The sequence below is a fragment of the Tenrec ecaudatus genome, chromosome 3, assembly GCF_050624435.1.
Source record: "Tenrec ecaudatus isolate mTenEca1 chromosome 3, mTenEca1.hap1, whole genome shotgun sequence".
NCBI classification, from domain to species: domain Eukaryota; kingdom Metazoa; phylum Chordata; class Mammalia; order Afrosoricida; family Tenrecidae; genus Tenrec; species Tenrec ecaudatus.
In genome coordinates, this window is record NC_134532.1 from 167,772,837 (window position 1) to 168,061,194 (window position 288,358).

The window sequence follows — 288,358 nt, forward strand, 5'->3', positions numbered from 1 at the left end:
GATGGTTGGAGTAAGTGCACCGGAGTAACCCGGCAAGAGAAGCGAGGAGGATGCTAGAGACTGAGGTTTTGGAAGGGACAAGCCCTAGATTCAGCTCCTTGCGGGCCACAAAATCAATCAGGCAGGCCTCAATTAGAATGTTTACAGCTTGACTGAAGAGTAGAACCACGTAGAGAAACAACAAAAATGACACTGCATCTCCAGAGACTGATTTACTTGGTCTGGTGTAGGGTTCAGGCATCAGATTTCATTGAAAAGTTCTCCAGGTAATGCCCATGGTGCACTCATGGTTGATAACGAATTAGCCCAAGACTGTCTTGGCTCAGAAAGAATAAGCGAGAACTAGTGGTAGAAGGCAGCAAGCTGGTGCTTGCAAGAACTGAGGTGGGTGCTGTGATGCAGGTGTGGGACGGAAGGTTGCAGTGAGGTGGGGGAGCAGGCGGCTCAACCTCATGGTGATTAATGTTCCACAGGTGAAAACAACGTGCACACACACAGACACACATTTTGTTTAACCATTTTGTGGAAGGATCACTAACAAAATTTGACTTCATGCCTTACATTTAGAACTGCGAGAAAAAAACCAAAAAAAACCCCAGAAAGGAGTCTGGAACCTAACGCTCAAATCCTCCATTAGTCTGATTTGAGTAAATGTTTCTTTAATGCTAGAACTAAAGAGGCTGCAAACATAAAACCCGTAAAAAGGAAAGAAAGAGGAAATAAATGAACTACCAGTTTATTGGAAAATTGATATCATGTTTCATTATTTAAAACAAAAAATTTAAATGTCTGTAAAAGGTCATGACAGTAATTGATGATAAAATCCACTTAAAAATGATCATGGTTATGAAAACATGGCAAAGGTGTAAATTTCTAAATTACTGAAAACATTACAAATATCTATGACAACATTAAAGTGTTTACTTTTACTCTGGGGAAAAGATGGGAACAGATATTTATTTTTATTTACATATTTACTAAAGATTTTCCTTGTGACACTGCAAACAATCATGTCTTATATTTTGCTATAACACATGAGTTCACACAAAGGAGATGGGGTACATCAAATGACAAAGGTAATAGGAAAAGCCACACTACACCCAGTTTTCACACTGACTTATTACGAAAGCCAGAATGCGAACACACAAGGCGTAGCAGCTTTAGGGAGAGTGTACACACACACACACACACACACCCTACTTCATTAAAACACAGGAGGCAACAACATGTATCAAAATAATTATTTTGACTCTTCTATATTCCAATGTTAGTTTTTTAGTTTTTCATAAAGGAATTTATTAAGGACAGGATTTCTTTCAAATGTGTATGGAATGTGTATGGCTCAGAAACAATGAAAATATTTTGGAATCTGATATTCTACTTAGCACTTCTTTCATTAATGTATGTGTACACACTTCTAAATTACTGAAAATCACAACTTTGTGAGTTAATTGATAATAGGTGTTTTCTATTTCTACACTAATGTTCAGCATTTACATATGATTCTGGATGAATGATAAATTACAGTGTATAGGCTCAGAAGGAAAAAAACTATTATTGTGTATTATTGAATGAATTTTAACAAAATGTTTTACTCACCCTACATACAATTAATTCTGAAATTTTAGATTAATACACTGGAGAATTTTATTTACTGGGAAAATACTCTCAAATTCTGTTCTATTGCTCTAAAAACCTCCGAACAGAGTTTCTAGGTCGACTTTAACAGAATGTGTATCATGTGAAGGACCCTCTCTATGGGCTAGTCCAAACAGAACTGTGTACAGGACCTAAGTGCAGCTTTCCCATCACAGTCTTCAACTGCACGTGGTGATCACTGGTCCCCAAGGAGCACATATGCCCTCCCACCGGCGACAGACAGTGAACCTTAGAATGAAAGCTAAGCATAATGGAAGAGCATCGGCGATGGTGATGCTCCACGAACGTGCTGAACACCTGGGTTACACACAGTCATGACAACCAAACGCACTTTAAAAAGACGACTTGTGAAAATACTTTACACACATATCATGGCTCATTAAGAAACTAGCTATTAAAGCATAATAGGAATAATACATTATATTAATTCACAGTATAAACACACTTGGGGAAATTTAAGTCAGGAATAAATATATATATATATCACATCAAGTATTACTATTAACACATATTTTGTACTAGAACGAACATGAAAATATACACATGGATATTAAGTTCTTTCCAACCAAACTTTCTTTCTTTTTTTTTACATAAATATTCACTGATTTAAGAAAGTTGACAGAGGTAGAATTTTTGCCAATGTTCATGATTTCCAGGAACAAGTACTTCAAACCTTTCCATTACTGTGCTGTCCTTTACAAAATCCAGAGCCAGTTTTCTGACTGCGGGTGCTCTGGAAAGGGAGGCTGGTGACTGGGGAGAAAATGGAGACAGTTACTTCACATATACACGGAATAACTCAGGTTCAGTGACATTTTAATAGAAATACAGCCATACAGATGATCCATTTAGTAGTTAGTAACTACAGGTCTATACTTCAAAAGGATATTTCTCACAAATTATAAAGTTTATTAAATCTAAAGATAAAAATGAAACAAACAGGATGAAGACAATTTGGGGTAGAAGCCGTGTTCAATTATGTCTGCATGTGTGTAAATGCATGCACATGTGCTTCTTTTATGAGCAGACTAATGAATAATATAAACACAGAGGCTGAGTAGTCTACTATAGCATGTTCATTGAGAAAAATTATTAAAAAGAGGATACAGTCTTGGTTTTATAAAGTTATGTACAAGTACAATAAATTATGTTGTCTGAATCTTAAAAAAGCATGTTATGGATAATCATATATTTAACATCACCCTAACATGCAACCTAATCACCCTAAGCTTTTAAAGCAAACAATAAGATAATGAAAACGTTCACAAAGGCAATATTGATAAAGGTAATTATCTTCCTCTACACGTCTAGAAAGATATTTCAGGCACGTTGTCAAAAGCTGATGTAAAAAAATAGCTTATGAAAAAATGCTACAGTTGCACGTCCCATAAAAGGAGGGAGGTGAAAATAAATTACAGAATACCCGTGTCGTGAACTGTTAGATCACTATTTTAAGATGGCAATTTTGAAAACGGTTGCTAATGGAACACATGCTCACAACAGTATGACGAGAAGCAAAAACCCAAGCAAAACCAGAGTGAAAACTTGCTTGAGTGAGCTCTGCTAAATCATTTATGTGTGTGTATACATTTTTATTATAAATTAAATAAATACTGGAAGGAAGTATGCGAAATGCTAATTGTTCATTTCTGGAATGTGGGCTTAAAAGAAATGTGGTTCCTTTCTGCTTCTCTCTATTTTACGTCTTCTCACTGAGCATGTGTTAGTTTAAAACATGACAAGTCTAATTAAACACATCTTAGTTTTAAAATTATGATTATCTAATTATTAGAAATGATATTGCACTGGTAAAAATAATGGCTTCAGAGAAACTTTCACATTGGACTTATTATTAATTGTTGAGCACTTTTGAGGAAGTCCCTTGAGGAAGTTAACTTGAGGACAGTGTTCTGAAATATGAGTAGGAATGGGTGACAATCACATTAGGATACCCTGTGGAACTGCTCAACACTAGTGGTGCTGTCAGCTAAGTACTGGATTGCTAAGGTTGGTGACTCAAGCCCACTAGCCTCTCTGAAGGAGAAAGATGAGGCTGTCTGCTTTCATAAAGATTTATAGCTTCAGAAACTCTATACAGGGTCACTATGAGCTGGAGTTGACTTGACGGCAGTGGGTTGTGAATTTGGTAATGGTTGTAGAAGTTTTCTAGTTCATCACAACTGAGCTAATTTTCCTAAGGCCACTAGTGCAGTGAAAAAGCTTGGGGATGGCTCTTTCATTCAGTCTTTGCAACTTCTCCGCACTCCCTGCGTGGACACAAGCAGATAAGGTACAAAGGCCTCTATAGCTTGGGGACTAGACCATTCCTCTGGCTGAGATTCATCTCAGAAGCAGTAGAGGGAAATCCCATGATTATAAAGAAAGAAGAGCAACCAATGGTATGTGTGAGGTTCTTGCCTGAAGTTGTGAAGGCAATAAACGGCGTGCCATGCTGAAACCATGAGGGAGAGCAAGGGACAGAGAAGGACTTCCTGGGCCACAGAACAAGGCAGGGGCTGAGGGATCGGTCCCACAACTGGGAGGCTGAGGATCAGAAATGGCTTTGGCTGCTGGCTGACAAGAGGTGCCGTGCGGCCTACTCCTATTTAAGTAGCCTCTGCAGAAAGGTTGGTCTTCAATTGCTGGTCTGACTTCTGGTTCTTTGGGTTTGGGGGTTAATGGACCAGAGGTTCAATGGTCTATTGATCCTGGCAGCTACCAGTGGCCTTTCAGATTGCCTGCTGACCATGCAGTCATTCGACTCTGCGGCCATGAACCTGACCTGCTCATCTTGGATTTTTCTACACCCCCGTCTCCACCAGCCAGTGCCCTTCCTGCTTTCAGGTTCATTTTCGTGCTTGTTGGTTCATCGTCAGTCCTGACAGTAATGTGGGTCAGGAAAAGCCTCCAATTTAGCATCTGACTCATGGACTTGAACAGGCTTGGACTTAATTGCTTCTACATCTGTGCAAGCCATCTTCTTGACATACATTTCTTTCTCCATATACATATAAGTATCACTGTTTTTGCGTCTCTGAAGAATTCCTCTAATAAAGTCCCATGATGGTGAGTTCTGAGGGTGAAGTAACCACTGCAATAGATGACTACCCACCCCGGCAGAGAAGAGGATGCAGCAGCACGGCAGGAATGCCTGGTGTCCAACGCTTTCAACAACGGGTGGAGGGTGAGCCTGTCTGACCTCTGCCTTGTGGCCAGGGCTTTGGGTGGATGTGGAGCCGGAGCCTCCTCCTCTCCACTGAAGCTGGCGGAGAGCAGCAGCTTGAACTCCCCAGCTGCTCCAGGGGAATGGGAGGAAGTTTTCTTCTCTCACAGCCACAGAAACCTACAGAGCAGTTCTCTCCTGTCACTATATGGTCTATGAGTTTAGAAGTTGTTTTTTTTTTTAACACTCCAATTAAACAACTTACAGAAACAGGCAGCTGGGTAGATTTAGCCCACAGACCCTACTGGCTAATCCTACATCTAGTATTATGCAAATTAATGCAGCAGCTTAGAAACTGTGAGGCACAGTGCTTCCAGAAGTGGCCCTCAAAGTGCAAGGAGGGTGTGTGTGTCGGGGGTAGGGGGTATTAAACAAACACACAGACAGGCAAACAAATGCAAAGCACTCTGCAATCCTTTAGTAGAATGTTCTCATAGGCTCTTCAAACACCGGTATATGCTGGTTAGGTGTTGCTGAGTGGATTTCAATTCACAAGAACTATGGCTGTGAAAGCCTACAATACAAGCAACATGCATAGGGTGGAGTCCTTGGGGAAATGCTCAATGCTGTTTATATACTTCCATCAAGAGAGGCACGGAAATGCACCATTTTAAAAAAGACAGGCTATACCTGTCGACAATATGGCATTGTTCACCGTTCAAAGACTGGAGCTGACTCATCTTGTGCATTCATTCCTATCCCAATGAGTCAGCACAATGAACTGTTTCTCAGTTAAATCTGTTCTACATCTTTACAGACACTTTGGAAACTGCCTTGGCCTATCTGTCAGAATGTAAACCTACTTAGATCCAGTGACCCACAATGTCACTCCTAAGTACATGCCCCAAAGAAACACACGCTCACCTCCCTGATATGATCGCTGAAGACAAATGGGTGCATAAGAAAATGTGGGGAAGAAAGATGATGGTGTCCGGCTATCAAAAGATATAGCATCTGGGGTCTTAAAGGCTTGAAGGTAAAAAAGTGGCCATCTAGCTCAGAAACAACAAAGCCCACATGGAAGAAGCACACCAGATTGTGCGATCAAGAGGTGCCGAAAGAATCAGTTATCAGGCATCAAAGAACAAAAAATTCATATCATTGTGAATGAGAAGAAGTGAAGAGTGGAGACCCAAAGTCTATCTGTAAGCAATTGGACATCCCCTTACAGAAGGGTCACAATAGGGTTGCAGGGAGGAGACAGCCAGTCAGGATGCAGTGTAGCAACGATGAAACATACAGCTTTCCTCTAGTTCCTAAATGCTTCCTCCCCACCCACTATCGCGATCCCAATTCTACCTTACAAATCTGGCTAGACCAGAGGATGTACACTGGTACAGATAGGAACTGGAAACACAGGGAATCCAGGACAGATGATCCCTACAGGACCAATAGTGAGAGTGGTGATACTAGGAGGGTGGAGGGAGGGTGGGTTGTAAAGGGGAAACCGATTACAGGGATCTGTACATAACCTCCTCCATGGGGGATGGACAACAGAAAAGTGGGTGAAGGGAGACATTGGATAGTGTAAGATATGACAAAACAATAACTTATAAATCATGAAGGGTTCATGAGGGAGGGGAGAGAAAGAAGGGAGGGGAAAATGAGGAGCTGATGCCAGGGGCTTAAGGGGAGAGCAAATGTTTTGAGAATGATGAGGACAACGAGTGTACAAATGTGCTTTATACATTTGATATATGTATGGATTGGGCTAAGAGTTGGGTGAGCCCCTAATAAAATTATTAAACAAAAAAGAGCTATAAGAGCCCCAATAAAATTATATATATAATAATTAAAAAAAGAAACACACACACACACACACACACACACACACACACACACACACACACCTGCTCACCAACAGACAGGTTCAAGGACACTCATTACAGCACTGTCAAAATCCAAAATGGAAACTATTAACCGCCTGCCAACAAGAGAACAGATAAATAGGCTGTGGGTAATTTCCACAACAGAATACTACTGAGCAATCTCCAAGCACACAAAACAATACGGAGGCATGGCATAAACGTAAGGTTGAACAATTAAAAAAATAAGAACTAGATTGGCAGGAACTTCTTAGTCCAGTAGCACAGCTGAAACCTGCCCCTGTGGATGTCCTGTTGGTATTTAAAATGGTAGTGACATGGTGTCCAGCACCACAGTCACATGCCAGCTATAGACAGATGAGCAGAAGGTCCTGCCCTCTGCCCTCTGCTAAAGAGACTGACCTTAGGATGGCAGAGGAGCACTGGGTCGGAAGATGCACCCAGCTCAGAAGACGCCTAAAATACCCCTGGGAAAGCACTGCTTCCTCCGCGTCGTCGCCCTTCATGACAGGGATGGAATAAAGCTTTGGGGACTTTCATTTGCTAATGTGATGTGACTCAAAGTGACAGGTAACACCCACAAATATCGTTAATAATTGGAATGTGGAAATGTATAAAGCGTGAGTCTAGGAAAATGGAAAGTCATAAAAAAGGAAACAGAATGCATAAGGATTGCTATCCTTCGCTGTACTGAGTTAAACGGACTGGCGTTGGTCACTGAGAACCAGAGATACTATTACTTACTCTGCTGGAGGTGACACATCGAAGAGGAAGGGCAGTGCATTCACCGTCAAAAAGAACAAGTGAAGATCTCTCCTGAAGCACACTGCTGCCAGCGATGGGGGTTACATCCCCTACACCTACACAGACCAGTTCACCCGGCCCTCATTCCAAGTTACACACCCACCACTATCGCCAAAAGAAGAACCTCAAGACGCTGACCAGCTTCACATGAAATGCACCCTGACAACTACTGATGCCCGGAATGCACAAGTTGGAAACCACCAGGAAGAATCAATAGTTAGAAAGCAGCCTTTATGGTAGAAACCGCACAGGAGATCACATGGTAAAATTTTGCAAGACTTATTCATGGAAAATACCTTTTATCATGAACATAAATGCTCTTGCCAGACTGAATACACAGGAATCAAAGCAACTACATATGTGGAACAAGGCAATGGAGAAGCTTAATAACAGCAGGCAGAATGAAGCTGGGGACCAACAGTGAAAAGGACCACCAACTGCTCCTATGCAAATTCAAGTTGAAGCTGAAGAAAGTTAAAACCACTGTAAGAGAGCCAAGCTAGCACCGAGGGTAGGCACTGCCATAGAGCACATCCCGACTCCTCCTGAAGCTGTAGGCCCCTGCGAGGGCTGATTTAATGTATTAGACAGGGGGCGGGGAGAAAAGGCCAAAGTGCATGTGAGAAGAGACTAATTTGTCACTGAATCCAGAGCAGCTAAAGTGAGTGGCTGCACCAGTGGGTTCAGCATAGGGACAGGGGTGGGGATGTCTCAGGACCCAGTAGTGCCTGTTCTGTTGTGCACGGGGTCAGCACTGACCCGATGGCACTAACACCCACGAGTGAGTGGGAGGAATGACGAAGTAAGAACTGAACAGAGGGTTAAAAGAGTGCCTTAAGGATACGTAATAAAATGTGCAAATACTTGGATTCGAAAACTAAGGAAGAAAATGCTTGGTATTTTTCAAGCTGTAAAAATTGATGTAAAAATTTACAAGGTACACCAATGAAGGAGTCATTGGCAAAATAATGAATGATGCAGGAAGCATCAAAAGAAATGATAATAATAATAATAGTAATAATAATATAATGTAATATAATAAGGGTTCCTGGGAGAGGTAGGGGATAAATGGGAGCTGATATCAGAAAGTTCAAGAAAGAAAATGTTTTGAAACTGATGGTGGCAGCAATTATACAATTATGCTTGATCTAATTGAATTACGTATTGTTATATCTGTAAGCATTCCCAATAAAATAATAATTTTAAAAGAAATACACAAAGTCACTACACCTAAAAGAATTGGGCAAGGTTCAAGCATTTCAGGAGGTAGCAGATGATAAGCACCCATGGTCCTGGAGGGCGAAGTTCAAGGTGCACTGAAGGCATCCGTGAACATACAAGACTCTAGGAAGTGATGGACTCTCAGGATGAGTGCTAATCTGGGTAGATTACAGAAACAAATCCACAGCAACTCATTATTTATACAAGAGAGTTTTATACAAAGGGTAATTGTACATTAAGAAAGCATCCCACCCCAATGCTGTCCAAGCTCAAGTCCAACATTAGCCTATATGTCTGACACCAATCTACAAAGTCCTCCTCGATCCCACAACACACATGCAATGACTCTCACTGCAGGAGGAAAGTCAAATCAGTGAGCGTATAAGCATCTCAGCACTGGCAGGGGTCTCCACACAGCTGCTCCAGCACCTAGGGCTGCATCAGAGTAAGTCCATGTGGCTTCTCCTCAGGGATGTCTTGCAGGAAGTGATGAGCCTTGTCAGCTGAAGCAGGCTGGCTAAGGCAGCTGCACCTTGGTCTGATCATGAAAAGGCAGGAGCTACAAGAACCAGAAAGGCAAGGCTCACCAAGCCATTTATCTCTCCGCCCTTCAATTAATCCCATATATGTTCATCAGCCAGCTTGGCACAATAAATCTTAACTATCTCAAGATATTTCCACAAAACAGATGCTAGTAGTGCTCCCTCATCTAAACAAGGGATTTGGAAGGTAGCTATCTGGTTAACCACATATATACATCCCTACAGCTATACCTCGATAAATAGCTTTTGGATGCCACATGGATGCGGTCTGAAAGTAGAGATCATCAGAGAGATATGCTTGTTAGGTGTTGTGCATTTGGTTCCAACTCACACACTGTACAACAGAACAAAACAATGCCAGTCCTGCGCCATCCTCACAATTGCTGTGTTAGGCTACTGCTGCAGCACCACTGCGTCAATCCACCTTAGAGAGTCTTCCTGCTTTTTTCCTGCCCTTTTACTTTAGCAAACATGATGCCCTTTGCTGGGGAATGGGCTTCTCCTGCTAACATGTCCAAAGTACATGAGATGAAGTTTCACCAGCCAAATTTTTAAAAGAAATCATTTTATTGGGGGCTTTTACAATATTCCAAACATCAGTTGTATTCAAGCATGTTTGTATGTATGTTGCCATCATCGTTTCCAAAACATTTTCAACTTGAGCCCTTGGTATAAGCGCCTCTTTTTCCCCCTCCCTCCCACCCTCAAGAATCCCTGATAAATTATATAGTTATTATTATTTCATATCTTACACTGTCCATTATCTCCCTTCACCCATGTTTCTGTTATTTGTCCCCTTCAGAGGGGGTAGGTGTGGGTGGGCAGGCTATATATCCAGTCTTGTGATGGGTTCCCCCTTTCTCACTCTTCCCCCTCCCTGACCATCCACCTACCCTGATGATATTGCTACCCCCACTACTGCTGTTCCTGAGGGGTTTATCTGTCCTGAATACCACGTGTTGAGAGCTATTACTTGTACCAACGTGTGTTCTCTGGTCTAGCCAGATTTGTAAGGTAGAACTAGGTGATGGTAGTGGGGCAGAGGAAGTATTCAGGAACTAGAGGAATACTGTGGGATTCATCAGTGCTGTGCTACACCTTGGTTGAATCATCCCTTCCTTCCTTATAACTCTTCTGTTGGGGATATCTAATGGTCTACAGATGGGCTTTGGTTCTCCACTCCAACCCCCCCTTGTTAGGATCGATACAGTTGTTTGTTTTGGATCTTTTGATACCTGATCCTGTCGATACCTCATGATCACACAGGATGGTGTGCCTTTTCCATGTGGGTTTATTTCCTTCCCTGATGGATGACTACTTGTTTGACTTTAGGCCATTATGACCCAAGATGCTATATCTTTTGATAGCCAGGCACCATCAGCTTTTTCCACCACATTTTCTTATGCACGTGTTTTGTCTTCAGCGATTGTGTTGGGAAGGTGAGTATCGAAGAGTGGTAGGTTATTAGAACAAAGTGTTCTTGTGTTAAGGGAGTCCTTGAGTAGAGGCCCAAAGTCCGTCTGCTGTCTTAAGACTTAACATATAAATATATGTACACTGGTCTCTATCCCTTTCATTATAAATTAGTATATTTACGCATATACATGCCGATAACTATACATCTATAAATAGCTTTTGCCCATTTCTTTTCTCTGCTATTTCCTTTCACCTTCCTCTTGTCCCACTCATCATGCTCACCCTCCATTCAGCTCTCACTATTTCATTTCAGATACATTGGTCTTGATCAAATCCCACATGGCATTATAAACCCTCCTCATCATCAATTTTAGATCTCTTGTTCACTTATCTCTCAGTTTGTTTGGTCTGCACTCTCCCTCCCTGCTGCCTCCTCTCCCATGTCCCCCTGACCCTGCCAGTCCCGTGGTTTCCTCTTGGGATTGTTTGTCCTATGTTATGAAGATAGATGTAGGGTGAAAGAGAAACAAAAACTAAACAAAAAGCAAAGCATAATAAAACAAACAAAACAAGAAAAAACCACACAAAACCCAATAGTTCCAGGTCTGCTGACCCTTATGTGTTCACCAGGCTCATTGTTAAGGAGCATTCTGGCTGTACTTCTTCCAAGAAGTTCTGCTAGTCCATAGTACTTTGAATATTTTCACCATCAACATAATTCAAATGCATCCATTATTTATCTTCCTTATTCCTAAATTTTTTTTGGTATGCACACGATAATTTAATTTAAAATAATCTGCCCTACAATACAATTATTATTGTACTGGTCTTAAGCTTTCATCATCTCCAACCCCTTATGGATCTGTATCTTTGGCTTCTACCCTCAATTTGGCCCAAATAGAGTTAGGAATTTATTTTCCAGACATGCATTCATCTTAACCTTAAACTGTACATGTCCCACCTATAGGAGGCCCTTCCGTGGCTCCCCAAAACTTATAGAATTAAACTATAATCTTCACATAATGCTAAATACAATATATTCAATATATATCCTATATATTGGATCTATTCTGTGGTCAGAATCAATGCCATGACAGGAAGTTCTACCTTCTAAACTTTCCCCCTCACTGTTTCCCACGACCTCCTATTCCTTTCCTGTGTGTTCTTGACTATATCTTTCCTAACACTTTCCCCACCTATTACCCACACTCTGAATTAAGTATTACCTTATGATAGCTCACATTATCACATAACCCTTTACTGTGGATGACTTCTTTTAAAATTGAGCTATAACATACTTACAACAAAATGCATAGATTGTAAGTGTTCGTTTTAATGAGTTTTGTATATATATCTGTAACCAAATCCAAGATATAGAACATTTTCACTGCTCTAGAAAGTTCCCCAGAATACCTTTCCAGCCAATCTTCCCTTCCTCCACCAAATTTAATCACCAGAGATAAGTCCCGCCTTTCTTCCTATCACATACACATACCTTTCTGTTAATTATAAGTCTGTAAGTTCAGGAGAATTTGAAGGAGACCTCAGAGTAGAACTAAGGGGTGGGGTAGGAAGACCATGTCGACGCATCTCTTGGATTGCTCGTTCTCTGTAAGTAAAGATAAAACAAGAGGAATAAAGCACTATGAACAACCATACAGTACTAAACAAATAAATTGCTATACAAAACAAATAAGGTGCTGTACAAAACAGTGTCACTGACATTAGCTCATTAAGTATTCTCTACTGCAGGCACAGGTAGAAAAGATGGGGCTGTCCAGTCCTACAAACAATCATTCTCAGAAACCCATAGGGGCAGGTCTACTCCATGGCCTAAGTTTGATTTTTTTAAGTTTACTACATTAAACAATATATATATATATATATATATATATATATATATATATATATATATATATATATGTTATTACTATATTTAAAAGCCCTAAATTCTTGGATAATTTTTGAGTAATGATAAAATATTTCCATTACAAGAATTTGTATGTAAGGGATTATTTAAAGCAATATGGTAAAGCCAACACTGTGGGAATGACAGTTCCAGTTCCACCGTCTGCAGAGTCAGGGTGACTCCTGAAGGCCCCATGCGGGTCAGAGCAGGGCTATTCTCCACAGGATTTCCAATGGCTGATTTTTCTGAAGTGTAAAATCACCAGCCCTTTCATCCGAGGTGTCTCTAGGTGGACTCAATCTAACTTTTCGGTTAGCGGCTGAGCATGCTGTTTTCATCAGCCAGTCAAGGGCACAACAGTCAGTTATAAAACAGGATACTAAATGAATACATTCAACACTGCAGTAAAATACATGACTGGATGTTATGTCTAAGGGCTCACAGAAGGTAGCCTTGCGGGATCGTTTTGAGTTTCTTACGGAGCCCTAGTGGCAGAGCCGTAGTGTAGTGATTACTCGCTGGGCTGCTAACCACGAGGTCAGCAGTTGGAAAGACAGGTCTTTCTACTCCAGCTAAGAGTTACAGTCTCGATTATTCACAGGGGCAGTCCAACCCTGTCCTAAAGGTTTGGTATAAGCGATCACTGACTTGATGGCAGTGAGGGTTTTTTTTTTCCTCTTTATACTTTAATACTTTAAAAATTATACTACGAACTTGTCTTACGTGTGTTTAAAAACTGAATGTGTGTATAATTGGAAGCACATTTTTTAATGTACTTAGCAGTCTGAAGTATTTGTGGGCTAATCAACTGTTGGTTTCTCTGGCACCCTAGACTCTCCTAATTATCTTTCTGCCTAGATGGGCACGGCTTAGCTCTCGTACCGGATCCTTTTCTCCTCCCTACACTTTAAAAGTACTTAAATATGGCAACTCCCCACAGGGACCCAACGTGTCCTGACCCAATGATCTTTCCTTACTGCGTCCAGGGTAGGTGAAGTCCCATCCATCAATGCTCCCAATAACAGCCCATACCCCTATACCTACAGTTCCACAATGCTTTTAAATTGTCTGTGCATCATCCTCATTGTACTGGGTCCCTGGGGAATTCACTATTCATTTTAGTGTCTTATTCAATTTGGCGTTCCTGGTACTCCTGGTGCCTGACGATAATGCAAAGAATATTCGGAACAGACTTAGGGGAAGATGGCGACAGAGTAACATATACCAGAGGGACTCCACAGAATTCAGCCCAGGAGAGTTGCTTAGAGGGAAATTCAACACTGCTGGAACGCAGGAAGAGCATCATAAAGATAAGTAGGCACAGACCCGCAAGGCTGGGGGCTTTTGGCTCACCACAGTGGAGGCCCGCGAGGGCTTGACCTTAGCCCCACTACTGTCTCCAGCAGAGCTGAGAACATTTGGAGCCCGCAAGGGGGCTTTTTCTTAACACATCCATAGTTTGTGGCCACCTGCTTCCCAAGTGACGAAACCCTGGCAACGTCCCCAGCAAGGATCAGGGTTCAGCTACATTGTTACTTTTGTTTCCCTCTCTTCTCTATATCCCTGCAAAGTCACAGCAGGTCCCACAGGGGCTTTTTCTCAACACAGCCACAGCTTGCTGCTGTCTCAGGGAAGGGAATAAACCTTTGCAGCCCCAAGGACAGGGATCAGGGGTTCAGCTACAGTGTTACTTTTGTTTGTCTCTCTTCTCTATATCCCAGCACAGTCTCAGCAGGCTTACTTTTTAATTTTTTTCTCCTCTTTGTCTCTTTCTTGTTGTCTCACACTCCACTGCTGACCTCCAGACCACTCCCCTTAGCCTAGGGCATTTACGCCTTCGCCACATCCAGTTAGGTGAGCTCCACCCTGTGCAGCTAGCCCAAAGCCAGGGAAAGCGCCACAGAACTCCACTAGGAGATACACTGCCCAACTTCTTACCAGGGAATTCCTGCCTGTGTACCTGGGGGTCCTAAAGCAGCTCGGCCAACACTCATTAACATTCCAAGCTGTTGCAAGAACCTCTGCCCAGCCTCCACAATACCAAAGCAGTCAACCCACTAGCCTTCTGGGGCACTCCGCTGAGAGAGGAGCCCCAGGAAGATAAAGTGGTAGGCTAATTCCACAGTGAAATTAGCTGTAGGCAGCTCGAAGAAGCATTCCTACAAGTCTCCCAGAGAGAGCCAGTGCTCTTCAACTCCCTGGAAAATGGCACCTGGCTCCTCTAAATCAACGCAACGCAAACAGCCATCAGCCCCAATGACCTAAACGAAAAATCAGGAGAAACAAAAGGCAATGGCAGAACATGTCCCACACATAATGACATGTGTAGAAGAAGCAGACATTGAGCTGCCACAGAAAGAAAATTTTCAGAATGCTGCTTGGAATCATACAGGATATGAGGAAAACAATACACAAAAAGGATGAAATGATTGAGGAGATAAAGGCCACACACCAAATGGATATACGGGATCTTAGGGAGGAGATAACAAAAACCAGTAACAGAAACACGGACCTGAGATTTGACTGGAGGAAGCAGAGAACCACACCAGTGACTAGGAAGACAGCCAAGTAGGCTTTAACAAATGCGGGGAAAAAATCTAATAAAATCATCAGAGAAGCTGAAGAAAATCTAAGAGCTATGTCTGATGCTATGAAGTGGAACATTAGAATTATTGGCTTACCAGAAGTCACAACAAAGAAGTCATCTGCAAAAACAGTGAGAGAATTCTTGGAGGAAAACTTACCCAGTTTAATGAATGAAAACCAGGCAACCATTCAGGAGGCTGAAAGATCACCAGACAGACTGAATCTCAAGAAGATGTCACCAAGGAACATAATAAACTATCCAACTTTGAGGAAAAGTAGAAAATCATGAGAGCAGCTAGGGAAAAACAAACAATAACATATAAAGGTTCACAAATAAGAAAATGCTGAGACCTATTGGCAGAAACTATGAAGAAAAGGAGAGAGTGGAGTAACATATTCCAAATATTGAAGGGAAACACAAACTCAAGAATACTCTACCCAGCCAAATTATCAATCAAGATAGATGAAGAAGAGTCTTCCCAGACAAGGAAAAATTCAAAGAATATGTTAGAAGAAACCAATCCCTACAAAACATCCTTGCCGACACTGTATGGGCAGAAGAACAGCACTTACCAAGCATAAATAAAAGAATGCCACATAGAACAACCTCTCCCAGAGGACAACAAATAGAAAACAGACCCCAAGATAGCACTGGATTAAGAATGGAAGGAAGTCAAGAATGATATACACCCACACACGCACAACACATTCATGAGAAGGGAAAGTAGGAAAACACTCAACACAAAATGGTATAAGATGACATCACAGAGTCCACAGATGGAGATAATAACCCTGAATATCAATGGACTGAACTCAAACATCAAAAGACTGAGACTAGTATACTGGCTTAGAAAACACAACCCATCAATCTGCTGCCTAGAGGAGACTCATCTCAAGGCTACAGACAAAAATAGGCTGAGACTAAAAGGCTGGAGAAATGCATACCAAGCAAACAGCAATTCCAAAAAAGCAGGGGTTTCAATGTTAATCTCGGATAAAATTGACCTCATAGTGGAAACTAAAAAGAGAAATATGGAGGGATACTATATAATGCTCAAGGAACGGTAGACAAAGAACCCCTAAGCATTATAACCTATATTCCCCGAATGTGAGACCCACTGAATACGTCAACCAAATGTTTCAAAAGATAAAAAGGAAATCACAGCCTCAACAATCATAGTGGGTGACTTCAATACACCACTCTCTGAGAAATACAGATCACAGAAAAAGAAATTCAATAAGGAGGCTAGAGATCTAAACACTACAATCAGGCAATCTGACCTGATATTTAGAGCTTTTCATCCAAATACAAAAAAATTCACATTCTTCTCAAGCCTACATGACACATATTTGAACACAGACCACATGCTGGGGGATCAGGCGAATCTACATAAATTTAAGCACATTGATATTATACAGACAATCTCTCTCTGACCACTGCACCATAGGCTGGAAATCAACAAAAGGAAGACAAAGAAAACAAGAGCAAACAATTGGAGGATGAATAACTATTGCAAAAGGACTGCGTACTGGCACCGATCAGAGATGAAATTAGGAAATTTCTAGAAACCAATGAGAATGAGCACACAACATACAAAAACTTATGGGACACAGCAAAGGGAGTTATCAGAGGAAGATTCATAGCAATAGATGCACACCCGAGAAAAGAAGGGAGACTCATGATTGATATGCTGGCACAAAATTTACAACAACTCGAGCAGAATCAGCGGGACAATCCTATTAAATGCAAAAGACAAGAAATAATAAACATCAACTGAGATTCAGGAGAGGGAAAATAAGAAAACTATGGGAAAAGTTAATGTTGCTAAAAGTTGGTTCTTTGAAAGAATAAACAGAATTGATAGGCCACTGGCAAACCTAGAAAGGAGGGAACAAATTTCAAAAGCAAAAATAAGGGATGAGAGATGCTCCACGGCTTCGGTAGCGATGGCTCTCGCTGTGTTTGAGCCGCTATAACCCCCTCCCCCAGGACCGTCGCAGTCGGCTAGTCCGCGCTTCACGGTAACCATGTGCGACCAAAAGGCTGTGATCAAAAATGCCGACATGTTGGAGGAGATGCAACAGGACTCGGTGAAGTGTGCGACTCAGGCGCTGGAGAAATACAACATAGAGAAGGACATTGCGGCCACATCAAGAAGGAGTTTGACAAGAAGTACAATCCCACTTGGCACTGCATTGTGGGCAGAAACTTTGGTAGTTATGTGACACATGAAACTATGCACTTCATTTACTTCTACCTGGGCCAAGTGGCCATCCTTCTGTTCAAATCTGGTTAAAGCATGGATTGTGCCCACACACCCAGTGATCCATCCCAAACCAAGCACTGCCGCCTAAATTCCAAATACCAGAGACTGGACTCTTCAGCCTTGCTAAGGGAACACCTCCACCTTTGAACCTTTTTGTGTTGTTTGGTACAGGACCGTCTCTGTACTCCTTTGTGGTTATAAAGCAATTAGCAAAATGGCAAAAAAAGAAAAAAGAATAAGGGATGAAAAAGAGGACATTACAACATACTCTAATGAAATCAAAAGGGAAATTATACAGTACTACGAAGGATTGTACTCCAAAGAATTCAGTAATTTGGAAGACATGTACAAATTCTTAGAAAAACAATCTCTCCCTAGACTATCCTTGATGGATGTCAAGAATCTCAACAGACCCATAGCAACAGAAGAAAAAGACAAGGTTATCAAAGGATTACCAACCAAAAAAATCCTCTGGACCAGAGGCTTCACTGGAGAATTCTACCAAGAATTTAGAGAAGAAGTAACACCAATCCTAAACAAATTCTTCCAGAACATGGAAAAAGACAGCAAACTCCCGAACTCCTTCTATAAAGCTAGTATAAATCTGATACCCAAGCCAGGCAAGGATCCCACAAGAATCGAGAAGTACAGACCAATATCCATAAAGAACATCTATGTAAAAATCCTTAACAAAATACTAGCCAACAGAATATAAAAGTATATAAAACAAATAATTCGCCACGACCACGTAGGATTCCTACCAGGCATGCAGGGACGGTTCAACATACGAAAGACCATTAGTATCATTCGCCACACTGACATGAAAAACTCTAAGAACCACATAATATCGATAGATGCAGAAAAAGCATTCGACAAGATCCAACACCAATTCCTGTTTAAGACACTGGAGAAGATAGGAATGGAAGGAAAATTCCTCAAGACAATACAAACCATGTATGAAAAACCAACAGCCAATGTGGTAGTCAATGGAAAAAAAGACTAACACAATCCCAATGAAAAGGGGGACCAGACAAGGACATCCCTTGTCCCCACTCTTATTTAAAATTGTTCTGGAGGTTTTAGTTAACAGCATAAGGTAAGGAAAAGACATCAAAGGTATTCATTCGTCTGGGGAAGGAAGAGGTGAAACTATCGTTATTTGCAGATGATATGATTTTATATATGGAAAATCCCAAAAGTTCAACAAGGGGAGCATTGGAAGCAATAGAGGAATTTGGCAGAGTGGCAGGATATAAGATCAACAAACAGAAGTCCATCAGACTGTTATACACATCAGATAAGACCACAGAAGAGGAGATCAAAAAGGTGGTACCCTTCACAATAGCCAAACACAAACTGAAATATCTAGGGATATACTTGACTAAAAGAACAAATGATCTATATGGGGAAAACTACAAAATACTTTTACAAGAAAGCAAGATTGACCTCAACAAAAGGAAGAATAGCCCGTGCTCATGGACTGGAAGACTCAATATAGTAAAGATGTCAGTTCCGCCAAAGGCACTATATAAATTTAATGCAATCCCAATACAATCATCCTCATCTTTCTTCAAAGAAATGGAAAAACTGATTACCAACTTCATATGGAGAGGGAAGAAGCCCAGAATTAGCAGAGAACTCCTCAAGAAGAAGGACACAGTGGGAGGGCTTGCTTTACCTGACTTTATCACATACTATATAACCACAGTAGTTAAAACCACATGGTATTGGTACAATGACAGGTACTCAGACCAATGGAAAAAAACTGAAAACCCAGAAATAAAATCATCAGCGTACAAACAACTGATTTTTGATAAGGGCCCAAAAATATCCAATGGGAAGCAGATGCCTTCTTCAACAAGTGGTGCTGGAAAAAATGGATATTTATCTTCAGAAAAGTGAAGCAAGAACCTTACCTCACTCCATGCACAAGAATAAACTCAAGGTGGATCACAGACTATGAAGTTAAACCTCAAACTATTAGGGCCATCAAGGAAGGAATTGGGACCAATTTGAGAACTTTGGCACAGGGAATACATAGGCTATCAGAAATAGAGAAGGACACAAACAGAAGAGGTACAAATTGACAAATGGGATATACTGAAGATAAAACACCTGTGTACATCATAAGAATTCACCAAGAGAGTCCATGGACTCTCATAACAGAGTCCCCGGACTGGGAAGACATCGTTAGCAATGACACATCAGACAAAGGCCTTATGACTAAAATCTACAATACTCTGCTAGCTTCCAAAAAGAAAAAAACTAGTGCCCAGTGAGGAGGTGGGCAAAGGATCTGAACAGAAGTTTCACAGGGGCAGAAATCCGAATGCCCAACAAACTTATGAGAAAAATTTCCTGATCTTTAGCCATAAGAGAAATGCAAATTAAAACAATAATGAAGTACCACCTAACACCCTCAAAGATAGCCCAATTAAAAAAATTAGAAAGCAACAAGTGGTGGAGGGGCTGTGGGGAGACAGGAACTCTCATCCACTGCTGGTGGACCTGTAAGTATGTACTACTACTATGGAAATTGATCTGGAAATATCTAAAACAGATGGAAATTGAGTTACCATACGACCCAGCAATACCCCTACTCGGCATATACCCAGAAGAGGCAAGAAAAAAACGAAATCCAGACATCTGTGCTCTAATGTTCATTGCAGCACAGTGTACAATTGCAAGGAGTTGGAAACAACCCAAATTTCCATCAACTGACGAGTGGATTAAAAAGCTGTGGTATATAAATTAATGAAGTAGTATGAATTGCTAAAAAGCAGTGCTGAACATATGAAGCACATCACTGCATGGGAAGAACTGGAGGAAATCATGTTAAGCGAAGTAAGCCAAGCACAAAAGGACAGGTACAACATGAATCCACTGAGGTAAGCCTTAAAAAAAAAAAAATGCAAAACGGGCATAGGAAAAACACTACTGTATACAAACATTCCTGGAGTGAGGACCAGGCAATATGTCAAGGATCAGACCAAATACAGGGATACATATGGTAGAGAAATAAAAAGGAGGTGGGGAAAGGAAAAAAAGAAAAATAAATGGGTAGCAGGGACACAGGGCACTAACCCACTCAAGGGGAGCATATTGTTTGTTTCCACAGGGAAAGAGGGATCAGACTTCAACCTAGTGCTCCAAGATGTGAATGTAACATGCCAGCGTGGGGTAGGGAACCAGTGGAGAGGTCTGAGCGGCTGGCCCCAATCCCAGCTACTATGTGGACACCTGCCCCTCCCCCCAGAAGAATTTATTTCAAAGGACGGCATTGAATCTGCAGCTCCAGGAGAGGGACATATCAGAATGGAGCACATGGGAGCAGATCAAGGGGGAAGAGGAGAGAGTGGAGCACACCCTGGCCCACCAGGCCCTGAGGACGATGTCCCCGATTAGAGCAGCCACTCCACAGAGAAGACCACATGGCCGGCCCCACTATGAGACATGACATCCCTCACTGACCCATAGCCCTATAGGGGACAACACCAGAGACACAGTGTGGTAAATGCACACGATCTGACCCTGCCACACTGAGGCAAAACAGTAAGGGGGTGCAACAGAACAGCAAGGGAGCGGAGCAACGAGGTCTCCAAGAAATGCTGAAGGTTGACTTTGAGGCCAGGGTGTGGTGCCCCAACAGACTGGAATGGAAAACACTCCTGAAGGGTGACAAACAGTCCTTGAATTAACTACAAGCTTTTCTTTCTTGTTGTGTTGTGGGGTTTTTTTGGTCACTGGTTTGTTGTTGTTGCTTTGTTGTATACTGGTGTATGGTTTTGCTCTGTCTTGTTTTTGTGCATGATATTATCTCCACAGGTCTGCCTAAATAAACTAGGCTGGATGAACAATCTGGAGGAGAAAACAACGGACCGCCAGTTTCGGAGGGACACGGGAAAGGGGGAAGTGGGGGGAAAGGTAATGGTGTAAACAAACCCAGAGACAAGGGAACAACAAGTGATCCAAATCGGTGGTGAGGAGGGTGTACGAGGCCTGGAAGCACGTGATCAATAGTAATGTAACCAAGAGGAATTATTGAAAGCCAAATGAAGACTGAGCATGATAACAGGAAAAGAGAAATGTCAAAGGAAATAGAGGACATAGGAGGGAAAGGGCATTTATAGAGGTGAAAATAAAGGCATGAACATATGTAAATATATTTATATATGAGGATGGGGAAATAGATCTATGTGCATATATTTATAGGTTTAGTGTTAAGGTAGCAGAAGGACATTGGCCATCCACTCAAGTACTCCCTCAATGCAAGAATACTTTCTTCTATCAAATTGGCATTCTATGATGCTCACCTTCCTGACACAACCACTGAAGACAAAGCTGTGAATAAGCAAATGTGAAGAAAGCTGATGGTGCCTAGCTATCAAAAGATATAGCGTCTGGGGTCTCAAAAGCTTGAATATAAACAAGCGGCCATCTAGCTCAGAAGCAACAAAGCCCACATGGAAAAAGCACACCAGCCTGTGTGATCACAAGGTGCTGAAGGGATTAGTTATCAGGCATCAAAGAACAAAAAATCATATCATTGTGTGCTCACCTCCATGATACGACAGGTGAATATAAATGGGTGTATAAGCAGATGTGGCAAAGAAAGCTGATGGTGCCCGGCTTTCAAAAGATATAGCGTCTGGGGTCTTAAAGGCTTGAAGGTAAACAAGCGGCCATCTAGCTCAGCAGCAACAAAGCCCACATGGAAGAAGCACACCAGCCTGTGCGATCATGAGGTGTCGAAGGGATCAGGTATCAGGCATCAAAGAACAAACAAATCTTATCATGGTAAATGAGGGGTGGAGTGTGGAGTGGAGACCCAACGCCCATTTGTAGGCCACTGGACATCCCCTTACAGAAGGGTCTCGGGGAGGAGTTGAGCCAGTCAGGGTGTGATGTAGCAATGATGAAACATACAACTTCTAGTTCCTAAATGATTCCTCCTCCCCTACTATCATAATGCCAATTCTACCTTAAAAATCTGGCTATACCAGAGGATGTACACTGGTACAGATAGGAACTGGAAACACAGGGAATCCAGGGTAGATGATCTCTTCAGGACCAGTGGTGTGAGTGACGATACTGGGAGAGTACGTTTGAAAGGGGGAACCGATTACAAGTATCTACATATAACCTCTTCCCTGGATGTGCAACAGAAAAGTGGGTGAAGGGAGACATCGGATCGGGCAAGATATGACAATATAATAATTTATAACTTATCAAGGGCTCGTGAGGGATAAGAGAGCGGGGAGGGAGGGGAAAGATGAGGAGCTGATGCCAGGGGTTTAGGTAGAGCAAATGTTTTCAGAATGATGAAGGCAATGAATGTACAAATGTGCTTTACACAATTGATGTATGTATGGATTATGATAAGAGTTGTATGAGCCCCTAATAAAACGATTAAAAAAAGAAAAGAAACAATTTTCCTCTAGTTCTTAAATACTTCCCCCACGCACCCACTATGGTGATCCCAATTCTACCTTACGAATCTGGCTAGACCAGAGGATGTACACTGGTACAGACCGAACTTGAAACACAGGGAATCCAGAACAGATGATCCCTTCAGGACCAGTGCTTAGAGGGGCAATATTGAGAGGGTGGAGTAGAAAGGGGGAACCGATTATAATGAACTACATATAACCTTCCCCCTGGGGGATGGACAACAGAAAAGTAGGTGAAGGGAGACATCAGACAGTGTAAGATATGACAAAAAATAATAATTTATAAATTATCAAGGGTTCATGAGAGCGCGGGGAGCAGGGAGGGAGGGGAAAAATGAGGAGCTGATACCAAGGCTCAAGTCGAAACAAATGTTTTCTGAATGATGATGGCAACAAATGTACAAATGTGCTAGACACAATGGATGTATGAATGGATTGTGTTAAGAGTTGTACGAGATCCCAATGATTAAAAAAAAAAGAAGAATATTCGGACCATTGTGCAGAAACGTAGACAACAGTACCAAGTTCTTCTGTGTTACCCTGAGCTGAATTGAGCAAGACTGAGTGACTCCTTCTGAGACGTTTTAGTCTGTGTTCAGGTACATAGACCACTCACCTTCCTCAAATTCAGTCAAAGGCATTCCTACCGCAGTGACGGGGTGGATCAAGTATGGCTTGCCCATCACTCACTCTTGGACTGTACTTACCCTTCTGGGTAAAGTTTTCAAGTTGGCAGGCTCCCTCCCTCCTTCTTTCCCATCTTTTCCTGCATAGTAGGCTTGGCCCTCTTCCCACCGCAAAACTCTCAAAGGTCAAAAGGCAACGGCCTGTCCTGCTTTGCTTCCCCGTGTGTGTCTGGCTCTAACCCAATGGAGCACAGTGGCTGTGCTGCCATCCCTGTGGCGGGCTAGTCAGTCTCTGTGCCACAAGTTTTTCTGTCTCGAGTTTTTCATATCCAGACTTTCTAGTCAGTTGTGGTTCTAAAACATTTTTTTTCATTATCAACCCCCAAAGGAGCCATTTTAGACAATTCTTTATGCCTAATCTGCTGAAATTTAAATACCAAGATTAAACTAAATTCACAGCCAGCTAGTCAATTCCAACTCATAGTGACCTTGTAGGATGGAGTAGAATTGCCCTTGTGGGATTCTGAGACTTTAAGTCTATAGCAGTAGAAAACCTCATCTTTCTCTCATAGAGCAGCTGGTGGTTTTGAACTGTTGACCGTGATGCTAGCAGCCCAGGTCCTAATCTACTAAGCTACCAGGACTCCTGTTTGTTGCCTGCTGGAGGGCCATTATAATCTAGATAGGAACAAAGGGCTGTTGTCTCCACCTAATGCCTGCGCTAAACGAAAATTAGCTGTCCTTGCCACAAGAAAGGAGTTGGAAAGAAGTCAGGCACGTTAATTAGACACCTGTGGTAAAATCCAAAGCTGAGCATGCTCAGACTCAAGTCACGTAGGCACAGGTGAGAGGTACTCTTGGGCGCACAAACTAGGCACCAAGCACATGACATCACACAGGCACAACTAAACTCAGCCAATAAATTGGCCTGTACCCTCCACCATGCCTCCGACCCCTCTCTTCTTCAGGTGTGCTGTGCAAGTGGAGGGTGGGAATTGCTCCTGTGTGTACAGCACTTAGGTGCCCGCGGGCCCTTGCAGCCCATACTGTCTAGGCCTCTGTGGATTTCCTGCTCTTGGTTCCGAATGCGTGTTATGCTCCTGCCCCGGTATTCCTTCCATGTGTTTTTCTGCACTCCTTTGACCTGGCATTTTCAGTAGCGAACTTTCCCAACACGACACCCTGCCGTGCAGACTTGCACACTTTCCCAGGGACACTGTATTTTGGAGACCTAATACCTGAAACTTCCTTTCCCCTTACAAGTCACTTGGATTTACAAAAGTGTTTCTGCCAAGAGTATTCTTTCAGTGTTGAGAAGCAAGAACCAAGGTAAACCACCCCAGAAACCTATCACTGGTAGAAGACAGGGTAGTTCCCTTTAAGAATATGACCTCACTGGATGGTATGTGGAGCAAGACAGACAAGGTCGTGTGGTTCAAGTCTTCTTTGGGGAATAAGGAATGGGAAAAGAGAAGACACTAAGGGGCCTCTAAGCCTGGGCTTTCTGAAAGCACGGGATCCTTGAATTGAAGAGAATTTTAAAGTTAATAATTGGGAAATGGAAATCATAACATAGGCACACTTCATCACATTCAAAATTATAAAAAATTAAAAACACAGCTTTCATTTAATGGTTGTAACCTCAGACCTCATATGTTGTTTGGAAACAGAAGATTGACTTGGTAGCAAATTTAGTCAACACTCCCAACAGCACATCATTTGAAAGCTTTGTGGTGCAAAAGGGTAAAAAGAGCAGAATGTACAAGTGGAGCTCCTAAGCAGCGTGACAATATTTGAGGATGCAATCTCAGGAACGTGGATGTCTGTGGCGCTTACTTACTTACAGGCTAGGACAGAGTAACAGAAAAGACACTTGAAAATGGATTTGTCAATTACATTTTAATTTTAGCTCTGAAAGCAGATGTTATTCTGTTTGCATCACTTGGACATTAAAATTTTCAACAGAAAAGCAAATGAACTGACATCTGAGTATAAAGATAATTGAGCCGTAGGGAAGATATTGTAGAGGATCAGAGCACAAGGTTGAAAATTAGACACACACTCCTGGATTTAAGTGTTGGTTTTACCATTTGACCTTGGGTAAAGCATTTTACAACCCTAAATCTTTGTTTCACTAACTGTAATACAGGTACCAAAACCAGACTGTCGGAAGGATTACTGTGATATGCGAGGGGGGTTTTGAAAGGTTTATGGGATATTTTCATTGTCTTGCAATTGCATTTTTCCACGAACTTTCTGAGGCCTCCTGGTACATTATGTGGCACATAGTTGTTCACTGCTGTGTCACCATCATCAGCTTTACTTTGATTTGTATTTGAAATTTCTTCCGTGGACAATATTAGTTTTGCATCCCCATAGAATCCCTACAGAGTTTCTAGGTAGTACAGAAACACTCAGTTGCTAACTGAGAAGTTGAAGGTTTAAATCCACCCAGAGGCACCTTGAAAACAAAGACTTGTTTATCTACTTCCTCAAAATCAGTCCATGAAAATCCTATGGCGCACAGCTGAGCTCTGATACACACCAGGTTTCCATTCGTGGGACTGATGACGGCAACCGGGGGTGGCCGCAGAATCCCTCTTAGCTTGTTGAGTCCCTCTCTATACTTAGAAATGATGTCCTTGTAAATAGTATCTACTTTAATTTATAGGTTGGTGTTTCTCAAAGTGGGTGATAATGCCCCCCTGAAGGGTGTTGGGATGATAGTGGGGGTGGGGGGGCCTGTAAAAACATTTTAGCCTTAATTTTTAATTGCTCAGGAGGTGTTGAGTGATTTTTTTTTTTGGAAAAGGGGTGGTAGGCCAAATAAGTTTCAGAACCTATGACATATAGCAATAATGTTATAAGAAACATTCATACAATACTTGCTGTTTTACCTATTGCATCTCTGTTACCAAACATTCCATTACACTTGTTATCTTTTTAGGAAGAACTGCTAAAAATAATTTGTTTTAATTAAAAATAAAAGAAATTGGTATTTGTAAATTACATTAAGTCCTTTCTGGGATAGGACAGGACATTTTTTTAAAAAGAAGAAAGAACTATCTAATGCTAACCGTTATGTTCTTACCGCTCAAATCTTTCTGCTGAAATCTGTCTTTTTATAGTTTCGTAATCCATGTGTAACTGGGCCACTTTAGTCCGAAGCATGCTGTTTTCCCGGCTTTGGCAATTCCTTAAAAACAAATACAAAAATGAAAGAAGCAAGCAAGCAGTATTGTTTTACGTTAGTTATCTGCCACAGACTTGCTTTTGCTACCAGTAAATCAAATGGAGGTGGTAGTGAAGGAGAGATTGGAGAGAGAGACCTGTCTATAGCAATTTGCTAAGCTTATTTCCCGCTCATTCCTCTATCTCATTGAGCAAACACGAAGTGAGCCCATCCTACACGATCAGCACCACAGCATTCTGGTGACACAAATGTGAACGGCACATGACATGTAACACTCAGATGTAACCTGCCTTCATCTTTGACTCTCACCTGCAAACGACAAACTATATACATACAAAGACATAGAATTGAAAAATGAGACAGGTGTGCCTGGAAAGAGAACCATTTCTCCCACGTATGCTACCTACTCTGGGTTTCATCCCCCCCTTCCAGCACCTGTGCCCAAACTTCTCCATCTGAAAAACACTATCTATCATCGCTCCTGTAAGGCAGTCCACCCGCTCATGAGAATCCAATCTAGAGGCCGTCTCTTGCCCTCAGCTGAGACACAGTTGCCTCTCTGTCTCTGGAACACTTTTCTGGTCACCCCTGGACTGCAAGTATTTTTCTGGCATACACTCTTTTCATTCACTCACCGGGCCACCTCTGTACTGAGGAGCTCCAAACACGAGGCCTCCCGTGAACTGCTCTGCTACAACCCCCACAGCAGCAGACATTTAACTCAATATTTCGATTTGTACCCCCTTCACTCTCTCACTCCTCCCCGCTGCCACAAAAAAGGAAATGAAGTTGCTCTATTACACTTACAATTTGCTTTCTGAAAGTGCTAACTTCTCCTTGAGTAACTGAATTTCCGTGTCCTTCTCATGGGAGCACAGATGAGAATGGAATTCTTTATCTCTGTTTGTGGCCAACAAAGATTCCAGGTTTTTAACGGTATGTCTCTCGCTTGTTAATTGCTTTTTAAATAGGTCTGCTTCCGATTTTGCATTTTCTAACTCCACTACAAGCTAAAGAAAAAAACAAATAAGAATACATTGGCACAATTTTATACTTAATACAGAAAATTCTTTACCTTACAATAGAGTCCAGAGAGGTGCAACAAATGGCTGCTTGTTAGAGACTTGGAACCACTTCCTTGATGAAAAACATTATAGTTTTAAATTCAACTTTACTGTTTTTTACTGAATTATGAGGATGGAGCAGGATGGGCAGCATTTCATTCTGCTGTGTGTAGGGTCATTCTGAATTGGAGCTGAACGGATGCCACATATTCTACTAAGGGTTTGACTATAAGACTGATTCCAGGCCTCAAATAGCTTTCCCTCCTCACACTTTTCAAGAGAGATGAACGATGCAGCTAAAATGCAGCTGAATGCAGCGTAATACATTAATATAAACCTTCTAGCCAGTCTTGGTGGTTCCTACACTATGATTGGGTGGGCCTATGCAAATGAAGTACTTGTCATCTACCAAGAGGACTGGACAACCTGTTCATAATGCAGATAAGGTGTGTGGCACCCTTCTTGGGTGGGAGCACCCACATAAGGTACATGGGACCCTGACAAAGGTACTGTCATCCTACTAAGTTTACAGGAAGTCAATCCCAAAAGCAGAAGGGGACCACAGAGAAGAGCCAGGATCACTCTGACTTTTTGACCCAGGTTCCTTGTGCTTTGAACCTCCTAGTCTCAGGAGACCGAAAGCTGTAACATCAGAGGGTGGGAGATGACAAGGCAAGGAGACAAGAACAGCAGAGAACAGATAGCCCCCGACCCAGGAGATTAACAGGAGACGTGGGCTTCCAAGTGCATGGTACAAGGTGGCTTGAGCGGGTATGACAATCCACAGGCTGAAGCTTGCTGGCAGAGCAGGGGGCCTCTGGGCATTTACTAGCAGAGCAGAAGAGCTTTATAACACTTGTCCAAGCAAGGCAGAGGCCAGGCAGAGAGCCAAGGGGCTGACACACAGGCCTGCTTGTGGGCAATGCTGAGCAGCTGTCGAGAGCACAGAATGTCACCTACTTCTCTAACAGACTCTATGAGTATGGCCTGTGAGTCTTGTGTGGCCAGTGAAATATTTGATCACACCCAGCAGAGAAGTAGCATGCAACGGGAGGAAGGCTGTGTCAGAATTGGTAAAGAGATTGGAGGACAGAGGTTCGTCTGACCACTACCCTCACAGGAACCAGCCTTGATCTGATCTTGATCTCCTTAGCCGTTGTGAAGTAAAATGCCACCATGCCATCTATGCACCAGCTATCTGCAACAAGGTCTTTTGGTGCTAATAAAAATGTGGCTTTTCAATAATTAAATATAGTACTAGATGAGTGAGAATTGAAAACACATACTAGGTTGTGGAAAGCAGGGCTTCGAATTGGTGCTTTCTAGTTCAGTCATGGCTGTTAAAAGTAAAAATTCTGAAATATGAGTGCGCCACGACAAGAACAAGGATGGGTAAACTTCTAGGTTGACATCTGCAAAATCTGCAAGAGACAAAACTGCCCTCTTAGAAAACAAAGACAGCATGTGCACTGCACAGCAACCAAATCTCGACTGGCACTGTCTGCTGGCTCAAAGATGACAGCTAACCACATCACTCTGAATGTGTGCCGCTCCCCACGGTGCGGGCAGTAACACACTCCCTTGCCATCAGTCTCCTAAAAGGGCTTATGTGTATTCAAGTCACTGCACATATATGCCTAGGCTTTCCTCTGGAATTTTCCCCATTCCAGTTCTTTCCTGTACACCCACATTTTTTACAAATTTGGGTCTATTCCAATGTTGCTGTTTGGGCCGTAACTGAATCAGTTTGAAGCCCTGTTTTAAAGTAATGCCTCAGTTTGGGAAAGGGAAGTTCCAGTTAAGTAGACATTTTAGAATGTGTAAGATTGAAACCGACTGAGTTTTTATCAGAAAAATATGTACGAAACAAGGTATTTCTCAAGCCTTCATCCAAGATTAACTTAAAAATATTATTCAGACTGGAGTTTAAGTCAAGTTTCATTCCTAGGACCTCATCGTTACATTCCACATTAAATACATCTTAAAATTAATTAAAATAAACATTATTAGCTAAAGGCTAGCAAAATATATTCCTTCGTAATATTTGGATGTCAAGACATTGAACATAAAATGCTAGAAACTGAGAGCAGGCAAAAGGAGAGCTAACTGAGATTCAGGGTTCTTCAATGAGAACGAGCAATTCCCTGGCCCACCCACCCTACGTCTTCTCGAAGCAGCACTGAATGCTAGCAGAGCCTTGAGATACAGCAGTGTCTCCTGGACAAGTGAGGAAATCAGCAATCTTCTGACACTGGCCAAACGGATCATACAGATATTTACTATTTAACTTTCTGGTATATTTCCTCTGCAAGTATTTTTTAAAATAAAAATGAGATGATACTGTAAATAATATTTTACAATTTGCCCTTTCAACATCTCAATAATATAGATTTTTGTAACCTTTAAAAATTGCTGTTGATTTGAGTTTTCTGTCATTTCAATGGGCAATTATAAGTTTCCATTTGGTGGTGTTACACTGTTTTGAGTTTTAGGTGAACATCCTCATAGACCACAGTCTTACTGGACATAAGCATGCCTCCGGATCCTACGTGATGACACAGCCTGCTGCAGAAAGCTGTGCTCCTGCTGGTGCATAGTTCCTCGTTACTGGGAAAGGCATGGTTACCAAGTCTTGTGCGGACACAAAGAAATGGATGAGGATGTGCTCCTAACTTTCAATTTACAATGAAAAGTCATGTTTTCCTAAATGCCTCTCCATCTCCCCCACAGCAGCATGTTCCATCACCACGAATGTGAGAAGTCTTAGAGAAGCACCTGATAGTCAAATCTAATCAAAATCTTGCTGTCAGAAGTAACTACACTTTGGGGTATACTGGGAAGAGCCAGAACTGGGGCAGTTACAGGTGGACGGCTAGGAATTGGAGACTGGGAAGGGGTGGCGTGAGCCTGGTCAGGGGCTGATATGGAAGGCTGTACTGTTGCAGCACCATGGAGAGCGACATGCAGTTAAGAGTGAGCTGGACACTGCTGTTTCTGCTCTGCCAACAAGGGGAAAAGATCTACTGAATTGCTGTTAGGTGCTATCGAGTCAGTTCTGACTCCTAGTGACCCTCATGTACAACTGAGTGAAACACTGTCCAGTCCGGCACCATGCTCACAATTGACTCACGTTCAAGCTCAGCATTGTAGCCACATGCCAATTCATTGTGTCAAGGATTGTCCTCTTTTTCACTGCCCCACTACTTTGCCAAATCATGATGGATATATTGGATGGAAAACATAAATAAAACAGATTAAGGCTTAATAAAACAATGTGCTATGATAGAACTTTTTTCCCTGGTTCTTACCCTTTCAAACTCAAGGTTTTTGGAATTCAATTGTTGGGTCATAATATCCTTGCCTGAATCCAGTTTAATGCAAAGTTCTCTGAGAGATGATAAATCATTTAATGCTACTGCCTTCTCCTCTTCTTGGTTTCTAAGGTCCTCTTCCAATCTAGACATGGCTTTTGCCATTGACGAGATCTGCAATTCATAGGCATGATGCGCACTTATGTGCTGAGAAAAGAGAAGGAAACAGGTAAAGAGTTAAAGGCAAGTAACCTGACAAATGTAAAGGCGGCTTGAATCCTCACCTTAACAAATATGAAAGTCAGTGTTTGCTCTTGGGGGATATATTTCCTATTATTAAAAATAACTTCTTACAATACTTTATAAGAAGAACCATGTACAATTATTAATCACGAAGTTATTGTGTTAGTGTTGTGAATACAAAGAGATTTTGAAGCTACATTCCATTTTTCCTTAGTAAGTTTTTTTACATAAATAATTTTATTGGGGGCTCGTACAGCTCTTATAACAAGCCATACATCAATTGTATCAAGCACATTTGTACATGTTGCCATCATCATTTTCAAATTATTTTCTTTCTACTTGAGCCCTTGGTATCAGCTCTTTTCCCCCTCTCCCCCTCACGAACCCTTGATAACTAATAAATTATTATTTTCACATGTTACACCATCCACGGTCTCCCATCACCCACGCTATGTTGTCCGCTCCTTCAGGGGGGGGGTAGGTTAAATATGTCCATCATTGCGATAGGTTTCCCCTTTCTGCCCCCACCTTCTCCCTATGGTATTGCTATTTCCATTACTGCCTTTATAATTATTTTCGTCTTAACAATGCTTTTTTAAGAAAAAGTAACATATAACATATACACTTGTCTTCGGTGTAAAGTCAGAATTTCATAGTGCTTAATACTTAAATACATAACTTCATGACATTTTAATAAATTTACAATAAGAAAAATTTTAAACACTGATATTTTATTTGCCAGCATGATCCACATTTCTAATCCCTCACAGTTGTAATAAATATAAACTGATATAACTCTACTTCTAGATTGAGATTACTTTCATACTTGGAAAATGAACATATTTTAATACACTTTACTGAACATAACAATGCAAGAAATCTGTGGTGTGTAGATTTAGTAAGTTTCACCAGTTTCAGAGACAAGGCGCCGGAATTGTGCCTGATCTGACCCCACCACACCAAGGTCAAACACTAAGGGTGTGCAAAAGAACAGCAAGAGGAGCAGAGCAACCAAGTGCCCAGGGAATACCAAAAGTAGACTTTGGGGTCAGGGCGTGGCACCCATAATACCCAATCATAAAACATTCCTAAAGATCAGCAAACAGACCTGTAACTATTTACAGGCTTTTCTTTTTTTTTTTTTTGTCGTTGGCTTTTGTTGTTTTGCTCTGTCTTTTGTTTTGGTGCATATTATTATCTCTGCAGTCTATCTAGATAAGATAGGCAGGATAAACCATCTGGAGGAGAAAACAACAGGACTGATGGTTGGTGGGGGGGGCATGGAAGAGGGGTAGTGAGGGAAAGGAAGTGGTGTTAACAAACCCAGGGACAAGGGAACAACAAGCGATCCAAAATCGATAGTGAGGAGGGTGTAGGAGGTCTGGAAGGGCTTAATCAAGGGCAATGTAACCGAGAGGAATTATGAAGGCTGAACATGATAGTGGGATAAGAGGAAAGTAAAAAGAAATAGAGGAAAGGACTAGGAGACAAAAGGCATTTATAGAGGTCTAAATACAGGCATATATTTATATGTGACAGTGAGGAAATAGATCTATGTACAGATATTTATATATTAAGTATTAAGGTAGCAGATGGGTGTTGGGCCTCTACTCAAGTACTCCCTCAATGCAAGAACATTTTGTTCTATTAACCTGGCATTCCATGATGCTCATCTTCCTATCATGATCACTGAAGACAAAGTGGGTGTCTAATCAAATGTGGTGAAGAAAGCTGATGGTGCCCAGCTATCAAAAGATATAGTATCTGGGGTCTTAAAGGCTTGATGGTAAACAAGTGGCCATCTAGCTGAGAAGCAACAAAGTCCACATGGAAGAAGCACACCAGTCTGTGTCATCACAAAGTGTTGATAGGATTAGGTATCAGGCATCGAAGAACAACAAATCATATCATTGTGAGTGAGGGGAGTGAGGACTGGAAACCAAAAAGCCCAACTGTAGGCTGCTTTCCCCAACTATCATGACCCCAATTCTACCTTACAGATCCAGCTAGACCAGAGCACGTACACTGATACAGATAAGAGGTGGAAACACAGGGAACCCAGGACAATAAACCATTCAAGATCAATAATGAAAGTAGTGATACCAAAGGGTAAGGGAAAGGTGGGGGGCAGGAAATGGGGTACCGATCACAATGATCTACATATAACCCCCACCCTGGGGGACAGACAACAGAAAAGTGGATGAAAGGAGACATTGGTCAGAGTAAGACATGAAATAATAATAATAATAACAATAATTTATAAATTATCAAGGGTTCATGAGTGAGGGAGGGGAGGTGAGAGGAGGGAGGAGAAAAATGAGCTGTTACCAAAGGCTCAAGTAGAAAGAAAATGTTTTGAAAATGATGGTGACAACAAATATACAAATGTGCTTGGCACATGGATGGATTTATGAATTGTGATAAGAGTTGTACAAGCCCCAACAAAATGATTTGAGAGAAAAAAGTTTCAATAGTTTCAGAAAAATAGTTAGATATCAAAATATTAGTGAATTAACTAGTTCTTCAAAATGAACAAGATAAAAATAGGCAAAAATAAATTTTACAGGTAACTAAGAATATGAGCGATGACAAGAGAAGAACTAACGGGCCATTTCTTTTGAGGAATCCTTTGAAGGCTGAAAACATTCCTTTTACTATGTATTAAATCTATATTTTAATAGAAACATTCAATAGAACATTTGATAGCTAGTATCTCTCCTAAAAAATGAAGACTACAAAATGAAATCAATAAAACAAGATATAGATGAGCAAGCCAGACAAAGACGTAGATAATTCAGAAACATTTCTGAACAGAGAATTTCTACTTCTGATCAAGATGGGAGTACTCCACACTGAATTCTTCTTTCTAAGGAAACCCACTAGAGAATCAACATATATACATTTACAAAAACATATTTATGTGTGAAATTACATAGTGTTTCCAAATACACAAATGCATGTGTATATATTTGTTTGCTTGCTTCTTTTTAACTGAGGGCAAGTAGCATAAAGCACTGATCTTTCAGAGAAACAAATGAAGTGAATCCTAAGATGACCTTTGCTTCATGCCTTCAGGGACTTGACAAATGGTAAGACAGGACAGGGAAGCCAAGCCCCGCACAGCGTCCAGTGATTTGAAACGGATATGAGTTCATTCCCACGCGCCCCCACCACTCCTCCTCAAACTCGCCAAAACAAAAACAAAACCACCTCACTGTCTCTGAGCCAATTCTGACTCACAGTGATGGCATAAAAGCGCCTGTAACAGCTCTGTGGGTTCCTGAGACGGCACTCTCAGTAGGAACCTTCATCTTCCTCCCTGGGAGCAGCTGGGGGTTCCCAGCTTCGGACCTTGTGATTTGCAGCCCAAAATGTGACCACTTAATCTTAGAGGGCAGGAAATGTGCAGAACAGAGTATCAAAGAGAGGGAGCGTTGGGATTGTGCACGTAGGGAAACTCCGCGAGTCCAGGCAAGGGAGTCCCAGGGAGTAACAATTCAGGGGAGCACATGCGTGAGGTCAGCCAGCCAAGTGGACGGACCTTCACAACACTCGGAGCGCCCAAGGAGAGATGTGGACGGCGCAGGGAGGGCAGGAAAGCTGGTTTTAGACCGACCCTCACAAGCTTTAAGGAGCAATCGGTAAGCACTTGGTAGCTAATTAGAAAAGAAGTGATTTGAACCAACACAGTGATTCTGCTTAATAAAGATTTGGAGGCCTGCTCCTGGCTCGGGAAACAGGGGCAATGCTAGCCTGTCACACAGGGTTCACGTTGAGTCAAAATAGACTGGACAGCATGCAACAACAAACAACTAAGTCAACTATGCCCACTAATTGACAGATGCAATAGTTGAGAAGTTAGTTCTCCCTAAAATGAGCTCGAGTCAATGCCGTAACCAAATTCAAGTGTTTTTCCCTCATAAAAATGAAGGCTCCGATTTTAAAACTGATACGAAATACCAACAATATGCAATATCCAAAAGATCTTCCAAAAGGAATCAATGCTGGAAAAAATATACACCATAGACCTAATTATATAACCCAAACTACAGAATTATTATAATACCGTATATACTCATGGATAAGGAGTTTTTCAGCACATTTTTAAAATGCAGTTTTTGTGGTAAAATTAGATGCCTTAGCTGGTATTCGAATCAGCTTATACTCGAGTACATACGGTATATAATAATATCTAGAACTACTAGAGATTATAGGTGAAAATCTTAGCAACCTTGGAGTAGGGAAAATATTCCTTACATTGGTACTACATTGTGAGCGAATGCTAAGCGGCCTGGTGGTGCAGTGGTTACTAACCATGACTAACCACTAGGAGGCCTGGTGGCATGGTTAGGCTGCTAACCACAGGGTCAGCAGTTCAAAACCATCAGGTAGGTGCTCCATGGAAGAATGCCGGGGATTTCTACTCCTGTAATGAGTCACAGTCTCTGAAACTGATAGGGAGTTCTACCTTGTCCCACAGGGATGCTCTCAGTTGGACTTGCTCAATAATAGCAGTGAGTGAGAGTGGGGTGAGTGGTTACTGTACTTTGGGGCTACAAAGGTTGGAGCTTTGAATCCACCCAGAGGCACCTGGAAGACCTGGAGACCTACTTTCAAACACTCAGCCACTGAAACCCTAAGGAACAGCTCCATTTGAAGTGAGAATAAACTCAATGGCAACTTACAGAAATGTTTTATACTAGAGTAGAAGTGATAAAATCAAAATTCATCAAAACCAGTATACTGAGTCAAAGAAGCTGGACATGAAAGAATACAAATTTTATGATTCTATTTATAAAAACATTAAGCATGAGAAAAAGTAATCTTTAGTGAGATACAGCCCAGTTGGGGCTATTAGGGGCCCAGGGTGGTAAAGTGTCAATACAAAATTCCTTGTGATGCTGTCTTATATCCAGATACTGTAGCAATCCCCTGGGATAGACAGCTGCCATACTGTGCACTGAGATGGGATATTGTTCTGTATGAAAACTACCTGTCAGCAAGGTTGATTTCAAAAGAAAGCATGACAGCTAATTAAAATCCCTAGTTCAATAAAGTTAACAAGTAGATAGGAGGTGGGCCAAAAACAAGATTAGAGTTAAACTAACAGGAGAAAATTTATATTGAAAAGCAATGAGGTTCTTTAAAATATCATACGACTCAAGAACAACAAAAAAAATTTACCATTAGGTTTTGATTTTACCAGCGTGCACAATTAGATGACTTCAAGCGTTTTTGAGTGTTTCCTGTTTGACCACGTTACGTTTCTACAATATAAAAGGGACACATTACCTCCTGAATTTCCTTTTCTAGCAGGTCCACTCTCTCTCTCAGGTGTCTCCGCTCTGTGTCAATTGAAAGAAGTTCGAGGCGAACTGAGCTGTTTTCTCCCTCAGCTTGATGGGCTTTTACCTCCCAGTCTTCAGCACGGTTATGAAGCATCTGAAATCTCCCCAACAAATCTTGATTTTCTTGTTCCTGTTTTTATGCAACGGAATTGTTACCAAATTAGTCACCGCCACGCACTGTTAATGTCATTGTGTACACAGATAGGCGTGCTGGGATTTTTGTTCTTGAGAAAGCCTGCGCAGATTTTCCTATTTAAAGCAAGTAAGAAAATACAAGACAGGAGGAAAGAGCTACACCCCTAAACGTTTAAAATCCAAAAAGGGAGACAGAATCAACAAACAAAAATGGGGGGAAAATCCATTTTAAATGCAGCCTCAATGTGTTCACCTTAGCAGCCATTAAGCTCTCCCACCGGGACACCTCAGTTATATAATTGTGAACTCGACTCTTCATGTCTTCTTTTTCTTGCACCGCTGCTTCCAATTCCAGTGAGATTTCCTACACACAAAAAAGAGAAACTGAAGATAAACATAGTACCTAATGAATCCTAACTATTTAAATAGATCCTATGGAATTTGGGGAACGCAAGAGAAAAGGGAAAAAGGAAAAAATCTTCCCTAAATTTTAATTCATGTTATTTTTCCTGCTTGATCTTGACTTTTAAATTAAATCTTGACCTGATGGTGTGGTGGTTAAACGTTGGACTGCAACCTGCATGGTCAGCAGTTCGAAACCACCAGCAGCTCTGTGAGAGAAAGACTAGGCTTTCTCCTCCTATAAACAGTTACAGACTCGGATGAGTCAGCATTGACTTGATGGCAGTGAGTTTTGGATTGTTTATCTCTCTCGCATGATCAGGAGCCCTAGTGGCATAGAAAGTTACGAGTTGAGCTGCTAACTGCCAGATCAACAGTTTGAATCCACCAGTGACTCTGAGGATGAAAGATGAGGCCGTCCGATCCTGCAAAATGTACAGATTCAGAAACCCAAAGGAGTAGTTTTACAATGCCTTATGTGGTTGCTGAGAGGTGGACGGCACTGCCTCCATGGTGGTGGCTTTGGTTTCTGTTCTGTTCCCATCTTCCATGATCGTCCTGACAACATAACGTATATACTCGAGTATAAGCCAAGGTTTTGAGCACATTTTTAACACAGTTTTTGTGGTAAAATTAGGTGCCTCGGTTGATATTCGGGTCGACTTATACTTGCGTATTTATGGTATCTGGCATTGACACTAAGCTAAGGGCTCATAATGGCGAGGGACATTTTAAAAATTCCTCTAATAGCAATATGCTTTACAATGAGTAATACTAACACGAGTGGGAATGGTTTTTAAAAATTAAATATTTAAGCCAGGAAAATCATTAGCAAAATCAGCACAAACAAAACCAAATGAACTTCAATTTATTTGCAGGTATTTCTTGAAACCTGGGGAAGCCAGCATGGATAACTACAATCTGCTACAGGTCTTTAAAGCACAGAAACTCTGTTTTGGGCGTGACGCCCCGGTCCTCACTAGCACAGAGACAGTGACTTCTGTCACAAAGAATTCTGTGCCGCTGTCCTTAGGGTTCCATGCCACAAAGTCCCAGATGATCAGAGACCACGCTTGTGGCCAGTAGACATCTGTGGCATGCAGTAGGATCCTAAACCACATTTTAAAACACCCCGATAAACAATATTCTCCCCAAAGTTTCTATTTATTAGGATTTATATTGTTATCTCTTAGAACATATTTAGAAATTTGGAGGTTAAATTAAAAAGCTACTGGTGGGGAGAGAGTTACACAGTGGGCTGCCAACTGCACAGTCAGCAGTAAGAACCCACCAGCTGCTCTGCAGGACACGGAGGAGACTTCCGACCCCATAAAGAGCTGCAGTCTCAGAAATCCATGGGGTAGTTCCACTCTGTCCTATGGGGTCGCTATGAGTCGGAAGCAATGTGATGGTAGTGAGTAGTTTTAAAGAGCAAAATTATCGAAGATTGTTATGTTCAGACCTGATTTTCTCTTGCCATGGTAGCCAGATCGTCTTGTAATCTCCTGTTCTCCTTCACGGCTACGTCTCTAGCATGTCCCACGTCTTCAAGTTCCTTGTGGGCTGCATCAAGTTGGCGCCGGAGACTGCCTATCTCCCGGTCTCGATTAGTCAGTGTTTCCTTTAGGTGCCTGGTACATGAGATGTAAGGATAATGAAAACAGCGCTTCTTGAAAAGATTTAGTTCATGTAAAAAAGTAAGTTTTACTCTGAATGAAATATGCAAGGAACAGAAGAAAACAAACTTCAGCTTTAAGGTATGTACTTCAGGTTGGTCTCTACTACCATGATGTACAAGCCAAGTCGTAAAACAAATGCCCAAACGCCGAACAAACAGACGAAACTTTCAAGTGCTAAGGGTGGAACTTAACGGGTTTAATCAGTCAGTATTTATAAAATATCTCAATCCCACTGAGGTATAAAATGTTGGAAGGGTCTTGAATGCATATTTAATTAGTGATTTCCATCTTGAAGTGGCTGATAATCTTTCTAGAAACAACAGACATCAAATGTACAAGTTTGTACCATTCATTGTTTCAGATGCAATCAGACGGACTGTTAGGTATCGTAGGAACAAAGAGCTAATAGGTATGTAAGAAGGAGCCCTGGTGGCACAATGGTTAAGCGCTGAGCTGCTAACCAAAAGGTTAGTGATTTGAGGGGAAAAACACAAGTGATGTGCTCTCATAAACAATTGCAGCCTAGAGAGCTGATGGTGCCTGGCTATTAAAAGATATAGCATAAAAAAAGATATAACATCTGGGGGCTTGAAAATAAACAAGTGGCATCTAGTTGGGAAGCAACAAAGTCCACATGGAAGAAGTACACCAGCCTGTGCGATCACGTGGTATGGACAGAACCAGGCTATCAGGCACACCGATGTGAACGAGGGGGGCCAGAGTGGAGAGCCAAAGCTCCTCTGTAGATAACTGGACATCCCCTCACAGACGGGTCACAAGGAAGGGACGAGCCGGCCAGGGTGCAGTACAGCACCAATGAAACATACAACATTCTTCTAGTTCTTTAATGCATCCTCCCCCACAACTATCATGACTCCAGTTCTACCTTACAAATCCAGCTAGACCAGAGCATGCACACTGGTACAGGTAAGAGCTCTCAACACCCAGAATCTGGGACAGCAAATAATAATTTATAATTTACCAAGGGTTCATGAGGGTGGGAGGGTGGGGGAAGGAGGGAAAAAAGAGGTGCTGATACCAAGGGCTCAAATAGAAAGTCAATGTTTAGAAAATGATCATGCAACATATATACACATATGCTTGATATAACTGATGTATGGATTGTTATAAGAGCTTAAGAGCCCCCAATAAAATGATCTTAAAAAAACTGCAGCTAACTGCATGGGGCAGTTGCTCTCTGGTGTACAGAGATGCGACAAGTCGGAATCAAGTCAGTGGCACACAACAGGTCTGTAAAAGAAAAATTAGTAAGATGTATGTTTTTAGATGACAGCCATGAGAAGAAAGTTCAAGAAGACAACACATATTCAAGCCAGAGAGACTGAGACAATGAAGGTGCCATTTGCAAAATGGCACACTGAAGTAGAAAAGGTCAATGACCGAATTGAGTCCCCTAAAGTACACATCAACTTATCACGTGCAGCACTGTCAGTGGATTGGTAGTGTGGTAATGTGGCAGCTTGGTGATGTGTCCTGCTTCCATGTGATGTATCAGTAGGTTGTCCAGGCATTACGCACGGTGGAGGGGGAGGGATGCATCACAGCCCTCATCTCGGCACAGTCCTGTTCCTATCTGAGGGTGGTGGGCAACACCTTTTACCTTAAAATAAAGAAAAGGAGAGAGAAGCAAGCAGACAAGGGAGGACCTACTCCTACCAAGAAAGTCAGGAGTCGAGACTGTCCTTTGGGCGTGGGGTCCCTTCACTGAGAAATGGCAAGAAGATTGATGTCAAGATACAGGGAGAGCTTCCGAGAGTGGATGGCTTACAGAAGGTGGAAGGAACTGACAGTGGCAGAAAGTCTTCCTCTGGGGCAGGGATACATAAACTTTTCCCACTCCTCACCCCTATTTGCCTGAGAAATTTGCAACATAGGCCAGCCCTGCTAGAAACACCTTGGATCCACTGCACATTTGATTTTTAATAATTTTTGGTCATTGCATGATCAGGAACCTTTAACATTTTCCAAAACTTCCAGCATCCCAATATTCAACCAATGGGGGCTGCAACACAGCTGAGGCAGTATTTCCCAACTCAGGGACACCCTCTCCTGGAGGATGCAGAACGATCCCGGGGAGCTTCAAAAGCAGATAACCACACCAAAGTCATTGCCTTCGAGTCGATGCTGACACACGGCGACCCATAGGACAGTAGACCTGCCCCTTGGGGCTCCACGAGTGTAACTGTTTACAGGAGTAGAAAGCCCTGTCTTCCTCCTGAGAAACGCTGGCCTTGAGGATAACAGCCCGATGCATAACCACTACATCACCAGAACCCCTTGAAAAACCAAATACACACCCCTTTTCTGGATTTGGGGCTAGAGTATAAAAGTTTTTAATTGTCAGGAGGGTGCTGAGTAATTATTTTTCTGAAAGGGGGAGACAGGCCAAATAAGTTTGGGAACCTATGTTCTAGAGCCAGCACTCTAGGAGGATGCAAATAAGATGCAGAGAGTTCTAATTTGGGGATTAGCCTGTCTTGCCATTTAACTGGGTATAAAAGTAACTCATCTCAGAGCAGAGAGAGGAATCTCCTGACGAGTGAAGCAGGGGCAAGGCTCCTGCCCAAAGCGGCAGAGGCAGCAGAGCTCACAGCACTGAGCCCAGGAGACAGTGTGGAAGAGCCATGCTGTGACTGTGAGGCAGAATGCCTTTGAGAAAGAGGCTGGCTTGCAGAGCTGAGGTACTCTTTGGGCATTATCAGCACTAAAGGAGCTCTGTAACACTTTTCTAAGCTGGCCAGAGGCCAACGGGCCATGTGGCTGCAGATGAGACAGACGTGCCTGCTGGCACAGCTGAGAAGAGGCACTGCTTTGGACAAAAGGATGTGTCCTTAATGTTTTCTGAGCCTCACTGGTGGCAACCTGTTAGCCTTCCTAATAAACCGTGCTAATCGTGAATGTTATTTAGGGTTATGTGTGCTCACAGAAAAGCAGAGTGCCATGCAGAGATGGCTGGCGCCAGAAGCAGGAAGAGAAGGATGAGGGTAGAGGCATGTCTGACCTCTACCTGCGGCCCTGGTTCGGTGTGAGTTGGCTTCCCTTTGTCCCATGTGAGGTCAAAGGATGTGGCCCCATGCCATTTCTTCAAATAATTGCATTTAATAAAATTTTCTAGAAGAGCTGAAGATCATTTCATTGATTACTTACTTCATAGATGAGTCATACTCTGCCATTGTTACCTTCATATGCGCAATAGTTTTTTCCTGAAAAATTACAAAAATATGTAAAGATTTTAAACTATATAGAAATGTCTTTATACAATTCATCACATCTGCTTAATTCAAATCCAATTATAAAACTTACGCCAGAAAAAGGAAGCTACCAGTAAACATATTTCCATGGACTTCACAGATGAACGTGTTCCCACCCACCTATTGAATTTGAATGGTTTGCTGTGATCTGATGGGTGAAATCGCATTCTAGATGGGAGGACATTTCCGATTCCAAGTATGGGGATGAAATAAATTATTATCCTTTGAAATCTATTTCATTCCCCCAGAGAGCACCGGGTGGCTAAGAACCACTGACCTTTCTGTTAGTGGCCAAGAACTATAAGCACGGTGCCATACAGGGCCTCTTTAAATATACACATGAAAATGCTACATGTGTTTAATACATTAAACATACTAGAAGCCAAAGTCTTGGAACTTGAGAACTTGTACATGAAAGAGAAAAACTCCAATAAGATAATGGCATTTAACAGTCACCTACTTTATTAGCTAAGTTTTCTTCCAAGTTTGCAATCTTCTCTGTCTTCTCATCTACAGCCTCCTGCAGAAGGTCTTTTTCTTTGTCAATAGCACCAATGGTCTTTCTCATTGCATTTATTTCCTGATCCTGTGAAGTCACTCGAAGATTTAGTTTATCTACAAATGTAAAGAAATGTCTGTTAGAATACATTTAGGATTAGCAAAAATAATTATAGTAATACATGTCCAGACACTGACCTATCTTATCTTCTAGCGCTGCAATTTCTAATTGGGCTGACTCAAGTTCACCTCTCTTCAGGATAAGTCGTTGTTGACAATCATCAAGGGACCGCTGCAGCTGCTCCGTGACCATCCTGGAATAATATTTTTATTTTCTCATTTGTGTTTATTTTGTATTATTAAACAATACGAACAATGGCATTATAGTGCCTATTACTTCTTGCTGTCCACCTGTGTTCAAAATGATGTTATCTCCCCCCAAATCATACAGAATAAAAATTAATTGTAAACACGGTGCTTCAGGATTCCTCAGAGTTTCAAAGCCCGTCTTGGTCTAATATAACCAAAGAACTGTTATCAACCCCCTTGCCTTAAAACTTCCGCACAGTATCGGGGGCCAAGGGAAATCTCAATCTGGTTTTACAGAATGTTGTGGCTCCTCTAAGGATTGTCCATCGGTTCTGATCTGTCAGTTTTTAGTTTTGCTTCTTCCCATTCTGGTGGCTAGGCAAGTAGAGAGCACAGCTAGCAGAGGACGCAGGCATTTCTTGTAGGGGCGTGGGGATTTGAAGCAACAACTAGTCTCAGGGAGGAAGCCAAAGAACAGACTGAGGACTATGCAAACAATAAGAGCCAAATTTAGAGGAGTCCCTTGCAGAATCGACACGATTATTTTTTCAAGGAGTGTCTATGGAAAATGGGAACAGTGCTGATGTCACCTGGAGTCTACAGAATGCTTTTGTCCCTGGCCCAGGAGTCCCTAAAGTTGACTCACTGGGAAGACATGGTTCTTACCCATACTATTAGTAACCCCAACAGTCACTGCATGTTTTATCCGAGAACAGGGCAGGGAAGAATATAGTAATCAGAAAGAATAAGGAAGGCTTTGCTTAGAACTGCCTAAAACAAAGGTTTGGATAATGAAATTATCCACCACGAAGATGGGACATTCTCTATAGAAATGAGGAAAATCGTACTGACAATACGAAGCTCTGATGGTTCTAACAGGGTAAGGAGGCGGATCAGGCTGACACTAAGTTCTTTGGAATTATTCAAACAGACAGTATCAGACGAAGTTATTGGAGAGGACCAGATAGCTGCACTGTACTCAGCAGTTCCTGGAAACGACAGCTACTCATCTGTGAGGTACAGCCATAGGTACCGGAGTGAGAAGAAAGCTAACATTCATCATATTATTATAAACATATTAGTTCAGCTATTCTTGGAACAGTTTCATGATGAAAACTATTGTCACAATTTTATAGAAACAAAAATTGGTTCAAGGTCACACAAGTAGTAAAAGGCAAAGGGGCAGATCCAGGCTCAGTCCAGCTGCTATCAAAGTTGTACTACATTCCAGTGCCTTCCATGAAAGAGTACAGGGCAACCAGTACCATCTCTGTAAAGGGGCAAGGACATGATGTAGTTGGCAGTGCTTGAAAGCTGAGGTGGAAATGTAAAATCAAAACCAACCCCACTGCCCATGTGTGGGTTCTAACCCACTGTGACCCTGTAGGACAGAGGGGAAGTGCCCCATCTTTCACCTGTAGAGTGGCTGGTGGGTTCAAACTGCCCCCCTGCTGGCTGACAGCTGAGCTCCTAACCACTATGGGGCAAGAGTTCTGTCTGATGATATCAAGTCTTCTGAATGAAAGAATGCTGGTGCAAACGCTCACTAGACTATTTATTCATAGGAGACAGGGAGGTGAAATTTGAGACCCTTTTTAGAATCAAATGGTTCAACTCATTAGCTTCAAAAGTGCTATAAACAGAGCAAAGTTAAATGATGGCTTCCCATTGGAGAGGGGATCGTAGAGCTGAAGTTTCAGCTCTCTCCATGTGACTGAGTAGGTCTGTCTCTGAGCCTCAAATTCCTCAGTTATATATATGGAGTTATATACTCATTTTCAAGGGGAAATATCTCTTTACATGATGGAGTGAAGGGAACAAAAACACAAAACAATCTACTTTCTCGAGAAGAACTGTTCACGTTCTAAAACGAAGCAGAAGGTCTCTCCATATAAGACAGTATGGGGAATCTTTTCTTCTGCCAAGGGCTATTTGATAGTCATGATATATTTGATAAATATCATTCTCGGGCCATACTGGTCAAACATTGAATTAAGTCACTCATAATGTGATCATTGGAAATGCTTCTCTTGATGGGGCCTGTAAAGTTAGTTGGTATTGATGCTTTTTTTCGAGCCTTATGTGGCTCGAGGGCTGGACATTCTCCACCCCGACTGAAGAGTCCTAAGGTTCGAAGGAGGCTCTCTATTCCTGTAGAGTGATCCACCGGCAGTTCTGCCCTGTCCTGTAGGGATGATGAGTCAGAACTGACTCCCTGGCAGTGAGATTAGAGGGAAGAGAAGCTGGGGGATACAATGGCTGAGTGGTTGGGTGCTAGCTGAAAGGCCAGCAGTTTGAAGCCTCCCGTTGCCCCACTGGAGGGAGAGGAGCAGTCTGCTTCTGTGAAGATCACAGCCCCTGAAAGCCTATGGGTCACGCTCTCCATCCTACAGGGTCACTGTGAGTTAGGACTGACATGATGGCAGCAAGAACAAAATCAGAGGGCAGAGAGAAAATGTGGTACCCCAATTTAATTTTAGAGTTTCCCAAGAGTCCTGTTTATGCCTCACCACCAATTAGGAAAGATTATTAATAAGTATCACCTTTCTGTAAGCCTGAGAGGGGTAGGGTTAGGAGAATTTTTGTTTTTAACTTTTATGCTAAAGGTTACTGATTTAGCTGTGACTGTGGCGGTTCATTTACCCTTTCAACTGTGGCTCCAGGAGCTCAATTGTCCTGACTTAGGGCTCTGACTCTTCTTGTCTTGGTTAACAAAACGTTACCTATGACCAGAAGATGGTTCCTAGACATTCGGAGAGAATCTATGGTCTTGTCCCCATCACTAACCTAGTAAAAATCCCACTGCCCTCTGGTCCACGCTCACTCACTGGAGCGCTATGGGAGAGGGCAGACCTGCCACTAGGCTGGGAAGGCTGAAATCCTTGCAAAAACCGACAGCCACATCATGCTCCCTTGGAGTATTGAACTGACTGCCTAACAGAACACCACCGGGGCTCCTCCTTACCATTGCTTGCTAAGGGTTCCTAGATAAGATGTGGTTATCAGTGCCTCTGCAAATAAACACTTCTCAAGGAAGCGAGTTTGGTTTCCTACTGCTGGTTTTGTTGTTAGGTGCCGACAAGGGGGTTCCTACAGGCAGGTACTGTGCCATCCTCACAACTGTTCTTTGGTTTGAGCCCGTTGTTGCAGCCGCTGGACGATCTATCTTGTTGAGGACCTTCCTGTTTTTGGCTGCCCTTTTACTTTACCAACCATGATGTCCTTCTCCAGACTCTGGTCTTTCCCAACAACATGTCAAGTATGGGAAACAAAGTCTTACCACCCTGGTCTCTGGCTTCATTTCTTATGAGGGAGAAAGCTCGTCTGTTCTTTTGGCAGTTCCTGGTGCTTTATTTCTATATTTTTCACCAGCACCGTAGCCCAAATGTGTTCATTCTTTTTTGGTCTTCCTTAATAACTGTCCAATTTTCACATGCATATGAGGTGACTGAAAACACTGTGGCTAGTAATTTTCAGGCACACCTCAGGCCTGAAAGTAACATCCTTGCTTCTCAACACTTTCAAGAGGTCTTGTGCAGATTTTACCTAATCCAGTGAGTAATCTCTTGACTGCTGCTTCCATGAGCATTGACTGTGGATGCAAGCAAGGTGAGATCCTTGGTAACAGCTCTTTTATCTGTTTATCCTGATATTATCTATTGGTCCAGTTGGGAAGATATTGGTTTTCTTTCTATTGAGTTGCAATCCAGACTGAAGGCTGCAATCCTTAATTTTAATCAGCAACTGCTTCAATTCCTTATCACTTTCAGCAAGCAAGGTGTGTCATCTTCGATTTACAGGTTGTTAAGAAGGCTTCCTCCAATCCTGATACAGTAGTCTTCATACAATCCCGCTTCTCCGATTATTTGCTCAGCATAGAGATTAAGTATGATGAGAGGATGCAATGCTGAAGCACACCTTGCTTGATTTTAAACCATGCAGCATTCATTCCCTTGTTCTGATCGCACAAATGCCTCTGGGTCTCTGCACAAGTTCTGCATGAGCACAATGAAATGTTGTGGAATTCCCATTCTTCTCAAGGCTATCGATAGTTTCAAACCCACATAGTTGAATACTTTTGCACAGTCAATAAAACACAAGTAAACATCTTTTTGGTATTCTCTGCTTTCAGCCAATATCAATCTTACATATGCAATGATATCCCATGTCCCAGTCCTCTTCTATACCTGGCCTGAACTGCAGGCAGCTCCTTATTAATGTACTGTTACAACTGTTGTTGGATTATGTGTTCGTCTGGGTAGACTAGAGAGACAAATTCATACACAATCATGTACAGGAAAGAGCTTTATATAAAGAGTACCATATATACTTGACTATAAGCCGACCCATCAGCCACGTCACCTAATTTTACCACAAAAACTGCATTAAAAATGTGCTGAAAAACTCAGCTTATACACGAGTATATATGGTAACTATGCTAAGAAAACATCCCAGCCCAGTCCAGATCAAGTCCGTAAGTCTGAAATTAGCCTATATGTCCAGTACCAGTTGGTAAATTCCTCTTCAGACTCATGCAACACATGCAATGATGCAGAGAGCAAGAAGATCACAAGTCAATGGGTGGAAAGTCTTGTAGATCCAGTGGTGGTGAAAGCATCATAGCGCTGGTGTGGGTCTCCAGGTGGCTTCTCCAGCTCCAAGGCTCTGGCTGCCATCAGCATAGCCCCATTCAGTTGTCAACAGGAATGTCTTGCAGGGAGTAAGTGTGTGTCCCACCTCCAGCAAGCTATATATATCTCCTTAGCGCCTCCAAATGAGGTTATCAAGCTGCGACCTGATTGACAGGTTAAATGCCATCCCGTCACTCACTCTTAATAGTCTCAAGTTGACAACAGATTATATAACCACCACAAATTATCATCAGCAAAAGTTTACTTGAATGTGATTTTGATTCTTTAATAATTTATGAATCCTTTTGGGTCACCTTTCTTTGAAATGGGTACAAACATAGGTCTCTTCCAGTCAGTTGGCCAAGTAGTTGTCTTCCAAATGTCCTGGCATAAATGAGTGAGTGCTTCCAGTGCTCCATCAGCTTGTTGAGGGACTTCAGCTGGTATTCCACCAAGTCCTGGAGTCTTTTTTTCCCCTAGACTAATGCTTTCAGAGCTGCTTAGATTTCTTCTTTCAGTACCATTAATTCTTGAGCAGATGCTATCTCTTGAAATATTTGCATGTCAACTAGCTCTTTTTGTTGCAGTGACGCTGTATTCTTTCCATCTTCTTTGGATGCTTCGTGCCCTGTTTAATATTTTGTCCACAGAATCTTCACAATCTCACAACTCAATGCCAGACTTTTTTCTTTTTTTTCAGTTTAAGATATGCTGAGGATGTTCTTCCTTTTTGCTTTTCTAACTCTAGGTCTTTGCACATTTCATGATAATATTTTACTTTGCCTTCCTAAGTTGCCCTTTGAAATTTTCTATTCAAATTTTCTACCCCATTTTCCATTTGCTTTAGCCACTCTACAATTAAGACAAGTTTGACAATGTCCAGCTGCTGGAACCTCTGGTGAAACCAGTCCACTTTGGGTAAAATAATGGCATTTGAAATACCAACTAGACAGCTTCCAGCATCACAGCAACATACAAGACATTAATTTGACAAACTGAAAGGTAAGTGGGTTTGATCTTGGATAAGTAGATAACCATCTAGTTTGAACAAATAAATAGAGACTTAGAATAAGGTTAAATGAAAACCGTCTGACTATATTTTTAGTTGCAGAAATCTAATGGTTTATAGTCTCATTAAATAGCTAGGAGAATTAAGACCAAGTATGCGGTTGATTCAAAAAAGTTAGTTGTCTAACAAGACTGGAAACAGTTTATTCTCAAGCAGCAGTTGGCAAGGTAAGGCACGAGAGAACAATTTTTACATGCTAAATAACTGAAAAAAATTGCAAGAGATTAACATAAGAACCATATAAAATTCAAATTTCAGTGTCTGTAAGTAAAGTTGTACTGGGTCCCCAAATCACAATCACTTTTGGATGACAAAAGTGGGGTCGAATAGGTGTGACTGTATGGCTATTCAAGAATATCTGGCTAAGCTATTGAGTACGTGGTCCTTTCAAGAAAGCGTTAGCCAGCCACTACGTTAGAGGCTGGCTGGCCTCCCCTAGGGAATTGAAGGTCCACCTTCTAGGTAGAGACATTCTCCCTGAGCAGCATGTTGTTCTGAGTTTAGATATAAAATGTCATATCTCATTAATGCCACAATTCAAGGGAAGAGAAAACTGTCTTTTTAATTTTTTTTAATGGAGTGGTTAAAATAATGGGATTCTCTATTGTGTCCATTGTGTCCTCCGAGACTATACCAAGAGAACAAAGACCCTCAAGTGGATGAATTGAAAATGTTCCTCTTTGGTAACATTCAAATATGGTGAAAATGCTGAATTCAAGCAGTAAGAGAAGATGGGTCCATTAGGCGGCAGCAAAAGAAACATGTTGCATCTACCTGTCAGCTTCTTAAAGATTTTACACCAAGGGATGGAGAATACAATGTGATTAAAGGGATAACAAGGTTTCTACTAAGCCTGGCCAAAGCAGTGCCAGCTTTAGATAATGAGGCTTCACTTTCATAAGAGTATTTGGTATTACGGTTCACACTGGCTTCACCTCACTAACACACTTCTCTCGGGGTCAAATAAGTCAGACTTTCTGTTGAAGCACAGCAGAGCTGTGAAAGCATGCCATTTCCCAGGTGACACCAGGTAGAGAAAAATGCCCACAACCCCCTGCTAAGGGACGACTCTCACTGAGTCATTCTCAGGGAAGAGAGTGACCTGAACTTATGAGAGAAAAGCACACTATTGTAAGAAAGAAAACGCCGAAGAAGCTGGAGACTAGGGGATCCCTGAGGTCTTCTCCTGAGGGGGAGGAAATGGGGTTGCAGCTAACACCTGAGACAGAAAGCACACTGGGGTCAAATACCAGATTCATTGTGCAGGACAGGTGAGGGAAAGGACAGGCAGACTAGTATGTGTACATCTGACCTAAACGGAGACATGAGCCAGAAGAGGGACTGGCCTGCTCAGTGCTCCTATAAAACCCACTGCTTTTGAGTTCATTCTACTCGCAGCGACTCGATAGAAGGTTCCCAGGCTGTGAATCTTTACAGGAGCAGGAAACCCATCTTTCTCCCTTGGAGCTGCTGGTGGATTCAAACTGCTGACCTTGAGGACAGCAGTCCAATACATAACCCACTACACTACCACAGCTCCTTCAAAGGGTGTGTATATACTCAAATGCACAGCGACTCTCTATGACAGAGCAGACTAACTCTTTACAGGAGTAGAAAGTCTGTTCTCTCCCACAGAGCAGCTGGGGGGGTTTTGAACTGCTGACCTTTTGTGAAAGCAAAAAAAAAAAGGCAGCCTTTACATTAGCTCCTCTTCAAGTCTAACTTATCACAATTTGTAGTCGCAGTAGCCAAAGATGCTTTATGCCTCATGGACACAGCATTCCTTAAAGGTGCAGGAGGGAAGCCTGATGGGGAAGGAGAGTGAGGAAGACGGTGGGCCCTCCGAGGTTTCAGTGAGTGAGCACATCCACCAGCGGATGGAGCAGCTCACGTGAATTGCACTACTCTACAACCAAAAGGAAAGGGAGTGGAAAGGAGGACACGAGAAAGGGTTTCTGAATTTAAATGACCTCTCTTACTCCAACAGCAATCTATTTGCAGCTCAACTCCAAGTGGTCTCACTTCACCTGGCCCTGCGCCCCAGACCCCAATCCTATTAGATACTCAGCATGCCCTCTCTCTGCTCTTGCAGCAGGTGCTCAGCCAGGTCGGTCCTCCCTCACAGAATCCTGTATGGCGCTCAGGAGCTTCCTGACAGGGCTTCCTCCGATGTCATCTCTACAGGAGCAGATCACCCCTCGAAGCCACTGGTGACCTTTTGGTGAGCAGTTGAGTGCTGAACCACCTCACCACGGGGCAGGGCTCTTTATCACCTCATTGCCACTGAGTCCATTCTAACCTCTAAGGCAAAGTCAAACCTACTGCCATCAAGTCAACTCTGACTCAATTCTATATAGGTTTCCAAAATTGTAACTCTTTATAGGGTTCGACAGCCTTTATCTTTCTCCTTTGGAGTGACTGGCTGGTGGGCTTGTACCACCAACCATGAGGCTAAAACCCAATGTTTAATCCACAGTGCTACCAGGCTCCTACCCTGAACTTTTGGCACTACTCACTTATAATTTCCAAATTCAGCTGGATCTTGTACCAACCCTTTCACTCCTAGACCCCTCACATCAGCTCTTCATAATTCTCCGAGGAAGCCCCTCCTCAGTTTACGACTTGATTGCTGTTTAAATGACCATGGCTTAGTTGAATTACAAGTGTAAACACATATCCAAAGAATGCGTAGAATTCTTGGGTAGAATGTCTCTTCGAACTTACGCAGAAATGACTCCAATGTCTTCTTGTGCTTATATGAAGGAGCTACAGGAAGAATTCCATTGTCTTTTTATTCTGTTTCCCCCCTGAACGTTAGGAAGCCCCTTGCCTTGCATACCTGGCTGCCTTTTCTTCCTCTACAGATAACTGTTTAGGTTGCCCTTCGAATCTTAGTATAAAATGTTCAAATTTTTAAAATACAATTTTGCCAGACATGTTAAACATAATTAATGTTGCTGAATTGCATATGAAAAAAAATTGAAATGGGAAAGATTTGGTATATTTTTACCAGAGATAAAAAATTTCACCAGACACACATAACTGTCGGTCTTATTTTATTACATTTGTCTGATAAGCAAAGAGTCCAATGGTCTCTAGCCTTTTCTTTCCTAATTATTCCTGTGCTTTGCTAATTATATTGCTCAATTTATTATGTATTTTAGGGATTCTTAGATCTTAAATGTGAGCCTTGGTGCTCTAGTGAGCTAACCACACAGTCTGAAACCACCAGCCACTCTACAGGAGGATGGCCTGTCTACTCCTGCAAGGATTTAAAGTCTTGGAAACCCAGAGGCAGTTCTATGCTGGCCATGAGTCGGGATTGATGCAATGGCAGGGAGTTTGGTTTTCTTTATTGTTGTTAAATGCCAGAGTAGATTCTGACTCACAGCAACGCAATGCATAACAGAGCGAAACACGACAATGTCCTGAACCATCCTCACAGTGTTGTTAAACTTTAGCCCACTGTTGCAGCCACTTTGTCAATCCACCTTGTCTCTGTTTTTCACTGCCCATCTACTTTACCAAGCATGATGTCCTGCTCCGGGGCCTGGTCTCTCCTGACAGTCTCACTAGTCTGACCCTTTCCAGGAGAAAGGAGAGGAGGAAACTAGGGTGAAAAGATCACCAGCAGAAACTAACATAAAATTATCCTTGGAATTCATAGAGACGAAGGGACAGAGAATATCTGTTGAGCAGAAAAGTTAAACAATATAAAGTATGTAAGAAGAAGTATCTCCATCCTTGCCTCTAAGGAGCACGAGGGCTATTCTTTCCAAGACAGACTTGTTTGTCCCTTTGGCAGTTCATGGGACTTTTAATATTCTTTGGTAGCCCATTATTGCCATTATTCTTTTAGCCCTCTGCGTTTTGTGTGATTTTGTTGTTTCTCTTGTATTGTTTCTGTTCACTAATACCTTCAGTTTTTAATTTGGCAATCATTTAAAAATTATTACAATTCTTTCTGATCTCAAATTGTTACATCCTCGAGACTGATTTAGTTCCACAGGTGCCGCCATGTCTTGTAGAAAGAGCAATGAAGAGGCAGTTTCTATTCTTCTGGGTAATCCCTATCTTCTTAGCTTTAGAATCTTTTTACTTATTGCAGCTATGCAATCGAGAGAATAACCAAGCGTCACTGGGTTTTTGTTTCCTTCAGTCTTCTGTATTTTTAACTGAGTTATGGCTATCCAAAGATCTGGTCTTCAAGGTTAAAGCTACACAGTGTTATATCTCTCTCAACTACATATACCCACCTAAGCGTTTTTGATTTTATGTAAAGCATGCTTCCTAAGTCTGGCCTTTGTCCACCAAGTCCATTGCTACTGTGTTCACAGAAACCCTCCACCTTCACTGCTTGGTCTTGGTCTGTTAAGACTTCAAACCTACCTTCCATATTTCTGCCAGAGTTGGCTTCCTAAAAGATTACCATTTCCCGTTTATTCTCTATGTAGATAAGGTCAGATCCAGATACTCCTGCTTATCATACAAAGTTCCTCCTAACCTGACTGTACCCGCTAGAGAGAGTTCACTTGCCCATACTGACCTTACAATCTTCAGATACATCAGACCCTATTTTAAGACCTTGTGTTGTATATGGCGCTCCTTCTTCCTAAAATGGAATCACCAAACTTTATCACTTAAGGACTTCCGGAATATTACTGGAAATCCAGCTTAAGCTTTACCTCCACAGTGATACCCCCTAACTGTCAAACGAGTCACTCCTGCCTGGTGTGCACCTCCGTTTCCATGCAAGGGCATTTAACAAAGCGTACTATGATGTCTCAGCTTACTCATCACAATGGACATGAGTCCTTGAGGAGAAAAGGCATATTTTTATACTTATATATGTTATCTTTATATAATTATATATGTGTATTATCATTATGATTCTAGTGTGGAACATAGAGCCTAATGACATAAAGTCATAACTCCACTTATATTTATTGAGGAATTAACTAATAATCACCCTTGGGTATCTTGTGTGACTAAGACAAGAAGACAGCACAACCACTTGTAGCATCCAATCAAAAGGTGACGGTGTCCTGTTTGTCCTCCTTAAGACAAAGCCATCATTCTATCCTTTCTCTGTCCATGTCATCAAATGTTCTAGAGGGCCATGTGGGAATGTAAGAAAGCAATAGCATACACCACAGAGATAGACAGAAACGCCCTTTCCAGGAAAAAGGAGAGGAGGAAACTAGGGTAAAAAGATCGCCAGCAGAAAATAACATAAAAATATCCCTGGAGTTCAGGGATTATTAAAAGATGTAATAAGTGAAGGAAAATGACATAGGATACAAAAAAAATTCTGTGATTTTCAGCAAATCTACTCAATAAAGTACAAATGATCTGCAGTATCTTATAAGGAATGCCTTGGTGGTACTACTGGGTAAGTATTGGACTAAGCACAAGGTCAGTGGTTCAAAGCCACCAGAAGCTCCCCTGGAGAAAGGTGAGGTAATCTTCTTCTGTAAAGATTGACAGCTTTGGAAATGCTACATAGGGTCAGTATGAGTTGGAATTGAGTTGCTGGCAGTGGGTTTTTAGTTTGGAATTTTCTAAGTGAAATTATTATTTTTTTTGGAAAGAGGGAAGTGAAAACACTTGGCAGCAACCATATTAAACTATGAATGTTTTCCAAAAATAGATATTCAAAACACACCCAGATTCATGTCATGACTCAGAAGCTCCCAACCACCTCCTCTACAGCCATGCTTTTCCAGAGCTCCCCAGGTGGTTCTGCTGCAAGGCCCCGTGTCGGAAGCATGGCTCCCAGACCCAGTCTCAAAACCCATGGTTTAGGAACCTTCCCTAACCACAAGTATGTGCCCCGAAGTGCAGTAACAGAGTTCCCATGAACTTACCTCAGTGAGTTCATCTCTGTTTTCTGGTGACACGAGTCATCAGCAGCATGGTCAAGTTTCTGAGTTTGGAATTTTAATTTGTTCTCTAGTGCCTCTATTGTTTCATTCATTGTTAGTATTTTAGACTTTAAGTCACAGTTTTCATTTTCAAGCTATAATTTAAATGTAAAAAATTAATAGGTATAGCTCCCTCCCCTTAGGCTATCTTTAATAATATTTCTGGAAGAAATTAAAGAAATAAATTAGACTTACTTAAGAATATTCTAGAAGTCATGATACACAATAAGGTCTAGATGTCAGAATAGGCATACACATTTATGTCCCTCCCCGTAGTATCATTTAAATGAATGGAGAAATACAAAATATATTCAGCCTCTAGATCAGAAGAAATAGATAGTGACCAGCTACCACTACCTATTATTCTGATAAGGATACAATAGCTGGTCCTGAATAGAACATGATAAAAATGTAGAACAAAGGAAAAATTCTTTAAAAAATTAGAAACTGTAAGAAACCCTGGATATTCCTCCAGTAAGATCTCCTTTGAATCTGGCCCGGAAGCAACTAACGGAGGTTTGCCTTTCAGCCAAATATTAGATTGGTTTATAAAATAAAAACTATCTCTTTGAGGAATGCCTCCCTCAAACATTCAGCTATGAGATTCACAGATCAATATTCAGCCCAAAGTAAAGATGAGAGGGGAAGGGAAGCTAGATCAATGGAACAGAACAGCTAGAGCAGAACTAATAAAAATGCCAACACATTGTCGAAGCTGCTCTAACCAATGTTATGGGACAATTTTGCATCAAAAAGTGTTAAATCAGAAATTATTTTTGCTGTGGAAACTTTAATCCCAAATACAACAAATTATTTTAAAAAATTCCACCAACCTACTTACCAAAAAAAGAAAAAAAAAGTATATATTCTTAAGAGCAAGGAAAATTGGTAGGGAAGCCACCAGCTGATCCCAAACTTGGAAAAATCAGCTAGTACATATGACTGAATGGACTGTGAGCAGATAGGGGAAAAAAGAGCAGAAAAGACTGTGATGTGAACATAAAATGGGCAAGACCTACACAGAGAAACCATCTAAAGTTCCTGATAAACATAAGCAATAACCTGACTTAAAGTACCGACAAGGAGGCCTGGTACACAGTGGGTTAAGCAAAGGCTACTAACCAAGGAGGTCATGATTCAAGCCCACAAACTGACCCATGGGAGAAAGGAGAGGCCGCTGCTTCCACAAAGCTTGACAGGCTCAGCCCTGCAGGGTGGCTGCGAGCCGGACACGGCGCCTCGGCAAAGGGCAATGTAAAGACACACACTGCTCTAGGACAGCGACACGCCGAGACTGTACATATACCGAATCTTTCACTAGTTAGAAAATGATTTGGAATTCCAATAAAAATTGTAAAAGCACTTTATTGTAAGAAGGAATGGCTGAGATGGGATAAACGGATGGATCCAAGACGGTATTAGGAAAAAAGGCAAGAGGAACTCTTTGGGGAAAGAAAGAATGCAGGAGCTGGTTTCCTGAGAGATCAAAGCCGACTTGAAGGCAACGGTCATTTATACAGTGGGAATTTCACAAGCAAATATTTGAAATTGAATAGTGGAAAATAGGATTCACACATGCAAATTTAGAAAATTTAGGAGCATGGGAAAATTTTAAAAAATAAGTTAGAGATAAATAAGTGTCACCTGGAGGGCAACAAATCAGCTAGTCTAATTCATATTGCAAAAATAAATTCTAGACGGAATACTTACTATGCAAAATTTCACAACCAAGCAAGCTTAGCTAGGTATAGGGCTATCAGCCTATTATGTTCTCTGGGAATACCATCACAATGGCAGGAAAGGAACAGAAAGGTGGGAACTTCGGAGGATTCGAAAACATGAAAGAACATACAGTAGAGGAGTGCTTTGGAGAAGACAAAAAGCAGGCAGTGCAGTGACTCGGAATCAAGAAAATACTGACATTTTGGACCAGATCATTGTTTCACCTTCTCCTTAAGATGTGACAGTCAAGTCTCCAGCCATCGCTTCCTTAAAAAACCCACTCATTGCTCTCAGGTCAATTCTTAACTCACAGTGACCCTACAGGACAGGGCAGAACTGCTCCACAGTGTTTCCAAGATCATTGTCCTTATGGATATAATACTTACATCATAGTCATGGAAGAGCCCTGGTAGCATGATGAGTTAAGCCTTGAGCTGGTAACTGAAAGACTGGTGGTTTGAAGCCACCAGCTGCTCCTAGGGAGAAAGATGAGGCTATCTGCTCCTGTGAAGATTTAGTCTCAGAAACTCCTAGAGAACAGTTCTCCTCTGGCCTACAGGGTCACTATGAGTCAGAATCGATTTGATGGTGAGGGTTTGAGGTTATTTGGCTTTAATAGATACAGAAACTGTTACATCTTTCTCCCATGAAAGAGCTGGTGAGGTTAAAGAGCCAAGCTTTTTTGTTAGCAGTTTTTTTGTTACATATCCATTAAGAAGAATCAACCCCAGTTGAGAATCAGTTATCTAAAATGACTACTGTATGGAATACCAATATGCAACAACTCACCTCCCCAGCCAAGGCTCACCATTTGGAGGCATCGTGTGCAGGGCAGGGTTAGGAGCAGAGTCAAATAAGGAAAGGCACTGAGAGTCTGTGTGCTGGGGTCCTTAGCACTCAGATGTTTCCTACCTTGTTCTACAAAGTACCCTTTCAATTACAAATTTACCAAAAACGCAAAGACAAAACCAACCAAACAAACACCAACAAAGAAGGGTTAAAGGACAGAGTTGAGGAAATTTTCCCCCAACAGAGAAGACAACCAGAGATGGAAAATAAGGAAGAGTAAGAACTGCAGACAAGCTTTCCATGAAGTCTGAAATCAACTAGTCAAAGCTCTAGAAGGACAAAGCAGGGGAACAAACTATTCTAGACACAAAAACGGATTAAGAAATAGAATACTAGCAGACATCAATGTTAAAAGCTAACGGAAAAGAGTAGTCACATTTTTAGTACAAATAATTTCCCAATCTAGATTTCTATAGGCCTAGCCATATCATAAGCCAAGTGTGAACGTTGAATAGACATGTCCAAAGTACCGTGCTCTTGGGCCAGACCACTCCCTGGAGAGGTGCATCATGCTTGGTGAAGGAGAGGGGCAGCACAAAAGTACAAAGACCCTCTACGAGATAGAGCGACACAGTGGTTGTCACAATGGGCTCAACGCTAACAATGCCTGTGGGGATGGTGCAGGACAGGGCGATACTCTGTTCTGCTGTGCACAGTGACCATGGGTCAGAAACAACCCAGCAACACCTAACAACAGAACACCATAAAAAACTTCCAAGTTTCTTAGGAAACGACTGTACCAGAATGAAAGAACAACGAGTGAGAGAAGCATGGGATTCAACAGTGGAGAAGGAGAAAGGATATGTTAGGATGACCGCTACCAAGAGAAAACCGGCTCAGAAGGGAGCAGGAGGATGGAAGGCCTAGGAAAGGATCTTTTAAGGGAAAATGAAGCTGTATGTCTCTGTGTGTTAAAAACATATTACTGGCAGCAGGCAGCAGAGATGTTGAAGCATTTGGCAAAAATTAATGTAAGTTTAATGAAAACAAGCTAAAAAAGACAAGCACACAGCAACAAAAATTATTAAGTTCAGGAAAAAGAAGCTTTACAAGAAAACAAGGAAAAGAATTTCTGAAACACTTGGCCAAGAAGCACCTTGCTCGAGGCCAAGATAGTACAAACATACACTACTAACCAAACAAAACCAACTCACTGCCACCAAGTCGATGCTGACTCAGAGTGACCCGGTGACAGGTAGAACTGCCCCCATGAGCTTCCCAGACTGTCACTCTTTATGCGAGTAGAAAGCCTCATCTTTCTCCCTCAGAGCAGCTGGTGGTTCGAACATGCTGACCTTGCAGTTAAGCAGCCCAATGTGTAATCACTATGCCAACAGGGCTCCCTTCTACTGATAAAGCAAGCAAAATATATCATAAAACTGCGTTTAAGAAATAAGGAGTGCAAAGAGGAGGAATGCTCCACCACAGGGCTGCTGTGAGATGGAACGGACTTGATGGCAGAGAATTTCATTTTGGTTTTTAAGCAGAATATAAACATTCTTTAAAAACGAGATGGTAAATGCCTGCAGAAAGTTGAAGATGACAGTTTTGAGAACGAGGAAGGTGACCAAGGAACTTTTTGTATTAAAAACTTGCAGAATTCTTGGTATACCCTGTGTAAATATGGGTACATGGTAAAAAAAAAAAAGTACATGTAGAAAATTTACAAACCAATGTAATTGGCTTTAAAAAAAAACCATACTAAATCTTTGAGACTACTTGTGAACACATCTCAGTCCACCCAACCAGGGCCCACAGTATCCACTGCTCTGTATCTTGTATTTCTCATTCATTGCTTTCCTTTAATTACATTTGTTTGAATCGCTATCAACAATACACTGTAATCTGTATTTTCTCAAAATTCATGTAAGTAGACACATATGGCATATTTTTTTCTGTCACTTGCTTTTCTTACATGATCTTTCACTGATGCACATCCCCAGGTAAACACGGCCACATGTTTGTCGAGGTCAGAGCTGGGCAATCTTTTTCTGTTAAAGACCTGAGAGTAAATATTTAAGGTTTTGTCCCTACAGATGTGTTGCCAACACAAAACAGGCATGGGCCTGATGTAAACAAGAACGTGGCTGAGTTTCTGTGAAGTGTTGATGCACAAAAATAGGATGAGGCTGATTTTGCACTGGGATGATAACCTGCTGCCCCCATCTATGGTATGCAACTAGAAACCAAACCATCAGTAAGGCATGTCTCTACTGTTGTTGTTTAAAGAGCTCCGCACACACTGCCATCAAGATTCCTACTCATAGCAAGCCTCCCTCTAGGGCAGAGCAGCACTGCCCGTGTGGGTTTCTGAGGCTGTAAATCTTTACACAAGGCTTCGTCTTTCTCCCATGGTGCAGCTAGTGGGTTTGAACTGCCAACCTTGTAGTTAGCAGCCCAACTCATAAGCCACCACACTACCAGGGCATACGTGCTGTCAAAGCAGTTCTGATTTATAGTCCCTCTCTAGATGATAGAATGAAACACTGCTCAGGCCGGTGTCTCTCTTACAATTGTGCTTGAACCCACTTCGCAGCTGTGCTGTCAACCTGCCACCCTGTCTTTGGTGGACCATGCTAGCACAATGAACACAGCATCTCTCCCTGCCCCCACAATGGCATCCTTTCGAAATGTTTGTTGACCGCATATAACTGTCCATCCCATACGATAACCACACCCATATGTGGCTACTGAGGTTTGAACTGTGGCTAAACAAACTAAGACGTGCTGGGAAAATAAATAAATAAAAAGAATGTAATCTTACATTTTTATATTAAGTGCTAAAATAATATTTGGGATTTTAAACCCTATTGTGTTTTTGTTATTGTTGCTGTTTGTTTTAAACGCAGCTTCTGAGAGATTACAGACGTGTATGCGGCTGGCATTTCTACTTGTACTGCACAGTGCCAGCAGAGAGGACTACAGCTGGAACTTGCACTCTGAGTTTACATCCATCACCACCCCGGCAAATGTTCTCGTCAAGGTTGAGGAGTTTCCCACAGGGGTGACAATGCTCTGTGGTATGGAGCTCTTTCCTCTCTACGACCCTGGCCACCATCTCCGATGGAATATGGAATCAAAGTCCCCATTCTGGCCTCCAGGTTTTGGTGATAATTTTAAAGGAATATGCTTTTGCTGCTTTACCATGAGGGATCGTGTTTGTTCCCAGGTTGATCAGGTTAAGAAGTTCCTTACTTTTCCTAATTTGCTAAGAGGGGCTTTCTCAAAAGGAGCCCTGGAGGCAGACCAGTTCAAGCTCTAAGCAGCCAGCTGTTCACTGAAAGCGCTGTGGTTCCCACCCACCAAGTGGCTCTGTAGGAAGACCTGAAGAGCTGCTTCCAAAACACTGACAGCCAAGAAAACCCTCCTGGCCAGTTCGACTCCGCCCCTGGAGTCACAGGCACAGCTTGACGGCACCCAACTTCATCTTTTTAAACCGAGGACTGAGTGTTGAATTATGGATGCTTTCCTCCATGTATCAAAATGAGCACATGCTGTTTATCTGAAATGAATAAACGTGAGGTTCCTGAGGTGCCTTCCGTGATAGGCTCAACTTGATCTCAAGGTTTCCTCCTTCTTTTCATACTGGGGTTGCTTGCTAATACGGTGTTGAGCAGTATCACACACCATGTGGTTAAGTGGCCTCTACACATTCATGTAACTCTTGTCTAGTGCTTTACAATATTGCTCTCATAACGTAATTTAGAGTATCCCCTTCCCACTTTTTTTTTTTTACTTTGGCTTGAGACTGGAATTGCCCTTTCAATGTTGGTAGAATCTACTGCAAATCTTGGCCCAGTACTGTTCTTTGTGGGAAGATTTTTTTGTTTGTTTTTAGAGTTGGGCTTTATTTTATTATGTCTTTTTTTTCATTTTATTGGGGTTCATACAACGCTTATCACAGTCCATACATACATCCTTGTCTCAAGTACATTTGTACAAATGTTGCCCATCGGTTTCAGACCATTTTCTTTCTACTTGAGCCCTTGGTATCAGTTCATTTTCCTCCCTCCCTCCTTCTCTCCCCCCCTCATGAACCCTTGATAATTTACAAATTATTATTTTTTCATGTCTTGCACTGTCCTATGTCTCCCCCCACCCCCTTGTCTGTTGTCCACCCCCCTGGGAGGTGGTTATAGGTAGGTCACTGTGATCGGTTCCTCCTTTCTCTCCCCACCTTCCCCTTATCCTCCTGGTATGGCTACTTTCAATATTGGTCCTGGGGGGGTTATCTGTCCTCTATTCCCTGTGTTTCCAGTTCTTATCTGTACCGTGTACATCCTCTGGTCTAGCCATATTTGTAAGGTAGGATTGGGGTCATGATAGTGCGGGGTGGAAGCATTAAAGAACCAGAGGAAAACTCTGTTTCATTGGTGCTCCACTGCACCCTGACTGGCCCGTCGTCTTCTCCTGTGGGAAGATTTTTTAATTGCAGCTTGAGGGATCAGGAAAGACAAAACTACCAAAGGCTGTGGGCAGTTCCTGTTCCCATTAGCCCAAGAAAGCCCTGGTAAGTCAGGAGGCAAAGGTATTTTGTGTCACTAGTGGGACGGAATGCACTCAAGAATAGGTGCTACTCTGGCCCCTCTTAACAAGACTTAGAATAGAACGGGAAGGGAGGGGTGAGTTCTGACTTAACTGCGTCCCACAACACAGCTCAAGTACAAGAATACAAACTGTCCAGCAGGCAAGAAGGTAAAAGCCATATTGTCCAGCAGCCAATCTGAAAGTACTAGGCATACAAAGGAACACAATTATAGAGCCCATAATAAGGAGAAATGTAAATCATTTTTCAAATGACTGACAACAGAAATCGTAGGCAAATGAAAGTTGTTTTAACTATAGCCCATGTGTTCAAGAATTCAGAGGAAGACTGACCATGTAGAGGCAGCCCAAACTTAAAACCAAAGACCGAAATCGCTCTGAAGAAAGCAAATCTTGGACGTCTAAACATTTTTTAAAAAGCTGGATGGCTTTAACAGATTAGACAGTACAGGAGAAAACTTAGCAAAAGACACGGTAAAAAGAAACAAGCCAAAATAGAAGCAAATGAGAGAGAAACTTAGAGGAGACCCCAAACCGAATATGGTGTCAATAAGCTAAGGGACTACTTCAAGAAGCCTGATGGGTGTGTAATTTGAGTCCTTTCATGGTGAGGAGGAAGAAAATGGCAAACCTATTTGAAGGCAGAATAGCTGAGATCGTGCTAAATTTGGTGAAAATTATAAACAGGCAGCTCCAAGAAGTTCAATGAATTCCAAATAGAAGAAACATGAAGAAAACAGCATGTAGGAACATCAAAAGTAGTAAAGAAAAAACCAAACAATGAAAGGGAAGATGTGCATTATACACAGGGAGCAAAGAGAACGGCACAGGTTTTCCTTGAAGTAATCAAGGTAATCAAAGACAGACTTCTTTCAAAGGGGAAAATGTCAGCCTAGAGTTCTGTAACAGGAAAAAGCAGAATTAAAAAAATAAAGGAAAAATTAAGTTTCCCCATCATATACTGTTAAAGTCATCTTAGGGCTTTGCAAACAGTGATATCTGAAAGTGTTTCTGAAACACAGAGAAAAGTTTAACAAGCCTTCATTTAGATATTCCCAGATTCAGTAACTACCAAGTCCTGCCATCATTGTTTCAACTATTTTTGTTCTTTGCTTGACCAAAGCAGCGCACATGTAAACAAATCCACATAGCTTTATCACTGCAATGCTGTTTGCAAGCGCCACAGCAAAAACAAAACCCCCAAATGTAAAGCAACGTATAGACTTGCGTGTCTAGAGCCACCTATATCTCCTTTGTCCCGGGTAAGCTGATATCAAATTGCACCCCAATGTTATTGTTGATTCTCTGTTTTTCTACCTCAGGTCGTTTTCCACAAGAGGAACTCACTCCAAAGTCACTCAGCTGGGCGTCTGGGGAGTTACTAGCTCTGCAATGATTCTTCATTGTGAACAGTGGGAGCAGGCAGGTAAATGCCCTGGTTCCCACCCTTTATTCTGAGGTACAGCCAAAACGCTCCCTCAGAGGAGTGGAGATTCAGTGGTCCACAGCAGTAACCAACACTTCAACAAACTCACTGCCATTGAATTGGTTCCGCCTCACAGTGACCCACATAGAACAGGGGAGAAGTGCCGCCATAGGTTTCCATGACTGGAATGCTTTACCGGAGCAGAACGCTTGTCTCTCCCCAAATTGTCCTCTTTGGGCTTCCTCCCCTTTCTTGTCTCATTCACCCAGCTCCTTTGTTCTCATTCCTGGGAGCACTTGCCAGACAAACTACGTGCACCCACATTCTGATCTCAGGCTGTTTTCAGGTGAACCCACGCTGAGGCATAAACCAACACTCAGCCTTGAAAAAGACAAACACAGAACTCTATGTACTGAACTGCAATGCAGTTCCACGGTAGAAGGTAGAAATGGCCACACATTCAATCACCCCTCTTGGGCTAAAAAGAAGTAACTGCTTCGAGGTGTGAGGAGAAATCCTGGTGCGCAGGGAGCTAAGTCATTGGTCTCCAACCCCAAGGCTGGCTGTTCAAACCCAACTGCTGCTTCATGGGAGAAGGATGTGGCCATCGATCCTGCCAAGATTCATAGCCTCGGAGACTCAGAGGCAGTCCTACTCTGTGCTACATGTTCACCATGAGTCAGAACTGACTTGATGGCAGGAGCTGAGGTGAGTGGACAAAGGGAAGTAATGGAAAAAAGACTGAAGTTGTCAACGAGGAGGTAACAGTCTACTTCCTATGGATTTACAGCCTTGGAAGTCCCTGGGAGCAGTTCTACTCTGTCCTACGGGGTCCCACTGTGAGTCAGAATCTACCTGATGGCAGTGTTTTGATTTTCTTTTTAATATGCATGGAGTGTGTATATATGTACATATATGTTAAATACATTTTAAAAACACTGGCAAAAACCAAATTGCTTAAAACGCCATCCTTAGGGAAGGCAATCAGGAATGAAGGTGGGCTTGCACTTTTTTGCTCTATATCATTCTTGAGAATAATAGCAACAACAACAATAACTAACACCTATTAGTGCTTACAACATGTCAAGGCTCTTCTAAGTGTTTGTATGTATTCACTAATTTGACCTGCAAAATAGCCCAAAGAAATGCTAGAATTATCCCCAGGTTATAAATAGAGAGAGAGACAGACAATGTAAGCAGTATTCCTGTTGGTAATAGGTAACAAAGTAAGAATCTGAATCCAGGTCGGCAATTCTCACTGTACACAGTCCTCCACACTGTTAACACCTAGGGAGACTTAGCGGCACTGGACTACTGTTCACAAGGTCGGCAGTTCCTAACCAGCAGGCTCTCTGTGAGGGAGAGCGCCTGGGCTGCCTTCTCTGGTAAACAGCGACATCTTGGAAACTCACAGAGGCAGCTCGATCCTGTCCTATCCTGACCCTACAGGACACCATGAGTCAATACTGACTCCAAGGCAGTGAGCTTAGTTTTTTTGGTTTGCTTACACGGCTTCCCTAAGCACAAGGTGTTGTCATTTAAAAATATGCAGCACATTAAAAGCTTAATTGAAAACAAATAGCACAACATATCCCAACACCATATACCCAAATCCAATTCGATAAATTACCTGATGATTAACACATTTCAAATGTTCAATAGCATGCTCTAATTCTGATTTCCCCAGAAGACTCTTTTCCTGGAACTTCTGAAAGAGAATTTTACTTTTCTTAAAATCATTTATGACAGATAATAAAATAATCAAAGGGATGCAAATATACATTATAGTACTATATTGTTCTACTTGTCTTTTTTATAGTCACATAGAAATGTTTAAAAAGGATCATTAGGTATTTATAAGAACAAGTGGTTTTTTGTTTTGTTTTTAGCAAAACTGAAATGGACTTGGGAGTCTTTAGTGATAAACATGTTCACCTCAAACTAAAAAACAACAAACCCACACATTCTTGTTAAGCAGACAGACACGGTAGATTCTCATCATTTATAGGCTCTACTTCCATGTGACTATAGCAGAAAACAGATGGTGAAGGATTCCGTTACGGAGATTTATCTAGACAAAGCCATTAGCACCACTACCCACGGAAGAAGCGGCAGGCTAAGTCTCACGCTCAGAAGTGTGGGGCCAGGAAGGAGGATGACGCTGCGCAGACAGCACACAGAGCGCTGCGTGGCCAGAGCAGAGCTGCAGGGTGAGTATAAAGCCAGGCTGCTGTCTGATTACATTATCTCCTCCAAACTCATGCTGTGGAGAAAGCTGGATTTGACAATAAAACTCAGTGTTCACTGAGAGGCTTTCTACTGCAAATTTATACTGGTACCCATGGTATTGTGTAAAAATAAATATCTCCAGAAACACCCCCCTCCCAAAATTGAGATGCGTTTCTAAAGATATTCCAGTTGATACATGCACTCATTCAAAATACTCCCTGCCACGGAGTCAATGCCAAACCACAGTGACCCTACAGGACAGAGTAGAACTGCCCCTGTGGGCTTCCCAAACTAGATCTACTTGACTCTTTTTTAGCCCAGGAATTCATTGTGGGAATAGAAAGCCTTAACTTTCTCCCTAGGAGCCACTGGTGGTTTGGGACTCATGACTTGTGGCTAGCAGCCTCACATGTAACCACTAAGCCAGCAGAGCTCCCTAGAACATGCAGAGTGGCTACATGTCAGGCTGCCAACCATAGGATCAGCAGTTTGTAACCCCAGTGACTCCTCAGGAGAAAGGTAAGACTTTCTACTTTCATAAAGTGTTTCAGTCTAGAAAACCCACTGGGGCAGTTCTACTCTATCCCACAGAGTTGCTATAAGTCGGTGTCAACTTCATGGCAGTGAGTTTTTGTGAGTGCATGTATTACTTGGAACCTCACTATCTATGTAAATCTACATGTATGCCCTACACGGGTTGAACATGCCTCTGCAGGGTGAATGGCTAATGTACTTGTCTTAGTCTTATTAGGGTGACTTCAAAGACGGTTCAATCAACAGAGGTTTCTGAAGAGATCTTACAGGCAGCCAAGGCCACTCAGAAGGTTTTGCTAATGGTGTTTGGGGAATTCAAAGTGGGTGATCATAATCGATTTTCTTGAAGGCCATTGGATGATCACAGGGACCTATTAATAAGAAGGTTTTGGAAATATTAAGCTGCAGTGGTGAGGAAATGCGTAGGAGGTGTGCTGAGGAATTTGTTGTCCTCACTCTCTGGGGCTGGTGTCAGAGTGGGTCCTGCATGGGGCTGCTAACCATACGGGCAGAACTGGAAGCCACCAGCTACTCCTTGGGGAGCCATAAAGGCAGGGCGGTTCATTCTTTAAGGCCAGCAAAGGCTGTACGACCTAGGCGAGTTTCATTGGAAACCTTATGCCTATAGCCCTGATCTTGCCTCCTTCAAACGTTTTTGTTCCTCAAACTCAATGAACATATCAAAAATAACACAATGTGAACCCTTGAGGATGTCAAACTGCCATTATGATATGTTGTCAAAGAGCTCAGCATTATTAAAGAAGGGTTTAAAAAAACCCAACTTACTGCCACCAATTCTGACTCAAAATGACTCTACAGGGCAGGTAGAATTGCTCCTGTGGGTTTCCAACACTGAAACTCTTTACAGAGGTAGAAAGCCTCCTCTTTCTCTGGCGCAGAACGCCTGGGAACACCTAGTGGTTTCGAACTGCTAACTCTGCAGCTAGCTGTCCAATGAGAAAGCACTAGGCCAAAAGGGAAGGGTTAGAGGGATCAGAACAGTGCCTTCAGAAGTGTTTAGGTCTGGACTAGGGTATGTCAAGAGACAACAGCTTCACATATTGATAGTTTAATAGTGATTTTTATTATTTTTGTGGCAATACTTTTTTATTTAACCTCATACATTTGGTTCAAAGAGTCACTTGGTTTAAGTTTTATTTAATCATTCCACCAAGATAAATTGTCTTCAGAACATTTACCAAGCACCAAGCAAAGTACTAGAAGTACAAACAGAATACTGGTCCTAGAAAAAGGAGCCCTGCTGGTACAAGCTGCTCACCTGCTGAGCATAAGGTGGACAGTTCGAAGGCACCCTGAGGTTCTGCAAGAGGAATATCTGGAAAATCTGTCCCTAGGAAATCTTTTGGCACAATTCTACTCTGTCATATGAGGTTGCTATGAGTCAAACATTGACTCATTGTTGAAAGTTGCTGACAAGTCAGCAACACCTCCTGGCACCTCCGGTGTGCAACGAAATGAAACCCTACCTACAGGTGAGCCGATTGCTGCAACCACTGTCGATCCCTCTCACTGGCTCTTCCATTTCTTCACTGACCTCTACTTTATTTCCAAGCACGAAATCCAGCTCCAGTACGAGTCCCTCCTAGTAACATTTTCAAGGTACGACTTGAAGAATCAACATCTTTGCTTCTAAGGAGCATCTGGCTATACGTTTTTGGACACAGATTTGTTTAGTTTTCTGGCAGTATATGATATACTTAACATTCTTCGTCAGCACTACTCAAAATTTCTTCCATCTTCCTAATTCACTGTCCAATGTCATGTGTATATGAGGGACAGAAATACCATGTCTTGAGTCAGGCACACCTTACTCTCAAAGTGGCATGTTTCCTTTTTAGGAAGAGATCTTTTGCAGCAAATTTGCCCAATGAAATTACTCATTTGGTTTCTGGACTGCAGTTCCCATAGATGTTGATGGTGGATTCAAGTAAAATCAAATCCTTGACAAATCCAATCATTTCTCCATTTATTGTGATGTTGCTCATTGACCCAGCTGTGAGCATTTTGTTTATGTTGAGGTGTAGTGCTCTGGTCAAGTGCAATTACTTGTCATGGTTCTTCTATCCATAAGTTTGCAACTCTCCCCATATGACATGCATGCAGGTTGTATGAAACCTTAATAAAGAGGACTGGTCAGTTTTGCCATTCCACAAGGTACAAAGTGACCCATTTCAAAAGCAGGAACAGAGAATCCCCTGGCCAGCACGAGGGAAGGACCAGTAGTGAAGTATGTCAGAGAGATCCTTGCATGGAGAGGCTACAAAGGAGCAGCACCAAGACCATGAGATAGAACAGAGGAGCAGCAGAGAGAGCGGGAGGCTGAGCAGTGGGCTTCCTGGCCCACAGAATGAATACAGCTGAGTGCTATGGGACAGGAGGCTAGCTTGCAGAGTGGGTGCCTGTGGGCATCTGTCAGGGCTAGAGGAGCTTTAAAAGACTTGTCCGAGGAGGGCAAAGGGCAAGAGACCATGTGGCTCAAAGGGCAGGGACCAAAGAGAATTCATGCCTAAGAGGAAGAACTTCAGACAAAAGAATTGCATTCTCCACCCACCCCTCCAGGAAGTTCAATTTTTATTTGGTGGGCACAGGCAAGGCAGGGCAGGCTACCAAGGCCTTCGTGGATGCAGGGCCTGCCACTCAGCCAAGGAGCCACGACGGTTAGGGATATATTTGACCCCACAGCCATCCGGGATGAGGTCCTTTTCAGCTACTATGTCCTCAAACCCATCTCCATTAAACTTGATGAAGCCCCACTTCTTGGAGATGTGGATCTCCTGGCACCCAGGGAAATGAACTTGACCTTGTGTAAGGCCTCAGTAACATGCCCCTTGGGCTTGAAGCTTCATGTCAATGGATGGATGGATGTGGTGACTTGACCAATGCGACCTCTAACCACTGTGCCTTGGGTTTTCCCAGTAGGATCTCGCAGCGCTTTGGAGCCTAGGTTAGGGGAGCAGAATTTAGCCAGGCCAGAGCCACTGAAAAGCAGCAACGGGTTGTCTCCAAGGTCCCTTAGGGCAGCCTATACATACCAACAGGCTACACACACTCCCGAGGAGGCTTGCTGTTTGCAGCCATTGCACACTGGCTCCCACAAGGACAGTTGGCTTAATTGTCTGCAGAAGAATTGCTTTCTTACATTTTATAACCTGCTATCTTCCCTGGGAAATCTCATCATCCTGAGTATTATAAGGGAGTTGTGCAGCCATTCCAACATCTTAGTGGACACAGCAGAGAAGAAGAGTGTCAAGGGAGGGATCGTTGATCTCAGAACACAGTAAAGAAGGATGGAGGGTGGAAGCATCACTGGACTCTCTCACAGAAGCATCCTTGGGCAAAGTTAGATTCTCCTTCTAACCTTCCATAGCTGAAGGAGGTCAGATCTTCATCAGTAAGCACTTCAGGTCCTCTTTGCTTTCAGTAAGCAAGGCTGTATCATTTGCATATCATAAGCTATTAAGGAGTCTTCCTCCAATCTTGATGCTACCTTCTTCTTCCTATGGCCAGCTTCCTGATTCTTAGCGCAGCTGGCAGAGTGGGTAAGATGGTGAAAGAACACAACCCGATGCACCGCACTCGTGGTTCTAAACGTGCAGTAATCCCTTGTTTCCTTGATCGCTGTGCAAGTTCCACTCACGAGAAATGAAGTGCTCTGGATTGTAATTTATGACACACATTTGAATACCTTTGCATAGTCAATAAAACTCAGGTAATACATTTTTCTCAGATTGTTTTCAGGCAAGATCCATCTGACATCAACATAGCCTAGCAGAAAAGACAAAGCTTAAACCAAAAATTATGATGGAATGCATCAATATTCTGTTATGGGTGAAAAATAGAACTTCATGTCAACATATAGAAAAGGACACCAGCATTCATTGTACATTTACTGCCTGAAATTATGTTAACCTGGATCTGAAATCAGCAATAGGGAATAGTCAGGAAAGGGGCCTGGAAGCAGTGGGGAAGTTTTTAAGTCTGGGGAAAAAGTTCAGTCAGGGACTACGAAGTGAGAGTTATGTGCGGCAAAGGAGGATCTGTGAGGGGTGGGGTCTGGAAAAGGTACCACCGTTGTATTGTTAATCCTAGATTCGGCAGCAGCAAAAAGTAATGGTCCCAGGTAATATAAGCAGATAAGCAGCCTTGGCGTTTCCACAGCGGCTGGGGCCCTTTCCTGGAACTCTGATTTCTCGCATGGCCCTGCAATATGCCATCTCCTGTCGTTTTAATCTCATCTATGTTCATATCCAAGGAGGTAACTATTTTGAGGAAGGTAATCACTCTTTCAAAGAAGGTCAATCATTGTGGTCTCTGGAGACAGTACTGGGTTTTACGTAGGAAGTGACGAGATCAGAATTACATTTCTGAAAAATCACTCTAACTTCAGGATGAAACAATGATCTGCGAGGAATAAAAGGACAAGTATCAAGACCACTCATCCATACTACTGCCGGTGAGAGGCAAAATGAGCCGGATGGAAGAGCGCCAAGGTTATGGAGAGAAGTACCAGATTGAAGGAAAGCGGTGAGCGTGAGCTCAGGAGCCCGACTCCTTGCAGTATCAAAGCCCAGTGGCCAAGCTAACCTTACTGAAACAGTGTCTACTTTGAAGGGCCATTGTGAAGACATAATGAATGCTCCACACTCCAATGTTCTATGTGCAAATAATCACTTCAAACAGCCCCCTGCAAGTGGGAAAGAATAAATGCTAAGCATTCTTTAAGAGGCACCATCGATCTGAGTTGTGATGGATGAGACAGCAGGTAAGGAGTCACTTAAGACACCTGAATTCCCCCAGTGGACGACCGAACAGTAGTGAACACTGGACTTGCGGAGTAGATGCCTGCTTCCCGTTAGGTAAAAGATTTTGTCTGAACTGATAAATCCTGCCACTATGACTCAGAATGTATCTGGTCATCTGAATGTTACTTTTCTGGTTCTCAGCACTACTCGTATTTCATCTTTCGCCCTGTTTTGTACATTTCCCTGGTCATTTTAGCAAATAGGGAAAAGGTCAAGTCAGCAGGTCATGCTGAAAGCTGCCATATTGGTAAAAAGTTTTTCATTTTATAATTCAAAATTTTATTTCTACAAGAAAACTTTCTTGCTATAGCCGTACTACATAATGAAGAGAAATGTTTAAGTGTTTTCATTCCTAATTTTTAGCTACCAATTTTAAAGCTTTCAGCAATATTTATTGAATGCAAGCTATATACTCCCTGTAAAGAATACTTACTATTTGGGGGTAATTTATCATGTGCTAAGGAGCTCTGGTGGAGGCGTGGGTGACATGTGGGGCTGCTATCTGCAAGGTCAGTCGTTCAAATCCACCAGCAGCTCTGGGGAAGAGAGGCGAGGCTGTGCCTCCCTGTAAAGATTTACAGTCTCAGAAACTCACCAGGGCAGTGCCGTTCTCTTCTCCAGGCTCACTGTGAGTTGGAAATAACTAGACGGCACTGAGCATGGAGTTTGGCTTGTAATGTGCAATTAATACCTTCCATGTATAAACATATTTACCTTCTTTTGGAATTTACGAAAGAAAATATAAAATACTTCCTCTTAGTGTGACATTGAAAGCACAAGGAACGAAAGGAAAAAATTGAACAAGCTGGACTTTATCAAAACTAAAAATCTCTATGCTACTGAGGATGTGTCAATGTAGTGAAAAGAAAACAGAATACAGGGAAATATCTTTAGGCCATCGATCTGGCAATGACCTTGTTTTGAGGCCACTGGGTGACTAGACTAAAGAGAGACAGGTAAGGGTTGGTAGGGCTGTGGCGCAATGAGAGCGCAAGGACACTGCGGAAGGGAATGTAACCTGGTGCCGCTGCCTTGAAACATGCCGTCTGGTCTGTTTCTAAAGCTTACACAGAGAGCGCTCATGAGTCACCAACTCTACTCTTGGTATACAACTATGGATTGTATGAAGTGAAACATACACTCAAGCAAAACCTAGAATACAGAACGGCATAATTAATAATAGCCCCAAAGTGAAATAAGCCAAATATCCATCAACTGATAAATGGGCAGATAAAACAATGTGTCTTTATTCACTGAAATATTATTCTGCAAAGATGAGGTACTGACACATGCTGGAACACGGATGAACCTGGCGCAGTGGGAAAGCACTGTGTTCCTGACTGGATAGCTGGCACTTCCAGGTGTTCTTCTGGGTCGGGTACAGTGGCAATTTGTTCCTATAAAGATTACAATATCAGAAACCTATGGGCAGCTCGACTCTGTCTCCTAGGGTCCAATGAATTGAGTCCAATGGATTTGGTTCTGTGAAGGGCTGAGGTTTGGAAGTAAATGCTAACTGGTACAGGGTTTCTTTCTGAGGTGGAGACGTTCTGGAACTAGGTATTGGTGTTGGCCGCACAACTCGGGGACTATTCTGAAACCACTGAAGTGTATCCTTTTAAATGGAGGATTTTTATAGTATGGAAATGAAATCTCAAAAAAGCTTTTTTATACACATGGCGTGTGGGTAGTAGAGAACAGACTAACAGACATAGGGGCGCTGTGAGTCTGGTAGGGGCTGAGAAATGGCTCTCTTGGCATCTCAGGTTGTACAAGAGTCATAGAGCCTGCAAAGCAGCCCAGGGCCCTTTGACTCTGCCGTCCACAGGCTTCTCTATCTCATCACTGGTATGTCTTAACAGGCTTAGTCAAACAGTTTGCAGTTTTCACGTCTCTGCTATCCCATGAAGTCAAGTCTCCTAACAGAGAGGTAGATGTGGCAAGCAGTAGTGCGCCTGTTTGCAAAAACCCTGTCCACTGTGAGTGAGTTGATTCCTCAGGCTGTCAATCTTTATAGGAGTGGACAGCCTCCTCTTTCTCTTGAGGAGCATCTGATGGGTTGGAACTTCTGACCATGTGTTAGCAGTCCAACGCTTTACCTGTCACCAGGGCTCCTGAATATTCCCGTTTAGTGATGAAGAAGTTGACTTCAGGATAGAAGGGCGACTTGTGTGCGTTCACACAGCTACTGCATGCTGGGATGTCAAGCCACGCTTCTGTCCACGGCACTTGCTCTGTCGTTGCTTGGTGCTGTTGAAGCCGTCCGTTCTCACTCAGCGGTCCTGTGCACCAGAAGGGGACACCACTGGCCCTGCACCACCCTCATCACTGCTGCAGCCACCGTGTTAATACAGCTTTCTGTGCGGCTCCCTTTTTTGCTGCCCCCACACTTTATCAAGCAGATGTCATTTCCCAGGGAGTAGTCTCTCCCAATAAAATGTCCAAAGTAGATAAGACGAAGTCTTTCACCTGTACTTCTCCCAAGACAGATGTGTTTGTTCTTTTGGCAGCTCATGGTACTTTCAACATTCTTCGCCAGCACCATAACGCAAAGGCATTGATTCTTCTTTGGTCGTCTTTATGAGATGCTCCACTTTCACATGCGTATAAGGTGAATGAACAAACCCTGGCTTGGGGCAGGGCACCTTAGTCCTCAAAGTAACATCATTGCTCTTCAACATTTAAAGAGGTCTGCACACTCTAGTAGCACTTTAATTAAAAAATAATTTCCAGAATGCATGCTGGCAGTTGGAGACCACCCGGAGCTGCTTCTGTAACGATTCCCAAATCACCCCACTGCTGACCAGTGGGTTCTGGCCCATAGTCACCCTGCATAGCAGAGTGGAACTGGCCCACAGGATTCTGAGGCTGCAAATCTGAGAAACAAGACAGCTTCATCTTTCTGTGGAGCCGCTGGTGGGTCTGAACTGCTAAGCTTTCTGTTAGCCATCCAATACTTAACCCACTGGGCCACCAGGGCTCCTCCTGTATAGATTGCAGCTTAGAAAACCACGTGGGGAAATTCGACTCCATCACACGGGACAACTGTGAGTTGAAATTGACTCCACATAGCAACAACAAATATACAATCAGAAGATAGTGTCTCTAAACAAAAGGCACTACCTACTGAGTGCAGGGGTTAGCAAACTTTTCCAGTCAAGAGCCACATAACAGTTTAGGCTCTGTGCGTCATTCAATCTCTGGTGGAACTACTCAACTTAGACAAAAGCAGCCATGGCCACGCATAAACCAGTGAGCATGGTAGTCCAATAACGCTTCATGGATGAAGCCCCAGATAATTTTCATGTATTATAAAGTATTTTTATACATGAAATGCTTTTTCAATCATTTAAAAGCATCCGTGGTTCATGGCAATAGAAAAGCCAGTAGGCTAATTTGGCCCACATGTCATAGTTTACCAACCCCTGGCACACTCCTACTTCACAGCAAAGTGCATACAAAGACTTCCCTTTTCTTCCAGATGCTGGAATAAGTTACAAGGGCAGTCATAAAGAGAACCCACTAATTCACACCTGCCCGTCACAAAGACAGCTCTTGTAATGCATGATGTCTCAATCCTCATTTCCAACCATTGACCGCTCAGTTGGCAGCAGAGTGGTCTCTCCGCTGTGCCACTAAAGGGCCTTATAAGGACTGAAAACAAAGTACTTACATTTAACTTTTCTCTTAAAGCTTCCTTTTCTACCATAATTCTTCTTAAATCAGTTAACGCATGTTCTTTTTCATGTTCCATAAGGCTCAGGAGATTGGGGGAAACTGTGGGCCGGGCAGATTCCTGTCTCAGGGCGCATAGTTCTTCCTGAGTCTGTAAGAATTCAAAGACCAAACAGAAAAACACTTTGGATTTGTGTACACATTAAAAAACAAAACAAAAGCTCGCTGAACACACGCTACTATTCCTTTCTTCCTAAATCCCAACGTCAAGAGAGAAAGAAAATGAAGAAGTTAAAGATCATAAAACCAAAAAGAGAGAAAGCTTAAAACTTTGAAGCGAGAGTGCAGATGGGCAAGTTGTAACTAACAAAGGCAGGCCCCGGCGGGCAGTGGGCCTCCAAGGCCATGGTGGGGGAGCCCAGAAATGCAGGACAAGCCACAGAATGAACCTCCAGCCACGGGCTTCAGAAATGCACCACCTTGCACTGCACAACCCAAGAAAAGCTCGAAGGGTGACCTGACGTGTGTGTCCTTCCCCTTGCAAAGTGGCTGTGGTGCCACACGGGACTGGCATGGCTGCTGAGGTGAACACCACCATGCTTTGTCCGCTGGGAGACCAGGCTTTGTAACGGAGTCAAACTATACTGATGTCCTAGGGATTTTTTTTAAAGGCTATCTTTTTTTATTTTTTTTATTTTAACAATTTATTGGGGCTGATACAATTCTTTTCACAGTTCATACATATACATACATCAATTGTATAAAGCACATCTGTACAGTCTTTGCCCTAATCATTTTTTTCTCTTTTCTTCTTTTACATTTTATTAGGCTATCTTTTTTTATAAATTGCTATTTTGTCATATCTTGCACTGTCTAATGTCTTCCTTCACCCACTTTTCTGTTGTCCGTCCCCCAGGGAGGAGGTTATATGTAGATCCTTGTAATTAGTTCCCCCTTTCCACCCTACCCTTTCTCCACCCTCCCGATATCGCCACAGTGCAAGATATGGCAAAATAATAACTTATAAATTATCAAGGGTTCATGAGGGAGGAGGGAGCAGGGAGGGAGGGGAAAAGGAGGAGCTGGTACCAGGGGCTTAAGCGGAGAGCAAATGTTTTGAGAATGATGAGGGCAATGAATGTACAAATGTGCTTTACACAATTCATGTATGGTTGGATTGTGATAACAGTTGCATGAGTCCCTAATAAAATGATTTTTAAAAAAGAAAATAAAGATGACTTGAAACACTAATTTTTTTTAAAGTACTGACTTTTTTATCCAAATATCTCAAGTAAACGCTACTCATTATTCTACTGGACATGTCCCAGCATGTCTGAAACCCAGACCCGAGAAGTTTTAGAAAGGGATGCTGACTGACCTGCCACACATCATTTAGACAGAAAGAAAAATATGAAAACCACAAGACGGCCTCTGCTTTTGGAATCAGGTGACAGTACAAGTGACCATCATTCTAATAAGCAGGTACGTCATAAGGTCCATAGGTTCATTTGAAGGATGTACACCGGCTTTATTGGTTCTACAGAATCCTTTGGTTTCATTTCAATGAACTTCTTACCTGAGTGTATAAAATGCTTAGTTTATCCCGCTCAGCTGTCAATAATTTAACGTTGCACTGTATTTCCTCCATGTGTTTTTCAAATCTTTCTAGCATGTAGTGAAGTTCATCTCTTTCTCTTGTGATCATACAAATTTCTGAGTTGTAATCACCCTGAAACATAATTAGGAAACACAGACTGTGATCACTACCTTCACACGGCGGCCACAGGATGCTGGCTATCCCTAGTCAACCCACCGTCGACGGAGAGCCCGCTACGATGCACGGCGAATTCGTGTGCCTTGTTCCGCAGCTGATTTTTCAGAAGTAGACTGTTGGACTTCCTTCAGAGAGGTCTCTGGCTGGACACCTTTGGGATAGCAGCTAAGTGCCCTGTTTGCAGCAGCCAGGGATTCCTTGATGTAGGCACAGACACACTGATCCACAATGAAAGCAAGACCCAGCCGCGCTGGCAGTGCTGGACCAGTTCCCTGGCAGGAACCCAGCTGCCCGTGATAGCACACGCCTGGATCCCACCAGATTCTTGATCAGTTATGTATTTTCCTGGATTGTTCCACCAGTGGTGCTTGCCATGTGGTTCCCAGATCAATGAGTAGCAGCACACAGGAACTCGGTAGACATGTAAAATTTGGGACCCATCCCAGGGCAACTCCTCTTGATTCGGAGGCATGCTCATTTTTGAGAACCACCAGTTTATAATCCTCTCCCGGAGAGGACCCGGTCTGCTCACCTACTTCCAGGAACTGTAAGAGTCTAGCACAGAGTTTTCCGTGACTGAAACCAAGAGAAGATCTTCAGGCACATTAAGCCCCAAATGTTCCAGCTTTAGGCTTATTTGAGGTCTTTTCCTATCAGGTAAATGCAATTACTTATATAACATCAAAGAAGCTCATTGATTAAGCAAATAATTCCAAGATTTCTGAAACAAGAACACACTGACGATTCTAGTATTTTGTTCTGCTATACACCGAGTTATATTGGAATAACAACAATATTCCAGTATAATATAAAATCTTTATCTTCAATGCTATGTGGAAAATACAGAGGCAAACAGAAATTGGAGCTCTACTGGAATTGTAATGCTGAACTAGCAAATGCAGACACCCCAAGTAGGGATAACCTGATAGATCTGAAAGATCCTGACCTAATTCAATATTTATTGTTACTTACTGTGTACACACAGACATATATAGTAGATATCTGTGAAGGAGCCCTTACCCACTACTTGGGAAACATGCTATTTTTTGTGCAGGGATTTGAACTGGTTCAAAAGGGTTTCACTATGGCTGAGAGAAAGAAGAGCAGTGTACACGCTGTACAGCAACCCAATTTCTTACTGGATCTGACCTGAGTAGAGGAGAGGCAGTGGCACCCTCTCAGAGAGGATGACAGGCACACTCTCAGCAGCCCAGTAGGCTATCATCTTACAGCAGGGCCTCGATGCCTGCTTCCTACTTGGATCAGCATCTGACACTCAGCTGTGTATGTGTGTAGCATGCGGTGTATACATTGCCCTTGTTTCCATTAGGCATGATTAGATCCTCTTGAGCACGTCTGAAGCCTTGCTTTTTTGGCTAAACAAACAAATGAAGGCGTATGGATGAGACTGGCTGGCATCTAGAAAAGGTCACAATCATAGGTCAAAATGGTCAGGGCTTAAGACTTAAAAGATTAAGTCCTCAAAAGAACAGCTTTCATCTAAGCAACAGTATTGACATAGCTAAAGAAAAAAATAGAGAAAGGATATGCCCTGTGGATTCTCAAAAAGGAGAGCTCAATGATTAAGGAGTTAATGGTATATTTTCATCATGATCTAGGTCTTAGCTTAAATGGCACTTTCCCCAAAGAGTTCTTTCAATACCCAGTCTAATTCAGGTCTCTCTCCAGACACCCACTGCATCCTGCATCTTTCTTGTATTCTTCTGACATTAACATTTTCTCATGAGCATATGGACTTGAGAGCTTGTCCGGGGGTTCTAGCAGGGGTGCAAAGCTAATACCGCTGACCGAAGAATGGTCCTCCAGTTATCTGGGAAGATTGTTTTCTTCAAAGGAGAGGCGTACATGGAACAGTGGGGTGGAAGGGGACACCTGCCCAGCCGGCCAGATCAGCCAAATCCACCCTGGTGAACAATGGGGTGACAGATGCGAAAGTCAGATCAACCTTACATCTCTCTGAAGTTTGTGTAGTATATGTGGGACTTTGTGGGATGGAGAAGAGATAAGGAGTTGGTCATGTGCCCATTAACTTCAGTGCGGAGACCTGGTATACCAGGTATACTAAATGCTGTATACTAGCATTTGGGTTCCTGGAGCATTCACTCACTGACCTTCTTAAGCAAGAACTCTTAGCTTTACTCTAAATACATGAGCACAGCTTCAAAAAGGTTTTGGAAACTTCCAGTGTCATTTTCATTCCATTTATTTTTTGGATCCCCCTAGTAGTATCTTACACATAAATATTTCTAAAATGGTACTGTACATTAACTCCATTTTCTAACACAGTGCGCGCCGGCACACACACACACACACACACACACACACACACACACAGAGAGAAAGCTGAAGGCTTCGAGGACAGGAACTATGCTTTCTGTATTTCTGCATGCCCAGTGTCTTGCTCAGAGCAGGCACTCAGTATCCAGCTGTTGAATAGAACCTAGTGTCACTACCGACAGCTGGTGTATGTATACCAGCAAACAGTAAGGAAACAAAACATTTACTGGGCACTAGGTACTGCACGGGGCCCCTGTCTTAGTGTGCTAGTACTGTTTTAACAGAAATACCACACAAGTGGATAGTGTTGAAAAACAGAAATTTATTTTCTCTCAGTTTGGTTGGCTAGAAGTTCAGATTCAAGGCACGGCTCTAAGGAAAAGGTGTTTCTCGGTTTGCTCTGGGAGGATCCTTGTCTCAGCTTCTCTAGGCCTGGTGTTCTTCTCTGCATTCCACGGGGGTCTCCACGTAGTACCTCCACGCCCACCCCCCACCTTGTGCTTGCTTCTGTGTCTAAGGCACTCTCAAAAGTCGTCAGGTTTTAGACACACCCTCCATAGCATCGCTAACATATGAGAGAAAACCCCCTATTCCCAAACGGGGTCACATCCAGTTACTGGGGGTCGATTCTCACCACATAGTTTGGGAAGCAATAACTCAGTTCCTAACAGTCATTCAAATGATCTCATCTAATCTTCACAAGCGGCTGCAGTTCCTTTTCTTCACTTTGCAGATGAGGAAACCAGGGCTCAAAGAAGTTAGGCCACTTCCCCGGGGTCGTAAGGCCAGTTTGTGGAATGGGACTAGAGGGCAGGTCTCCGACTGCACAGTACTTTCCATTATGTTACACTCAGAACTTGGCATGGGAACCATGGCCACTAGCCAATGAGGTTCAAAATCAAGGTCGAATGAGAACAAGACTCAGGCCGGTTTGAACATGGACTCAGGAGTGTCACAGAAAAGATAAATGAACCAACAGCCAATCCTGTGTTCTGAGGTTTGCGATTGCTCCCAATTCCCTTCCAGCTGAAATAGGTAGTGCCTTCCAAGAGACAGCAGAGAATCAGCAGGTGCTAGGTTGATGATAATCACTGATATTTATAATGCCAGTCGTTTTCTGAGTTATTACAGTATCAATAAACTATGCCCACAATTACCATAAAGAAGTAGTTGAAACCTCAGTTTATATAAAATCCAGCTTTATAGAGGTCTGTTAATTTGCTAGCAGATTGTATTTAAACATGCGTAAAATACCTAATTTCGATGGGCCACGCACCTTCCCCTTCATAGTTTATAGCGTCTTTCACCCACCCCTCTCCCTCATCTACTCACCGACGACATCCTCTCCACCACCGGTTTGTGATCAGTACTCTAAAATGCTAAGCAACCCCTAACGTGCTGAGATTCACAGAACGGATTCTTTACCTGTGCTGGGTAACATTAAAAAATTTCAGAAAAATAATTTACTAATTTTCCTAGTATTTTAATGATTTTCTTTACTTGTCTTTTAGTAGTGAAGCTACTGATTCAAATATTTAAGTACTTTTGAGAACTGTATCCTCTCAGTGCTGTTTTAATGGAAGATTCTGCTATACAATGAGAACGATCAACTCAGTGATTTACTCTCCCTAAGTCCTGAGGTTATATGTATTTTAAAAATATTTTATTGTTTTTGTTGTTCTCCTAAATGGATTTTAAAAGAACCCAGTAACATACAAATCAACTTACACTGTATTGTCCACCTCATCATTGTTTACAATAGACAATATAGCAATGTTTACATTGCCAATTGTAAATAAAATTCAGCCACTAACCAGTAAGGTTCAAAATCAGAAAAAAAGACTCAAACCTGTCTGAACATGAACTCAGGACCTTCATGGACAAGACAATGGAACTGGCAGAGTCAACCAACTCTAAAGTCCACTGTTGTGAGGTTTAATGAAGCCTAGTATGTCGTTAACGCCATGTTCACGTGTGCCTCTAGGACTCCCGTAGCTCCAACGCTTGAAAAGAGAAACATCTGAAGAACTCGAATGGTGACCATAAGAATGAAAAAAGCTATACTCTAAACTAGACGTATGATTTTAACTTCTCATGAGATATGGCTAATTTTTTAAAGACCATACAAAAAAACATTACCAAGGCTGAAATACAAAGTGACTAGCTTAGACCAACATGAAAATGTGGTTGTGGTGGGAAAATGGAATGACCTACTCTCCCCTCCTCCATTCCAACTTTCTACCCATCTTCCACTGCATGGTTCACACAGAGGATATGTGGTCAGTACAATGGAATCAATCAGCCTTCCAAGGACCAGGCTGCTCCATGGAAGCTGGGAATAGAATGAAGTCGCGATGCCTGGGGGACAAATCCATTCTGCTCTGCAAAAACGCAGCAAACAGGCAAAGAAGCTACAGCACAGAGAGGGGACCTGTGCAGTCATTTCTGTTTCCGGAAGCCCAGGTGTCCTTGACCCTCTCTCTCCCCATTCAACCTTTCTTTAGTTTCTAGGAATCAGCAGGTTCGTCTGAAAGTATTTTAACTTATTAAAAAATGCTCCCATGGCACAGGTCATGCAAGAAAAGAAAAATAAAAAATTCAGAAGGAGTTCTTTACAGCAGGTATGTTACATACAATACCAGTCACATTTAATAAAGCAGAAAAGTTTGCTCATGCAATAGTCCTATAAATGAATATTACCTTCTCTTGTGTTTTTAAAATTTGAAGTTTTTCACGTGCAAAATAATTTGTGGAGCTAGATTTTCGCCGTACTATATGTTGGAGTCTTTCTAGCTCTTTCTTATAATAATCTCGTTCTTCTTCTAAGCCTTTCAGAAAGGTATCTAGACGAGAAGGCGACCTGTCTCGGCGTTTTATTCCATGCTCCAGACGCATCCTCTCCACTTCCAAAGTAAGATCTCTTTCTGCAAAGTAAAATGGGTACGTCGTAAGAGACTGTTGCATATATAATGTATTATCAGCCACATAAATTATGTCAATAACTTTAAAACATCTCCAAGAAGGCAATCTACTAAAAATCCTGAGCTGTTTTACATGGTCACCAATAAGGGCCAGGAATATCAAAGAGGTGAATGTTGAGAAGAAAAGAAAAAAGCAAAAGTCAAAATTAAATGTTTAAATGAGTCAAAGTTTCCCTTTGTTTTAACTTAAGAACGGATACTATTTGGAACTATAGGATAAAGTAATAAATTACTCATGGTACTTTCTGGGAGCTTGAAAGTGCATTAAAAGAAAATCTATAATTTATGTACAATTTGAACATTGAGCTTGACTTTAATACAGGATATACATGAATAGCCCTACCAACCTGCTCTCTTGGGTTTCCACGGCTGTAAATCTTTATGGAAGCTGCCTGCCTCATCTTTCTCCTGTGGAGTGACTAGTGAGTTCAAACTGAGGCTATTTTGGTCAGCTGTCCGATGCCCAGCCAGCTGTGCCATCAGGACTCCCAATGTCACAGCATCCTGCCTAATCTCAGATGCTCGTTCTCACTCAGAGACACAGCACCATCTGCAAGACACATCGGATTCAGACTTCAGCACTGATTTGAAAATGCCAAGGTGAAACAAACTGCAGTTGGGTAAAAGCGATGTGAGGTACAAACTGGAGGATGAGCTGAGGAAACTTGGAAACAGTGCTATGGAAGAAGCCAAGGCCAAGCAAGGGTGCTGGACATAAGAGGTCAACTAAGTTAATGAATGAAAAGCATCAACAAGAGCAATTCCAGTGCTGAGCTGGGAACAGTCACACTGGAGGGAATGGCGGAGCTAAGGCCTCATGAGTGATAGAGCTAAAATGGCAAATGATGAGACTCTTTCAAGATATTAAAGCTATAAAGAAGAAAGGGTGGCCAGAGAGGAATGAGTCCGAGCTTTTTTAATGGACAAAGAACAAGTCAGCGTGTTTGAATGCTAATTGGGAAAAAAAGATTAAAAAATATGAAAAGGAGCTAATAGAGTGGCATCGGCGTGTCTGGTGCATATCCCAGCAGTTCGCTACCCATGTGGAAGGTTTGGCTGTGGCACGGCTGGGGTTGTGGCAGGGGGACAGGTCCAAAATACTGACACCCAAGGGGGTCTGAGATATTCGAAAGCTTATGCCGAGACGATGGGATATAGTTAGCTGTGAGAGACAGGTACAACAAGCTCGCAGACATGGTCCCATGTGCTTTAACACAGCACCTCATTGAATGCTCACAGCCACTGGTTAGATAGGGCATCAAGAGCACAGGAAGGCTACATCACTTGCCCAGGTTTGGACAAGCAACCTTGAGTTCAAACGTGCGTGGTGCAGGGCCCGGACACTGCCCCTTAAGGAGCGCACTAGCCTTCTCGCGGCTCGTAGGACACACCACGTCTCAAGGCACAGGCTTGGCACTAGTCCTCCCTCTTCCTAGAGAATTCTGCTCCCACATCTTCATGGCTGGTGACCTCCTCAGCCTTTCAGTCAGCCAGTCTCTAGAGCATACCTCCTACTTTAATCTCTCTGACCATCTAAAATAGGAGCCACAGTGGTGATTATACAGCTAACCATAGAAATTGTAGTTCAAACCCATCAACTGCTCCTAAGAGATATATGAGGCTGTTTGCACCGTGTAAATGTTTGCAGTCTCGCAAACTCTAGTTAGTGTCACAGTGGATCGGAATTGACTCGCCAGCAGGAGGTTTTCAGTTAACTATGTAAAACTAACATGCTTGCTTATGTTCCACTAGCTTGTCTCCTAAGTAGAACAATGGCTTCATAAGAACAAGTGTCTTGTACATCTGTTTCCATTAACCCCCCTACCTATGATAGAAAATGACACACAACTAGCAATCCATAAACGCTAGTCAAATGAAGAAATGAATTTCTTTCCACCTTGATAAAAGTTTTTAATATCAACATGCTCAGAATGGACACTGACGAGCATAATATCCAATTGTTTAATATGCATTACAAAAGTATTAACTTTAGAAAGTCTCCAACTGCTATCAAAAGAATCCCACATTCTGGCATCAGGATAACATTACTATACCAATATTACAATTAACTCATATTCTAACCATGAGAAATGAAACACCAGCATTATAAAGTCTGCCTAGAAAACGTCAACAATTACTTCAATGACTGCCTTTGTGATATATGTGTATAACCTATATATATACACACGTACATGTATTTTTTGTCTTTTTTTTAAGGACTCACATTTGTCCTGTTTTAGCAACATAATTCTTATGTTAAACAAAGGATTATAGTGTGGAAGGTAGAGAATGGGATTTGGGGGCAAAACACCTATGTTCACTCTGGAACTTTCTAGTCAGCATATAGAAAATGTTGGAATGGATAAGTAAAGCACATTAATAACGATGTTTTTATCTGTAAATCATAGATAACCCCATCTATCACACAGAATGTCAGTAAGGAATAAATGAGATTCAATAGGTGGGGAAGTGCTTTGTTAGCTTCAAGACTCTAAATGATTTGAATTATCTTACATGTCTGTTAATCAGGGTTTGTTATTTTGTACAAAACAACAATAAATAAACTTACAGTATTTGGCTTTGATGTACTTACTTACACCTCTATTTTCCTTTTAGCAAAAATAAAATTAAGAACCAATTTTTCAATGTTTCTTTTCAAGAATGAAAATGGCCTACAACTTATTAAAAAGTAACACTATTGTCTATACCAACACAAGTGTCCTTCATTTCCTTTAGCTAATTCATTCCAAGAAGAAGTCTGTTTTGTTTAAAGAAGTTTCTGAATTCTACAAAAGTCTACAATTGAATTCTCATTAAGTTCTAATCCAACAGCATTTATTACCAAAGCAGCAGGTACATAGTTGTGTTACCACATCTATCACATTGTATTGTAAGTAAGGTTTGTTTCTCTCCGGAGACTTCAAGGAACTTGAGGGCAGAAAATGGTATCATATTCCTCTCTGGCTGATTCTCCGTACAGGTTAGTTCCTCTTGTGTCTGCGGTTTAATAGAATGAGTGTGTGGGGTCTGTGTGTGTCCAACAGAGGACAAAGAAGGATTACAACTGTGATTCGTTTTATGGCTTAAGATCAAAGTGGTACCAGAACTGAATGCTCACCTGGTCTGTAACTAGTCGTTTAGGACTTGCACCTGGGAAACAGTTAGCCTATTTCAATTGTGTACACTTTCCTTAAAAAGATTCTGGATTTTTGATGGCCCATTATCCAGAAAGTGCTTCCTCTGAATTGTAATTCTATTATCAGTCAGTCTCAAAGAACATATGTCTATTAGAAAATTATTCAAAGATTCCTTGAAGCAACTAATCAAAATAAAAAAGAAAACTGCAAGCTTCTTGAGGGAGAGTTGTATAGTATCTGGTAAGGTTTCTGGAATCTACTCACTGGAAACCTATACACCAGTGATTCTCAACCTGTGGGTCGGGATCCCTCTGGGGGTCAAACGACCCTTTCACAGTGGTCACCTGATTCATAACAGTAGCAAAATTAGTTATGAAGTAGCAACACAAATAATGTTCTGGTTGGGGGTCACCACCACATGAGGCACTGTATTAAAGGGTCGTGGCATTAGGAAGGTTGAGAACCACTGCTATATTGCGTTTCTGAGACTAAACCTTTACAAGAGTGTGCAGCCTTCTTTCTCCCGCAGAGCACATGGTGGGTTTGAACTGGCAACCTTGCAGTCAGCAGCCCAATGCATAACCCACAGCGCCACCAGGGCTCCTCTGGTAGCTGACAAACACTCAGCAAGTAGAGATCACTTATTAAGAAAAAAAAACAAATCAAAAGGGAGTCACATCACTTTTTAGGCTATCAGTATTTAATATCTTACCTATATCTGCAAAACTTTCAACTTTTTTGGCAAGCCTTTGGTTTTCTTGTTCAAGCTGGCAAACGACAGTTTCAAGATCTGCTTTCATGAGGAGTTCTTCATTCAGTCTCTCCTTCTCTTTATGGCATAAGTCTAATTCCTGCAAGTTTTATTTTTGCAATTAAAACTGTCTAACAACTTTATAAATATAGCACTTAAAATGAGAGGCATTTTCATAAGCACATTTATGTAACAGTAATCACCTATAATTTTACATATACTCATTCTTTATGTTGTGTAAATATACAAATTCCCCAGTATACTATGCATGTTCTATATTATAAACACACACACGCGCACACACACACAGCCTTAATTAACCTTTTGTGGTTTCAAACAAAGATAACTATCACCTGGGGCTAAACACACCATCCAGCCCCAATTCTCAACAGTGTTCCTTTTGGGGTGGTAGAATTATTAAATTTGGAGTCTGAACAGGTCCTTGTCTAGCATCAGTTAAAACTTTTTGGGGGGAACAGGATGCTAACAACAAGAAAAAAGAAGAAAATGCCCTGAAATGGATTGCGATGGCAACTGCACCAATCTTAAAGTGGTTAACAGCTAAACTGTCTGATATGTGAGTATATGCTAATAAAACATTTTTAAAAAGCTTAATTTAACTAGTAAAATAAGGCCTGCCCTGAACAACATTCTCTTTGAAGGTCCATTTGTATGTGTTTGAATTGACAAGTAACAATTCAAAGATGGGAGGAGAGCATTGGAGGGCAGCGAGCCTACATTAACTTAGAGCCGACGAGAAAGGCTGCACAAGCTGCAGGGTGCAGCGCCGTCTCTAAAGTGCACAGGTATGAACTGTCCAACTCACATACACTTCACTGCACGTATTCTCACTACAAATACACACAACAGGAAAACCCTTCTGATGGATGGATTGTAGCCTAACCAGTGACAAATGGATGGCGTTTTCACTTTTTTCCCCCAAATGCTTTAGTGATTCCACTTTCTTTTCGATTGTGATTGTTTTGCTTGTTCTTTGCTGCATCACCAGCATACGAATCAGATGTATGCTTTGGAGTGTGCTTACCAGAGCACTTCAGAGGAAAACTTAAGCCAAACACAGGTACACTATCAACACAGCATTAACAGCAGCAGGATCCAACTTAGGCAGATGTATTGTTCTCCTTCCTACTACAGCCATGGAACCACTAACGCTGTGAGAGATTTGCCTATATTCCATTATAAATGATAGTTAACGAGATTTTAATATGATAGGCTTTATGGCAGTCCATTTTTAAGTGTGATTTGTTCATAAATAAGACATTCTTGGTGCCCGGCTATCAAAAGAGATAGTGTCTGGGGTCTTAAAAGCTTGAAGGTGAACAAGAAGCCATCTAGCTCAGAAGCAACAAAGCCGACATGGAAGAAGCACACCAGCCTGTGCGATCAGGAGGTGTCAAAGGGATCAGGTATAAGGCATCATCCAAAAAAAAAAAACCATAGTGAATGAAGGGGAAAGCGCAGAGTGGAGACCCAAAGCCCATTTGTCATCCACTGGAGATCCCCTTGCAGAGTGGTTTAGGGGAGGAGATGAGTCAGTCAGGGTGCGATGCACCAATGAAGAATACAGCTTTCCTCTAGTTCCTAAATGCTTCCTCCCCACAAACTACCATGATCCGAATTCTACCTTGCAGGACTGGATGGAGCAGAGGTTATACACTGGTGCAGATAGGAGCTGGAGGCACAGGGAATCGAGGGTGGATGATACCTTCAGGACCAGGGGTGTGAGGGGCGATACTAGGAGAGTAGAGGGTGAGTGGGTTGGAAAGGGGGAACCGATTACAAGGATCTACATGTGACCTCCTCCCTGGGGGACAGACAACAGAGAAAGGGGGTGAAGGGAGACGCTGGGTAGGGCAAGATATGACAAAATAATAATCTATAAATTATCAAGGGCTCATGAGGAAGGGGAAAGTGGGGAGCGAGGGGCAAAAAAAAAAGAGGACCTGATGCAAAGGGCTTAAGTGGAGAGCAAATGCTTTGAAAATGATTAGGGCAAAGAATGTATGGATGTGCTTTATACAATTGATGTATGTATATGTATGGATTGTGATAAGAGTTGTATGAGCCCCTAATGTTAAAAAAAAAAAAGAAAATGATTAGGGCAAAGAATGTATGGATGTGCTTTATACAATTGATATATGTATATGTATGGATTGTGATAAGAGTATAAAAAAAGACATTCTTTATCTAGGGATCTACTGTATATTAAAAACCACTGATTATAGATTAAAGCATGATAATATTTCAATGATATCACATTAAAAAGTGTGTGTGTGGACAAAAAATGTGTATGTGTAGAAAATAAAGCATAAATTTTTTGTACTGAAAATTCTGGTATTGCACTGTCTTCTACTTACCATTTGAAGTTTTGACATTGCCTCTTCAAGGTCTCGCATTTCACAGAGTTTTCTTTTAATCTCTTTCTAGGAACAAAACACCTATTAATGGACAGCTGGTGGGAACAGAAAAATAATCTGGTTGTCTCTCAAACAACTAAACACTGCTACCATGTGACATAGGAATTTTACTCCTACGCATATCTCAAAAGAAGTGGAAAATACATGTCCATGCAAAATCTTATGCATGAATGTTTAAAAACAAAACAAACTCATAGCTATCAAATCAATGTCAACTCTTATCAACCTTATATATTAACACATGTAGACCTGCACCAGGGTTTCTGAGTTTCTGAGAAAACCTCATCTTTCCTCCGAGTGATTGGTGGATTTGAACTGCTGACCTTGTGGTAACCCACATCACCACCCGGGTTCCTTGTATGAATGTTTATAGTAGCATTATTCTTAGTAGGTTAAAAAACCTCAAATGTTCATCAATGGATGGATAAACCAAATGCAATAAACCCACAATGGAGTATTTATTATCTGACTGTTAAATGATATTTAGTACTGATATAAGAGGAGACTTCAAAAATAGAATAAAAGATCATAGAATTTCCACAATTGTTTTGAAGCCCCCTCACATGCTATATAACATGGAAACAATATAACCTTGAAAACAATAAGCTAAATGAAAGCATTCAATCATTAAAAAACACAAACTATATGATTTCATTCATAGGGAAGTTCAGCACAGAGGCAGCTATAGAAAAAAAGGTCAAATAGTAGAGGCTTGGAGACAGTAGCAGCTGGGAGAATTAAGGGAGAAGTGATACAAGGTTTCTTTCTGAGGTGACAGAAGTGTTCTATGAGTCCATTGAGAAATAGTCTAAAATTGCCTGGAACCAATGGTTGACAGGGATATGACAAACACTGCCCACCTCGGTGGATATACTAGAAAAACAATGAATTATATATTGCAAGTCACTGAATAAAGTTGTAGAAACAAAAAAGCCTGTTAGCTAAATACCTACAAGTCTATGAATAGTTACTTAGCACTAAGGCACAGTGCACATGGGACCAGATAACAGATCCAGTAGTTTCTATTCTCTCACCAGGGAGACAGCTCTATGGCTGCAGCTCTCTCACCTTCAAGGGGGAGGCTTCTCTTCAGTCTCCCTAGGGATGGATCTGTAGTGTCACAAACAAGAGGCAACCTGCAAACCTGTTGTTTCTTTGTTTTCGTCACCTAGACATTTGTAGGATTTTTCTTGAGCCTTGATTTTTAGGACAGACCTGTAGCACGCTACAATCTGATTTTGTTCTGTTTGCTTCTCCCTGCCTGCTACTACCACCCTGGATCCCCTGGACTGCAACTGTGAGGGAGGGATGCTATGGGGTTGAGCCTCACTGCCCATGCTGAGCCCTGTCCCTGGGTCATAAGAAGCTGGGTGCAGTATGCTGTGTACAGCGTAGGGCAGGCTGCCATGCCAAAGGAAAGAGATACAGGAGTGTTGCAGTCCAACTAAAACCACAGAAACAAGGAAACAGCACCAAATTAGCATAGTGATATAGAGCAGATTTGTCTGCAGGCTGGGTTCAACCTGCCCCTGGAATAACAAGGAAGCTTTCTAGGTGATGCACAAAACCATGGTGTGCACACGGTTTTCAGTCGATACTGGATCCCTGACTTGGCTACACAAAAAGCACTGACGTCAGGCTGACTTCTTGGGGTGACACTAGGTGTAAGGAGCAGAAACGGCTAGACACTTCACCTTCACTGATCACTAGGCCTTCTTCAATGGTCTAGCTGAGTGGGTCCTAACTGCCCACTTCTTGGTTAGTAGCTGAGGAAATCTGCACTATTCAGAAAACTTGTTAATCCAAGAAAACACAAAACTTACTGCCATCGAGTCGGTTCCAAGTCAATAGCAACCTGATGGGAAACAGGAGAACCTCCCCTGTGGGTTGCCGAGACTATAAACCTTTGTGGGAGTAGAAAGTCTCATCTTTCTCCATGGGCCCAGGAAGCAGTTGGAGTTTTTGAACTGTTGACTTTGAGCTTAGCAACCCAAGTCACAAATCTCTACATTACTAGTGCTCCTCTTGGTTAAGAGTCCTTCTTAACCATGCTCTGTCTGACTGTGAGTATGAGTCCTCCTTTCCAGTTTTCTCCTATTTCCCTGAAGACAAGCATCCATCTCACTCTGGTCATAATGACACACGCTCTTAGATACGAACGCTTTTGAAGCACCAGAAAAAAAAAGAGAACTTGAACTCTCAGGGCTCAACGAAGCCTCTACTAAAGACACTATTTCTTCCCATCACATCAAACTAAGGGAGTTATTCCCAATAAAAATGTAGTTATCATTTCGTCAACACTGTGGCATGTTCTCCACTCTTACTCACTGGTTTCTAAGTGAGGTGATAACACTATTCAGAGGAAAAGCTGCACACTTTGAAGCTTACAGTCACAAGAAGTTGAAACAATTTCCCCCCACAAAATTACAATTACAGTCACACAATTAAAAATACAATATCCAGGCATAAAAAATATATTAAAATAAAATTTTGTGGAAAATTAAATGGCAATGGATTTCTGGGATATAGGAGACACTGTCAGGAACTATCTGACTGTTAAAAAGAACGCAGTCAGGTATATCCTGTTCTAAACCAACAACGAAAGGTTATCACAGTGCCCTAAAAATCTAAGGCACTTGGATCACATTGCCTATATGAAAAAAGAACAGCATGTCAGCTTTGTTTTAAGATGCCAATATTTAGAATAGACGGTGAATTATATCCCTCTCAACTATTTAAATAAATAAACTCTTGAAGGTGAAAACATATTCGTTACAAATGAACAAAGATGCCCAGACATACATGCAAAGACAAACAGCAACAAAACCTCCCTGTCTTCAAGCCCATTCCGACTCACAGCGACCCTATGGCACACAGTCAGACTGCCCCTGTGGTGTCTGGGAGCAGCTAGTACAGTGGTTCTCAACCTCCGTAATGCCCTGACCCTTACTACCGTTCCTCATGGGGTGGTGATCCCCCAACCATAACATTATTTTTGTTGCTACTTCATCATTGTACTTTTGCAACTGTTATGAATTGGGAACCCCTGTGAAAGGGTCATTCGACCCTCAAAGGGGTCGAGACCCATAGGTTGAGAACAGCTGAGTGGTTTCAAACTGCTGACCCTTCGATCAGCAGCGCAACATGTAACCCACCATGCCACCAGGGCTGCTAAGGACATACCTGGCTTCAAAAAACGGTCACGTTCGAAGGGAACCACAAAATGACACACAGGAAAAACTCAAACACTCCTCCATAGCACAGATGAAAGCAGAGAGATGAGCAATCACCTTAAGGGAAAGGAGGTAAGAGTTTGGAGAAGCAGCCTAGTGTGCTTGAGAAAGACAGCCAATCAGAGCAGGAGCAGTTATTAAAAGGTGCGAATGATACTTTAAAAAGCCTTGGCTAATCACACACACAAAGTGGGCGGAGGAGCAGACTCAACACGATCAAGCTCAGTGTGTCACTGTGATCTACAAGTCATGACTATCCCTCCGCAGGCCTGGACACGTCCTTACCTTGGCTTCCCCGATTTCTTTATCGGCGGTCTCAAGCACTTCTTCTTTGTGTCTTTCCAACTGCTGTGCTAGCTGGTCTATTTCCGTTAATTCTTGGCAGAGTTCTTCATTTTTGTTACTTAGATGAACCACTTCAGTAGCGACCGTTTCCTTAGTTTCCATAAGCTCCTGTATGTGCTTCTCCAGGTCTTTGTTAGCTTGCTGAAGGAAGTCAACCTAAATTGAATGTGTCATTCATAAGGTGCATGAATTGGAAACGTATTCTAAATCGTGAGCTCTCAAAACAATATTCCAAAATACTTCATTTTAAAAGATACCTTACATTAAAACCACAACTGTTTTACTTACAAACTTACGCTGTTCGGATGTACTAAACTGTGTTGTTGTGTGTGTGTGTGGGGGGTGGTGGTGGTGGTGGTCTGTCTCCATCTACTGGCTTTGATTTTCAAGTATCAAAGGAAAGGCTTATTCCTCAACAGGGTTACAAAACTGTCCCCGGTTGTCAGAGAAGATCACTGGGCGGCTGTTGCGCTCGGCTGTGCTGTCAACCTAACGGTCTGTGGAAACCACCCGTGACTAGCGAAGTGTGGCTCGCCCAGACTGTGTGGTATAAAGGCGGGAAACTATTGCACTAGGAAAAGTGAAACAGTACTAACACTCAACAGTAAAGAAGACAATATGCACACAAGATCTCAAAGACAGAATACAAATTTTTTAAGACTGTGTTCTCTAATTGAGACTCCGAACTGGGGCTCTTCCTGGTTCATGTGTGGCTCCAAGAAGGCATCCTTGCTCCCAGTGGTGGTGGTAGAGCCCGACGGCCGCTGCCACCGCCACCACCACTACCATCCATCATCATCATCACCACCAACACCACCACACCACCATTCGCTATCCACCACTCCCCATCACCATCCACCACCGGTAGTGCAGTACCCAGCACCATAGCTCCCAGCAGCCTCAAGTGCCACTGCAGGCTGGAAGCCTAGCTCGCACCTCCCAGCCACTGCTCCATAGAGAAGATGAGCAAATGAAGCTCGAAGCCCAGCCAGCCCTTGGCCTCTAAGCAGACGGACGGCGCTGAGAAGCGAGGGTAGGGCAGGCTATGCAAGCTGCCACCAAAGGAGCCCAGCCAAGTGCTAACACCCAAGAGACTTATAGGCCAACTGAAGGGGAGCTAAAATCAGGGTGCTGCCAAGACCCAGATAACTACCACCACGGGTCCTGGGAGGAAGCCGAGGGGCAGGCCCAAAACGCTGGATAGGGAAGAGGGTATCTCGCAGGAGTCCTCTGAGTTACGGACCAGCCAGTCTCAGGAACAGTGGGGCCCTGCCCCTCGGATGCTAAGGCAGAGTGAGAGGGTTGTAGGGCCCTCTCCCCCCTTGTTTTGTCAGGGAGGGGGTAGCCAGTCTATGTCCCTGCCCGAGTCCTCCACTGCTTTCCTAGTTACAGCTACTTGAATTGAAAAAAAAAGTCCTTAAAAAAATGTGAAAGATGTCAGTCATCCTGAAAACTGATTACATGTTGGCGTGATATATGTATTTTTTACATATTGGCTTAAAAATACATCTTTAAGATGAATTTTCCAGTTTATTTTTATATGTTTAAAATCAGGCTATTATTTAGGAGAGGCGATGGGTCAGTCAGGGTGCGATGTAATACCGATGAAGAACACAGCTTTCCCCCAGATCCTGGATCCTTCTTCCCCCCAACTACCATGATCCGAATTCTACCTTGCAGGACTGGATAGGGCAGAGGTTGTACACTGGTACATATGAGGGCTGGAGGCACAGGGAATCCAGGGTGGATGATTCCTTCAGGACCAGGGGTGTGAGGGGTGATACTGGGAGAGTAGAGGGTGAGTGGGTTGGAAAGGGGGAACCGATTACAAGGATCCACATGTGACCTCCTCCCTGGGAGACAGACGGCAGAGAAGGGGGGGAAGGGAGACTCCGGATAGGGAAAGATATGACAAAATAACAATCTATAAATTATCAAGGGCTCATGAGGAGGGGGGAGCGGGGAGGGAGGGGGGGAAAAAAGAGGACCTGATGCAAAGGGCTTAAGTGGAGACCAAATGCTTTGAAAATGATTAGGGCAAAGAATGTACGGATGTGCTTTATACAATTGATGTATGTATATGTATGGATTGTGAGAAGAGTTGTATGAGCCCCTAATAAAATGTAAAATAAATCAGGCTATTAGACAACTGTAATTACACACATGGCTCCTTCTTTCTTTCTCTTTTAAGAAGAGCAGCAACTCACTGCCATCAAGGTGATTCCAACTCCTAGTGACCCCAAAGGACAGGGTAGTACTGTGGGAGTAGCAAGCCTCATCTTTTTCCTATGGAGCGGCTGGTGGTTTTGAATTGCCAACCTTGCTGTTAGCAGCCCCACGGGAACCCAGCACACCACCAGGATTCCATGGGAAGAACAGCCCGTGCTCTACGGCCACTGGTGAGGGTTTCTGACATGCTCGCTACTGGTTGCAGCCAAGGCAGCTGACAGATGGAAGGTTCTGAAGCCCACCAGCCATGCTTTGGGGATGGCCCTGCTCACGCCCTCATGTCCAGTGAACGGCAAGGGAAGCCAACCCAGAGGCAGAAACACAATGATCAAACTTAAAAAAAACAAACATTTTATTGCCCTGTCCGACGTCTCCCTTCTCCCCCTTTACTGTTGTCCATCCCGCAGGGAGGAGGTCACATGTAGATCCCTGTAATCGGTTCCCTCTTTCCAACCCACTCACACTCTACCCTCCCAGTATCGCCACTCACACCCCTGGTCCTGAAGGTGTCATCTTCCCTGGATTCTCTGTGCCTCCAGCTCCTATCTGCACCAATGTACATCCTCTGGTCTATCCGGACTTGCAAGGTAGAATTCGGATCATGGTAGTTTGTGGGGAGGAAGCATTTAGGAACTAGAGGAAAGCTGTATTCTTCATCGGTGCATCGCACCCTGACTGACTCATCTCCTCCCCTAAACCACTCTGCAAGGGGGGATCTCCAGTGGATGACAAATGGGCTTTGGGTCTCCACTCTGCACTTTCCCCTTCATTCACTATGGTAAGATCTTTTTTTTTTTTCTGATGCTGCCTTATACCTGATCCCTTCGACACCTCGTGATCGCACAGGCTGGTGTGCTTCTTCCATGTGGGCTTTGTTGTTCTGAGCTAGCTAGCTGACCGCTTGTTTACCTTTAAGCCTTTAAGACCCCAGACACTATCTCTTTTGATAGCCAAGCAGCATCAGTTTCTTCGCCACATTTGCTTATGCACCCGTTTGTCCTCAGCGATCATATCATGGAGGTGTGCAGCCAATGATATGATTTTTTTGTCTTTGATGCCTGATTACTGACCCCTTTGGAACCACGTGATCACACAGGTTGGTGTGTTCTTTCATGTGGGCTTTGTTGCTTCTGAGCTAGATGGCGGCTTTTTTATCTTCAAGCCTTTAAGATCTCAGACACTATATCATTTGATAGCCAGCCACCATCAGCTTTCTTCACCACATTTGCTTGTTCACCTGCTTTGTCTTCAGCAGTTGTGTCGGGAGGGTGAGCATCATAGAATGCCAATTTAAAAGAAGAAAGTATTCATGCATTGAGGGAGTACTTGAGTAGAGGCCCAATGTCCTTTCTCCACCTTAATATTAAACCTATAAAAATATAGGCACATAGATCTATTTCCCATCCTCATATATATATTTGCATATGTACATGTCTTTGCCTAGACCTCTATAAATGCCCTTTGCCTCGTCCTAGCTCTTTCCTCTATTTCCCTCGACTTACCTCCTGTCCCACTATCATGCTCCGTCCCCACCCGGGTTTCCGCTATACCTCTTCGTTACATTACCCTTGATCATTCCCTACCAGGCCTGTCACACCCACCTATTTGGATCACTTGCTGTTCCCTTGTCCCTGGGTTTATTAACACCACTTCCTTAGCCCCTACTTCCCCCTATCCCATGTCCCCCTGGAACTGTCTGTCCCATTGTTTTTCCTCCAGATAGTTCATTCCACAATGATCGAACTTTTACAGTTTGGAAAAATCATCTTTGTTTCCATTATGAAAGAAATAGATACTCCATAAAATGTTAAAATCAAGCCTTAAAGAACACTCCTTTACTCCAAAATAATCACTGGGAGTCAGGAGCAAACTAAGAGGGAGCAGAAGAGAGAACACAAACCTCATCATGGTCCACCAAGCCCTGAGGAGGACATCCCTGCTTGGAGCAACCAATGCACAAAGAGGACCAAAGGGCCGGCCCACCCAGGAGACATGACACCCCTCAATGACCCACAGCACTACAGTGGGCAGCACTAGAGACACAGTGTGGGAACTCTGTCTAGTCTGAGCTCCCCTTAGTGAGGCAATACATGAAGGGAGCCCAACAGAGCAGCAAGGGGAGCAGAGGACTTGAGGAATCCTGAAAACAGACAATAGACTTCTTACTCAGGGGGTGGGGGAGGGCAGGGCTTAGTGCCTCATCAGACCCGATTCCAGTCAGCAGACAGACCTGGAACTATTTATAGGCTTTAAAAAAATCTGTTTCCTTTTTCTCTATGTCTATCTATATAAACAATCCAGAGGAGCAAACAATGGGATCTCCAAGTTCCAGGGGGAAATGAGAGGAGGAGGAGGAGTCAGGGAAAAGGGAGTGGGTAGCCAACAGACTCAGGGTCAGGGAACAATAAGGGATCCAAACTTGAGGGCAAGGAGGGTGCAGACTGCCTGCTGGGGTTTGATCAAATGCAATGGACCCCGAGGAATGCTGAGAACTGAAAGAAGGGCGAGCATGATAGTGGGAGAGGAAATAGAGCAAAGAACTAGGAGGCAAACCTCCTAGGATTAATGAAGGCACGTATATGTGTAGTATATGTAAATACATTGATTAATAATAGGGACATAGGTCTATGTAAATTTATTTACATGTTAAGTATTAAGATAGCACTGAATACTTTGGACCTCTATTCAATCCTCCCTCAACACAAGAACACTTTCCTCTAATAACCTGACACTCTCTGATACTCACCTTCCCAACACAATCGCTGAAGACAAAATGGGTGCATAAGCAAATATGGTGAAGAAAGCTGATGGTGCCTAGTTATCAAAAGATACAGAGTCTGGGATCCTAAAGGCTTGAAGTTAAATAAGTGGCCATCTACCAGGGAACCAACTAAACTCATATGGAAGTAGCACACCAGCCTGTGTGATCACAAGGTGTCCACGGGATCAGGTAGCAAGTATTAAGCAGATATAGAGCAGACAATTATATCGATGCAAACGAGAGGGGTCGGAGTGGAGATCCAAAACTCATCTGTAGACAATTGGATATCCCCCACAGAAGGGACGATTCAGTCAGGGTGCAATATAACACCAATAAAACACCCAACATTCTTCTGGTTCTTGAAAGCTTCCTCTCCCCAACTATCATGACCCAGTTCTATCTTACAAATCTGGCTAGACTGGAGTATATATATAGGTACAGATAAGAGCTTTCAACATGTGGATTCCAGGACAGATAAACCCCTTAGGATCAGTAGTGGAGTAATAACATGAGGGTAGGGGAAGGGAGGGGGAGAAAGAGGGAACCAATCACAATCATGGATATAAACCCCCGCCTACTCAAGGGGGATGAATAACAGAAATGTGAGTGAAGGAAGACAGCAAACGTAAGATACGAAAATAACAATAACAATATATAATTGAGTAAGGATTCACAAGGGTGGGAAGGTGTTGTGGGAAGGGGAAACAGAGAAGCTGATACCAAGGGCTCAAGCAGAGAGAAAATGATGATGACAACATAGGTACAAGTGTGCTGGATACAACTGATTTATGAATTATTTTAAGATTTATAAGAGCCCCCAATAAAATGGTTAAAACCAGTCTGGGGTATAGCTCAGTGTATTCTCTCCCAGGGCTCTCTCTCTCTCTGTGTGTGCATGTAAACATCTTGTAAAAGCAAATTTCAGACAACAATCTGTTCTTCTCTCGTAAATATTTAACATGAAAACAGAATCTAAAGATAATGGAATTTCCCCATGACCTTTTAGAAGCCCCCTTCTATGTTCCTGACTCATTAAACATTCGTTGAAAACAAATATGATTTTTCAAGTTAGGCTTTAACTTATCTAACCAGTCCCTTACTTCTGAAAACTCTGCCTCGATCAATCAGTACCTCCTAGACAACCCTGTGACTTCTGTAAACTCAGAGACCACTGTAACACTCTGATTTTACACACTCAGTGAGGAATTATAAAAGCCATTACCTGAACATTTAAATGAGCGATAAGCTTCTCATTGGTTTTATTTCTACTCTCCAGAGTGAGGACATCAGGGCAGCGGCCGCCATCCAAAGCCATTGACAGTCGTTCGATCTCTTGTTCTCTCAGCTCAATCTGAACACACAAAGGGGAGCCGTCATTGCAGAAAATCGGATTCTGAACCCAAGCGACTAATGCTGGACTAAAATGTACTGGGACACACTCCATTTTTCTTAGGTTCTACAAAGTTCAAAAGAGAGTGACATTCATCCGTGTACCCACATGTACAAGGCGCTTCAAAAGTTCATGGAAAAATGGAATTAGAAAATACCAGAATTCTTCCAAGAATTAAATTTTAAAGCCCGATACACAGGATCATGAATGCTTATGCACAGAAAACACACAATCCAGAAAATGTCAACAGATAAGTGTTCCCTACGTTAATTTATGCTTCGCTTTCCTCCTGGAAGGTCAGGCAGTGTCTTCATTTACAGACACGCCCAACTCCTGGAACTGAGGCTCAATTGCTCGCCTCCTGAGGAACACACTTGAGATCAGGGATGGCTGCACCACGCGGGGACAGTGGATTACTGCTCAAGTCAACGTCACACAAGCTATGACACTGAGTTGAACTGAATTAGTTTATCTGTGATTTAGAAAGCAACAGTTACATTAAAAGATCACTCTAAACCAGTCACACTAATTCACATGCAAGAATTTGGGGAAAACCCACACATTTTCAAGTTTTGGTTCATTTTCCAAAGAAAACAAAATACAAACCAAGCATTCAGTGCAGCATACAATTGCTGATCACAGTGCTAGGAAGATAAAGATGAATATGGTACTTGCCCTTGGGGAAACGAGCCTGCGAACCAATAATTACCACACGGCCTGGCGGATACACGGCCCTAGAGCAGATTAGGGAGCAAAGTGATTTATTCTGCAGTCTATCAGGATCGGTGGAAATCCTACCCCAGCTTTGGAACGGCTTACCAAAGAAAGATGCCCACAAGGTTTCAAATGATGGAAGCGATGCACAGAAGAAAAGTGGGATAGTCCAGCCAGTGAGAGGCAAGTGTGGCCGCAGAGGAGAGCCTGAGGGAGTGTGGAAGTGCAGTGTGACCAGGCAGCAACGTGCAGGGGAGCTGGACATAGGGGGTCTGGGGCTCAGCAGAGGCCTGGCCACAGAGAAGTCCGGGGGTTACAGAGATTGAATGAGGCCACCGAGAAATCATAGGAGAAGAGACAATGTCAAAGGCAGAACCCTAGGAAACAGTGTTTTAAGGAGCAGGCAGGGAAAGAAACGCAGAGAAGAAATTGGAAAACAACAAAACAAAACGAAGTCAAGTCAGAGGTGAGTGAGTGGCTTAAAGGCCAAGTAGTTTAAAATCCATAAAAATTAAAAATACCCTTTGGATCTAGCCATTACTGCCACGGGAGACATTAACCAGAACAGCTTCTGTTGGGTGACAGAAGCCAGGTTGTAATAGGTTGCGGGGTGAATTGTGAGGACGGCGCAGGCCCGGGCAGTGCTTCCTTCTGCTGCACACACAGTCTCTATGAATTGAAAGGTGTGAACAGGAGGTGAGGAAGTGGAGACACTCTTTCAAGAAGATTGCATGCAGGGGGGAGAAAGTAGCTAAAAGAGAGATTAAGAGAGATTTTTAAACGGATGCTAAGAGAACATTAATAGTGAATCCTCATAGGACCGTCATGACGATTAAAAGAAAGTAGTGCAGTGGCTCTAAGTTTAAAGAAATAGAAGAATAAGTGACTAAGGAGAAGAGGAGGAATGGATGGGTGAGGCACAAGTAGAAGACTTGGTCTTAAATGGGAAGACTAACACTCTACCCACGGAATGACAAGGAGAGCCTAGGTGTGCATACTGCTCACTGTAAGGTTGAGACATGAAGTTTAGACCAGACAAAATCCTGAGAAGGGGTATGGAAAGAGCTTGAAGAAAACAGCAAACATTGGACTGTGCTACAAAAAATAGGAAAATAACAAACCAATGAAATAAACTCATGTTAAAATATAATAGAAAGAGATTATGTATAAACTGATAAAACCACAAATATCCAGTCGATTCTGACTCCTATCAATTCTTTAGAAATGCTGCTTCAAGGTTGCCCAGAGAGGAAATCTTGATGGAAGCAAGCCTCATCAGTCTCCAGCAGACTGGCTGGTAGGTTTGAACTACCAAACTTGGGTTAGCAGCAAAGCACTAACCACTGCACCACCAGGGTTGTTCTGAGACTGATAACCGTTCTACCATAACGGTTAGGCAATTTTCTCTAAATGCCTCCACTGCCTAATAGACATGGTAAGGATAGGTTAGTCTATGTTCATACAGTACTTTGGAAAAAAATATGATAAAGGTGTTGTGATCATGAGTTGAAAAAATACCAATTATCTTCAACTCCTGTGTATAATGGTATTTTTAACATCTCTTCCTAAAGAAAGTTTTGGGGGAAGACAGGAGTTACGGTAGGTATTATTATTCCTTTTCTTTAAAAATTGCATGCAAACAATCCTGAAAGTACTGTACAAACTTAAAAACGACACCAATACATAAGTAACATCTCTATTTGTATATACAGATTCACTTCATGGCCCCCAAAATGCAGTCAGGTGGAGAAAATGTAGACGGCGTTACCGCATTTAAGCTTCAGTAAGCCTGCAATCCCTGAAACCTGAAGTCACTCAAGACACCAACAGGCGGGATGAAAGAAAGCACAGGCTGTTAGGGGCATGAGCGCTGACTCTGCACCTCCCGAATCCCTGCTTTCTTCAGAAAATGGTTTGCAAGGACAACTCGTGCTTGTGGTGAGAACACACAGAACAGGGCCACAAAATCCCTACCCGATTAAGCACTAACAACGATACAGACTACTACTGCAGAACTTAGCACACGTTAATAAATCCTTCCAGAGAAAGAAACAGTCCTATGGTTGTGAAATTACGCTCAGAGAAATGTGTGATTCCATTAAAAAACAAACTGCTACTGACTCCCAAGCGTAATGGGAGAGTGACCACACACGGGCTTCTGAAGCCTTTCCACTCCAGGTCCCTTTCGCCTGAGATATTTGAAACACGGGCAAGAGCCCCAGAAACACCTGGGTTCATTGGTCGTTTGATTTTTGAGTGCGTTTTGGTTGTTGCATGTTCAGAAACCTTTTAATGGTGCCAACTTTCTCGCACCTCCCACACTCACTATCAACTCTCCCCCTCGCTCCCGGCTTGCAGCGCAGGGTTTAAGAAGCTTTAGACTAGAGCAATGTCTTCCAAAGTGGGGGGCATGGGAATGGTCCAGAGGGGCTGCGAAAGTAGCTACCTACACTTTATCCTGGATTACGGGCTAGAGTACAAAAGTGTATAATTGCTAAGTGAGCACCCACTGATCTTTTTCCTGAAAAGGAAGGGGCAAGTCAAATAAGTCTGGGAATCTAGAGCAATCTAACGCCACTTCAGCTCTTAACTCTCTTAAAATTAGGAAAAAGGTAAAAAGTTGTATTAAAAACCAGGATCAGTAATATCAAATGTAACTCAGAGTTATAATCATACATATCCATCTTAACCTTAACACTCTAAGTTAAAAAAACAAAAAACTTACCTGCTTGTTATAGTCCCTTACTCCATTTTCCATGGCTGCTAACTTTTCTTGTAAATGGCAGACTTCCTGTTGAAGTTCTTGAATCCTGAAATACAGTTAAATTTTTGTGAATAGCGTTAAGAAATCTAAAAAACAAATGAAACTAGTTGCAGTCTTTTATTTATAATCTGCCTTTCTCTTTTTAATGAGGTCACAGCATTTTAAATAGCACATTTCTTGAAGAAGTCATTTTAGAAGACTGAAAAACATGCGTGGTGAACAATTTGGAGCTCAGATAAATTGTTCAAAAACATGCATATACTTCACTTACCTAGTTTGGGCCGGGTCCAAACTGTCTTCCTCCCTGTACCTCAATTTCACCTTTACACTTAGCGCTGCTACAACAGAATGGCCACAGAGGACGGCTTTACTCCCCAGGAAAAGTCTGCTAGCACAGGTTAGGAGGCTGGGGCGCCAGCACTGAGGGGAGCTTTACTTGTTCCGGGTGGGCTCTGTAGGCTCCTTCCCCACCTCTGTGGGCTGGCTTCCCACCTCAACACCCACCAACTCAAGCTACACCTGCCTCGTTAACATAACAAAGACAATCCCAGGCAAGAGGTCAGCATTTAGAATACACACTTTTGGGGGGGAGGTGGGGGGGCACCACAGTGGAGTCATTAACACCTACTCCCCTAGGGAAACTCTTTAAAAATATTTTTTATTTATGTTTTGACATTTAATTCATGCACCATAAGAATGAACAGTTTGCATATATTAAAAAGAATTGTATAATCACCGCCACAATCAATTTTAGAACATTTATTCTTGTGCTTTGTTAATAGCGCCCCATTTCCCCCCAACCTCCCCACAGCTGCCAATTCTTAGGTTCAAGAGATCAACCCAAAATACACAGGCTTATTAAGTGGAATAATGGACTAGACTATTTTCTGCCCTGAAAATACCCTGTATTTTCTTTCTAGTAAATTACTCATCAACCATGGAAAAAAAGAAAATTATCGTTATCAAGAAACGATGCAATTTTCCAAGTAACTACAGCAAACCCATATTCTTTCTGGAACTCCAGTTCATTCTAACAGTACCAAGGTTTTGTGCAAATTACCTGAGTTTTTGCAATTGCCTACTTTGTCAAGCATTAGTGGCATGGTCTTCACTCTCACTGATGGGATACAGCCCACAGGTAGGTGTGCTTTTAAAAGGCTTTCTCTGAGCTGGAGTACAGGAGGCTGAACCTGTACAGATGGTTCTTGCAACTACAGCAACCAAAGTTTTCTTCTCGTCTTGGTTCAGGTTATGAATGTGTGTGTAACTGAGCTCCTGCAGGTGTGAGTGACTGGATACAAAGGAACTGTGTGTGTGCACACTAGCCTGCACCAGGGGCTCAAAAGATGCTTGAAAAGTGGTTCTCAACCTTCCTAATACGGCGACCCTTTAATACAGTTCCCCATGTTATGGTGACCCCCAAGCAAAAAGTTATTTTCGCTGATACTCCATAACTATCATTTTGCCAGTTTGAATCGGGCAACCCCTGTGAAAGGGTCGGGCACCCCCCAAATGGGGCTTGACCCACAGGTTGAGAACTGCTGCACTAGATCCTCTGATGGTCGGAGAGAAAAATGCTCGAGAGAAAGGACGAAAAGGATACCTTCGAAGCCTGGATAATTCTTTAAAAATACTAACATATTGTCTGAGAAATCCAAACTTAGAACTTTAACAGTAAAACAAAACACAAAATAATTAATTCACAGTTCAGGTCAGCTAAGTGTGTACAGACACAGTATCATGTGAGAACAATGAATTCAACCACGGGTCTCTAATGCATACCTCTTAACCAACGCCTTTTTCCCCGACTGTTATACAGAGACTAATGAAACAGAAAACCCTCTGCAGTCCCTGGTGTCGTTCTTCCGTTGACTCCTTCTGCAGCTGAGGCCGCCGACGCCATCATTACTGCTATGTTGCTCCTGGGAATCTGTTAACGCTCTCTTACAGCCATACTATATGCACTTCTCCTGTCTCAGCTTCACTACGGAACTGTAAGCAACACCATCGCAGCATCACCCAGGTACTCACAGAGAGCGCCGCCCAGAGGCTGAAGGAAGCTTTCATGAAATGCAACTTGTAGCTGAGTTCAGTTTATAGATATACAAACATAAACACATAAAACCAGACTTGGAGACAAGCCAGTTTCAAATCAATTTATGTCCAACTGTCATTTGACATAACTCTGACCTAAGCCATAATAAGTTCCCCTAACCGATCTTCTTATTTGCTGATGAAAGCAATTCTTCAACAACCAGAACCCAATTAAAGAGAACAATGACACAAGGTGTGAAAGGTAATTGATGTCACAAAACAATCTGTAAACGGTGTCAGATAGGATCCTAATGAAAATAATGCAACTCGATAGAAACAGATTCTCGATGGCACTCAATGACTTTTACAAGTACAGACAGATACACCAGGGACAGGACCGATTTGATATCAAATCTTCAAAAAGATTCCGTATCATTCTGTAAGCAGTTACCGAAGTGCCTGTGTGCAAGATTCTGTGCTAGGCATCCAGGGCACAATAAACCCACAAAGCCTAACCCACTGCCACCGAGTCGAAGCAGAAACACAGCAACCTACCTAGGGTTTCCATGGCTGTCCCTATTCACGGGAGCAGAGTGCCTCCCCTAACTCCCTCCGCTTGAACAAGTGACCTTGTGATCATCAGCCCATCGCACAATCCACCAAGCATCAGAGTGAAAAGACAGAAGCTCTACTGCCGAGCAGGTTAGTGCTGATCTGGTGATTAATAAAATAAACAAAGAAACCAAACTCACTGTCATCAAGTCAATTCTGACTCAAAATGACCCTATAGGGTGGGGTAGAACCTGCCCTTGTGAGTTTCTGAGACTAACTCTTTACAAGACTAAAAAGCTCTTTCTCCTGTGGAGTGGCTGGTGGTTCTGAACTGCTGACCTTGTGGTTGCCAGCCTGATGTGTAAGCATTACCCCACCAGGGCTCCTCAACAAAATTAAGTCAGCAGGAAATGATTTAATGCACCTGTTATCAGCCACCTGCAGGAGGTCTGCAATATAAGGGTCATCTGGCTGAGGGACTGGGTATGACGTGACTTCAGAGGGAGGGACTGGTTCGTCGATTTGCATACGCTGGCGCCTGAAGGCAATGCTTCTTTTCTTGCCACCTAAAAGAAAAAGTGTGTAATATTAAAATACAAAACTAAACATTGTCCTAGAATTAAGTACTGCAAAACGTAAACTTCTTCATTGTCAATTTACATACTGATAAATATTTTCTCCCTCACACACAAATACCCACCTTCATCTTTAATGGAACAAGGCATTCCTGAAAACCTCAGGTCCTAAAACGTGGCTGTCTGCCTGAATGCTTGGCTGGCTTGCCAGAATTGACTGTGCTTCCACTAGATGGGGCCTGACCTCAGCAGGCCTTTGGGCTCTCCATTGTGAGCTCAAGAAACCATCACTCACAGAAACTGCCACACGCAGCCCTCAGGCAGGCTAGACTGCACACACTTAGCAGTGTCCAAGGTGCAGAGAGCTGGCATTTCAAGTAGTAACCACAGTACATAAGTAATGGAACGTCACCAGAAACAGACAAGTATTTTATAATCTGAAGCCATAAGGAATGTTTTCTTATCCTTAAAAGTAGGAAGAAGAATATAAATCCATGAGGGGGTACCAAAAACCCCAGAATTAATTTTTTTAAAAAAAACAACCTTATCACCCTCTCCATTAAAATTAATTCATTTGTCAAATCTGTGATTCCATTCTTGGAAACATTTTTCAAACTTATCTGTTTGGATGGCTGACAACACCTCCCTTTTTTTTTCTTCACCTCTTCTACATTATCAAATCGCTGCCCTTTCATGTCCTTCTGCATTCACAGAAACAAAAAGAAGTCACACTGAGAGCAAGGCCAGGTGAGAAAAGTGTGTGGGGCAAGAGAAGCATGCTGTTTTTTGCCCAAAACTGGCACACGGTGAGCAGGCACATTGTTGTAGCAAAACCAGTCCCCCTTCTGCCATAAATCAGACCTTTTTTGTGGCACACTATTACACAATCTTTTCAGAGCCTCTAAATAAGATGATTGACTAATAGTCTGACCTGGTGGAACGAACTACAAATGCACTCCATATCAACAGACATCCAGAATGAGATTTGTCATCAATCGAAGAGAAAACCACTTGAGTTTTTCCCATAGCGCTGTCCTTGTAAGCTGTGTTCAACATCACAACAATTTCTGTGGCATTTTTTCCAAGCAGGAAACAAAATTTCACAGCTGAACGCTCTTCTTTTAAATCGGCCATCACAAAAAACAAGGTTTGAGCGGAACTGCTTTTAGGAAAACATTCACTATGACCAGAGAGAACCTTCCCAGGAGACACCACTGGGTGTACTAACTCAGAGAGTTGCTGGATGCTCACCTAGTGGGAAAAATGTGTACTCCCAAAGCTCCGCTCTGCCCAGTGCAATTCTGGTTTTGGGGGGTGTCCCCTCGTGTTTTGGTCCAAACCACATGGATAATTATTCATTTTAAGCATCTAAGTAAGATTAGAAGTATATTCGAAAAACTAGAAAGTTCTCATGAACATCATCTAATCTCTCTTCAGTAGAATCCAAAAAACATTTTGTATATGCCTCTCTCTCATTTTAAGGACAAAGAAACCAGCTTACAAGTATTCTAGTGATCTGCTTGTGGCTTTGCATCTCGCCAAAGGACCCTCTCCCCTTGAAGATTCTTCTTCCCTTACCTCCTCCTCCTCGTCTCTGGTGGGCTACTTCTCACTCTCTTTCAAAGTGCCTCTTCTTCCCTCTTTCTCTAACATGCCCATGTCTCCAGGTCCCATCTAAGGTTCTGCTCTCTTCCCAGTCTGCAGGATCTCACTAGATATTCCTGTCACCCCACACACGATGAGCCCTAAATTTCAGTCTCCATCTGAGACCACACTTGGGAGAAGAGATCCAAACACAGATCCCGCTGCTCACCAGAAACTCCACGGACACAGTATCTTCATCACCCCACAAAGTGGACTCCTGCTGCTTCCACATGCTCCATCTTTGAGAAGTAGCACCACCACCAACACTCATTTACCCCAAACAAAAACCTGTCAACCCTCTGCTCCCCAAATCTACCACATCCCAGCATGCCCTTCTATGGATTACACCTGAATCACGCAGGAAAGCTGGTCCAGTCTTTCCTCAGGACACCTGCTCACTTTCTTCTGGGCTCTAACTCTTCTAGTTACTTGTGAAATGTTCTCCCACTTTTCTCTATCTTTTCTGTCTTTGGCTCACAAGCTCCTGCCCCAATCCATTTCCTGTCAGCTCAAACACTAATGATTCTTCCCACATCCTGGTCTCACGGTTCCTAGTCCCCAAACTCTCCCGAGTTTCCACTCCACTTGACTTCACACACATACTAACAGGGCCTGTGCTTTGTCATCATTCAGAACTGTGCCAGATTCTAGATCCTCACATTGAAATTCCACTGCCTACAATCTTCATTCCCACAAATGCCTTTTGGTTTCACCATTTCCTTGAGTCCCTCAGCCTCAAGCCCATCTCATAATGTGGCAGCACCCCACGGCTCCCTTCCACAGTCTTGTCCCCCATGGTTCAGACATCTCCAAACCAAGCCAAAGACACTGCCATTGAGTCGACTGGGACTCGATGGGACCCTACAGGACAGGAATGAGGTAGGCTGCTCCATGGACCTCTGGCTGGCCAACCACCAACTCTGGACAGGCCCCCACCATTTCTTTACTCTTAGAACTGCTGTGTGCAAAACTGAAAAACCAAACTACTAAAGCACTTAATTTCTAAATTGTTCTTTGATCATTAAGGATCAGTTCTATAACCAAATGAATAACAACATGGAAAGGGCCAATTAAATACATGATTAGGAAAATACAATTCTGGCATTAAAGTGAGACAACTTTGGTCTACGGTGCTATTACTGCACACACTTTGGTAGAGATGCACTTGTATAAACCACCCTGGGGGGCTTCAGAAGCAGTAACGTGTTTTTGTGGCTATCCAGATATACAGCTTTCCAAACACTAACACCGAAGCATGGAAATCCCAAGTCCTAGTCCAGGCCACAGTTTTAGAAGCTTTCAAAGAGTAAATGTGGAAAGCAAAAGCAAAAGAGGGCAATGTAATGTTTGTTTGTTTTGAAAGAAAAGACTTACCTGGAGTTTGTACTACTGCTTGCAAATTCTTTTCTTGAAGCAGCTGTATTTTCTCATTCTTAGCTTTGCTCTCCTTCTCCGAAAGCTTGAGTTTGTGGACATATTGGTTGTTTAGAAATTTCAGATCATCTGTTTCTCGGGTACTCTTCTTCAATGCAGTTTTCAACTCTTAAAATAAGAAAGATCCACAGACTCTGAAAGATGGTGTCCTCTTTGAGGCTGCCCCATTTCATGGAACAAGAAAAAGGCCCTTTAACTGGAAAGGCCCCACCTGAGACTCAGGCAGGCTTTGCGTGAATCTAGTGACCTGCTCTACTATTAACAAAATTGGACATAAGCACAAAAGGATTCCGCGTCTCTTGATATGGACCTCAAACCGAGCACAGCTTTGGCCTGGGGAGGCAGCAAAGGGTCTACGAAGGCATGCCAGGCATTAGAGCTTTATAGCGAATGGAAGGAAAGTGCATCAACCAGATAGACAGCTCACCTTTGAGTGGCTTAATTATCCTAGTTTAACCTTTTAGCTCAAAATATGAGGAGTCAGAGTCATATCTAGCTTTCCCTTTACTGCTATTTTCAGTAAAAGGTGTTTCGTGTGCCTGCAATTCCAACATTTCATATGTTTTAACAGTTTTGTCATATGATTCATGTACCATAACTTAGTTTCACCATATTAAAAGGGTTGTGCAGTCAGAGCTACGATCAATTTTAGAACATTTTTTCCCTCATACTCATTAGGAGTTCCCCATCCCCCACTCCCCTGCTATGAGTCCAAGAAAACCATTCATCCAGTTCCTGTGGCTATAGCTCAGCACTGCATATTCTACAAGGCAATCCTAACTCTAGAAATTCAGTCCACATACAGCGTGGACAAAGAACAGCTATGGCTCGCACGTTCACCTTTCTCCTCTGGAACCCTCACCAGGGTCGGCCGCAGAGCCGCCGCACTCTCCAGTCAATAGTCTTAGACTTAGAATTGAGCCTTCCCCACTTTGTCTTGCTTACTTTAGACATGTCATCGGGAAAGCCTTCACTGGAAAAAGACATTATGTCCGGTGACGGAAGTGGGTCAGGAAAGGAAGAAAACCCTCAGTGAGATGGGCTGGAACAACTGGCTCACACCCAAAAAGGAAAATGCCGATGGCCCAGGACCGAGCAACCTTTCGTCTGTCACCACGAGGTGGTGCCAACGTCGTGGCAAGGAATGCCACCACCACCAACCACCACCATCACACAGAAAACAGAATTGTGCAAAGAATTACCATTTTCCATTTACCTTTAATTTGCTGGTCTGACTGCTCCCTCAGTTTCATTAATTCCAGGTATAAGTCATTGTTCTCCCTGCACAATTTCGAGTTTTCCACTTTGTAAGGTTCCAAGATAAAATCAAAATTGGCACTTTCTTTCTCAGCTTTCACAGCAGATAATTTTGATTTCCGAAGGCTCTCTGTGGTATGAACCAGGTCACTAAAATTCAGCAGCAGGAAGTGGAAACACAGGGAAGCTTTCCATTAGCTTGCTGGCAACTGAAAATAGACTTCTAAACAAGGCTTAAGATACATGTTCATGATAGATACGCCCAAAGTTTTAAAAGATTTCTGAAACATATTTTTTAAAAGGATACTAGGGTTCTTTCAAACTACCATAAAGTCCTCAAAACTTTTCTCAAAACAAGATATTGAAAGTTGTAAAACACACACGGTGGGGGGGTGGAGCGGGGAGGAAGGGGGAAAAATGAGGAGCTGATGCCAGGGGCTTACATGGAGAGCAAATGTTTTGAGAATGATGAGGGCAATGAATGTACAGATGTGCTTTACACAATTGATGTATGCATGGATTGTGATGAGTTGTATGAGTCCCTAATAAAATGATTTAAAAACAAAAACACACACATGGTCATCTTTAAGGATTCTACTCGGCCCTATGCACCTCATTCATGCCCCGCTTTCCCAGTCACCATTCGCTGCAGTGGAATCTGGGAAATGACTTGTTCATTCAGCAAGGATTGATACACAACTATACGATTACACAAATCACACATTATACATTTTCAAGCTGTGCAAGCTCCTCACACACGGGTCTCCGCTGCATCCTGTGTGCAGCATGCGTGTGTGTGCACTTACAAGGGTGGCTTAGTGCACAACAGTCCAGGATCGGCTAAAAGCCGGGATACAACAATGAATAAGAATTAGCCCCCCCGCCTACAAGCACACAAGCCATCAACTACTACTTCGGGGCCTTCCTTCTACCTATGTCCCGCTGTTAGAGATACAGCGATGACAAAGCTGAGCTGACATTTTGAAAAACCAACCCCACCAAAGTGGAGTCAATTCTGACAGAATGGAATTGCCCCACAGGGTTTCCAAGGCTGTGAATTTTTAGGAAATAGGTTGCCTCAACTTTCTCCCATAGAGTGGCCAGTGGGTTCAAACTACAGACCTTTTGGTAAGCAGCCCATTGCTTAATCTGTTGTGTCACCAGTGCTCATTCTAAAGGAAAGACATACACATATTTTTTTAACTACATAGTAGTTAAGGTAACCTGTAACAGATGAGAGAGTTATGCAGAACATACAGACTTAGAAACTAAGGAGTACAAGGGCAAAGAGGAGAGTGAAACTGGCGTCGTGCTAGCCTCAGACCCTAACTTCACAAGAGCAAGGTGAGAGAGTCACTCTTGCATCAGTAGCCCACAGCTGAATCTGAGGAGGCAGAGGTCATCATGCACACCTCCAGCAATTCTGACCCCAGTAATCCCTGCCATTACACTCGACTTCTCTGCTGGGTTCGAGAATTTGTTGCAATGGCCACAGAGAACTCACAGTTCATACTCAAAGAGATGGGGGTTATTTGGAAAGGAACAATGTTACAATTCAGGTTCAGAAATGACTATGGATACAGTTCTTTGATCAGGACAGCTCCCTGACCCTCAGCATCTTAGCCCTCGGGCCCAGCCATCGTTCTGCTCAGGCAAGTGTTACAAAGCAAGTGTGACAGGCGTATGCCGTTCTGTCAGTATCAGCTTGAAGATGTTCAGCTCTTGAGCTCTGTGGGCTGGGAAGCCCACCACACTGTCTCCTGGTTCTGCTGTCATTTCTCTGCCACTGCTTCCCACCATTTCTGTGTTACAGTTCTCGCCCGCTGTGTCCTGGGCCGAGGAGGTCCTCAGAGTGGAAATCCTAGGTCCAAAGGACTTGCTCTACTACAAGCTCTTATTTGCTGGTGGTAATGAGGTCCCCACTTTTCCCTGCTGGGATGGCTCATTGAAAGCCTAGTGGGATGGCAAAGCTCGCCAATCCGTTAGGATTCCAAACACTCTATTTCCATGCTCAACCCCATGAGAGTGCCATTCACCTGGTTTTCATTATGTGCAAGCTGTCCAAACTCCCTGGTGGGCCACAAGCCCCTCAACTACATGGCCTCACTCAATCACTGGGTGGGAGTTAACAAGACCACAGCGAGAAATGCCATTTAAAAGTGATCCAATGCACCAAAATACTGCAGGAGGAAACAGGGGCTTTACAGGCAGGTATAACAGCATGTGAGAGAACGCAGGACAAGTTTGGGGGGCTTCCAGTTGCTTGAGAATTGGGAAGTGAAGCTGCAGAGAGAAGCAGGACTTAGATGATGGAGGGTGTTAGAGGCCACGATAAGGATCACAGAAGATCTTTTATCCATTCTTTCCTTACAATCACCATTGCTTATCCTACTTGCTGTCAAGTCGATGCCAACTCATATCTCCTACGAGACAATGATACACCTGATCCATAGTATGTCCAAGGCTGTGGATCTTTCTAGAAGCAGCCGGCTTCGTCTTTCTCCCACAACATGGCTAGCACGTTTGAACCACTGATCTTTGGGCCAGCAACCCAACATATAACCCACTGTACCATAAGGGCACCTTCATTGCTTATAGTCCTAATCAAAACTACCTAAGGAATCGCTCTGCTTCAGTCATTCAACCTCATCTGGCTCTTGTAGAAAAGAAAAGGCAGGGGGTAGGAGGTGGGGGGGATCACAAGTAACTTTTCAGTTAAAGTAACATGTAACATCTCAGAATAACCACCAACATATTATAGATCCACTATTAATATAATAATAACTGAGAACCAGTGAAATAGACATAGAACCGGGAAGGATGTCTCCCCACTATTTCGGAAAACTACATTAAAAACAACAAAGTGTAACTGTATTCACAGAGCAAACACTCAGAAATGCTTAAAGGAGGGTGTCCCCCTTGAGTTTTGCAATGCGAGGCTCTAGGAGTTAAGGGAAAAACAGATGAGCTTCACCTGGTTTCAGCACTTTTTTGTTTACTGACGGATGAAATTCAGTCGGAAATGAGGCAAACCAGAGGAAGGAACACAGGGGTTTAGAGCTGCACGCTCATCTTTACCTGAAAAGCTTTTCTACCAAAGGTAAGCATTCCACGGTCAGAGCCTGGCGATAGCCCAACTGATCCAATCTCTTCCTAATGTTCACATATTTCCTCTCTGCGGCAGTGGTCATCTTGTCTTCCCAAAGCAGTCTGATTCACTTCCAAGAACTAAAGTCCTAGCAGAAACACAAGAAACATCATTATGAGGTGACGGCTTTAATTGCTGCTTCCATGTAAGAAGAGATCCTGTTCATATGAGGCAATAATCATTTTTATGTCCCATCAGCTTTCCAGAAATTTACACTGATGTAGAGTGATTTAAATCCAATGATCCTGATATTCATGTTGCTGCATTAATAAAGTATTGCTTCAAAAGCCTAGATATAAAAGATAAAGCAACAAGGCTTCTAGAAAAAAGCAAGAGAGACTACAGTATATACTCAAGTATAACAACCCGAATATCAGCCAAAGAAGCTAATTTTACCACAAAAAAACTGCATTAAAAATGTGCTGGAATTCTATGATGCTCACCTTCCTGACACAATGCTGAAGACAAAGCGGGTGAATAAGCAAATGTGGTGAAGAAAGCTGACGGTATCCGGCTACCAAAAGATATAGTGTCTGGGGTCTTAAAGGATTGAAGGTAAACAAGCGGCCATATAACTCAGAAGCAACAAAGCCCACATGGAAGAAGCACACCAGCCTGTGTGATCATGAGGTGCTGAAGGGATCAGTTATCAGGCATCAAAGAACACAAAAAATCATATCATTGTGTGCTTACCTCCATGATACGATCACCGAAGACAAATGGGTGTATAAGTAAATATGGAGAAGAAAGCTGATGGTGCCCGGCTATCAAAAGATATAGTGTTTGGGGTCTTAAAGGCTTGAAGGCAAACAAGCAGCCATCTAGCTCAGAAGCAACAAATCCCACATGGAAGAAGCACACCAGCCTGTGTGATCACGAGGCGTTGAAGGGATCAGGTATGAGGCATCATCAGAACAAAAAATTCTAACCACAGTGAATGAGGAAGGGAGTGCGGATTGGAAACCCAAAGCCCATTTGTAGGCCACTGGACATCCCCTTACAGAAGGGTCTCAGGGAGGAGACAAGCCAGTCATGGTGCGATGTAGCAAGGATGAAAAATACAATTTTCCTCTAGTTCCTAAATGATTCCTCACCCCTCACTATCATGATCCCAATTCTACCTTGCAAGTCTGGCTAGACCAGGAGATGTACACTGGTACACATAGGAACTGGAAACAAAGGGAATCCAGGACAGGATACCTTCAGGACCAGGGGTATGAGTGGCGATACTGGGAGCGTAGAGGCAGGGTGGATTGGAAAGGGGGAACTGGTTACAAGGATCTACATGTGACCTCCTTCCTGGGGGACGGACATCAGAAATGTGGGTGAAGGGAGATGTTGGACAGGGCAAGATATGACAAAATATTAATTTAAAAATTATCAAGGGTTCATGAAGGAAGGGGCAGCGGGGAGGGACGGGAAAAAATGAGGAGCTGATGCCAGGGGCTTAGGTGAAGAGCAAATGTCTTGAGAATGGTCAGGGAAATGAATGTACAAATGTGCTTTATGCAATTGATGCATGTATGGATTGTGATGAGTAACATGAGCCCCTAATAAAACGATTAAAAAAAGAGAAAGCAAGTGTTTTGAAAATGATGAGGGCAAAAAATGTACAAATGTGCTTGACACATGGATGTATTTTTGGATTGTGATAAGAGTTGTACGAGCTCCCAATAAAATGATTTAAACATCCCCCCGCAAAAAAAAATGTGCGGGAAAACTCAGCTTATACACAAGTATATACAGTATTCCCATTTGAAGTGAGCAGAGAATTCTTAGTGGCTTTCCTTAAATGTTATAAACAATTTATATACTCAACAACAAAAAAAATAAAAGAAATTCTAAAAGCAAAACACAATTTTTCAAGCAAAAATAAGCACAAAAATTTAATAAATTGTACTTTATCAAAATTAAAATACCTGCACCCCAAAATAATCCATTAAGAAAGTGAAAATACAAACTATTCAGTAGGAGAAAACAGTCACATCTGTTAAAAGACTTCTATATGGACTATGTAAGGGTTCTTATTGTGATTATTGTGGAAGCAAGACAGGACTTTCTACTCCTATAAAGAGTTAGCATCTCTAAAACCCACAGGGCAGTTCTACCCTGTCTTACACATCGCTGTGACTCGGCACTGGCTCAATAGCAGTTTGGTTTTGGCTTTATTATCATTAGTGACAGTGCATGCACTCTGACTCATAATGCCTTCATGTACAACAGAAAATACAGTGTCCTAATCTGTGCCATCAGTAGTCTTGGTATGTTTGAGTTCATTCTTGCAGCCACTACATCAATCCAAAAGAACTTTTAAAACAACAATAAAGCAACAATCCAATGAGAAATGAGCTAAGGACTTGAGTGGGCACTTGGCAGAAGGTATTTGAATAGAATAAGCACATGAAGAGGTGGATGAATTGTAGTTGATTAAGATGGTTCTTAAAGCCATAATTCCTTACATAATGTAATTCTGAACTCTATGCCTGTGGCTGAGGCTAAAGTGCCCCAGACCCAAGCCAAGTCTTTTCAGTTCCCTCATGTGTGTGTGAAAGTTAGACACTGAATAAGGAAATCCAAAGAAGCATCAATGTATTTGAACTGTGGTTCTGGTGAAGAGTATTCTAAGTATTGAAATAGACAGCAAGAACAAACCTGCTTAGAAGAAGGACAGCTAGAATGTTCCTTAGAGGCAAGAATGGCGAGACTTCATCTCACGTACTTTGGACATGTTGTCAGGAAAGACTAGTCCCTGCAGACACAAAAGGGCAGTGGAAAAGAGGAAGACCCCTGGGCAAGATGGGCAGACCCAATGGCTGAAACGATGGGCTCAAACATAAGAACAATTGTGAGGACGATGCAGGGCCAAACAGTGTTTCTTTCTATTGTACACAGGGTCACTGTGAGTTGGAACCAACTTGAAGGCACAGAACAACGATGAGAATAAGAAAATGCTCTGAAATGGATTGTAATGCTGATGGCCCAATTCCTTTTAATATAGTTAAACTACTGAATATATGGTCCACAAAACTGTTCAAATTAAAAAACCTTAAAAAAATCATAGCCAGGTCCTCAACACCCAGGATAGATTAAAATCCCCCAAAAAGACAAAAACATGCTCTTAGCTAATCACCACCCAAGGGTCATTGTCCTTTCCCACACTCATCCACATACTGTAGGTGTTTAGCAACACAACCCCAAAGTTAGAATTGTGTGTGTTTCTGTGGGGGTGGAGAGCCAACTTATACATGTTTATAAATGTCCAGCTACGTAACTCTGAGGAGATGACTTCTGAAAGCCAGTACCCCTTCTTTTTACAACCTCCTCTATGTGTGTGTGTGTGTGTGTGTGTGTGTGTGTATGAAGTTAAATTAATAAAAGTATTAACTAAAGTGATCTCATCAAATCTGCTAGATCTTCTAAGGCTGACCATAGAAAATAGTGATTATGGCTGAAACTAATAAATTGCAAAAAATAACTAGGGCAAAATATATTGATAATGAAGACTTTTAGTCACTGTTTTCAACATTTAAGTGTTTGCTCAAGAGCAGTCTCTCCTTGTCCAGAGGAATGCTAAGTGAAGAAAAAGAAAAGTTCAAGAGAATCATTAGTCCAGGGACTAATGGGCCATAGGAACCGCAGCCTCCGCTAGCTTGAGATCTGAAGAACCAGAGAGTACTGGGCTACCACCACCTACAGTTCTGCTCCACAGCACAAGAGAAGGTCCTGACAGTTGGGTGAAACGTAGACACTTCAAAATTTTTTTTTAAAAAAGGACTTCTGGGAAGATGGCAATGGGGTAACATATATCAGAGGAACTCAGCAGAATTCAGTCCAGGAGAGTTGCTTAGAGGGAAACTCAACACTGCTGGACCCACAAGGTTTTGAGGAGCTGGGGGTATCTGGCTCACCACAGTGGAGGACAGCTAGTACTTGATCTTAGCCCACTACTGTCTCTGTAGGAGCCGGGTCCATTTGGAGCCGGTGAGGGGACCTAATCTCAACACAGCCACAGCTTGCTACTGCCTCTGGGCAGGGACTAAACCCTTGCAGCCCCACGGGCAGCGGTCCGGGGTCAGCTACATTGTTACTTTTGTTTCTCTCTCTTCTCTATATCCTCCCCCCACCCCACAGTCTCAGCAGGTTTACTTTTTAATTTTTTCTTCTCCTCTTTGTCTTTGCTATTCTCTCACACTTCACTGCTGACGTCCAGACCACTACCCTTAGCATAGAGCATTTACGTCTTTGCCACACCCAGTTAGGTGAGCTCCACCCTATGCAGCTAGCCTGAGGATGGGAAAAGCCCTGCTGACCTCCACCAGGGGATACTCTGCCCAAATTCTTACCAGGGAAATTCCTGCCTGTGTACCTGGGGGACAAAGGCAGCTCGGTCAACACTCATCAACATTCCAATCTGCTGCAGAAACCACTGCCCAACCTCTGGCAACCCACCAGTCTTCTGGGGAGCTCCCCTGAGAGGGGAACCACAGGATAAAAGGGTAGGGTAATTCCACAGTGAAATTAATAGGCAGTCCAAAGAAGCATTCCTACAAGTCTCCCAGAGAGAGCCAGTGCTCTTCGACTCCCTGGAAAATGGCACCTGGCTCCTCTAAAACAACGCAACGCAAACACCCATCAGCCCCCAACAACATCAATAGAAAAAACAGGAGAAACAAAAGGCAATGGCAGAAGATGTCCCGAACATAACGACATGCGTAGAAGAAGACATTGAGCTGCCACAGAAAGAAATTTTCAGAATGCTGCTTGAGAGTCATACAGGACATGGGGGAAACAATACAGAAAAAAGGATGAAATGATAGAGGAGATAAAGGTCATTCACCAAAGGGAAATAAAGGAGCTTAGGGAGGAGATAACAAAAACCAGTAGTGGAAACACGGACCTCGAGAATTGACTGGAGGAAGCAGAGAACCGCATCAGTGATTTGGAGGGCAGCCAAGCAGACTTTAACAAATGTGAACAAAAATCTAATAAGATCATCAGAGAAGCTGAAGAAAACCTAAGAGCTATGTCTGATGCTATGAAGTGGAACATTAGAATTATTGGCTTATCGGACGAAGACACAACAAAGAAGTTATCTGCAACAATAGTGAGAGAATTTTTGGAGAAAAATGTCCCCAGCTTAATGAATGAAAACAAGGCAACTATTCAGGAGGCTGAAAGAACACCAACTAGACTGAATCCCAAGAAGAAGTCAGCAAGGCACATAATAAACTATCCAGCTTTGAGGAAAAGGAGAAAATCATGAGAGAAGCTAGGTAAAAACAAACAATATCATATAAAAGTTTACATATAAGAATATGCTCAGACCTATCAGCAGAAACTATGAAAAAGAGGAAAGAGTGGAGTAACATATTCCAAAAATTGAAGGAAAACAATGGAAACCCAAGAATACTCTGCTCAGCCAAATTATCAATCAAGATAGATGGAGGAGTCTTCCCAGACAAGGAAAAACTAAAATAATACCTTAGAAGAAACCCAGCCCTAAAAAGGTCCTTCCCGACCCAGTATGGGCAGAAGAACAACACTCACCATGCATAAATAAGAGACCGTCACATAGCCCAATCTGACCCAGAGGGCAAGAAAGAAAACAGACCCCAAGATAGCATTGGCTTAAGGATGGAAAGAAGTCAAAAATGATACACACACACGTACAAGCCACTTATGAGAAAGGAAGGTAGGAAAACACCCAACACAAAAGGTATAACATCACAGAGTCACCAGATGGAGATAATAACCCTGAATATCAATGGCCTGAACTCAGGCATTAAAAGACTGAGGCTAGAAGACTGGCTTAGAGAACACAACCCATCAATCTGCTGCCTACAGGGGACACAACTCATGGCTACAGACAAAAACAGGCTGATAATCAAAGGCTAGAGAAAGGCATACCAAGCAAACAGCAATACAAAAAAATAGGGGTTGCAATCCTAATCTTGGATAAAATTGACCTCAAAGAGCAAACCATAAAAAGAGATAAGGAGGGACACTATATCTCATGCTGAAGAGAATGGTAGACAAAGAACCACTAAGCATTGTAAACATATATTCCCCAAATGAGAGACCCACTGAATATGTCAACCAAACACTCCAAAAGATGAAAAAAGCACAGCCTCAACAGTTATAGTGGGTGATTTCAATATACCACTCTCTGAGAAAGATATTTTCACTAGAAAATAAACTCAACAAGGAGGCTATAGATCTAAACACTGCAATCATACAATTGGACCTGATATTTTCAGAGCTGTTCATCCAAATACAAAAAAAATAACATTCTTTTCAAGCCCGTATGGCACATATTAGAAGATAGACCACATGCTGGGGCATAAGGCAAATCTACATAAATTTAATCACATTGGTATCATACAGACACCTCTCTCTGACCACTGTGCCATACGGCTGAAAATCAACAAAAGATGAAGAAAACAAGAGCAAACAATTGCAGGACGAATAACCCTCTACTACAAAAGGAGTGCATACTGGCACAGATCAGAAATCAAATTAGGAACTTTCTAGAAACCAACGAGAACGAGCACACGATGTACCAAAACTTATGGAACACAACAAAGGCAGTTATCAGAGGAGGTTTCATAGCAATACATGCACACCTGAGAAAGGAAGAGAGACTCATGATTAATATGCTGGCACAAAATTTACAACTACGAGAGAAGAGTCAGCAGGACAATCCTACTAATATCAAAAGAAAAAATAAAAATCAGGGCGGAGATTCAGGAGAGGGAAAATAAAAAAACTATGGGAAAAATTAATATTGCTAAAAGTTAGTTCTTTGACAGGATAAAAATAATTGACAGACCACTGGCAAACCTAACCAAAGAAAGGAGGGAACAAATTTCAATAGCAGGAATAAAGGATGAAAGAGGGGACATTACAACAGACTCTAATGAAATCAAAAGGATAGTTACACAGTACTACAAAGGATTGTACTCCAATGAATTCAAAAATTTGGAAGACATGGACAAATTCTTGGAAAAACAATCCCTCCCTCGACTATCCTCGATGGAAGTCAAGAATCTCAACAGATCCATAGCAATAGAAGAAATAGACAAGGTTATCAAGGGTTAACCCCCCCCCCCCCAAAAAAAAAATCCCATGGACTAGATGGCTTCACTGGAGAATTCTGCCAAGCATTTAGGGAAGAACTAACATCAATCCTACACAAACTCTTTCAGAACATAGAAAAACATGGCAAACTCCTGAACTCTTTCTATGAAGCTAGTATAACTCTGATACCAAAACCAGGCAAGAATCCCCAAAAATTGAGGACTATGGACCAACTCCTTAATGAACATCAATGTAAAAATCCTTAACAAAATACTAGCCAACAGTATACAAAAGTATATAAAACATGACCACGTGGGATTCATGCCAGGGAGGCAGGGATGGTTCAATATGCAAAAGATCATTAGTATTTTTCATCACATTGAAATGAAAAACTGTAAGAACCACATGATAATATCGATACAGAAAAAGCATTCGACAACATCCAACACCAATTCCTGTTTAAGACACTTGAGAAGATAGGAATGGAAGGAAAATTCCTCATGAAAACACAAGCTATATATGAAAAACCAACAGTCAACATGGTAGTCAATGGAGAAAAGACTAACACAATCCCACTGAAAAAGGGAACCAAAAAGGATGCCCCTTGTCCCCACTCTTATTTAATATTGTGCTGGAGGTTTTAGCTAACAGCATAGGTAAAGAAAAGACATCAAAGGTATTCATTCGTCTGGGGAAAGAAGAGGTGAAACTATCGTTATTTGCAGATGACATGATTTTATATATGGAAAATCCCAAAAGCTCCACAAGGGGAGTACTGGAAGCAATAGAGGAGTTTGCCAGAGAGGCAGGATACAAGATCAACAAAAGAAATCCATCGGACTGTTATACACATCGGATAAGACCACAGAAGAGGAGATAAAAAAGGTGGTACCCTTCACAATAGGCAAACACAAATTTAAATATCTGGGGATATACCTGACTAAAAGAACAAAAGATCTATCGGGGGAAACTACAGAACATTATTACAAGAAACCAAGAGCGGCCTCAACAAATGGAAGACTATCCCATGATCGAGTATTGGAAGACTCACTATAGTCAAGATGTCAGTTTTGCCAAAGGCACTATATAAGTTTAATGCAATCTGATACAATTACCCCCCTCTTTCTTCAAAGAAATGGAAAAACTGATTAGCAACTTCATATGGTCATGGAAGAAGCCCAGAAATAGCAGAGAACTCAAGAAAAATGACAAAGTGGGAGGGCTTGCTTTACCTGAGTTTAACACATACTATACTGCCACAGTTCTCAAAACCGCATGGTATTGGTACAATGACAGATACTCAAACCAATGGAAAAGAACTGAAAACACAGAAATAAAATCATCAGCATACAGACAACTGATCTTTCATAAGGGTCCAAAAATATCCAATGGGAAGCAGATGCCTCTTTAACAAGTGGTGCTGGAAAAAAATGGATATTTACTTGCAGAAAAATGAAGCAAGACCCTTATCTCACTCCATGCACAAGAATAAACTGAAGGTGGATCACAGACCTTGCAGTTAAACTACAAACTATTACGACAATCAATGAGGGAATTGGGACCAACTTGAGAACTTTGGCACAGGGAATACATAGGCTATCAGAAATAGGGAAGGACACAGTGGAGACACAAATTGACAAATGAGATATACTGGAGATAAAACACCTGTGTACATCAAAAGAATTCACCAAGAGAGTAATAAGAGAGTCCACGGACTGGGAACACATCTTCAGCAATGACACATCAGACAAAGGCCTTATTACTAAAATCTACAATACTCTGCTGGTTTCCAAAAAGAAGAAAACTAATTGCCAACTGAGGAGGTGGGCAAAGGACCTGAACAGAAGTTTCACAGGGGCAGAAATCCGAATGGCCAATAAACATATGAGGGAATGTTCCCAATCTTTTGCCATAAGAGAAATGCAAATTAAAACAATGAGGTACCACCTAATAACCTCAAAGTGCACAAGAGCAAGGAATTGGAAACAACCCAAATTTCCATCAACTGACGAGTGGATTAAAAAACTGTGGTAGATACATTCAATGGAGTACTATGCATCACTCAAAAGCAGTGAATATATGAAGTACATCGCTGCATGGGAAGAACTGGAGGAAATCATGCTAAGTGAAGCTAGCCAAGCACAAAAGGGCAAGTACAACATGAGTCCACTGAGGTAAGCTTAAAAAAAATGCAAAAGGGACATAGGGAAAAAGAAGCTACTGTATACAAACATTCCTGAGGTGAGGACCAGGTAGTATGGTAGGGACCAGACAAAATACAAGGATACACATGGTAGACAACTAAAAAGGAGGTGGGGAAAAAGAAATGGGTAGTGGGGCACAGGGCACTAACCCACCTAAGGGGAGTCTATTGCTTACATCTCCACTGGGAAAGAAGGACCAGACTTCAACCCAGTGCTCCAAGATGTGAATGTAACAAGCTGGCATCGAGTAGGGAACCAGTGGAGAGGTCTGAGGGGCCGGCCCCAATCCCAAATACTATGTGGACACCTGCCCCTCCCCCCAGAAGAATTTGTTTCAAAGGATGGCATTGAATCTACAGCTCCGGGAGAGGGACATACCTGATTGGAGCACATGGGAGCAGATGAAGGGGGGAGGAAGAGAGAGTGGAGCACACCCTGGCCCACCAGGCCTTGAGGAAGATGTTCCCGATTAGAGCAGCCAATCCACAGAGAGGACCACATGGCTGGCCCCATTATGAAACATGACATTCCTCTCTGGTTCACAAATAGCCCTACATGGGACAATACCGGAGACACAGTGTGAGAATTGCGCCTGATCTGATTCTGCCACACCGAGGCAAAACACTAAGGGGGTGCAACAGAACAGCAAGGGAATGGAGCGGCGAGGTCCCCAGGGAATGCTGAAGGTGGACTTTGGGGCCAGGGTGTGGTGCCCCAAAAGACTGGACTGGAAAACACTCCTAAAGGTCAACAAACGATCCTTGAACTAACAAAAGCTTTTCTTTCTTGTTGTGTTTTGGGTTTTTGTTATTAGTTTGTTGTTTTGTTGTATATTGTTGCTTGGTTTTGTTCTGCCTTGTTTTTGTGCATGTTATTGTCTCCACAGGTCTGTCTAAATAAGCTAGATTGGATGAACAATCTGGAGGAGAAAACAACGGGACCGACAGTTGCGGGGAGACATGTAATAGGGGGAGGTAGGGGGAAAGATAGTGGTGTTAACAAACCCAGGTACAAGGGAATAACAAGTGATCCAAATAGGTGATGAGGTGGGTGTAGGAGGCCTGGTAGGATGTGATCAAGGGTAATGTAACCAAGAGAAATTACTGAAACCCAAATGAAGACTGAGCATGATAGTGGGACAAGAGGAAAGTCAAAGGAAATAGAGGAAAGAGCTAGGAGGCATAGGGCATTTATAGAGATCTAGATAAAGGCATGTGCATATGTAAATGTATTTATATATTAGGATGGGGAAATAAATTTACGTGCATATATTTATAGTTTATTTATAGGTAGCAGAAGGATATTGGGCCTCCACTCAAGTACACCCTCAATGCAAGAATGCTTTCTTCTTTTAAATTGGCATTCTATGATGCTCACCTAACCGACACAACCACTGAAGATAAAGCGAGTGAATAAGGAAATGTGGTGAAGAAAGCTGATGGACCCCAGCTATCAAAAGATATATCATATGGGGGTCTTAAAATCGTGAAGGTAAACAAGTGGCCACCTAGCTCAGAAGCAACAAAGCCCACATGGAAGAAGCACACCAGCCTGTGCGATCACGAGGTGTCGAAGGGATCAGGTATCAGGCATCATCAGAACAAAAAACTTTATAATAGTGAATGAGGGGGCATGTGCAGAATGGAAACCCAAAGCCCATTTGTAAGCCTCTGGACATCCCCTTACAGAAGGGTCTCAAGGAGGAGACGAGTCAGTCAGGGTGCGACATAGCAATGATGAAACATACAACTTTCCTCTTGTTCCTAAATGCTTCCTCCTCCCCCACTATCATGATCCCAATTCTACCTTGCAAATATGGCTAGACCAGGGGATGTATACTGGTACAGATGGGAGCTGGAAACACAGGGAATCCAGGACAGATGATCCCTGCAGGACCAGCGGTGTGAGTGGCTATACTGGGAGGAGGAGGGAGGGTGAATTGGAAAGGGGGAACCAATTACAAGAATCTACATGTGACTTCCTCCCTGGCGGATGGACAACAGAAAAGTGGGTGAAGGGAGACGTCGGACAGGGCAAGATATGACAAAACAGTAATTTATAAATTATGATAGGTTTATGAATGAGGGGCAAGCGGGAGGGAAGGGGAAAAAATGAGGAGCTGATGCCAGGGGCTTAGGTGGAGAGCAGATGTTTTGGGAATGATGAGGGCAATGAATGTACAAATATGCTTTACACAATTGATGTATATATGGATTTTGATAAGAGTTGCATGGGCCCCTAATGAAACTATTAAAAAAAATCTTTTAAAAAAAAGGCCAGACTTTTTGGCCTGGTCAAGATGGTAGAAGCCCAGAGAGTGAGCTTTAGATTCCCTTCAAGCCTCCGACTGAGCCAGCCCTTGAGGATCAGGTTTCAGGGAAACAACAGACTTGTGAACAGTACCACCCACGAAACAGGTACTCCTCGGAACAACCAAAAAATACAAGCCCACAAGGACAGCCTTTGCTCACAAAGCTTAGGAGACAGGACGGGGTTGGTCAAGAGGTATACATGGACTCAAGAAACAGCAACTACTGCCACTAAACAATGAAGTCCTGTTGACGGAGTGGCTGTGTGCTGGCTGCTAACCGTAAGGTCAACAGTTCAAAACCACCAGCCTCCCCAAGGGAGAAAGATGAGGCTTTCTACTCAAGTAATGATTTAGTTACAGTCTTGGAAACCCACAGGGACAGTTCTACCCTGTCCTACTGTGTCCCCATGAGACGGATGGAATCGACTTGATGGCAGTTTGGTTACTAAATAAAATGTGTACAAATTGTTAAAAGGACACTAAATATACTCTTCTAGCTTTCACCTAAATCAAAAACAAAGGGCACTTTTTGGAAAAAAGTTTATTTATATTTCTTTCATGTGCTAAGAAGGCGAAAGCCGACTTCAAACTGACATGTTTAGTCATTAAAAAGGAGGGTGGACTTCCGGCTACTTGTTTCTGGTCTAACCGCGCTGAAAAGTCTCACAAGAAGAGCTATAAATGTTCATTCTGTTAGTCCTTTGACCACTGAAATATCGAACCATGCATTTTAGAACTAAAACTGTCATAGACTCCAAAAACCAATGCCAACACGTTGATTGTGTCTCCTAAGGCCCCCACATAGGGCTTCTGGGACTGTCCTTGTTTAGGGGTACAGCCAGCGTCCTCATTTTCCCTCTCAACTGCTGGTAATGAGTGCATGTTTTTAAAAGCACCCCTTTCCCGTAACACCAACGAACTACGCCCGTGGCCATCAACTCCATTCCGACTCGCACTCCCCTCTGCCCATCGGGTCCCCGGCGGCGAATCTCTCCGCCCGCAGCGAGCCTCATCCTCCTGCAAACGTTTCAGGCCGTGGTTGAACCTGTGCCAGCGGCCGCTGGAACTCCGCAAGGAAGGTTTCCCGAGGTTCGTGAGGTGGCTCGAGCGACACTCGGCGGCCGTTGGCTTTTTGGGAAGCGCACGACGAAGAGGGGCGCTGCAGCTATTAAACAACTCGAGCTAGCAGGCCCGGCGGCCAGCCTGCCCCAGACGACCGGGCAGCCGGAGGCGGGCCGGGCCTCCCGACGCCGGTCGCGGGCTAGTAACGTCGCCGTCCGAGTGACGGGGCGGACGCGGTCTTCCCGGCCTCCCCCGCCGCCCCGCTGCGCCCCACTTCCTCCCGCGGCCGCGCGGCGTCCCGGCAGCACCCGGGCCCGGCCCGCGGGGAGCGCACGAAGGCGCCGCCGCCGCCCGCCCCCGGCCCCCGGCCCCCCGCGGCCGCACTCACAGGACGCCCGGCCCGCCGCCCGCGCCGCCGGCGCTCGCATCGCCCCTCAGGCCTCGTCCCCTCGTCACTCCTTCCGCCCCAGCCCCTGGCTCCGGCTCTCGGGCAGTTTGAAAATGGCGCGGAGGGACGATCCCGGCCGCCGGGGAGGAGGCGCCGCCGTTGCCGCGGTAACGGGAAAGGCGGGCGACTCGCGGCCCGGACGCGCTGGGCGCGATGGCGGCGCTGGGCCTCGGTGCCCGGAAACGCAACGGGCCGACGGCGCGGGGCTCCCGCGCCACCTGGTGGACGGGACCCGCAGTCGCACAGCCGGCCCCTCCCTCTGCCTGCAGACGCGCTCCTATCCGATCTGTCGGCGAGGCGCTGATCATCTGCAAGTGCAGGTTGGAAACCCAGCGTACCTCTCACCCCAGCGTTGGTCCCTGCAGCAGGTGAGCCGGCACCCGCAAAGCGGACTCCTGCACACCGAGTAACGTCCAGTTTCTGATCACGTTTGCCGCTTTTTACTGACACTCATCCACCCCAAGGAAATAATGCCCCACCACTGTGTGGGCCACAAACTATAGAACGAACTCATTCCCACCAAGCTGTTGTTTCTGTCGCTTTCTTTACCCACCCACCCCCCACCCTCTGAGAAAAACAAAACCCTAAATTCCTTCATTCATTTTACACAACTGTGTTGTTGGAGCCTCCACGAACAAATATTTGTGAGTGAATTCCAGTTCAGACAAGCTGGTGGTAGCGAGCGAGCCTGCTTACATATGGAAAGCACTCGGACAAGTTCTAGAATTCCATATCCCTCCTGAAAACTGGTGGTTAGAAAGGAGGACCGCTCCCCCCTGTTGATGGCTCAACCAGGAAGGCCTCCCCTTCTGAAAGTGTACTTAACTTCGAATGTCATGTGATTCTTAAGTGGGCTGTGAATAACTTACATGGCTTTAGGGTATCTGTTTTGCATGCCTGTCTGGTTTTTACATGCATTTAGGATTGTTTCATGGAATGTCCAGGGCCAGGAAGTTGGATTCGCTAAATGACTTTTGTATGGGACTTTGCACGTTTACAATTAAACATGCGCTTTGAGGGGGAGAGGAAGCAATATCTTTTTGTAAAGAGATAGCTGCTAACACATTGACATACTAGCAAATGGCCAACCAGTCAAGATGACTCGAACTTATGTGCTCCAATCCAGGAGCCTGGTGTCTCAGTGGGCTTCATGGGGCTGCTAAACCCAAGGTCAGCACTCCCCATCAGGCTCTCCTGCAGAGAAAGATGAAGCTGTCCTCTCCCACTGAGGAGTCCTAGTGGTTCCTTGTTAGGCTGCTGACTGCAAGGTCAGATGTTCGAAACCATTAACTACTCCCTGGGAGAAAGATGGGACTTTCTACTCATGTTAAAAGTTCCAGTCTCAAAACTCCCAGGGGACAGTTGTACCTTGTCCTGTAGGGTTGCTGTGTGTCATTCTAACTCCATGGCAGTGAGTCAGCTCCCCTAAAGATTTATAGCCTTGAAAACCTACGGCACAGTTCTACTCTGCCCTGTGGTGTTGGTATGAATCGGAATCCGGTCAATGGCTGTGGATTTGGGCTCATATCTGTTGCTCCAGTCACAATTTGTTGTCAGGTGCCATGGAGTTGGTTCTGACTAAAAGCAACCCTATGTACAACAGAAGGAATACAGCTTGGTATTGTTTAATTTTGAACTTCTGATGTCTGTTCCCGTGTACTTCTTCCATATGGGCTTTGTTGCTTCCCAGTTAGATGGCCATTTGCTTAACTTCAAGCCTTTAACAGCCCAGATGTCATATCTTGTAATAGCTGGGCACCATCAGCTTTCTTCACCACATTAGCTTATGTACCTATTTTGTCTTCAGGAATCGTATAGGGAAGATGAGTATCACAGAATGCCAGCTTATTAGAACAAAGTGTTCTTGCATTGAGGGAGTACTTGAGTAGAGGTCCAATGTCCATCTGCAACCTTATTAACATAAAATATGTACATAGAACTATGTCCCTATCATTATATATCAATATATTTACATATGTACATGCCTGTATTTATACCTCCATAAATGTCCTTTGCCTCCTACTTCTTTCCTCTATTTCCTTTTACTTTCCTAGTGTCCCACTATCATGTTTAACCTTTATTCGGCTCCCAGTAATTCCTCTAGGCTACATTGCACTTGATCAAACCTCACCAGGCATCCTACACACTCTTCACCATCGATTTTAGATCACTTGTTATTCCCTTGTGCCAGGGTTACCCCTTCCTTTCCCCACCTCCCCCTCTCCCACGTCCTCCCTGGAACCATCGGAGGACTGGCAAGTAAATGGAATATTCCCCATTCTTAGTGTTTCACATGCCCTATTTTCATGGGTACAGAGGTGTGGCTGAAAGAGCCATATTCATAAATTCCATTTCACCACAATTTTGCTTTTACTTTCCAAGTTTTCTCACTATTTGTTTCATACCTATCTGTTCTTTTTTTAAAAAACATTTTTGGTGTGGTTATTTAATGACCACTAGTCCTTAGTGCTTTCTGATCCAGACCAGTGCTTCTAAACCGGGGGTGATTTTATTGTCCTCCCTTACCCCTCCCCATCCCACCCCCACAGGGAATATTTGGTAATACCTGGAGACATTTTTGTTGGTCAGAACTTGGGGGATGCTATTGGCATTTAATGGGTAGTGTGTTAGTCTGGGTAATTAGAGAAACAAATCCACAGAAACTCATATGTTTAAGAGTTTTATATAAAGGGTAAGTGCACATTAAGAAAACATCCCAACCCAGTGCTGCCCAAGCCCACAAGTCCAACAGACCAATCCACAGAGTCCTCCTCTATCTCACAAAACATGCAATGATGCCGACTACAGGAGGAAAGCTGAATCAATGAGTGTGTAAGTATCTCAGCGCTGGCAAGGGGTGTCCATACGGCTGCTCCAGCACCCAGGATAGGTACATGTAGCTTCTCCTCAGGGATGTCTTGTAGGAAGTGAGCCTTGCCAGCTGAAGCAAGGAACTGACAAAGCAGCTGCACCCTGGTCCAACCATCAGAAAGTGAGAGACTTGAGAACTCGAAAAGCAAGGCTCACTGAGCCATTTATCCCTCCACCCTTCAATTAACCCCACATGTGTTATTGGCCAGGTTGGCACAATAGACATTGACTATCTCAGGTAGGAACCAGGATATGGCAGTTACATAATCTGGTGTGAATTTGCGGAGGGGTGGAGTCTAGCCTGTCAATCAGGTCACAGCTTGATGACCTCATTTGGAGGCACCACGGATATAGCTAGCTCACTGAAGGCCAGATACTCAGAGACTCTCGGCTTGGTATTCCTGATGACAAGACACATGGAGCTACTCTAGAGCCCTGGATCTGGAGGAGCCACATAGAAAAGTAGACTCTCGTTGGAGGAATGGTTGGTGTCAGAAGAGAAGAAAGATGGAGGAGGAAGACCAGGTTCTCCTTCTCCCTTTTGTGTGGCCAAAGGGGCTTAAAGGTGTTCTTCTCGCCATTTCTCCAAATGTTGTAAACCTTATTTACAGGATTAAGCTGGACGAACTCTAGATTAGACATGGCTTCAGTCAGGAGAAGGAGCACCCAACTCTTCATTTGCCCAAGGATGATTCCTAGGAGGCAGCCGTGCCTCCACACTGCCTCCTTCTTGATTCTCTCCATATCTACTGTTGCTCCCACAGCACTGCTTCTCTGCTGGGCTCAATCATTCCTTGCAAACATTCACAGACCACACATGGTTATGAGAGTTTATTAGAGGGGCAAGCAGATTATACCATGTTAAGGATACTGTTATTTTGTCTGCAACACCTCTTCTCAGCCATGCTGCCAAGCATGTCTCTCTCTAGTCCTCCTTCTCAGTGATGTCACCCTTTGTCCTATGCCTACCTCGTTCTGTGGGCTTCACATCTCAGCGCTGCTCCTCTGCTCTGCCTTGTGGTCTCGGTGCTGTGGCCTCGGCTGCCTGTGTCGCTTCAGACCAGGATCGTGCACATTCTTGCTCTTCCTGTTTCTGAGACACCTCACTCATACCCAGAGGAAAGGCAAAACTGACCAATCCTGTCTACTATGGTTTCAAACATCCTATTTGCATGGGTCCACCCAGTCAGTTGGTGTGAGTTACAAAGACTTAGATAGAAGAGCCATTTTGGACAATTTCACATCACCACAAGCAGTGGAAGAGTCTCTTTGTTGCAAGTGAGGATATAAGGTCAACCTAAGAGACAAATATCATATATTATCAAATAGGAATTACATTTAAAGAGATGAGATGCTTACTTTTCAGAAGCACCAGGAAATTGTGACTGATGGAGTGAACAGCAGAATCCCAACCCCCACCTCAGTGTCACTGGAGGTCACAAATTAAAAGAGTAGGCAAAGCTGTCCGGATTATTCGGTTGTGTTTTTACTTCCTTTTTCCCCCTCTCTGTTTCTTGGCTGATATAATCTTGTTGAATTGGGGACAGTGAAGTGCTTGTGTAGAACAAAAAAATCATATCATTGGGTGCACACCTCCATGATACGATTGCTGAGGACAAATGGGTGCATAAACAAATGTAGCGAATAAAGCTGACGGTGCCTGGCTATCAAAAAGTATAGCGTCTGGGGTCTTAAAGCCCTGAAGGTAAACGCAGCCAACTAGCTCAGAAGCAACAAAGCCCACATGGAAGAAGCACACCAGCCTGTGTGATCACGAGGTGTAGGAGGGATCAGGTATAAGGCATCATCAGAACAAAACAAATCTTACCATAGTGAATGAGGTGGGGAGTGCAGAGTGGAGACTCAAGCCCATTTGTAGGCCACTGGAGGTCCCCTTGCAGAGACAGACGAGCCAGTCAGGGTGCGATGTAGCACCGATGAAGAATACAGCTTTCCTCTAGTTCCTAAATGCTTCCTCCCCGCTCCACTATCATGATCCGAATTCTACCTTGCAAGTCTGGCTAGACCACGGGATGTACACTGGTACAGATAGGAACTGGAAACACAGGGATCCAGGGTGGATGATCCCTCCAGGACCAGTGGTGTGAGTGGCGACACTGGAAGTATAGAGAGAAAGTGGGTTGGAAAGAGGGAACCGATTACAAGGATCTACATATGACCTCTTCCCTGGGGAACAGACAACAGAAGAGTGGGTGAAGGGAGACATCGGGCAGGGCAAGATGTGACAAATAATAATCTATAAATTATCAAGGGTTCATGAGGGAGGGGGGAGTGGGGAGGGAGGGGAAAATGAGGACCTAATGCCAAGGGCTTTAGTGGAGAGCAAATGTTTTGGGAATGATGAGGGCAATGAATGTACAGATGTGCTTGACACAATTAATGTATGTATGGATTGTGATAAGAGTTGTATGAGCCCCTAATAAAACAATTTAAAAAGGAAAGAAATGCTTGTGTGGTGGCACTCTGTTATGTTTTAAGTGCCACTCGGTGACATAGAAGGGAGATCACAGGAGTTCAGAAAATTCTCCAGAAAGGCTCTCAGGACTGGAGAAACCACTCCATTTCCTTGGGTAGCAGGACTTGGTGTTGGACCTTGGACAAAGTAGAACTTGGATGCATAACAAAGGGGAAGGGTAGAGAGAGTATAATGGGAATGCTACTGATGGGGAGCATGGGTGCTTCAGTGACAACAAGGACCACATACTGGCAGGGACAGAGACGGGCAGACGGCATGGGATGACAAGACTGGGGATGAAAAGTGAAGTCAGGTTACTAAGGACTCGCAAACCTTAGATCCTAGAGCTTGAATTTTACCCAGGAACTGTTGGCGAATTACTGGAACATCTTAAACTGAGAAATCACACTGTGGAATTAATTTTGGTAAAGATTAGTCTGGGTAGTAGAGGGATGGAGCCCTTGCGTGGAGCAAAGGGTTAGGGTGCTTGAGTGATAGTCAAAAGGTTGACAAATTGAAGCCACCTAGAGGCAACTCAGAAGACAGGCCTTGCTGCCCTCTTTCACAAAGGTCACGACCTTGGAAACCCTATGGAGCAGTTCTGCACTGCCCACGTGGCATCAGCAGGAGTCAGAGTCGAGTGGAGGCTACCTCACAACAGTGGAAGAGTAAAACAATGCTATTTAGAACAATAGGCAGAAGATTGTATTAATGATGTGAGAAAAGGCTGGAGGGAAGATGGGAGAAATATTACAAAGGAAGCGTGGGCAGGGTTGAGTGACAGACCAACCTTGATGAGTAAAGAAGTGGAAGGAATCCAGGTAAATCCCAAGGGTTTTGAGCCTTGGAGACTGAAGACTGAGCTGGTCTAATCAGGAAGTCAGCTGGGAGGGTGCTAGGGAAGAGGAGAGGGAGCGTATCGTAAACTTCAATTGCGATATATGGGGGTTGATTGTAGATGGGGCCTGGGTGGCATAGTGAGTTATGTGTTGGGCTGCTAGCCACAAGGTCAGCAGTTCAGACCCACTGACGTTCTGTGGGAGAAAGATGAGGCTTTCTGTTCCCCTAACGATTTACAACCTTGGGGCAGTTATATCCTGTCACATAGGGTCATTATGCATCAAAATCGACTCAACAGCAGTGAGGCTGGCGTTTGGTTTGGAGGAGGCGAAATTATAGAACTATCCAGAAGTAGCTAGGTATGTGCAGATAAAGTGTAAGAGAAGCTTACCAGCCATGCATTGAGGTTCCTTTGTCAGGTTTCCCTGCTGTATTTTCAAGGCATAATCTGCCTATCTGCATGTGGTTAATGCTATTGTAATTCCTCATCATCCCGTTCCCCCATCATCTGGGCTCCTTAAAGTCAAAGAAGACTAATATGTTCTTGGTACCTTTGTTCTCCATTGCACCCACAAGCCTCGTGGAGTGTCTGGCACTTACAAGAAAATCAGGAGGTGCAGCATGAATTGGATTGAGTCAAATTTAGGCCTTCTGCTGTGAAGCCTGGTGTTCATTTTTTCCAGCACAGCATGATCGCCTCCCTTTGGTGATTTGTCCAGAGGCTAAAATTTCAATGTTATTGACAGCAAATTCAGGTCTTTTTATTTAAGCAGAAGCAACTCAATTTCCCTATTGCCACAGGTGCATGGTTTGGCTGGCAACTCAATTATTACTGGCAGATAAGGATCATGGTTACAGTAGTTCCTGTCTGAATGGAGCCACAGTGACTTGGCTGTAAAAGACACTTAAGCTTTGTGAATGATCTGATATGAGGAGAGGCTAGCCTTTAGCAGCAGAGAGACTGGAAATTTATTCACAAGGAAAGGCTTCTTTTAAAAAGACAGCACTGGAGCTTCTTCATGATGCCACAATTTAGTTTGTGTTTTCTCTGAAGACATCAGGAATTCTCTAGAGCAAGGACAAAACCAAGTTCCATTCCATCCAATGAATTCTGACTCATGGAAACCAGTAGGACAGAATAGAACTGCCCCTATAGGTTTCCGAGACTGTAACTCTTTACGGGACTAGAAAGCCTCATCTTTCTCAAGTGGAGCAGCTGGTGATTTCAAACTACTGACCTTGAGGTTAGTTGTTTCAATGCATAAATCCATTTTTTTTTGGTCAGTAAGAAAAGAGATTATGGAGAGCTTTACATGAATGAAAATACAAATAAACACGACTAGATTAAAAACAATACCTTCTGCATGTCAAAAGTACTATGGTTAAAAGACAAAGGATCAATTGAGACAACTATTTACAACTCATGTCACAGGCCTGATCAAGAACTACAAATTGATAATAAAGAGACTAAGAAATAATAAGAAAATAGTTTAGAAAAATAATTTTCAAGCGGCAAAATCTTAAAAAATCACCAAGATAAATCACCAAGAACCACTGTGAATTTTTTAAGAGTCTCAATATTAAAAGAGTCTCAAACTCATTGAAAATACTTAAAGGAAAAAAAGCAAGTAAGTAAATAAATAACTAAACAAACACACGAAACGCACTGCCTCTATGTCCAGGCCAGCTCATAGCGACCCTGTAGGGCAGGTTAGAACCCTCCCATGGGTTTCGAGGCTGTAAGTCTTTACAGGAACAGGAAACCTCATCTTTCTCTCAGGGAGCGGCTGGTGTTTCAAACTGCTGACCTTGCAGTTAGCAGTCCAACTCATCACCCAAATGAAAGATATATAAATGACAACTGGGGACTCCCTAGGTGGTGTAAATTGTTGACACCCTCAAGCGCTAACCAAAATGTTAGAAGCTCCCGTCCACCCAGAGGTGTCGCACAATATAGACCTGGTGCTCCCTTGTTCCTCACTGCCATCAGTGAAAGAATGAACCATTGAAAGATTCTATGGGCAAAGTATTGAATGACGCAGAAAGCATCGAAAGAAAATAGAAAGAATACACAGAGTGACTGGATCAAAAAGAATGAGTTGACAGTCCACCATTTCAAGGGGCAGCATATGAGCTAGAGCCAATGGTGCTGCAGGGAGAAGTTCAAATTGCACGAAAAGCAGGCTCCGGGAATTGACAGAACACCAATGGAAATGTTTCCGCCAGCCGATGAAGCACTAGAAGCACTCACTCGTCTCTGCCAGGAAATTTGAATTAACAGCTATCTGGCCCAACTGCCTGGAAGAGATCCATATTTGTAGCCCATTCCAAACAAAGGTGACTCAACAGGATGCCCAACATAGGACATTATCATTGATATTATATACAAGTAAAATCTTGATCAAGATCATCCAACAATGGCGATAGCAGTACACTGACAGGCAACTTGTAGAAGTTCAGGCAGGATTCAGAAGAGGACGTGGATATCATGGCTGATGTCAGATGGATCTTGGCTCAAAGTAGAGAGTACCAGAAATATGTTTACTTGTGTTTCGTTGACAATGCACAGGTATTCAACTGTGTGGACCATAATAAACTGTGTACAACCTGGAGCTGAGTGGGGATTCCAGAACACTTCATTCTGAACTTGTACCTAGATAAGAGGAAGTTTGTGGCTAGAACAAGAGAATGCTCGATACATGGCTTAAAATCAGGGAAGGTGTGCACCAGGGTTGTATCCTCTCGTTACACTTGTTCAATCTATATGCTGAGCAAATCATCAGAGAAGCAGTGATATACAGATGACACAACCTCGCTTGCTGAAAATGAGGATGACTTTTGAAGCATTTGTTGAGGAAGATCAAGGATTATAACGTTCAGTTTGAATTACAACTCAATGTAAAGAAGAGCAAAATCCTCACAAGTGGACTGATAGTTAACATCATGATAAATTAAGAAAAAGTTGAAACTGTCAGAGATTTTTGTCTTGATTGGCTCCACAATCAATGTTCATGGAAGTAGCAGTCAAGAGATCAACAGGCCTATTGCATTAGGCAAATGTGCTGCACAGACTCTTTAGAGTAATGAAGAAAAGGCTGTTACTTTAAGAACTAAGGTGTGTCTGACCCACACCATGATAGTCTTCATTGCATCATCTGCATGTGAAAGTTGGACACTGACTAAGGAAGACCATAGAAGAATCGATGCATTTGAATCGTGGTGCTGGTGAAGCATATGGAAATTTCCATGGAAGGCTGAAAGGACAAACCCATCTGCCTTGGAAGAAGTATGGTCAGAGGGCTCCTTAGGGGCAAGGATGACAAGACTTCATCTTACATATTTTGGACACATTGCAGGGAGAGACCAGTCCCTGGAGAAGGACATCATATTTGGTAAAGTGGAGGGGCGACAAAGAAGAGGGAGCCCCCCGATGAGATGGATCGACACAATGACTTCATCAGTGAGTTCGGCCATAGGAAAAATGGTGAGGATGGTGCAGGACTGTGAAGTGTTTCATTCAGTTGTGCAGAGGGTCGCTATGGGTCATAGCCAACTCAATGACACCTAACAACAGCATTGCTATCGAGTAGATGCCAAATCATAGCCACCCTGTAGGTCAGTGTACAACTGCCACTGTGAGTTTCAGAGACTGTAAGTCTTTATAGGAGTAGAAAGCCCCATCCTTCTCCTGCAGAGCCCCTGGTGGGTTCAAACTGCTAACTTTGCCAATTGCAGCCCAAAGTGCAACCATGCAGTAGGTTCTGACCCTGTCTGTGTTCAACAGAACAAAACACTGCCCAGACCTGCCCAACCTCCCAAGCACTTCTGTGTTTGAGCCCTTTGTCCCAGCCACTGTATCCTTGATGGTCTTCATCTTTTTCATCGACCTTCCCATCTCTCTCCGGGGACTCACCATCTGATGACATGTCTTAAGTACACGAGACAAAGTTGCTTCATCCTCGCTTCTAAGGAGCATTCTAGCTGTACACCTTCCAACACACTTATTCATTCTTCTGTCAGTCCATAATACATTCGATATTCTTTGCCAGCACCATAATCCATAGGCATGATGTTTTCTTCTGGCTTCCTTCTTAATTGTTCCACTTCCGTATGTGTATGAAGTGATTGAAAATACCATAGCGTGAGTCAGGGGCAGCCCAGTCTTTTGCCCCATGTAATAGGTCATTGGATTTCCTGACTGCTGCTTTCACAGGTGTTGAGCGTGATCACAAGTAAAAGAAAATCCTTAACGATTTCAAGGTGTTCTCCATTTGTCATGACATTGTATGTTGGTGCAGGCGATGGTTTGGGTTTTCTTTACATCCCTCCGGAGGCTGCAGTCTTCTGCCTTCATCAGGAAGTGCTTCATGCCCTCTCAACTTCAACCAGCAGGGTTGTGTTATCTGCCTGTCACTGTTTGTTAATGAGCCTTCCTCCAACCCGGATGCCTCATTCTTCTGCAGATAGTCCAGTTTTTCAGATTATTTCCTCGGAATACAGATATCACCGTGACACGCGCAGTCGCCCTTTGTCCGGCTCAGTGGACTTGCCCTTGGCCTGTGGAAAAGGTTGTGCATGAGCACCGTTAGGTGTTCTGGCACCCCACTCTCTACAGTGGCATCCAGAGTTGGTGAGGGTGCACACCACGAAACACTTTTTGCATAGTCAACGAGAGATGCAGCGACATCCCTGTGGGTCCCTGCCCTCGGCGCCCCACTATCAGCAATCCTCACCTGACTCTGGCTCAGGTTTCTGGCCATTCCCTGTGTGTTGCCAAACATCTGCTGCAAAACATTACTTGGGTTGCGTGGTAGTAACAAAGTTGTTTGATAACTTCTGCATTCTGTTCTTTGGAACGGGCATCTCTTCTGGTTGGTTGGCCAGATGTCTGTCTCTCAATCGATCAAAAGAAACTGATGTGTGAAGGATGAACAGATAGCTACATGAAAGGTGGGGAAAGACAGTAAGTTAAGATTTTAATAAATAAAGAATAACCTTGTGCATTGCCTGTCTACTCCACTGTGTTCTCAGTACAGCTTTGCATGACCCCAGGCTTTCCACATACAGTTTCATTTACTTGCCACAGTATCCTGGAGTGGTAGGAAATAGGAGCCTCGGTGGTGCAGTTCGAACCCACCAGGGGCTCAGCCCGAGAAAGGTGAGGCTTTCTGCTCCTATAAGCAATGTACCGCTTCGGAAACCCACCGAGCAGGTCTACTCTCTGCTAAAGCGTTGCTATGGGTCAGAATTGGCTCGACAGCAGTGAGTGAGAGGGAGGAATTGCTGTCATCATTTTACACCGGAGGCACACTGGAACTCGCAGAGTCAGTAAAGGAGCCTGCTTTGAACTCTGGAAGTAAAAAAAAGAAGAAGAAAAAAAGATAACTCAGAATTTGACTAAGATTGTTCAAGAAGGGAACTGGATTGACCAGGGGCCCAAGCAGAGATAATACACTTTATGGTAATATAATCCCCCACCCCATGTAAAGCAGATATCTCCTGTGTCCTTCCTCACATAGTTTTCTAGCCTAGTTGCCCCTTAAATACTTCTCAGGACAAGAGCACATGCTCCTTTCTTTCTTTCTTTTCGGTCTTCTTTATTCAATGCGAGATTCTCTCTTGCATAGGAAATGAATGAAAAGCCCATGGCTTGAGCCAGGTAAACCTTAGTTCTCAAAGACACATCCCTGCTCTTCAACAGTTCAAAGAGGTCTTGTCCTGCAGATCTGCCCAAAGGAAGCCATCTTCTGATCCCTTGACTGCTGCTTCCATGAGCATTTCTTGTGCGTCCCAGCAGGACAAAATCCTTGACAAGCTTTCCTCCATTTATCATGATGTCACCTATGGGTTTAGTTGAAAGGAGCTTGGTCTTTAAAAAAATCATTTTATTGGGGCTCATACAACTCATCACCATCCATCCATCCATCCATCCATCCATCCATCCATCCATCCATCCATCCATCCATGGTGTCAGGCACATTTGTACAGTTGTTGCCCTCATCATTCTCAAAACATTTGCTTTCCACTTGAGCCCTTGCTATCAGCTCCTCATTCTTTCCCTCTCTCCCCATTCCCTCCCCAGAACCCTTGATAATTTGTAAATCATTATTATTTTATCATATCTTACACTGCCACACTCCTTTTCAAAGCAGCTTGGACAACTTTGTTAGAAAAAAAGAGAGAGAATCTTGTTGTGCAATCGACCATCTGCCTCTCCGTTAAGTGTGAGCAGTTCCTTCTGAGCGGTGTGCCCGGCCCCTCGTGCGTCAATGGTTCTTCCGGAGCACCCCAAATCTGCAGCCTTTGCACGCCAGGCATCCTCTCCAAGCCCAGCACTTCCCTGCCTGTCTCCTCCATGCGAGACACATGCCCATTCCTGGGTTCTCATGCCAAACGTTATGCATTGATCGGGGCGGAGGGCCTAGGTATACTTGCTTCCCTGCTCTTTGTGCCCAGGAACACTGGCGGCGGGGCACTGCTTAAGGGCTCAGCTGCGAACCAAGAGGCTGGCAGTCAGCGGTTTGGAACCAGCTGACTCGGCATCCTCTGGGACAGTTCTACTCAGCTGTCTCTGGTTGCTAGGCGTCAGAATGGACTCCTTGACAACGTGTGGTAACAGGCTGCCCACTCGAAGGTCCATCAGCATGGTCTAAGTTACATGGGCTTCTCCAACGGCCACGGCTCATATGGGAGGCAGCTTCAAAAGGCTTGTGGAAAAAGAGAATGGAAAGATAATGGGATTTTCCCATGCATTTTGTTTGTCCCTGCAAACTCCAAGGCCACTTCCATTTCACTGTTCCTCCTCCTTTAAAAACATTTTTAAAAGCCCTTCAAACCACTGAGTTTGAGGGATAAGGAATCTAGAGGGATTTTTGTTTGTTTTTAACAAAACATATATGTATTTACACAGCCTATCTCATGAAATGAAATCAGCGACAAGATCCTAGTAAAGCCTCCCTATGCTTCCCTGTGTCCCCCGCCCCATCCCTCCTCTTGCCCTGCTCCTGCCCCTGTCCCTGGTCACCTCATAGTCGTCAGCAGTCTTTATTGGTATAGAAACCACATTTCTTCTTTGCTTTTCCTTAAAATTCCCATGAACGTTTTGAAGCCCCCTGGTATTCTCCTCCAGCAAGGGACTAAGCAGAGATCTTTTCTTATGACTGATAAGCTTTAAATATCTAGGACCCACCGCCGTCCAGTCCATCTGGACCCACAGTGATTTTATATGGGATTTCTGAGGCCCTAACGGTACATGGCAGCCGACAGTGTCATCTTTCTCCTAAAGAGCTGTTGGGGGCCGGTTGAACCGCTGACGAGCAGTGCCGGTCAACAGTGCCCCCTGGCCCTCTGGAGACATGGTCACTTACATCACCCTGAAGGTAAACATGACATTGGTAGAACAGAGGTCGAAATTCTTAGCACTTGCTACCCTGTTCTGTACGCAGGGGAGGGAGCCATCCCCCCTCCAAGTTATGAAGCTGGGACTTTACATGCTAGCTGCCTCCCTCCTTTCCTGAGAAAGCAAGGCAGACCTTCGAAACAGAGTCAAGCCTTTGGGAGAGGGAATCGGTTCATGGGTTCTGACATTTAGGGATGTCAATGAAAGTCTCTAGTGGGGCAGGAAGGCAAGGTTTAGGGATTGACTATTCCTGGGATGTCTCTTGGGTTCCAGGTTTGACCCCTTGCTCCCTTGGAGATGTAAGAAAGGAGCCCCGGGTCACTGTTGGGCTCCTAATAGGAAGGTCAGAAGTTTGAAACCACCAGCCAACCACAGGAGGAAGATGAGGCTTTCTCCTCCCGTAAAGATTTATAGCCTCAGAAATCCACAGGGGCACTTCCACTCTGCCCTATAGGCTTGCAGGGAGTCAGAATGGGCGTGATGGCAGTGAGTTGAGTGTTTTGATTGGAGAGGTAGCAGATACTTCTGGAGAGGTCACTCTCTCTATCTCTCTCACTATTCAGTCATAATTTAACTCCCAAGGCTGGTCCTTTAACTCGGGGTCCAATAAAATTTGCTTAGAAAGACCTAACTGCACAGAAATAGAAAAGTACTCACTCAGTTACTCGACCTCCATCCAAGTCTTTTTCTTCAGCCTCTTTGGGTCCCCTCATCCCTCTTTCCTCCTCATCACCCAGACCCAAGCCTAAGCCCTCAGTTGAAATGTACCGGGAAACACTGTCCCGCTCCCCTGGGAGGATGGCTTGGGAGCAAAGACTATGAGTGAGCCTTGAGTGGCTAACTGTTTGCATGTTCCAGGAACTTGGCACAAGCATTAGGGTCGATTCCTTGCTGGAGACAAAAAGAGAACTTCATCAGATCAAAATGTACTCCTATAGGAGAATGTTTGTTAATCATATGAGAATGCTTGTTAATTATGACTCATGAAAACACCTTGTGCCCTAGTGTTTTGTAAACATTCTCCTTTGGCTTGCAAATAAGAGCCAGGGAGCAGAGAAGCTCAGGATTGTCTTCTCTCTCTCGAGCCCGTCTCCCTTGCCCTCATGACTCAGTTTCCAGTGTGGAGTCATTGTTCTGTGTGTCTCAGGGAGCACCCAGCTGCATTGGCTGCATGTCTCTGAAGATGCAGAGTTCTGGAGTGGTGCCAATAGGTAAGCATTCTGCTGGTATCTGAAAAGCTAGAGGGTGAAGTCCACTCAGAAGCACCTCAAAAGAACGTGCTGGCAATCTGCCTCCAGTAAGTCAGCCGTTGAACACCGTGTGGAGCACAGTTCTTCTGAGACAGGGGGTGCTGTGCGTCAACTAGAAGATAGTTTGAACTGGGTTTGAATACAGGGCTGGTTTCCAAAGAACCCCCAGCATGAAAGGAAGAGGTGTGAATGCCCGCCAGGCTGAAGGAGCAGGTGCGGGCGATCCTGGTCCAGTGAGAGCTGTCCTCCCGCCTGGACCTCTTCGCCTTCCACTAGCAATCTGGGGAGGGGAGGACTTAAAGCACCAGTGGGAAAACTTTCAGGCGAGTCACTACATCCCTGACCTTCTCTGCCTGCAGGAGCTCCAAACTGGGGGAGGCTGGGAGGGCTGATCAATTGAGAAACTTTGTGATCTAACTTTGATTTAGATCTATCTTTGAATTACTGGCCAAGGATTTAGTCTACTTTGGAGGGGCTAGAACAAGTCAAGGGCCCTTGGTGTAGTTAGGTTAGAATGTACTATCAGTTGATCTTCCTTTTGACCCATTTGAAAGCTGCTTACATATGTCCGATAGCTCTCTATCAGTGAAGTCAAGGGGAAATACATGTGGACTCTGGCCAGGGGCCAGGGATGTGAATGCCCCAGCTGTCGTGCAGGAGGCCCGGGAAAGCGGACTGTTGCAGAATCAGATAGGTTAAAACCTAAAACCTTATTATTTGAGCTCCCGTCTGACCCACTTTAAATTGCCCTGTTGTTTGAATATTTCCTGCTACCTTTTTGATTGAGGTTTTTCTCTGGTTTGTTTTTTGATATGTTTTCCAGTATATGAAATCTGGGATAGGTAAATCTAGAGACATAACTTTTCACCTCATGGTTGTAAAACCTTGGTGGGTTGAACCCATTTAGTGGCTCCGCCATACAAAGGCCTGGTGATCCGCTTTCATAAAGACTACAGCCAAGAAAACCCCATGGGGTGGTGGCACTCTGTCACACGGGTGTCCCGTTGCCTACAGATGGGCTTTGGGTCTTCATTCTCTACTCACCCTCCTTTACAATATGATTTTCTGTTCTTTGATGCCTGATATCTGATCCCTTCGACACCTCGTGATCACACAGGCTGGTGTGCTTCTTCCATGTGGGCTTTGTTGCTTCTCAGCTAGATGGCCACTTGTTTATCATCAAGCCTTTAAGACTCCAGACGCTATATCTTTTGATAGCTGGGCACCATCAGCTTTCTTCACCACATTTGCTCATGCACACATTTGTCTTCAGTGAACATGTCGGGAAGGTGGGCACACAATGATAAGATTTTTGGGTCTTTGATGCCTGATACCTGGTCCCTTCTACACCCCGTGGTCACACAGGCTGGTGTGCTTCTTCCATGTTCCTCTAGTTCTTTAATGCTTCCTCCACCCAACTGTCATGATCCTAATTCCACTTTACATATATGGCTAGATAAGAAGATGTACACTGTACAGATAAGAGCTGGAAACACAGGGAATCCAGGACAGATAAACCCCTCAGGATCCATAATGAGAGTAGTGATACCAGGAAGGTAAGGGGAAAGTGGGGGGAGAAAGGAGGAACCAATTACAATGATCTACATATAGCTCCCTCCCTGGGGGACGGACAAGAGAAAAGTGGGTGAAGGGAGACATCAGTCAGTGTACGACATGAAAAAATAATAATTTATAAATTATCAAGGGTTCGTGAAGGAGGCGAAAAAATGAGGAGCTGATACTAAGGGCTCAAATAGAAAGCAAATGTTTTGAGAACGATGATGGCAACAAATGTACAAATGTGCTTGACACAATGGATGGATGTATGGATTGTGATAAGAGTTGTATGAGCCCTCAAAAACATTATTTTAAAAAAACCACTTTTAAAAGTTCTCTTTCCCTAAGTGCTCTTAAATTTATTGCTTAATAATGACCTCAAAGTAGTTGGAAAGCAATCAATATTGGCTTAGTTACAGCTTGGCAAAACCAAGAGATAAACTAATTAGAAGGGTTGGCCAATAAAAACTACTCAAGATTTTAAAAAGCCTGTAAATACCAGATAGGCTAAATTCTTATGGAACAATTGTTGCTAGGTGCCACTGAGTTGGTTCCGACTCGTAGTGACGCTACGTACAACCGAATGAAACACTGCCCGGTCCTGCACCAGCCTCACAACTGAAAACCTATGCCACAGAACTTTAAAATCTTTCTGTGTGCATTATGTAAGTAACCTACAAGACACAAAATTAATGCGTTTCTCAAGAATCAAAAATGTCAAATCACTTGTCTCAAAACACCCAGTAAATTAGTGTAAAATTTGGGCAAGATTTTTTTCATCCTGTATTTAACCTATTATGCAATGAAAGTGGAAACATCTGATCAATATGCACATACTCCTTCTTTAGATACGTTATTTTTACATTGTTATTAAGCACTGACGTGTCAGTTCCGACGCACAGTCCGTTCATGTACAGTGGAAGCATTGCCTGTCCCTACGTCTTCCCCGCAATCACTGCTGTGTGAGCCCATTGTTGTCACCACTGTGTCAATCCATTTGCACATGCCTCCTCTTCTTTACGGACCCTCTACTTTGCCAGACATGATGTTCTTCTCTAGGGACTGGTCCCTCCTGATGACATACATGTTCAAAGTATGTGAGGGGAAGGCTCACCATCCTTGCTTTCAAGGGGCATTCTGGCTGAACTTTTTCCAAGACAGATTAACTCATTATTTTGACTCTTCCTCTTGATGATAGTGAGATCCCCTCATTCCTGCTTCTGAGATGGCTTATTTTGTACCCAACGGGATGGCCAAATTGACTAACCCTGAGATTAGAGTTCCAAGTTCAAATAATCAAAACAAACCCTCTTAACATCACAAATGAATCATATAATCAAAAAGGCATTCTCTTGTCTTCTCAAAGTTTCTATTGTTTTGATTTTTACATTCAGTGCTCACTCCCATGTGGAATGTATTTGGTATCTGGTGTGAGGTAGGGCTCACCTTTTCTCTTATGCACAAAGGAACCCTGGTGGCTCAGTGGCTGAGCTCTGCTAGCAGAAAGGTCACAGGTTTGGAACCAAGTCACTCTGCAAGAGGATGTGGCACTGTGCTCTCAAGATTTCAGCCTCAGAAACCCTAAAGTCCCAAGAATTTAGGTAGCAGATGGACATTGGGCCTTGACTCAAGTACTCCCTCAACACAAGAACACTTTGTTCTAATAATCCAGCATTCTGTGATGCTCACCTTCCTGAAACGATAGCTAAAGACAAAGTAGGTACATAAGCAAATGTGGTGATGAAAGCTGACGGTTCCCAGATATCGAAAGATATACCATCTGGGGTCTTAAAGGCTTGAAGATAAACAAGTCGTCATCTAGCTGAGAAGCAATAAAGTCCACATGGAAGAAGCACACCCGCCTGTGTGATCATGAGGCATTGTGGGACCAGGTATTAGGCATCTAAGACCCAGAACAAAATCATACCCAATGTGAATGGGCGGGGTGGTGGTGTTGGTGAATGTGTGTGTGTGTGTATGTCTTTGTGTGTATGTAGTGGAGACCCAGAGCCCATTTGTAGCTGATTGGACATCCCCTCACAGAAGGGTCACAAGGAAGAGATGAGGCAGTTGGTGCAGTATAGCCCTGACGAGACATACGACTTTCCTATATTTCTTGAAGGCTTCCTTCCTCTCACTATCATGCCCTCAATTCTACCTTACAAATGGGATTAGACCAGAGCATGCACACTGCTACAGACAAGAGCCCTCAACACAGGGAATCCAGGAACGATAAACCCCTCAGGGCTGACAAGGAGAGTAGAGATACCAGGAGGATTAGGGGAAGGTTGGGGGAGAAAGAGGGAACCTATCACAAGGATCAACATTTAACCCCTCCCAGGGGGATGAACAATGGAAAAGTGGGTGAAGGGTGATGGGACAATGTAAGATATGAAAATAACAATCTATAACTTATCATGGGTTCATGAGGCAGGGTGGGCGGAAGAGGGAGGGGAAAAATGAGCTGATATCAAGGGCTCAAGTAGAAAGAATGCTTTGACAATGATGATGGAAGCGTATCTGCAAACGTGCTGACACAAAGAATGAATGTGTGGATTGTGATAAGAGATGTAAGAGCCCCCAGTAAAAAAATTAAAAAAACCAAAAAACCCGACAACACAAGCCCTACAGGCAATGGCTTTCTTATGCACAACCTATTGTCCCAGTAACATTTATTCCAAGTCTTTTTCCCACTGACTTGCCAAGCCACATCTGTAATAATGAAAGCCCCTATTTGTGTGGGCCTGTTTGGGGATCCACTGGCCTATTTATTGATCCCTGTACCTGGGGAAATAGTGCTTTGAAACTTTGACTAAGGCAACTGTCTACCTTGTTATCTGTGAGTGTCTTGGCTACTAGCATTTTGTTCCTTCATGTACATTTTAAAAGTCAGTTTGTCAAATTCCAAAAAAACGAAACACCATTTTTACCGGACTTACACTGAATCTTTCATTTTGGGGATATTTGGCATTTCTACCATGTTGTACTCTTATCTGAAAATATGAAATATCCCTCCACTTATTTAAAATACAAAAACACTCTAACAGCTGCTACTGAATTGATCCCAATTCATATCGACCCCATGTGTCAGAGTAGACCTTTGCTCCGGAGGCTTCTTAATAGATGAATGTTTGGAAGTAGATTGCCACGTCTTTCTCTGAGGTGCACAGGGAAGGGCTCACACCTCAATTCCTAACAGCAGTACACGCCGTTTGCACTTCCCAGGGGGGTTTGCACCATGCACTTGAGACTTTCTTTATCTTCTAATAGTTTAAAAAAGTTTCCATAAATGACATCTATTTTGTCAGATTTTTAATACAGTACACTCAATCTATTTGATGTTATTATCGATGTTATCTTTTTTAGTATCACATTTTAAACTGTTTTCAGGTGCAGGGACATGCAATTAATTTATTATACGATGTTTCTTAAGCACTTGGCTTTTATACAAAAGGTAGTTCATAAGAGACTTACGTACAAAATTAGCTTCTGTAACTTATGTTGAAAATGTCTTTATTTCAGATCGGTAGTCATCGCCACACTTACATAATCCTCAAAGCCCAAGTGTACAATGCCATCGCGTGAACTTCCTTATCCGTATACACATTAGTCAGATGGGAGGGGGGAGGAAGGACAAATTCTGTACAATATTTTAGTAGTCTCTTGATTGATAAGTAGGAGAGAATTAGTGAAAACTGAAGAACTCCCAGTGCTTTAGATGTAGGGCAATAACTAGGCAAACAAGGATACTTGCCTGTTCGGTCATAAAAAATGCCAATGGAATTTTATGATGTAATAAATGCTTTTAGTCCACAGCCATATTAAATTTCCACACAGGTTTGTACTTTTGTATTTAGTCTCTTTTGGAATGGTGTTACCTGTTAATTTGACGTTTAATGCATAAAATCCTCAGACTGGGTTCTGAGTAGCACCTGGTGTGCTTAGGGTGTTGTACTTTACTGTGTCTTCTTTCACGAGGTTCAGTGGGACTGGGCAATACTGGAGCAATAATCCAAAATGTCCTGAATTGTGAATTCCATCGTAACACCAGACCCAGGATAACAGCGAGCTATCAAGCCTTCGAAGTGCTTATATTGGCGAATAAATTCATCTTGCATGGAGTGCCACACCACCTGAGAAAAATCATTAAGCAGAGAGAACGTCAAGATATATTCTACACCAAAATTCTACACTTTGTCTCAAAACAAGCAACCATCTAAGTGAGGCATCAACTAAGTTCATATGGAAGCAGCGCACAGCCTGTGTGATTCAAGGATTGTAAATAATAAAATCCAAATCTGAATGAGGGAATGGTATCAGAGTTTAAATTGTGAACGCCTGGCTTGCAGAAGGCTGTGGATGGCAGTGTAAGCCCCCAGTCCATTTGCAGGGTCTCCACATGGGGATTGAGCCTCTGGTGACTCCCCTCTGACCATAGTCCAGGGGACATGTGACCATGTGAACATTGCTATCAGGCAAGGAGCACTGTAAGGTTGATTAAGGCAGATGTAATTAGGTTAAAATATAGTGTCTTGTCATTTGATCTCCCTTCTGACCCATTCTAAAGTTGTTTCAGTTTTTAATAATTTCTGCTTTCTTTCTAATTGAGGTTTTGCCACACTTTGCCTAGTCATTGTTGTTTTTGTTTGCTTGCTTCCTGTCTGTGTTTTGTATGATTTTCTGTATATGAAATGTGTGACAGATCTATAGAGGCAGTAACTGGATTGCCGAGGGGCATGGCAGGGGAGGAAGGGTGGAAGTGGGGAGCGAACAACGAGAATGAGAAGAAAATGTTCTAAAGTTGATTGTGGTAATGATTGCACAAATCTTTTTTGTTCTCAACAGTTTTATTGGTATATAATTGACACATCATACAATACAATAGTTCAGTCATATTAAGAAGAGTTGTACAATCATCTCCACAATCAATTTTAGTGTACAAATCAATACGACTGAAAAATTAAATTGTATGATATACGAACTATATGCCAATATAACTATTAAGAAAAGATATTCTATGAATTTCATAGAGTGCAGTGATTAAGAACATGCCTTTTGGCGTTAAAACCGTAGCTCCTCCCACTTTCAGGAGTTGTTCCTCAGTATAGTCACTGTTCTGAGTACTTCTGCACACTGGAAGGAGGACGACATCCCTGTGGAAGCTCCTTGTGAGGAACAAGGAGTGAAGGGATGAGGATAAGGCCAAAGGCATGGTACCAGGGTTCCAGCTCATACATGGGTGGGCTTATCCCAACAAGATGTATTTCAACATGTCTGTGATCAGTGGACGGTGGCAGGAAAGTTCTCTTGGGAATACAGCTGTCTTAGACTTCTCACAATAGGTTCCTTAACAACAAACAAACAAACTAAACAGCGGATTCCAAGGGGATCCGCTGGGCCAGTTAAATCCAAGGAAGAAAGATCAGCTCAGAAGGTTACAGTGGCTTATTCTGGGGGATTCTCAAGGATGTAACTTTGAAGACTAAGGTGCACCTGACCCAAGCCGTGCTGTTTGCAGTGCCCTCCTGTGTGTGAAAGTTGGGACAATGACTAGGGAAGTCCACAGAAGATCTGATGCCTTAATTCATTGCCCCTCCAGACTTGTTTTTGTCCTGCAAACTCAAAGAACATTGACAAGAAACACGATTAGAGTCCCTTGAGGATGCCCAAACGTGCATGTGTCAGTCAAAGTCCACCTAGGACGCTGCTCCCTTCTTACTTTGACTGGTCAAATAGTTCCTTTCTGAGCCCAACACAAAAGCAATCTCCTTCACGAGACCTTCCATGCTATCGGAATCAAGGTTACCCCAACGCCTTTCTGGGCCCCTCAGGACAGTTTATGAGGGTGGCTGCTTCCACCCGTGAGGAATGGGATCTGGGTCATAGCCTCTCTGAGCGCTGTTTCTCATCCACGACGTGAACATAGTGATGGCGAGTGCCCGCTGCTTGAGAGAGGTCTTAGTCCCACTTTTCCAGGAAGGAGGAGTCTCACAAAGGGCAAGCAACTGGCCCAGAGCCATGCAGTTTTCTGCCGCTCGATTAGGCGCCCATTCTAATGGTGATTCTCATGCTCAGGACCCCTCCACCGTACTGACTCCCTTGGTAACTTAACAGAGCCAGAGCCAAAACCTCACCACAGGAAAGGCACAGTATGTACAAGAACAGCCATGGAAACTGATTAACAATGTATCTTTCTTCCTCCCAAGTCAGGACTCTAGCCTGTAATTGGTGGAGCTTTTCTCCTACGTGCAAATTAGAAAATCTGTCGTGCTTTTAGAAGAACTTACGTAAGACTCTTCAACACCCCCCCTCCACCCCCCGTTCTAATGGCTGTATAACATGCCACACGCTGACACGGAACCAAGCATACCTGAAGTAAGTTCTCCTCTTCACACAGATGCTTATCGACCTTCTTGTAGAGGTTATCCAGGCCTTTCTTCACTTCCTTCCCCGGGTACTCCTTGATCACCTTCCGCAGCTCCTGCTTGTTAAACGCCAGTTGGTAGCTCACTTCCTCCTCTCGGATACCTTGTGCCACGCGCGCTTCAACACCTTCAAAGAAGTGCTTCAAGGAAACGGACAGAAAGAGTCACTGAACATGGCTCCTCAGGTCCCTTCTAGTAGGAAAAACAAATCTGGCTACAAAAGAGTACATCTCCACTCTACAAAAACAAGACAACATTTGTAGGAAAGTCTAAAGGATCGAGTCTCCGTCACTTCCTATCACACCACTCAGACACAACTAGTTAGTATTCGAGATGGTCTTCCATTTATATTTTTCTATTTAAGGTTATGTGCTTTTTTCTAAATATAAATTTGAATTGCTATAAAATATTCTATCCAGTGAATAAATATTGTATTTTAAAACCTAGTATAAATACGGTTATCATAAATATCCTTTGGACACATCAGCGTTTCTAGGATGACAATTATTGAGGCGATCACACATTCTGATGATTCGTCATCGACACACACTGCTTCCCAGGAAAGTTCAAACAACTTTTATTTCTATCAACTGTGCCTTAGAATACTACACCTGACCATACACAATAGCAGCCTTTGTTGCTTTGAGGGGTGGAAAAGTTTATTTCACGATTCTTCGATGTTAAATGAAGTTAACATTAGTCATGCTCTGACTCCCTCGCTGATTTATACACTGGGGTCTGGGGTTTTATAAGTGATTTTAAAGCGATCTTTTACATGAAACATACAGCATTGTTCTGCTCCAGTTATTCGATTCAAGTTACCTTTCATGTGTTTTTGTCTTTTTAATATGGAGAAGCTAACATTTTTATGTGAATAAAATATCCTTTTAATTTCTATTGCTTTTACGATCTTCATAGTCCTGACCCTGGGGGCCCTGGGTCTTGCAATAGTTAACCACGGGGCTACCGAAGGAAAGGTGAGCAACTCAATCCACCCCCCCCACCCCCACCCCCACCAGCGTCGCAGTGAAGTAAGGCCTGGCCACCTGCCTCGGGAAAGCCACAGGTGTGAGACCCTCAGAGCGGTTCTCTACAGCCCGGGGCTACACCATGTGGGCATGTAACAATATATGGAGAGTAACACCTTTTCTTCTAGCTTTTAAATGCCTCTCTCGCTCTCTCTCCAGTGTTTACTGTAGTCCTTTATTTTCTACCCAGCCCTCCTAACCTCAGCTACTTTCCTGGAACCAGTTCCGGAGTTAATTCAAAGACTTTCTATTAATCGGTGATGGTTCCTTTGTCCTGTGTATTAGGATCTCGTTGGAGAGGGCGTAAACAGCTTTCCTGTTTGGCATGTTTACACGTGTGCGCTATCCAAGAGGCCCAGCTTTCCAGTGACTTTGATCAACATTTCCTCAGCAGTTAGTGGTTTTCATTATCCTTTGTTTTTTCTTCAGTAAGCTGGTGCTTGGTGTGTTTGCTTTTGTAATTTCTTTCTGCATACGCTTCTAATTGGTTATTACTGAAGTGCATGAAAGAAAACTGGTTTTCATGTATGTATTTTGAATCCTGCCACTTTACTGGAAACCAATATTTTGCACAAGTCACATGCAAATAATGGTGATCTTGATGCTTCTTTCCGGAGCTCCTACTTTTCATGTTTCATCGCACTGCCCAGGGCTCCTACGGGATGGTGAGGTGATCAATGACCCAGCAGTGCTTTCCATTTCAATGTGATCCCAAAGGCAATGCCTTTAGAGGAGGTGCCAACAGCCCTCCTGGGGCCACCCACAAACTTCAGCCAACCCCTCCCCACCCCCCCACCCCCGACTCTGCTAGAGGTGCTCAGCCCTGTCTGGTCTGAGCTGGACACACAGCCTCACACGCGAGCCAGCACTGCAGGCAACATGCAGCGCACAGTGGTCTCAGCAAGGTGGACTTGGGTTTGCCTTGGATGACTGACCCAAGGCATCTGCCCAACACAAGAGACAATGCCACTCTACGTACAGTAACTAAAAACATCTCCAATGATAATACAATTTCAATGTGAATAAAATTAACTGGCTAAGAAAATCAATGGATTTATCTTTAAAACAATGTTTGAGACACATTACTTTATTAAAGGAAAACCTGTCTTTTCTTCACGTCCATAAGGAACGAGTCTGCATTTCACTGTTGTTGGTGTGAGGTGCTGTGGAGTCGATTCTGACCCACAGTGACCCCACGCACAACGGACCGAACGAAACGCCACACGGCCCTGCACCACCCTCACAAGTACTGGTGCGCTTTAACCCATGCCTTCGATTAGAGGCCTTTTAATTATCTCTTTGAAATCTGGATAACAGATACATGGTCTTCATTTCAAGTTAATATTCTAATTTCAAGTCAAAAACCTATGGAAAGCAACGCACATTTTGGACAAAGAGAATGCTCCCTTCATGCTTTCACTAGGTTGCTAAGTTCTTTAAAACTAGCATTTAATTGTAATGGTCAGACTTGCTCTAGGAAATGACTCAAGTCATGTGGGGGGGGTGGGGGAGGATCAATTAATTAAAAAAAGCAACTTTCCATTTCCTCTTAGCTTGAAAGCTTTACCTGAACTACGGGCGAAGTTGCCCCCTCACGAGGTAAGAAACGGGAAAAGGGCTGATCTGGTGAGAAAGGCCTCATCTAGGTCGGTGGCCAGCTTTGCTACCTACAAGCTGCCTTATTTGTTTTGTTTCCTCATTTGTGAGAGGGATATCATGCTACTCTGAGAAACAATACGTACAATGAATCTCAGTAGTTCTTGGCACATGGGCAGTTTCCATGACTGAATCTCTCTTGCTTTTCCCCCTTAACCAACCTGGGAACAGCTTTGGCATAAACGCCCCGTGTTACCCACATGTGAAGGAGGTGTAATTTGAGTCAGTTGGAGCTATACTTACATTTAGTTTTTCAAGTGGCTGCCCTAAGGAGTAAATGACGTAAGACTGAAGGTGATCTGTGTATTTTTGCTTAGCTTCTTTTTTTTCAGCTTCTAGACATGAGATTTTCAAACGAGAGAGAGTTGCAAAAATATGGTGAAAGTTCTCCATCATAACAACATCCCTGGGGGTCTTCTGGCTTTCATTGGCTACTTTCTCCACTGAAAAAACAAAATAAAACAAAACAAGGTATAACCACGTGTCTGAAAGCAGAAAGGGGCAAACTAACGTGTCTTGAAGTAGAGCCAGAATGGTCCTCAGAAGTGGCCTCAGGGGTAAGCATGGTGAGACTCCGTCTAACATACTTTGGACATGTTATCATGAGAGACCAGTCCCTATAGAAGGACATCATGCTTGGTAAAGTAGAGGGGCAGCGAAAAGGAGGAAGTCCCTCCAGGAGATGGACGGACACAGTGGTTACAACACTGGGCTCATGCCCAGGAACGACTGGCCAGCACGGGAGGATGGCCAGGGCCAGGCCATGCTTCAGTCTGTTGTGCACAGGGTCACGAGGGGTTGGAACCAAGTTGATGGCACCTAACAACAACTGATAGCAATGTGATGAAATTTAGCTATAAAAAAAGGCTTATTATTATGTTTTAATTTGTTAGTTTCACAGTTATGCTTCTTTCTGAACACTAATAAAATATGCTAGAGAATTCTTCCCATCCGCCTAAGCCTACTAAAGGGGTCGGGTCACTCTAAAACAGTCGCACGGGTATGTGGAGGAGATTTCACACTTGACAAAGTCGGCACTCCAAATCTGTGGGCAAATGATCCATTATTCAAATGTCTTAGGGCAACTCGCTGGCCCTTTTGAATATACTAGATTTAGATCCCAATTTTCCAGCTTCTAGCAAACCAAATTCTCAATTGCTTACACATTTACAGTGCAATCAACGAAAACAACACACGCCCAGTTGCTATGTTGCCTCAAGACAACCCCTGTGGCAGACCGCCTGGGCCCCACAGGGTTCAATGGCTGCAGTTTTGAAGGGAAAGCGGCTTTCCTCCCAGGCGCATGTGCGGAGACAGACCGTCCACCTGGTCTCTGAGCAGCAGAGCACACTGACCGTTCCGACTACCCAGTGAAGGACTCCAAACGAATGAGTCAGTGCATGAGACAACAAGTCCCACACGATTTAAAATCTAGTTCATGGTAGTACGGTCTGCCTTTCTACAGGAGCCCCCAAACTGAGGAGAAGTCACAAGAGGAAAGACGGACAATTCTTACATACAATGCGAAAACTCTTATGCAGAGGCACCACAGGATTAAAAGCAAATGGAAAAAATATCCTTCTGCAACCCTAATGATGAAGGGTCTACACTCTGTTCCTTCCGAGAGGAAGATAAAGCACCTCGACAGGGTAGACACGGGCAGAGGAGCCCGCGGCAATTAGCGCGAGACCTCCGGCTGGCCAACCACTCGACGGAGGCAAGTGGGAATGCTCCAAAGGAGCGACAGTGCTAACACCCAGTGAGAGCCAGCATGGGGGCACACGGATGGGGGCTTCACTGACCGCTCGTGGCTCTCAGCTGGTCTAAGCTTTCTGAATGGCCATCCCCTTGACCGAGCAATTCCCCTTCTCGTCATTCCCACTCAGGAAATGATTGGACAAGCACACAAAGATACACATGGGAAACTAGAATCAAAGGAATAGCAAATTTGGTTCATAAATCATGATACATGGAATGAAGGAACACGTGTATCTTCCACATGAGCAGAACAATTTCCACATGAGCAGAACAAAGGAAAACAACCAGCCAACAACAACAACAACAACAAACAAACTCCTTAGAACAGAGCTTACCATTCACAAAGACCCCTCGGATCAGTTTGGTGTACGCTTTATCCAGGTCTCCACGGCGCTCCGCATTTTTAAAGATTGATTCCGCTAGTCCTGCAAATTCTTCAAATTCGGCAACAAATGGAAGAATTCCTACTTTACTCTTCTTTGAGATCTTTACTTCCTCCATTTGCCTTATTTGGTTGCTCTAAAGATTGGCAGAAAGCAAGGGACAGAGAAAGCCAAGCAAGTGAGAAATGACATACAATGATAAATGCGTATCACGTGTATATCACAGAGGCAGGGCATCATTCAGAGCTACAACATTTTGTAGACTTACTGACGACAGATGAAACAGAATGGGGCTAATAAGAAAAACTACTTTTATAGGTTTACAGAGACAAAAGTTTCCTAATTGAAAAAAAACATACCCAAATAAAATGCCCAAACCATTGAAAACAAAATGTAGGCAAGGCTTAGGAACTTCAAGAATGTGTTGAAAGACCACCAACCAATAAACATTTCTACCTTGTATAAGAGAGAAGGACAAGGCTCTTGCTCCTTTTGGGGTCAGAGTGGAACCCAGAGAACACACGAGAAATTGCCAGTGTATTTCAGTTAGTTCTGATGTGGCCAGCTTTGGTAATCAAAGCTATCTACTGTTCTCACTAGCTGAGAATCTGTCTGGATCATAGGTTCCCAAACTTATTTGGCCTTAGTGTCCCCTTTTCAGGAAAATAAAAAGTACTCAGCACCCCTTTGGAAACTGAAATCTTAGTCCAGGACAAACTGTAGCTATCTGCTCTTGCAGCCCCCCAAACTGTTCCAGTGCCCCCACTAAGAGGCTGGCACTGCCCACTTTGGGAAACACTACTCTAGATAAACGTTTCTGTATTATTTTGGGGGACTGGACTGGGGGCAGACCAGCGTTTCTATTATGAACTTTCATTACATAGTCTTCTGTATATTTATTAGCTACTTATTCTAAATTAGTTCAGCATCAAAGTGCTTGTGCATAATGGTAAAAAATACAAAACAGATGCTTATGTAGGTGGAATTAAGATACACGTTCTCAAAGATCCACTCATGATTATCCATAATTGAGGTTCTACCTTCTTCTCAAGTTGTAGCCTGCATTCATAGGAAAACCTTTGCCAGTCGCCCTTCCGGGGTTTGGTGCGCCAAAACCAAACTCACGGCCATCAATCAATTCCAACTCACAGCGCCCTGTGGGTTCCACTACTTTACGAGAGGAGAAAGCTTCACCTTTTGCCCAGAGCGGCAGGCTGCTTCCAACGCTGACCCTGCAGTTGGTAGCCCCGAGGGTCACCACTACACCCCCAGGGGCTCGGCTTTGTGCCTGGTAGGCTAGAGGGGGTGCGTTCACTTGAGGAAAGCATTACCAGGAAATGGATCTGCGATAAGAGCATCACATTTCTCGCTGCCCGTTGAAGGCGCCTCTTTCCAGCTGAGAGCCAGTCACACTGTGGGCACCAGAAGCTCTTAGGGGCTTTAGTGAAGGTAATCTACCAGCACACCCTAGCGGCTACCAGCCCCACGCCACACGCAATTCAGCCAAATCACATCATTCTAGGCCAGAAAAGTGCGAGGGATCGTGAAAAGCAGACTGCGGGGTTCCGCTGGGCAGTCTGCTGTGTCAGTTACTATCTCATTCCATCCCTGGTTCCGGCTTGGTTAGCTTTCAGAGCCCTGCTCTCTTTGGAGAGCACCCGATTTGCTGAGCTTGAGCACCAGAAGAGACCCGAGCTCGGACGCTCTGAGCCACTGTCTGCAGCCTGCCTTTTGCTGCTACACAAACTCATTCCCTTTCAGCTTTTCTGTGCCTCTGCTCTGGTCTCCAGCTGTAGCACACACAAGTCTTACGGAACACATGCACTCCACCTGTGAGAAGACCCAAGTTAAACTCAGAGACAGAGAGGTGGCTAAAGGGAAGTCCTTTGGAAATACATGCATTTTAGGAGAAATTGTGAATTTGTGCCTTTTCCTAGGTTATGGTATTGCAGTAACATTCACCTTCTTCTATAAACTGTTATTAATTACTACTATTCGTCCCGCCACCACCACTATTAGCTACCATTGGTCGGCAATAAGTTACTCTGGGTCGGGCAGTCAGGTGAGCCCAGGTCTCTCTCTACCTGCCATCACATCCTCTGCTTTGACTACTGCACCCTGCTGGGCTGAGAGGCACTAGACATGATTCCACTTTATAGGTACAGCGATGAAGCCTTTACAGTTTGAAATGTGGAGCCCCCGCATCACTCCGGGTCCCAACGATGTCAGGCTGGACCCATTTCCTCGCCTGTGGCCACACCTCCTTTGCCTACAGATTATGTGGCTGCAGTCAGGCTGCGAGGTAACCACGGGCTCTGAAGAAGCGAGGGGCCCACAGGAGGAACTTTAAGGGCTCACACTGGCCTAACACTTCAGTGGCAGGCCTAACTACGTGAATGTGTTTCCGGGAGCTGGAAGGAGCTTCAGGAGAAACTGCTTGCAGGGAACAGGAGGAAGGCGACACCAGAGCTCAAGATCTGCCTCTCTAAAGAGGCAGCGCTAGGCCCGGGCAGCAGCGGTGGCGTCCCCGCACACCTCCCACCTCAGCACCGTGTCCCCGTTGCTTTGAAGCGTGTCGATGAATGCTCTTCTACATCTATGTGTCTCTTGGTGTGACTGGGTAGGTTTCTTCCTGGGTCTGTAAACACTCAAAACATTTTCCCGTGTAAATTAACATCCTCCACTTTCGGATAGTGTGGAAACCGAGTCAGAGACAATTAAGAAGGAAAGGTGGATTAACAGGCTACTGAGCTAACAGTTGAGCTTTCTATATGTTAACAATCCCAATAAGCACGATTTTTAAGTACAAAGAATTCCATAGATTACAAGAGCTCTTAATATTTTCAGTCTCAATTACCTAATGGATATTTATAATGTGACTATAACATAGAGGTTACACAGTAATACTAGTGATTTCATTAACTAAAAACATTTCAGAGCAGAAATATATCCTCTCTTCCTAGGTCCATTAATAAGATGGCATTTTCTGAGGACCTGGCCCAGCTCAATTTATATCTACACGTTTACCCAAAGCTAACAGACAATAACAATACTGTTAAAGACTTTTTTTCTTATTAACTGGGGGATGGGCATGGGGGAGAGGATGCTTGGTAGAAGTTCTGTAAGAATTATTTATCCTTAAAACAAATCAAGAAAACTATTAAAGTTGTTCAAGGGTAATTGAAATAATTTATGAACAATTAAAATTTTAAGCAATTACAATAATACAACTTATGATTTTATTGTTGGGCTAGATTAATAAAGAAACAATCATTCCAAGTGGATAGTCAGTTTCAATGGCTGCATTAGTCTGTGGTCACCATCTGCACACCAAGGCATCAGAGAATCATCTGGAGGCTCTCTTAGCAACCGATCTCCAGGCCCCGCCCGGGAGTTCGCTGAGCTGCGGGCACAGTGGGTGCAGCAGGGACACGGGTCTGCTCAGCGATGTTGCAGCCAGCATCCTGCTTCATGGTTTTGTGGGGAGGGTGACCAGCCCACCTGCCCCCGTCAGCTGGCAATCTCTTCAATACATCTGCCTATGTTTCAAGCCATAAGCTAGAACTCAAAGCTACTGAAAAACAAACAAACTTACAATGCATTTGTCAAAGTTCCTTTTGACGGTCACCAGAACATTCCCCAGGGTCGTACTCAGGAAGGACGCGGGGTCCACATTCTGCGCAGTCCAAACGTGATGGCTCATTTTGACGAGCATGTAAAGGGAGTTGAAGCTATCGATTTTGTCTCCTAAGGCGATCAGGTTGTTCAGCTCTGGCTCGATGCAGCGGAATATTCGAATCATCATTTGGCGGACCATGTCTTTCCTGGGCAAAGCATACAAAATACAGAAAGCTCTTGCAAGCTTCAGGCGAACGCATCTTTCACTTTAATCTGCCTGTGTTTTCAAAATGGCGAATGTTTTAGCTTTCATGCGGCAAGTTTCTAACTTTGACGGGCCCACCGCTCAAGCGTAACAGCTGTGAGGAGGACGCAGGACCGGCACACAGGTCTCGGGGACCGGTAACGGACTGCACAGCACCTGGCAGCAACCGAAATACTCCACACGTTTCAACCTACAGATCTCGTTCTGCAAACTCCATTTGGCCGCTCTACATAACTGATGCGTCCTGAGATGTGTCTTTTGGTATCTGAGAAATACACTGCAATTCAAAGACTACCTTTCTCCCAAGCAAACGCCAGAATTGATTGCTTTTTACCCTGTGGTTAGTGATTCAAAGAATGACTCGAGCAGTTTAATGCGGGGCAGTAAAATGTTCAGTGAGACAACAGCTGTGCACGCTGGTGCTGTGTGGCTGGGTCACACTGTCATCATGCCCTTCGTGCGCAGCCCTCCTCTAGGCTCAGCTGAAATCCCAGCCCCCCATCAGCCGCGGATAACAACCAGCACGTACTCGGACGAGACAGGCAGAGGCATGCCAGAGGTATGCTGCCGAGAAAATGCTCCTCCATCCAGATCTTCCGCTTCACTCTGCAAAAGGGATTCAGGTACTTTACATGATAAAAGACCAACACTTTGCCCAGTCTAGAAAGCAAAAGCCTAGACAGTCTTAAAATTCCTCAGAGAAACTACATTATGAAAAAAAAAAATCACGGTTTTAAAAAGTAGCATTTACAGATGTGCTTTGTACAATTGATGTATGTATATGCATGGATTGTGATAAGAGTTGTATGAGCCCCTAATAAAATGTTTTTTAAAAAGTAGTATTGCTGATTAAGCTGTACAACGGTATAGGCTCTTTACGAAGGTACAGCTAGAGGGCTAGTACCAACTTTCAGGAAAGAAGAAAAGATGGACATACTCCATCAATCATTCTCATATGGAGAAGTTCAGCATTAAGAAATGCTATCAAGACAAGCTCCTGGTGAATCTACCCACAATTGCGGGAGAGGAGGGAAGTCGTTACTAAACAGAGGGCGTTAGAGAGTTGACTATAGAAGATTAAGGGCATCAATCTGACCTAACAGTGAACACTTTGTCAGCAGATCCCCCTAGGATGCATGCTGGGCCTGATCTGGTATTCAACATTTTCCATATGTTTGGTTGGTATTGTTTGTTTACATTAGGGCACACTTCAGAATCGTTATTTCACTGAGGTCAAAATCTTGAAACTGTTATTTGTTCTTCCGTTTTTCGGTATATGAAACCCAGGATTGATGAACCAACAGAGACAGCAAGTAAAATAAGGGTTTGGGGGGTGGTGGGTTGAAGGGGTCCATGTAGAAAAAGAATGTTTGGAAACGGGTTGTGGTAGCAACTGTACAATTCTGGTAGATGTGATTGAACTATGGGATGATACATGTATTATTCAATCCCAATTAAGTTTGAAAAAAGGGAGAGAAAAACTGCTATCCAGAACCCTTACAGAGGCCAGTGAGTTAGCACATTTAACAACAGTAATAACCACCCCATGCACAACCCTTTAATGGCTCCTTCCCTCTATGGGTGCTTTGAAAAGATTGCTCCCCCAGGTGTAACTTTTTGAGGTGACTTTAATTAAAAAATCACTCTACTTAAATTATGTTTGTACGTTTTCCAAGCTATTCTGGCAAATCTTACTCTTATGCTTCACTAGAGGAGGGGAGGAAGAGGCATTTTCCCTATGCACTTTACAGATGAGAAAAAAGGGGGTTAAGTAATTGGTCTAAAGTCCCATATAGTTCGTTAAAGAGTCAACAGCGATTCAAACCTTTGGAGCTCTCACTAGACCAGCGGTTCTCAACCCTCCCGATGCCGCGAACCTTTCATACGGTTCATGCGGTGCTGACCCCCAGCCATCACATTATTTCCTTACTCTTCCTAACTGTAAGCTTACTACTGTTATGAATCAGGCGACCCCTCTGAAAGGGTGGCTCAGCCCCCAAAGGGGTCGCGACCCACAGGCTGAGGACCACTGCACGAGACCATCTTTTTGCTAGAGCATGGTGTACTCACTTGAAAACCATCTTTAAAAAAATTAATTATAACATTTCATGGTAACAACTACCGAGTAAAAATTGCTATTTAAATAACGAGAAAGTTAACGAGTTTAAAAGGCACCTGCAAAGAACCGTGAGCATTAAGTAATGAGAGGTGCCAACATGCTTAGTTGATCAGCTACTTACATGAGTAATTACACAAGAGAAAAGGAACTTTACTATTCTTTGATATCAGTTTTTCTTTTATATCCATTGCCTGCTACAAAGTTAGTAAAAGTTTAGACTTAAGACATTCTGGGGTATTAAATTAGATCCCCACACGCCAACGATCATTGATTTTAATTATCTTGTGGCATAACAAAAGTCTGCATGCTGGTCTTTCTTTTCGTTCTGATTTTGAAACTGAGATCATATATTAATTACAATAGTAGTCAAAATAAATGTGAATCATACCATAGTTCCAGGCATACTTTGGTGTTGCTGTAGTTTGAAAAATTTACTTATAAAGTCCTGTTCTGCCAGACACAGGGGCTCCAGTTCACTTAGTACCTGTTCAAATATCTAAAGAAAATCAAAAGGATCCTCGAGTGAAAGAATTGCACTCAGTGCTCAAGGGTAACACTCCACATTTAATTCACGTTCAACCTCAGAGCAGTTACAAAGAAGTACTTCTTGCAAGATTGACTAGTTGACAAGACACATACAACTTTAACAAGGCTGAAAGTGATTCGGGACATACTAAAGTAAAACATTGTTACTGACTGTTACATCTGCAAAGAGGAACAGAAAGAGAGGCACTTTAGACTTACTTAGTTCAACGCTGCTAATTCCTCTTTGCTTAAAGACTTAAGATTTTAGTAGATGCCAACACTTTATGATTTACAACAAACAAATTTTAATAAGCATCTAGTGTTTCTATATGACCGGGAATGTCCATTTCGCTTACTAATGTTCTTTTGGGATTTAGAGTTGGCAAGTTCCCGTTTAAGAGCGCCAACAGCACCCGAGGCTTCCGACACGTCTACGCAAAGCAGCAGCAAACTGCTGTCACACAGAAAATGCATCCTACTGTCCAAGGACACGTGGGTGGCTTAATTTTACCTTATCAAATTTGGTTCTGTCGGCGACATCGAGATCGGAGGCGGACATGTTTCCCATATCCAACAAGGAAGATGACTGAGATCTGCGGTTCCCTGAGCTCTGAACAGTGAGCTTATTCAGACTAGAAGTCGAGCCAGTCAGTTTCCCAGAGCTTCCATGAAGACCTAAGAAACAATCGAACTTTCAAAGTTGTGACCTCCAGGAATAAAAGATTCCTGGCCTAGGTCAGGGGCTCTCTTCCTTGGTCTTGGACTCCCAGTGTCCTCTACTGCCATTACTATCTGCATCCTATTGCTCAGCAAACTGTACACACAGTGAAAACTGCAGAGATTCGTTGACTAAGGCTGAAAGGGGCCTAGGAGAGCCCACGCAGGCCCATTCCCATGATAAAAGTAAAGCTGCCTGATACTATCTCCAGCCTGAAGCAGACCAGGATTTCTTTTTCATTCAACAGACAAGAGTGTGAGTTCAGACTGCTGAGTGTACAATTGAGTGTGACTTGGTTCTATTTCTGAAGAAAATTGTCACGTCCCCCCAATGACTTGTCTCCGCCTTAAATCAATTTTACTAGGTGTAGTCATATGCAACTGACACTCTTTGATCATTCTTGACCCTTAAACAAGCCAGTTACATATGGTTCAAACTAAACATTCCTGAAGCCAGAGACTCTGTGTTTACAGTATTATCCACAACTCTTCAAATACTAAAAGAAGAGAAAAAAATGCCCTGGCAGCTTGTTATATCTAAAGTACAACTAAAATGCAATGGGCCATCACCAACCCTTAGTCTGGGGCACCTGTGTTTGGGTCTAATCCGTCATAGCCATGAGGAAATACGGGGACAACATGGCAAGATGATATGCCACGTATGTCAAGGAGCTAATAGATTCCATTTTTACACCCCCAAAAGTGATGTTCCCATTCAGAATAAAACAAACAGAAAGTAAAATAATTTTGATTCTTCGTGGATCGCTCTCAGTGAGCCTACAGTACTTGCTGATGGTCAGAGAGGGCTTAGGCTATGATGACATAATAGAAAAACTAAAGGCAAACTTCAAGTCGGTAACATAGAAGCTGACCATCTCACTAAGAATCTTATGAGTTTTTAAACATTGCCTGAAAAGAGAAGTAAAGTGGTTAAGGCTTTCATCCAGTCTGACACAGCATTCTACTACAGGACGTAGGATTTAACTGCAGTACGTATTTCTTGGGTCTAGCTATACCATGGGCCATCACGTTGGCACTCTTTCGCCAGCACCTAGACACTCAGAGCAATCGGTATTTGGAGCCTCGCCTTTTCTCAAGACAAAGGACACATGTTGACACACTGAACACGGACACATGCATTGGGGACACCGACGGGTACAGCAGGCATACTCACTCTCTGCTTCCTGTCTGACAGCGCTCTCTTTTCGAGGCAGTGTAGCTGCGATGGATTAGGTTGCAAGCATCAAAGACAAAGACAAGTTAATCAACTGCATTTTGCACAAACCATGCACAAGAGGAAGTTAAGCTCTAGTTTAAAAGACACATGCAAAGAACCACGAGCATCGAGTAATGAGAGGTGGAAACACGTGTTTAGTTGGCCAGCTACTGTTGGAGAAATTCTGAGAAAAAACCCTACCAGGCTTTTCATGAATTGTTTTTACTTGTCTGGGTAAAATGTCTAGGTTTATTATCTTGCCCCCTCCCCACACAGTTAAATCACTATGATCTTTTTAAGTTGACAAAAGCAGTGCACTTAAATTTAAATGACTATTGAATTTTAGCTTCTTGAGAAAATATAGTTTAAGTAAATAAATTTAATACAGTGTAAATTCAGGATGAAGCTACAGATTTACACATTTAATGAATTGATGGTCTCACATTCTGGAAAGGTCCTGAAATGAATCTCCACTGTACCAAATAATTTCCTATTCTCTATGATAAAATAGTTACATCAACAGGGCTTTAAAACCATTTAATAATTAAATATCCAGTTCAATTACTCAGTAACTACTTATTAAACACCAGGCATGAAAGGTATGTATCATATAACCAATTACCAAGATGGGTGAATGGGAGAGCAAAATTAAAGGAGCTGGTGTAATAAAGGTATAATAAAATAGTTTGAGCAAATTTAGGGTCATTTGGCATTCCTTTTGTTCTAAAACTTCTCTACATATTTATCAGATCAATTTTTAAGGTCATCGTGTGAAGCACTCTAGACTCAAACTGGAAGTTAATGTCAAAGAAGACAATCAGAATGAATGTGAAGCAGAAAATTAAAGAACACTGTTTAAGTTAGCCTAAAAACATTTTTAAAACAGAGTATATGTCAACTGACACTACCCCTGCAATACAAAACCAAAGGCCAAAGTCTAAGAATAAACTATGTGTCACACTAGAGAGATGTGTACCTGCCCATCCTCAGCCAACTCAAGCATGAGGGAATACTCTTATTGGCAAACAGAGATCTTGTGGAGCCAGCTACCAGCTAGCCATCTGAGCAGTATCTTCAATTGGCCTCAAGCTGCTGCTAAGCTATAGGGGGCATGCTGCATCAAGATTTGGGGAAGACTACTAATACCCTGCAATCTGCATTGATACAACCTTCCTAGCTGAAAAGTAAAGAGTCTTGAAGCTCTGGTCGATGAAGATTAATGACTTCACTATGGATTGCACCTTAATATAAAGAAAATAAAAATCCTCACAACTGGACCAATAAACAACATTATAATATTGAGAAACTATTGAGGTTATCACAGGTTATATTTTACTTGGATCCACAATCAATGCCCATAGAAGCAGCAGCCCCAAATCAAATGATGTATTGGTCTGGGCAAATTTGCTGCAAAAGAGCTCTTTAAAGCATTAAAAAGGCAAAGATGTCACTCGACTCAAGCCATGGTATTTTCGATTGCCTCATATGCATGTAAAGGCTAAATAACCATTAAGGGAGGCTGAAGGCAAATTAAAGGCCTTAAATTATGGTATTGGCAAAGAATAATAAAAACACCATGGACATCCATAACAACTAACAAATCAATCTTGGAAGAAGTAGAGCCAGAATGCTCCTTAGAAGCAAGGCTGGTGAGACTTCATCTTATGGTATGTTTTCCGGAGGGACCAGTTTCTGGAGAAGCACACCACTGCTGAGCAGAGGGTCAGCGAGAAAGACAAAGACCCTTGAGATGGACTCACACAGTGGCTGCAACAATGGTCTTAACACAACAACACCTGTGAGGATGGTGTAGGACCAGGCAGTATTTCTCTCTGTTTGTACACAGGGTTGCTATGAGTTGGAACCAACTCAATGATACCGAAATGGCAACAGTGCTAGGTTCTCTAGTTTCAGAGCAAAGCCTCATGCCTCATGGACCCCTTACCTACTGCCTTCAAGTTGATTCTGACTCACAGTGGCCTTATATGGGGTTTCTCAGGTTGTAAATCTTTATGGACCACTAGGGCTCCTTTGTGTAGTTGCCAATAAAGACTCAGGTACTAGTAAAAACAAAACAAAACAAAAGACCAGAAACACACTCCATGGCTGTCAAATTAATGCCGACTCACAGAAACTCTGGCACCTCAGGAACTGCCTCAGCGTTTCCCAAGGAAGGAAGTCATCTTCAAGAAAGCACGCTGCCGTGTCTGTCTGTCCGTCTCATGTTGTGGCTCATGGGTTCAAAGAGCTAACCTTTCAGGTAGTACCTGAGTCTTTAACCACTATGCTACCAGGGCTCCTCCCATACTAGAGGTGCTGTTATGTTAGGTGCCAATAAGTTGTGCAGCCCAACAACTAGAGGAACTAAGTTGCTTTTTAAAAAAAATGTAATCCTCTGAATTCTGTTTATTGTTTAATTCTTATAGCTGATGACATAAAAATAATGAGCTATGATTTTCTGGGGCTATCAATCACCAAATTACTTTCCCATTCTTTATCTCATTAATAGGTACATAGAAGAGATGAGATTTTCACTGTTAAAGTCACAAAACTACTTTTTAAATGTATTTATGTTAGTTGAAGTATTTACAAGTTAATTAAAAAACTTCTTAAGGAGCAAACCAAAAACTATGTGCTTGAAAGACTAATGCAATGATCCTTTGAAGCCATTATTACACTTAAGTTGTATTTGTGTTTCATCATTTATCTCAATGTGCACCTTAGGCTTGGGGAACTATTATGCTACTGGGGTTTATGAACTGCTCGGGAAAAATTTTTAGAAAAATTTCCCTTTTACTTCCACTTTTCATACATGGAAGAAGAGATTTCCCAAAATAAAATGGATCACTAACAAGAGGTGACAAGTATACTTAATGAAAACATTAAACATGTAACTGTATTAATAAATATGCTGTTCACTTAAAAGAAGAAAAGCATAACATACCACAGTGAAAACATTAACAAGGCTAGAAACACACTGCTGTTTAGGAACGTTAACCTTTAGGATGAGTTAGCATTTCTGTTTCCAACAGCCTATTGTCCTAAGATTCTTGATCTGCATCTTCGTCAAAGTGTAGCACACTGGAGTCTATATTCACAATCAACATAGATCAGTGCCACGGTGTTTTAGTAACTGGGAATCACAACATAACTCTGTAGTACAGATGGCCTCCTCTGCCCTAAAGAACAGGGTGGGAATGTGTGCTCTCCATTTGGGGTCCTGTCCCCTGACTACAGAAGTGGCTTGACTTAGGGCACAGGCTCCTTTCAACAGGCAAATGCTAAACTCATTATTCTAAAGGGAAGGATGCAGACACACTCGGAGGACATGCCACAGCCCTTTAAGGCCAGGCTTTGTCCAGAATAAGCACAGACTCCACCCAAATGGGACTCCAGGGATGGGGACATGCAAGAGCAGAATGTGGCTTCGGCAAACCACCTCCTCACAACTTGATACTTTCACTGGCGAGCTCTTCAAAGAAGATTTTTATTTTTTGGTCCATTGAACATATTTAGAAGGTTAAAAACCAAAAAAGCTTTAAAAATCTCTCTTTGGAAAAACAGGGATGATCAGAGGAGGAATTTTGGTGACATCGGTATAGTTCCTTTTAAGGGAGAAAAGACAGAAAAGCATTCTTGACTCAAGACAGCCAGTGAGAAGTACGGAGAAGCCAGGAGTCACTTCATTTCCCTGCAGAGCAGTGACTTGGGAGGCCAGTGACTTGGCCCGCAAATCGTCTGAAAAGTTCTTTCAGGGAGTTAGAAACTGAGCTCTCCCCATGTCTCTGATGCTAACATTTTCTCTACCAGCTGTAATTCACTGTCTGGTCAAAGGACTTTCCTACACATAGACGTTTCCTACAGATAGACGTGAACACACAATTGAATAAGTGTCAGAGTCAGACGGCAGAATTCTAACCAGTAAGAAACATAGTCGCAGGTGGATGGATGGCCATCTGTGCTATGAGATGCAGCTAAACAATAAGCCAATGTGGTTAGATCTACGCTCTCGTTAATTCTACTGCACCTTCTTCCACCTTAGACTTTCCTTCCCTTAGGTGACAAATCAGTCGGTGTTTAATGAGAAGAGAGGACATGGGCCGAGGTGCCCGGGCTTACCAAACTTCTTGCTTTCTTTGGTTGTTCCTGTCATCTTGATCTTTGCAACTTCAAAAAAATCTTTGATTTCTCGCTCATACAGCCGTGATAAATAATCCATGTAATTCTTAAAATAAAACACGTACTTCTTATTAAACAAGCAAGGAACAATTTTCATTTTCTTTCAATTCCCCCATCCCCCTAAGTCCTTCATGCTTGCTTTGAATTTTATGATCTGAAGTTCTGAAGCATTTTTTAGGATACAAACTATTTCCTGTCTTTAAAAAAAAAAGAAAGAAAAGAAAAATTGGCATCGTACAAATAACAACCATGTAAAAAAATCTGAAATCAAACATTATCCCGATCGCATTTGCATGTTTCCACATTACCTGTCACACCTTGGAAACGCACTGCTCAGGCTATCTGAGTTGGAGCTACTTCTCCATCCACAGTGCAGGCGTTTCTCTGGTCTCCACACTCTGCATTAACGGTTGTACTGTATTTTGTCTTCCTGATGTGCCAAATTTAGTAACTCAAACTCCTAGCACAGAACAGTGAAGCTGTTTCAGTATTTTACTACAGTAGACCATGTTGCAATAAGCTGTTTGTCTCTGATGTACTGTTGCCTTGGAAAAGTTCCGAGGAGTGGAATTCCAGGGCCAAAGAGTGGAAGTCCAGGGCCAAAGAGGATGAGGGTCTTTCTGAGTCTGTGCGCTTTTGCTCTGAAGCTGGTCATACAGATGTCCTGGGTCAGGGCAACGAGGGAATGCACTCAGTTTCCCTGACCTCTTATTGGCAGTGGATGGGTTACTTTCTGTTAAGAATTTAATTACTATGATCTACAATTAAATAATCCATTCTCTTGAAATACATTGGATTCATTCTAACTAAAATGAAAACATCTATTATTTTGTATATAAAGACATTTATTTATCATGTTTATTATGACACAAAAAGATTTTATACTACCAGGAAAGATTCTTCTATAATGGGAGATTACACACTTTTTCTAGTCCTAAGATAAATGCTATAGAGTCTGACTCAGTCTGACTTTAGTCTTACTAAAATCTACAACAGAAATAGTGTAACTGGCTATTCTTTGAAATTTATCATAGAATTCAAGCTGTAATTTTCCTTTATTATGCTAGGTTAATATAGTCATTTTTAGAACAGGTTTACTTGCCTTTAAACATCAGATATCCTTCTCAAAAGGTACATATAAATGAGTTCTGACTTATCATTCGCCACCAATTTGCCTATTTCATAAATCTTTTAAAATAGTATTTGAACCATATGTAAAGCAGAGCCTTCTTTCTCAGTTAGTTACATACATTTCCCACATAATTTCTGCAAGAAAAGTTAGTCACGGGGAGCAATTCTTTCTGATAATCTGTAATTTTAAAAGCATATGTAAACAAAAATAGCCCCTAAAATTGATTCTTTATTCCTAGCACTAGCTCTCTTCTTCAAGAGTGCTCAGGTGATCGGACACCTCTTTTTCCAGGCATTCTACAGACTCACCGATGGGAAAGGCCACAGGTAGCTGTGACGACATCAGCTGGTTGATTTACTAATGTCTGGAAGACGTGGATTTTCTGTGCACACGTGTATGTGGTCTTCTTAGCACCTAACTCAAAATGTAACTAGAGTGAGTTTAAGTGTTCTGCAGAAAGCACAGCTGCTTTGAGGGAGCAGGGTGGGGCTTGGTCTTCCTGTGAAGAGTCTCTCTGGGAACTGGCAGGGTCAGCAACGCCCTGTCCTATAGGGTTGCTATGGGCTGGCATTGACTCAACTGCGATAAGATTTTTTTTGTATATTCTTATACATATCTCCATGTTTTACTTCATCAGAAAACAAAACAAAACAAAACTGTAAGGCAAATTCTACAAATATAGAACTAACCGAGAGGGCTGCCTGATTCTCCCTTAAGTCTGACTTTTCAATCTCAGGAAGTGATCAGGCGAGGAAGGTTCATCTCCTACTCGAGCACATCGCTATCATTGAGTGCCCTACAAGCATAACCCAGAGCCACAAACAGAGGTCTGGGGAGGAAGGAGACCTTGTAAGCCACTGTCACAGTCCGGGCAGGGGACATTACCAAGGTTCTGATTTTCCCAGAGGCCCTAATGTTATTGTTGTAGTTTTTAAAGTAAAGTTCTTGTTTTTGACACTTTAGCTACCAAATTAGATTATGAGGTATATATAGTCTGCTGAAAGTTCAAACAACCTTCTTGGAAATATCAATTTCCTAGATAAAATAATTAATATTGTCAACCGAAATTATACCCTGAGCACAGAATGACTCCTTAAGTGATCTCCAGGTTGGCCATCATGTGTTTCTTCTCTTGAAACTACATTTAAGAATACTACATTATACATAAAGGCAGGGCGTCATCCTCCCTGAGAATACAATTAGGCAAAAAGCTTATTGATCACTGTACTGATATGAATATTCACTAGGGGACAAAGCACTTGTAGGCGTGAAACTCTTAGGCGATATAATTTGTTTAATTATTCAAAATGTTAATATTCCTAAACTTCAAAAGGCAAATAATTCCAGTAAAGTAAATATTTTTCCTTAAGGTATCTCCAAATCAGAATTCTGTTGAATGAAAACAAAACAAAGCAACATATATTACAACAGTCGAGTCGCATGCCACTTAAAAGACTAATTCCAAGGAATGAAAAGGTCTTCCATGAAATTGCTCGCCAGAGATCGAGTATATAAAAAACTTGGGAGATGAACATCTCTCTTGAAAGTACTTCATCAAAATTTTTAGGCTAATGTGTGTCATGTGACAGTATTGTTAGTGATATTGGTTTTGCCAGAGTGTCGGTCCCTTTTTCTGTGTTCCCAGTTGAGAAGTGGAGGACTTGACTTGAAGTGGGCAGAAACAAAAGAAAGGGAGCCTGCGATGGATAAGAGCATCCTATGGCTAAATACATTGACATCAGTGCATTGCTAGGGGTGCAATCTGCGCTCTTACCACCACCCCACTCCTAAATCCCTCCCTAACTCCGAAGCGTGCACCAGCCATTCTTGAAAAGGGGAATGACAGGTTCATGTGCAAAAAGCAAGGTGTGTGAGAAATACCTTCATTTAACAAATCCTCTGAAAGAGAGTGGCCCTTCTCGCAAGAACACTGGATGTCACGGGGAAAAAGTGGGGAGGGGAAAGTTTCTTTTTTTGTGTGTGGTAATTATTTTATTGGGGGCTCGTACAACTCTTATCACAATCCATCCATCCATCCATTGTGTCAAGCACATTTGTACATTTGTTGCCATCATCATTTTCAAAACATTTTCTTCCTACTTGAGCCCTTGGTATCAGCTTCTCATTTTCCTCCCTCCCTCCCCCACCCTCATGAACCCTTGATAATTTATAAATCATTACTATTTTTCATGTCTTACACCAACCAATGTCTCCCTTCACCCACTTTTCTGTTGTCTATTCCCCTAGGAATGGGTTATGTGTAGATCATTAAGATTTGTTCCCCCTATCTCCTCCCACCTTCCTCTTCCCCTCCTGGTATGGCTACTCTCAATATTGGTCCTGAGGGATTTATCTGTCCTGGATTCCGTGTGTTTCCAGCTCCTATCTCTACCCATGTACATGCTCTGGTCTAGCCAGATTTGTAAGGTAGAATTGGGGTCATGACGGGGCGGGGGGTGGGGGTGGGGGGCGAGGCAGAGGAAGCATTAAGGAACTAGAGGAAAGTTGTATGTTTTGTTGGTGCTATACTGCACCCTGACTGCTGGTCTCCTCCCCACAACCATTCTGTCATGGGATGTCCAATTGCCTACAGATGGGCGTTGGGTCTCCACTCCACACTCCCCCTCATCCACAATGATATGATTTTTTGTTCTGGGTCTTTGATGCCTGATACCTGATCCTATCGACACCTCACGATCACACAGGCTAGTGTGTTTCTTCCATGTGGGCTTTGTTGCTTCTCAGCTACATGGCTGCTTATTTAATTTCAAGCTTTTAAGACCCCCAGATACTATATCCTTTGATAGCCAGGCACCATCAGCTTTCTTCACCACATTTGCTTATGCACCTGCTTTATCTTCAATGATTTTGTCAGGGAGGTGAGCATCAGGAACGCCAGGTTAATAGAACAAAGTATTCTTGCATTGAGGGAGTACTTGAGTGGAGGCCCAATGTCCATCTGATATCTTAATACTAAACCTATAAATATATGCACATAGATCTATCTCTCCATTATTATATGTAAATATATTTACATATGTACAAGCATGTATTTAGACTCTATAAATGTCCTTTGCCTCCTAGTTCTTTCCTCTATTTCCTTTTACTTTCCTCTTGTCCCACTATCATGCTCAGCCTTCATTTGGGTTTCAATAATTCCTCTCAGTTACATGGCCCTTGGTCAAGCACTACCAGGCATCCTATACCCTCCTCGCCATTAATTTTAGATCTCTTGTTGTTCCCTTCTCCCTGGGCTTGTTAACACGGAGGGGAAGCCTTTACTAGCACATTCCCAGTGAGGAAATGTTTGGTCCTAAGCCCATGGGTTTATGGGAAGTGTCACTTTACAAAATATCTTGGTCTTTCAAATTAAGGATATGTTTAGGGTCATTTGGTCCACATTATCAAATTATTACTATTTATTAAAATGGCTTACTCCATACTTAGGTATTTTATTTTTAAACAACAATCCGAAGAACTTATAAATTGATGATTTTTATTTTTCCAATACACAGTCAGCCAGAAAGGAATACTATTAGCGACTGACATATTTGAGTTAGGTAGGTGGTGATTCCTACATCCATTTTTTTAAAAAAGAGACACACAGACCTGGCACACCTGGTGTGCATCCTATTCCAAGGGTAACTGAGTAGCTTTAAGTCAGCTCATGTGACACCATGCTCAGAGCCCTCTGACGGCCTCCCGATCTCACTCACTGTCCACGGGAAACCCTCACAGAGGTCCACAGTCCCTCCTAGTCTGCCCTGCTCTGTCCTACCCCATTCACCTTGCTGACCTGCCTCTGGCTCATGGGCTCCAAGCACACTGGCCTCCTCATTGCTCTTCAAACGTACTAGGCCCACTTTCACCCCCTCGTGCACTGCCATGCCTGGAATGCTTTCCTTCCCCAGCTCACACTGTTAGCTCCACCAATCTTTCACACCTGTCCTCAAGTCACCTTCTCTCGACATCTATGATCATGCTTACTTGAAAAGGCAACTTGCCTCTAGTCTTAGCATTCCCTCTTTCCTTCCTTCCTCCCTCCCTCCCTCCCTCCCTCCCTCCCTTCCTTCTCCACAGCACACAACACCTTCTAACACTCTCTGCAGTCACCTTTGCCTCTGCCTTCTCCACTAGAGCATGCACTCTCAGAAGGCAGGTGGCAGGAGCATTCTTGGCATCCTTTTGCGCCTTCTGCTCTGTTTAGATTTAAGGTCTCTTTCTAGACTTACTTCATACTCCTGATTCAAGACTCCATTTCATCTGAATTATCACACCAGGGTCTTAATTAGTTTCCCCAACTAGTCTTTCCCCCTGCTTGAGATGTGCTGTTAGGTATCATGGCTCACCTGTGGCAGTGCTGTGGAATATAAAGTTTCTATGTCAGCCAGGTTTATCCTTTCACTGTCCCCAGGAAAGGGCGTGCTTTCCTGCCCTTACCGCCACACGGCCCCGCAATGCTCTCCCCCTGTTCCTGGCTTGTCTAGTGCCATGCACACTTTACGATCCAATGCAAGGCCAGCTTCCCTCATGGTTTCTCCCAATGGCTTCAGAACAGTGACTGCTCCCTTCTCCAAACTGCCATTTATTGAGATCCTTTTCCAGCTTAGCACTCTTTGTCTGACTGACTGTTCTTGCATGACTTTTCTTCCCAGCTGAACTAAAAGCTCGTGAAAGATGGCGGCTTAGAGAATAGCAGGATGCTTGCTTACAAAACAAGCCAACAAAATGTGCTCAGTACTTAACACAGCTTCATCCTCCCTATGGTTTCTAGTTTGAATGCAATATATATAGAAACCCTGGAAATAACTATAGCGTTTAACTAACAATATTTTCCCAGAAGTTCAATATTGAGCTTTTTCACAGCCAATATGGTATATGTTATTGCTTGTTAAGGAGTACTCAGTAGAAATTAACTGATTGGCAAAGAATGTACTACCACACTCCACACGTCACCTGGGGCACTGCTTTTAGGAAGGCATAGATGACCCAATGAGGCAAGATTACGCTGTACAATGAGTAATTTTGTCAGGTCAGTACCTTTGTTAGTCCCTCATATTTCCCATAATCTGTACTCTTCAGCCATTCCATTAGCTTGGCATAGCGGAGCAGGTCTCGATGAAACGGATGGTGATTCGGTAAAGTCAGTTCGACAGAGTGTTGAGCAAGAGTTGAACTCTGATCATGACCCTATGGTGGGTAAATAGCATGTATCATCGACAGAGCCAAGAAACACTGGAGTAACCGAACATTCTAAACAAAGGACTACATGTGAAACCAACAGAGCATATACAAATAAAAGCCAAGTACTTACTTGTCTTCTTGTATACATCCTGTGAATGTCAACCGAATACCATCATCATAAAATAAAATAACCATAAGCAAGTGAGATTGGCACTAGGCTCCATCACCCACTCACGCTACGTTCTACATGAGTTGGGACTCGTGCTCTAGCTGAGTCTGTTTCTCGCATGCCCATCATTCTACAGACCATTAAGGAGGTACACTTCATGGCACCGCTGCATGAAGAAGCACAGCTCGAAACGGAATGCCTCCAGCACGGTACTCCCATTGACATCAACAATGGTGTGGACAGAGCAAGATACAGACTGTGTGGAGTTCCACACAGGAAGAGCCACAGATAACTGCATTCTGGGTTTTCTAGGATAATCCTCAATATGACTTTGCTGGTCCATTAAAGTGATTTGCTGAATAACCAAACAGGATTTCATTTTTATGCCTCAAGAAAGAGTTTCACATACACTACTTAGTGAGTCACCAAACAGCCTTTGACCGATGGTATCTCCTGGCTTTTGCTTTGGGGCATCTGCTCCAATAACCGATCTTCTAGGAGAAACCGAAGTTCAAAAGGGGAAGTGATGCCCGCCACACAGCTATAATTGGAGCCTCGGCCACCAGAGTCTCTCAATTCTATTTGGTTTTAAAAATATGTGAAACAAAGTAATTTTAACCAAGCTAAAAACTTCAATTGTCTGCCAGTTAACGATTAAAAAGGTCAATACTTTTTACCAAGAAGTTAAAATCAGTGCCCAAGAAACAGGGAGCTGGAAGATTTAACAAACTGCTGCCCTTTGAACACATTTTCTCCGGGAACAAGGAAAGGGCGAACTCCGCCACATTCCTCTGAAGTTGTTCCGATACAATCTGCTTTGCTTTGCTCATTTACTACCATTGCGTTGATTCCAGTGCACAGAGCAGAAGGGCCTCGTCACATCTCCACGGGAGCAGCCAGCCTGGGCTTTCTCCCACGGAGACTGGTGGGTTCAAAACTCTGGCCTTGTGGTTCGTAACTCAATGAGTAACCCAGTGCACCACCAGGTTTCCATCTGATTGCTTTGAGTAGTCAGTTTAGTTGCTGGCATTTAACAGAAATTGTATTAACTGGCAGGAACTGTTGCAGCTTGTATTTATCAACTCATTTCCTGATCAGGTTACCTAAAGTTAATTTTATAAACATATGTTAGTCAATATAGTTTAGTCGATCTTGAATTAAAAATTTTTTATACAGTCTCCATAAAAAGAAAACTACTTGGCCTAGAGGAATGAGGAGCACCCTAGTGATTGAGAGAGGCGAGGCTTTCTACTCCGTTAGCGGTGCAGTCTGGGAACCCACAGGGGCATTTCTACCCTGTCCTATAGGGCCGCTGTGACCGACACAGTGCAGTGAGTTCGTTCATTTGAGACGTGCATGCCTTTGGAGTGAGGAAGAAGCAAAGACGTAGACCCAGGCTATGCTATTTCAATTGTCTGATCATAAAGGGAAGGCAAACAATAACAAAGACCAAGGGAGTCAGGGTGCTTCTGGAGTGTGGTGTTGGCAAAGACTACCAGAAGCACCACAGACTGCCGGAAAAACAACCAAATTGGTTTTGGAAGAAGTGTAGCCAGATAGCTTCTGGGAAGTGATGAGGAGTCAGCGAAGAGGAGGAAGGCTCTCAATCAGAAGGAACGGAGGAATGGTGGAACGGTGACGAATGACAATGGGCTCAGACAACAACTACTGTTAGGTTGTTCTGTTGTAGAAGCTGGAACTGACTGGCTGGCACTTAACAACAACAAATGCACTACCTGACATTTCTAAATTTTGAAATATTCCTAAAAACGCAGTTGACGCCAAAGAATTTCAGCTAAGGGGCTGTTGACCTGACAACTGAATTTAAAACAATCATGTCTTCTAAAAGAATCGTCAATAACCAAGAGTTACATGGTTGAAAAATGGAGCAATTCTGTAAAATTAGAATGGTTGGGAATTCACATCTCTCCATGAACTAAAGGCTAAGAACAGGTATGAAGAGAATTAACCATAGCAGACAAAATGCAAAGGTATTATCATTGGTTTATTGTCTAAACTCTACTTACGGTTGACACAGGACATTGCCATCACGGAAATGTTTTCTATTCCTGTATCAGACAGTTGGTGCTCCACAGAAAGACTGATATTAAACAATAAGCATGCATATATACTACGTGTATCTTACTGCAATGATTAAAGGAGAGAACATCTGACAAGTTTCTTGTGGTTTACGTATGTATTCTATATATTCGATCTTTACAAATAAGGATATTAGAGATCCTGCTTATCTGAAATAATCAACCTAATTTTTCGCAATGATTCAAGACGTAACATAATGGTTTAAAAAGCAAACAAACAAAAACATAATGGTTTAAGTTCATCTACAACTATTTATTCAGAATACTACATATTCAGCTATATTATTTACTTTAGTGTTTGGAAAGGTCTTTAATCATTAGAAACCTCCTGAGAATGAAAGTAATTTGTAATTATTAATATTTGATTTTGGCAGTTCCCGAAGCTTTGTCACATCTGTTACCATTCAAAGCTTTTTAAAATTTTTGCAAACAATACTTTAAATTCATCATGATGTGACAATTCAACCCCAATAGGAAGAAAGCTCTAGAAGGTCTGAAATGGTTATCACTCTTGGCTGCTACTAGAAGGTTAGAGGGTTGAGAAATGCCCCAACAGACAGATTTCAAGATCTAGATTAAAAAAAAAAATCAGTCACCGTGGCACCCAGTCTCTACTCTGACACGCATGGGATTCCCAGGAGTCAGACGGACGCAAGGGCAACTGGGTTTTTCGTATACGAATATGACTGGCGGCTACCTTCCAATCATTACCATTAACATAGATGAAATGCTACTGGTATTAACAAAAGGACCTTAATTTTAGAATACTTTGAAATAACTATAGAGAGTTGGATGATCATATATTTACATTTTTGATTCAATCAACAATATAATTCTATAACACTAGAATATGAATGTGCAAAATTTTGTATTCTTTCAGTATTTGAAAAATTGAAACTGCTAAAATTTTGTTATTGTAAATGATATTAAGTCAGTAACAGTAATAATTTACTACCATTACTTTGCTAGGTACTTTAGATATAAATGATAATCTTTATCATAACCTTGCAAAGTATATTTTCCCTCATTTCAAAAGCAGGGAAATGATTGACATCATTTTAAAATAATGCATTAGCTACTTACATTTCTTCAATTAAGCTAAGTTTTTGGTAAAAACTTAGTAAGTCAAAATTTTTCATTAATGTACACATTGCTACAATCTATAATAAAGTTATCATTCACTGCTTTATTTTGGGAGAAGCCTTGATGGGGCAGTAGTTATGCATTGCTTCTAACAGCAAGGTCAGCAGCTCGAAGCCACTAGCAGCTCTGCAGGGACGAGATGAGGCTTTACTCTTGTCAATGGTCACAGCCTTGGAGACCCACAGGGACAGTTCTGTTCTGTACAACAGGGTCGCTATGAGTCGGCTTCAACCAGATGGCAATGAATTTGGCTAGATTTATATATATAAAACTCAGGCAGTTAAGTTTCCAAAAATTACCTTTTAATTTTAACCGATGCCTTCAATTTAAAGGAAAATGGCGACTGAAGCCCTTGAATGACCTTTACTTTGTAATCAATAGATTATTTACACTAGATCTTCCGTACAATATTTTGAAACTCTGTAATATCCATACATTTACTATAATCTGCATTGCAAGGATTCTGTTCAAGTCTATCCTATGTGTAAAGTCATATTTAACCACTTAAATCCATAGTAAACTCACTTAACACCGCCCCCCAATATTCCATTGTATTTTCAGTGGATTCGTTCAAAGCAAAAGAAAAAAATAACCTAATGGCTATCAATAATTGGTACACATTGGTAGGTTACTTTAGGTACATCCTTCAGATTGTACCAATATCCTAATATTTCCATTCTGGTTCTTCTATTGTCATTAACCTAATCCTCCAGACACCCTGCAACTTTCTTATCAGAGTTTTAGAGATGTGCTGACCGCTAGGTCTCACATAGCTCATTGTTAAGAATGAAGCTGTACTCGGAGGTGGTGCTCACTGCTTTATGTGCTCACGTGCTACTGGCCCCAATGATGACTTAAGGGGTAGCTTTGGCTTAAGGCCTAAAGAGAACCTCAGGGTTACAGTCTTGGGGATTTCTCTTGCCTCAGAGAGACATTGCTGCAAGTTCAGATATTTTGAGATTTTGAAGTTGTGTTTCATGGTTTTTACAATTTCTGCCAGGACCTGTGAATTGTGGATATGATTAGAGGTTATGAATGGGCTTCAAAAAATCTTGGAAATTTTTTACTATTTTTTTATTTCATTTTCCCCCAAACTTAAAAGTTTTTTTAATCAAAATTTTCTTTTCCCAACAGTTTTATTGGCACCTAATCTCCATACATATCACACAACTGAATAGTTCAATCATTCAATCACACCAAGGGAGAAGTGTACAATCACTAATGCATCCATCTTAGAGCTCCATCAACTTTTGGAAGCCCCTCCAATGGCATTGCTCTTGCTAATGGTAGTGGCCTCAGGGCAGAGGTGGCTGTGGGGCAAGTGCAGTTAGTTCCTTGTCTGAATCTTAGGTGTCTTTCTATCTGTTTGGATCCAGATGAGTGGAGATCAAGAGTCGTATCTTAGATGGCCTGGGAGCTTAAAAAACCCAGATGCGACTCACCCCACAGGGCTGCAGAACATAAAATCCATCAAGGCTGAGTATGTCTTGGAAATATCAGATTTTACGATCCTTGTTTTATTTTACACACACACACACACACACACACCTACATGCAAATACATATACAAGCATGAAGGGATTTTTAAAAGTTCTAGTAAATATGGAATTAAAAGATAGTATAACTTTTTCCCATGAACTTTGGAAGTCCTCTCATATATACATACTGATTTACATATATACACATACATATATACATGTAAGACACACATACCTATAGTACAGACACAAAGGGGTTACAAAAAGCTCATGGAAAAATTCCCTTATCTTTTCATTCCATTTTCCACAATCTTTCTCATATGTGTATATTTTTAATATATATGTATACATATACACGCACATCTACTTTTAAACATATATATACTTGTGTTGCCAAATTATATAGCACAACATTTACCAAACATCTTTGTGTTTGTGTGTGTGTTCGCATAACCATAGTTAAGCTATGCACCTCTTCCACATATGGTGCTAGACTGATCATTATCGTAGAGAAAAGTAACCACTGTCTAGAGGATGGATCACCTCTTCTCCAGTAAACTTACTTTTGATCAAATCTCTTTAATACATACAATCTATATAGTTCTACAACTAACAATGTATGATACATATTGTTAAAGAGCTCAAAGTACATTAGTCATAGCAGTCTTCTTTGCTAGCTTCCTGAAAGGAACCATTTCTTATTCTTCCACACGAACCAGAAAAAGTACCTAATAGATGTACAATGAAAGTGTCATGGTTGACCAAGAGAGGTACCATCATGGGTTAACCACATTTTCCCAGCTACTTTGTTCGATACCCAGCAGAGAAATTCCTACGCTTCCCGACTGTCTTGCTAGATCATTTGATGGATTCAGGACACAGCAGATTTCCCTCTTGTAGTTGGGGCATCTCCCTCCACCTTTTTCAGAACATCCCAGATTGTTGCAACATTTGGGTTTGTAACATGCATCATTCATCGGTAACAATACGTATTAGACTTTCAGAAACAGGAAGCACTGATTTTAAACAGAGCCATTAGTGTCTGAGGCACAGAAGCAAAACCATAACTAACTGCGGGGGACAACAAAGCATTAAAGAGAGCAGAAAGGGCTACTGTTCACTAAGTCGTGTTTTCAACACTGTCTACAAATGTGAGAAGCAGCATGGTCAACGGTGCGATTTTTGAACACTAAGAAATAATGTAGAAATGATTGTCATAGAAATAATGTAGGGAAAAAGTGAATTGGTATTTTTTATGTGATGTCTGGGCTAACTTTTTTTCTGAATACTTTTCAGGGTAAGTGACAGGCTGTGAGATGCATCTGTGATTCGGCAACCTCCCTTGCTTAGTCAGGGGGCTTCTTTGATGCTCTCCCAGTGCCACTCAGTGAGGCTGAGTTCCTTCCAGTGTCTGCCTGCCTCTCTCTCTGCCTCAGTCTATTCCCTCTAGACTATGAGTTCTTTGAGGGCAAGGACTGTCTTATTTACTCTGAGTTCAGGGCCAATAGGAATCCACCACCCAGCATATGTTTATCTAGTAAATGAATAAAAGGAATGACAGGAAGAAAGGCAAGCAGTATGAGATTAAACGCCTGTTTTGCCACCCCCTCCCCGCAAGTCAGAACAAAAACCAAACCGCACACTTTGCTCTGGTACATTAAAAAGCTGCTACAAATGAGGTTAACGGGTAGTTTAAACCAGCAAGCTCAATTTAATCTATAAAGATTTCTGCTGCTGTTAAGCTTAGTAAAATTTTATAGGGAAGGCAGGGGCAGGGGGGGTGTGCTTTACAAAAAAATCCAAATCAGAAGCTTGATTCTGATTTGCTGTACTCACAGGAACCGAAAGATAGTAGGCCCTGGTATAGAGTTGAAGGAGGGCCTGAGTAAACTAACGGGAAATAAAACAGAGAAGATGCAGTTGGCTCGGGGTGCTGCACAGTGGAAACAAAGTAAGAATCCAATGTTCAGACATTCCTCGACGATTTTCCCTGCCAGATTGCTCCTACGCATTTATTTTTTCACCCAATAACCCTTAAAAAAAAGCAAAGAAGGTAAATATAAGAAGCCTCATATATATGATTACACCAGATTTGAAAATGCCCTTAATCACACGTCTCTAAGGTACTTCAGTATTACGGTTATCATTGTTCTGACCTTGATGCTAACACTCCTTTCTGTATAAAAACACAGTCATAGGTTTATATGAAAATGTATCAACTGAAATTTACAGGTGAGGCCTAGTCATTTTCTCACATGCACATTCTATGTTCCCAGAAACTATGAAAACTGCAAAACCCTGAGTCAAGTTTAGGTTGTTATCTCAAAATATTAACACATAATTGTTTTAACCTTTTTTTTTTAATTAACACATAATGTGGTCTGTAAGCCCATACTGAGTTTGGACTTACTTCCATGAGGGGAGTTTCAAAAAGCTCATGGAAAAATAGAATGTAAAGATAATGGAATTTCCTCACAAACATTTTGAAAAGCCCTGTTGTGTAAATTAGAACATCTGAAGGAGCTCTCATTGGCTTGAGGGAGGCACTTGGCTGCTAGCCAAGGGTCAGCGCTGAACACCCACCCAGTGAGCTCTGCAGAAGATGTACTACAGCCTAGAAACTACGGGGCGCTCGACTGTGTCCTATAGGATGGTCAGTAGCCAGAAGAGATGTAACGTTACACACCAAAGTGGCATACGCGGTAAACATAAGCATAGTCATTCGCTTATGAACTAACAGGAGGCAGATTGCTGGCAAAGGTGGCATCAGAGACCCTAAACCCATCGATGAGCCAAGGAGCTCATCTTTCAGACTCTTACACTCAAATGGGGAACGAGTCTGTCACGACCCCAATGAAATACTCTGGGTTTGTTTTTTGGGGGGTGGGGTGGGGATTTAGGTTTAAAGGTAACACGAGCACATGAATAAGCTCAAGGGGCATACCGATTTTAATAAGGAAAGAAAATTACCTGTTGAACAAAAACATTGTTGAGGTGACTGGCTAGTCTTCGCGCAAAATGCTCTCGTAAGTCACTAAAACGCTGCTGCTGCTGTTTGACGGCCAGAAGCATGTCATGGCCTGGAATCAGAACATACCTCGGCTGATTTCATAGGTTAAAAACACCCCCTTTGATACTCCATGCACACATTTCCTCCACGGAACCCATATCTAAGTTGGTCAGAGCTTTTGCTTTATACAAGAGAAAGGTACACAGCAGAACCAAACGATCTGGCGCCCCCGTTTCCCAATTCCGATTAAAGTCAGCAATGCGATTCGAGGGTCTCAGTCCAGACTGAGTGAGTTTAGGGATGAGACCAGGCAGTCTCTCTGTGGTAAGAAGCCCTCCAGGGCATCCTGATGGAGGATCCAGGGCATCCTGAAGGAACCACTCGCTTACTTAACAGAGACGCCGCTGGATACAAGTGGTTTGTGATCAGCTAACCTAAAGGGGTATCGTTGCAAAGCCACCCAGTAGCTCTGCAGAAGAAAGGCTGGCGATCTACTTCTGTTAAGATGACAGCAAACAAATCAAACCTAAGGAGTGGTTCTACTCTGACACCTGGGGGCTGCCACGCATTGGAATGGACGAACTTGCAATAGGCTTGTTTGGGGGTCTAGTAAAACCGTACGCTATCTGGTCTCAAAGAACTACTACCTACTTTGTGCTCAGGTCTTTGGACAGTACTAAAGAAATCTCACGGTGTTAGTCAGAATCACTGAAAGCCAATCAGAAGGTACTGAAATGAAAAAACAAAAAGCAGACCCAGAAAAGTCTGAGCACAAACAGGAATATGCTTAGAAATCAGTGACTCTTGTTTGAGTAGTTATTAAAGTGAAACCACCTTCCCATATATTTCCTGTTAAGATCCTTATACCAAGTTAGGGGCTGAGCCTCGGCCTGTTGGCCAGAACTGATCATCACTGGTGAATATACCTGGTCGAAGCGCTACATTCATGCACTGCAGAAGGGCGTCAGCGGCGTTGGTGCATGCCTCAATGCCTCTGGAAGAAGCTAGATCTCCCTCCTGCAGGGCCTTAATGTGACCTTTGGCCAGGTCCATGTGGTTCTGGAACACATGTAGGTATAGCATTTACCCACGCAATTTTAAGAAACGTATAGACAAGATGTTACTCAATCCTCTCATTAGGTTTTCGGAATTACTTTAACCCCTTAACTCATGTGGAAATTAAAAGACGTTTTCAAGTGGGTTTGCTATGTCGCACTTGTCTCTTGTTCCGTTGCTCTTTGGTCATCACACTTACCACAAGGAACTCTATCTCGGAGAGGAGTTTTACATTATTGGTGTTACTGAGATGGATCAGATGGTTGCTCTCAGAGATCTGATCCATTTGTTCCTTGACACTTTGGAGCATTTCCTCGTAACTGCTCAGCTTCAATTCAATCTGATCCACCTCCTTTAGGGCCTCGTCCAGCAACTTCATCAGGATGTTCACCTGCTTTTCAGAGGCCATGATTGACTGGATGTTGGCCTACAGAGGGGAGGCAAAAACAACTTACTACGGGTGCAGCCGACATTTAAATATGCAACGAGGCCAAATCTCCTTGGGAGCAGGATAACCAAGATCGATAAGCACCCACTTGACGGCACCCCGTTGTGTTTTCGCTTCACCTTGTACGCAGGGTTTCAGGGCATGCTTTTGCCTCAGTGTCAAAGTCAAGGGCCGTGGCTCCCTACCTACAGTCCTTCCTTAGACTGCAGAAGCAGGGCTCTCTCTGCCTTAGACTGTGTCATCAGCAGTGAGTGATACATCCTCAAGTCTGTAAATCGAGGGGCATTAGATTATAACACCTCTAACAGTTCTTCTAATTCTAGCAGCTATAAAAAACCTCCATACGTCTCAACATGTCTGTAGAATATTCAATAAAAACATACTCACCTATGTAATAGCTTAGCCAAGAGGGTCGCCATAGTGTGGCAGTCTTAGAAGACATGAGGAACTAATTTATAGCTGTACTGTGACTTGCACACAGCCAGGGACACGAAGGGCGCACACGGGCCAAAGACAGCTCCTTCTAGTATCTTCTTTCTTCTTCTCACTGACTGTTTTTCGTTTGTTTGCCCTTTCTGTTCCCAAGCCAAGCAGTAACAAACTACCATCTCCTATCACTGTTTCCGAAATGATCCTGAATGCCTGAAAATATTTGATCTCACAACCTAAAATTAAATTTCAAAGCACTCTGGAACAGATAGCCAAAACAAACCCACTGCCATCAAGTCAATTCTGACTCACAGTACCTACAGGGCAGGGCAGCACTGCCTCTGTGGGTTTTTGAGACTGTAACTCTTTACGGGAATAGAAAGCCTCATTTTTCTCCTGCTGAGCAGCTGGTGGATTAGAACTGCTAACTTTTGTGGTTAGCAGTCTAATGAGTAACCACAGAAAATAAAATATAAATCATTAATCCACATAAGGAAGGCAGTAAGATGATAAGGAACGACCAGAGTACCATTACAAAGGTGACCCTGTGATCTCACACATTCTTTTCTATACTCTCCCCAAAACTCCCCTGTACGTGCAGCCCAGCTGTGAGCGTTGGCGGGGCGCACAGCGACCACACCGAGCAGGGTCTGTGAGGAAACACGGCTATGACATATGCTCAGTCCCACTGACACTACTTAAGTGGCAAAGCAAAAGGATTACACGTGTCCAAGGCAATTCGGTGTTAACTTCTTGGAGTCTCTTCTAGGCTTGGCTTCCAGTGAATTTTGCAAACTTGTAAGCTTAGACAATTTACGTAATCCCTCAGGGTTTGAGTTGGATCCCATCAATTCTTTACTTTTCTATATAAACAGTCAAAATTCTTTAATTCTTTAAAATACTCACCTTTAAGAATGCAAAAAGAATACATGGCTAACTTCAAAAATAAAAACCATGAGCGGCTTTATTTCAAACATGTCTCATGTAGCTGGTGCTCCTTTGAGCTCTGGACTTTCTAGCGCTGAGTCACAGGCTCTCAGGAGCCAGGCGGGCCAAGGAAAGACTCATTTCCACACAGAAGGCGCCCTGGAGGCATGGTGGGGAACAGGAAAGACTCATTTCCACACAGAAGGCGCCCTGGAGGCATGGTGGGGAACAGCCGGGCTGCCAAACGCAGGCAGAATGATTTCGGCCTGGGAACTCCTGGGGGGCGGCTCCACCCTGTCCTTCAGGGTTGCTATCTGACAGAATGGCTCTCCTGATGGCAATGGGTTGGGTCTGCACTTTGTCTCAAAACATTTAACTGGAGAAATCACACAGCCCTTTGCCTCAGCTCTCCGTTGTCTAGAGAGCAGCCTGAACCCTCTGGATCCCACATCTGCTCATCCACTGTGAACCACGAGGGCTCGCCACAAGTCGGAACCAACAGACAGGCAACCGAGACCGCCCTGTGTTTCTCCCCTAACGACTTGGGTGAGGAGTCACCTAGTTCAGTCTGCTGGCTTGCTTTCTCGTGTACTTGCGTTTCTTTTTCCTCAGGCCGTACAAATCCTCTTTTGACAGGGGACCCTGTTGGGTCTCATGTGTTATATCAAGCCGTGTCACTGGCAAGCCATTATATCCGTGTTGTGAAATCTGTCTCAACTTGTGAACTTTTTAAATCTTTCTGCATGATGTGTGCAGTCCCTGGTGTTACCAATGCATTTGTAAATATTTACTATGCTTTTCTATTAGATTACTTCTAACAATTTTGTACTGAAATAAAATAAACATTGCAGCCCTATTTGGGGGGGAGGGGAGGAAACACCTCTTCTTTTGCACTGAGCAATTCTAGGATGTGCCAGAGGCTGGGGGTGAGGGCAGGGTGTCAGACCACCAGTTGGTTTCTCCTGGGCCCCTTTTTCCTTCTCTTATGTCACATTAAGAACATCCCCAAACCCCAAGCTTCGCCAAGGGAGCACAGTGCAAGGCTGAGGGCAGCGAGCAGTGTGCTCACAGAGACACAGGGCGAGCATCACACCGCAGAGGCAGCTCAAGGGCTGAGGCACCAGCCTTCGCGAGCAGTGCCACACGGCTCTTCACAGAATGCAAGGCAGTCTTACCCCATCTAGCACCTGCAGCTCTCGGGATAGCTTCTCGGCAAAGGCCTCGGCGTTGGAGATGGCGTACTCACAGCCTTCCATCATTATTTCAATATCCTGCTCTTCCCTGGCATTTAACTCCTGGTACTCGTCCACTGCTTCTTCATCGCCTCCCGCCACACTCTGATTTTCTCCACTTGGAACGGATTCTTAGAGAGGGTAAAGGCAGAACGTCAACCTGAGCAGCCCCCAAGCAGGTGGGACTCACAGGATGGTACTACGAGCTAGTCAGATGGGCTATAAGCACAGGTCACATGTATGGGCTGGAAGGTAGGAAACAAATGATTCAAAATATATGGGCGTGGGGGTGGCAGAGAAAGTCCCTTGTTTTTATAAAAGGTTCTATGTCTGTTAATGAAACAAACACTACATACACATTTATCACAAATAAAAAGCATGCAGTCCAAGTCACTGGTTTCTAAGAGTTAAAATAGGCTTTGCTCACTAATTCCCAAAATACAAGTAAGTTAAAAAACAAAACAAAACAAAAGCAAATCATGTGTAAATGGCCTGACCCTTCTTTTCCTACCTGAGGAGCTTAGAGCTCCCTGGAGGAAACCTGGTTATGCCTTCAGGACACATAGAAACAATTTCCTTTCATTTCTGGAAACAGTTTCCTGTGTGTTGATTTGTTCTTTTCATCCCTATGATCCCTCTACCTGCTCCCCAGCCCCCAACAACGGTTAATCGAAACAAGCAAATGCATCTACGTTCACCATTTATTTGGGGTACCAAGAATAAAAAAGAAAGGGGAGGAACTAGCGCTCCTGGCACAGGCAGTCAAAGACAGCATGCATTGCTCTACAGAGAGGGAGCGCGGAGTTCTCCAATGCTGGAGCAAGTCCATTTCAGCTCACAGTGGAAATGTTAAACTGCCAGGCGTGACGGCTTATTCACCGCTAGGGGGCAGGAACTGCCCAAGTCATTCTGTTCTGCTGCTTAAAATAGACAAATATTTAAAATGAACATAATAACTGCGTCAGAAGTATTCTCTCCCTAATGAAATAGTCCTCTGGAAGCCAATGATGAATATTACTGTTAGCTTTATTACACTATGGATTTTAAAGTAATAACTGAACCCTGTACGGAACTTCATAAAATAAGCAATCAACAGGTCATGACAATGGTAATTAAGATAATAATGAAAATACACAGACTAGAATAAGAAGAAAAGGTGTTACGCACCTTCTGCAACTTTAGGCAGTTCTGGAGAGTGAAAAGGTATGAGAAAAGCAGAGGAAAGTAAGCAAAGAATATTAGCTGGGTAGAAAAGCACACAGGTCTATTTTATTTTACTTTTAAAATACTACCCATCCCTCATTTGGACTTCATGCTAAAATCAAGGTTTAAAAGGCAACATCAAAATCAAATACCAAGCAGAAAGACTGCTGAAGGTCCAAGTTTTCAGGGCACATTTTCTCAGTCATTTACGGATTCCCACTGCTGCCGGGTCAGCCCAGCCGCACAGCTTTACTGGAGCACCGCCACATCTGTCTCCCCCTGCAGTGGCTGCTGGGCTCAAACCACTCACCTCTGGCTTGTGCCCCCATACCCAACTTTCTGATGGTGCCCGTATGTAGCGTGCTATCTGCTCTTAGCCCTTTAAGAAATAGTACTGGCTTATCCTTGGAAGGAAAATTGGGAAACATGATTTCCTGGGAAATATTTTTAGGTTAGCTGTGACTCATGCACTTGGTGTCGTTAAATCAAGATTCCAAAGCTTTACCAGTACGCTCACTGGCAATAGGTTAGTAACAAAACACTGAGAAGGGGTGACATGCAGACAACAAACAACAGGAGGTGTCAGTTCAGGCTGGCTTTTAACGATTGAAGTCGGAGATGATTTTTAAATAAAATGAGAAAGAAAAGCGCCCCCGCCTTTGATCTCCCCTCCACTTCCACTGCTAACACAGTTCTCTGAAAGAAGGGGAACCCTAAGTAAGTAGCATAAGGTTCACGTGCCACCAGTAAAAACTAACAATGCAGCTCCTGCCAATATTCACCATTAGCAACAGTCTCATTCCTTGGGTAATTAACCAGAGAAAGGAGGTGCTGATAATTTGTTTGCTAACACTGTCTAAAACTTACGGATGCATTTTTGTTCATTTGTTTTAAATAGGATTAGCTGCCATGATTTCAAGATCCATTAATACAAACATTAATACATGTTTGGAGACATTAATACAACTATTCCCTGAACTCCACTAAACCAAAGCAATGGTTATTGATCCACAGAAAGTAATTTTCAAAGTGTGAACCTCAGGCATCTTGCTATTCCTGAAACTGATCTCAAGTTAGAGATAATACTCATAAGCATCAAAAAGTCTACATATTTTGTTTTAGGGCTTGAAAACGTATTATATTATTTTAGTCAGACACGTCACGATCAGAGCAGCCAGTCTTCTCACTGGCTTTGGGAATACAGCACTCCCCACTTATCCATGACCTCTGACACGGACAAAAACAGCGCAACTTCTGCCACCTGGCTATTTTTTAAATTAGTGAAGTGCTGTGCAGTGCTGCGGAGCATCCACGGTCTCTGGCTGGCTTCAGGGAGCCACACAGAGCCCCCACGTGCCTGCCTTGGGATCCGAGTGCCTATTGCCCGAGGCCCTGCAGCCCGGAGCTGCTGTGGTGTGCGGGGAGAAAGCAGCATGGAGAAGGCGTGTGGAAGAAATGTGTGAGCTCAGTAACACCCCAACTAAGCCAAATTGGGCCTGCAGCTTCTACTGTTGGCCCCACAGGAAGCCCCATTCACTGACTTGCCTGGCAGGCTCTGGGGTCCTGAATGCAGGGCTTGCAGGGTGGGAGCGGAGCCCTGGGGGAGGGAAAGGCTCCCCGGGAAGCTCTGCCCTAGCGCAGGGGGATGGGAAGTAGACCAGCTATGGATCCTCCAGTCACCGCAGGGCTCTATCCAGCTGTGTCCCCTGCAAGCCTCCACCTCATCAGAGGAATAAACCCTAATTGGTTGTGCCCCGGTGATGAGCAAGCACACCAGTACATCATACTTAGCTGATGCTATTTCTATGGTTGGACTTTCTAAACTTAAAATGATCAGACCCATGGAAATGATCTGAAGCATGTAGCGTTGTAACGACCTGGTCTTTGGAACGTCACCATGTCCCTGAGTCAGGAGCAGGTACAGTTTTTAATGAAGTGAATCCAGGTAGGCTTTGTCTTCCCATTCTCACTGCCAATGAGTCCATCACGACCCTGCAGGACAGAGTAAAACTGCCCCTGTGGGTTTCCGGAACTAACTCCTTATGGGAGTAGAAATCTTGTCTTTCTCCTGTGGAGGAGCTGGTGGTTTCAAACTGCTGACCTTGCTTAACTACGATGCCTCCAGGCTCCCCATGCGTTCCCATACTGTTGACCTAATGAAATACATTGGTTTTAAACCCATCTGAGCTGATCGATAACATCTGGAATTGCATATGCTTCAAAAACAGCAAATGAGTGAATCCTATTGTGGCTACACTGTTTTACTCCTGAAAGTAAAATAAAATAAAAAAGCTATTTAAAACAAATTAAAACCCTATTCAAGGCATGAAAATCATCCTCAAATTTCTTGAAGGCCATTTCTTTACCACAGCTAGGATCCTGGGAGCTAATGGTGAGAGACAGTGGCCCTGGGTGCTCTGACACCTGGCGTGACAAAGGTGGCTTCCTTCGGGCGGTTCCAAGAACCACACCCCAAGGCAGATCCGGGTCTCACCAGACCCTCACCTTCACCAGGGTACAGCTGTGCCACTTGCTGCTTGCTTGTTTTAGTAGGGAACCCTACCCGGGTTCTAGCTATCCAACAGGCCCTGCTGTACCAAGTGCTGCGAGAGGGAACTACATTCAAGGAGACACAGGTGGCAGGCCGAGCAGGAGCAGGAAGGAATCTAGTCCAACAAGAGAGAAGGGCCAGCAACTGCTGACTGGATGAAGGTACCGCTTGAACCTTCTAAAACTTCCAGTTCGTACGTCCAATGATGGAACGTTGGCAGCTTCTGGTGGTTCCAAGGAACAAAACCCTTCTCATTTCACATCCCAGTGCACAACTTAAGATAAAGGCAAGTTTTCTTCCTAACACACAGCTTGAGACACGGCTAAGTTTTTTCTCTCAATCATGAGGAGCAACAACTGTTTTTACGACGCGCTCTGTTCATCTGCACCTTTGCTTTCATCTCAGCGGCTTCCTGGGGGGCAAAGACTACGACAAAAACTTGCGCCCACCATAAGGCACACAGAAGCACGTTTTCATAATGCCTCTGTCTTCAGGCAGAGAGAACTTGATACTGTCAGCTCTCTTTAGACCTCTAAGATCATTAACATTCGTGTTTTTGCCTGGTAACATAAAGAGTAGCATTCCTGAAGCTATGTTGAGCAAAATATCCTAATTAACTTTAGGTATGCGCCTTTTAGTTTCATAATACAGGAACAGTTGCCGATATTTCTTGAGTCTGCATACCCGTTAGGTACACTGTTAGGATCATTTTCAGATATAAAATCATCTAATCCTGACAACAACTGGATAAGGGAACTAGGACGGACATTTCTGTCTCTGAAAGGAGGGGCAGAGAGACGCAGTCACCAACTAGCGGCCACAGGGGTTGTCAGATGGCACCGCCAGGAACTGAGCCCAGGCACTGACTGCAGCTCTGCGCTCTGAACCTCGCCTCCAGTCGGCAAGAAAACACAGCTGCTTGAAATGAACAAAAGCTGGAAAATTAAAAATAAACTATTAGTTAAGTAAAGTATGATGAACAATATGAAAAAGTACGGCAGGAAACAGAATCTAAATTTCTTAAAGAGGTATTTCGATGTTCGTAGGAAATAAAAGAATCTCTAAGAAAACGTTAATGGTGGGTATCGCGGGGTAGAGACTGGTAAGTAGTTTGCATTTATTTAACTTCATCAATTTCCTCTAATGAACAAGCATCACCTCAGCAGGAAGAAAAATTATTTAAAAATTGCTTTACAATATAAGGTAGCTCAGTGTTCTCATTTAACTTCAGTGGTGTCCCCCGCATGTTCGCGTAAAGAGCATGTGATTCACATGTGCATTACCTTCTAAGAGCTGTGAACTGACATGGACAAACTCTATTTTCTTCCGGAGATACCGCTGGTTCAGCTTCCAGAGGCAGGAAATGAATGCATTCTTCTCGGCCGTGCTGCTGGCAACCCACTTGTAGATCTTCTCAAAGTGCAAGTCAAATTCAGGGTTCTCCTGAGATGAACACACACAACAAATTACTGTGACTGTCTATGCTGTTCATTACTAGTGAAAGATAAAACGTTGAAGGTGCTCTCTGGGAGAAATGAACCCCCACCCCTCCCAAAATCTCAGTGTGATTTGCAGAGAATGTCTCAGAGAATCGAATTTATAACAATGACTTTGCTTACCAGCCAAAACAGGTGGAAGGGAAACAGTGCCACGATCTTTGGTCATTCCCCCTGCACCCCCCCCCACCCGCCCCAGAGTGTCTACTTCTGGCTTTGGATCTCAGCGTCTTGGGCTGTAGCATGGGGAGGATTCTATTTAAATTGTCCATGGAGTTTTATGGCTACACGCTTTCTTTAGGAATGGGCTCCTGTCTGTAACTGTCGTTGGACACTGACTCCTTGACAAGGAGCGCGTCACCTCATTACGACGCAGGAGGAACATGCGATGCACGTCTGTCTTGGAGTGGTTTTCAAGAGCAGATATGGGAACATGCAAGGATTACTTCTCATCGTTTTCCGGTTTGAGAATAAAGAATGACTGAAGGTATTTCACATGCCAAAATGGGCTTTCAGGTTCTTCCCAATGGTCACGAAGCTCAGCTATCTGAGAGAAAGACACTCCAACAGGAATGTCCTGCCAGGGTGGTCATTGGCCCTCGAGGTGAAACTGCGTGAAAACCAAACAAGCAAATGAAACCATTCGGGCAATCTCAAATCTTTCATCCTCTTTGTGGCTGACTGGGGAGAAGAGCAAGAGTAGAGTCCGTTCACCTCAAGTGTCACTCTTTACAAAGAAATGTCCACAGAGACCTCAGACATGAGGGACACGAAAGCAGAGTTTTGGGGGATCAGGGCTTGACCTGTGGTGTACCAATCATATGACAGCATGGAGCGACCAAAGAGTTTAATTTATGGTTTAATGAATAGGACTGAAGTATTGAAAAAATTAAGAACCTGTTATTTACAATGAAAAAGGACTTATTACTTGTAAAAAAAATATCTACCCTATTGGCAACTGATCTGAAACTTGATGGGAAATGATCTCTTCCCTGGGAATAGTTCCCATAACGCCATCACAGAAGCCGAGTGCTCCAGTGCCAACGCTCACACAAATCAATGTGTGATACTAAGTGGCTCCTGTTAGGCTAGGTATAAAAATTTTATATTTTATATCCATATATAGAGGACACACACAAAGGTGCCTACATTAAATGCAAAGATCCATTAAGCCAGTCAGCAATGAGGCGTCAGCTGTGAGAGAGCATTCAGCACTGTTAGTGAATTACGCTGCTTCCCTAACCTCACCGGGTGAGGGCCGTGGAGTGCAAACCTACTCACAGGACAGAGCCTTCTTAGCAAAGGCACATTTCAAAAAAGCCCCGAGAGCCTTTTCCATTAAACAGAAAAGTACCAAAAAGTACTCTTGACCTCTCCCCACGATAATATATTAAAGGCTGTTAAAAACAGTAAAATACACCCCAAAGCCCGGCCACACACTGTTTCCACCTGTCTCTGTAAACCAGGTGCACCTCGTTGTGGTGGTTTGGACCGGTGTAGGCTATATTTTGTTTAAGATTAAAGTGTGTCACTTTCTAATTGAGCCACACAGACAAGCCATGCGCTTGTCGAGCCAGCCAGACTGGGTCAGTGGGTCAATCTGAATGTGCAAAGACTCATTTTGGCTATAGTCCATGATTTGGAAACAGATTTTACCAATACTATGAGGATTAAAAACAAAATAAAACAAAGACAATCAGTCATACAACAAGCCATTTTTTGGTAGACTAACTCTAGTATCCTTTAATTCCATGTTTCCATGGGGAGTTCTGCCTGTTCAGTCGGTATGGACTCGATGGCAGTGAGTTTGGTTTTCAAGTTACTGACTGGCACATGGTGCTTCCGAATAATTCTTGGTTGAGGATTGTGAACCAGTGATATCTCAAACAATTGAGACCGGTCATCTTACGATACACAAACCTACACACACAACGAAGGATGCCTTCGGAACGAAGGCAAACGTACTTTAATAGCATCTTTGGCATCCACGACGGCGAGGTCTCGAAGGGCCCACGCGATCTGCCGTTTGTAAAAATCTCCTTTGTCAGATTTCTTCACTTTGACCACCTTCACCTGCACTGGGCGTTCAGTTGTTACTGTGGAGCAAAAAGCACACCTCTCAGAAGACTATTCACTCCCTCACGGTCATTGCAAAGATGGTTGCCAGGAGCCTGGTACATGACACGAAAATGTGTGCGGTCATTTTCTAAAAACACGCTGTGACTGAGCAATGAACAGAGTGCTCCTGGGGCACATAAAATAGCCTACAGGTCAGGCAGTGTAAGTTGTACAGGAACAGCGCGTGGTGCAGAAAGAGAGCACCCACTGCATACCGGCATGTGCCAAGGAAGAGGCTTGAAGAAACGTAACCCCACGGAAGACTGCACAGCTCTGTAGAGGTCAAGATGGATAAAGTGGATGGAAATGAAGGTAGCAGAAAAGACAGAGCTCGGAGCACAAAGTCTTTAACTAAAAGCTGAGTGTGCCCCCTTCCAGGATATTAACCAGGGAAGTGACAAGCTCTCATTTCCAGGTCGTAAGAATGGAGTCCTGGCAGTGTAGTGGTTGTGTGTTGGGCTGTAATCCACATGGTTGGCAGTGTGACACCCCAGCAGCTCAGGAGAAGGACTGGGCTTTCTACTCCCGTAAACAGTTCCGATCTCGGGAACCCACAGGAGGGCGCTGTGAGTCAGCACTGACTTGGTGACAGGGAGAGAGTGAGTGAAAGGCACGCTGGCGGCAGAATGGAGGATGGGTTGCAGTGGATGCCAATACATTTGAAAACAAAGAACGTGGTCCAACTCTCTCCAAATACGTAACTTACCCAAACTGACTCCAGTATAGCACTCCCTAAATGTAAAGAATAGCTATCAAAACCCTCCAGTAAATACCACGCCTCAAGGCAAAACCATTCTCTTTGTGACGGCCTTAACTATCACACTAGAGCAGCAATAAAATGAAACCAAACTAAAGGTAAAAAGATTTTAGAGAATAAAAGTCTGTAGATTAATTATTAGAAATAAGAATGCTGAACAAGATTTTCAGGTACATAAATAAAGATCAAGAACCAACTCCATTTCTGTATTCAGACCACAAGATGAACCATGTATTAATACTGAGTTGCTATGTACAAAGATATCTAAAATGCCAGGACTAATAAATGTTGCTTGCTGGTGGTAGGAGTCACCGCGTCAGGGCCCGGGCACCGCAGAACGAAACGCTGCCCGTCCTGCACCGTCCCGCTCACAGTTGTTCGCATGTTTGAGCCCAATGAGTCAATCCATTACGTTGAGGGCCTTCCTCTTTGTCACGGCCCCTCCACTCCACCAAACACGGTGTCTTTTTCCAGGGACTTGTTTTTCCTGACAATGTGTCCAGAGTGTGTGAGATGAAGTCTCGCCTCTAAGGAGCATTCTGATTGTACTTGTTCCAAGAGAGATTTGTTTGTTTGGCAATCTATGGTACTTGCAATATTCTTAAATACCCACGACTAAATCTAACAACCTCTGTTCAAAGTGCTTAGAGGAAACTAAAAAACACATTGAAAGGTATTAAAAAAAGACATCGATAAATGGAAGACTGCATGTTTATGGACAAGAAGGTTCAGTATCATAAAAATGTACGATCTCTCTCTCTAACTTAATCCATAGAGACCAAACAATTCCAGTCAAAATCCCAACAAAACCTGGAACTTTACAAGCTGATTTAATGCATTAAAATTTAATTTATGTAACCTTCAAAAACATGGAAAACGAAATAATACATTGTTTGTGATTACAAAGAAATGTAACCAAGCAGTAAAGCCAACTTCAAGAGACTAGGTATCTCATGGCAGGAGACCCAGCAGTTTCCTTCTGTTGCACACACGTGAGAATGTGCATTTCCTTCTGCTGCTGTGGGCCAGAACTGACTCGCTGGAACTTAACAACAAACAACAACAGATGTCTCGATGGATGAAGGACGTGAATAGGCTCGTGGAACAGTAAAGAGCAAACTTCAAAGCAAAGGGTAATATTCTTCTTAGACTCAGTGCCAGCGTCAGAAGTGATTGATGTTTGGTTAGTTTTCAATACCTTCCATGTATGTTATAAAACCTATCTTGTCTCTACTCCTTATTTTAAGATAATAATTTTAAATAATTTAATGACCCCCCCCAAAAAATTTCCAATTATACAATGAGAATATTTAAAACAAGGAAGAAAGTTCCATAGGCAGTAAGAGTGTCAAACCAGTCCTTTTCTTACTAACCACCTACCTGTTGCACACAAAAAACAGTTCTTCTTCTTCTTGCCTGCTTTGCAGACGTTCACGATGCTCAGCAGGCGCTCATCGTTGGGCGTGAAGATGTCTCTCTGCAGTGCGTGCTTGATTGCCGTCATCTTTGCGCAGCTGAAAGAGTCCACAATATCGACATCAACCTCGCCCTGGAAAGCCTGAGCCCGTACCTGATTCCACTTACGACCCAAATGATCTCTACAAGCTTAAAGAAAGCGCCTGTCACGGGTGACGGGCAGCAACATGAAAATCCAAAGCTGCACATTTAGAAAGCAGTTTAGAAAGGAACCGGTGCCGTCAAGTTTTAAAGCCTGAAGTGTGAACGGGAACTAGAACACAAAACGAAACGCTGAAGATCCAAACCATCAACAATAAAAAGACAAACACAACCACTCTTCAAGTTCACACCCCAACCACTGAAACTAGTGTGGAAGAAATGAAAGACTTCTACCAACATCTTCAGGGTGAAATTGATCAGACATGCGATCGAGATGCACTGGTAATTACTGGCAATTGGAATGTTAAATTGGAAACAAAGAGGAGAGATCAGTATGGGCAAATATGGTCTTTCTGACAGAAGTGAGGCTGGAGAGTGATAGAATTTTGCAAGACCAATGACTTCTTCATTGCAAATATCTTTTTGTCCAACAACGTAAGTGGTGATGGAACACGTGGGCCTTACCAGATGGGATACACAGGAGCGAAATGGATGGGCTCTGTGGGAAGAGAGGAAAGAAAGACATGGCTCAGGGAGCTGGGCACAGACACAGAGACTGAGAACAGAGAGCTCCTAGGGGCTCTACTCAATCCTCCAGCTCTGGTCGGTTGCTGGACCAGGAGTGTCTGGTCAGGCTGTGTCTGCCTCGTTCCTGAGAAGATGAGATAGCCCGTCGGAACAGCTAGCTATCTCCGTACACTGACATCATACTGGGACCACAAAAATTGGCTGATTCAGGGGCTGGCGTTGGCATATTTGGCAGCTTGATCTTTGGCTATAGCAGGAACCCATCTCTCAAGCAGCAACTCTTCTCCTACGCCACGCTGGGCTCCGACCTCTCTGAGGTCATGCGCACTTCTGCCCGACACTTACTTCCCTGTCCTTCTCCCCATGCTCACCGGAGCGCTCTGCGGTTTCAGCTCCAGGCCATGCTCATCTCTGAGTGTGCCAAGCTTTAGTCTGAAACATGTTTCTCTGCAAACACACACACACACACACACGGCTGTCATGGAGCAGATCATCAACTAGCTGTTCACATGCAAGTTCATGTTCAAGCTGTACAAAACTATAACACCGTCATGAGAATCAAAATACCAAATTCAGAGACTTTCTCAAGAACGGTTTTGGCGCATAAACACTGATGACTAAAGATGAAATGAGCTCTGGGATGATATCAAGAACATCATATGTGAAAAAAAAGCAAAAAGTCATTAGAAAGACAGGAAAGAGAGAAAAGACCAATCTGGATGCCAAAAGGCACTCTGAAACTTGCTCTTAAACACACAGTAGCGAAAGTGATTGGAAGACATGATAATGTAAAAGATCTGAACACAAAGTTTCAAAGAGTGGTTCAAGAAGACAAGTACAGCATGATAATGAAATGTGTAGAAGACGTGGAGTTAGCAAATCCAAAGGGAAGAGCATGCTCGGGATATCTCAGGTTGAAAGAACTGAAGAAAAAAAAATCAAGCCTTGAATTGTAATACTGAAGTATTCCATGGGGAAAATATTGAATAATGCAGGAAGCGTCAAATTTAGATGGAAGGAATGCACAGTCAACAGACAACCATTTCAAGAGGCACCTGACTAAGGAAAGGTAATATGTTTGGTCAAGAAGAAGGGCAGTGAAAAAGAAGGCCCCCAAGGAGACGGATGGACACAGTGGCTTCAACAATGGTCTCAAGCACAGGGACACTTGTGAGGAGGGCACAGAACTGGGCAGTAAGCTTTGTTGTGTTGTGCACAGGGTCGCTATGGGTCAGAACTGATTCAATGGACACCTACCCAGAATTAATGGTACTGAAGAAGAAGCCCAAGCTACAATGAGGCCATTAGCAGAGACAAAGCTCCCAGGATAGTCAGATTGCCAATTCTGTGATGTTTCAACACACTGATGCAGGGCTGGAAGCACTCATTCATCTGTGCCAAGAAATTGGAAGAGAGCTACCTGGCCAACTCCATTCCAAAGAAAGGTGACACAATAGAATCTGGAAATTCTCAAACACTATCATTAGTATCACCCCAAACCCCACTGCCATTGCATCATTCCAACTCACAGTGACCCTGTACAGGGTTTCTGAGACTGTACATCTTTCTTTTGCCCCCAGAAATTTTTCTTTACTATAGTTCCATTCCATCTCTTCTCCGTTGTTCTTATTAGCATACATATCACATTTTTATATGCTATTAACTTGCACCTATTGCCATATGAAGTTATCTTTTCAGTTACATAGGATAAAAGGTTTAAAGATTCCTTTATATACTTTTATATTTACTTAATTATCCTTACCAGTACTCTTTCTTTTTTAAAAGTAGTTTCATTGGCATATCACATATCATACAACTCAATGCTATATAGTTATCCTCACAATCAATACTGGAGCATTTACTTCTTCTTTCTCTTAGTACTTGTTAGTGCCCCATTCTCCCAATCCCCCTCGCCATGCCCTAGGTAATTGATTACAAATCCAGTTGTTTCTATAGATTTACCTATTGTGGATTTCATACTCAAGAGAATCATACAAAACAAAAACAAGAAACAAACAATAGTGACAAAATAAAACAGGGAAAACTTCAACCAAAAAGCAGGAACTATTAAAAATGTAATCCATTTTAAGATGGGTCAAAAGGGAGATCATAAAATAAGGAGTTACATTTTAATCTAACTACTTCTGCCATAATTGACTTTACATCGCTCTATCTCAGAGCACGGCTATTCAAATCTCTGGACTGTGGTCAGAGGCGGGGGGGATATCCTGGAGGCTTAAACCAACGTGGGGAACCTACACATGGATTTTGGCTTCCACTGCCGTCCACAGCCTCCTGCAAACTGGGTGTTCAGAATTTAAGTTCTGAGACTGTTTCCTCCTCTGGATTTGGGTTTTATTATTTACAATCCTTGGAACACACAGTATGGTATACTTCTTTCATATGAGCTTAGTTGACTACTTAGCAGACTGCAAATTTTCATGGGGACAGACCCTTTAGTCGTCCCTCAAGTCTGGAACTGAAATGACCACAGTGGTTCAACTTTCAGTGAAACAATACACCAGACTACACAGAGAACAGTAACACTAATGACATATACAGCCTTTATTACAATCAGCCATTGAAGTCAAAAGGGCAGCATTTAACAAAGCATAAAATTCAGAAGGGTTAGGAGAGGGCGAAGCCTGACAACAGGAAACACAGAGGAGAAGTGGGATAAATGATGGTACGTTGAGGGGACTGCAATGGATGAGATGAAGCAAAGTGTATAAATTGTTGAATGTACAATTGATGATCTGTTCTGTAAACCTTCACCTAATTCACACTGAAACCTTAAATAAATAAATATAACAGATTTTCCCTCAATTTTTAAGCATACCTTTAAAGTACAAAGAAATGTATTAGAGATTAATCAAGATTTCTCCTTCTATTTCTGCTATTTATTTGATTCCAACCCATAGCCACACTATAAGACAGGGTTGTGCTTAGTCAAACTACACTATAAATGAGCGATGAGAACACAGCACAGAGGTCTTGATGCACATTCTGATGGAAAATAGTGACTTTGGACTTCAGTATAGATTCCAACTCCATATAAAGAAAAATAAATCCTCACAATTGGACCAATAGACAACATCATAAGAAACAGAGAAAAGATGGAAGTTGTGAAGGATTTAATTTTACTTGGTTCCATAATCAATGCTCATGGAAGCAGCATTTAAGAAATCAAAGGGCAAATCTGCTGAGAAGCAGACTTCACCTTGAGGACTACGGTGGCCCTTTAAGAAGCCATGGCATCTTTGCTGGCCTCATACACACGAGAGAGCTCAACAATGAATAAGGATGGTCACAGAAGAAACGGTGCATTTGTATTGTGGTGCTGGCAAAGAACACTGCAAGTAGCACGGACTGCCAGAAGAACAAACACACTTGTCTTGGAAGAAGTACAGCCAGAATGCTCCTTAGAATTGAGGGTGGCCAGACTTCATCTCAAGTACTTTGGATATGTTAGCAGCAGCGATCAGTCCCTGGAAAGGGACATGTTTTACCAAACACAGGATCAACGAAGAACGAGGAGGGCTGTGAAGGAGATGGGTTGGCACAGCGGCTGTAATAATGGGCTCAAATGTAACAACTGTGAGGAGCTGCAGGACCTGGCAGTATTTTGTTCTGTTGGTTCAGAACTGCTGACCTTGTGGCCCTGTGGTTAGCAGCCCAATTCAACCCCCGCCCTCCCGCCCAGCCATCAGGGCTCTTTGGGGTCAGAGTAGGCATTCAATCAGAACTGTTTAGTATAAACTGGTCAAATGACTGACTCAACAGTGGACAACATTTACCACAGTCTTTCTTGGGCCCAAAGCAAGAATCTAATGTCTGGTAAGTGGTAAAAACAAGAGAGGATTTTGACATTTCTCATACAGGAGTTAGGCATAAATGAAAAGCATTATGAGACCCTTCATTCACCTAGTAAATACCGATGCCTACTAAGTGCCAGATAGTGCTCCTCTGAGCACGAGCCATGTTCATAAAGCATGCAGACTTCCTGGCTTTTACATGCTAAGAGTTAGGTGTTTAGCTCCTTTCTGGAAGGCAGTAAAGTCATTACAGGTTCTATAAAATTATTTTCAAATGATGCATTGCATTGGGTAATTCTCTGCCCCAGACCTCTTAAAAGTGTTGAAAAGCAAGGGTGTTAATCTTTGGACTAAGGTGCACCTGATTCGAGCCATGGCATTGTTCATGTGTGTGGACAATGAGTGGCGAATATGAAGAGGAATCGATGCATGTGCATTATGCGGATGAAGAATATTGAAGGCATCGTGGAAGAAGTACAAGCAGAATGCTCCTTTGAAGCAAGAACATGCTACCAGAAGAGACCAGTCCCTACAAAGCACAGGGTCTTGGGGAAAAAAAGGAAAACCTACATCAAGATGGATTGACACGATGGCTACAACAATGGACTCAGACAACAACTGTGAAGATGGCGCAAGGCGTGGTGGCGTTTCTTTCTGTTGTAAGCTGTGAGCTGAAACCGACTCAGGGCCACCTAACTACCATCACCACGACGACGATCACAACCTGAATTTGACCACGTTCCAGAAGCTGCCAGCCACTGCTTGCTGTGTGCTGGTCCTCATTTCCTTCCATGTAGTTGGACCATCGGTTTCTGTGGACTGATGGTCCATAGAAACAAGAGCTGTCAGTGAGCGTGCCCCTGTGGGTCGGGCCCGGTATGCAGAAAGGCGGCACACCTTGGCACCCGGAATCCTGCCACTCAGGAAAGAGAATAGCACGCCGAGAAAGGGAGCTGTCAGTGAGAAAGTTAGAAGAACACGCAGACTTGGACAAGGAGGAGGGGCACTGTCCCACGCCCTAAAAGCGGGGACACAAGGACCTCGGTTCCTAAGGCGGAGCCGGAAAGGGATGTGTGAGGATTCTCCTCCCTGCGTATTTGTTCCCGACGCCAGCACAAGTTGGGGCGCAGCTCGGCCGGGACGTTGCGCCCTACACGGAGAGGCGGCGAGAGGAAGGGGGACCTGTCAGCAGGGGGCTGTGCCCCGCTCTCAGGCGCTGAATCGGCAGAGGGAACCCCGGGCGCCCCGCGTCGTCCGCTCGCCGCCGCCGGGACTAGCGGGCAGCCGCGACCGCAGGCTTACCGCCGAACCGGACCGAGCCCGGCTGCGCGGAGGCGCGTCCTCCAGGACGGTCGCTGCACGGGGCGGGGCGGGGCAGCCGCGGCTGCAGGCAAGCGCCCTGAATTCAATGGTGAGAGGAAGCGGCCGGTTCACGACCAAGTCCATATCCGCACACGTGACCAGCCTCCGAGCCGGAAGTTGACCCCTAGAGAAGGAAGGAGTGGCTGCGGGGAAAGGAGAGTGGCCAATAGGCGTCGGGGGCGGGGCGCCGCCGGAGGGGCGTGGTCCCGCCGGAGGGGCGGGGCGAGGCGGGACTCAGCCCCGCCGGAGGGGGCGTGTCAAAGAAGGGCAGAGGCGGGGCCGCAGTCGCAGGGTGATGGACTTGCAACCTCCGGATTTACTGCTGCGGGATGTTTACTTTTGAGAAGACTTATTTATTCAGATGCTTCAGCAATTCGTTTAAGAAAGAACCAACCGAATTGTTTGAGTTTTTGCATATGCGGCGCTCCATTCCGATATTTTCAGCAATTCGTTCAAGAGGGGATCAGCTAAAATGTCTTAGTTTTTGCACCTGCGACTTCCAACTCTTGATCCTGGCAGTATACTTGAAGCATGGAGAGTTTAAATTAAGAGTCTGGAAGTGCAGCCCCGCTATTAGTACTTTAAGTAGCACGGTTCTAAACCTACAGGTAACGTGGAAGAAGCAAAAAACCAAATCCTCTGCCTTTGTGTCAATTCTGACTCACAACCCTGTGTGTAGGGTTTCGCTGCCTGCAAGTCTCCATGGAGCAGCCAGCCTCATCTTTCTTCCCTGAAGCCACTGGTGGGTGCGAACTGCTGAGCTTGCAGTTGGGAACCTAACTGCCCAAGCCACAGTGCCACCAGGGCATGTCGAAAGACTTTGCTTCTCAAACTATGGTCCGCTGCATGGGCATTGTCTGGAAGCTTGGGGAAAAGAGCCTCTTTGACCCATTTAACTTGACTAAATCAGAATCTTTACATTTATGCTTGAGAAATGCGGGTGTTGCCAATGTTGCCAGTGACAAGGAAAATGATGAATTGATTCCATATCGCTAGCATCTATTTTAAGCCAGGAGTTTTGACGGCATACTGGGTTCCCTGTTGGGCTGCTGACAACCAGGTTGATGGTTTAATCCTACCAGTCTCTCCACGCGGACTAGATGAGGCTGTCTGCCCTCATAAAGATTACCCTCAGAAATCCTCTTGGGGGCATTTCTCTGCCTGTACAGGGTTACTCTGGGTCAGAATCAACTTGATGGCGTAGATTATTATTTTAAGCCAGACACTTAGATACTAAGGGCAGAGGTGATTTAAATATGATTCTTGTCCCAAAAGAATTCAGAATATGATAGGACTAGACCACCCCAAACCCACTGTCATGTAGCTGATTTATACTCATAGCCACCCTGCACAGGGTCCCTGAGGCTGAAAACCTCTTCAGTCTCATCTTGCTCCCAAAGAGCTGCTAGTGAGTTTGAACTGCCAACGTGAGGCTTAGCAGTACAATGCTTACCCGACAGAGCCAACATGGTACCTTAGACAAGGTATAGGCACAAATGAATAGAAAATAGGATTGTTAATATGTACGTGACTGAAGGAGCATTTCTTTGTTACTGCCCAATACAGTCCTTTTCAAGTGGCTGCTGGGGTCCATTCATGCACATATTCATTCATTTGACAGTCAGTCTCAGGCACTGTGTTAGTTACTGGAGATAGAAAGACAGACATCACACCCACAAGATTAAACACCCAGTGGAAAGATAGAATCAAATCGATGCATAAATTACAGTCTAGTGAGATAAACTCAACCACAAAACAAGATAAAAAGGGATGAAACATCGTTTATCTTAGTTTCTTAGAAGGGGATGCTTTGGGTCAGTGATTCAAACCCACCAGCTGCCTGAGTGTGGAAGATTAGGCTGTCTGCTTTCAGAAAAATTACAAAGCCTCAGAGACCAGAGGGTTGCTATGAGTTAGAATTGACTTCATGGCAATGGGTGTTTGTTGTTGTCTTGTTTTTTAGTTTCTTAGTTTCGCTGTAGGACCTCTGCTGGCATAGTGGTAACATGTTGCCCTGTGATCCTCAAGGTGAGCTGTTCAAAACCACCATCCACTCCATGGGAAAAAGACATGGTTTTCTACTCCAGTTAATAGTTACAGTCTTGAAGCCTTTAAGATCCTAGCTGCTGTATCTTTTGATAGCTGGGCACCATCAGCTTGTTGCACCACATTTGCTATGCACCCATTGAGTCTTCAGCAATCCTCTCAGGAAGGTGAGCACCACAGAATGCCAGGTTATTAGAACAAAGTGTTCTTGCGTTGAGGGAGTACTTGAGTGGAGGCCCAATGTCCATCTGCTACCTTAATACTAACCCTATAAATATATGTACATAGATCTATTTCCCCATCATAATATATAAATATATTTACATGTGCACATGCCTGTATTTAGACCTCTCTAAATGCCCTTTGCCTCCTAGTTCTTTCCTCTATTTCCATTCACTTTCCTCTTGTCCCACTATCATGTTCAGTCTTCATTCGAGTTTCAGCAATTCCTCTCAGTTACATTGCCCTTGATCAAGCCCTTCCAGGTCTCTTACACCCTCCTCACCATCAATTTTAGATCACTTGTTGTTCCCTTGTCCCTGGGGTTGTTAACACCCACTTCCTTTCCCCCAACTCCCTGTCTCCCATGTACCCCCAAAACAAGACAGAGCAAAAGAAAACAGCAAAAGAAAACAAAAAAAAACAAAAAAAAACTACGATAAAAAGAAAAAGTCTATAAATAGTTCCAGGTCTGTTTGTTGATTTTTAGGCATGTTTTCCAGTGGATTCTGATGGGTGCCACACCCTGGCCCCAAGTCTACTTTTGGCGTTCCCCGGCACTTCATTGCTTTGCTCCCCTTGCTGCTCTGTTGCCAGACCTTCACATTTCTCCCTGGAGTGGTGGGGTCAGGGCAGGCACAATTCCTGCACTGTGTCTCCAGTGTTGTCCCTCAAAGTGAGGGATGTCCTGTCTCCTGGTAGGGCCAGCCTTATGGTCCTCTTTGTGCATTGGCAGCTCTGAGCAAGAATATCATCCTCAGGGATGGGTGGGTGAAGATGTGTTCCACCCTCTATCCTTCCCACTTCATTTGCTCCTGAATAAACAAGCAGCCATCTAGCTGAGAAGCAACAAAGTCCACATAGTAGAAGCACACCAGCCTGTGTGATCATGAGGTGCCAAAGGGATCAGGTATCAGTCATCAAAGACCCAGAACAAAAACTATATCCTTGTGAATGAGGGGGAGTGTGGAGTGGAGACCCAAAGCCCATCTGGATATCCCTTTCCAGAAGTGTCACAAGGAAGAGACGAACCATTCAGGGTGCAGTATAGCACTGACAAAACATACAACTTTCCTCTAGTTCCTTAATACTTCCTTCCCTCCCTCCCCCACTATCATGACCCCAATTCTACCTTACATATCCGGGTAGATCAGAGCACGTACACTGGTACAGATCAGAGCTGTAAATATAAAGAATCTAGGACAGATAAACCCATCAGGACTAATAATGAGAATAGTGATATACCAGGAGGGGAAGGGGAGGGTGGGGGGAGAAAGGGGGTAGATCACAGTGATCTACTTATAACCCCCTCCCAGGGGGATGGACAATAGAATAGTGGGTGAAGAAATACATTGGTCAGTGTAAGACATGAAAAAATAACAATAAATAATAAATTATCAAGGGTTCATGAGGGAGGGGAAAATGAGGAGCTGATACCATGGACTCAAGTAGAAAGCAAATGTTTTGAAAATGATGATGGCAACAAATGTACAAATGTGCTTGACATAATGGATGCATGTATGGATTGTGATAAGAGTTGTACAAGCCCCCGATAAAATAATAAAAACAAAACAAAAACCCCAGTTGCAATCTTGAAAACTCACAGGGTGCAGCAGATCTACCCTGCCCTGTAGAGTGGCTGTGAGTTGGCATGGACTCGGTGGCATTGAATTTGGGGGGTTTTTTTTGAGTGCTGGTGTAACTGAGACAACCACAATAGGGTGGATTTGGTGAACAAAATCTGAATTTTTCTTTACAGGAACAGAAGGCCGTATCTATTTCCTGCCAAGCAGCTGGTGCTCTTACAGTTTGCAGCCCAGTTCATATGCCCCAGTAGTGCCAGTGCTCTGGTTCAATCCCTAACACTGTGGACATGCAAACCAAAGTGGAACTCATTCTGCCAGGCGTGGACTTATGGAGAAAGCGACAAATCACTCTACAACGTACCTTTCAGTGTTCATCCAAAGACATAATTTTGTAGGGAAATTAGCAGACATAAAAGAGATCTGTTGACTAATAAAACTGTTCTGCTCTAGTTAACACTGCTTGTTTTTTTTTTTGTCACTTTGATGGGATGACTTCCATTTCAAAAATGTGATCCAGAGACCAGGGGCGTGAATTGCCCTGCTAGCATGCTAAGTTCACGGGAAAGTGGATGATGCTTAAAATGTAACACCTTGTTATTTGCTCTCCCTTTTGACTCATTTAAAATTTGTTCTGGATTTTAATATTTTTGGCTTTCTTTTCGTCTGAAGTTCTTCTGTGTTTTACTTTGTTATTGTTGTTGGCTTGTTTTGTTTCTTTGTGTGTTTTTCTGTATATGGAAAGGAAATCTAGGGTAGGCAAAACTAGAGAGACATACTGGTTTAATGGTGTCTTGGAAATATGGCAGGGGAGGTTGGGGGAAATGAGGAGCTAATAACAATGAGAATAAGAAAGAAGAAAATATTCTTAAGTTGATTATAGTACTGATTGCACATCTCTTCTTGATCTGATTGAACAATATGCTGAGTGGATTATATGCCAGTAAAACTGTTTAAAGGTAAAAAGGAATGTTATCAATATCGAGTCCTTTCTCTCTTAAAAAATTAAATAACCCCCAGGCTTGTTTATTCAATCCCCAGACATTGAGTATGGATACCCTTTATGTGACAATTGCATGTGTTTTTTGTTCTGGTATCTCTTTCTTACCTGTATGGTTACAACCCTCCATAAAGCCAAATGAAACCTCCTGCCACCTAGTTGCTCCAGTCTCATCGTCAGCCTAGAGGACAGAGAGGAGCTGCTGCCAGAGGGTTTCCGAGGCTGCATCCTTTGTGGTGCTGCTGAAGAAAATGGAAAGCACCCTGTGCTGCCAGGAGAACAAACAACGCAGTCTTGGGGGTGGGGGGGAATCAAGATTAACATCTAGTAAGCAGGTAACAATTGAATAGGGAGAGGAAGTGATTGCTCAGCCACTGTAGAAATTACTTTACATCCAAGAATATATATTTAGTGTTTTAAAATAAACTTGAAAAGACTCTGGTTTTGGAGAATTCTTTCACACGGGGAACAGATCGGGCATTAGTGTTAGACAGTCTTAAGTCATTGTGCATGTGGGAGCTCTACTACAGTGGAAAACAATTCAGATAAAACCTTGTATGCTCTGATCCTGTGGTTCTCCACCTGCCTAATACCGTGACCCTTTAATGTTGTGGTGACCACCCCCAAAACATAAAATTATTTTCGTTGCTACTTCAGAACTGTCATTTTGCTACTGTTATGAATTGGGTGACCCCTGTGAAAGGGTCATTCGATTCCCAAAGGGGTCGTGACCCATAGGTTGAGAACCGCTGCTCTGATCTATTCCTCTTTAAGCCCTGTGGCCAGGGGTCTATGTGGCCAGAGAGGGATGCCAGAAATAAGCGATGTCGCATCTGGGTTGTTAAGAGGAATCAAGTTAGGAGGGACCTGGAGCATCTTTCTTTTTTAAAAAAAAATCATTTTATTGGGGCCTTGTACAACTCTTATTACCATCCATCCATCCATCCACCCATCCATTCATCCACCCAGCCCCCCATTGCGTCAAGCACATTTGTACACTTGTCTCAAAACATTTGCTTTTTATGAGTCCCTGATATCTGTTCTTCATTTTTCCCCTTCCTCCCCTACCTTCCCTCCCTCACAAACCCTTGATAATTTATAAATTATTATTATTTTTTCATGTCTTAACTGTCCAAGGTCTCCCTTCACCCACTTTTCTGTTGTTCATTCCCCAGGGAGTGGGTTATATGTAGATCATTGTGATCACTTTCCCCTTTTCCCCCCACCTTCCCCTTCTACTCCTGGTATTGCTACTGTCATTATTGGTCCTGAGGGGTTTATCTGTCCTGGATTCCCTGTGTTTCCAGCTCTTATTTGTACCTGTGTACATTCTCTGATGTAGCCGGATTTGTAAGGTAGAATTGAGATCATGATAGTAGGGGGCAGGGAGGAAGCATTAAAGAAATAGAGGAAAGCTGTATGTTTCATCAGTGGTATATTGCACCCTGACTGGCTGGTCTCCTCCCTGTGACCATTCTGTAAGGGGATGTCCAGTTGCCTACAGATGGACTTTAGTTCTCCACTCTGAACTCCCCCTCATTCACAATTATATGATTTTTTGTCCTAGGTCTTTAATGTCTGATAACCTGATCCATCAACACTTTATGATCACACAGTCTGGTGTGCTTATTCCATGTGGACTTTGTTGCTTCTCAGCTAGATGGCTGTTTGTTTACCTTGAAGCCTTTAAGACCCCAGATGCTATCTGTTTTAATAGTAGGGCACCATCAGCGTTCTTCACCACATTTGCTTATGCATCCACTTTGTCTTTAGCAATCATGTTGGGAAGGTGAACATCATGGAATGCCAATTTAATAGAACAACGTGTTCTTGCATTGAGGGAGTACTTGAGTAGAAGCCCAATGTCCATCTGCTACCTTAAACCTATAAATATATGCACATAGTTCTATTTCCCCATCATTGTCATATATAAATATATTTTCATATACATATGTACATGCCTGTATTTAGACCTCTCTAAATGCTTTTTGCTTCCTAGATCTTTCCTCTATTTTTTTTTTTTTTTACTTTCCTCTTGTCCCACCATCATGTTCAGCCTTCATTTGGGTTTCAGTAAATCCTCTCGGTTACATTGCCCTTGATCAAGCCCTATCAGGCCTCCTATACCTTGAACATCTTCTAAGGGTGTTGGGAAAATATGGAATGGAACAACAATGATGGTATCATTGGTCCAAAAACACACACACAAAAAAATAAATAAAAATGATAAAAATCCATGCTTTATATATTTCAGATGCTCTCTATCTTTAAATGATATATTCTTGGCTGTTTACCTAATGGTTCTAATTCACTGGCAAGTCTGTGGGAGAAATGAAGATGTATATTCTTTGTGAGGAGGTGGGTTGGGGGAGAAAAAAGTACAGCCTTAGAAGCTAGGATGATCAGACTTATTCTCACACATTTTTGACATATGATCAGGAGAGAACAGTCCCTGGAGAAGAACATCCTGCTTGATCAGGAGCAGGAAGAAGACAGTTAATGAGCTGGATGGCTTTCCATGCATGTGGAATCAGGGCAAGGAGTAAGGAAGCTCAAAAGGCAATTGGATCATGGTATTAGCGAAGAATCCTGAAGGCACCATGGTCTGCCAGAAGAACAAACGACTCTGTGCTGGACGAAGTACAGCCAGAGTGCTCCTTCGACGTGAGGATGGTGAGGCTTTGTCTCCCACACTTTGGCCATGTTGTCAGGAGAGACCGGTCTCTGGAGAAGGACATCATGCTTGGCAAAGTAGAGGGTTAGCAACAAAGAGGAAGACCCTCAACGAGAGGGATTGACAGTGTGGCTGCGGCAATGGGCTCACGCATAACAATTGTGAAGATGGATCACCGCTGGCAAGTGTCTTGTTATGTTGTACATGTTGTCACCGAGAGTCAGAGCCAATCCAATGGCATCTACCAACAACAGCAGTATTCTTTACAGAAGAAAACTACTCCATCTTTCTCCCTCGGGGTGGTTGGTGGGTTCAAAATGCTGTCTTTTTGCTTAGCAACCCAATCCTTTATGACTGTGCCACTTTATTTTATTACAACGCTCTTTATATAGTCTGGACTTCTTCCCTGAACTCTAAATTCATGTACTCAACTGCATTTTCATTTAGATGTCAAATAAGCATCTCTGACTTCGTCTGTACCTGAGTGGCACAAGTCATTTTCAATTAACTGCTAACCTAAAGGCACTGCAGAAGAAAGGCCTGGTGATCTGATTTTTTTTAAAAATTACAGATAAGAAAACCCTATGGACCAGTTCTACCATGAGTTGCCATGAGTTGGAATCATTTCAATGGCAGTGGTTTGATTTTGGGTCTAATAAACATTTCAGATTTATTATGTATAGAAACAGGATTGCTATCTCTCCTCTAGCCACCTGAGTTCCCCCAAAGGTAGAGGCTAAAACAAGAACCCATGGGTCAGTAATTTATTGGGGGATGTGAACTTAGGGATCATGAGGATAAGGGCCCATGAAATGAGAATGAGGAAAATCAGAACTAGGATGTGTCACTGAGGTGGCTGACACCACATTGGGATGATTTCCTGATCCTATAAGACTTTTTCAAGGAGTCCTGATGGTATAGTGAGTTACGCATTGAGCAGCTGCCTCAGGCTGGATTCTCTAGAGAATAAAATATAACCAATGGTGCTGATGTGTGTTGTACATAGAAAGGGATTGATATAAAAAATTTGACAGTCCCTCACAGAAGGGTCACATGGAAGGGATGATAAATCCAGGGAGTGGTATAGCACTGATGAAACATATAACTATCCTCTAGTTCTTTAATATTTCTTCCCCTTATTATTATGGCCTTTGTTCTACATCATTAATCTTGTTGGACCTGCGTATGTTCATTTGTATAATTAAGAGCATTTGATGCATGAAAGCCAGGATAGATAGATAACCTTTTAGAAACAGTAACAGGAGTAATAATTCCCTGAGGGTATGGGAAGAGAGTGGGGGCAAAAGGGAAAGGGGGAGCTGATAGCAATAATCATTGTATAACCTCACTCAAGGGGAACAGCTAACAGAGCTATAGGTGAATGGATACTTTGAATGGTGTAAGATATGACAACAATAATATATAATATAATAATAAGGTTTCCTGGGGAGTAGGGTGAGGGAGGGAGGAAATAAAGGGGAACTTTTATCAAAGAGTTCAAGAAGAAAGAAAATGTTTTGAAACTGATGGTGGTAGCAATTGTAAAATTACTCTTGATCTAACTGAATTATGGATTCTTGTAATGTCTGTAAAAGTTCCCAATACAATGATTAATAATAAAAAAGATCAGAAGTGGCTTACACAGTTGTTGTCGGTGCTAGGTACCGTTGAGTTGGTTGTGACCCCTAGCGACCCTATAATCACAGAACAAAACACTACCTCGTCCTGTGCCATCCTCACAATGGCTCTGGAGACCATTGTGGTAGCCCTGTATCAATCCATCTCATTGAGAGACTCCTCTCTTTCTCTGCCCCTCGACTTTATCAAGACTGGCCTCTCCTGATAACATGTCCTAAGTACATGAGATGAAGTCTCACCGTCTACACAGTTGTAGAAACAGGTCAGTCCAGTTTAGTTCAAGGCAGGCTTCTCTTGACTTGTAGAAGCTGATGGACAGGAAACAGGGTGACAAAATAGAAACAGCCAGGGGCACACGCTGGTGGGTGCAAAGAACCAAAATTTGGTGAATGAATCCACCATTGGCAGTCTGCTGGTGGCTCCTAGGATAGGCAGGCGGCACCACAGGAGATGGAGGAACCAGACACAAGATCCAGTTCCAGCAGAAGACGAAGGTCAAAGAGAACTTGACTCTGTGCTGCCCAACCTCTCTCTCTTATACAAAAAGGCTGATGACACCCAGGAGGTGTCATCAGGCTGTGACCCAATTGAGAGGTTGAGGTTCGTCCCTAACCTTACCCAGGAGTATCTAGTTGACCTAATCCCTAACCATCATAGCTGCTCATCTCAAGGTCAACAGTAAAAATACACCAGCCACTCTATGGGAGGAAGATGAGGATTTCTACTCGCAGAGTAACAGTCTTGGATACCTACAGGGACAGTTATCCCTATCCTACAGGCTCATTTTAGGGTCAGAGGAGACTCAATGGCAGTGAGTTTTGTTTGTTGGTCAGTTTCCTGTGAAACTGTCTATGAAATCTTGGGAAATGAGTTTCTGAACTGTCCAAAGCGGGGAGGACATGGAGGAAGCCTCCTCTGCTGGCTCTGGCACCTTTTATCAAAGATGAATGGCCCTGGGAATCCACAAGGTCCCACTTGGTGTCATGGAACAAGGATAAATGTCACACTGGTTCCCGCACCAGGGAAGCCTGGGAGAGAGAGTGAGAATACGAGAGGATGGATGCTGTCGGGCTGCACTTGTGCAGAACTCACCAAACCTCAGAACGTGTTGCTGCCGCTGAGGTTGAAACAAGACATGGAAGGGATTGGAAGTCACCACTTCTTGCTTGTCCCTCGCTGAAGTTCACTCTTTCATAGAAGCCACTTAAAGATGGCGGCCAGCCACAGGCCCTGGAAGAACTTAACACAGAAGCTTTAATAGAACAAACATCCATCTATGTAGCTATATTGATATCTAGGACCTCCAACCCAAACCCAACTTGCTGCCATTGAATTGAAGCTGACACCTAGTGACCCTTTTGGACAGGGTCAAACTGCCCCTGTGGATTTCTGTCTCTGGTGGAGGGGCTAGTGGTTTTGAACTGTTCACGTTGCAGATCAGATCCCAACATGTAAACACTGTGCCACCAGGGCGCCTTACCGAGGCCCTACTGTAGTTTTAAATGCTTCCCTCCACTTCCCATCCTAACTTCCCCTCACCCTAATCTAGGTTGCTTTTCTGGTAAGGCAACCCAGACTTTACACCTCATTTTCCTTGTTCTGCTTGGGTCTTGGTTGCAAGTCAGCCTTGGGCAGAGAAACACCAAGGTAAACCCCACGAGATTCCTGGGTTCCAGATCTATTCCTCCCTACTGTTACTGTGCCAACTATCCTCATGCCTTTGGCCAATCTCAGTTGGTGACTCCCCCCAGTACAGTAACTTCTTTCTTTGCTAGCTTGTCTACTTGTCTACTTCCATGTTGTTGTTGTTGTTAGATGCCATCAAGTTGATTCCGACTCAAAGCGACCCTACTGACAACAGAACGAAACAGCACTCCGGCCTCTGCTATCCTCACAATTGTTCTTATTTTGAGCTCATTGCTGCAGCCACTGTGTCAATCATCTTGTCAGTCAGATTTTGAGTGCCATCCGGCCTGAAGGGCTCATCTTCTGGCTCTTTCTGGGATAATGTTCTCTTGCTATTCATGAGGTTTCAGTATCCAACACGGTTCAGCTGCTCTCCATAAGGTTTCCAGTGGCTAAGCCTGCATCCACGAGCTTGCACCTTGTGGATCTGACTATATCCAGCTCACGATAGACCGCTTGACCTCGCAGTGCAGCAGCAGACAGGTTCTAGCTTCTGTGCTGAAACTCTCTTATCAGACCTTGCCAGAGAGTTCACACAGCATTCTGTCAGTACTATCATATCTACTGGGACATGCTGCCTTCTCAGAAGGAGGGCCCAGGGAACCTCCCTCCTCTCTGCCTTGACTTTCCTGCTTGCTGACCCTGAGAGTCACCAGAGCCCTGCCATGTTTTCACTGACCTTGCTTGCATCCTTGTGACTTTGCACCCACCGGCCTGTGATCTCCCTGCATTCTGCACCATTGCATGTGGCGGCGTTTGAGTCTGAAGAGGGACTGATGGACTAGTATTGGCCTTGTGGACTTGAGTTGGACTTGGCTGGGATAACTTCTTGATACACAATTACTTCTTTTTAAAATCATTTTATTGGGGGCTCGTACAACTCTTATCACAATCCATACATCCATTGTGTCAAGCATATTTGTGTACATTTGTTGCCATCATCATTCTCAAAACATTTGCTTTCTACTTGAGCCCTTAGTATCTGCTGATTGTTTTCCCCCTTCCTCTCCACCCCCACTCATGAACCCTTGATAATTTATAAATTATTATTATTTTGTCATGTCGTACATTGTCCGATGTCTCCCTTCACCCACTTTTCTGTTGTCCATCCCCCAGGGAGGAGGTTATATGTAGATCCTTGTAATTGGTTCCCCTTTTCTACCCCATCTTCCCTCCACCCTCCCGGTATCGCCACTCTCACCACTGGTCCTCAAGGGTTCATCCATCCTGGGTTCTCTGTGTTCCCAGTTCCTATCTGTAGCAGTGTACACCTTCGGATTTGTAAGGTAGAATTGGGATCATGATAGTGGGGAAGGAACATTAAAGAGCTAGAGGAAAGTTGCATGTTTCATCATTGCTGCTACACCCTTACTGGCTGGTCTGCTCCCCACGGCCCTTCTCTAAGGGGATGTTCAGTTGCCTACAGATGGGCTTTAGGTCCCCACTCCACACTCCCCCTCATTCACAGGTATGATTTTTTGTTCTTTTATGCTTGCTACCTGATCCCTTCAGCACCTCGTGATCACACCGGCTGGTGAGCTTCTTCCATGTGGGCTTTGTTGCTTCTGAACTAGATGACTGCTTTTTTACGTTCAAGCCTTTAAGACCCCAGAAGCTATATCTTTTGATAGCTGGGCACCATCAACTTTCTTCACCACATTTGCGTATGGTCCCATTACACAATTACTCCTTGATAGAAGCTCTTTCTTACACATGTAAGAGTGTCACTGGATTTGTTTCTCTAGTCAGCCTGGCCTAACACAATTGTAATATTGAAGGATTCTAGGGGCAAATGTATTCTATGTCAAACCTATTGCCTTCAGTCGAATGTATTTTGACTCATCTCAACCTTCCAGGACAGGGCGCAACTGTATCTTAGACTGTAAATCTTTATCAGAACAAACAGTTTCATTTTTAACTCTTACAGAGTGACTGGTGCATTTGACTCTTATTGAACCGAGTACCCAAACTCCAAAGTCACTGCCATCAAATCAAGTCTGACTCATAGAGACCCTACAGGACAGAGTAGAATTGCCCCAGTGGGTTTCTGAGATTGGGGGTAGAAAGCCTCATCTTTCTCCCAGTGAGTGACTGGTGGTTTCAAACTGCTCAGCCTGTGGTTAACCACCCACCGTGTAACCCACTACACAAGCAGGACTGCCACACAGCACTGGGTAAGGAGTAGGGAAAGAGACGGGAGGAATACGTGCGTTTAAAAGGGCACCTTGTCAGGGTAGAGGCCTCCTGGTGCTGAAAACAGTTGCCATGTTCAGCTTCGAACCAAAAGGTCGAGAAAGAAAGTCCTGGAGATCTACTTCCAAACATTCAGCCACTGAAAGCCCCGTGGAGCACTCACGGATGCACTCTAACACACACGGGGTGGCCGTGGGCTTGGCGGTCAGAGCAAGCAGAATGCAGCAGCGACCTCCACAGATACGTGAATGAATCCAGGCCAGAGAGGAACAGGGCCTTCGCTGTTAGCAACCAGCTCAGCGGGAGCATCAGGAGAGGAGAGATCATAAGGGATCAGATGCCCTTTACCAACCATCTGAAGTCCCTCCATTGGCACACAAAGGCTCTCTGGAGGAAGGCGAGGGATGCCCCGAACTGGCTGATATTAATGTTCCACCACAGAAAAGAGCAGAAGCTACAAAAAAAAAAAATCAAATACAGAAATAAACAAAGCCCATTTCTTGCCCAACAGAAGTTGCGACCTCAGATTTTTATCAACTTTAATTATGTCCGGGGCCATAATTCAGGAATGAACATGGCATATGGCTTCTGGTCTTCCCCCTACTTCTGATGAATTTGCATAAATATGTTAGGGAACATGCTGTCTCTCCCTCCTATTACCTGTATTTCTCTTCTCTCTTTTTCTAAGTCAGGTTTTTATAATACATATGTATTTTATATTACTATATCTACTCATGTGTAAGCTGACCCAAGTATCCAGTGAGGCACCTAATTTTACCACAAAAACGGAATTAAAAATGTGCTGGAAAAGTTGACTTGTACTCGACTATATATGGTATATCTCTAGTCAAGTTCTTATATTACACATGTATCTGATGACTGTACATTACTCATATTCATTCATTCAACACAAGTGGATGGAGAAAGAGGCCCTCCAGATGAACAGCACCGAACAAGACAAGATCTCTGTTTTTATAAGAGGCAGCAGAGTGTTTGCAAGTTGGGTTGCTAGCTATTAGATCAGCAGTTCGAAACCACCAGTGACTCTGTGGGAGAAAGAAGAGGCCTTCTACCCCCATAAAGAGTTACTTCTCAGGAACCCACAGGGGCAGCTCTCCTCTGTCCTATGGGGTCGCTAGGAGGTAGAACTGACTTGAGGGCACTGAAGGTTTTTGTTGTTGTTTTTTATGGTGCTTCCATCTGGTATGGAAGGAGACAGCCTATAAATCAGAAAACAAGTACATAAATGAACGTTTTCAACTCGTGCTGTGAAGAAAACAAAATGGAGCAAAGTCATGGTGCCTGGAGGTGGTGCAGCAGGAGAGGAGCAAGCTGTGCCAGGGAGCTGTGACAATTGGGAAGGGACCTAAGTGATGAACTAGAACCAGCCACCGGAGGCTTTGGGGAAGAATGATCTAGGCGCTGGGAACACGCGTTACAAACACAGTGCTGACACACAGGGAGATCACCTCTCACCCAGTGCTGAATCTGTTCCGGGAACTGACCACCACACACATGGGCATTCAGTGAATATTTGGGCCTTAAGTCATGGTCAGTGGCCTCTTTAATAAGCTTGGGTCAAGTGCAAGACACAGCTTTTCTCCCTCCTTGCACTTGGGAATGCTGCAGCAACTGCCACAGGCAAGACCTGACCTGCATGCTGCCAGGATAAGGAAACCAAGATAAATATAGATGAACACAGACTTGATCTTATTCGTTTTTATTGAAAATCAGATTTAACATTGAATTCCCTAATCACTCTAAAATGTTACCCTTGATCTATCCCAATGAGCTATTCAATTATCTACCTTTTGAATGGGTCAAACGCAGTGGGAAGGTAAATTTTCATGACTTTCTGTTAAGGAACACTTAAACTGTACAAAGATAAGGCTGTTTTTGTGCCCCGAACCAGCGGGACTCAGTTATTCGAGGTTACCGAGGGGGACCCAGCCTGAAAGAGAAACGGGCGAGAGAGAGAGAGAGAGAGAGAGAGAGAGAGAGAGAGAGAGAGAGAGAGAGAGAGAGAGAGAGAGAGAGAAGCGAGACCAAGCAGATTCTTGCCAAGGTCTCTCTTTATTGCTACACAAGCCTCTTTTTAAAGGGTGAGGCAAACAAAAGAATTCCAAGGGAAGGTAAAAAAGGGAAGGGAGGGGGTGTAGAGCACACAAGGTAGGGAGACACAAATCTAAGGTTGTAATGTCTGGTGCTGGAGTAAACAAAGGTGGGCTATCTGGTGTGTGTCAGGATAAGATAAGGTTGAGGTGAAATGGCTTTAGCCCTGCCGGGCAGACAGCATGGAGTCGGTCTTGTCAGGCTGATTATGTCCGGTTCCCAACATCTTTGTTGTACTTCTAGTGATTTACTGTGCAGGGGTTCAGGGATAGAATCTATATGCTCCTTGCGGGAGCTGTGGGTTTGATTCTAGGCATGTCATCTGTGGGCACCACTGGTTGAGTTTCCAAAAAGCTGCTAGATGATACAACCTGGTTTTCGGAAAGTGAGGAGGACTTGATGCACTTGCTGATGAAGATCAGAACTGCAGCCTTCAGTGTGGATGACAACTCAAGTGTGAAGAAGACGAAAATCCTTACAACTGGATCGATAGATAACATCATGATAAATGGAGAAAAGTTTAACGTTGTTAAGATTTTACCTTGCTTGGATCCACAATCAATACTCAGGGAAGCAACAGTCAAAAATCAAAGGCTATATTACATTGGATTAATCTGCTGCACACATTCAAGTGTTGAAAAGCAAGGATGTTACTTTGAGGACTAAGATTGGCCTGTCCCAAACCATGGTATTTTCAGTCGCCTCATATGCATGTAAATAAAGAAGACTGAAGAAGAATTGATGCATTTGAATCATGGTTGTTAGTCCAGGTAGACTAGAGAAACAAATCCATAAACACTCATATGTGTATAAGAGAGTTAAGAAAGCATCCCATCCCAGTCCAGATCAAGTCTATAAGTTTGATGTTAGCCCATATGTCCATTACCAATCTATAAAGTCCTCTTCAGACTCATGGAACACAAGCAATGATGTGGAATGCAGGACGATCTGAGGCCAGTGGGTAGAAAGTCTTTGGATCCAGCAGCCTTGCAAGCATCTCAGTGCTGGCACGGATCTCCTCATGGCTTCTCCAGGTCCCAGAGTTGCATCAGGGTAGGTCCATGTGGATTCTCCTCAGGGATGTCTTGCAGGAAGTGAGCCTTGTCAGTAGAGAGTTTCCAAGGGAATGAACTGAGAGTGTGTCTTCCACCTCCAGGGAGGAAAATCAGGATTCTCCAGAATCCTCAGGAGAAGGCCATGCCCACCCAGAGGCCTCATTGGCTATGAACCGATTGACAGATGAGACTTTACCCCTTCACTCGTAATCCTCAAATTGACAAATGATTATATAACTACCACAACAGTGCTGGCAAAGTACCATGGACTTTGAAAGGACCGTGTACTGCCAAAAGACAAGCAAATCTGCCTTATAGAAAGAGCAGTCCGATGCTTCTTTGAGGCAAGGATGGTGAGACTCCAACTTACATATTTGGACATGTTGTCAGGAGAGAGCCGTCCCTGGAGAAGGGAAAGTAGAGGGTAAAGAGGAGGGACAGGGAAAAGAGGAAGACCTTGACCAGTGGCTACAGCAATGAGCTCAAGAGTGACTACAATTGCGGAGGTGCATGACGGGGCAATGTCTCCTTCTGTTGTCTGCAGGGTCCTCATGAGTCGGAACCAATTCGAAGGCATCTAATAACGACAACATAGTTTGGCTGAAAGTAGAGCCAAGTGGTGAATTAAATAAAGAGTTATGGGACAGCTGTGGATTATAATCTTGGGGATTCCACCAATCTCTATCAGACCAATCAACTTTTAAAAATATTTTTAGTTTTTTTTTTCCTACTCTATCCAGGATCTCCTATTATCATTTCTTTTAGAGTATTCAGTAGTGATAGGTGAGCACCCCCAGGTCTTTTGGTGCCAGGACAGTGGAGGCTGGGGTTTATGTGATCCATTAGACCTTTGGATTATTTGTGTGTTATTTGTTTCTATGTATCTTTGATTTTTTTTTTTCGCTCTTCTTGGCCTCACGCTAGGGGGAGATGATGCCAATTGGCCTTGATTTTTCCTGAGATTATGGTCCCAAATCTTCAGATAATTCCTGCCCACAAAACGTTTGGTTATGGGTTGGAAGTTTCCACAACTCTGCTCCCTACATCAGCCATTATATTCAGAGATACATTTGAAACACATGTAGATACATTTGGAGAAACAGCCTCTGTTGAAGGAAGGCTGACTCATGTTGTTAGGTGCCCTTGAATCTGTTCTGACTCCCAGTGACCTTGTGCACAACAGAATGCAACCCTTCCCGTTCCCTGCCTCCCTCACAACAATTGTCACGCCTGAGCCCGGCTTTGCAACCACGCCGTCAGTTCATCTGGGGGAGAGTCTTCCCAGGCACCAGTCTCTCCGCCTCATACTGCCTCTTCGTAGGGTTTCTGAGGCAGCAAATCTTACAGGAGCAACCTCATATTTTTCTCATGGAGCAGCTGGTGGATTGGAACTGCCAGCCTCACAGTGAGCAGTTCAATGCCCAAACCTCAGCACTACCAGGGTTCCTCTTAAAAAGGAAAAGAGCACCTTTATTGTTCAGGTCAGTTTAAAAACTAGAGACTTATGCCTCACACTGTGTCTCTCATGACCCAGAAACTTTTGAAGCATGGCACTGGTAGAACATCCCTTGATTAATATTTGTCTAATGCTTTCTCACAGGTACTTTACAGCTACAGAATTTTGGTCAGAACATTATAGAGGCGATGGGTTCTTCTCAGAGCCACATTCCTGGATTCCTTGATCCTTTGGTGGTGGTGCTGTCTACCTGATACCCTTTTCAATCGCCTCATGTGCATGTGAAAGTTGGGCGTTGAATCAGGAAGACCAAAGCAGAATCAATGCATTTGAGTTACGGTGCTGGCACGGCATATGTACGTGCCACCAACTGCCCAACCAACCAACAGATCTGTCCTGGCGGAAGCACAAGCTGAGGTCTCCTTACAGCTAAGTACGGCTCGACTTCATCTCGCTTCCTTTGGGCATGTCAGCAGGGACCTGTCCCTGGAGGACATCCAGCTTGGTGAAGTAGCAGGGCAGCAAAAAAGAGGAAGACCTTTGATTAACATGGACTGGCACAGTAGTGGCAACACGGGCTCAGACATAAGAACAATTGTGAGGATGACATAGGCCTGGGCAGGGTTTTGTTCTTTGTACACAGCGTCACCATGAGTTGGAACCAACTTGATGGTATCGTCAGAGATGTCTGCTATTGTGAAGTTGCCATGGTTTCCTTTATGAAAGTTAATCAGACATTCTGAGAGACACATTGAGACTGTGCAAATATCTCATTTCTCCTTAAACTGTCTCCAACTAATTGTGGCATGTATTTGACCTTGCTTGTAGCTTCTGTTCTGGTGGTACTTTCTAATTTCCTTATCTTCTCGACATTTGCTGGTTTCCCTCGCACCTGCATTCATGATTTGTCATTTGACTGTAAGTTGTTCCTTCTTTCCCATTTACTCACCCCATTACTTTCTTACATCAGTGTCTGTCAGGGCTACTTTGTTCTCTGAGCTTCAAGACAATGCTGTCCTTAGGTTTTTGTTGCTCACGTGATTCCAGCCCTGCTCACAGGGAGTCAGTTACAGCCGTTCAGAGGGCTTTCTATGCCTTTTGGACACACCTGTGCTCTTTTTCTTTTCATTAAGAGCACTTGCTTATCTTCTGTCACCACAAGATAGCCTGGTGTCGTCTAGTGTTATTTTCCCTCCCCAAGTCTTCTCTGGCTCCTCTCATGTTAGAATGGCATTTCAAAATGATCTCCAGTATTTATTTTGTTTCAGAATTACAGACCTAAGGTGTTTCAAATCTCTCTGTTGCCCAAAATTTCAAACGCACACAAAAGGAGAAGGCTGACCAGAGTGCTCCTTAGACTAGGGGCAAGGATGGCAAGACTTCGTCTTACATATTTTGGACATGTTGTCAGGAGAGCCCAGTCCCTGGAGAAGGACACCATGCTTGGTAAAGCAGAGGGGGTGAAAAAGAGGAAGGTCCGCAAGGAGATGGGCGGACAGAGCGGCTGCAACAATGGACAGGCACAGGAACAATTGTGAGGATGGTGCAGGACCAGATAGTGTTTCATTCTGTCATGCATGGGGTTGCTGTGGGTCAGAATCGACTTAGTGGCCCCTAACAACAACAACAACAACAACAACAACATGAATAAAGATGGCCAAAATGTTGATAGATAAAGGTTTATATGTGTGTTTCCTCTTAACTTGGATAAGTACCTCAGAGGCTTGTGCTGGTTCATATGACAAGTGTTTGTTTAACTTTATGAGAAGCGGCCACACTCTTTTCCAAGGAGAGTGGGAATTGCAACTGCTCGATTTCCTCGCCAGCAGTGGTTCTGTTCATTAGCCATTCCAATAGGCACGCAGGGGCACCTTATTGAAGCTCACCTTTTCCTACAGCCGCATGGCACTCTCGCATGTGTCATCGTTTCTACAATTACTCCTCTACTGACTCCTCTCTGAGCAACTTTAATATTTTATCTTCTAACTAAAGCCACGATGAGTGTGTCATTTGCTCAAGCTTTATCTTTTTTTATCAATTTTTCTTTGTGATAGAATTCTAGAAGCTAGATTGCTGGGTCAAAGGTTAACTGTATATGTACTTAGATAGTTCACCAGATAGTTGAAATAGACTCAATGTGCATCTCTCTTATATTGGATAAGAATGAGCATCTATTTATGTTTTCCATATTTTTCAGGAATTTTTCCTTCTCAATCTTAGGAGCACTCTGTGTATGAAGAATATTGGTACTTTGTTATATAAGTTGCAGACTTTTTTTCAATTTGTCATTTGCTATTTGGATTAAATAAAAAATTTTCTGCGAAGACTTTTTATTTTTATGTAACCTAATTAACAAAGTTTTCCTGGATTTTGTGTCACAAGTAGGAAAGTTGTCCCCAATTTTGGCTTATGAAGAACTTCACCATGTCCTCTCCAAGTAGACTTCAGTCAAAACCATTCAACTCCTTTCAAAGTTATCAAGACACAGGCAAAGACACAGGCAAAAAATAAGTTTTAAATGCCAAAGTGCACGGAAACACCTTCCACTGCAATTCACAAAGCATCACTTTATTTCATATTAATAATTATTTCCAACGAAGGGCAAAAGCATCGACACCAAGATGCTCAATGTAGAATTTGGGGAAATCATTGTCATAGAACTCAGATGAGATCTTCAAAGGGGCAGGGGACACAGGGACAAGCACACAAGATTGAAAGCATAAAAGCAAATCCTCATCAGGACCAAGCAGTCCTTGTTGTTTGAGGACCAAATGGAGTCATCATTGATGTAGGTAGAGTCAAAGTTCACGATCTGCAAGTCTTTCTTCAGATAAGCATGGTTCAGCTTCTTCACAGTTCGAGCAAAGGCATATTTAGAAGCACAGCTATATGCTTCCAAACTGTACACTTTCTTGAAGTGCAGATCAAAAAATGGATTATCCTGGAAGGGGAAAAAGAAGACATAAATTAGTTCATAGCCAAAGACGTGGCTGCATTTCCGGAATTCTCTCGAAGTCTCTCATGTCCACTTATTGATGGCAAATGGATTCACATCAGCCATAAGTCCTAAACTCTACAAATGAGTTTTCTGAAATGACATCCTGCAAACAGAATTGCCTCTAAGAAAAGAAATCAACACCAAGAAAGATGATTTTTGTAGCGACTGTCTTTTTTACAGCGGTACAAAGGCAACATGTCTTGGGCTGTTGGGTTAGGTAGTGATTTGGAGCAGACAGGTAGGGATGGAGAAGGACAGCAAACCAGCCGTCCCGTCAACTCTGACTCATGCCATGGACAGATTAGAACTGCCCCAAGAGGCTTTCCAAGGCTGTACATCTTTCCAAGTCTCACTTTCCTGCAACCAAGGAATGGGTGGGTGAGTTCAAATTGCTGGCATTGTGGTGAGCAGGTCAATGCATAACCCACTATGCCACTGATCCCCTGCGTAGTCCAATTATAGATTATTCTGTGTAAAGAAACGGTCTGCTCCTAAATCTCAGCACATTATTTGATTCCTTGTGCGACTCCAAATATACACAGGGCAGGATGGCGAACAGACTTTGGCGTACTGTAGACCCTGAACTTGCTGTCTCCAAAGGTAATTACAAGAAATTGCCTTTGGAGGTAAGAGCAAGAAAAGCTTAACAAGAATCCTTAAATCACTTCATTGGCATTGAGAAATTAAGGAGTGATTCTAATTGGGTTGCTCTAGACTTCTGTTATCCTTCTAGTGGACTTTCTTAAAAAAAAAAGATTATAAAACCCAGTCGAGTTTTTATATGTGAAAATCAAAATAATTCCCACTATTACCAACAGCAGTAACACTAAAGGCTTATATTTATGTATAAAGTGCTTTTTTCCATTTACAAAATGCTTTCATATTCCTTCTCTGCCTAATTCCTAACTCTTTTTTGGGGAACAGAAACTATGCATTATTTATCTTTGTCTCTCTGGTGTTTAATCATGGCCGCTACTAAGTTCTGCACAATTCTCACTGGTCTGAAGGAGACGTGGAGGCGAAAACTGCTCTCCGTGACAGGAAGACAGTCAGTGAGAGGGAACAAATCAAACCAGAGTGTTAATCATTTGTCAGAATACATGGCATAAATCATAGATATGCAAAAATCTACGTATTCATAATTTATTTTCAAAGGTTTTTGGCAGGGGAGCAGGTAGGAGGCAGGAAAAAGAATATGAAAATTGAATTTAGGCAACCATTTTGACTCTGCCCTGTCACCTTGGGCAAAGTCCTTGTTTGATCTGCTCTTCTTCCCACCTGGGTTTAGAATTGTTACTCGCTGGGCTTCTAACCTCAAGGTCAAGCACTTAGGAGAAAGACAAGGCTCTTGACTCCGTTAAAGAGGGATAGTCTTGGAAACCCGCAGGGGAAGTTCTACCCTTTCCTGTCGGGTCCATGAAGCTCGGAATCTACTTGAAAGCAGTCAGTGAATCATACAAACTGCTTAACCTGGAGCTTTGGAGCTTTGGTGGCACAGTGGTTTACATGGTGGGTTGCTAACTGCAAGGTCAGCAGCTTGAAACCACCAGTAGCTCTGCAGGAGAGAAACTTCTGTTTCCTTACCCTTTCCAAGGGTATGCCTGCCCAACAGGGTGGCCATGAGTTGGAAGCAACGATGCAGTGAGTTTTTCTTCAGTATAGAGCTTAATAAACATGTCCTCAAAGCTTGGGGCGTTGGGGTTAAGACCACTTTGCTTTATACTATTAAAAAAATTAAAAATGTAGCAAAATGATGTTTATAAAAAATGCACAAGGTTGTTTTGATTTTTCTCTGCCTTTTGCGTTCCTTTGTAGTATCTTTATTGATTACAAGCCACACACCATAGAATCCTCCCACTTACAGTACAGGATTTGGTTTTAAAATATAATCACAGAGTTGTACAACCATCACCACAGTCAATTTTGGATGTCATCCCCTCAAAAGGAAATCTGTACTCTTTAAAGATTCCCCTCCTACCCACTTCCCAGCTGCCTGGTAAGAACAAATTTACTTTTTGTCTTTGTGAATTTGTCTATTCTGCACATTTGGATACTATGTGGTCTTTTGTGTCTCGAATGTTTTCCTTGGGATGTTTTCTGGGTTCATCTATCTTGTAACAAGTACCAGCTCACCAATTCCTAGGGAGAAAGTTGAGGCTTTCTCCTTCAGTGAAGAGTTACAGGCTCTGAAACCCACACGGGCAGTTCTGCCCTGTCCTACAGGGTCGAGTCAGGATTGGCAGTGAAGGGAGAGGAAGAGTAAATGCTCAGATTTTAATGGTGTGCTGGTGGTGTAATGGGTAATATGTTGGGCTGTTCAAAACTGTCAACAGCTTTTCAGAAGAAAGATGAGGCTTTCTACTCCAGTTCCTAGGAAAGGACATCATGCTTGGTGAAAGCAGAGGGGCAGGGATCAAGAGGAAGACCCTGGAGAAGATGGATGGACACCGTGGCTGCATCGGTGGGCTCAAACACTAGAACATTTGTGAAGTGGCATAGGACCAGGAAATGCTTGGTGCTGCGGGACATCGGGCTCCTATGAGTTGGAACAAACTTGATGGGACATAACAACCATACTCCCATGAAGAGTTACAGTCTTGGAAACCCATCAGTGCTGTTCTATTCTGTCCTAGAGGATCCCTATGAGCATCATCGACTCAGTGGCAAGGAGTGAGCATCATGTAGCTTGAAAGATGATTCTACTGAGAATTTCAGTGAAAGGAAATCACACTCATTCTATCACCAGATACCAGCCAGGTTTCTGATGTAGTTTTCTCTCCCAGATATTTGCTCCTCATAATTCAGAGAGGATCCTTCAGGTCTTGGAGAGGATAAATCTTTCCCTTTAAAAATCAAAGCCTGAGAATGCCTACACACAGATCGTCCTCCCTCCCTCCCTCCCTCCCTCCCTCCCTCCCTCCCTTTCTCCCTGCCTCGCTCCTTCCCTTCTTCTTCTCTCCCTCCTTCCTTCCAATAGACTTTGATAGCTGAAAAGAATCTCACCATCACCTCATAATTGCTTGTGTTTAGGCAAAATAATAAGTTTCTGGTCACACATGTCTTTGTCGGCAGGGACAAGAGCCAGGATCACCAGCAGCTCACCTCCGGTTTCTGCTGTGTCATCTTCTCTCCCGTTGGGTGTCTAAATCCCCAGTCATTTTGACGTCTGCTTTATAAATTGACTTCAATTTCAATTCCCTTCCGCTTTAAACTTGACAAGTCTCTGGCTCTAAATCGCTCTACTTAAAACTGCATCATTGCTATTGAGAAAAATACAATAACTGCTGACTGTGGATGACTCGACTCCAAGAGAGAAGAGCGGTGGAAATTCCCAGAACGACCAGAGTATTTTTACTGCATCCATAGAAATCTTGAGAAGAGTGATTCCTTATATGTGACAGATTTTCTTTGGGCAAGTTGATATTTTAGTTCCTAAGGCAATAGGAAAGATGAAAGCACTTGACTTTTCTTTGGTATTTAGTTCTAAGCGAATGATCTGCATCCTGGAAATGGGATTCCTAGCAAGTAAGGACGAGTGAAATGCTGAGTTTAAATCTGTAGGCCTGATGAGTATATCCGCAGGCACTGGTTAAACTTGCAGAAAATAATATCGTATTAACACTATTGAAGACTTTGAGGGGAATAATCGGGTCTCCAAAAGAGACGAGAGGGTGAATTCCTGAAGATGAGTGGATTTGACACTGATAAGTGTTTGTATCTCTACAGAGAAATATAAAGAAGAAAACATGGAATTTAAAAGTTGCGACCCCCCCAAATTGGACAGACACAACTCTGGCTGAAGTATGGGTTTGTTTCCTTGTACACATATATATGTATGTACATGATTTTTATATTAAAAATTAAGATGTCCATTTAAAATAATATGGTACACTAAATATGCACAGTTGAGATAATATTCATATTTTAGAAAAGTTTTCTACTTGACTGGTCTTCCAAAATGTGGCTGCTCTTTCAAAACAGACAGTGGTATTATCTGTTGTTCTTTGGAAACACAATTTATAATGGCTGCATAATATTCCATAACCTATGTAGCCATTTTCTAAATATTGGACAGATGGGCAGAATGTGCATTGCTAGAAAAATGTGATATGCGTACTTAGGAATGAAAGCAATGAAGGTCAGCACACAGACACCTACCAGTCTCTCCAAACTCCCCCAAATGTAAAAATAGGATTACTAGTTGATAAGTCAAAGTAATAAAACCCCAAACTCATTGCCCCTTAGCAGATTCAGACACATAGTAGCCCTCTACTGGGCTTCTGAGACTGTACATCTTTATAGAGCAGACCAGAGGAGACAGCATGTATTGATTTTAGTAAAGACTTTGGGGACCAAATTTAAATTTACAGGCTACATAATTTTGATATTCAGGTAATGTACTTGAGTGGCTAGTATATCTCATGGAATAAGCGATAGTAAAAGATGGAACGTCACAGCCCTACGTGTTAAGGGGCTGTCGACCCGAAGAAGAGACTGAGTAAGTCAGCAATTAGAGCTTGTAGGCTTATGGCAGCTCTCTAGCCGAAAGGGAGACAGAATCAACCAACAGTTCGAGTTTGCAGGATGATGGCTGTAGCAAATTTACATACCAATGAAATGAATGTACAGAGGGGCGGAGTCATGGATAGGACCCTCTGCAACTGGAGTCTACTATGGGTGTAGGATGATTGGGTATGTTAAGGCCCGTGAGTCAGTAGTTAAGTACTGAGGATGTAGAAAGTGTAGGGAGGGTGGGTAGAGATAAAGAAACTAGAGCACCAGGGCTTTTATTTAGGTTATCGTCTATGGAAGTGGAGGATACAGCGAAAACAAACTCAAAGTCACTGCCATAGAGTTGATGCTGACTCATGGTGAGTCTATGAGCAGAGTAGGATTGCCCCTCTGAGTTTCCAAAACAGGAACTATTTAAGGTAGCAGAAAGCCCTGTCTTTCCCCTGAGGAGTGGTTGGTGGTTTTGAGCTGCCGACCTTGAAGTTAACAGCCCAACATGTAACCACGACAGATCAGGATCAATGGTAATTTGTGCATAAAAGACCTGGGGCTTTAGCTAAGTCTTTATGAGAATTCAGATCAAAGGAAATATAACCAAGCCACATTACTTCTAGAATCTTGTACTGAATTCTTGAAAAGCCAACGAATTTTAAAGTAGGAAAAAGAGGGTAGTGAAGAGCTGAGACACAATGTCTTAAAACCAACAGCAATACTAGGACCCCTTTGTGTATTATCCTATTTGCTCACCATAAGGAAACTCTTATGAAGAATGGGATGGGGATCTAGCTGAGAAAATAAAAACTTATGGAGTCATTGTAACGGCTTTCCAATATTGGGAAGGCAGTGTTGGTGAAAGGAGGGTTACATTTGTTCTATGTTACTCAGGATGGCAGAGCTGGGAACCAAAGGTGAGGGTTATAGGGGTGGGAGCATCACATATTTTGAAAACTGACATTTAAAATTTCAAGACTGACCGGTGGACTTATCCTGAACTCGAGAGCCCCTGTGGAAGATTTTTTTAAACGCAATAAACAAAATTCAAATTAGAACTCATAAAAATGGAACAAAAATGCCAGTAGATCATCCCTGAATGAAACTATATTTCTTAGGAACAATATAATATCATCTTAACATTTAGTACACTTAAGTAAATATATTAATTCATAAAATTAGAGGTATTGGGATATGTACATATATTTATATGGCAATACATTGAGGAAGTGGACTGACTTTGGACCTCTGCTCAATTTCTCCCTCAATGCAAGAACATCTAACAACCTGGCATTCTGTGATGCTCACCCTCCCCACACGATCACTGAAGACAAAATGGATGCATGGATTGTAATAATAGCTGTAAGAGACCCCAATAAAATGATCAAAAAAACAATAACCCATCAGAATGCCCCCCTCAAAAATCCTCACTTAGTACATGCCAAGAATATATGAAGAAAGATATTATACATAAAGATATCCACTGTATAAACTCCACATTTTCCTTTATAAAATGTTCACTTACTGTATCTGCTTCTTTTCCATCAATCATTTCTAGGTCATCCAAAGACCACTTTTTTGTTACTTCATATTTTTCATCTAAACCCACTCTGTAGTGTTTCACAATAATTATTTTTACTTCTTCATTTTTTGTCACTGTAGGTAGAGGGAAAGAAAACAATTAGTTTAACGTAAACTCTTAAAAATTAATAAATTATTTATCAAGTCAGATTTTTCAATAGCTATGCACCCCCTGTTTATACAAAAACCTTGAAGTCACTGATGTCATGACCTTGACAATTATTCCCACATCTCAATCCTCAGTCCCAATGCATTTGAATCTTCACACATGTAGCCCCAAATCTGACTAATGCTGTAACATTATTTCTTGCTGCACTTGTGATTACAGATTGCCACAGAAACATTAGCTGGGACAGCGAGCTACATGCATAGAGATTTGTGGTGGAAAACTGGGATCAACTTGGGAAAGGAGGTAAGATGTTTAGTTTTAGCATATGATCCGTACCACGGTGATTACCAGAACAAGTTGGGATTTTGCTTCATAAGACTATAGAAAAGCGAGGTCAGGAAAGCAGACAGTTCTGCTCAAATAGAAACACAGTGCTGAAGAGCGACCAAGCCAGTGCCACAGAAACTGTGAACCCTTCCTCTAAAGGTCTCTGTGAGACTCTTGATACAGAGCTACTTGTGTGGCAGCTACTGTTGACCTGGGTGGATTGTTTGACATTTTTAATCCTTTTAAGACTTAAATGTGCCTTCCAAATTCTAGCATTCAAAATGCAAACATTTTCAAAAGAGTGGATTAATCATGGCTTATTTTAGTGAACAAAACAAGAGAAATAACTTACTGGGCTTATAATTATTTGCCTTTAGTCTCATAAAAACACAGCAGAAGAAACAACATTTGAACTGTGCGCTCCTGAATCTGAAAGTTAATTAGGTGGGAATGAGGGAGCATTTAGTGAGTATCATGTATTTGCCTGATAGAATCATTCTATAGGCTTAAGGATTGTGAATATCTGACAAAAGTCTTTGTTCCCCAGAAACCCATGGGGTTTTATGTTTTGGAGAGAGGCAAGGTTAACATGAGTCACAGACAGTAGTATATTAGAGGTAAATAGCAGATGGGATGAAATGCATAAAATTATTTTTCAAATGGGTAAAGCCACTGAGAATTGCAAGTTGATTACATCTTCTGAGAGGCTGGAATTTGTCTTTTGGTTCTAGAACTTTCTTTTGGTTCTAGAACATACTTGGGCATGTCCTCCTATTGGGCAGGCAAAATTAGAGTGATAGGCAAGTGCTAGGGAGCCGACTACATTGTGGGATTATAAAGAGACTTTCCCCAGCTTCGTCTCCCCCAAGAACATGCCAAACACTAGAGGCTTTTTGCTAGCATATGGGGGGTGGTCAGATTCTTTAAGAGACATCCTCCCTGAAGGCAGCCAGCAGCCAAACTACTGTCTCTTACCCACCCCCACCCCCCATGGGTAGGCCTGCTCCCTGCTGTTAAGGACAATGGGCTACTTCTCCCAACCATTAGCTTAGTTCCTGTAGGTGGGGTTTATACCCTACTGGTAATGGTTTCTATGGAGAACAGATTAAACCAGCTCAGTAACATCCAAAGTTAGGCTGCCATCCTGAATCTAGGATCCGCCCATCTTGTCACATGTATACCCCAATCCCTTCTCTTTCTATTGCATGTATATCCCTAGATTGTCCCCCTTTCATTGCTGTATAACCTATAGTGCAACCCCTTCCTGTGACATATGTCTTTACCTGTAATTGGTGGGCTTGCACTCCCCCCAGAGTTATACAGGCCTGGGTTAGCAATAAAGAGCTCTCTCGGCTCCTCCCTTGGCCTCTTCTTTAGGTTCCCCCCTCCTCTCCTCTCCCATCCTCACTCCTGTTCCCTTTCCCCTTGTCCTCCTTCCCCTCCCCCTCTCTCCACGTGGACCACCAAGTGAAGCTGAGGTGAGCATTGCTACCATGAAACGTGTCTGACTCCATTATTTCAGTCTCTCTTCTTTCTCTCATGCTCTCTGTGACTTTATTATGATATATATTTCAACCTTACTATTGAGCTTATTAAACCCATGATTAGTGGGGGGAGACTGGCCCCTCCAACCACACTACATGTTCAACTGGAATCCCCAAAAGAGAAAAGCTAGAAATAGTTAAGGAAGGAATCGTGAAAGAAATGGAATGTGAGATGGCTTTAGAACTGGTCCAATTTGGAAAGGCAGAGAAGATACAGAAGGCATTTCTAGGTGAAGGACAGCATTAGAAAATAAATTGACTGTGTCAGTCCCGGTTCACTAGAGAAACAACTCCAGAGACATATATATGTGAGATAGCTTTATATCAAAGAGCAATTGTATATTGAGAAAACAACCCAGCCCACCCAGATCAAGTCCATAAGTCTGATATTAGCCCATATGTCTGATATTAGTCCATAAATTCTTCTTTAGATTCACACAGCACATACAATGATGCCGCAGGTAGGCAGATCATGGGCCAGTGGTGGATCCAGTGGCAGTGGAAGCATCTCAGCCCTGGTGTGGATCTCCATGTGGCTCCTCCAGCTCCAGGGCTCTGACTGTCATAAGCATGGATCCATGTGTCTTGTCAACAGGAATGTCAAGCAGAGAGTGTGTGCCCGTCCTCCAGGGAGGAAGACAGGAGTTCCCAGAATCCTCAAGAAAGGCCATGTCCACACAGAGGCCTCCTTGACTATGGCCTGACTGACAGGCTCAACTCTACCCCTTCACTCAAGTTGTCAGGAGATGATGTAACAGCCACAATGACAGCAGAAGCTACACTTCACCAGGAAGGAAGAAAGTTGTGGGCAAGGGCTCTGGAATGGAATGAAGCCAGTGAGGAGAGCAAGTTTCCTCGGAAGATGCAGATCAGGTGAAATTAAGGGAATGGTGCAGGCTCAAATTTTATGATGGGAGTGAATTAGCTGAAGAAGACAAGTCTGAGACGAATGGCTTTCTAAGAAGAGGGTGCTGCGGCAGATGTTGAGTGAAGGCTTGTGTAATAACACATGCTCAGTAAATCTCCTTTTGTGAGCAGGAGACCGCGACCATGGCAGGTGTGTCGAGGGAGCATTTTTCTGGCAGCGGTGATGCCCTGAATGCACTGCAGGGAAAAGGAAAAGTAGAGGATCCTGGGAAAGGCAATGCGGTTTAGTGGGCTCTGGCACCAGCTTCTCTGGATTCAGATCACGACACCAGCACTTACAGAGTGGTCTGAACCAGCTATTTAATCTCCAGAGAAATGTTGTCAAGTGGATATCAGAGTGGTACAAGCTCATGGAGTGTAAGGATTAAATGCGATCACGTATATCAGGGACTTAGGATAGTGTCGAGTTGATAATAAGTGACGATGTGGCTTCGTCGTATGCTTGTTCTAAGAGGTCTTTGCATATCAGTCTCTTCTGATTCATGGCAACGGTGTGTGTTGGAATAGAACTATGTTCTATAGGATTTTCAATGGATGAAGTTTTTGAGAAGTATATTGCCAGGTGTTTTTCCCAAAACTCCCACCTTTCTGTTAGAAAGAAAGCATGTTAAACTGTGTGTGTGCATGCGTACACACACACACACACATACACACACACCTCAAAGCAGCTGGGTTATGTGAAGATGAATGCAGCATCAGGAGTGGAGGAAGGCTTATTAGCAAACTGCAATATGCAGATGACACAACCTGCCTGCTGAAAGTGAGGAGGACTTGAAGCACTTGCTGGTGAAGATCAAGGATGGCAGCCTTCACTTTGGTCTTGTTTGGATCAATGTTCATGGAAACAGCAGTCATGAGCTCAAATGATGCATCACATTTAAATCTGCTGCACAAGATCACTTTAAAGTGCTGGAAATCAGAGAGGTTACTTTGAGGACTAAAGTGTGCCTGACCCAAGTCATGATATTTTCAGGCACCTCGTTGTGATAGTTACATAATCTGGTGTCAATTTGGGACTAGAGAGGATTAAGAGTGAAGGGGTCAAGTCTAGTCTGTCAATCGGGTCATTGCCAATGAGGCCTCTGTGTGGGCATGGCCTTCTCCTGAGGATTCTGGGAATTCCAATTTTCCTCCTTGGAGGTGGAAGATACTCTGGGGGCTCACTCCCTGAGAGATGCTCTACTGACAAGACAAGACATGCCACTACACTGATAGACTCCATGCCCTGGGAACTGGAGGAGCCTCATGGAGACCCCTGCCACTGCTAAGATGCTTCTACCACCACTGGATCCAAAAGACTTTGCACCCACTGGCCTGTGATCTTCCTGTATTCAGTGTCATTGCATGTGTTTTGTGAATAAGAAGAGAATTTTATAGATTAGTATCGGATTTATGGACTTGATAGGGACTGGGTTAGGATGCTTTCTCAATATATTCAATTGCTCTTGCATATAAACTTCTTTCACATATCGGTGTCCGTGAATTTGTTTCTCTCATCTACCCAGACTAACACACTCGTGCATGTGAAAGCTGAACATTGATTAAGGAAGACCACAGAAGAATCAATGCATTTGAATTATAGTGCTGGCAAAGAATATCGAAAGTGTCACGGACTGGAGAGACTTTGGCTCATGCACATCGAACATGTTGTCAAGAGCGGAGGCCAGTCCCTGGGGAAGGACATCAAATCTGAAAAGTAGCTGGGCAGCAGAAAAGAGGAAGGCCTTGAACAAGATGGATCGGCACAGTGGCTGCAGCAACGGGCTCAAGGATAGCAACAATTGCGAGCACGGCACAGGGCTGGGCAGCGCTTCACTCCATTGCACACGGGGTCACTGCAAGTCACCTAACAGTGACACCTGACTGCTAGGTGTCTAAGAGTTGGCACCAAACAACAACCACAACAGCCCCGATATTAGGCATAGGATGTGGGGAAGAAAGTGAAGTGGCAAATATAAGTAAGCCTCGACATGTAGCCCTGACAACACGACGCACATGCTGGAATGGGTGTTAGCCAGATGGGAAAGCATCAAAAACCAACTAGCTGGGTGGAGTAAGGAGCTTTGTGATTGACCTACAGGATTTCAGGTTATCAGAGAGCAGCTGAGAAGGGGATGCGGCGGGATGTTTATAGTTTAGGATCAGAGATACAGACTGGGGATTTCTGTAGGTAGATAGGTTGCTTTAGGCTGCGTGAAGTGTACAGACACAATGAAGACGGAAGAGGGGCCAGTGGGGGGGGGGCGATGACTCAGGAGGAAGCCTCAGGATGAAGACGGGTGCAAGAAGAGGACAGAGGATGTGGGGACCATCTCAGGGTGTGCTCTTATTGAATAACATTAGGGCTTTACCGTTTCACTGATTCTACTTTGGAGAAGGTAACAGTTTTAAAAGGAGGGTGGAAGACACTTGGCCAAGGGGCTCTTTCCTGTGTGCGGCAAATACATTCTGGGGCACGTTATGGGCCAGTTGCTGGGTTAGGTAGCAGGAAATAGAAAGAGAAACGAAAGGCTATCATTTAGATGGAAGATCCCAGGAGTTCGGATAGAGAAGGCTGGCACATTTTAGGGACAGGGAATGGTGGCGGGAAATGTCCTGTAGAGGGCCTAGAGCAGACCTGACCTGGGGTCAATGAGTGGACTCAGCTTCCGTGATTGGCCTAAAACTATGTCCAAAAGTTAGTGTCTCTCCCACCCCTACCACCCCCCCATGTATATTTCTCTATCTCTAAAAAAGGTCCACTTCCATTGATTGTCTTGGAAAGAGGGGTTGTTGATGTTAGGTGCTGCTTAGTCAGTTCTGAATGACAACAACCCGAATACAACGCAAACAACACAAACGAGGGTGGGTCCTGGGCTGTCCTCACAATGCTGCCAGGCACGAGCCCATTGCTGCAGTCTCTATGTGAGCCCGTCTTGCTAAGGGTCTCTCTCTTCTCCGCTGCCCCACTACTTGGCCAAGTCTGGGATCCTTCTCCAGGAACTAGTCCCGCCTTCCCAATGTCCCCAGTGCAGGAGACAGAGTCTCCCCATTCTTCTGAGGAATATTCTGGCTGTACTTCTTCCAACACAAATGTGCTTATTCTTGTGGAAATCCACGGGAATATTCAATATTCCTCGCTGGCAGCAATGTCAGTACTAAATGCATCAATCCTTCAGTCTTATTTATTCACTGTCCAGAAGATGGGGCAGGGGTTGTAAAACTGCTAGATTGAAGCACAGGCTTGTCATAATTACTCCTGAGGGGATCTTGGACTTGATCCCATGAGGAGGCAGTTGCATTTTCCCAGATAAAAACCCGAAACACTATAGTCTTGGTCTGGCTAACTTTCTGACTAACTAAGTAGGAGAGAGAGAAACCTTAGTGGATATTTTATAAAAATGAAAATCAAAGCAAAATTGACTTCCTGCTAATGAATATATTATCCTCATCTACATATTATGTTAATCATTTGATGACCCACTCACATATTTAATCAACTCAATTTATTGATAAATATTTATTGAGTGTCCTGGATGCATCAGCACTGTGCTGTTGTTATAGTGCGGTGGCCCGAGTGGATTCTAATTCACAGTAATCCCATGTGCAGCAGAATGGAATACTGGCCGGCCTGAGTGACCCTTAGCAGTTGTGCTGATGAGGAGCCCTGGGAGTGCAGTGTTCCGAGTTGGGCTTCTCAGCAGTGAAAACCACCAGCTGTTTCATGGGAGAAAGAAGAGGCTTCCTACTCTTGGAAATATTTACAGTCTCAGAACCTACAGGAGTAACTCTACTCTGTCCTAGAGGATCGCTAGGCAGTGGAATTGACTCGATGGCAGTGAGCGAGTTTCAGCACTGGGCTAGACAATGACAAATTATTCACAGAAGGGTCATTTCTGCCCTGAGATTACAGTGAGTGGGGGCTTCAGAAAGAAAGGATCATAGACTCGGAGGAAAGGCATCTTTACCTGACAGGGGCTCAGAACTTTCTGAACAAGATCATCTGAGTTTCAAGAGTTGGGGAGCTGGCTTTCTGGAGGATGAACAGTTGTGTTCAAGCTGTAACCTAAAGGTTGGTGGTTTGAGCCCACATCGGTGTCATCACAAATTGATGGCAATGTTCTGTTTGTTTGATTGTTTAGGAGTTACCAGGATGAAGAGAGGGTAAAGAGCATTCTGGAACCGCACATGTATAAAGGGATTACATACATGACACTTTTGAGTCATGGACGTTTTCCATGTATAGCTGTACAGAATGGGGTATTGCATTTTACAGTGTTTTTACCTGGGTGACACTTGTGCCCTGCGCGCTCCCTCCCCCTGGCCCCACACCCCCAGGTTTCCAAGGCATAGAGGACATATTCTCTGGCCTGTGTGCCCACATTCTCGACAGGTGCCTTTTAATGAATGTGTTGATAGTATTCCTAATGTGTGCTGCATTTAAAAAATGGCTACAAGCCTGCTTTTCTTAAAATTAGAGTTTCCTTCATTTAAAGAGTTTTAGAAAGTAGTACTCATTGGCTTCCTTCTCACACACAACCTGTTTTTCCCCTTCCTTTTCTACCTCATTCTCTTTTGTTCGTCCTGTCACTCTTGAGTTGTGACCTAGGCACCGTGGACCCGCTCAAGGCTTCTGCTGTCTTTCTTTTTGTTGTTATTGTTGTTACTCAGTAACTTGAATATTGTTTATGGTGTTATAAGACATTGTAGAGTTTATCTCAAACTGCTAAAATGGTAATGTACAAATGTGAATAGACATTTATCTATAATATGGGTACTTTTTTGCCTATAATAGATGTTTATAAACAACAACAAAAAGTATTCCATATTGTGGACATGAAAGCTGAGAGTGGGCACGTGATGGGAAATGTGTTAGGTAGGAACGATTTCTGGAGGACCGGACTAAGGAGATGAAACATTATCTTGAAAGCTGTGGAGGATGGAGCGGGCGTCACTGAGGAATGTTAAGTGAACAGACAGTCTATGTTTTGAGTTTTAGGAAGCTCTCTTGGGCCATTCCATAAGGATGGGTTGGGGGTTGGGTGGGCAGGGAAGTAACATCTGCCAGGCATTTATGAGGAGTCCCTGAACGGTACAATCTGTGACCTTGCTTGGTGGTTGACGGAAAGGTTGATGATCTGAGTCCATCCAGTGTCTGCTGAAAGAGAGCTGCTGATCTACTTCTGAACCATCAGTCACGGGAACCCTCGGGAGCTCCGCTCACCCGACCCACATGGCTGCCATGAGTTGGAGAACGCTTGATGGCTGCTGGGACTAGTCATCAACTTTCCTTCTACAGAGGTCACTGCCCACTAACACTAAATTAAGGAAGAAATAGAAAAGACTGTGCTTACAGGTCAACCTTCTGTTAGAAGGATGCAGCAGAGAGACAGTACTGCCTCCTTAATTTGGCAAAACAGACTCTTTTGACGCTAAGGAGGCTCTAAGAATTGTCCTTAGCCAAGAACCAAAGAAGTCTAGTCAGGCTGGATTCGACCCAATCCCTAATTTCCACGCTGGAGTTCTGCTGCCAGCCAAAATTAAATGGCCATATCCACATTAATGCAGCAGCGAAGTGGAAACACCATACTGTCTTAAAGCCCAAAGGTGTTTATGTAGTCAGAATGTTAGAGGGTTGGTTTCAGGAACATCGGAGGCATGGATCATATAGCTACAACGTAAGTGAGTCTATAGAATCTTAGAATTAATCTACCCCAGCTTTAAAATTTTAGTCACAATCTTCTCTTAACTTCATGCCAATCATTAATTTTCACTTTTAATTGTTTGTGCTAACTTTCTAATAAATAAATGTCTCGATTATCACAGTCATTATTACTCATGAAGCTAATGGAAAGAAGATTGGCCAGCTGAACCAATACAACCTGGCAGAAGAAAGGGAAAACAGGTACACATTAGCAAGTGGAACAGAATACTTTCCAAAAAATGAATAATTCTGGAAAATGAACCATTTATAATTATGGTGTTAAGTAGTTGTTCTTATAAATTTAATCAAAAAGGGGGCATGACCACGAGGTAGCAGGGAAAAGAAGCTTCAAGAAAAATATTACCATCTATTGCTAATATCTTTTGGGAGCCTTTCAAAATATATCAATTGATTTCATCAAGTAAAATATTTTATAAACATTTTCCTCCGGCATATTTTTTAAAAATAGCATCAAGTTTGAGGCTACCCATAGATTCCCAAACTTATTTGGCCTTATAGGTTCCCAAACTTACTGCTCACTTTTCACAGAAAACATTACTCAGTCCCTCTGCCCCATTCCTGCTCACCGGTCCTGCAACTAAAAACTTTTGCCATCTAGTTGGTTCTAATTCCTAGTGACCCTATAGGACAGAGTAGAGCTGCCCTTGTGGGTTTCTTTATGGGGTAGAAAGCTTCACATTTCTCGCTCCAAGCCTCTGGTGAGTTTGAACTGCTGACCTTGAGGTGAATAGCCCAATGGGTAAATTGCTAAGCCCCCAGGACTACGTTTGGAGCCCCTCTGGCTTCTTCCAGTGCCTCCTCAGGGGGCGGTATCACACACTTCAGGAAACCCTAGGCAACATTTAACAATTTCCGTGGTTGAATTTTTGGGAACAGAAATATGGAAGAAACCAAGAAGGACATTCAAGAAGGCGACTGTGAAGTTTGGTTTTATGAAACCCCACCCATCGCATCCTGAATGCATGTGTCTGCTGTGAACAGCCTAACCCAGTGCTTTGGCACACACGTTCAAGTGGACCCGCCTTGAACAGTTTGGATTCATCGTTTAGCTGTGACCTTGGGCAAATCAGCGAGCCACTCTCAGCCTTAGTTTGCCATCAGTGGGAAGTGGGGAAAGGTAATATACATGTACGTGAAGTTGTGAGCAGCGTGGCTGGCACATTTGCTTGAAAATACTGGCTTTTCAGACTAAACAGTGTGGCGATGTGGAAGGAAGTTGGATTTTAGAATCCGACCTCACTACCTGCGACCTTGGCTAGTAATTTAATTTCTAGGAGCCACGGTTTCTTAATTTTCCAGTTTGCTTTTTTCCCCCCTGAGTACAGAATTCCTATGTGTTTTTCCCTCTTCTCTTTTTAGAATTCCTCTTTTAGCAGAACTCAGCCATATTAATATTTACCAACAAGATATTATAGAGTATAGAACTATAGGTGTCAAATCCCTAAATATCAGGTCAGCCTTGTGTACGTTTGCAATTTGAAAAATAAAAAGAATGTGCATATATACTATAACTGTATGCATTTTCCAAACATCCATGTAGCTGTTTGAATATATTTGGAGCTATGCAGCTGTTATTTCACTACTACTAATAACATCTTTAATTGTGTGGAAGCGTTTGAGAGCACTGTCTCCTGGTTTTCTTCTTATAAAATATTATAGATTAGTAGGATAATTTGCACTCAATTTAGAGATGGCAAGGTTAAAGTTACCTCTCCCCAGACGATATGTTATCTACTGAAATGCAAACTTCCATTAGAAAGTTTTTTAGTTTATAATCTCTGTCATTAATGTGTCCGGAATGGTCACTCATAAAATACCAAGAGCAGCATTTGCCCCCAAACAACAGGCAGAAGGCAGGAAGGGCCGGAATGAGGACCACTGGAGACAGAACTCAGGAGGAAGTGGGAACAATCTTGTTACACTGAGGAGGCTGCAACCAATGTCATGAAACAAGATGGGCATAGATTGTGGAATTGAAAGCTAATTTGCTCTGCAAGCTTTTCCACCCAAGCTACAATTATATGTGTGTGTGTGTGTGTGTGTGTGTGTGTGTGTGTGTATAAAACCCAAACCGAACACACTGCCATTTTGTCAATTCCGACTCATAGTGACCCTATAGGACAAGGTAGAGATTGAGTTTCTGCTCCTTTGAGTTTCTGAGACTTTAACTCTTTAGGGGATGAGGGAGTACCCTTCCAAAAAAACACCCCCACAACAACAACAACAACAACAACAACAAAAACAACAGGAAAAAGGCTCTGCTGGGCAGAACGTTTGTAGTATACATTTTTTTCCTGCTAGGCAAGCATCAAGCAACTCCCTCTGAGTTAGCGCACCCAGTGGCATCACCTGGGAGGATTCTTTCTGGTTATAGTGATTTTTCCATAAAAGCATTTTCACTAGAACCTTGATTTTGGTGATGGCTTATTTAAGAGAACAACATGTCGCTGTGAAATTTTGTTTCCTGCTCAGGAAAAAATGCAGCAGAACTGTTGTGATTTTGACCACAGCTTACAAGGACAGCGCTATGGGACAAACTCAAGTGTGTGAGTGGTTTCCTCATTTCAAAAAAGATGAAATATCGATAGATGACAAACCTTGTTCTAGGTATTGTCAACTTCCCAAATGGTCAAAAATGCTGACAGAATTGCGCACCTGTGCTCCAAGAGCAACGGAGGACCATAGAAGAGATGGGGGAGTGACCTGGAATATCTTGGAGCTCAGTTCAGTGAATTTTAAGGAAGATTTGGGAATAAAAAGGGTCACTGAAATTTGTGCCTTTGGTTCTGACTGGGGAAAAGAATGTCAAATGGAAACATGCTGTGCTTTGAAAGAACAGCTCCGAAATGATCCAAACTTTCCCTCCCAAGGTCATTACTGGTGAGGTGACATGGTGCTCTTCAGATGACCCCAAAGGAAACATCAACCAAGCCAGTGGAAGATGCCATTGGCACCTCACCCAGAAGAAGCTCGTCAGGCGAAATCAAAGATCAAGACAATACTCATTTGTTTTTTGGTGTGAGGGGGATAGTGCATTTGGAGTTTGTCCCACCAAGTCAGACTGTTAATCAAGCTTTCTATTGTTCTGAAAAGATTGTATAACAGAGTGTGACAAAAAAGGCCTGATTTGTGGCAGAAGGGGGACTGGTTTTGCCAGCACGACAGTGCACCTGCTCACACGGTCATCTTAGTGTTCCAGTCTTTGGCCAAAAGCAGCAGGCCTTTCTGCCCCACACACCCGACTCGCCGGACCTCACTCAGGGAGACTTCTTTTTGTTTCCACAAATGCAGAGGGACATGAAAGGACAGCGATTTGATGACATAGAAGGAAAAACATGAGGGAGGTGCTGTCAGCCACCCAAACAGAGGAGTTTGAAAATGCTTCCAAGAATGGAATTGCATTTGAAAAATGTATTAAGTGTATTGGAGACTACTTTGAAGGTGATAGGTTGTTTTGTAAAAAAATTTAAAGACATACCTTTAAAAAACAGGTTCCATTTTTTGGGGGGTGCCCCCTCACATATTTCACCAATCTAGTAACATGTTTCTAAGTGAGGCCTTTGAAATTACCTTAACCATCTCCTTTTATTATTGTTGTTATTATTCTTATTTGGAACAATTAGCATTACTGTAAGTAATTTAATAAAGTGATTAGATTTTCTGGTTTATAGAGCATATCTGTTCTCCCATCCAAAGCGAAATGCATGGAGAACTTACATTTGTTGTTTTCATCTCTAGCAAGTATTGTTTACTTTCAAATAATGTCTATGAATGCAAAATATTTTTTCAAAAGATATAGAATAATTTAAGTCTGTATATATATGTATATAATTTTACCTGTTCATAATATGGTCATTCATCATTAACATTATAAGTCACTGTATATTTATAAAATAAAACCCTACCTTTTAGTTGTTTGGACTGTAAGTAAGATTATTAATTTTCTTCCTACTAGGCTGTTTACAGGAAACATTGTGTATAGAAATGGGTGCTATTTCATTTCAGAAATGCCAACAAAGTGATCAGCTGGTAGGAAGGCAAAAAGGAGTTGATGAGCACACAGGTTACACACTTGACAACTAACCAAAAGGTTTGTGGTTGGAGCCCACCCATAGCTCCAAGAAAAAGACTGGCTATTTGTCTCCGGCTATTGGGGTAGGTCTGCTGCACAAGATCTCTGTAAAGCATTTAAAGGCAAGGATGGTCCTTTGAGGACTAAGGTGAGCCTGACATGATATTTTCCATCACCTCATATGCATGAGAAAGGTGGGCACTGCGTAAGGAAGCCTGCAGAAGACTTGATGCATTTGAACTGTGGTGCTGGGGAGCAACACTGAGAGCCCCATGACTGCCGAAAGGAGAAACAAACCTGACGTAGCGGAGCCTCCTTGGAGGCAGGAATGGGTCGACTTCGTCTTACATACTGAAGAGGAAGGGCATCATGCTTGGTAGCGTAGGCAGGCAGTGGAAAAGAGGAAGGCTTTGGACAAGATGGACTGGCAGTGGCTGCGCCGCTGGGCTCATACATAAACCCAATTGTGAGGATGGCACAGCACCAGGCCGTGTTTTGTTTTGTTGTAAGCAGTGTTCCTATACTTGACGGCACCCAATAACAAAGCCAACAACCTTCGTTCCCATTAGGAGCCCCGGGGTTTGCACATTAGACTGCGAGCCTCAAAGCCACTAGCCTCTTCTCAGAGAAAGATACGGCTCTCTACTCCCGTAAAGAATGACATTCTCGGAAATTCACAGGGGCACGTCTACCCTGTCCTATAGGGTCACATGAGTTGGAATCGACTTGATAGCACTGAGTTTTGGTATTTGTTCCCATGAAAATGAAAGTCTATTTACTACAGCTTAACGCTGAACTAATTGCAAATAAGCAAATATATTTATTGCAATAGATGATGGTACAAACTGCATGCAGATCACATTAACAACTTGAGGAGAAAAAAGGAATCAGATAAATGGCAATTTTATCATGAGTTCTCAGGTCAATTTTCTTCAGTTATTAAGCATTATTTTGAATTTGTAACTATTTAAAGTATTTTATTAAGGTACGTAGTAAACTGCTCTTTGAAACATGATGGGCAGAAAGGGAATTCACAGCCATAGAGGTAAACAATGGCATACTGATTATGAAATAAATAAAAATAATAACATTAAAAAAACCCTTTGGGTCAGTTCTTTGTCACATGGAATTGTTATGAATAGAAGGAACTACAAGACACTTCAACAACCCTAGGCAAGTAACACAGGGTCAAGATTCATACGAATTCGTGTCACTTCCCGGTCCAGTCTATCGCGTTCTACTGCTTCCCTTGCAGTTTTGATTAACACATTAATTTCAAGAGTTCCAGAATGTCTTCAGTTTCTCTACACACAAATCACAGGAAGAGTGGCCTTTTCCTTCCGACTTCCTCCACAGTGTAGAGCTCCCCCCCCTCCTTCATAGTAGCTGCATTTGACCGCCAACGATAATGAAATCCAGAGGTGGGAGAAAAGTGAAGTCTCATTGTCCAGGGACGGCAATGACAATGAATTTAAAACACAAACAGAGATTTCTGGTGAATTTTAAAAATGACTTCTCACACAATAAACTGGCATGCCATAAATGAATTAAGCCAGGAGTGATGACAATATAATCATCATAGAGAAAGTAGAGATCCAGTTTCATTCTGAATAATAAATAAGAATATTCCTAATATCTGTGAACAGCAACATATACACTGGCGCAGCCCCCTGGTTATTCTAGTGCTGCTCCTTCCAATCCAAATGGAAATCCTGGCAACGTCTAGAAAGGGAGATTGAATTAATGACTTCTGATTTTTCTGCATTGACCAAGTCAATCTTCAGTACTTTACAGTAAATCGGTACTTTACTGCAAGTCCTTTGGACATAAGAATCTGCAAAAGACAGATACTGGTTAAAGACAACTTTACTCCTATTTAAATATCGCCTCCTAAATTTTGAAAATCTGTTATGGAATCTTGACAGCTCTGGACGTGTGCTCCACAGACATTGGTGCTGCCAGATTGTGGGGGTCTAGAGGACACCACGCGATTCATCACCTTCCTCTCCAACTATGCTCACTAGTCACGAGCTAGGAGCAGGGAGTCGCCTCCTCAGCCAGTAAGATGTGGCCTGTTTGAGTTACTTGGATGGAGATTTCATGAGCAAACCATGGTCAAAGATTTAGGACTGCCTAGCCTCACATTTACCTTAGTTCAAATCATGCTCTGTCAAAATGTGTTTGAAGTTGTCGTAAAAAGGTGTTATGTTTGGGTGTATGCCCTCAAATCGAGGACTAGGGCATAGAAGAGAATCCCACTAAGAATTCATCTGGCATGGTTCACATCACACACCTTCACCTTCAACACCACACTATTGTTTTCTTCTTCCTGCTTCCACGGGGATCTTGCTTGTACATGACAGAATTATAGAATCGTGCTGATGAAAGTGTCCCTAAGTAATCACCTCCTTTACTGAGCTATTTTGCAGGTGAGAACATTGAAGCCTTCACACCTATTAACGATACCAGTTCCTGTCTAGCCTCAAGCTTAATGGAAAGAATCCATGTCACTCATGAAAAAAGAAGACAGATGACCCTTCTCTGAAAATGGGGGGATACAGTGAGAAAAAAATCATATTTATTTCCAAAAATATAATTGTAGGAAATGTGTGTGTGTGAGCACCAAAGCCATTGCTATCTAGTTGATTCTAACTCATACCGACTAAATTTAATTATGTAAATTGAAAAATGGCCCTAAAATATATTTGAGGAATTAAGTATTACATTATTATGATTATTGTTTCATAAGGTTTTCTTTAGAAATACTTATAAACTCATGCTACAATGAAAAATTACCTTTATTAAGTGAGGAGCCCAATAAACCCAATTATCCAATTTTCACTTTAGAAGAAGAAAGTTTTCCAACACATTAAAGCTATTTTACGGTATACTGATTTGATAGTTAGAATCCAGTGCCATTTCTTACTTTAACTGTCTTACTTGACCTGTTTCCATCATTAACCTTCTTTGATTTTGGGGGGACCAATTACGTTATTAACAACGCTGATATGCCAAGTTTCCACACTTTGCAATCATCTAGCAAAATGTGCTAGGTAAAGTATTGAATAAAGAGTGCGTAAACATTGTTATCCTTATAAGGAAAGATCGTTTCCTAAAAACGTCTTTGCACATATTGTAAAAATGCTCCACTTCCCTTACAGTATCCCTGTTAAGTTTTAGAAAGTCCATTTTTTGGCCAGTGATCAGATCGGGAACCATAACAAGTGGTCTTCTGCAGACGGCTAGTTGCACGCCTGGAAAAGGCGCTCCTGCAAAGTACCGAAAGGTTTGGTGTAGGTCAGAGGAATGCGCGGTACGCAATTCAATCACAGCACAAATACTCGTAACCAAAGTCCGCTCCGAAAGCATAGGTCAGGCGACCTGTAATTCATGCACAAACCCATTCCTACCTTTGAAAAACTTCTTTGAAATTTAGACTCATGATTGGCAAATCTGTGTTATCTTAAGAACTTTCTCTGTTCCTTAAAGATCCACAGAGACAATGTTTGACATAATATATCTATTCTTCATTGTGTATATCTTGACTCTAGCTTCTATTTCATTTATTTAGAATATGTTACCTATCATATTTGGGTGCTTGTTGGTTTTCCTAATAAAGACCTAACAAGGAAACATTGGCCCAGATGCCTCATTCACACCCATCAAATCGACACGGACTCAGAGTGACCGTGTAGGCAGAATAAACCCGGCTTGGATTTCTGAGACTGTAACGCTTTACGAAGTAGAGAGCCTTCACCTGAGAGAGGTCAGCACTGAGGCCCCAGCAGTTAATTCCTCCTTTCTACTATTCGAGTTATTTCCTCTCTGTGTGTGCGTGTGTGAGAGAGCATGCTTCTTGTAAGAAAGAATTTTTAAAAGATCATTTCTCTTCCCCAAATAACCCCCCAGGCAGTCTAAGGAAGCCCTCCAAAGAAGATCGAAGGCTTTGTTTCTTTCTTAGCATCGCATGAGCCAGCCCCAGTTCTCCACACTGGTTGGAGAGAGAGCCGTGTAACTCAATTTGTCCGGTGAATTTAAAAATAATACAGAGAGCTTTCTGTTGAATTTTTAAAAACTGAGCTCTTACACAGTACAAGATTGGAGACAAAATCAAATTAGAGACAAGTACAGACCCAGTTGCATTTCTAAATCATTAACCAACATATTCTTAACACAGGCTTTCCCCCTTACCCTCATTTTGTGTGGCTTTCCACGTTCTCAAACCTGCCTCACTCAGCTCAGTCACAGGACGGTGCACGTGCTGTGATCGAATAGAAAAAGGTCTACAAAAAGCCCCCCTCTCACCCAAGCGTCTCAGAGCCGTTGGCTCTTTGAAATCACAGAGGATCGATTACCTGATACGCAGAGGTAATACCTGTCCTGGACTGGGAACTCGATTTCGATGAACTCGCGCAGATTCTGTGCGAGCGGCTGGAACAGTTTCTTCTCCAGGTCCTCCTTGACCAGGGAGGACATTTCTGTGTTCCACTTGGCTCCAGGGAGCTTGAGATCACGCGCTCTCTCCTTTGGCTCCCTGGATTTCTCCTTTGGCTCTGCAGCTCCGTGGTGAGAGCTGGCCACCCCACAGTCTTAACTTCTCATTCCACAGCCAGCCCCCAGGCTTCTGGGAGCAAGCACACCCCAAGGGGTCAGACCCCTCACTGAGTTATCAGCTGAGCTGAGAGGAGGCAGCGGCAGCAGCTACTGGCCCCACTGTCACTGTCAGCATCCAGCCTCCAGCAGCATGCTCTCCTGCGGTTGTGGACTGGGGAGCGTTCCTGGGAACGGGAGCATCTATACTTGGGAATTCCCCTCTTTATGTTAATCTATTAGCCTCTGCTCCCTTTCACAACCCTGGGATGTGAGGCGGAGAAAGACCACTGCTTCAGCTTGATTCCATTATATAAATCAGCTGTGTGGCTCTATTGATTAGAATCATCTTCCATTAAGAACTTTGCTATCATCGGCAAGAGAGAAAGCATCTGTTCTTGCTACTGACACTTCCAACAAGTCTCTTTCCCACCTACCTTCTTTCCCTCTGCAGCAAGGCATTCAAACCTTTGCTTCCAGGAGAGCTTGCAGCAGCTGCTGCGTGCAGACCGGGGATCTATGCTGTACATAGAAAGGACTTTAAACCGTTTCACACAGCAAGTGGTCTGCAGGCAGGTGGCTGCAAGGTTAAGGGAGAGCTCATAGATGAAAGTCCCAAATGCTTTCTTTTGTTCTGCTCCACTATCTTCAGATGTTGGCAGCCTGTTCTTGGCTCTGGAAGCCCCAGGTTGGAAGACAGCTAAGAGTTAGCGGGTGTTGTGATGCTAGGTGCCATTGGGTCTGCTCTGACTCACAGCGCCTCTGTGCACGACAGAAGGAAACACTGCCCAGTCACGGGTCATCCTCACAATTGTTTGTATGTTTGAGTCCACTGTTGTAGCCACCGTGTCCGTCTGTCTCCTTGGGAGTCTCTCTCTTTTCCAGTGCCCCTCTGCTTAATGAAGCATGATGTTCTTTCCCATGGATTGGTCTCTCCCGATAAATGTTCAAAGCACAGGAGACAAAGTTTCACCATTTTTGCTACGAAAGAACATGCTGTTTGTACTTCTTCCAAGACAGATCTGTGCGTTCTTCTGCCAGTCCATGACACTTTCAATACTCTCCAGCTCCATAATCCAAATGCATTGATTCTTTTGTGGTCTTCCTTCTTCACTGGCCACCTTACACATGCCCATAAGGCAAGTGAGAAAATCCTGGCTTGGGTCAGTTGCACCTTAATGCTCCAAGTGCTATCTTTACTCGTAAACACTTTTAATAGATCAAGTGCAGCAGCTTTGCTCAATGCAACATATCCTTTGATTTCTTCACTGCTGCCTCCATGAGCATTGATTGGTCCAGTTGTGACAAATTTTGTTTTATACTTTTTGAATTATGAGGAGTAATCTATACTGATGTTTATAGTCTTTCATCTTCATCAGTAAGTGTTTCAAGTCCTCTTGGCTTTTAGCAAGAAAGGTTGAGTCATCCATCACCAGCTAACTAGCCCTCTCTCGGTCTTGACCCCACCCTTTGCTTCGGGTGGTCCATCTTCTTGGATTATTTGCTCAGCATACAGGCTGAATAAGCATGGTGAAAAGATACAGCCCTGCTGGACAGCTTTGCTGATTTCAAACATGCAGCAGTTCTTTGTTCTGCTCCGACAACTGCCTCTTGGTCTGGGTACAGATTCCTCATGAGCACACTTAAGCATTCTGGAATACCTGTGCTTTGCAGCATTCTCCACAGTCACGGTCCACACAGTGGAATGCCTCTGCACAGTCAATGAAGCACTAGGAAAGATCTCTCCAGGGCGCTCTGCTTTTAGCTAAGCCTCACCTGCTATCAGCAAAGACAGTTCTCATGCCACATCCTCTTCTTCATCCAGATGAATTCCTGACAGTTCCCTGAACCATTTTTAAAAGTTATTTTCGGCAAAATTTTACTTGCATGTGATATTATTGATATTGTTCAATTTTTCTGAATTTAGTTGGGATAGGCACAACTATGAATCTCTTCCTGATGGCTGACCAAGTTCCTCCAGGTTTCTTGGCGTAGCCTGTTGAAACATGGAAATTGCCATGCTGTCAATTCCCGGAGCTTTGTTTTTGCTGCTACCTTCCTTCAGTTCCATTGGTTCTCGATCATGTCATATACGATCTCTTGAGATGGTTGAATGTCAACCAATTCTTTTTGGTGTATTGACTCTGAATATAGTTTTGATGCTTTTTGCATCATTTATTATTTTTCCATAGACGTTTTCAGCAAGTGTGAGCCTTGACATTTTTCTTCAGTTGATTTCAGTTCGAGACAGGCGAAGGGTGTTCTTCCTTTTTGGTTCCCTCCTCCAGGTCTTTGCTCATCCGTGGGAATGCTCTACTTCGTCTTCGCCAGCCGCCCTTGGAAATGTTCTGTTTAGTCCTTTGACCTCATAATGGTTTTCTATTTGCTTTAGTGATTTGACTTTCAAGAGCAAGTTGCAGAGTCTCCTGTGACACCTACTTTGGTCTCTTTTTCTTTCTTCTCTTTTGGCCTTCTTCGTGTTTGATGTTCCCGATGGTACCCCACAGTTCATCTGGTCTGTGGTCATTTGTGGGTACGGTTTTTTCCTTTCTTTTTTTGTCAGGAAGTAAAATATGTCTCAGAGACCAACCAATAGACTTCCTTTTACAGATCAGTGGCTCCAACTGGATTGCAAGGGAATGGGTTGGAAAACAAGCATTTGTCATTTTCTGCTCCTATCATGGTGGTGGGCGGTACAAATGGTTAGCACACTTGGCTACTCACAGAGAAGTTAGAGGTTTGAGTTCATGGAGACGGATCTCAGAAGAACGGTCTAAAAATCTATTTTTAGAAAAAGCAGTCACTGAAAACCACTGTCCCACGTTGACCCACAGGGGGTCTCTATGAGTCAGGACACACTCTGTGACAATTGGTTTGACTTACTGGAAGGGAGATTTGGTAACAGCAAAGGGTTTGGGAATAAGTGTGAGGAGACATCGACCATGACCGCTCCGAAGAAAACATAAGGACAAACTGTGAGTAAATGAGTTGTAGGGGTCCTTGAGGTGTACTGTGCTGTGTGTTGGACTGCTGACCCACAAGGTCAGCATTTCGAAACCACTATCAACTTAGCAGAGAAAGATGAGGCTTTCTACAGTCTCAGAAACCCACAGAGGTATTTCTACCTTGTCCTGTACGGTGACCAATGATATATTCCAAGAGAGTGGCCAGTTGTTAGTCAGTCTTAGCAATCACCTATTGTAATTCAATATTTATTTGTTTTTATTGCCATGAATACAGTCTTGAGTTGTAAAAGTCTCAATTCCTCAATTCTGGAGGGAATACTACAATTTTCTTTGAAAGTCTTTAAAAAAACAGTCATCATGTGTTCCAGTATGCTCTTGTATAACTTTGAAATCTGAGACTACTGAATGGGCATAGAACCACAATAAAAATACTAAACCCATTGCCATAGAGTAGAATCCAGATCACAGCAATGCTGTAGGACAGAGTAGAATTATCCTGTCGGATTTCTAAGGTTGTCCCCTTTTAAATATTTTTCTTTTGAAATAAATACAAATGAAATAATTATCACATAGGTCTTAATTTATTTGTTAGTTAAGAGGAATAGAGTGCTAACTTTGGGCAACTAACTCCATCAAAAGAGATTAGACAAAAGTAACAAATCCTCCCCAAAATATTTTGTGAAGATATTTTATAGAATTCTTAAGCCAAATGATTATTCTGGTTTATAAATTTATGTAGCTTTAAATGCTATAGAGTTGTCAGTAGATATGAGGAGAAATTTATTTTTAAAAATAGCTTTTTTTTTCTACCCCAAGAAAGACTTTATTTTAACAATGAGGTGTTCCAGAGTTCAAGGTTAAGTCAGTTAATGGTCCAATATGCCCCAAAGATATTTTGGGAGGTGATTGCACTTGATTTTGGTACCTTGTTTTGTTAACGAGGCACTACTAATCCACACTCTTGATTAAAGCCGAGAAGCTGCTGTCTGTGTAGACATGTAACTCAGCCAGCATCTATGTAGGCAAGTGACCCAGAGGAAAAGACCTTCTTTTAGATAAGACTTAGAGGCTAACATTGGTGTTTAACTTGTCCCTTACAAGCCCTGTGACTTGGGGAGTGAACTATAATTCCCGAGTCTAGCATTCATTTAGAGCAGTTTTATACTTTTGCTTTTATACTTATACTTATGCAGAGACCAGGGAACGCTATCTTTTAATGATAAGTTTGTGAGCTTTGCTTTAATCACTTCCCAGCACAGTCTTTAAAATTTTAAATTCTTTTGAAGCCATAGATTTATTTACTTGCTTAAGAAATCTGAGGACAAGAATTTTACTTTTTCATAAGTTAATACATGTGCAATTATAATGTGGCTGTTTCTTTTGCATATCCATAGGTGATAGGAATGATGGGTCGACCCAGAATTCAAGGCTAAGTCAGTTCACTGGTTCACTGGCATGAAAGAATTGGTTTACTTTGAGTTTGATGAGCCAAATTTCCTGCTCTTGTTAGGGCTGAGAGCAGTGGTGCACACTGCGCCTAACCTTCTAACATTCACTAATGGGCCTTTCTTGCAATCTCAGCCTTTAGTTGATCCCTGGTCTTGCAGCGTGTGTCACAGTGGGAATGCTTCAGGCGTCAGGGGTCCTTAACGAGTGCCAGAACCCACATTAAGAAAGGGTGTCTCTGCCTCCAACAGCAACTGCGTCTTAGCAGCTTTTGCTTAGAGTGTTCTGGTGTCATTTCAAAACACTGGATTGACAGAGGCAGTTTTCTTTAAACTAGAAAAGAACAACAATGGAAATTCTAAAGGGCTTCTGTGAAGGCGTAATATTCATCTGAGTAAATACATACACAATTTTAAAAGAAGGATTTTAAAATATTTTCTTACATGGGAGAGTGGAGGGTGAGTGGGTTGGAAAGGGGGAACTGATTACAAGGATCCACATGTGACCTCCTCCCTGGGAGATGGACAGCAGAGAAGGAGGGGAAGGGAGACTCCGGATAGGGAAAGATATGACAAAATAACAATGTATAAATTACCAAGGGCACATGAGGAAGGGGGGAGCGGGGAGGGAGGGGAAAAAAAAGATGACCTGATGCAAAGGGCTTAAGTGGAGAGCAAATGCTTTGAGAATGATTGGGGCAGGGAATGTGCGGATGTGCTTTATACAATTGATGTATGCATATGTATGGATTGTTATAAGAGTTGTATGAGCCCCTAATAAAATGTAAAAAAAGAAAAGGAAAAAAAAGAAAATGATGAGGGCAAAGAATGTACAGATGTGCTTTATACAGTTGATGTATGTATATGTATGGATTGTGATAAGAGTTGTATGAGCCTGTAATAAAATGTTTAAAAAATATCTTCTTACAATTCTTTTTTGTTTATTTTAATTTTTTTATTGGGGGTTCATACACTCTTATCACAATCCATACATCCATCCATTGTGTCAAGCACATTTCTACATTCATGTCCTCATCATTCTCAAAACATTTTCTTTTTACCTGAGCCCTTGGTATCAGTTCATTTTCCCCCTCCCTCCTCACTCCCCTCTCCCTCATGAACCCTTCATAATGTATGAATTATTATTATTTTGTCATATCTTACACTGTATGATGTCTCCCTCTACCACTTTCCTGTTATCTGTCCCCCAGGGAGGAGGTTATATGTAGATCCTTATAACTAGCTTCCCCTTTCTACCCCACTTTCCCTCCATCTTCCTGGTATCGCCACTCTCACCACTGGTCCTGAAGAGATCATCTGTCCTGGATTTCCCATGTTTCCATGTCCTATATGTACCAGTGTACATCTTCTGGTCTAGCCGGATTTTACAATTCTTATAAATAGTTTTCATTTTATGATATGTGTGTGTGTTTTGATGTCCATGGAATACATGCTTTATGTTTCTAAAGAGGCTTCAATGCTAAGAAATAATGATAAAAGTATTATTACTATAAGTTGGATTGAGACAATTATTTCCATAGGATCCCTTCTTTTGTGGCTGCTAATATATATATATATATATATATATATATTAGACAAATGTTTTCAAACAAGATTCCCTCTCTTTTTTTTTAAACAATTTATTGGGGCTCATACAATTCTTATCACAGTTCATACATATACATACATCAATTATATAAAGCACATCTGTACAGTCTTTGCCCTAATCATTTTTTTCTCCTCTTTTCTTTTTTTACATTTTATTAGGGACTCATACAACTCTTATCACCATCCATACATATACATACATCAATTGTATAAAGCACATCCATACATTCCCTGCCTCAATCATTCTCAAGGCATTTGCTCTCCACTTAAGCCCCTCGCATCAGGTCCTCTTTTTTTTTCCCCTCCCTCCCCTTTCCCCCCTCCCTCATGTGCCCTTGGTAATTTATACATCGTTATTTTGTCATATCTTGCCCTATCCGGAGTCTCCCTTCCCCCCTTCTCTGCTGTCCCTCTCCCAGGGAAGAGGTCACATGTGGATCCTTGTAATCAGTTCCCCCTTTCCAACCCACTCACCCTCCACTCTCCCAGCATCGTCCCTCACACCCTTGGTCCTGAAGGTATCATCCACCCTGGATTCCCTGTACCTCCAACCCTCATATGTACCAGTGTACAGCCTCTGTCCTGTCCAGGCCTGCAAGGTAGAATTCGGATCATGGTAGCTGGGGGGAGGAAGCATCCAGGATCTGGGGGAAAGCTGTGTTCTTCATCGGTACTACCTCGCACCCTAATTAACCCATCTCCTCTCCTAAACCCCTCTATGAGGGGATCTCCATTGGCCGACACTTGGGCCTTGGGTCTCCACTCTGCACTTCCCCCTTCATTTAATATGGTATATATATACATATACATATACACATATATACACATACATACACACACTTATATCTTTTTTTTTTTGCATGATGCCTTATATCTGGTCCCTTGGCACCTCGTGATCGCACTGGCCGGTGTGCTTCTTCCATGTGGGCTTTTTTGCTTCTGAGCTAGATGGCCGCTTGTTCACCTTCAAGCCTTTAAGATCCCAGACACTATCTCTTTTGATAGCCGGGCACCATCAGCTTTCTTCACCACATTTGCTTATGCACCCATTTGTCTTCAGCGATCTTATCATGGAGGTGTGCAGTCAATGATATGATTTTTTGTTCTTTGATGCCTGGTAACTGATCCCTTTGGGACCACTCGATCACACAGGCTGGTGTGTTCTTCCATGTGGACTTTGTTGCTTCTGAGCTAGATGGCCGCTTGTTTATCTTCAAGCCTTTAAGACCCCAGTCACTATCTCTGTTGATAGCCGGGCACCATCAGCTTTCTTCACCACATTTACTTGTTCACCCACTTTGGCTCCAGCCGTTGTGTCGGGAGAGTGAGCATCGTAGAGTTCCAATTTAATAAAAGAAGGTATTCATGCATTGAGGGAGTGTTTGAGTAGAGGCCCAAGGTCCTTCCGCCACCTTAATACTTGACCTATAAATATAGACACATAGATCTATTTCCCCATCCTCCTATATATATTTGCATGGACATGTCTTTATCTAGACCTCCATGAATGCCCTTTGACTCCTAGCTCTTTCCTCCATCTCCCTTGACTTTCCTCCTGCCCTACTACCATGCTTCATCGCCACCTGGTCTAGAGTATACCTCTTCTCTAAGCAACCTTACCCTTGATCATTTCCCACCAGGCCTGCCACTCCCCCTTCTCTACCATTTGGGGTCCCATGTTTTTCCCTTGTCCCTGGGTTTGTTAACACCACTTCCTTACCCCCCCTACCCTCCCACCCCAAGTCCCCCCGGAACTGTCGGTCCCGTTGTTTTTCCTCCAGATAGTTCATCCAGCCTGTCCTATTCAGACAGACCTGTGGAGACACTAACATGCACGAAAACAAGACAGAGGAAAACAAAGCAACAGTATACAACCAGACAACAAAACAACAAAAACAAACCACTGACAAAGAACAGAACAAAACAGTTCACAAGAGAAAAGCTTGTAGTTAGTTCAGGGATCGTTTGCTGGCCCTTAGGAGCGTTTTCCAGTCCAGTCTGTTGGGGCACCACGCCCTGGCCCCAAAGTCCACTTTCAGCATTCCCTGGGGACCTTGCCACTCCATTCCCTTGCTGTTCCGCTGCACTCCCCCAGTGATTTGCCTCGGTGTGGTGGGATCAGGTCAGGTGCAATTCCCACACTGTGTCTCCGGTGCTGTCCCCTGTATCGCCCTTAGTCACTGATTGGCATCATTTTTCATAGTGGGGCCAGCCATGTTGTTCTCTCTGTGGACTGGCTGCTCTACTCAGGAACATCATCCTCACGGCCTGGTGGGCCAGGCTGTGCTCCACTCTCTCCTCCTGCCCCTTCATCTTCTGCCGTGTGCTCTGATCAGATATGTTCATCTCCCGGAGCTGCAGAGTCAATGTCATCCTTTGGAACAAATTCTTTTCAGGGGAGGGGCAGGAATCCACTTAATTTATGGTGCTGGGGCCAGCCTCCCAGACTTCTCCACTGGTTCCCTCCTCCATGCCGGGATATTGCATTCACACCTTGCGACACTGGGTTGAAGTCTGGTCCCACTTTCCCTGTGGAGATATAAACAATACCCTCCCCTTGGGTGGATTAATGCCCCATGACCCCACTACCCTTTTCTTCCTTGTATTCATCCTTTTGTTTTCTTTTTCCCACCTCCTCCAGATTCCCTCTTATTTTGAGAGAAGGGGATTTCAAGTTAGTTAATGGAACCTCATCACTTGATACTTAAATAATAATGACCAAGTCATAAGAGTATCTAACAATTATTAGTGTGTACTGTGAATTGGGTGGTGCACCAAGAACTTTACAGATGATAGAACCTAGGTGTGAGTTATTAGTTACTTGTCCAATGTCACAGTAAGGTGGCACTGGGGGAGTCCCTTGGTGGTATAAGTGGTTAAACACTCACCTACTAGCCTACCTAGAGGTGACTTAGAAGGCAGATGTGTCAATCTGCTTCAAAGGGTCACAGCTCCACACATGTGGTCACCACGCTTTGGACTGGACTCAACTGCAGCTATCAACAGTCTTGTGATCTTAAGCGCTGTAACTAAGGAGCCCTGGGACAGGCCTTGGGCTGCTATCCAGAGAGTTGGTGGCTCAGACTTATCACTCACTTGTGAGAAAGATGAGACTGACTGCTCTCAGGACGATTTGCAGTCTCAGAAATCCTGTGAGTTAGAATTTCCTCGAGGGCAACCACTGTGTCATATTGCTTTGATCTAATTTGATGATGAGAAGTAGTAAAAAAAATGGTACAAAATTGTACATCTATTTCAGGATGTTGAAAGCCATGAACAAAAATCTCCATTTTTCTCTCGCAACTGTTTTACTAAACTATCTTTTTATTCTTAGATCTTTCAATTCTACATGTGTCCATGTGGTCTTCCTTAATCACTGTCCACCTCTTACAGCATAAGAGGTGATTGAACAAACCATATTAGTTTGGGTCAGGTATACCTTAGTCCTCAAAGTGAATCTTTAATACTTTAAAGAGATCTTGTGCAGCAGATTTACCCAGTGCAATGGGTCATTAGATTTCTTGACTGCTGCTTCCATGAGTATTGATTGTGGATCCAAGCAAAATGAAATCCTTGACAACTTTAATCTTTTCTCCGTTCACCATGATGCTGTTTATTGGTCTCATTGTGGGGACTTTTATTTTCTTTATATTGAATTTCAATCCATACCGAGGGCTGCAGTCTTAGATCTTGATCAGCGAGCATGCCAAGCCCTCACTTTCAGCAAGAAGGTTATAGATCTGTAAGCCTTCAAAATTGTGCTGCCATATTCTTCTTCATCTGTCTAACTTCTTGGATGATTTGCTCAGCATACAGATGGAAAAGTATGGTGAAGGGATACAACTCCGACAATGCTTTTCTTGATTTAAAACCATGCAGTTTCCCCTTGTTCACACACTGCCTCAGCAACCCGCAGGGGTCAGTCATGGTGAGTCAGTGGGTACAGTTTGGTAGGTGCAGCACTGGACTTTACGACAGGTCTTGAAATGTTCTTTTTGATGATGAATGTGACCTCATTGCTCTTGGAGTTGTCGTTCCATTACAGTGAGCCCGATGACTGTTTGATTCAACTTGATCAATACCAGCCCGGCTCAGCTCACACATGCCTAGAATATCAATTGTCATTCCTTCAGTCTCCTTTTAGACTTCCAATTTTCCTAGACTCCTACTTCATACGTTCCATGTTCTGATTATTAATGAGTGTTTGCAGCTGTCTCTTCTTGTTTTGAGTCATGCCTCATCAGAAATGAAGGCTCTGAAACCCTTACTCCATCCACATCATTCAGGTCGACTCTAGTCTGAGGCGGAAGCTCTTCCCCAGTCCTATTTTGAGTCCCTTCCAATCCGAGGGGCTCATCTTCTGGCAGCACATCAGATAGTGTTCCCTGTGATTCATATTATCGGTGACTAATTTTTCAGATGTGGACTCACTCTCCTTTCTTCCTAGTCTATTTTCAGTCTGGAAACTCCTCTAAAACCTGTTCACCCTGGACGACTCTGCTGTATTTAAAATACCAGTGACATCGCTTCCAGCATCATAGCAACACACATGCGTCTCCAACACAGGAAGTTGGTAGTTGAGTAGGGGAGGCACAATAAACCCCTCCACTCCTCTCAAGTGGATTTGACCCGCGATAACCCTAGAAGGCAGAGTAGTACTACCCCCTTTGGGTTTGTGAGGCTGTGAATCTTTGGGGGAGCAGAAAGTCTTATCATTTTCCAGTGGGGTGGCTGGTGGTTTAGAACTGCTGACACTGTGGTTAGAAGCTTAAAACCCTTTTAAACGAGTTAATGTGTGAATGTAATTTTGTTTGGTTTAAACACTTTCTGACTTTCTGTTCTTTGTACTGGCAATCCCCCCAAATGGAACCTGGCATTTTAAGTTCAAGATATAAAGAGAATTTAGTGTTTTTGTTTTTCTTTCTTTCTTTCTTTGTTAGTCTGGATAGATAAGAGAAACAAATTCATAGAGACTCATATGTGTATAAGAGAGTGTTATATAAAGGGTAATTGTGCATTAGGAAAACATCCCAGTCCAGTCCAGTCCAAGCCGATAAGTCCAATATTAGCCCATATGTCCCATACCAATCCATAAAGTCATCTTCAGACTCAGGAAACACATCCAATGACGCTGAATGCGTCACAGGCCAGTGGGTGGGAAGTCTTTGGATCCAGTGTGTTGTAAGAATCTCAGTGCTGGCAGGGGTCTCCACGTGGCTTCTCCATTTCCCATGGCTGCATCAGGGTAGGTCCACGTGGCTTCTCCTCAGGGACATCTCCTAGGAAGTGAGCGGAACAAGAGAAGTGGCTCCCGCCTTCAAGGAGGAAAAACCAAATTTCACAGAATTCTCAGGAGAAATCCATGCCCACACAGAGGTCTCATTGGCTATGATCTGATCGACAGACTGGACTTCACCCCTTCAGTCTTAATCCTCTCAAATCCCAAATTGATACCAGATTATGTAACCACCATTCTCTCTCTCTCTCTCTCTCTCTCTCTCTCTCTCTCTCTCTCTCTCTCTCTCTCTCTCCTCCCTTAGCATTCCTCCCTTTCTTTAAAAAAAACATGTTATTAGGGATTAATACAACTCTTATCACAATCCATACATACACCAATTGTGTAAAGCACATCTGTATATTGCTCTCATCATTTTCACAGCATTTGCTCTCCACTTAAGCCCTTTGCATCAGGTCCTCTTTTTTCCCCCTCCCTCCCTGCTCCCCCCTCCCTCATGAACCTTTGATAATTTATAAATTATTATTTTGTCCTACCTTGCCCTGTCCGACATCTCCCTTCACCCCTTTTTCTGTTGTCCATCCCCCAGGGAGGAGGTCACATGTAGACCCTTGTAATCAGTTCCCTCTTTCTAACCCACTCACCCTCTACCCTCCCAGTATTGCCCCTCATACCTCTGGTCCTGAAGGTATCATCCTCCCTGGATTCCCTGTGCCTCCAGCTCCTATCTGCACCAGTGTACAACCTCTGCTCTATCCAGACTTGCAAGGTAGAATTCGGATCATGGTACTTGGGGGGGAGGAAGCATTTAGGAACTGGAGGAAAGCTGCATTCTTCATCGATGCTACATTGCACCCTGATGGTTGGTTTCCATCCCTCCACAAATGTTAAATTGACATAAAATCAGCCAGCATAAAATCAATACCCTCTAGCAACTGTGATCTGCTTCCATGTGCCAGTTGCAGCCCGTCCATGCTCACCTACTAACCTCTTCCTGTTGTTGAATGCCCTTGGGTCATGGCAATCCCATGCACAGCGTGGACCACAATGATGCTCAGTCTTGCTCCTTTCCCACGAATATTAATTCTGTCATGGTCCACGGGTTTCCAGAAAATGACCACCAAGCTCTTCTTCCTACTCTGTGATAGTCTGAAAACACCACCAACAAAACCAATTCAAACTCACTGCCACTGAGTCAAGTCTGATCCATAGCCACTCAACACTATAACTCTTCATGGGAGTAGAAAGCCTCCTCCTCCTCCCAAGAAGTACCTGGTGGTTTTGAACTGCCGACCTTGAAGTTGGTAGCACGACACACAATGACTGTGCCAACAGGTGTAGTCTGGAAGATCTGCTGAAATCTAGTCAACATGATGGCAACATACAGGCGTGTATTGACAGATGGGTGGTGGGTGCATGAGAGGAGCATTGTCCAAGAAGTGAACCAGATCTCCTACATGAAAGGTGAAAATTCCTTTGCTGAAGCCAGATGCCCTGTCCTGTAGTGACCACAGTCTTTAAAATGTCTAATTGTAGCTGTGGGGGGGGGGGTGAGTGCATTCATTTGATCATTTGCTTATCTTGGCCTAGAGTGCGCAGTTGCTCTTTTGTATCTATTGCTTTAGGGCTGTCTGCTCCAGTAAAGATTCACAGTCTTGGAACTCCTGCTATAAGTCAGAATCAGCTCCATAGCAGTTGGTTTGGTGGGTACTTCAGGGTTCACTAGAGTTCTTAATTTTTTTTTAATGTCTGAAACAGATTTTAGTTAAAAAAAGGGGGGGATAGGAGGTTAACTTTAACAGTTATACTTTTAACAGTTAATATTCTCTACTGTTCTAGATTTTTAAAAAATATAAGTTTATGTCAAATGTTCCCTATTCAAGTAACCAGTGTGGACTAGACCCCAAATGATATAAAGGGCCATTTGTTTTTTTTGTGAAAATTTTTATAGGACTTCCAAAAAGAAAAAAGAGAGAGAATTCTTTTTTCTTATGGATCAGAAGCTCTAAGTATAAGGTAAGCCAGGGTTGCCTTAGGCCATTTGCCCAAATCACAACGAAGGCTATTTTCAGTGAAAACAACAACAAAGAATGAGGTCATCATGCACAGAGAAATAAATAGATTAGGAGGTCAAGTGGAGAGGGAGCGAAACCTGATGACATCATCTAACCTGTTGATCCAGTCAGCCTGAGAGTTCTCCAGGCAAATGAACCAAATAAATGCCTTTTTCTTCCCCCTTACGCCTATAAACGAGTGAAAGTTAAGTGTTTTGAAATGAAAGAACACTCATTATTCTATAAATTAACTTTGTCACAAAGTAAGTAACTACTCTTTTTCATAGAAACCTTGCCTTTCATTTTATTCTTCTTTGTTTTTTAACTTTCATTGTGAATTACCTGGGGGGGGCACATTTCAGAACATCATTAAAATAGTTTTATTAATCTAAAATTTACATATCACACATCACTTAACTTACATAGCTAATCCTCTTTTAAAAGGGTTCCCTATACATCATCATCATCAGTTCTAGCGCTCCCTCCCCACTCCATCCCCAAGTTCTCTCCCCTCTCCCTGTTAAACCATTCCATCAGTGCTTCATAAACCGGGAAATCTAACAGACACAACAAACAACAAAACAAAATGAAACAGAATGTAATAATATAAAAATAAAATGAAAGAAAGAAAAAGCCACCTGCAATGTTAAAAAAAATGTCAGAGAGGAAATATTTGTTGTGGAACAAGCAGGAAATCTTTACACCTATAGTAACTTCATGTTGGGGCAAGAGCGAGGTCATCTGCCCAGGCAGAGTAGTTCCACCCACCACAGGCAGCTTAGGATCATCTCGGTCTGATAGTAAGACCATTTATGTCCCTCAACTGTGGCCAGGGGGCGTCTGCCAGAGGTTTCATCGGACTAGATAGTCTGCAGATGGATTTGGGGATCCCACTGTCCTTCATAGCCTTCTACAAATTGGGTGTTCACAATTTAAACTCTGATACTATTCCCTTCATCATATTTGGCTTTTGGTATTGTCATCAGATCATCATTTGTGTAGTCAACAATCCGAGCAATTTAGCCAACCTCCCAATGGCTAGCTCTGTGCCTGATGCCCCACCGTTCCCCTCTTATAGACCACGACCTTCTTTGGCACTCAAGGCAACACCTGTCTACCCCACTAGCCAATTCTTCCCTTTACCGTTTCCACGTAATAATATTTTTACTTTTGAAACATGATCGTTTACGTATCTAAGTTTCATTCCAGCCATTATTGAAAGGGAATTGGCATAGAGTAGGGGACATTCACCGCAGGGAGATTAACCTCCCCTTAGTGGGTACCCACACAATGTGCTAGAGCGGACCAGCCACTGAGGTGACAGAGGACTTTGATCTATCAACAGTGTTTCCTGTGTCTCCACAATAACACCCCAGCATTGTGGTGCATGCCCCGGCATAGCAAGCTGAACAGACCCCTGCTCTAAAGGAAATCTCAGCAAGGAACTTTTTTACATCTTTTCCAACAACAGGGCGGTCACTACAAGCGGGCATCAACTCGCCGGCACTGAGTCTGGCTAGTAAGTCCCTCCAACTGTGCTTCCTAAAGTAGGAAAAATACCCAAACCAAACAAAAACAACATGAAAACAGTGTGTGTGTGTGTGTGTGTGTGTGTGTGTGTGTGTAAAAGCAAGACAAGGCTGCCAGCAATATTAAAATAAGCCAGAGAAAAACCTCTGGCAAGAAATAAGCAAGAAGTCTTTAAACTTAGAACGAAGGCAGAATAGGACAAGAGGGGGATCAAGTGACCAGGCATCAACTTACACTGCCGTCTCGCCCACCATAATCAAGTTTGCATCATCTCTGATAGCAAGGCTCTTTGCTCCCTCAACTCTGGTCAGAGGGAATCTGCCAGAGGCTTTGTCCATGTAGGTACTCTGCAGATGGGTTTGGGGCTCCCACTGTTCTCCACAGCCTTCTACAAATTGGGTATCCACAATTTAAGCTCCGATACCTTTCCCTCCATTGCATTTTAATTTTGTTACTGTCATCTTTGGATCATATAGGTTGGTGTGCTTCTTCCATGTGGGCTTAGTTGATGCCACACTTAGATTGCTGCTTATTTGAATACAAGCCTTGAAGATCCCAGGTGCAATTCTTTTTGATAGCCAGGCACCATCTGGTTTCTTCAGCACACTGTGTTGCAGCACCCATATCTCCAGTGATCTCTTCATGAAGGTGAGTATTGAGCAGGGCCATGTCATCAGAACCAAGTATTCTTGGCTTGAGACTAGAATTATGAGGGAGCCCAGAATCCATTCGTTTGTCCATAGATATAATCTCATCTTGGAGAGAGATCCCTGCTACGCTTATGGACAGGATTAAGTCTTGATCTCAGTAGAGCCTGCGAATCAAGTCATCCTTTTTGTTTCCTTGCACATCACAGGCATTCCTTTGTATGTGAGGGCATTTTATAAGTAGGGACACACAGACATCCCGGAACCATTTGAAGAGTAGCCACCAGTGGAGTGTGTCCAAGAGCTTTGTATGAAGTGGCAGAGACTGAGATCAGAGGCAGCAGCCCAGAGACCATGGGGCAGAGCAAAGTAGCAATGCTGAGACTAGGAGAACGTGAAGTAGAGCAACAGGCAGACTTTCTGGCCTGCAGACAGAGGCCGGGTCCAAGCGATCATGCCTTTGAGCCTACGAGGACCAGAGAGAGACTTGGTGACTTGGCCGAAGAGAGGCACTGATGTGGACCAAGGACTGTGTCCTTACTGTTTACTGATCCTGACTTGTGTCGACCTGTTAGCGTAACTTCCCTAATAACTCCCTACATCTGTGCTGTTGTCCGAGTTCTGTGTGCCTCTGGGACATAATGATAGAGTCTAGCATAGAAGGAGGGTGTGGTAGATGTCCGAAGAGGTAAAGAAGGGTAGAGAGTGGAGGCATGTCTGACCTCTGCCTCGTGGTAAAAGGAAAGCCAGAGGAGGGGGTGATGGGTGCCATCTGTGCTGTTTTCCTGCAGACAAGGGCTATATTTTACCTCCCTCTGAATGCCGGAATATATACCACAAGGCTTTGCCTCTAGATGTTGTTGTTAGTTGCCTTCAAGTTGGCTCTGACCATATGTACAACCTAGCTAAATGTTGCAGGGCTCCATTCCATTCCCACCACTGTTATGTTTGAACCCATGATTGCAGGCACTGTGCCAATCTATCTCATTAAGGGGCTCCCTCAGTGGTAGTTACATAATCTGGTGTCAATTCGAGGATGAAGAGTGTAGGTGTGGAGTCTAGCCTGTCAATCAGGATATAGCCAATGAGGCCTATGTGTGGGCATGGCCTTCTTCTGAGGATTCTGGGAACTCTTGTATTTCCCCCTTGGAGGTGGGAGACACACTCTCTCTGCTCACTCCCTGCGAGACATCCCTATGGAGAGGACACATGGAGAGAGACTGATGGAGTCAGACCTCTGGAACCAGAGAAGCTACACGGAGAACACTGCCAGTGCTGAGATGCTAACGTTGCCACTGGATCCACAAGACTTTACCCCCACTGGCCTGTGATGTTCCTGCATTTGGTGTCATTGCATGTGTTTTGTGAGTCTGAAGAGGACTTTATAGATTGGTATCAGACATATGGGCTAATATTGGACTTATGGACTTGATCTGGACTGGGCTGGGATGTTTTCTCAATATTCAATTGCTTTTGCATATATAACTCTTTCTGATACACATGAGAGTGTCCATGAATTTGTCTTTCTAGTCTACCCGGACTGACACACCCTCGCTTCCTCTCACCTATTTTTACTAAGCACGATGTCCTCCTCCAGAATTGTCCCCTCCTGATGCAGGTCCAAAAATCGAGATGAGACCTTGCCATGCTCTTTGGAATTCTGGCTTTACTTCCTCTCAGATAGCTTTGTTTGTTCTTATAGTAGTCTGTAGTGTAGTCAGTATCATTCACCAATACGGAGTCCACAATTCAGGGAGATACATACGTTATCCTTTTTTTTTTAATATTAACAATTTATTAGGGGCTCATACAATTCTTATCACAGTTCATACATATACATACATCAATTGTATAAAGCACATCTGTACAGTCTTTGCCCTAATCATTTTTTCTCCTCTTTTCTTTTTTTACATTTTATAAGGGACTCATACAACTCTTATCACCATCCATACATATACATACATCAATTGTATAAAGCACATCCATACATTACGTTATCCTTTTTCATTGTTCAGCTTTCACATACATGTGCGATGATGGAAAAACGCATGGCTCAGATCAGGCCCATCTTAGTCATCAAAGTGATAAGTTCTACTTTTTAAAATCTTAAAGGAGCCTTTCGCCAAAGATTGCCCATTGCAATATGCTGTTTTATTTCTTGATTGCTGCATTCATGAGCATTGATTATTGATCTAAGAAAAATAAAATTCTTGATAACTTCAGTTTTGTTGCGATTTCTCATGATATTGTTCCTTGGTCCAGGTGTAAGGATTTTTATTGTCTTTATATTTATTTCTGTTTCTATATCATCCAGACTGAAGCCAGTTGTCCTTTGCCTTCATCAATAAGCACTGCAAGCCTATAGATGACAGACAAGCTATACCTATTTAGTGAGGCAAGTAAGCCTGAGAAAGAAGTGGAAGTAATAATCTTATTTGACAGTACAGACACGGAGGCTCTGAGAAGCTGATGCTCTCCCTTCGGTCACCAAGGCCGAATGAAGGGATACATCTGAGATTAGAGGATTCGGCCCCTACTGCAGAGTATCTTCAACCCTCATTCTCACAACAATAGCTAACGTAATGCGTAATTACAGGTGCTAAGGAGAGAAAGATGTCATTGGGAAGTCTTGCATGGGGCAGGATCTTCCTCTTCATTATATATATATATGTAACACTCTCACTTTATATAAGATTAGAAATGGATCATGACCTTTATTGACAATAGCTATTTGGGTATGTCTCCAGTATTGATTCAATAAAAGGTGAAGACTTAGAATATTCTTGATGCATATGATGGAAAATTGGCAGGCACGAGGACTTTAACATTATTTTCTTGAGAATGACACATTCTCTGATCTAAATCTCTTGGTTTTCCCAGAATTTTCACTAGCTGGGTTTATTTCAGTACCCACACTACTTTCCAACTTGGCAGTATCTCATCGATAAATTATTAAACTCTGATGCTAATCCAAGGGCCAGGATTCACCATGCTGCTGTTGCTAGGTGTCCGTGGGTCAGTTCCGACACACTGCAGCCCTCTGCGCGGCGGAACAAAGCACTGCTCAGTGCTGTGCCTGCGCACGACCCATGCGATGCCAGCGTCCATAGAGGGCACCTGAGAGGGCTTCAACAAGTTTGTGGGAAAATGGGAGAATGGAAATTTTCCACAAACTCTTTGAAACCCCTTCGTTTTAGGGTCCAAGCAAAAGATAAAAAAACATTAACATACAGAATATTTACTAGAATTGTTAACTTGGCATAAAGAACTGCTTACTGGAAATATAAAAGAACTCTGTATCCTGGAGGCAGCAAACACAGGAAGCAACCACTGTTGCATGGACTAGAGAAACAGCAACCACACCCTCAAAACACACTGCCATCGAGTCGCCGCTGACTCATAGTGACCCTTTCAGGACAGGGTAGATCTGCCCCTGTGAGATTCCAAGAGAGTAACTGTTTGTTTGGTAGAAAACACCCAGCACATGTTAGCTGTCACAATCCCCCCAGAAGTGCCCACACCAGCTACCTCTTCGCTTGAGTTCATTCCTTACAGGTACCTTACAGAGCTAGACCCCAAAGCACATGCTCCTGTCTCAGCCAGAAGCCCCCTGGCTTAAGACTGCCAGTTGCTCCCCTGAACCTCTTTATCAATAAAGCCTCTCCCCTCCTCCAGGATCAGAGAGGCAACAAAACTCTAGCTTGCTTTAAAATGAGAAAGACAGAGCCCTTCTCAACAACAGCCATCCAAAGATGCCACGCTAGCAATGTTTATTAGTTAATTACTGCAAATATTTAATAGGAACTGAATGTATGTAGCTTTGTGTAACCTCGAGCTAAAGAATCAGACCACGTTTGAGACAGTCACATAGGAAAAGATTAGAAATCAGGCACAGTAATCTATACAATTGCAATAAGGAGTGGCAACTTAAAAGCATAATAAATCTTATTTAGTGTTCTACAAATGATGATTTATCAAGCACATTATTCTGGGAAAAGGTACGTGCTCAGCATTGGAGGATATGCTTACGACGGCCCTCACAGTTCTCTCCAAAAGTGATTGTATAGATGCCCATTAGTCTATGTGCAACTGATAACTAATGGAGAATGGTTTGAAGCTCTGTGAATAAGAGGGCTTGATCTTAAAGTTTGAAGCATGGTAAATTATATATCATTGCTCAGTCTAACTGCTCTTTATAATCATCCCATATTTCTAATGGAAAACAAGTGAGCATTAAAATTCATATCAGATTGGTCACTTGAGTTGAACTGAGATGCTTTCTGCTGCCACAGGATGGCCATGGCCAGGCTTTGGGTCTCGGCTGGTACCAAATCCAGCTGGGCCAGTGATGGAAAACAAAAAGAGAGGGCGAGAGAAAGGGTGATCTCTTATTTATCAATAGCAAAGACTTTCCAGCCATTAGAAAGCCGTGCTGAATGAAGACGTCAACAACAAAAATATCACCCAGTTTGCATTATGCTGCTAGAAAAGAAAGTCAGAAAAAAGCTTCCTCCTTCCAACATGTTTGCGATTAGGGGGAAAATGTCACTAAAAATTAACCAATAATGATTTGTTAGGTATACTTTTAAAAATGGGTAGCATTCTTAGGTGTTTAATAAAACATGGAGAAAGTAATTTAAGAAGGCTTCATGCAGGACTCCCAAAAAGTTCCTTTCAGGTCACTGAGGAGGATGTCACGAGAGGGAGCGATGTGTGGTGTTGGTAAAGCCATGAAACTTGGATTTGAAGAATGTTGAGTCAAATTCTTAATCTGCATTATTTTGGACAAGGCTTTACCTTCTGCACAATTTGACTATCTCTAAAACTCCGGGATTCAAACAAGCTTATTTCAACTTTAGGAGCCCTGGTGGTGTAGTGGTTTTGGGTTGGCCTCTGCAAGGTCAGTAGTTGGAAACCACCAGCCACTCCTTGTAAGAAAGATGAGGCTTTACACTCCCATAAAGAGTTAAAGTTTTGGAAACCCACAGGGACAGTTCTACTCTGTCCTATTGGGTCAATATGAGTTGGAATCAACTCGATGGTAGTGATTTGATTTTGGGTTTTGTCAACTTTTTTATAATTGTTAGTGATATATAATATAATTAACATTTTACATGCACATCATTTAAAGAAAGTTTTCCAAAGCTTGTTAGAAAAACAGCAGCCCTTTCCTTGTCATCTCCCTATCTTCAGAAGCAAATAAATACAACTCTCGTAGCTGTTTCTTTTAATAATTCTAAACGACACCCTTAAGTTCCCAGTTTTTGATTTATCAATTTTAGGCATTTACAAAGAGTAACTGGGGGACCACTAAAGGTGTGACACTGTCAGAGGGGGTGAAACCAAAAATTATTATCTAAAACATTTTTGTTCAGTGTTTTAGCAGAAATGTATTACTTCTTATTTAAATATCCCCACAGTTGGTTTTAACAACAAAAATATTTTATTAGATTTTATGATTTATCTGGAAAGTTTTGTTGATTTATTATTCACATATCACAAAATTCAATGGCTTAAATATATTAATGAGAGTTTTGCATTCATTCCCCAAATCAGCTTTAGAACATTTTCTCCATTCTTGTACCTATTATTATTGCTCCCCACATTTTACCAATTTCCTTGTTATAACTTTAAGAAACAGTTAGTCTAGTTACTGTCTTGAACTTCATAAGAAGAAAATCATTAAAAATAAACAATACAACAACAACAAAATAAAACACGGAGACCCTTCAATGCAAAACATAACAGAAAGTACTAAAAACTAGAACAAGTTAAAAATGGAAATAACTCAAAAGGGAAAACAAATGGTAAAGTGTTAAATTTGAACACAGCTCCATCTGCAGACAGAATACGCAGAAATCAAATTGACTAACTGTGGGAAGACATGACGAAGAAGCTCACTATAAGCAGCTAAAACCAGACCAGAGACTGTCTGTGAAACAGAACATCAATTGCTCATACATGAGCTCGGGATAAAACTGAAGAAAATTAAAACAAGAGCCAAAATATGATCTTGAGTGTATCCCACCTGCCTTTTGAGAACATCTGCAGGTCAGATTTAATGCATTGAGCACTGATGACAGAAGACCTGATGGGCTGACATCAGACCATCATTAAGGAAGAAAGCAAACATTCATTAAAAACATAGGAAAGAATGACAATATCAAAGTGGATGCCAGACGAGACTCTGAAACTGGCTGGTAATTGTAGAGTCGATGAGGCAAATGGAAGAAAAGATGAAGTCAAGGAGCTGACTAGATAACATCAAAGGGCAGTTCAAGAAGACAAAGCCAGATATCATAATGAAATGTGCAAGGACCTTGAATTAGTAAACCAAAAGGTAACAACACATTCAGCGTGTTAGTCTGGGTACTTTAGAGAAACAAATCCACAGAAACTCATGTATAAGAGAGAGTTTTATATAAAGGTTAAATGCACATCAAGAAAACATCCCAAATCCAGTGCTGTCCAAGCCCACAGTAATGTCCAACACCAATCCACAAAGTCCTCCTCCATCTCACAAAACAGATGCAATGATGCCGACTACAGGAGGAAAGTTGAGTCAGTGAATGTGTAAGAATCTCAGCGCTGGCAGGGGTCTCCACATGGCTGCTCCAGCACCCTGGGCTGCATCAGGGTAGGTCCATGTTGCTTCTCCTCAGGGATGTCTTGCAGGAAGTGAGCCTTGCCAGCTGAAGCAGGGAACTGCTTAGGCAGCTGCACCCTGATCTAACCATCAGAAAGCAAGAGATTTGAGAACTAGAAAGGCGAGGCCCACCGAGCCAGTTATCCCTCCGCCCTTCAATTAACTGCACATGTGTTTATCGACCAGGTTGGCACAATAAACTAACCACCTCACTCAGTCTATCTGAAACTAGAACTCAAGAAAAAAAATCAAGTCCCATATTGCATTTTTAAAAGATTATATAGGCAAAAATATTGAATGATGCAGGAAGCATCCAGAGAAGATGGAAAAAATACAGAGTTACTGTTCCAAAATGATTTAATGGGCTTTACACCATTTCAGGAGATAGCATCTGAGCAAGAACCAATTTTGCTGAAGGAACAAGTTCAAGCTGCATTGAATGTCTTAGCCAAAAACAGGGCTCCAGAAATCGACAGACTACCCATCGAAATGTTTCAGAAAGCTGAAGAGGCACTGGAAGCACTCACTCCTCTGTGTCAGCAGATTTGCAAGGCAACTAACTGGTCAACTGACTGGAAGGGATTCACACGTGTTCCCATTCCAAAGAAAGGTGACCCAACAGAATGCTTCAACTATAGAACGATAGCATTAAACTTTTGCTTAAGATCATCCAACAATGGTGACAGCAGAACGTTGACAGGCATCTGCCAGAAGTTCAGACTGGATTCAGGAGAGGACATGGAACACGATGTATCATTGCTGATGTCAGATGGACCTCGGCTCAGTGCAGAGAGTCGAAAGGTAAGAACAATGTTTACATGTGTTTCATTGACTACGCAAAGGCATTCGACTGTGTGGATCCTAGAAAACCGTGGATACCCTCGAGAAGAATGGGAAGCCCAGAACACTTCATTGCGCTCATTCGGAACTTGTACATGGATCAAGAGGCAACGGGCAAACCTCAGAGCTTGTGATTAGGAGCCCAGCACCTAACCCAAGCAGACCCAAGGCTCTTTCTACTTTCTGGGAGATGTCCTTAAAAGCATCTTCTAAATATTTTCTTGAATTATTTTAGTTTTGTTGTTATAGCTTTAAAGGAGTCCTGGCAATGTGGTGGCTGAATTAGGTGACTGCTAAGTGGAAGGTCAGTAGTTCAACTCCACAGCTCCTTCAGGGAAGAAAGCTATGACAGTCTCCTTCTGCAAAGCTTGCAGCCTTTGAAGCACTATGGGCAGTCCTTCTTTGTCTTATAGGGTAGCTATGCGAAGAAACTGACTTGAGGACAATGTTTTGTGATACACACACACATCTTACATTGTCTCTGTTTCTTCCAGCTATCTTATTCTGATTCTTTGCTTTCGTCTCTATCTTTTATGCTACTGGTTTTCTTCAGTTATCTTGGCCATCTGTTCATATTTCAGCAATATGAACTGATTGGAAACTCGGGGCTTGTCAACTATGGATCCACTTGGGGGTGGGGGAGTGAATTCTCAGGGATGTTTTGTGGGTATCTTTACCAACTCCAAACCAAACCCACTGCCATAGAATTGATTCTGACTCCAGGTTTCTTGGCACAGGTGAGCAAGTGTTTACAGTGCTTCATCAGCTTAAAGATTTCAATTGATATTCTGTCAATTTTTCAGAGTAGGAAACAAAGGGAAGTCAGAGGGAATCCAATCAGGATTGTTACACGGATGCCTAATGATTTCCTGTAGGATCTCTCAGATTTTCTCTTTGATGAGAAATACGAGCAGGAGCCTTGTAGTGATGGAAAAGTACTCTCTGGAGGACTCTCTGGTGACACTTTCCCAGGGATTTTCCTGTTAATGCTTTGGCTAATTTTCTCAAAATAAGCAGGTGTTATTGTTATTTGGATTCCCAGAAAGCCAACCAACTAAATGCCTTGAGCATCAAAAGCCAAAAGGAAAAACCCAAAACGATAGCCATGACGTTTGCTTGTGTTCAGTCCACTTTGCTTTTACTGGACCACTCCCACCTGGGCTAAGGCCCTCTTTCAGTTCCTGTTAGAATTCTTCCAAGAAATAACTTGTAAGGATTTTAAAGGTAAGTTTTGGGATTAAAAATTTTTTTAATTAATAATTCTTTTTATTGGGACTCATACAACTCTTATCACAATCCATACATACATCAATTGAGCAAAGCACCCTTATACATTCGTTGCACTCGTCATTCTCAAAATTCACCTTCCACTTGGGTTCCTGGAATCAGCTCGGTTTCCCTTTTTTCCCCCCTCCCCCTCCCTCCCCACTCTCCCCTTCCCCCGTTCCCTTAATAGTTTATAAATACTTCTTTTATCTTATCTTACACTGCCCGGCGTCTCCCTTCACCCACCTTCCCATTGCCCATCTCCCAGAGAGGAGGTTACACATAGATCTCCAAGATCGGTTCTCCCTTTCTACACCCCCTTCCCTCCTGGTGTCGCCACTCCCACCGCTGGTGTTGAGGGGTTTGTCCGTCCTAGATTCCCTGTGTTTCCAGATCCCTACTGCACCGCTGTACATCCTCTGGAATAACCAGGTCCGCAAGGTAGAATTGAGAGGGAAGGAAGCGTTCAGGAACTAGAGGAAGGTTTTGAGTTTCATTGTTGCTACATTGAACCGTGAGTGACTCCTCTCCTCCCCACTACCCCTCTGGAAGGGGTGTCCAGCTGTCTACAGATTGGCATTGGGTACCCATCACACACTCCCCTTCATTCACGGTGATGTAATTCCCACCACCACCACCCCACCCACCCCACCCCACCTCCCTGCCTTTGTTGTTTGAGACCTGGTCTCCTCTGCCCTTCACGATCACCCATGTTGGTGTGCTGCTTCCGTGTGGGCTTTGTTTAATTAAAATTTCTGTTGAAAACTCTTGTCTGGTGCTTATATGGGCTCAACAGTTTTGGCAATTAGAACATTTACTCAACTTTAGTTGTTTAGTCATTATTGTGTAAGCTGAACCAATTGAGATATCTATGGTGTTGGCTATTGTTTCTGCTGTTAATTGTCAGTCTTCCTTAATCAGGGCATGGACAAGAGTTTTTTTCCTCTTGCACATTGATGGAGGGGCATCTCTGTAGCTTCATCTTCAACATTGTCTCAGCCCTTCCGAAAACGAGTTATCTCTTTGTAAATGGCCCATTTCTTTGGGACATTGTTCCTGTAAAATTTTCATAAAACAACCATGATTTAACCATTCTTCTTCCCAGGCTTCCCCAAACAGGGGGATGTTTGTTCTCACCTCAAATTTAGTAGAATTTATGTGCTCTGATAGGAGTACTTTTCAAACTAATGTCCTACCCTTCTTAGTGCCACAAACTAGATCCTGTTGAGACATGTTATAACACGTTATTATGAAGTTATTATTATGAATTGGTGAAAAAATTATAATGTGCATTTACCATAAAAATGCTCAAAAAGTTTAGAATATTTATAAATATCTGTCATTTACACACCACAATTTCTACATTTATAATAATTTAATTTCTTGTTGGTAGATAGTAAAATACAAAGCCCCTTTGGATGGGTTTAAGAGCCTACATGCTATATAGCAAAAGTAAATTTAAAAAACCCACACCAAACTCACTGCCATCCAATCAATGCCAATTCATAGCAACACCCCTGATGTTTTCCCAGACTGTCACTATTAACGGAATAGAAAGCTCTTTCTCCAGAGGAGTGGTTAGTGGTTTCAAACTGCTGACTGTACATATTGCAGTGCACACATAACCACTAAGCCACTAGGGCTCCTTATACCAAAAGAAAGAAATTCTATATTTTATTGTGAAAAATATGCATATAATCTTACCTAGTTTTTTAAAATCTTGTTACGAACATGTTAAACCCTGAATCTGACAAACCATAAAACTACACACTTAATATTTATTACTTCAGTATTGAAAATCTAAAAAGAAAAACCTCTGGGCAATTAAATGGATTGCTGGTTAATACAATACAGTATCCAGTGTACCTGACATATCATATACGATGATATGTTTGTGCCTGTGTTCTCTGCTTGAGGGTCTTAAATAAAACCCCACCTCTTCATAAGTCTTTAAACGTCCTCATACCACCTGCTCTCCAAGAAATCATAAAAGCCAAACTCCTCATACATTTGCATTTTCTCCCAACTTTTGTCTAGTACCGTAGCTCTTTCCATATATTTTTATAAACTTCAATTTTGGGACCTTTCTAGTGGAATGAAATGATACATGATGTAGAGGGCATTAAATGTCTCAATTCCTTCATGAGGTGGCTGCTGCTTGGTGACCTTGGAAGTACTTATAAATAATTAATTACCCGGTGGCCTTTAAGTTAATTGTATCAGAGTGAAACTGCTCCATGGGGCTTCCAACGGCTGATTTTCGGAGGCAGGCTCCAGGCCTTCCACCCCTCTCCCCACCCATCCCCAAAGTCTCTGGGTAGATCCAAACCTCCAACATTTCCCTCAGCCGCGCAGAGCTTAAGATTTGCAGTGTCCAAGGAGCATGTGCACAACTGAGAGTAGTTAACTTTGTTCCTTAAGCCATTTAAAGCAAATGGGGCGATTTTATGCCAGGAAACTAACTCACTGCCATGGGGTCATGCCAGCTCATAGCGACCCTATAGGACGGGGTAGCACTGCCGCTGGGGGTTTCGGACACTGTGACTCATTGAGTAGAGTAGAAAGCCCCATCTTCTTCCTGTGGAGCGGCTGGTGGTTTTGAACTGCTGACCTTTTGGATTGCAGCCCAATGTGTAACCACTAAGCCTACCAGGACTCCTACTTTATGCTAGGTCGAAGCCCTACCCCACCTCCAAAACAAAAACAAATACAAACCAATCCACCCGGGGTCAATGGCTTATTAACCTATAATTAAAGAACGTTCGGGACTCTGACCCATCAGCGCCTTCCCTCCTACAGCCGAAGTCGAGGCGGTGACGTTTGCACCTCAGGATTCCAGTTCAGTTTTATCTTTGTCCTCCAGCCTGCCCAAGTGTCCTCCCAGAGAATCCAGATGCAGTCCACAGGCTTCCTAGGAAAATGAGGGGCAGGATCCGTGGAGCCTTCTCATCCTGTCCTGAGGATCAGCGATCCTGCATTCATTTAGAAGAAGTAACCGCGCAAGTGACAGCGCTTCTCCCACTTGCACGGACAGCGTCACGGCGAGGGCCTCCCTCCAAACCCAGGCCCCTTCCCCAGCTCGCGGACTCCCACTCTGCGTGACTCACAGGGACCCAGAAGAACTGCTCCGCGGGGTGTCCAAGGCTGGATGGAACCTTTGAGGGAAACACATGGCCACATCTTTCTCCTGAATTTATTTGCAAGATACTCTTTCTGTCTTGGAAGAAAGTACAGCCAGGATGTATCTGGGCGGGTGATCAGGAAGGGTGCTTGGTACAGTCAATGACAGTCCTGACCAGAGACCAATGGTCACGGGGGCTGCAACCCAGCCCTGGGCTCAAACACGGCCAAGATGGTGCAGAGGGCCCGGGGCCAGGCAGTGCGTTTCCACTGCACCAGACGACAAATGCTCGTATGCAAATATGACAATCTACCTCCACACAGTATTCCTATCAGTGTGTGTGTGTGTGTGTGTGTGTGTGTGTGTAATCACCCTCCCCCACACTGGAATTAAACACTGCAGCTTTCGCGGGTGGCACGACCCTGGCTCCCTACTGGGGCCCAAGGCCGCAGATCCTCCCTGCAGGGGCAGGGCCCCCAGACCACCCGCCCCAGACTGTCTCCGACCGAAGGGACCGGCCCCCAGTCCTCAGGTGTCAGAGGTGGCCATGGAGGCACCGGAGGCGCCCACCCACAGCTCCGCTGGGTGGCACCCTGCAGGCGGCCGGGATCCTGGCTCATGTCTGTGGAATGACCTTTCATGACTCTTCCTTCCTCTCTCCCATGGGAGGGAGGTGGTGGGACCTTCCTGGTCTGACGGGCACCTGGACTCGGAGCTACTTCTCCAGAACTGTAGGTGAACCAGCGATTGCAGCGAGGCCAGATCCTCTGATTTGCTGGATTTCCATCTTCTTTATTCCCAGAACCGGGTCTCCTTACTCTGGCCCGCCAAAGCCTCTTGAGTCAGGTGTGAATCAGAGATGTGAATTTGACCTCTCTAAAAAGGAGACAGGTCCCAAGGGTCACGCTGGGGTTTCCTGCCAAACCAAACCCGAATAACAATAACTGAAACAAACTCACAGCTAGCCCGTAACCCACTCTGCAGCCAAAACACAAACAAACGAACAACTGACAACAAAACTCACTGCTTTAAAAACAGCAACAACAACAACAAAACTCACTGCCTTCGAGTTGATTCCAACTACGAGTGACCCTATAGGACAGGGCAGAGTAAAACTGCCCCTGTGGGTTGCCAAGACTAACCCCTTACTGGAGCAGAGGATCTCATCTTTTCCCCGAGGAGCTGCTGCTGGTATGGAATTGCCTACTTTGTGTTTAGGGGCCCATTGTGTAAACCCTGGGCTGCCAGGGCTCCAGCCCTTGCCCCCAGGGCTCCGGAAGCAGAGACTACACACTAAGGCAGGTTGATTTAAGCGGTGCTGCAAGTTTGGTTGTGATCTCATGAGGCTACTCGGTTGCTTGAGGAATGAATATTCTGCTATCATAATTGGGGCCAGAGAGCCTAGAGGAGAGTTTTGTTTTGTATGGTTGCCATGGAGAAGACTAAGATTATTAAGGGTCTCCACACAAGTTAAAAGCAGAACAGCAAGGGGAACAGAGCAACGAAGTCCCCAGGGAATATCGAAAATGGGCTTTTGGGGCCAGGGCTTGGCGCTCCAACAGACTCGACTGGAAAACACTCCTAAAGGCCAACAAACAGTCCTTGAACTAACTACAAGCTCTTCTTTATTGTTGTTTTGTTTTGTTTGTCATTGGTTTGCTGTTGCTTTCTTTTATTTTGTCATTTGGTTTTGCTCTGTCTTGTTTTTGTGCATGTTATTATCTCCGCAGGTCTGTCTAAATAAGACAGGTTGGATGAACAATCTGGAGGAGAAAACAACAGGACCGACAATTTCGGGGGGGGGGAGGAGTGGGAGAGAGGGAAGTGGGGGGAAACGTAGTGGTGTTAATAAAACCCAGGGACAAGGGAACAACAAGTCATCCAAATCAGTGGTGAGAAGGGTGTAGGAGGCCTGGTAGGGCATGATCAAGGGTAATGTAACCAAGAGGAATTACTGAAACCCAAATGAAGACTGAGCATGATAGTGGGAAAAGAGGAAAGTCAAAGGAAATAGAGGAAAGAGCCAAGAGGCAAAGGGCATTTATAGAGGTCTAAATAAAGGCATGTACATATGTAAATATATTTACACATGAGCATGGGGAAATAGATCTATGTGAATATATTTATAGGTTTAATATTAAGGTAGCAGAAGGACATTGGGCCTCCACTCAAGTACTCCCTCAATGCAAGAATACTTTCTTCTATTAAATTGGAATTCTATGATGCTCACCTTCCCAACACAACCTCTGAAGACAAAGTGGGTGAATAAGCAAATGTGGTGAAGAAAGCTGATAGTGCCTGATTATCAAAAGATATATTATCTGGGGTCTTAAAGGCTTGAAGGAAAACAAGCAGCCATCTAGCTCAGAAGCAACAAAGCCCACATGGAAGAAGCAAACTAACCTGCATGATCATGAGGTGCCGAAGGGTTCAGTTATCAGGTATCAAAGAACAAAAAAATCATATAATTGTGTGCTCACCTCCTTGATACGATTGGTGAAGACAAATGGGTGCATAAGCAAATGTGGCAAAGAAAGCTGATGGTGCCTGGCTATCAAAAGGTATAGCATCTGGGGTCTTAAAAGCTTGAAAGTAAACAAGTGGTCACCTAGCTCAGAAGCAACAAAGCCCACATGGAAGAAGCACACCAGCCTGTGTGATCATGAGGTGCCGAAGGGATCAGGTATCAGGCATCATCAAAACAAAAAATCATATCATTGTGAATGAGGGGGGTAGTGTGGAGTGGAGACCCACAGCCCATTTGTAGGACACTGGACATCCCCTTACAGAAGGGTCTCGGGGAGGAGATGAGCCAGTCAGGGTGCGATGTAGCAAAGATGAAACATACAACTTTTCTCTAATTCCTAAATGCTTCCTTCCCCCAAACCCCCACTATTATGATCCCAATTCTACCTTACAAATCTGGCTAGACCAGAGGACGTACACTGGTATAGATAGGAACTGGAAATGCAGGGAATCCAGGGCGGATGATCCCTTCAGGATCAGTGGTATGAGTGATGATACTGGGAGGGTAGAGGGAGGGTGGGCTGAAAAGGGGGAACCGATTACAAGGATCTACATGTGACCTCCTCCCTGGGGGATGGACAACAGAAAAGTGGGTGAAGGGAGACATTGGACAGTGTAAGATATGACAAAATAATAATTTATAAATTATCAAGGGTTCATGAGGGAGAGGGGAGCGGAGAGGGAGGGGAAAAATCGAGGAGCTGATGCCAGGGGCTTAAGTGGAGAGCAAATATTTTGAGAATGATGAGGGTAATGAATGTACAAATGTGCTTTACACAATTGATGTATGTATGGATTGTGATAAGAGTTGTATGAGCCCCTAATAAAATGATTTTTTTTAAAAAGCAGACAATGTTGAAATAAAACAAATTCCCCTGTCCAGGGGGAGGCACGCTGAAGACAGATCCAACTCACTTGATGTTAAATGTTGGAAAATATCAGATAGAAATCTTTTTTCATGAGTAGGTAAAATATATTTTGATTGCATATTGGGGCAGTCTCTCTGAGGGGCTTGTCTGCATATGCCCTTGATGGGGATCACTGTACTAGGGACCATACTGGAGCTCACATGGTCATAAGCCATGCCCTATCAATTGTGCCCTGACTGCCTTGGTTGAAGGTCCTTGACCAATCTTGTAAGCTCTTCTATCAAACCTTTGTGGCTGTCCCAGCCATAGTCCTGTTGCCACTTCTCTAGTCCGACCTGTAGCTGCGATGTCTTGATCGGCCACCAATCATGGAATTATGACTGTTTCAGTTGCTCCATGCCTTAGTTCACCAGGGCTGGACTATGAACCTGGAATGCTATTAGGACCTCATGTTAATAGCACATCTCCTCCGGTGATGTGTCTATGTGTCTCTGTCCCTTTTAAGACTTATTAAATGTTCTCCTTAAACTATGTTTGAAATTGGGGTCTCTTTTGTACCCTAAAAGAGAAGCAAGACACTACTAAGCTTTAAAAAAAGGCTACTAAGCTTAAAAAAAGTGAAACTTTAGGAGAAATGCAACTGATAGTCATGGGGCAGGGGAGGGGGGGGATCAGCAGAAGCATGTCACAAAGAAAGGGAAATAACTGGCATTGTGGGACACTGGGGAATCTTGGTGGCGTTGGGCTGCAGCCCAAGCCCACCCGCTGCTCCGCTGGAGAGAGATCAAGCTGTCTGCTCCCATAAAGATCACCCAAACTTGTAAACCCCGAAGAGTGACACCGTGAGCCGGGATTAAGTGGATGGCTTTGGTTGGGTACTTGCTCGTGAGGGATGTGAGCTTCAAAGCAAAGAAATCTTTCTTCTAGGTCCTGAAGAGTGACACCGTGAGCCGGGATTAAGTGGATGGCTTTGGTTGGGTACTTGTTCATGAGGGATGTGAGCTTCAAAGCAAAGAAATCTTTCTTCTAGGTCCTGAAGAGTGACACCGTGAGCCAGAATTAAGTGGATGGCTTTGGTTGGGTACTTGCTCGTGAGGGATGTGAGCTTCAAAGCAAAGAAATCTTTCTTCTAGGTCCTGAAGAATGACACCGTGAGCCGGAATTAAGTGGATGGCTTTGGTTGGGTACTTGTTCATGAGGGATGTGAGCTTCAAAGCAAAGAAATCTTTCTTCTAGGTCCTGAAGAGTGACACCGTGAGCCGGAATTAAGTGGATGGCTTTGGTTGGGTACTTGTTCATGAGGGATGTGAGCTTCAAAGCAAAGAAATCTTTCTTCTAGGTCCTGGGTACAGTTAGGACACTTGGGTTGAATCCAAGCAGGGGAAGAAAGGCCTGACCTGGACAATCTCAGCTGCGAACATCCTGCAGAGCACAGCACTGCCCTGACCCGTGGGGGTTGCCATGAGTCGGAGTTCACTCTATGGCAGCTGATTGTCTCCTCAAGGTTGATCCCTCAAGAACGAAGAAGACAGACCTTGCAGACAGGAAGGAGGAGGCATGTGGGTTCATTGAGACAGTCACCACCAGGTGGAATCATTAGATTGTCCTCATGATCAGTGTTGGGACAAAAATCTCAGTTGTCCCCAGAGGAAGGAAGAGTGTAGGTGGCTGGGAGGAAAGGTTCTGGAAGTGGCCAGGTCAGGAGCAGAGGGCCCCTGGGTAGCTGTACAGGGCCCCTGGGTAGCACTTGGACTTGGGGGGGGGCGGGTACCCCAGAAGAGACAGTAATGGGAATAGTAACGAATTCATTAGATCTGCTGAGAACTTACTGTGGACCATGTGCTATTTTAAGTGAATTTCGTATGCATCCTTTGGACATGTTGTCAGGAGAGACTGGTCCCTGGAGAAGGACACATGCTTCCGCTTTTCATGGAAAAAGAGGAATACCATCAACCAGGTGGGTGGACACAGTGACCGCAATAGCAGGCACAAGTGTGCATAGGAACAAGTGTGCATAGGAACAAGTGTGCATAGGGACAAGTGTGCATAGGGACAAGTGTGCATAGGGACAAGTGTGCATAGGAACAAGTGTGCATAGGAACAAGTGTATATAGGGACAAGTGTGCATAGGGACAAGTGTGCATAGGGACAAGTGTGCATAGGGACAAGTGTGCATAGGGACAAGTGTGCATAGGAACAAGTGTGAGGCTGACATGTGGTGCGCAGTGCTTTCGTTCTACTGTGCAGAGGGTCTCGATGGGTTGGAGACAGCTGGATGGGACATAACAACAACACACATATGTAATATAATGTATATATACAATATTTAGTTCAATGTGAAACACTACCATGAGGACTGTAGCATATGATTGAATTTTAAGAAGCATATGAAGTGGCCTCTGTTAGCCCCAGTGACATTACCAGGTTACCAGGCTCGCCAATGAAGGAGCTGAATTCTCACCGCAGCCGTTCAGCAGTGAGGTGCCTCGTGCCCCAGCTGCTGAGCGCAGACTGGCAGCAGCTCACAGTGGCACACTTCTTTCAAGAGTTGCCCTCGGCGGAGGTAGCTGTCTGGCCAGGAAATGCTCAGGGTCTTGTACCTCAAGATAGTCAGGTGTGGCCACGGCTAAGGATGACTTTCCCAGGGTGCACGGGCCCGCCTGCCTCATGACTGGTGGACCAGCTTCTGCAGCGATGCTCATGCCTCGCCTGGCTGCCTGCACTGGACTGTGGTGGGGCTACATCTTCGCCTTGCTTCTCCCCTTTCCTAGTCCTACGTGCCCCAAACTCTTATACTTGTCACCCGAGAACCTTAAGACTTCACTTGCAGCAACATCCTTGTCTTGGGCTCTGCAATGAGGGACCCTGATCTTGTTGGACAACTGCTTGGCTGTATTGGGCCCTAAAGGATCTGATGGTTATGATTCATAGTTTTCATTGGCTCATTGTGGGCAGCAGACTTACAGGCCCTTCTCTTTTGGTTCATCTGGGTCTAGAAGCTCTGCTGAAACCCATTTAGCATGATAGCAAGGTGTAAGCGTGCACTGAGAAGACAGGTGGCGGCTGCTCAGGAGGTGCACTGGCAGGGTTGAACCCGGGCCTTCCCCATGCAAGTGAGACTTCATCACTGCCTCTCTGACATAAGCATATACCCACCCCTAAGTCATCACCACATTCAAAGTCATGAAAATATTCAGCACTTTCAAAAGTTTCACCCCTTCTTGGGGCCTTCTACCAGGGCCGGTGGTAACTAAGCTCTGATCTGCTTTCTGTTATAGCAACGAAAGATTGAAAAAGACCTTACAGGTCAAGAGCATCGGTCACTGAGCACAAGGCATTTTTGTGGGACAGGTTCAGAAAAGACACTGAAGAAACTGCTAGGGGTCAGGCTGCCATCCACTCACTGGGAGAGGGGATGGTTATCCAGCTAGACTCCGTGACAACAGCTGTGTCACTCAGGGCACAGACTCCATATGTGTGCCAAAATCCGATGAGAGGCAGGCACTCCTTGGAAGGGGGGCAGCCGGGCTTTCGCTAGAGGCTTCTGTGTTGGCGAGTCAGCGAAGAGCTCCTGGACACTAACCGTGCAGAGAAATCTGGAAGGCAAACCGTTTTCTTTATGGAAATCAGGAAGTGTGAGAGATGCAAGGGTTACATTTCAAGGCCAGGTAAAGGAACAGCAAAGGCATCGAAGGTGATTTAGAATCATGATCTGCTTTCTTGATTCAAATAGTGCAATGATATCGTCTAAGCTAAGGTAGTTCATGTAAACATAGGGAGCATTTCTACCCTGCCCTCGGTGGTTTCTGTGAGTCGACTTGATGGCAGTGGGTTTTTTGGGTGATGTAGTGGGTGATATATTGAGCTGCTAGCTGTAAGGTGAGTAGTTCAAACTCACTAGTTGCTTTGTGGGAAGAAGATGAGGCTTTCTGTCCCTGCAAAGACTTACAGCCTCAGAAAGCCAAAGGGGCAGTTCTATTCTGGCCTATAGGGTCACTATGAGTCAGAATCAACTCGGTGGCAGTGAGTCCGGTTTTTGGAAAGGAAGCCTGAAGGGAATGGGGCTAGCCTTGACTATCACAACCAAAACAACAACTTCCAAATAACACTGAACCTCCAAACCCAGATCTTCAAGGATGGCACGAGGTAGGCGATATCTTAATAGGAGGGACAGCTGATTTCTGTCCTTCAGTCTCAGAAACCCATAGGAGCAGTTCTGTCCCATAAGGTTGCTGAGTTGGAATTGACACGATAGCAGTGAGTTTGGCTGGTTGGCTTTGGTTATTTTATTGGCCACACTGGCTGTGGGGCACACACACCTTACCACTTTAACCCTCTGGTTCACCTGTATGCCTGGTAGATCAGGGAAGACACGGTTAAAAGATATGCTATTGAAGGCCCTGGCAAAGAAAAAAGATGAACACAGTGAGAGTAAAAAATATAAATAATTTGACATCTAAAATACTGCTTTTTAGAAGAAGAAAATACAGAACAGAATTTCAGATTCTCAAAGAATCCAGATTTTCTAGATCCATAGCGATTCAATGAACCTCTGAAACGATTGCCCTAATATTATCTTTGAAACTTAAATAAAAAACATCCCCTGAGGTGAGTCAGGTGGTGGGCTCACATTTCAGCCCTGCATTCAACAGTTCAAGTCACTCATCAGCACCTCCGCCCCCCACCCCTTTATATTCTCTCTCTGCCTCGATTCCTCTTTTCTCTCATGTAGACTTCCATCCCTCCTGTCACCCACGTCAATATCTGCCAATCTTATCTAGTCCATTGCTCCATCTTCCCACCTTTGCCCTCCCTCCCTTGGGAAGCTCGGGCGTCTGTTCCCTTTGGTAGGCAAATCTTGGCTTGGTTTTAATCCTTATGTGGTAGTTATATAATCTGTTATTCATGTGAAAGAATAAAGAGTGAAGAGGTGGAGTTTAGCCTGTCAATCAGGTCATTTGGAGGCACTAAGGAGATAAATAGATTGCTGGAGGCTGGAGGCAGGATGCAGGCTCACTCCCTGGGATACATTATAGCTAACGAGACACTTGGAATTACCTAGTACCCTGAGCTGGAGGAGTCACATGGAGACCCCTGCCAGTATTGAGGTGCTTTACAATGCCACTGGATCCACAAGACTTCCCACCCACTGGCCTGTGATCTTCCTGCATCATTGCATGTGTTTCATGAGTCTGAAGAGGACTTTATAGATTAGTACCAGATATATGGGCTAATGTCGGACTTATGGACTTGATCTGGACTGGGCTGGGATATTTTGTCAATATTCAACTGCTCTTGTATTTAAAGCTTTTGCTTATACACATGAGTGTCTCCCTGGATTTGTTTCTCTTGTCTACACAGGCTAACACACCTTATAGTAGTGGTCTCATACAATATGTGTCCTTTGGTGATTGACTAACTTCATTCAACATGATGTTCTCCTGTCTCATCCATGTCATGAGGTGATTCCATGGCTTCACCGTTTCTTTTTAGCAACACACTCCATTGTGTGCATGCACCAAAGTTTCTTCATCCACTCTTCTACCGTTGGACATTTGGACTGTTTCCAACTTCTTGCTATTGTGAGCCGTACTTAAAGAACATAGGCTCACACATGTCTGTTCATGTAATGGCTCTTACTTCTTTAGGGTATTGCTGGCTCCTGTGGGATTTCTAGTCCTAGTTGTTTGAGGTTGTGCTATATCACTTTCCACAAAGGAGGTACACCAAAGTCTTCTGAAAATAAAACAGTGTCTCAGCTTAATTGGCACAGAATGTCTCCCTCACACACCATGCTCTTTTATGATCAACTTGGCTACAGCGACTAGAAGGTTAGACAGGAACTTTAGAGCAGCGAGTTTATGTCAACAAGGAAGGAAGCACTCAGAAAAAGAGGATGCGAATGTACAGCTCAGAGTGTCGTCAATGTCGCTGAATTGTACATGTGGAAACTTGAATTGCTGTATGTCTTTTCTGTGTACATCTTCAAAACAAATAAATTATTGTCATGAGTAATGTTTTCTTTACTTTGGTTTATAGTTCATCTTAGTTCACGTGCCCACTTCTGTCTGTCCCCTGCATTGATCCCCAAAATCCAGGCCAAGTCTAGTTCCCAGAATTCCCTTGCCTCCTTTTCCTTTTCTGCTCTTTTCTAGTGGGTCTCTTGGACACACATTCAGTGTCAGAATTAGCTTCTTAATGTCAACTTTTATCTCAACGGTCTAGAGCAGGCGTCCTCAAACTATGACCCATGGGCCACATGCGGCCCACCGAGGACATTTATCCGGCCTGCTGGGTGTTTTTGCCCTGTTTGTTTTTTACTTCAAAATAAGATATGTGCAGTGTGCATAGGAATTTGTTCATAGATTTTTTTAAACTATAGTTCAGCCCTCTAACGGGTCTGAGGGACAGTGAACTGGCCACCTATTTAAAAAGTTTGAGGACCTCTGGTCTAGATCCATCTCTATCTTCTGGATTGATAAACCAGGAATGAGAGGCATATATATAAATTAAATTTTTCTAGGAGTGACATTAAAAAAAAGAAAAAGGAAGCAGGTGAATTTGCGTTTAGTCGTCCATATGGCATTGTGTTGGGTGGCTAACTTCAAATGCACCAGCTACGCCACAGGAGAAAGATGGGCTGTGTGCGCCCTTAAAGATTTACAAAGTCTCAGAAACCTTATATGGGGTTTCTGAGTCAGAGTCGACCTGATGGCCGTCCAGTTAATATATTCTTAATACAGCATTTCATGCATATACATCTAATACATGTCACACACATCATTTCAACATATAAGTAACCAGGGGGAGACAGGCTTTAAAAGATTTGTGGGGAAAAAAATCCTTAAAAGAGAATGGGCTTTTCCAGGAACCTTTTAAACTTCCCTCATATATAAAGATTTTTAACAGGATATTTTAAATTCCCTAAATCTTCGGAACAAATCGTTTACACTTTACAATAAACCTCACTTTGGACTAGCTGTATTTCCTTATTGGACACAGGTCTAGCTAGAGCATCTTGGCCTGGAGCTGAAAATAAATGTCCCGGTGGGAAGGCAGGAAGAATCTCAGTTTGACCTGAACACACCAAGCCTGGGAGACCAGTAAGCTCTCTAGTGGGCAGAGAGCAGCGTCCGCGCAGCTGCGGAGCAGTAGAAAGAGCAGGTCCCTCCTTCGTCAGAGGAAGGCAGGTGTCAGTGTGTCAGCCGTAATGGCCAGCTTTCCTCCGTCTTCTTTTAAACCGCCCTTTAGCATTTCCTCCCGGATCTAATGCTGTATGTCCTACTCCATCAGTTCTGAAGACTTGATCTCCAGGTTAGTCTGGCTTCTTGACCGAGTATTTATCGCCAATATTTTCCTGTGCATCTACCCTTATATTTATTTTGTCTTTCCTTCAGGTACATTGAAAAAAGTCGAGCAGCAGAATGGGCATGATCATTCGCCTCATGAATTATTCAACATAAAGCAATTTTTCCAAATATAGTTTGATTAGTAACATTATTGGCACCTTCATCGTAAGGTTAGTGAGTCTAGAACATCTTTAGAAATAATAGCTTTGGAATGAAATCTTCCCTAACTATACAAAATGTTGAATCACAACAGGCTATCACCTTTGGGGAAGGGTTAACCAAAGGTGGTGATGCTTAGAGTTTCAGAGACACGAGGAAACAAGTCACCGTGACCGAAAGATGGCGAGAATATAAAATGCAACAGGGACGTTGAAGGGCAGTGTGATAGGAAGGATTAAAATGCAAGTTGGTCTCTGCAATTCTAGCTTCAGAATTGTATCCCTGGGGGATGAGTGGACAAAGCACAGATCCGAATGTGTACCGATGTTCATTCTAGTATTGCTTACAATAGACCGAAAGGGGGGGGGGTGGGCATGTGCAGATAAACAGCCTTTCAACAGAGTTATTGAATATCTCTGCCAAGCATGTCGTAGGTCCCAGGTTGCAACAATTGATCAGTTATAGATGGGCCCTGCCCTGAGATAACTTAGAGTTTAGGAAAAAGACAGTCAACTGAACATTCTGTACTTCAGTGCTAGGAACAGGTGGTGGCTGTAACAACTTGAGAGAGGAGTAAAACCAGACTGAGGAAGGCAGGGATGACTTCTTGGAAGAAGGGATGCCTAAGGTGGGCACTGATGGGAGACTGGGGAAAACATACTATGATGTATCGTGCAATAGACTACACACAACTTTTGAAAAATGATGATGTACCTGGGGAAAACCAAACCCACTGTCCTGGAGCCGATTCCGACTCCCAGGGCTCCGAGGCTGCAAATCCTGATGGGAACAGACAGCTTCATCTTTCTCACATGGGAGGGTACACATTAGCTTGGGGAGCGGAAACATAAAAACGGAAATGTATGGATGTTATTTTTCTAATCTGAAAAAAGCCATTTCAGTTCATTCCTAATTGGAGTAAAAGTGGTACAGGAATTTAGAAATTATGGAAAGGTAATAAATAAACAAATGAATAATGAATTCTACCCTCAAGGTTATTGAATCTTCAATTTCTAACTTTTAAAAAACTTACCGTCACTGGATATTCATATGGAGGTTTTAGCTTCCTTTCATGGTGATAATGATATTGTATATTTGTTTAATAGTTTAATATAGTCATTATGAAAAATAATTGGAACTTAGTATTTACATATATTTCCCTATATATTACAGAGAAAAAACAATTCTGAAAGTTATGGTCCATTGTGCTTATTAGAGTTAAATTTCTACTTATTTGGGAAAATGTCTTGACATAAAAAAAAAGGTCCATGTTTTTCTGGTACAAATTGTTATTTGTTTACCATGTCAATAAAAACTCTCTTTCGGTTGGTGGCAATCACTTGGGGAGGTTATAGGGTTAAAGAAAACTAAACTCACTGCCATCACTGAGTTGATTCTGCTCCTAGTGACCCTATAGGGTTAAACTGGGTTAAAATTTGTATTCTCATGAGCTCATGTGAATAACATTGCTAGAACCTGCTAGATGCATTACGCTATATAATGCAGTTTCCATGGTAGGTAGCTGTAGGCAACAGCAAAGTTCTTGACTTCAGGATCGTGTGTGGCAGCATGACTTCTCTGCTTTATCTTTTAGGAGGAATCCTCTTGGCGTGGTGGGCTTCTGTGTTGGGCTGCCAACTGTCAGGGTCAGCAGTTTGAACACACCAGTTGCTCCTCAGGAGGAAGACGAGGCTTGAGGCTTCCTGCTCCCATAAAAAGTCACAGCCCCAGAAACCCAGTTTTCTTTTGTCCCATAGGGTCTCTAGGAGGGGTAGTTTGATCTTGTCCCATAGGGTCTCTATGAGTCAGAATAGACTCTATAGCAGTAAGCTTATATCTTTTGGGTAGGCTATGGTATTGCCATCATTCATTCCTTTAAAGATATACAGCTACTAAAAACCAAAATAATTTAACTAATCACTTTCAGGTGTGAACTTCATAGAGAGATTAAATAGCTCCAAGAGTTTTTTCTTTAAAGAGGAAGCCCCAAATTATACACTTCTGTCCTTATACCTATACAAATGAACACACACACACACACACACACACACACACACACATATATATAGTACTTGAAATAGTGCTTGATGTGTAGTAAATTGCCATTATTTATAAGAGCAAGTAAATAACCAGGATAAGTCTAGGAGTGTGTTAACTTGTATCAGATGCACCAGATATGAGATGTGAAGAGTCAAAGCGATAGCCAGATACAGGATGAATCTTTACTTTTTCATTTTGATACCTATGTCTTGCGATCAAAATTCAAAGACATTTCATTGGGATCAATAAACTCAAGTAAACTTGATTGTATTTTAGCTTAAGGCATAGCTTATGGCCTTAGTAATACTATTTTCAAATGGAATATTCTAGATAGAAAGGAGGTAACAACTCGGCATGCCTGTTTAAGTACATGGAGCCTGTTTAAGTTTGGTGAATGTAACCCCTATTCAACTGAGTTGACCTGAGATAAGACTACATTCATGGGTTGACTCATGCCCATAACTCAAGAAATAGCCCTCCATCCAGCAAACAACACTTAATTTATTAAGTGTCTTGGTTATAATCAAACTTGTTTACTCATAACATGACTGGTGAATTCTGTGCTTAGTACTTCAATTGTTTTAAACAAATCTGTTTCTTAATGTTATTTCAATAAGGTTTACATGTCAAGTAAAAGTCAATATTACACAAACATAACACTTCAGCTTCCCTGGGCTATACATCCTTTCCAAATTTTTAGAAGAAACTGAACAAGGGGACAGATAGAATGAACTTAATGTGAATACACTTTGTTTTACAGAACAAAGATTTTGAAAAGCTGAAAACATGGTTGTTCATTCAACCTAAACTAAGAAGCCAAGAAAATTTTAAGGAGGTAAAACAAGTTTTTAACATTTTCCCTCCGCCTGATATATTATTATTATAGTGGGGTTTTCCTTCTGTCGTTTTAGATCGAAGGATTGTACTTTTGTTCTATCATTTTAGGCATGTACAAGTTACCACCATTAGAAAGGATGACAACAATTTCCCTTACATGTCTGCCTCTTGATCCTTGCCTTAATCTTAGGGTTTTAGACAAAAAGGAGCAACTGGATATGGCTAAGATATGCTCATCTTCTTTCAGTCTCTTGTAGGAGATCTTGAATTTATTTTCATACATTAATTAAAGAAATATCAATTTTTGAGCACCTACTCTGTGTTATATTCGCTCGAGCATGCTTTTTGAGATCCAGCATTGATTTTGAATATAAACCTATTCATTCTATTAAAATGTTTTCTTTAATTTTAATTTATTAATCTTTCAACTAACTTTAGCAATCCATTATGTAGTATGGATTTCTGTCCCTAAGAGATTAGGGGTTCCTTTTCTGCATCTCTTAAAATTTTAATATGCTAAGGTAAATTGGATTTGCATTTTATTGTTTTTTTAGCCTCTAAAGGATGTAATATGTTTTGTAAACCAACTGTAAAATGAAAAGGTGTATTGATTTTTAAACATTTTAAGATATGAATCACTTCAGAGTATCCTAAGGAATAAAGTGTTGTATACAAACACGTATTCATCATCCTTGAGCATGAAGCATTTCTAAAAGTCAATGTTTTCTGTGATTATGACATCGCCACAAGGAACATTGGTGGTGCAAACAGTTAAGCATTCAGTTGTAAACTAAAAAGTGGGTCGTTTCAGCACACTCTTGGGGAGCAAACCTGGAGTTCTACCTATGCAAAGACCACGGTCCAGGAAACCCTGGGCGGCAGTCGACTCTGACATGAGGTTGCTGTTGACATTGACTGGACAACTCCCAACAAGATGACATTGCCTTTAATGCAAGGACAGCATCTTCACTGGGTGGGATGGAGACATAAACTAGTAAGCATCACAGTGTATCATGGGCACCCTGCCATGTTCCCATTGACCTAAGGTCCATGTAACTCTGTACTCAATGGTCTGTGTGATCTTCCTGTATTTCACTTCACCTTGCTGCATCATGTGCCTGGGCTACCTGAGTCTGAACAGGGCTCCAGCTAGCATCGGGCCTATGGATCTTAAGTTGAACTGGGCTGAGATGTCTTTTTGATATAAAGCTCTTTCTTATACATACATGAGTGTCACTGGTTTTGTTTCACCAGACAAGCCAGCCTAACACAACGTATGAGGGGACCCTATAGTTACTCACCTTCATCAGATGTATATTAGAGCTTAAATTTATGAGCACCATGTTTGTAAAAGGCTATAGTTCGTGGTGGAACACCTAAATCTATTTTTGAGTCTCTACATATATTCACCCTCCAATGAATTCCTTCTGACCATTAACTGGCAAAGACCTAGAATTAGAAACCAAAAATGGAAGCGCACGCTCAGTATGTCTTAAACTGAGAGAACTAAGGAAAGGATTCTAGCCCCGAGTTGTAATATTGAAAGGTTCTTTTTTAGAAATCACTTTATTGGGGGCTCTTGCAGCTCTTAAAATGAACGATCCATACATCAATTGTACCAAACACCTTTTCACACATGTTGGCATCATCCTTTTCACAACATTTTCTTTCTACATTAGCCCTTGGTATCAACTCCTTATTTTCCCCTCCATCACTCATGAATTCTTGATAATTTATAAATTATTATTATTTTCATATCCTATCCCATTACTGTCCCCTTTCACCCACATTTCTGTTGTTCATCTTTCTCCTACACACTCATGGTATCGCTACTCCCATTATGGCTCCTGAGGGGTTTATCTGTCCTGGATTCTATCTGTCAAGAGTTCTTATCTGTACCTGTGTACATGCTCTGGTCTAGCCATATTTGTAAGGTAGAATTGAGGTCATGATAGTGGGCTGAGGGGAGGAAGCATTAAGGAACTAGAAAGTTGTATGTGTCAATGATGCTATACTGCACGCTGACTGGCTTGTCTCTTCCTTGTGCCCTTCTGTGAGGGGATGTCCAATTGTTTACAGATGGACTTTGGGTCTCCACTCTGTGCTTCCCTTCATTGACATTGATATGATTGTTCTGGGTCTTCTGATGCATGATACCTGATCCCATCGACATCTCATGATCACGGAGACTGGTGTGCTTCTTTCATGCTGCTTCTCAGTTAGATGGCTGCTTGTTTATCTTCAAGCCTTTAAGACCCCAGGTGCTATATCTTTTGATAGTTGGGCACCATCATCTTTCTTCACCACATTTGCTTATTTACCTGCTTTGTCTTCAGTGATCATGTTGTGAAGGTGAGTGTCACAGAGTACCAAGCTATTAGAACAAAGTGTTCTTGTGTTGAGGGAGTATTTGAGTCAAGGCCCAATGTCTATCTGCTACCTTAATATTTAACATATAATATATGTAAATAGATCTAGTTCCCTATTGTTATATGTAAATATATTTACATATGTACATGCCTGTATTTTGACCTCTATAAATGTCCTTTACCTCCTATTTCTTTCCTCTATTTCCTTTTCCTTTCCTCTTGTCCCACTATCATGAATTTATGAATTTAGTAGCTTTTACTCTATGCCCCCTTTGCTTTTTAAGCATACCTCAGTGGATTCATGTTGTACTTGTCCTTTTGTGCTTGGTTTACTTCAATGAGCATAATTTCCTCCAGTTCTTCCCATGTGGCGATATGCTTCATGTGTTCATCACTGCTTTTTCAGGATGCAGAGTACCCTACTGTATGTATGTTCCAGAGTTTTTTTAACCCACTCATCCATTTATGAAAATTTAGTTTATTTCCAACTTGTGATTGTGAACTGTTCTGCGATGAACATGGGAGCATAGCTGTCTGGCTGTAGTCTGTTTCTTGATTCTTCAGGGTAATATTGAAACATTCTAGGGGCAAAATGTTCAATGACGCAGGAAGCATCCAAAGAAGATGGGACAGAGTGACTGTCAAAAAGAACGAATCAACATTCAACCATTGCAGAAGGTAGCATGTGAGCAAGGGGCAATGATGCTGAAGGAAGAAGTTCAAGTTAATAAACCGAATGTTTATTAACAACATGAGACATGTAGAGGACACAACCTTACTTGTTGAAAGAGAGGCACTTGCTGATGAAGATCAAGGATTTCAGTCTTCAATATGAATTACAACTCAATATAAAGAAGATCAAAATCCTCTCAACTGGACCAATAGGTAACATCTTGATAAGTGGAGAAAAGATTTGTGGTAGTTACATAATTTCATGTCCACTTGATAAGTAAATGTAGGGGTTGTGGTAGTTACAAATCCTGTGTCAATTTGAAGCTTAAGAGCAGAGGGGTGGAGTGTAGTCTGTCAATCATTGTATAGCCAATGAGGGCTCTGTGTGGGCATAGCTTTTCCTGAGGATTCTGGGAATGCCAGTAATTCCTCCCTGGAGGCGGGAGACACATGCTCTCTCCACTAACTCCCTAAGAGACTCTCTACTGACAAGACACATGGAACTATGCTAGTGCCATAGAGATCCCTGCCAGTGCTGAGATACTTACGCCACTGGATCCACAAGACTTCCAGCCCACTGCCCTATGATCTTCCTGCATTAGGTGTCATTGTATGTGTTTTGTGAGTCTAAAGACAACCTTACAGATTGGTATTGGGCATATGGGCTAATATCAGACTTAAGGACTTGATCTGGACTGGGTTGGGATGTTTTCTCAATATTCAACTACTCTTTAATAGAAAGCTCTTTCTCATAAACCTTTTCGTCTCCCTGGATTTGTTTCTCTTGTCTACCCAGACTAACATGAGTGAATTCTAGCCTGTTAATCAGGTCACAGCCTGATGATGCCTCCTTGTGGGTGTGGCCTTCTCATGAAGATTCTGGGAACTTCCTCTCTTCCTCCTTGTAGGTGGGACACACTCTCTCTCTGCTTTACCTTCCTGTTGACAAGACATGAGGAGCCACACAGAGAGCTGGAGTAATATCCCAGCAGAGCTGAGATGCTTCTACCACCATGGGATCCACAGGACTTTTCACCCACTGGCCTGTGATCTTCCTGCATTCAGCATCATTGCATGTGCTGTGTGAGTCTGAAAAGGAATTTATAGACTAGTATCAGACATATGGGCTAATATCAGACTTATGGACTTGATCT

At 43.1% G+C, this 288,358-nt stretch overlaps 3 protein-coding genes, 1 non-coding gene and 1 pseudogene across 5 annotated transcripts; 1 reads left to right on the forward strand and 4 right to left on the reverse strand.

Moving 5' to 3' along the window:
* Positions 1-759: 759 nt before the first annotated feature.
* Positions 760-125,137, reverse strand: CEP135 (centrosomal protein 135). 2 transcript variants are annotated; one of them, XM_075544286.1, is made up of 26 exons: positions 124,912-125,137; positions 111,800-111,957; positions 108,681-108,871; positions 107,405-107,572; positions 104,236-104,377; positions 101,187-101,271; positions 97,580-97,708; positions 91,308-91,523; positions 87,730-87,795; positions 85,313-85,451; positions 81,183-81,406; positions 75,987-76,139; positions 74,409-74,561; positions 64,780-64,857; positions 54,551-54,702; positions 42,873-42,988; positions 42,637-42,791; positions 42,073-42,128; positions 38,688-38,856; positions 37,077-37,187; positions 36,633-36,818; positions 31,095-31,304; positions 27,530-27,732; positions 26,621-26,725; positions 12,187-12,300; positions 760-2,412 (listed from the first exon to the last, which is right to left on the reverse strand). In XM_075544286.1, the coding sequence occupies exons 2-25, from the start codon at positions 111,910-111,912 to the stop codon at positions 12,198-12,200; spliced, it is 3,423 nt and encodes a 1,140-aa protein (XP_075400401.1). In that variant the 5' UTR covers positions 111,913-111,957; positions 124,912-125,137; the 3' UTR covers positions 760-2,412; positions 12,187-12,197. The 2 variants fall into 2 exon arrangements, with proteins under 2 accessions (XP_075400401.1, XP_075400402.1); XM_075544287.1 differs by lacking the exon at positions 760-2,412 and adding an exon at positions 8,974-9,292.
* On the forward strand, positions 17,215-17,622 carry LOC142443656 (dynein light chain 1, cytoplasmic pseudogene; annotated as a pseudogene).
* Positions 68,928-69,055, reverse strand: LOC142444088 (small nucleolar RNA SNORA70). Its single transcript, XR_012783759.1, has one exon. It is a non-coding gene; the product is annotated as a small nucleolar RNA SNORA70 (small nucleolar RNA).
* A 19,723-nt stretch (positions 125,138-144,860) lies between the features above and the next one.
* On the reverse strand, positions 144,861-199,108 carry EXOC1 (exocyst complex component 1). Its single transcript, XM_075544288.1, has 18 exons — positions 198,948-199,108; positions 193,066-193,199; positions 190,776-190,906; positions 188,598-188,757; positions 183,504-183,691; positions 180,724-180,951; positions 180,395-180,527; positions 179,429-179,538; positions 171,426-171,575; positions 165,194-165,299; positions 159,653-159,816; positions 159,005-159,112; positions 157,027-157,103; positions 156,210-156,438; positions 152,567-152,750; positions 150,717-150,916; positions 147,735-147,929; positions 144,861-145,497 (listed from the first exon to the last, which is right to left on the reverse strand). The coding sequence occupies exons 2-18, from the start codon at positions 193,187-193,189 to the stop codon at positions 145,345-145,347; spliced, it is 2,640 nt and encodes an 879-aa protein (XP_075400403.1). The 5' UTR covers positions 193,190-193,199; positions 198,948-199,108; the 3' UTR covers positions 144,861-145,344.
* A 20,235-nt stretch (positions 199,109-219,343) lies between these two features.
* EXOC1L (exocyst complex component 1 like) lies at positions 219,344-242,910 on the reverse strand. Its single transcript, XM_075544965.1, has 3 exons — positions 242,790-242,910; positions 225,696-225,826; positions 219,344-219,610 (listed from the first exon to the last, which is right to left on the reverse strand). Exons 1-3 carry the CDS (start codon positions 242,908-242,910, stop codon positions 219,344-219,346), a joined length of 519 nt encoding a protein of 172 aa, XP_075401080.1.
* Positions 242,911-288,358: the final 45,448 nt, after the last annotated feature.

Excerpts from the sequence above, each read along its gene's own strand:
- CEP135 (XM_075544286.1), bottom strand. The coding sequence starts at position 111,912 with ATGACCACTGCCGCAGAGAGGAAATATGTGAACATTAGGAAGAGATTG. Across the intron at positions 104,378-107,404 it reads AGCAGTAGTACAAACTCCAG|GTGGCAAGAAAAGAAGCATT; the intron begins GTAAGTCTTTTC and ends TTTTTCTTTTAG. Across the intron at positions 42,989-54,550 it reads ACAGAGATGAACTCACTGAG|GATGGTCACGGAGCAGCTGC; the intron begins GTAAGTTCATGG and ends ATATTATTCCAG.
- EXOC1 (XM_075544288.1), bottom strand. The coding sequence starts at position 193,189 with ATGACGGCAATCAAGCACGCACTGCAGAGAGACATCTTCACGCCCAAC. Across the intron at positions 180,952-183,503 it reads AGCTGCAGGTGCTAGATGGG|GCCAACATCCAGTCAATCAT; the intron begins GTAAGACTGCCT and ends TCCCCTCTGTAG. Across the intron at positions 159,817-165,193 it reads CAAAGAAAGCAAGAAGTTTG|GTCTTCATGGAAGCTCTGGG; the intron begins GTAAGCCCGGGC and ends ATTGTTTCTTAG.
- EXOC1L (XM_075544965.1), bottom strand. The coding sequence starts at position 242,910 with ATGTCCTCCCTGGTCAAGGAGGACCTGGAGAAGAAACTGTTCCAGCCG. Across the intron at positions 225,827-242,789 it reads GTATTACCTCTGCGTATCAG|TGACAAAAAATGAAGAAGTA; the intron begins GTAATCGATCCT and ends CTCTACCTACAG. Across the intron at positions 219,611-225,695 it reads ATGGAAAAGAAGCAGATACA|GATAATCCATTTTTTGATCT; the intron begins GTAAGTGAACAT and ends TTCCCCTTCCAG.